Raw genomic sequence first — 233,936 nt, 5'->3', positions numbered from 1 at the left:
ATTTTGGCTTTCAGCAAACACAATCTGTACAGAGAAAAGAAACGTGATGGGAGAGGAGGAAGGGCGGGGGTGGGAGTCACGGTGAGCACCGCCCTTTCTCCACGTGCCAGTTCATCGAGGCAAAGATCGTCTATGTACGAGAAAGGCAGCCACTGCTTAACCAAAGGCTGCACCTGTTTCCGGTTTGAAAATGTGGGCGTCAGCCTTTGCGCGTGCGCTCTGCTCATGCGGAGCAGGAAAGGCACGTGGACAGGGCTTTGACATATTCACCTCACATTGTGGTGCAACGCTTTGTTTTCTTTCTTTCTCCGCCTCATCATTTTTTATGTGAAAGAGAAAATTACAATAGAACAAATAAAAAATGTCACCATTGAGATAGAGAGACAGTGAGAAAACAAAACAAAACTACAGTAACCTTCAGGTCAGTGTGTCAAAGTCTGTCCACATGCCTCCCTTGCTTATTATGCATTATTGATTTTGCTCCTACATTTAATAGAAAACGGCATTGGAAAATGTATTCTATAGCCTATATCTTTCTAACTTTGATTTATTTACTATATTTAGGCCATCTTATTATATTAACAATACTCTCACTAATCCCTGCATTTTATATTCCATCATAAGTAAATGAAAAGCTAAATGTGAAAGCAGCAGACAAATGAGGTGTGATGGGATAGGTAGGAACAATAATAAATCTGCTTTCTTGGTTTTAAAAGAAATCAACAAAAGGCCTAACAAAAAAGAGGGGAAAAATGGGAGACATTTTTCTTCAGCTCACCTGCTACATCTCTTGAAACGTGTCTAAACTCTTAAAGGTATAGGTTACCCCCATTTCCATCTTGAAAAAGAAATGGATTTATTACCTTTGAGGTGCTTGTGCAACCTGGCTCCGGCAGAAAGATAACATCGTTAAACATAATTATTGTTCTTCATTCGCTGGCGTCATTATCAAACATGATTTCTGTCGTGGCATTAAAGCCCATTATCGTCTGTCCTCACCCAACAAACCTGTAAAAGGAGACAGGAGATGAGGCAGGAGTGAGACCTCTCTCCTCCTCGTTTCCTCGTTTTCTTATCGCCGAGCCCAGGCGGCTCATTAGCATAAAATGTGTGTCAGTAGGGCAGCGTGAGCTCACATGCCATGCGCACATGCTGCAGAGCTTACCATCATTCCAAAGTCTAACGAGCCCAATGTGCCGTGTCCACGCGGGGCTCTTGGCCAATGAAACAGTGCGAAAGAGTAAAAAGAGTGGGGGCATGAGGAGAGGAGGTGGGTGAAATGTTTTCAGAGAGCGTGACACAGTGAGGGAGAGAGAGAGAGAGATCCCTGATACACACCAACAAACAGGCGGTTAACGGGGCACACAAAAAGAAGACAGAAAAAAACGGTCACATTTCTCAGGCACCTGAAAACGTGCTGGTTATTTTAGGACGCGTGTTGCGTATTGACGAGTGGGGAGTGTTTAAACCACTTCCACTCTGGTCATGTTTTACTAGTGACTGTACATGGCAAGCATCTGAACGCTCAGGGACCTCTGTAAATTAGAGAAGTCCTGTGCAGTTGGTATCTTACCACAGCCTGGCATTTGCAAGGTGCGCAGACGGAGAGCCGAGCGGCACACATTCACCTCGGAAGTTATTTTGGATCAGCGCAACTGCGCTAATTTCCTCTTAAAAACATTTATTACTTTTTCTTTCTTCGTCGACCGGGTTTCCTCAAACCCCCAATGCACCGCGCACACTCCTGTTGGTCTGAGCTTTTGGATACACACTCTATGCCTTGGCAGTTATTAACTCTCACCTCTATATCAACGAAACTCCTCTGTGGCAAGCAAAGGCAGTCAGTCCAGAATTAAACGTCCACAGTTAAACAGCACGGAACAGCTGAACAACATCGATCGACTAGGAAACATGGAAAATAGTCCTGGTGGTAAGTAAACTTTATACTTTACTGTATGTCTTTTGTTTTTAATCATCTGGAGATGGGAGTAAAGAAAGCATGACAATGGTGCGTAGTGATAGATGCCATAGCAATTCCACACATAAAATAGCCTCATTCTTAGATTGCAAGTGTACCTATTGGTTAATAAAGATTGTTTATCAGCATTGTTCATATAGCTACTTTAATTGCATTAGTCAATATCTACAAAAAACTGATAAGCGCCCCGCGTGCGTAGAAACGCATTGATGTCGTTGTTGTTGTTTTTTTAAATCCACTTCTACTGTATGTCATTTTAAAACACTGTGTAGTAGCTTAATCACCTTTTATCAGTTCTGCAATTTCTCATTTCTGCAGAGCCGAAGCGGCTGCGTTTTAATCACTATATAGGCTACGCTTTTGATAATCTCACTGTTCAGTCACGCGCTGAGGGATGATGCAGCCATAGCTATACTATAGAGTGAGTGTATGGCTGGCTTTTAACTCAGCTGTGTAACATATGGCATGCTGCCAAGTGCTTCTGGGCTGCAGACAGTTGAGAGCTTTGAGTGAGTGAGCTGGGGAGGGAAGTCCTCTCTCGTCAGTCTTTGCGGCGGACTTCCGATTCTCACACGTAAACAAACTTAGGCTACGTGAAGCGCGACCCAAAACGCCCACTGACCCGGCACGTTCTCTGTCCACGTAATCCCTGTATCTTAAGCCCCATCCTCACTCTAGTGCTTTTGATTTTTAGACAAGGCGAGTCACACAGTAGCCTAACTCTGCGGCAGGCTCTGTGCTTTGGCTTCCACTTCCGTAAAATCGCCCCCAACCATGAACTGAGGCATTTACGGGAAGTAGTGTGAGTTGTTACTTTGTTGCAGTGCGTGAGTCATTTGACTGGGCTGGGGTTTTTTTTTTTAAATGCGACTGAAGCCCAGCTTTTTCCAAAACATGTGAGTAGGCTATGTCAAGGAACAGTCACGCCCACTGAGGCTGGTTCCGTGCGTTTAAGAACAGTATTCGGAGTAAACATCCACTTCTGCCAAGACCTGAATGAACTTAATGTAGTGGGAGTTGACGACGAATGACATCCTTCCAAAAAAACAAAAACAAATAACAAGCAAGCCAGTCCATATCAGTTTCCAACTATTTCCCCGTTAACTTCGTGGCTCTGTCAAATATTAATAGGCTACAGTATTGTGGTGGATACGACAGGTAACTCTGTGTTAATTTCTGAAAAGATATAGACCGAACTAGCAATGGAAAGTTCATGAATAGGCTATTGCCGCTTAAACATAGCCTACGTCAACAGCAAATTAAATGAATAGCCTGCCATATCAGAGCAAGCTACTATGTGTCTTAGACCGCGAGACAGAAATATCATAATGCACTATGACGCCACCACTTATAATATCGCATAAATAGGGTCCCAGTAGAAAAATGACATCAAATACAGACGGACATTATACCCGCGTCCTTGAACAGCAGGTGACCATTATGACTGTCATGTCTTCTCATCTGCTCTCCGCCCCAGTGCACCCAGGGTAGAAACAGTCGTGATACGATTGGGAATCATGTGCCTGGATTTTTAATGCGCAGTTACCCCGCCTCGTGCTGACAGCACGTGTATTCAGCCCCAGTGTCCACGTGCCGCACTTGATAACCGAGCACCCCACCCCTCCTGGTCGCTCCTCTCTCCACCGCGCGCACTCTCATCGCACGGGGGATCCCTCTTCCTTCCCTGATAGGTTGGTCAGTGGGTCAGAGAGGTTTACCAGCCCTTTCTCTCGTCCTGATTCCTATAACTGGATTTAAATGTTCATTATTAACAATAATGGGCCATATTAAACGTGAAGTATCACAGTTTTGCTTCCTGAAATAACACATTAACCTACATTTGGATCCAGTCGAACTGGGCTTACCAGTTTCAGATCTTGCAAGTGTAACACATTGAAGGCATTGAGCACTTGCAGCATTCACAAAAGAAGTCTACCTTTTTGGTACAGTTTGTCATTGACAACAAACAGAAGCTGTGGGTCAGTGTGATGAATTTTACATTATTCATGGAGTTGGCCCATATCAAAATTGTGTAGCATAGCTTAAGTAGTCGATGATGGGCTATTCCTTCCACTCTACTGGTTGAAGATCAGACTGTATAATTACCATGAAGAATGTGGGTGTATTATTAGTTGAATAACCTAATTCTGAATAGGTCTGTGTCTGGGATGATGAGCGCAAATCCATGTTAAAATGAATAGTCATTTTTGAAAGTTTGTCAAGGGATGCCCACGACTGTACAATGAACACCACTAATGTAACCTCCAGTGTTCAGAGAGCTAACCATGTGACCTAAAAGCATTTCTTTAGCCAGAGCCTTAAGGTCCTTAATGATGAAAAAGATGCCAGAAATTTCTGACGCCAGTCCTGAAACCAGATACCTCAGTGCTTTCAGCTTGACAGACGATCACACAACTAGCTAATACACATTGAGAGGGTGACAGATTGTATTTCTATCTAAAGACTTGAGTGTAACCTGCTTCTTCTACCCTATATCACACATGTATGGGTGAAAACACAACATGTAAAACTCTTTAAAGTTTTGAAGAACAGAACTCCTTAAAACAAGATCAAACTGGAACAACATACAATGGAATCATTGATATTTCTTGATAAAGCATTAAAAGATCATTGGAGGTCCATGTGATATGATGCAAATTTTGCCCTTTGTTTGCTTTCAGAGAACCATCCTCCTTGAAAACGCTTCTTAAATATACACGAGGCCAGCTGTTTCACGTGCAGTGGGGATTAGTGCCCATGCACAGTTGTAAAAGAAGGGCGGTGGAGTGGTTTGTTTATTCTGTAGTTCTTATGGCTCTGTGTGCATCCGCAGGTCACATGTTGTAACCTGTGCCTGTGTACAGCAAGGGATGACTTTCCCAGAGCTCGTTCTGGCACTCTGTCAAACCAGTTTCCAGGAAATGGTTACAAGGACACAGAATATCAAATGTTTTAATACCACAGGGTGCGGAGATTTTGAATGTAGAAAGTGGATGTGGAGTTCGTTTGGCAGGACGGGTGGGGAGTGACCCTGTCCTCAGCAGGTGACACACATGTCCATAAAGCTTTATATTACCCACACAAACACATAGGAAACTGTGCAGGCACATGTGCACGTTTGTGTGTGACGTTAAGTCCCAGTCTGCTCTGATACCACACACAAGCCACCAGAGTACCTTACATTCAGTGTTGACACGTGTGAGCTGTGGAATTAAGGAGGCACTTAAACAGAAATGCAGCACGTGTTTTCTCAAGGAGAGAAAGCACAAGAGATGAGGGAGGCTTTTTTTCAGATGATTCAAGGTCCTTGAGAGAAAATGTGCACAGAATGACAGTGTAGACAATCCAAGGGTATTGTTAGTAGTACTTGAGATAACAGTGCCACTACAGTTAGATACACTATCTGCTAGGCAGAGTAGGGCAGACATTTGATATGCTGTTACAAAGCTGTGTTGAAAATCTCTATCTGTCTGATGGTGACCCACAAAGTGTAATCATGATCATCATGATATGAGCCCAGTGATGCAGAAGCTGGATGTTGAATGTGAGGCATGCTATTTCTGCACGTGGAAAACGTTTTGCTTGACAGGCTTTTATGCCAAGGTATTTAGACACCTGACGCAGTGGCAAATAAACTCTGAACTGAAGACGAGGATAATTATAAAAGTGAAATGAGCAGAAATATACACAATATTCTTGAAATGATGAATGTCTGCATAAGTAAAGATTCAATTCTCATGACTTTTTTAGTTTTATTACCATGATATTATAAATTAAAATAATTGTGTCAAAGTGGGTAAATTAATTTAGGCATTTTCCCATCTTTATAACACCTGTGATATAGATGCAAAATAAAAAACTCACTTTAATTGACTAAAAACCTCAAGCAAATAATTGATATGTGTCAAAATGGTTGCCAGCAGCGACGTGACTGTTAACCTCTGCACACTTTCTAGTGACTCTATGGAATGCAGCGACTTAGGGCAGATTGCTTGCCTTCCTCTACGTCTGTAGTCACAGCATTAAAGCCCTCTCTATGCCAAACGTGATCTGCCCTGGCGCTTGTTATTGTACTGCTGTTGTTGTCTACACGGGACTGCGCAAAGAGCCTTGTGAGCCAGGCGGGAACTGTGTCAAGAGTCCATGTGAGCTCCCGGTCAGGTGGCTGGCGGATAGATGGGTCTGCCGCCCGCAGCCAAAGTGGGTAGGGAGGGAGGGAAGAGGAGGAGGAGGCAGAAGGGGAGGAGAATTGAGAAGAAGGGCGGGGGCGGGAGAAGCAAGAGGAGGAAAGACTATGCTGAGAGCAAGCACACAGAGAGCTGGCTGGCTTTGCCTGCACGTGAGGGGCAGGCTTTCATATTGCGGGGAAGAACACTTTCTGCAAAACAAGGGCCGAGGATGGGTGTTGTGTTGAGGGGGAATTGAGCATTTCCGACTTGATGTGACTTCCCTAAACAAAGGCCTGTTTATGGCACATAGATTTGCTGTGATGTGCGTATAATTTCCTGAAATACTTTTTGCTACGACATGATACCTTGCAGGCTGTTGAAATGGAAATGAAAGAAATGCAGCCTCTGTAGAAAGTCAGGCTATAAAATCTAAATAACCATGTGTGGGTGTTCCAACCATCAAATAAGAGTATTTATCTTGCCTAGTCATGGTGTATTTAGCATTATTTATTCACATAACACTCTCCAATGAGCTTTCAAGATGCCACCACATCACTACAAGTAAAAGCAACACACACTTTGGAATGACATTTTTTTTATTTGATATCTAACATATTAGAAACCCAAAGACTTGACACAGATATCCAGGTCAGGGTTGTTATTGCCCCAGCTGTGACGTTTTGTATAAATTATTCATCAGATCAAATTTCTGTTATCCCAACATGATCATTTTGTTTGTTTGTGAATGTCTGCAAAGTTCGCTCACTGAGTCCAAGTAGAGCAGTGCACTCACCACTTGCACTCCCACTCACATGTGAACACAGACCTAGATGAAGATCAGTGAACTGAGTTTTTGCCCCCCTCTGTTCCTCCAGGTGGTGTTATCCTCTACGCTGGCTCGTCCGGCAGTGCCAGTCCGAGTCCTGGCAGTCCTTCAAGTGGATACCAGACCCAGTCGCCCTCCTCCCACTCGCAGCCTTCATCACCAGAGGGTGTCTCCTTTCAGGAGATTGGGGCCCTGAGCAAGAGAGGGGAACAAGGGGGAGGAACTCATTCCCCAAGAATGGTCTTCCAGTTTCCTGAAGTAAACAACGCTCCCGTTGCCCAGATAACAACAGTATCATCGGCAACCTACAACCACCCCACAGTGGCCAAAAGACCTTGTGGTTTCACTGGCACGTTCACCAGTAAGTACCCCACTCACTTCCCTCCTTCCTGTTTTCCTTTACGTTTACCTGCCAGCACTTTGTTATTGTTTTTCTCTCTCTGATAATGGATGTATGCCTCTCTCATAGAAACCGGAGGTATGGTGCTTCTCTGCAAGGTGTGTGGGGACATCGCATCTGGGTTCCATTATGGCGTGCACGCCTGCGAAGGATGCAAGGTGAGACTAAATAAATATAGTATTATGTCTTTTGTTATCAATAGGTACAAGCACAGACACATTCCCACAAAAGACACCCTTTAATGTCTCTATCCTTTTGCCTTCCCCAGGGTTTTTTCAGACGCAGCATTCAGCAGAATATCCACTACAAGATGTGTGTAAAGAACGAAAAGTGTCTCATCATGCGCATGAACCGGAACAGGTGCCAGCACTGCCGCTTTAAGAAGTGTCTCTCCGTGGGAATGTCCAGAGATGGTGAGAGATGGTGTTAGTGTCCTTAAAGAAGATATTTACACGGTGTTCATGTTCTTGTCTCTTTTACTCTCTCCATTCCTCTCCGTTTCCCATCTGTCTTTCTCTCTCCTTGCCCTGATGTCTGATTTATGGCAAGAGGAGCTCTAGAGTCCCAGTAGTCATCAGTCACGGAGAAACTGTGACAAATATGGTTTATTTTGGGAAATTGGGGCACAGAGTTGTTGATTACACCAAGTGCTCAACAAGATGTACAGCCGTACCTACTTTTTTTTTTTTTCTCGACACTGGCATTTACAAATAATCACTTGAGACATAATGTCATTCTGTCCTGTTTAATCATGAAAGCCTACAGTGCTCAAACTTAAAATAATATTACTACACAGTAATCTGCTCTACTGCATTATTTCACTGCAGAGTCACCGCAGGACTCTGATCTCTTGGGGTGTGGCTAAACTAGGTGATAATAAATCATGCTTTTTCTAGAGTGAATATTTTTAGCTGACCCAAAAAAGCCAAAATGCAGGAGTGAAAAATCACCCGCTAATTCATCAGATCACGGCAGGGAAAATTTATTAATAATAACGATATTTTACATTTACTTTTCATAGGCACACAGATACGTTAAAAAGAATGATTATTATTAGACTTATTGGTTCTACAAGCCCACAATGATAATGTTATAGAGCAACCATTGATTTTCAAGTCATGTCTGTGACTTGAACATATCTGCTCCCAGATAAATTTTTGATCATCCAATTTCTTTCCATACCTGTCTCATCACCTCTCCTACTTGCCTCCCTTGTCTTTATGACCTTTCCACTTCTCACTCACTCTGGTGCTAATGACATCAAGTTCAGTGCTGTTGACCCACTGACCTACTTCCACAGAAAAAGAGAGAGCGAGTGCTCAACAGGAAGGCAGAGAAAGGCTGGGGGAGGTGGTGTAGCATACAGCGTGATATAAATAGGGCTGTCAGTGGAGAAGAATTGAAAAGGGGGAAGGGAGTATTGTAAAGGCTGGAAAGGAGGATGAGTAATCCACAAAGAGATTACATCTTGAGCATCAGATGTAGAATACATATTGGAGCACGGTGTGGTTGTTTCTCTGTACTGTTTGAATGTGAAAATGAGTGTTTCTGCTGTTCTGTGTATTAATCAAAGTGCTGCCAGTAAGGAGCTGCCAGAGATATCGATTCCTGATGCCAGTAAATACTAACAGAGGATGCTCTCTTCCTGTTGTCCTCAGCTGTGCGTTTTGGGCGTATTCCCAAACGGGAGAAGCAGAGACTACTGGATGAGATGCAGAGCTACATGAACAGTCTCAACGAATCAGCTTCCATGGAAATGGAAGTGTCACCTCCTCCCGATGCCCCCTGCAGTCCGCAGAACCAGACAAATGAAGGAGCATGCTCCATATCGCAGTCTTACCGCAGCAACTTAATGAACAGTGACGAGAAACCACTCAAGATGGCTGCTGGCAACGGCAACATCGGCTCTTTGTCTTTCAAGCACAGTTCGGCACAGGAGCCTTCCCGGTCACACTCGGCAACCCAGACTCAGCACACAGTTCAGGGGGAGCAGGCAAACCTGACATCAAGCTACCATGTCCCCACAACCTGCCCTGTTGCCCACACCAACAATGAAAACTCCAACATTGACAACGCCAGGTACAACTTCTCCCATCAGAATCAGTGCCCCGTCACCGGCCGCCAGTCATCTCAGTCCTACTCAGCCAATCAGAACAGCTACCAAGCAAGGGATTCCCAGAACCAAAGTCCTTGCCCCTGGAAGCTAAATGGAGGAGCCAAAGTGCTGGTGAGACTTCCCCCCCTTATCCAGTATGTGAATATCTTTCAGTTTAATGTAAATAAAAAGTACTTAACACTTCCTCTCTTCTCGGTCTCTCCTGCAGGCATGTCCACTCAATTCATGTCCCGTGGCGCCGGCTAGTCGTTCCAGTCAGGAGGTCTGGGAGTCTTTCTCCCAGTGCTTCACCCCTGCTGTTAAAGAAGTAGTGGAGTTTGCAAAGAGCATCCCGGGCTTCCAGACTCTTAGCCAGCATGATCAGGTCATGCTGCTCAAATCCGGCACTTTCCAGGTACATCCAGTTAAATAGAATTTCTTGATGGGAGTGTGGAAGTTTTTTTATTCACTTGCTTTCTTATCCTTTGGAGTCTTTTCTGATGCTAACCTGGTCTGCTTCTGTCCACAGGTTCTGATGGTGAGGTTCTGCTCACTGTTTGACCCCAAGGAGAGGACAGTGACATTCCTCAATGGGCAGACATACTCACTGGCATCACTGAGAGCTCTTGGCATGGGTTCCTTACTGGACTCCATGTTCGAATTCAGTGAGAAGCTAGGTTTTTTGGGTCTGGAGCCGGACGAGATGGCCCTTTTCATGGCTGTTGTGCTGGTTTCTGCTGGTAAGACACTTGTAAGATACTTATACATACATGCACACAAACACATCCATCCATATGCACACATTTGCTCATGTCTACGACATCTAAACAATTTCTTCTCCCTTTCTGCAGATCGCTCTGGTATAGTGGAGGTGGGAGCAGTGGAGCAGCTGCAGGAGAATCTAATAAAAGCTCTGCGCTCTCTTATAACCAGTCGCCGCCCAGATGACAGCACACTCTTCCCAAAGTTGCTGTTACGTCTGCCGGACCTGCGCACCCTGAATAACCAACACTCTGACAAGCTTTTAGCTTTCCGCATAGATCCTTGAGTTCAGAGAGCTTATGCTCACTGAAGTATCCGCTTTGGGGAGCCTTCCTGCTCCCCATGCAAGCCTGGCCTGCCACACAAAGTACACTGGCCTATGCATGATGGACAGTTGGTGTGGTAGCTGTGCCAAGTCTGACACTGTACGAGACTGAGCTTGGGGAAAAAATATCAGTGAAAGATATAGGCACAGCAAGAGGCGGAGGCTCCTGAACTCAAACTGATTCCTCATCCAGTTGTTTCCAGAGTTGCTAAAAAAACCCTCAAAACATAGACTGTGTTCTTCCTTGGGAGCCTGGAGTCGACAGGCCAGCAGGTCATCATCTCTCCCTCCTGGAGTTTGTCAGTTTTTGTTCTGAAGACCAAAAAGTAGAATGAGCCTGTTGTCCCTCACTAGACTTTGTCCTCCTATACCAGCTCACAAAGCTAACAAGAGGGACACACTCGCCCAGAGGAAAAAAGGAACATGTACAAACATTAACAACATACCAACAATGATTTCTTACAGTACATTCATGCCACAATGTGTAAAGGGCACTTTCCATACATTGAGAAGACCTCTGAAATCAATATACAACATAGCAATAGAAATGTCTGATACACAGTTGGCGAGGAGAGTTTGTGTATGCCCTGTTGAAATGACATAAGCTATTTTCACAACATGTCACCGTGTGGGAAATCTTTATGAAAATCACCCATTAGTGATTGAGAAATGTATAACATTTTTAAGAAATGAGAGTAAGTTGCATTGTATTTGTATGCGGTAATCAGGGAGAAATTATTGGTCATTTTAGACCGTGTCTGATGGATATATGTTATGGTGTTTTGTTGTACATTTTGTATATAACCTTTATTCTCGGTTCGTACCCTTGTTAGATTGAAGGTTCTTGCATATGTAAATTAAGTTAGTATTGAATTATTGTATGATGTCACAATAGATTGCTCTACAGACTGCAAAGAGAATGCAGCGTTTGAACCATGCACTCTGAGTATAAACTTTTTGAAGATATATAATTGAAATAAATGTATTGTCAACTGACTGCATCACCTTGTGAATATTTTGTAAATGTTTTATGGTTCCACCATAGAGTACCATTATTAAATAACATTATATAGCATATTTTTCCTTGTGCTCATCTTTTTTTTCATTTTTATTCCTTAATGTGATGCCACCATCAGTATTGCTGAGGCATACCGTGGTGCTGTAGCCTAGCAACAGAAGCAATCAGCCAATCATGCTCTGGGTCTGAGAAGCCATTAGGGGCTTTATTACACCAAGAAACACCACTTGATTTTAGAGTGCATGATAACAAGTAAATGTAATTTCAAAGAGCGTCACACTTCACTAAATACAAGGTGTTGTACTTTACCACCGACTCACAGCCACTGGGAGGGAGATTATCGACAGAGATGGATCCTGTTCAGTCATATGTGCAAATATGACACAGTAAGTTAATTCAGGATGTGCGTATGCAAATGCTCTGTGGGCACAAGGAGAAGCCCTCACCACTGCTATCGCTACAGTCTACTGGAAGGCCTGTGAGAAACGTATTAGTATAAATGTTTGGGGAAATTATCCATAAACCGCAACTGATGGCCTTCAGGAGTCTCCATATCATCTGTACATGTTTGTGATACTTTAAATTACTGCTAACATTAGACACATAGATACACTTTTTGAATACAGCAACAATGGTAGTAATATTCTGAGGTCATTTTGATTGGCTATGCTCCCCATTCGTATGTTTTCATTTCAAATTTTCAGGACAACCTGTGACACATATTCACCAGTATATTTGCTTTAAATCAGCAACAGTATAAAAGCAATAAAGCCCCTCCACGTCTTATGATTCATTGGCAGTAAAATGGTCTGTAAGCATGTCCCTTATAGTCATAGGTGTCATTTACGCTGGGGACATGTCCCCACCACTTTTTTAAATGGTTTATTTTTGACCCCACCAGTTTTTGAAAGCATTTGCTAAAGGTTTTCTGAAAATTAGCTTGCAACAAGAAATGTTAAATAACAAATAAAACATACTATGAGAAGGGTTTACTTGCACAATAGGAAAACATGAAATGCAATGTAAATATAAAAGAAAATCAAATCTGCCTTGTCCAAAAAAGTGACTTAGGCTAAAAAAAACAAGCTGCTGATTACTGCATTGAATTCAATAATATTTTTATATTCTGAATTGTCATCGGCCACATGAATTTTGTTTCCCTTCATATAAATAAAGACATTTTCACCATAAATTGGCGCAGAAAATGTTACTAGAATGCAGGAAATTAAGTGTTTAATGCTTCTGGGGGAGAAACCCCCAGACCCCCAAATCAAATGGCATATTTCATTGATGAAGATTTCTTCTAAATAGCATTGGAGTATCTTTTTGTCTTGTTCTCATGACACCAATATTGTGCATTCTCACGTCTCGTGGACTAAGTGTTTCGTTACAACCCTAATATGAGCCCGTAAGTATGCCCACCACTTTTCAACATAAATTGACGCCCTTGCTTATAGGACCAAGAAATGAAAAATGAGCATCAGCCAAAAACTGCGCTCTGCCCACCATTTTTCTTTGAACTCAGCCAAACTTTCATTCTCAATGTTGCATCAGGAGGAAAAAACACACTGAAACTCTCTTCTGGAGTTTTGACACAGCCAGTGTTCCAGTGATTTCTATGAATCATGTTGATGTCTTCACATGCCACCTACTGGACAAGATGATAACAACAACCAGAAACGTTTTGAACAGAGACGGGTAACCCTAACTATTACTGAATAAACCAAAAGTCCATTCTGTCAAAGTCAATATTACTACCTATTACTACACAACAACACAGACAAATGTTATGATAGAGGTTTGTGTATTGTTACACAACAAAGAGTCAGTATCTGTGCATCTCAAAGGACCCAGATCCAAAGTTCATTCTTGACCATAAACAACAGTTGAGAAAACAAATTTACTTTTATTTAACAGGAACCTTATGGATCAGTAAAATTTTAAACCTGCTACCATCTCAACTTTAAAATGTAACTCAATGAGTTAACTGTAACATAAAAACCATAAAACTCTGACTCTTCACTAATCAGTGTGTATGCACAAAAAGGCTTTTTGATGTTTCGATTTCTAGTGCCAAATATGCACAACTATAAACACGTTGGCCATAATATTATTATCTTGATAATAATCATATTTGAAGTTTAGTTAGAAATGGCTCATGTTGTTTTCCACGCCAGTAAATATTTACATATTTATATAGTGGTCACAGGTTCAGGACTGAGAAATGAGTGCGGCTTGTGCGTTGTCACAGAAACTCCCAAGCTTGATTTATACTCCTGCGTCAGGGCTATGTGCGTAGACTACGGCATAGCTACGTAGCCTACAATAAAACAATAACAATAACAATTTCTGGAGAAATTGCGGTGTGAATAGTGGCTGTTGGAGGCTAATGCTAAACTGAATTGCTAAACTTCATGCAAGCTCTCATTTCAGCCTCTCTCTTAAAGGAGCAGTAGATGCTTCTGTCTCTTTAAGCTTTTCCAATGAAGAGAACAGTGTGTCTGTTTGTGTCTCTCTCTGTGTGTTAGTTGGAGTACCAGGTAGTAGTGGTAGTAATTAGTGCAGTAGTAGTGGTTGTAGTAGCAGATGCAGTACTCTGGATGCAGTACACTTGACTTCATTCAAGAAATAGCTTAATGTCTGTCCACCAATCGGGAACACAGGACCAAGTGTGTGTGTGTGTGTGTGTGTGTGTGTGTGTGTGTGTGTGTGTGTGCGTGTGTATCTCCCTTTGATCTCTCACTTATTAACATCACCTGGGCAACCAGCTATCCTATATAGACAGATAGGAAACTCTCTCTGAGACTTTGCCTCAAACAAACCTCCCCAGAGACTAAACTAAAGGTCATATCGACAAAATGACTTGACTGGGAGGGCAGAAGGCATTTCTGAACAACAGGATATATTTTTTGAGTAAAGTTGAAAAAAGTGACCACTTTGCCAAGTTGCAAAACTGGTACGTTCTGCTCCGGTCAAGAAAAGTTGAGGAGAATTTACTATTGAAGCCTATGGAGGATTTTCTGTCACTCTTGTCCTTTGGAAAGACACAGAGATAAATCTATAAGCCAGAGGGATTTAATAAGCACATGTGAGGGAGGAACCACAACAAATTTTACTACGTTTCTTGGGTAAAATTATGCAGGAAGAGTTAAAATTGTGGTCAAGCCAGCGAGTTAAAGAGAAAAATCTAAGAAGATTTTCTGAGGCTGCTACACTGTAGTGATGATGTCACCCACTCTAACTCACGCAATACACACCCATTATAAACTCAGAAAAGAGCACAAAAAAGCATAAAACTTTGACAGCGACCGTGAACAAACCATAAAACATATCAAAAAGCTGAATGCATCATTAATAGATTAACTTCTTGTGACCAATTTACAGTTTAAATCAAGTCTGTAGCTGAAAGTATGCTGAACTGGTGAGCTTTCAAAGTGGAGTAGGTATGAGGAGGATTTCGACAGTCTCTCCATTCACTTACAATGGGAGAATTTTCCTGGAAAACATTGAATATTTTGGAAAGTATTCAAGGTATTAATGACAAAAGTAATAGCACCCCATTCCTCATTGAGCCGGACAACTTGGACTTTGAACGGAGTTTCTACGTCAAAAACTGTGGGACTAGTTAGCGCACAAAAACAACGTGACCGAAGAATAACAATAATAAAGGTTAGCAACAACATAGGTTGCGAATGCTTGCAGCATTCACACCCAATTATCGCGACATAATTGTCCTCAATAAGATTACAATAAATGTTCAATAAATATTCAATAAATGTTCGATCTTATTAATTTGAATCATAAACGAATAAGCACATACTTTTCTTATTAAGATATTTATTTTGTTGAGGAAAAAGGGACCGAAAAAAGATTTAACTTCATTTTACTGGTGCATATTTGTTGAAAAAAGATTTTATTTCATAATTGTTTTGAGTGTTCTGCCTCACTGTTTGGCATAAAGTTTTTGTTATGATCAGAAAGAATAGTTTAAACCCACAATTAACCTCCTGGTTTCTCTAACTTTCACTCAGGAGCAAATATCAGCCTTTAAACTCAATAGAAATAATGATTTGACATTTATCCTGCTAATTATAGATATCCGACGACATGAAATGTTTTATCATGATAACATTTTTGGCCATATCGCCCAGCCCTAGTATAAATAGTATGTTAGCTTTGAAAATGTATCAAAGGAAACTAGGGGGGACAGTTTGTATGGGCCTGATGCAGCTGATAACATTAATATCTAGCAAGTATTAATATATAGTATATAGTATTATATAATTTAAAGCGGCTATGCTTAAATTTGTCGGTAATGTAGCAGCTGGATCATAAGCCTGTATGAGCACAGTTGATTCAAATGCAGCACAGACCCAGCCCAGACGTCTTTAGCAGGTCACACAGGCCCAGGTGAAACACAGTCAGCCTCATCCAGTACAAGAACAGCCAGAGATGTACAGCCAGCATCAGTCTTCACAGACTTTACAAGGATTTTTCTAGAAGAGGTTTCCATTCAGGCGTATTACAGAGACAGACTGTTTTAAAGGAGAGGTAGTGAGAGCACTGCAGTGTCAGGTGTGACTGTGCAGCAATGGAAAATTGTTTACATGACTCACAAATCAGGTAGGAGGGCTATGACAGAATTTTTCTTAGGTGGTACCATTGGTATGTGTGCTTATACTCCAGTCAAAGCCCATTCTGACATGACAGAGCCAATATTAATGGGGTAAGCAAGGGAAGCTGGTAAAGCATATACTAACACATTTCATACACTTCCATCAAAAATAAATCAAACATTTACATGGGGGATGAGGGGGACTGTGCCCCGTGATAGACTGTATGGCCCCAGTAGAGCTTTATGTCAATGCCCCTGATTGCTACCTACTATGTGTCAGGCACAGCTCCCTTCTGGCATCGTACACTACAGAAATATATTCTTGCCCGATGATGCCATCTAGTGGCTACAAGAAGAAAGTGTATGCAGAGGTAGTTCAAGGCGAAATCTTAGACGGGATTAGTTTCTACCAATAAAGAGATAGTTAGCCCTATGGGTTTCGTGTGTGTATCTGTCCGTAGCTCCTCTTTTAAATTCCGTTCAATTAATTTTTCTGGCAATTCATAACAGCAGAAGTTAGCTAATTGCATTTTTCACATATGTCTAGACCATACTCACCATACATGAGCAAGCACTTGGCAACAGAGGCAAGAAAAACAGGCCCTTTTAGGTAGAAACCTCGACAGACAGAAGTAGCTCAACGCAATGTCCACAAAGAAATGTAATACAATAGAAATAGTGGTAGTGGTCCAGATATCAATGAATATGAATTATAGCACCAATAATGATAGCAATATAATAATAACAATAAGACGTAACTTACAATTAATTGTAGAAGTGGCTGCTGAGCAGGAACATGGGGTCAGTAGGTGCAACAACAAATCCGCACTCTGCAGCTTCGGAGGCAGAAACACCTGCAGAAAGCGACAGAAGGAGAGAGGAGAGGCACGAGAAAGCACAAACAGGTAAGGGAAGAAGTTGAGTTAGTAAGCATGCATTAATGTGATAAGAATGCATACAGATGGAGAGGGAGAGGATCAGAGAGGAGCTCAGTGCATCATGGGAAGTCTCCTGCCAGTCTAAGCCTATAGCAGCATAACTAAGGGATGGTTCGGGAATAACCCGAGTCAGCCCTTACTATAACTTTTATCAACCAGGGAAGTCTTAAGCCTACTGTTAAACATGGGGATGGTGTCAGCCTCCCAAACCCAAACTGAGACCTGGTTCCACAGGAGAGGAGCTTGATAGCTCTGGCTTTCAACTTACTTTTAGAGACTCTAGGAGCCACAAGTAACCCTGCATTCTGGGAACTGGGTCTGGTGGGGTAGTGGACTAGTTTCCCTGTATCATTTTAAGGCAGGATGTGCCTGATTTTTGAAATGTTAGGTAGGTGACAAAAGGTGGTCCTTGAAATCTGTTTTATGTGGGAGTTAAAGTACATATTCTATTCAAAGATAACACAAAGATTCCTTACGTTGGTGCTGGAGGCCATAACCATATTTTTAGATAAAGTGTTTGACTTCCGTTTTCTCTGAGTTTAACATCAGACAATTGCAAGTCATCCAGAATTTTACGTGCTTGAAGTTTAGCTAACTGATTGGTTTCATATGGCTTGATCGATAAATATAATTAAGTATCATCTGCACAACTATGAAAGTTTATGGAGTGTTTCCTAATAAGTTAATTAAGGTGAATTGGACTGGACCAAGAACAGAAACTTGTGGAACTACATGACTAACTTTGCCGTGCATGGAGAATTCATCATTAACATGTAAAAACTGGTATCGATCTGATATATCGGACTTATACCAGGTTAGAGTGGCTCCTTTAATGCCAATTAAATGTTCCAGTCTCTATAATAGAATGTGAAGGTCAATGGTGTTGAAAGCAGCAATAAGATCTAACAAGACAAGTACAGAGACAAGTGCTTTATCTGATGCAATTAGAAGGTCGGGTAATTTTCACCAGTGTTGTCTCTGTGCTATGATGAACTCTAAATCCTGACTGAAAATCCTCAAATAAACTATTGCTATGTAGAAAGTCACACAACTGTTTGGTAACTTCTCTCTAAGTTCCTTAAGAAAGCTTTCTTAAGGAACTTAAAATAGACTATAAATCTTTAGTTGACTTAAACCCCTGGATCAAAAGTGGGCTTTTTAAGAAGAGGTTTAATTATAGCTACTTTAAAGGACAGTGGTACATAGCCTATTAATAAAGACAGCTTGATCATATCAAGTAAAGATGTGCTAACTAAGGTAAAATTTCTTTAAGCAGCCTTGATGGGATGAGGGCTAAGAGGCAGGTTGATGGCTTAGATGAACAAGTCATTGACGGTAGTTGGTCAATATCTAGAGGAGAAAATTCTAAATATGTACCAGCTTTTATAGCTGTTTCTAAGGTTCCTGAGTTTGAATAGAAATGTATACTGGTTCCAGGAGATGATGAATTTTGTCTCTAATAATTAGAATTTTATCATTAAAAAAGCTAATGAAGTCATTATTACTGAGGGCTATAGGAATACATGGCTCAATGGAGCTGCAACTCTCTGTCTGCCTGGCTGAAAAGAAACCTGGGGTTGTTCTTATTTTCCTGTGTTAATGATGAGTAATAGGCTACTCTGCCATTAAGGAGGGCCTTTATATTCTATATCCATCTTGCCTGATTAATTGAGATTCTTCCAGATTGGCGGAATGCCATTTCCTTTCAACTTTGTTTACTTTAATTTACGAGTTTGGGGGTTATACCATGGAGCTAGCTTCTTTGTTTTATAATCTTTTTTCAGAGAGGCAATAGATTGGAGTGTCATTCACAGTGAGCCGGGAGTACTATCAACAAGATGATCAATTTAGGAGGGACTGAAGTTAGCATAGGAGTCCTATGTTATATTGAGACATGGTTTTTACTTCCCTGGTCTAGGGGTAACATAGGCATAACAAAAGGTGTGTCTCCCCACTCCCCCCCTTCCAAGTAAGGCCAGTTCAACAAAGTGAAATTATACACTCACTGGCCACTTCATTACGTAAACCATGTTAGTACCGGGTTGGACCCCTTTTGCTCTTGCTGGAAGTAGCCATCAGAAGATGGGTACACTGTGTTCATAAAGTGATGGACATGGTCAGCAACAATACTCAGGTAGGCTGTAGCGTTTAAACGAGGCTCAGTTGGTAAATAAGGGGCCCAAAGTGTGTGAAGAAAATATCCCCCACACCATTACACCACCACCACCAGCATGAACCGTTGATACAAAGCATGATGGATCCATGCTTTCATGTAGTTTACGCCAAATTCTGACCCTACCATCTGAATGTCGCAGCTTAAATTAAGACTCATCAGACTAGGCAACGTTTTACTAATCTTCTGTTGTCCAGTTTTGGTGAGCCTGTGCCAATTGTAGCCTCAGTTTCCTGTTCTTAGCTGACAGGAGTGGCACCTGGTGTGGTCTTCTGCTGCTGTAGCCCATCTGCTTCAAGGTTCGACGTGTTATGCGTTGAGAGTTGGTTTTCTGCATACCTTGGTTGTAACGAGTGATTATTTGAGTTAATGTTGCCTTTCTGTTATCTTGAACCAGTCTGCCCATTCTCCTCTGACCTCTGACATCAACAAGGCATTTTTGTCCACACAACTGCCAGTCACTGGATATTTTCTCTTTTTCGGACCATTCTCTATAAACCCTAGAGATGGTTTTGCGTGAAATTCCAGTAGATCAGCAATTTCTGAAATACTTAGACCAGCCCGTCTGGCACCGACAACCGTGTCGCATTCAAAGTCACTTCTGATGCTCGGTTTGAACTTCAGCAAGTTGTCTTGACCACGTCTACATGCCTTAATGCATTGTGTTGCTGCCATGTGATTGGCTATTTGAGTTAAAGAGGTGGTATTATGCTCATTTTCAGGTTCAAAATCGTATTTAGAGGTTGTACCAGAACAGGTTTACATGGTTTAATTTTCAAAAAACACCTTATTTTTTTCATACTGCACTTTGCTGCAGCTCCTTTTTTCACCCTGTGTGTGAAGGCTTCGTTTTAGCTATGGAGTGATACATCTTGTCTCTAAATGATCTTTGTATGGAGTTGCACATGCACAGTTCTTAAGGACTACTAGCCAATCAGAAGCAGAGAAAGGCGGGCCAATGAGAAGCCGGTAAACATGGCTTTGTTTCAGCTGTACATGTTGCCTACCAGCTTGGCAACATAGACTGGAGCAAGAGTTTCAGTGGTGAGTTATTAATCTGTAACAAAAGTATCTTTCATCCATAATATAACTGAGCTCTGGAAGGGAGAGGAGGTGTGTGCTGCAGCTCAGTGTGTGTTTTTGAGGGCGTGTCGGAGTTGCCGCTTGGCAAGCGTTATATTTATCCCTGTGATCCCTGTGTCGTCACAGGGATGAAAGGGAAACGGCTGGACTACAAACGAGCTGTTTTCAGGCAGTTCAGAGCAGAGTTTTCTGTGGGAGATGGGAACTCCCTTTGGGTTGGACTTTGGGCTTTTTCACTTTGCAAACCTATTACATGCACAAAAAAGGTGTAATATTATTATATATTATATTCATTATATTCACTTCAGAAATGAGCCATGCCCAACATAACAGAAGATATCTTAACAACCCTAAACTTCCCTAACAGAAAACATAAAAATGTACAGAAATGACAAAACTCTAACCTGGGCTCCTACCAGAAGGGGGAAAAATAAAATAAAACAGAAAAGGGCTTCTCCCTCTTATTTAGCCTGCTACTGGGTGCTCAATATGTACAGATATCTATTTACAAAGATCAATTAATTTGCATTGAACAATCGCTGAAGTCACTGAAGCAATGAATCCACATCACTGAGTTATACAAATTTTCAAATCACTGAGCTGCAGTTTCTCTACTTACAAAGGATTTCACAACATACAGATCCACAGTGGTTGGCGCATAGAAATGGCAGAGTGAAGAGCAGATTCTTTTTCTTTCTCTTCTTTATAAATTTGATTTGGCACATTACCACCACCAACTGATATGGAGTGTGGATCAAACTGGCTAGTCCTAATGCCCCCCCCCCCCCCCCCCCCCCCCAAACAAACAAGAAAACTCATATCCTCTCAATTATATTGATTACACTGAGATACTGAAAAACTGTTTGTTTGAGTTCTTTCACAGAATATCTATTAAATCAAAGTCTACTTTTATCTTTCTGAGATTTTGAATCAGCTGCCTTCTTCCTTTCTCATACTTCTGACAGTGGAACATAACATACTCCATCTCTTGTTGCCCACAGTAGTCACAACTACCAGAGTTATATTTGCCTTTGAATAAGTCGAGTGTCCGAATCTAAGTTTTGATGTGATTGTCTCATCTCTCCTGTTCCTTCCTGCACATTTCTCCCACTTTCCTCTGAACTCTGTAAAACCACTGTCCTTTCATCTCTTCCTCCCTTTTGTCACCTTTCATTCATTCTCTGTTTAGTAGAAGAGCAGATTGCTGTCATCTGGGAGTTAAAAAGGCTGCTGTCATCCATTCGACCAAACCTGAAGCAGCAATCAACTCGACCACCTGTTTACAGTTACATGCAAGCACACACACACCGAGGGGGGAGAACAGACCTGTCATTGCAAAGCAAAATGACAAATATGACCCAAGGGTCATAACAATGGTATTGAAATAAATGCAGATGGAATAACATCCTTAAAATTAGCTACAGCAATATTAGAGAGACATTTAGTGTAGGAATTTCTGCCTAATGGCATCTGTCATTAGGCAGTTGAATCCAGTTATTCAATAATTACCCAGTCTGTTGTGGGGCCCATTTTGGCCTTTGTCATGGCTCAAAACTGACATCCATAAAAAGTTTGGTCTCATCTTGAACCGGAGAATCTGCAGATTAATTCCATTGATCCACTGAGTGGATTATCCACCAAAGTCCACCATCTTGACTGTAAGGGAGCCGGGAGGGGGAATTTAATGAGCTTCAACCAAACTCTTCTTTGTTTGGGAGGTAGGGAGGAGTTTTATTTTGGTGTGTTATGTTACCACAAAATGTTCTTAAAAAAATAATATTTAAGACGTACCTGGATTTCTGCGCTCTTTTAATTTAACATGTTTAATCTGCTGAGGTTTGGAGAGAATTTACTGAGGTAGAGAAGACCGGAGATGGTTGTAACATTTTAGACATTTTAAGCCTGTGTGTTCAAAATGTGATACATACTAGTTAAATGTGTGTGATATTAAATGGGGTAACTGTTATCCGTTATTTCTGTAATACAGACAGGCATCAGTTTAGTCTCAGACACATACTATGGAGACACCATCTATAGATTTGCTTATCCCACTACCTTAGCTAAACTGGACCCCATACCATGCTGCTTTGAGGTATATAACAGGTCTCACCATTGTACTTTATATACCATGGCTGGATTTACTTCACTCAATATTCGAAGGATGAAGCATTGGTATATTTTCATATACAAAGCCATTTTAGGAAAATTGCCATCATATATCTATTGTAAATTTATTGCCTTCCAGAACACACACAGTCTCAGGGCCAGTAGCTGGCTGTGGTTTAAAGTGCCCTTTGTGCGTACAGAGTCAGGAAAAATGAGTCTGTCCTGTTTTGGCCCATGGTCTTGGAATGATCTGCAGCTCAAGTTGAAGTTGGAGTCTCTTATTCCTGTATCCAGTTTTAAACAAAAACTGTCAGAGGTTTTAAACACATCTTGCACCTGTGACATTTAGTCAAATTACGATATGTTTAAATTTCATTGTGCTTTTATGTCTTTTTATCTGATACTTTGTTGTAAATAATTTAATAATACTGTTACTTTTATGAATAATGTTGCTGTACATGTAATGCCTTGTTTGCACCTTGCACTGTGTTCTGTTTCACATCTTGGCCAGGACATCCTTGTAAAACAGAAAATCTCAATGGATTTCTTTCCTGGTAAAATAAAGGTAAAATAAAATAAAATAAAACACTGAAATTAATTTTGAATTTCATTGTTGTAACAACTTACCCAAACTCTTATAGCAATAAACTAGTCACAGCTTACAGCTAAAACATCAGCACTGACAAACTGCATGAAAGACATCTACATAGACACACAACAACATGATTTAAGTTTGATGAGTTCAACTACAAAGCAGGCAATGTTATAACAAAAATAAATTAACTTTAAAAAAACACTTTCTTACCACAAAATTATTTTTTTACCTTCTAAAATTGGCTGTGCCAGCCACAAGATTATACTTTATCCCATGTGGAATAAGGACTGGGCACTGGAATAAAAGTAACTTGGATGTAAGAGCTATCATTATACTATTTAGTTTCAGGATTTGTTTATTATTGTCTTTCTTGTTGTTTTGTAAGGCCTGAAGTAATGCATTCAGTATGTCTTCAACCTGGACTAATTTTTCTAACTTTCTAACTAAATTAATGTAATGCTTTTACACTTGTTAAAGCACTTTGTAACTTGTTTTTGAAAAGTGCTCTACAAATAAAGATCATTATTATTATTATTATTATTATTATATAAGTCCCAGAGTTGCTCCACAGCGACTGAATTAATAAATTAATGAAAACCCTGGTTTCAAACATGCCAGAATAGAAGGTCATAATTCCATGCAACATTCACATATGTTAACATTATCAATTGTAAACCAGACACTGTATCACCATGTATGTAACAGCCTATGCAATAGTACTAGATCATTATGTACTGTAGCAGACTTTTCACTTTTCACTGGCTCTCAGTGGAAGGTGAAACCATTAAAATGTGATCAGTGGTTTTCTCATGTGTGTACTTACCTAATGATCTATATTGATACACATTTCATTGTAACATTACATTTCTTTAGAGCCCCATGTCACGTTGGTGTCATTTCTAACTTCTTGGCAAAGCAGAGAACAATAAAATCAATATTAGTCAAAGTAGATCAAAGGTGTATGCTTGCTGGTAAATCTCATTATTACTGTTTTTAAAGGTTATGAGAGTGCTCCATTATGTTCTTAACTTCAATCCCATTAGCCTGGTGTGCCTGTTACTAAACACGTCTCTTACGCAATAACAAGATGTCAGAAATTCACTAGATTACTGTTGTGTTTTTAAATTATATGGCACAAACAAATTGAAAACACCCCGCTGTCTACTGTAGCTTTGTTCAAGTGTTCCATTTATATACATAGCCATATACACAGTCTACATAAAGAAAAAGAGTGATAATCATACATCATAAGCTCTCTTGATAATAATAAATAGTAATGATGTCAGTCAACAAATGCACATGTGCAGGGGTTGTTGGTTTTGTTTTAATAGTCTTATACAACATGAAGATAATGCAGTGCATTTGCTGATTATCTTGTATGTCTGTGTTATTTCCCTGAAGTGGAGCAAAATACTTATGTAATGTATATGTAACTCAGATGTGTAAATCCTGTGAGCCTTACGGGTGAGCACCAAGATGATTAACTGTCCTAGAACACTGCTAAGACAGTTGGTGCCAGTAAAGAGAGACATAAACAACACCCCCCTTTAGCAACAGCAGTGGTATAGTCTGGATTCATCTCAGTGTTTTGGCACTACCTGGACTTTGCTGGAACCACCTCATAGGCCGAGGATAGGGGTGGCGTGGGATCAGGGTTTAGAGAGAGATTAACCACATATAAAGCTTCAGTATAATCCGCAAATTCAGAGCAACAACTACTCTAAGAACAACATTTTTGCTCGCAACTCGCAGTGTTTTGGACCTTGCAAAGCCTGTTACACTTGGATTTACTTCAGGGTAGTCATCATCAGTAACACAAAGGTACAAAAAGGGAACAATCATGAAAAAGGGAAAGGTACGTTTTTAACTTTCTTGAATTATAGTTACACTATTGCTTTGTAAGTGATGTTATGGTGCACGGATAAGGATCCATAACATTTTAATGTAATTTTAAGACATACATAATAGAGTCATGGCTTTGAGTTAGGATTGTAGAGATATGGCTCTCCTGTTTCTGATGGCCATCTCTTTGTAATGACAACATCACAGCCAGACATAAAATCCTCAACCACATTATGACATAAAATAAAAAAGATTTTGTGATTTTTGAACGCGTGAGAAAGAGCTCATTTAATTAACACTGGTTTCTCTGTACGTCAACTTTAGTGTCATCTGTGCTGATCTGTGCTGGAGGCCAATCACATCCATCCTAATCCTTTGACCTAATCAAACATGGAGGCTGTTTTGTAGACAAATCTGTAATGGAAAATTGTCTGCAGTAAGCTTTAACAGTCAAATCTCACGCGTCATAGACTGTGCACAGCTAAACAATAGGTGAAAGGAAAATAGTACTGTGCTGGCTCATATGTGTGAGAGTAAACATGATCTGTTTTTTAACAGTTTTGAGAACAGTTTTTTGTGCAAGTGATTAAAAGTTGTAATGACCCTACTAAACTTAATATGATCCCAGCAGGTGAGTGATGACAATGAGCCACCCAGTTATCAGGAGGCGACTGCAGGTAAAAACTAATGTTCAAGATCCACCTAGACTTACTACACATATGACTGTCTGAGTCAAAGTACTTGGTGAAAGAAAATAAGACTGACAACATACACACAGGGTGATATTTATTCTTCCTCATATTTTGATGGCATATTTTGTTTAATTGCAATTTGTAATTTTAATAATAAATGCTTCTAATGTTGCACCTTTTTCAAGTTTAAAAGTTGTGACTTGACATCACATTATGTGCTGAAAAGTACACATGGTAGTACCAGACCAGTTAAACCTCCCTCCTTCACGGTGACTAATTTGTTGGAATAATTCAGCTGTAGTATCATTTTAAGACACTGCCTGGGATTTATCCTCAGTTTGTACAAACATGTCTCCTTCCTTCCTCTCTCTTTCAGGCTATGGGGAGATGGAGGCCCAGTTCGCCTGGGATGACAAGACCATCAGGCGGACCTTCGTCCGGAAGGTATAAATGTGTTACGCGAGACATTTGACACCGGTACAAAAACAATATCACAGTGACACACCTCCATTGCTCTGACACAATGTATGTCTGCCTGCAGGTGTACGCCATTCTCATGGTTCAGCTGCTTGTCACAGTGGGAATTGTTGCTCTCTTCTCATTTTGGTAACTACTCTTGTGTTTCATCTACTATATCTCACAATAAACTATTTTACTTTTTTTTTTTTACCACTTTTTACCACTGATTAAAACATGAATTGAGTCCATTTAATTGTCGTCTCTACAGCGCACCTGTGAGGTTTTATATTCAGACTCATCCTGGCTTGTACACGGCATCTTAGTAAGTGAAAACACACCATCACATCATAGTGTCCCCGTTACTTTATTTACTAAGTGTTGTATCATTATTTGCCTTTTTTTTTGACAGCCTCATGTTCTTTGCCACTTACATTGCGCTGTCCTGCTGTGGAGACCTGCGGTAATATTTCTTCTGCAATATTAGTAACAACAAAAACATTCATTACACTAGTTACTGCTGTGTAACTACACATTTGAGAATTTAAGTTGACAAAATATATTTTCTTTTTTTACCCAAACAGGAGGCAGTTTCCTTGGAATATCATATTGTTAGTTCTCTTTGTGAGTATCCCTCACCATGAAAACAGTACATTCTTGTAGCTCTATACTCATTCAGAAAGCCTAACTGCGGTAATGTTTCTTTACTTCTTCCATCAGACTTTGAGCATGGCCTTCATGATGGGATTTGTGTCAAGGTAAATACATACTGTGACGCTGGCATGTGTCTATGTGGGGGTCTGACATTGATGTCAACTCATCAAGTCTTTCCAGACTAAAAGACTATGCAATGAATGTGACTGCCTTCTCTTCCTCCAGCTTTTATAACACCAAATCAGTGATGCTGTGTCTGGGAATCACGGCTCTGGTGTGTCTTTCTGTCACCATCTTCAGCTTCCAGAGCAAGGTGGGAAGAACTGCTCAACTGCTTTTTTAATCACCCAAACAGGCAGCTTTGATGAAATTGAATAAATCCATCATCCATCTTCTTCTCTATCCTGTTGCAGATTGATGTCACATCCTGTCAGGGCGTCCTGTTTTCTTTGTGTGTGGTCATGCTTCTCTGTGCCATCACCATCTCCATTGTTGTCCCTTTCGGATATGTAAGTTCGCCTCCTCCAGCAGGGCCAGCACGATCCACACCTTTCTAGAAGATGTCTAAAATAGCTGTGATTAATGATGAGTTAAAGTTGCAGGTTAATGCCTCAGGTGCTGATGGTGTATTTGGGTGTGGGAAGGGATTAGCCTCACAGATAATCTAGCAAAGCACTTAGCATCCTGCTATCCTTCTTACCAGTGTTTTGTAATGCACTTTTGTCTTGCGCCACAGGTTCCCTGGTTACATGCCACTTATGCTGTGGTAGGAGCCATTCTCTTCACTATGGTGAGAATCTGATACTTCATCAAATCCTCAATATTGTTCTGCTGAAGTATTTCTTGCTTGTTTTTGTTGCTCATTTCCTCTCCTTGTCATCTCCTTCTGTCTCTCCTTCTGCCACAGTTCCTGGCATTTGACACTCAGTTGCTGTTAGGGAACAAGCGCTACTCCATAAGTCCAGAGGAATATATTTTTGCCACCCTCAGCCTCTACCTGGACATCATCTACCTGTTCAGCTTCCTACTACAAATCATGGGAGGAGGCCGCGAGTAAAGCATCTCCTCCACTTTTCCCTGCATGCTCTATAGCTGTCTCTCAGCTGAACTATTTGAATTCTCAACAAACTCAACAACCCACTTGGATTAATTACCCACATGAACCAGATGACATCAGGGCTATGCGGGTTTTGAATTAATCACTGTTATAGTTTTTTTTTCCATTTTTATTTTTTTATACATGAATCAAAACTTGTTCTCTGCTTTTGGTTATGTAACCTTGTCTATACAATCCCGCCTGATACCTTACCGTAGATGTTCACTGTACTCTGGCCATTCTGGTTGATCTGTTTTTGTATCCCTCTAGTGTCTAAATCGGCTCATAAGTGGATAAAACACCAAAACCACAGTTGAATATATTCAGGTTTTCCTTGCTGCATTAATGTGCACAATGTTCATGCATTTAGAACTTAAAGCAGTTCAGCATATTTGATTAAGCTGATCTACTTGCATGATTCTTGCAGTTCTTGGTTCGTACCCACATGGCTGAATCCACAGATGGTTTTTTGGATCAAATTGTCAGTTAAATAAATGTAATGTAATCCATCAATGATGCAAAAACAGGGAACATTCAGGAAATCTTTTCCAGTTCAGCAGGGTTTAGTATGCTTTAATAACCATGTACAATATATAGTGTTTGTTTTATACTTGTTTTTAATGCATACCATCATAGATGACAAGTTTAATGTTTTACTGTATGAGTGTGAGATACTTTCATAGTAACAGGTCAGTTTGAGCATGGATGTTTTCTGGGGAAATACTCTATGAGGGAAAGATGAATAAGGGGATTTCAGCTAACATCAAGACTTTTGAAGCTAAGATACAACCAACCACAAAGGGAAAATGTGTTTGTAGCAGCATACATACTTTAACAACTTACTTTAGTTATTAGAGATCAGTTGCAATTTATATTCTAACTTTAATGTGGCCTTTGGGATCTGATAGAAAATTATTATTATTAGAAATGTTTAACTGTATAGCAAATAAAACATGTTAATATATATTTTTTCTAAAGACAATGAGCAGTGTCCATTTGACTGTGACATTATTAAAATAAAACTGACATGTGGAAAGAAATGTTTGATCATTATGATGTATGTATGAAGGCATTCAATCATTTCTTGACAGCTGTTCCACTCCAGATGTCCTTACAGAACAATTTCTAAACGTGTACAGATGAGAAGCATGTAACCCTGTCAGCTGTATTGCCTCGCAGGTCCTGGGTGTCACAACTCCACCCAGCTGCTAGTAATGTCTTCTCATTCCTGCTCCGTTTCTCTCATCATGTCACTAACTCTCCTGTTGTTGCAGATCCAGCCTACTCCCTCCTGCTCTCAACAATACAGCCCCTCTACCCTAAAAATTACACAGTTCACGCAATCATTGAAACAAGGCTTTTATTAAAAAAAAGAAAAACTGACATATTCAAAGAGAAAACCAAGAAAGAAGAAAAATCTTATCTCAATCAATAAAAAAAAACACAAGTTACAGACAATTTAGCAACTCTGGCACAGGAAGACAAAAGTAGCCAAGTGGCTTTGCAAAATAACCAAATATCAAAACCTCTTTCCTCTAACAAAACTGTACAAAATGAGTTCTTGTATAAATAAGAAAACTGTTCACAAGCAGGGAGTGAGATGAGCCCAGTGAATTTTCTAAATGTCTGGGATTTACACAAACTGAGTTCATACAGTGTGGAGCAACAAGGTGTGTTTTTACTACTCCACGTTCAAAAATGTCACCGTAAGACATCATTTATGAGTTTTAATGTAAAACACAACTATGTTTATCGGCCATTAGCAAACTAACAGTATATAATCGCAAACTAATTTCTGTTTATCATGAGGTTACTGAAAATTAAACAGATGAGTATGATATCTATATTACCAAATTAAAATAAAAGGGCACATTTTGAAAATCCAGACTGGGCAACATCTAACTACCTGTTTGGAAATCCTGTTTTAGCAGCAAAACATTTTAAAGCTATGAAATAAGCCATCTGATCTACATTAGGATGGACAAAAAAGAGCATTTTCAAATTGGTGTGGATAAAAAATAATAAGTGCAAGGAGATTTCTTTATTTCAAATGTTGTGCGCTGTATAGAGCACACCGTTGATTAGTGTTCGTTCCTACAATTTAAATGTAACTTAAAAGCGACTTCTGTATTTTTCCAGCTGGACCATATTTCCCCATGTTTTTGTATCTATGTGACTTTTGGGGACAAAATTTCTTGGAATTAGTCTAGTTTTGATCGAGTGTGCTTTGACAGGTTACAATTGCCCACAAGGATACTGGATCACTTTCAAAAAGGTTGAAAAATACCGAAGTTTCTTTTTAAGGTTCTATAATTTTCATGATGCTAATAATTTTTGGAGCATCATGATTTCCTGTAATATTATCTCTTTGTAAAAATTTTTTTTAAATAAATAAAAACACTGCATTGTAACAAGTGGTCATTTCATAGTTCCAAAATCCTGTTTTTGTATTAAAAGTGATGGCTAATACATGGAATATCATTTCTTTGAACATATAAACAATATCCATGACATTTTCCTTCATGGTGCACTGAATCTGAAAACTTGCTAGTCACTGTGTTATCTGGACAGGTTATACATCATAAAAAATAAGAAATAAAAACACAAAAGAAGAAACAAACAAGTTGGTGTAAAGAGCAAGTGGAAGGAAAGAAAAAGACTATTTACAAAATTAGCTCTCGTGTCTGAAAACTCTCGCCATCATAAAGACTCTGTACTCCTTGTGGGTGTCTGCAGAGGCCAATAAAGTCCATAATGAGTCTGTTTACACCCACTCAAATATGCCATTACATATGCTGAAGGGAAACTCAGTTTAAGCAACACATGTAGTCAAAAGCAGACCATTTCTTGTTGTTCTTTTAAAAAATCAGCTGAAATATTTCGACACGTGTACTTCACTACATGACGGATAAAGCAGTGCCAAAAACATTCTCACAAAACCTTAAACCATAGTCATATTATATATGGAATATTGTTAGCATGTTACCACGCTTATTGCGATCTTTCTCTTTCTGAATCTATCAGAACAAGACCAAAAGGCAATTTATCCAGCTACACATAACAGATCGTCTACGGGTGAGAGCAGTTTGTCTGTGACCGAGAGCTAAAAGACGAGTGGACACAACATCTTTGGTTGCGGAAATGAACAATAGAAACACAGCAAAAAGTGTGACGTGAGAAAATGTGAAGATGTAACGAGAGTTCAAAACAGAACCATCAAACTGTGAGTCTTGAGAAAGACGTTATCACACTGTGTGTTTTTCACTGGATTCAAACATGGATTTTTGAGGAGCAGGAAGGGAAGCTCCTCATAGAAACCTACAGCTAACTCCACCGACATGACGACTACCTCTGGCCTGCTGCCATTTCTGTAGTATATACAACTTAGAGTCAATCCTGTGAGAGATCAGGCAGTTGATCCAGAGGAAAACATTAAGGCTTAGCTAAAAATAGTTTTTGCAGAATTTTTGGATCACTCACAAATCCATTCAGACTTGCTGTCTCACTAAAGGCTGTAAGAATCATCTTTAATGGCACTTCCATGGTCTAGTGAGCAGTCCTTTGTTAAACCATGATCTCTATTATCTACATATCTACAGTTTTTGATGTCTGTATAAATTAAAGTTCAACATATTTGGATGTGGTGACATGAGCTCCATGCAACATGCTGACTGAGAGACTGAAACACATCTGTGTAGGAAGCCTCCTCTAGTGTATATAAATCTTCTGGATCAGCACTAAATGAAGTCATTGTTTGGTTCAGCTCTCCACTCCACTGAAAGACTTTTCTACAAACATTTTGTGGACAGGCGACACAAGGGTTTGGAACAGAGATTTGTGTGAAAACAAAACGAAAAAGAGAAAAAAAAAAAGAGAAAAGTTGATGTGCACCAAAAAAAACAACAGCAACAACAACAACAACAACAACAACAACAAAACAGCATCAATCCCTATGCAGAGAAAAACATCTACTCTCTATAAAAAGCTAAACTCTACAGCTAAAACCGAATCTACTTAAAAGATGAATTCAACAAAAATAAGGCAAATTAGCTCAAAGGTTTTCAAGTGACAGACAAAAGAAAAAAAAACTGAAAGCATTTAACTTTCTACACACAAAAATTCACTGACAGAGAATCAAACTCAGGTGACAACAGCAGCATTGACTTACAGCTCCCTTTCCTTTCAAACTAATTATTCTCAGGGATGGTGTTAGTCATCTATCTGATTTCCCTCATTGCTTTTAAACTATATATCTTAATTTAGTAACTGCATTGCTCTTTGTACACATAATCTTTCAGTAATCTAACTGCTCAAGATCTAACGCATGTTCACTTCATCCCTAGGTCAGAGGGTGAATTTAATGATACCTGAAGGTTTGTCACAACAAAACCGCTTAAAACCACTTCTCATGGTCACCGATGTATCATGGGGTCACACTAAAACAAAATTGCTGTTAGCATGAACAGGTGTCTGTCTGATGTCTTTTTTGATGGTGGGTATAGGATGTGAGCTGAAGTGAAAGTCATCCAACCATCTGGATAGGATCATTTCCATGAGCTAACTATTAGAGCTCATCATTAATGTGTGGGGTAAAGATCCATTTCATCATCTTTATAGGCTACAGTATTAAATAACTTTTCTACAAATGTTTGTTTCAATGGTCAAAAAACCCTCTACAAAATAGAACTATAATTCAAATATAAATAGAAATAATTGATTGTCTTTTGTTAACTTATGGAAGAATGTTTAAAAAAAAAAAAGACTAAATTATAAAACTATGTTACTATCATCTGTGCGTGAATAGAAATCTCTGCAGCAGTTACAGGAAGAAGTAGCTTTAAACGGTTTGCCTCCCACGGTTACAATGACTCCACACATCAGACGAGCAAAAGTGTTTTTAAATCTGTACAAAGTGTTGCCCCTGCTGCTGCGAATAGAATGTCAAACAACAGACATCAGGAAATAAAAATAAAAGTTTGCATATTTTACAAAATAAAAATAAAAGACACATTGTGTTTCAACTCTTCCTTGAATCACCCTGAAACATCCAGAATGCTTTTTTCTTTTAAAAATAAGATTTTGTTATATTACGCACACAAAAATAATGCTCTGTGTCTTTTCCTCCTCTCTTTAATTTTTTTCTGTTTCTTTTTTTAAAACTTCTTATGTTTCCTTTTTTTCAGTTATCAAAATAGATAAAAGCGTCTGTGAAGAAGATTCCCACCTTTGGTTGATCGACTCTTGAGGAAGTGAGCAGGAAAGTCCAATGATGTGAGTGTTGTCCTTTTTCTTAAAAAAACAAACAAACAAAAAAAACCCAAATACAGATATACGCACGCACGCACGCACGCACGCACATGTTCCTTTTGTTATCCATGTTCAAGTCCAGGTGTTTGGTGATGGTATGGAGCACAGTTCTCTCTTCCAGCTGAATCCTGTTTGGTTGGATTCATCTCGTGCCCTCGCCCCCACCCTGCTGGGAGCTGTGAAACACACATAACTCAGTACCGATACACTGTACCTACTCAACCTTCTTTCTTGAACACAACAGTGCTCAAAACAGGTAAAATTTGTTCAGCAGCACTTCAGCAGTTTGCAGCATAAACACAAAATAGATAAATAAATTCGCTAAAACGATAAAAAACAGGACAGAGTGGCTTAAAATAGCGCGGTTTCAAAAACTGCTGTCCCCATTAGTCACTTAGATGCAAAAGCATGTGAAAGTACGGTCCAGGTTGAAAAATACCAAAATTCCCCATTTTGTATGTTGGTTTATTCGCCATTTTGATTTTCTGAAACAGCAGCATAGGAATGCAATGCTGCTTGTCTAAGTCCCATCTGTCTGAGCTCAGGAGAGGACTGCACATCTCATAAACATTCCCCTCTCCTCAAATGATGCTAGAACCCATTTCCAATCATTCCTCTAAGTTTTAATTGTAACGTCCCAATCAGACCAGTATGTGTCCTAAATTAAAATGTGAAAACGTGTCTGAGTTGTTTGTTTCAAATATTACCAATAACACAATTGGTGTTATTTGCAATGATAATAATTATTGCACCATATTTTCCTGTCAGCCCTGCTGATTGTGACTTTGCAGTTTAGACACTGTGTAATGTGCAGCACAGAGCAGAGACACTTTCACTGTCCTACCTTAGCTTTACTTGGTGTGTTGGTACGAGTAGTTTGTGTGTTCTGCGGGAGTCTCCATGCCAACCTGTTGCTGTTGACCACCATTCTCCTAAAAAAAAAAAAAAAGAGGACAGGTTATTTGGAGATGAATCTACTTGATGATTAATGACAATGTGTGAAAATTAGACTTTAGATTAGATTTTATTACAGATACAAAGAAGACGACGGCCTGTATTTTCCCACTGCTCTCCCCACCAAATCAAAGATATTATCTGCATTTGAGTGAACAAACCAAAAAACAGCAGTCAGATTTTTCAGGTAAAATCTGTTTACTAAAAGCCAGTGCACACCACGAGACATATTTACTGAGAGGCATGCCTGACATTTACCTTGTGCTATAAATTAAGGAGTGGTTGAGGTTCATCGACCCAATTCTACCTTCACACCCTTCACACTACTCCTGCCTCTCCTCTCATACCTCCCACTTGATTTCATCTATCCAATCACAGCCGGAGTTCCTGGCTTACTGCTGTGCCTCTTCCCATTCATAAACCTCCACTTTTTATTCCTTAATCACTGTCTTGCTCTTCCTGCAGGCTCCACTATCACTGAGCTCCACCTTACAACAAATGACTCAAGACTCCCCGCAGGCTCAGACACCCTCCTGCAGAGCGCTCAGCCAGGATCTGCTACAGCACTGGAGCACAAACACTGTGGACTCTGCGCCAAACGTCTCCATAAAAAGATTCTGACTCTCATTCTTGAGTGGAAAAGGCTCTTCCAGTTGAATAATGGATGAGCTAATACAGAGCCAGACTGTGGAGGTAATGTATATTAATACAATCATTATGTAATAAACTGTTATCATAAATTAGTCAAAGAGAAAGACAGAAATGCATTCTTTACACAATGTTTTTCTGAAAGCAGGTGCTAAAGCACAATGTAAATAAGTATATATTTAAATAACCAATATTTGGAATAAAATGTAGACTGCTATCGTAGGCTCATGCTACCTCAATAGCTTATTAGGTCTGAATTGTGCCAGCAAGAATTATTTGCTAAACGTTTGTTGTTGCCTAAAGCTCAGCTTTCATGTGGTTGCCAAAGATATCGAACCTTTGATTGAAAGCTGCCCTTTTTAAAAAAACTGCCCTTTTAGACTCAAACTGTCAATAACAAAAAAAATGGAATTTCAGTGGCGGTCAGGGTCAAAAAGCATTAAAATCAAGAAAATATGATCAAGTGCTGAATCTGAGGTTTACTTACAGACAAAGTGTAAGGCCATCAACTTATCAACAATAACAGAAAAAGAGAAACTATATAATAATTTTAAATCTGTCCAAGTCAGTCACATCACGTTTCTGCAAAGACAAATTCAGTAATGACGTGACTCCTGCTTGTCTTGTGTTTCAGTTTTATCTTTCCAAAATAGGACATAAATCAATAGTATTTTTATACCACGGCACTTTTGGGACCTGAAAAAAGACTAAATCTCTGATCATTTTTTTGTATTTATAGAATACAGAAATCATCAAAGCCACTACGCCTGCTTCCATCTGGCATTTAACAACACACACACCTTCCCATGGACACTGTCCAGCTCAGTCCATTTAAAAAATCAGCTCCCCTTGCTTTTGTGCCTTAGCGCTGGCACTCCTTGAAATACATACAAAGAAGACCTGTCGTGCTGAAAGCAGCAGTTTTTTTTAAGCACACACACCCGTCAAGTTTTAGTAAATACGTCCCTATAAGAGTAGTTATTAGTCACCCACTTATATTGAATGTAAGCAGCTGAGGTTGAGGCTTAGCTTCATACCTCTACTGTGACACTGGAGGGAGGCACTGGGGTGTACTGGGGGATGTAGGTCCCCTGCATAGTTGTGTTGGCCGGAATATACTGTAGGGAAGGCAGAGAGGAAAACACAAGTTGTGTGTAATATTTGACATGAATAATTCATCTCAGGACAGTTAGATATGGTGACAATTTTCTGCCTAATGCGTGTGTGTGTGTGTGTGTGTGTGTGTGTGCGTGCGTGCGTGCATGTGATTGGTACTGACTGTGCCCGTGCTGCCCAGGGACAGGTGGTTTAGCTGCTGGGTGAGAGGTCCCATCATGGACGTGGGCTGGATGGACATGGCGTGATCCATAGTTGGAGTAAGAACTGTACCCTGTGAATGCACAGAAACACACACAAACAATCTCTATCACTAATGGAATCACTAACCACCTCCCACAGTGGTTTGAGCACTTAGATTTCAATCCGTCTCAAATGCTTCTCAGTTGCGTTTAAAGCTCTTAGTTTTTTTTGCTAGCGGATAGCTATCTGATCCACCCAAGGCACATAAAGTGGCTAAGTATAAATGAAGTATATGAGGGGAAGTGAAGGTGGTGAAGGAGGGATACTCACAGCTGGCTGCATGAGGTATGACTGATGGTGCATCCAGGATGGGCTGTGTACCTATAGATCAGGAGACACATCATGAAACTCATTTGTTCATCTGTTGCCTTCACAGTCCCATTAGAGCCGTTATTATGTAAGCTTGCAGAGAAAAGTCATGAGAAAGAGATTGTAAAGCCCCTTGTGGCAAATTGTGATTTGTGATATTGGGCAATATAAATATAATTGACTTGAGAAGAGGCAGAACCTGCAGAATTTCCTCCCTGAGTGTCTGTTAACTTGCATAAAGTGGACATAATGAGGGGATTGGCACAGAAAGTTGACATTAAGACATAAATATAAAAATAAAAAGTCAGTATGGCTATTAAAGAAATTAATTTGGATTATAAATACAATGAAATGTCCCACCTGGTAGGATGAGACAGGAGAATGCATGTAGGGTGAGAGGGAAGTCTGGGCGATCATTCGGTTTGGAGCCAGACCGTAGTGTGAGGAGTAGAAGCTGGTGAACAGACATAGCAAAGTCAGAATAAAACACACAACACCATGTCAACAAGCCTCCAACAAGTCTCCAGTTACACAAACAACATCTTTATTCCTGCAATGCCCAGCAGAGGGCAGCATTTTACTAGGGTTTAAGTACTACACTTATTTTCCTGGAGGGTTGGGACTGTTTTCAGTAACTTCATGCATACCACTCACCCATTTTGTAAGGCTGTGGGGTCATACGCAAGCGTCATTCCTCCCTGGGAAAACAATACACAGGATTCAGAACCCGTGAGGTCATGCAAACACTGCTGCAGCCTGTCCCAAAACAGCCAGCTAGCTCACAGCGAGAATAATCAACTTCAAAGCATTTTAACATGTTCTTGCTTTAATTTTCAGCAGGAAATGCAACACACGAGGACAGGAAGTTCACTTTAAGAACCATGAGTTAAAAGTGGCAGCCTCACCGCGTCACCGTCTCTAGCCCAGGGCCTTCCATTCTGGAGGTACTTCCCCTGGTTCTGCCTCTTCTTCTGACCTCCGTCTGCAAACTTACATAATAAGGGCTCTGTGGGCACTGCGAAAGCAACACATGAAATAAGAGAGTGAATTCAGTGTTCACAGTGGAGAACAAGAACACTAAGCTCTGGCACCAACAACAACAATATCAGGTTCCTATAAAACAAAACAAACATTCTACGTACCAGGCACTCCCGGTGGAGTCTTGATGAATTTGCCATTGAAATGCTGGATTATGGCCTCGCACTTCTCAGTTGACTCCATTCTGAAATACAGTCATGTTCAAATTTACTACATGAGCCAGAATTGCACAGACTGCTTTTTATTTATGGTACAACCTGTGCTCAAGTCACCATCATACACCACAATGGAATAGCGCATTATGTCTTGAGTCTGACCTGGCAAATCCCACGCCCCGGCTGGTCCCGTTAGCGTCTCGGAGGATGCGTGTGGAAATGACCTGGCCAAAGGACTTGAGCATGCTCTCCAGCTCTTGCTCATCCATAGACACTGGCAGGTTGGAGATGTAGAGGTTGGTGGGGTCCTGCTCTTGTTGCTATACAGTTAGAGGACAGGAAAATCAGTTCACATACAGATCCTCTTTTTTTTTTACCTAAATGAAGAGATGATTCTTTTCTTTTCATTTCTTCAGGTATCTCACTGGAGGATATGAGCCCAATGCAATATATATTTTAGCACAACACCATGTATTTGCGTTGGGCAAATGGAATATTTCTTGTCACTTTCAGAATCTTTTTCACACAGCAGATATTCCTGTGTAGGCAGTAGTGTGACCTGTCTTTCCATCAACACCTGCCATCACTCTTTGCAGATTAATGCTTCATCATAACCGTGCATCATGTCAAGCCTCATTTTGTGCTAAGACCCGATAAAATGTTTTTAAGCAAATAGACCAATAAATTGAAACCCTGAATAATTTGTCATCCATGTGGCGCCTGTGTCATTGCCTTTACTAAGGCAAAATCCAAATGCACACAAAAATATACAAACACATGCAAATATGAATTTGCCTGCAAAGATAAAGTCACACAGTTTGGAGGGATGTTGTCTAATTAAGAGATCTTGATAGCTGCACGTTAATGAAAGAGAAGAGATTATTCAGAGGCTTATTTTGTGGCACCAGCTTGAAAGTGAAACCTTGTGTGACCGTGCAGAAGCAGACAGGAAGCCAGGCATGAAGTCAAAGAGTACAGAGAGCAACAGAAGCCTGGCAACCAGGAGAGAAGAGGCTGGGCTAAAAAGAGGGGAAGGGAAACAGAGAGTGGATATGGCGGAGGGATGGTGGGAGAAATGAGTAGCTTAAAATGCTGATATTTTATACAGGAGAGAACTGAAAAGATAGGAAGTAGTGGGAGTCTTGAGTAATTTGGGTAATGAAAGAGGAGGATGACAGAAAAGAGAAGAAGGGAAAGAGGGTGAATGAGTGCCTGCTCATTAACAGGCTCTTCTCTTTTGTCAAAATATTGTTTATCTCCATCATGTTCAATTTTGTGCCCTCTTCTTTACACTTACTGCTATCAGATAGCTCTACTACCCACACATAATACACTTTTTCAATTGAAAACTGAACAATAATTCAGTGGATAATCATCTGAACTAGAGTGACCCAAGCACCAAACAGGAGAGGACAGCCAGGAGTCAGATGCTAGTGCAGGTGGGTGCGCGAGTTCAGCCAGATTTGACAGGGGCGAGCCGGTGAGTTTGATGATCCGACAATAAAGATTGAGGATTTTTATGGTATTAAAGTGTGTCAAAAGCTATCGAAAATGAAGATTTACTGCCTATATGAGTAGCCTGTGTTCTCAGGCGTGAGCCACCTGGCAAAGAGATAACCTATTTTCTGTCATAGTCGTCACACTCTGGGTGTGGCAATATGACCATTATGTAACACAGTGGCACACGGCAGACGAGACTAATGGAGTTCAAGGCTCAATGACAATGTAACAAAGAAAAAAGCATCCTTTTTATCCTTCTATTTACCCTTTACCTCTGCCGGTACACACAATATCCCATTTCATATTCATTGTCAGTTGTAGATATGAAAAGGCTGTTGGATGCAGGCCAGGCACATGCGAATGGGATTTGCTGAGGCATCACAGTGCATTTTTTTGTGCGTGCCAGACCCTAGGTGAGCCATGTCTGTTGAGGTGTGTCTCTGTGTGCTTACCAGATTTGCCTGCTTATGTGTCGAGCAGCACATGCGAGCTGACGTCTGAGTTTGAACAGGGAGGTGCTGGGAAGTAAGAAGAGATCTATTTTTAAGTCTCCCATGGTTCCCTTGTCCCTATGCATGCGGCTTCTCTGGGCACGCAGACGGTGGCTGAGTGGCCCGTTCAGGGACTGAGCACACCCTGAGGACAGCGAGCGCAAGGTGTGGCTCATTCTGTTTGCGAACAACACTCTGCAGCAGCCATGGTGAAGGCGCAAACGGGTGAAGCTGCACTTAAGAGTTTGACATAAAACTGATTTTAGACTACTGCTTGTTTTTCCCGACCTAAGGTAACCCAGTGACTGTACCGGCTGTGTATATTTAGGATTTTATAGTGGTTATCAACACCTCTGACTGAGCACATGTTGTCTGGATGAGTCAAGTCTTGGTGTCCAGTTGCACTTTTCGGGTATTGAGATACACAGGATTGTGTGGCAATGTTAGAGAGGAGGTGCAATGAATTTAGACTCTGGCTTTAGTTGCACTAGACTGGTTCAGGTCAGCTGGCAGCGTGGATCTGTTACAGTTATCCAGGGTTGGGCTGAGGGAGACCCTGGTGTTAAATTGCAGTGGGTCTGTTTGGGTACAGGACAAGGAGGAGGGGGCAGGGACACTGGGGTGGAGTGTATTAAGTGCTGGTGTCAGCCCCAGGCTTGGGCCCAGACGATGGACAATGCCAGCCCATTGTGCCTGTCCCATTGACGGTGGGTGTAGTGGCACCCTCCCCTGGGTTCCCTCAATGGGGAGCCTGAGAGCGAGAGGGATCAGCTTAATGGGCCGACAAGAGTTGCTTTGACTGCAGACACTTGGACAAAGAGGGCAGAACAAGCGCTACAACAGGAGCAGGTTAGCAACATACACAAGCACAGAGACAAGGGCGTGAAGGGAATGAAGAGAGAAGGTGGCGAGGAGGGCCGTGAAGAAAGAGGAGACAAAATGAGGATGAAAGGGAAGGCAGTAAAGGATTAACGCAAGTGGTAAAATAACAACAAAAAAAGATTAAAAAGGGAGCCATTTTGCTTGTAGTAGTTATCCTTCTTACAACTGTGCATTAATGGTTCAGCCAATGAAGTATGATGGAATCCACACCTCCCTATAAATCCTTATCTTCAACCCTTGCCAATCAAAGGGTGAGTGTGTGCTTGTGGAGTAAGGGACTATGGCTTATGGTGGTTAAAGTTTAGCAGGTGGCTCTATAGAGATCAATAAATTTTGGAGAGGGGCCAATCTGGAACATAAGGTGAACTTGGGGGTAAAAGAAGTGGTGGTTCTATAAGCTGAACAAGAGGTGGCTAATTCTTACTTTGGCCATTTGAGCCTGGACCCCACTGGACTTCAGAGCTGTAACAGCTTTCTGTGCGGCTGCTGGACTGTCAAAGTCCACAAAGCCATATCCTGTAAAACAGACAAATACATATTAAAGTCGCTGTGGTGTTATTTAGTTTTGAAGAGCTTTCTTGCTGAGAGTTAAGAAGATCAATACCACTCTCATATCCGTCGGTTGAAAATGAAGCTAAAGCAAGGTGACAATTAGCTTAGCTTCGCATAGAATGAGACATTTTTATGCTAAGCTAAGCGTCTCCTGGTTGTGGCTTCATATTTAGCAGATGGACTTAAGATTGATACCGATCTTCTCATCCAAATCTCAGCAAACAAACAAATAAGTGCTTTTCCCAATATGTTGCAATGCTCCATTAACCAAACAGTCCAAACCAGTGAAATAAGTGAAGGTAACAGTGATTACAAAGTCATAATGCCAACTTTCAATCTTATTTTTTTTTTAAATTCCAACCTTAAAACCACACAACTCACCTTTACATTTGTTGGTGGTTTTATCCAAGATGGCCTTGGTGGACACAATCTTGCCATACCTTCAGTGACAGAAAAGAATACAGAAACAGGATCAATGATAGATGAGGTGACTATGGGGCGATGACAGGAACCTGCTTCTACCATATGCATGCCAATCCTGTCACACTTCCTCAGGCTGCATTACAGGCATAAACATGAATGCAAACTCTGTCATGCAATCAATTGTGTCAATCAAGTGTCACAGAAAACTCTGTCTGCCTCCACCCTTCTGTCTGCCGGTGGAGGCTGTAACAGTAACTCTGTTGGTTTCGACAGACAGGAGACAGCACCGTAGGGCCAAAAACAATTTGTTCCAGGCCTGTCTTTACAAACACACACCTCACTCCAAAATCCAGCTCTGCTATCGGATATTTTTACTTCAAATAAAGCTTTAAAGTGCTGTCAGCAGCAGTGTCTGACTCGCAAATACAAATATTGGCTTTCAAGGAAATTTATTGTATGCTCGATCCATTTCACTACATACAAAAGTCATATGGTTTATGAAACATAATAAATCATTGACACCTGTTATTTCAGTCACCGACTGACATGAAAAAGGTCAATCAGCAAAAGAGGACAAGTAATTAATGCATGGATGCAGCATTATAAAACACCCATGGTAAAAAAAAAAGAACCATTTTTAATGCAGTACATGACATGAGTTATGTAAGATGTGGAGACTAATGGAATGCAGTGTTATAAGACATTAGCACTACAGTATAATAGACCTGTCTTTGTCTAGTGAATTTAGCCAGTCAGGGAGGCTGGTGTTCCTCTGTTTGGGCGACATGGTGTCTGGGCGGAATGTACACTGTAACCTGATGCTTCACCCCTCCGGTTCGCCTTCCTTCCCACCACGTCCCTCTCCCTGTCTCTGTTTTTCCACCCTCACATCACAGCGCGCCACTGGGTCCTACAGTCCCACCTAGTTTCAGTGGACACTTGCCCAGATGACTCAGATCTGACTAGACGGCCACAGCAGAGGCCTGTGTCATGACTGACACCGGAGTCTAAAGTATTTATGCTAAAGGGTTGTGGCCTTACCTCCTACAAGTTTTTAAAATGTACATACACATCCAGGCCATGCATCTTTTTTTGAACTAGAAACAGTAGCAGATTTACATGTGAACAAGCTTTATGTCTCCACTTCAGCTGCCATAAATCGTATTACCTTATAATGCCACAATTCAACTCATTTTAAGCTGTGAAAATACACATGAGCAGGAGTCACTGATCTTGATTTTTGTAAATTATGACATTAAGGATAGAGTCAATTTGCAGGAAACTTCTTCACTGCAGAAATTAATAATTTATCATCTGTCGCCAAATAGGCAGATGACCTTTGCATATGTTATGTTTATAGTTTCCCACTGCCATCTAACAACTGCAAAGTGGTAATTAGGCATGAATATATATACACAAGCTTGATATTAATTTAACCCATTAAAGTCCAGCTGAAAGTTCAGATTCCCTTTAGCCATATGTCTTCTCGGAGCACAAATGTAGAGACATTTCAAAATCAATCAGGCACACATGCTGTTGAAGAAAGATTTGTAGTTAAAACAAATCAACATGGTATTCACATATGTGGGGCTCAAAAGGATGAACCATATAAAAAGAAGTTCTTCTTAACCGATATTGGGCATATATTAAGTGAAATTGACTTGCACAACTGAACTTGTTTCAATAGCTAGCAGTGCATTATCAGGAGCAATGTCACTAATATTAAGCCTCAGAATGCATTATTTTGGAAGACCCTGTACTAAAACCCAGAATAATGCACATGTTCTGCAAATAGTTGTATATTCTACAAATAGTTGTATTATTTCTCTATTCACTTTAATATTCTTATATAAATTGCATCGTCTATTCCATATTTATATATTTCTACATTTATTTACCTCAACTATATGCTTGTCTACGTGTAGCACCTTATCACCAAAACAAATTCCTCGTATGTGTGTAACACTACTTGGCAATAAAGCTCCTTCTGATCAAAACCTGGACTGGATTTAGAATTGAATTTAAATGAAAAAGTTCTGTAACTTCTTCTCAAAAGCTTGGAATACTTAGAAGTAGTATTGTTCTGGATCGGGATTATGTGAATTTGTCTTGTGGCTAATAATAAAAATAAGAACAAATAATAGTCACTCTCATGCTGTTCCCTGCTGGCTCTGATTTTCCTGATTTCAAGCTCATACTGCCAGAACAAAAATCAATGAAGTCCTACGGATCAGTCTGAGTTTTAATTAGAGGTATGGGTAAGAAAAACAAAAGCTGTGCTTCATGTTTTGCATAACAGAGATGCCAGGAGAGTTCAAAGATCTGAAGGCAGTGACTGTGTGACCCTCCGCTTACCTCAGCCCCTCTGCTGCAGAACAGCAGCCCACCACACTGTAGAGGCCACAGGGACTTAAAAGACAGCTCTGACCCATATACATCTGTCTGACATTCTTTCCCAGCAGGCCAGGCTACTCTTTTCCCTCTCATTTAAGTTTCCCCTTCAACGGTAGCCCTCCCACCCACCCCTACAGCCTCCGTCCTCTCTCCACTTCTATACCCACCACCCCACAATGACTTCTCTGTCAAATCCACTGCTTTATTAAGTCCCTGTGTTTCACATACCAACCGCAGATTTCACATTTTCTTTGATTGTTCCAGCTTTGATAATCTGTACAGCACAGTCCACACTCAAATATTAACATGACTATCAGATACGAGCCGTGTAAATTTGTTCTGTGTTTGTGAGGCTTCCACATTGAGGGTCAGAAGGGTTCAAATGGAGAATGTAACACAAATATTACAGAGGGAAGGGCTGTGGTACACAAGTCAGGTTTTAATAGCAGAGGCCAGTGCTTGTTCAGTGAGGCGTATGGTTACTGTGAATGACCCATGGAAATGACAGATGTATGGTTAAAGTTCACAGATCACTTCTGTGACGTACAGCATAGCCCTGACCTGCAGCAGCCAAAACCAGTTTGGGTGCTTTATTACTAGGTTTAATCTATGTGTGCGTGTGTGTGTGTGATATTGTACGGCTGACATACTATAGAGGCTAGGCTGTTTGTCTAGGGGTGTGTACCCTATTCAGCCTCACAAAAAGTAAAAGGTTAGATGAGGACATGAGGAGTCAACATGCTGTACCCTTCTCTGGCCCCTTCTCTCCGTCTTTACCCCCGTCCCGTCCTTTCCCCGACTCTCTGCATTCGTTCCTTCTTTCGCCTATTTCCCTCCAAGGCTCAACCATTTTGCTGACAATATCTTGTGCTCCTGTGATTGTCAAGATTTAATCAGACTGACTTCAGTTGTGGTACTTCAGCATCCTTATTCGTTAACCACTTTCCCCCCATTCCTGCCTAAAAAGCTCCATTTTCTGAACATCAAATTATGGCCTTAAACAATTTAATTTCATGTGTTCAGCAGATGAACAGCGTAGCTCCAGACAGTACAGATACTATCTGCTCATGAGAAGTTTGTTACTATGTGACTCTTTCTCCAAGGTAGCTTCAAAGATAACAATCTTTGTTCAAGTTTAGCTGGACTGGAATGTACTATAAGCTAAAGTCTGATTCAATATTAACATACAGCAAGGCCAATGCCGACCCAATCAATGTTTAACAACCAAACTGTGACAATCCTCACACAAACAAATGACTTGTTTGTTTAGAGACTGTACACTGTAGGCCTACTACAAACAATTGCTAAACCTGCCACATCGCTTTACATCGCTCATCTGAAGCGCAAATATACTTCATGCTGGCTATGGACACGTCTTGCCTAAGTCATATTTTACCATTGGCCAATATACCTGCATAGCTTACATATTATTACAATTATGTTAGACGATCTTTTTGAGTTTGTAATCACTTATTTATCCTAAAAAAATAAATCATCAATAGGAATAGTTGGGAAATGTGTTGTTTTGCTACCACACATTTCCTCTTTGCCAAGAGGCCTTTAGCTTAGCTTAGCAAAAAGACTGGAAGCAGGTAAAAATGTTAACCGGGCTCTCTCTCAAGATCTCCAAAATCTGCCTACTATCACCTCTAAAGTCATTAATCAACATGTCCATACAGAAATATTAAACTGAGAGGGATTTCGATCTTCATATCGAACTCTCAAAGAAAGCGAATAAGCATATTTCCCCAAACCTCACACCATTCCTTTATAAATTCCATGATGTAAAATTTGTGAGGTTCAGTCACCATAATAAAACATGTCTGGTATGATGTAATATTATTTCCTATTTCACCTTTCTGTGCACCAAAAATAAATATTTATTTATATCGTCAGTCAGCCATCCAAATAAAACTAAAAGTAAAAAAAAAAACACTCACGGCTGGCAGAGTTTGACCAGGTCTTGGTCCGTGGTCCCCGGATGGAGGCCGCGGATGTACAGGTTAGTTTTACTTAGCTGTTCACCTCCCCCACCGCTGCTATTGCTACTACTGTTGGTGTTGGGACTGGGGGGCGCCATCTGATGGCCGGAGGACACATAGGCCTGCTGCAATAAGAAAGAAACATCAGCATTAGTTTACGGAGTATGAACACATAAACAGGAGCCACTGCCAAAATAGTTTCAAACACCAGCAAACACTGGATATGTACAGTGATGTTAGTAAGTATTCAAAGTGCGAAAAACTCAAGGGAGTGTGTTGGAGATGTTGAGAGATCAGAAAGTAATCCTGCATGAGACAGATGATTATGTGGGAGTTGCGAAAAATTATATCATACAGGCCTCATGTCAACACTCACCAATACTGCTTTCTGGGGGGAATGTGGGGCCTCTTGGCTGCCTACTCCATATAGGGAAAAGGGGCCTCTTATGCTTTCTCCATGTTGGGTAACTTCTTTTTTACTTTTGGAGCCACAAAAAAAAAAAAAATCTTGCGGTGCATATCAAAATCAAAGCTCTAAAGATCTAAAACTAACATTTAAACAGTCTGATGATGCAGAATTATATAATAGACTAAATCTGAGCAATTTTTATACTGCAGCTGTTTCTCTCATTTTACTTCAACTTAGAACAGCAGAATCGCTGCCATCTGTTCAAGCTTGCATTTCTATCCCTCCTAAACCTGCGGAAACCTCATGTTCAACATTGTCTTTCAAACATTTCCCTCTCATACAGTGTCTAAAGTTAACATTTAACAAGATCCTATGTGGCAAGATGCAAAAAACAGGTTTCAGGTCAGTTGCATACAAAGTCCAGTTATCAAAACAGAGCAGGAACCAGGAGAATTAAAAGAGTTGAGTAACAAGAGCACACCAGGAGTTTATCACTACATGACAATGCAGGGTAGCATGCTCATGTTGTGACCATCTGTTATGACCACTACTGAACCTCCTTCTCATTTCTTACGTTGGGTTGTTTTGTCTATGAGAACTAAGTGCCAGGGAATACTAGTCCTAAACTATGGCAGTCAATTAGTCGATGACTCACCACTAGGCACATGAAAGGCGGTTGCGCAACAACCAACGCATCATCTCATCTCCCTATGGGATTGTGGCTCTCCTTGGAGAAATCAAACAAAAGATTGTGTAACCATGCAGAGGAGTATTTTTTATTGGGATAAATGTAGTTTCATTATCATTTTCCCTGTCAAAAATGACCTCTCTCTCTCTCCACGAATAGATCTACTGGCTGCTTTCCAAATAAGATTCAGGCAATAAAAAGCAGCACTTGAGTGCAGAACAGGCTCGCCAGAACTGGGAAATATTTTGTCTGTTTGCTGTGAGAAAATGACGTGAATCACATTAATCTAATAAAAAAAACAGCCAAGTGTTTTAATTCAATGTTGCATACGATGGGATAAAAACAAATATGCTTTTTGACTGAGCTCAGGGCCATGAGGCGAGGCGACAAGAGGACAATGGGTTAATTTTAGGAGAGAGGAGAGGGTCACTGATCAGACTGGTGGTGTTTAGGAAATGCCCAGCAGGAAACCAGCCACGGTCACACCAGGACCACCAGCAACATTGACCAATCCTGCTAATTAGACACCATCCATAAGGCATGCAGCCCTTCTAAGACAGCTCCTCTGACCTCTGTTTTGCTAGCAGCATTGCAGCCACTTCAACAGCAGACTCATTTCTCTAAAGATAATCCTCTCCTCCTCTACTGCTGAAGAAGCCTGAAAAGTTTACATGTGTTTGTTCATGTTAGGCAAGACGGAAACACGACCTGCTCAAAGTAAAACAAAGAAAAGAGGCGTGTCTGTTTTTTTCTTTTGATCTCTCTCATTCCAGGAATATTTACACAGTCCACAAGTTAAAAACTGTAAACGGCAGGATGTACACACAGACTTGAGCATCAGATTCAAGGCATTTTCAGTTACACTCATGGTGAGATCTAGTGAAATTTAAGTATTCAATGTTGCTTTTGTCATGTCAGGAAATCAAAAGTTACAATTCCTAATTTTTAAACTGAACATTGTTGTCAACCTAAATGGCCAGTATAGGATTTTCCTCAAGATTCGGGGAGTTCTTTTTAAAAAAAACATAAACATACATATTATATTTAGTATTTTATCTTCATTTAAAGAAATAAAACCAGAGATGTAGTTGTTTACTGTAGTTCGTTACTGCTTAAAATGAGAAAGCTCCAGATGGATATTTTACACTAAATTCAAAGCAACAAAATAAACTATAGCATAAAACATCTTTTGACAGTGTCAACAAAAAAATTGTCCCTTCTCAAAGAAAGAGTTTGTTGCAGAGCTATTGAATTTGAACTGCATTCTCTTGTACACGTTTCTTTTATCCCTTGTAAATCTGAATAAGAAATAAAGCACCATCCTTTTAATTTAAAAAAGGGTCAGTTCCTTTCTGCCAAAGACTTTCAGGGCCAGCAGGAAACACACAAATACAGCACGAGCCTGCCTGTAAGAGTGTATCTTTCTTGTCACACTGTCACTCATGGTGAATGCATTTTTGGAGGCAGCTAATTTGTGAATGAAAGAACGGGACAGCAGAGACCTATAATCTCATTCACACACTCCTTACCAGAGTGCCAAGTACCAATCAAGCTCCAGACTGTACCAAATCACGCAACAACATCCCTTAAATCACCACTCTGCAACCATGCATGCATGCTTGATTGTAAAAAAAAAATCGTTCAGAGTTGCTTTATTATTGATAAGGATTAAAATTGGTAGGGATCTCAGCAACAAATGCGGGCTGATAACAGATTACCTGTCAATGAAAAGCAATCAGTCAGTAATTACAGACCCTTGAAAGCTCACCTTAGTAAAGTACAAATTGGTACAGTATATATGCTCAGACTCACATAAAAGTACCTTTATTACACTGAGTGCAAAAGTACCTTCACAGTGATCTATGGTTTAGTGTGATATGGTTCAGTGATTACTTTTCAGGCTATTTCAGCGGTCCTTATGTATTTGATACGCATGTTTTCTGTTGAAGACCTATGCTGAAACACCATCGTCTTTCCTTTACATTAGCTGATCAGTAGTTACTGAAGGAGCAACAAAAGCTTAGAAAGAAAGAAATCAGGTATCCAGTCTAGGACACCAAATTATGATGGGCCAAAGAGATGTCTTCAAATTGTTTGCTTGGTCCGACCCACCGTCCAAAACCAAAACAGAGGACGCTAAGAAGAACAGAAATAAAAATTTTAAGCTTAAAATTTAAATGTGATGAACAAGATAGATCACGGATTATTGTAGATAAAAGATGCCCGCACAGTCTTACACAATTCTGATGACAGTTCAGATAAAAACATTTCTCCTCCTCTGCTGAAGCGCTCCAAATTCATAACAGAAGGCTCAGGAACATAACTGGATATTTTTAGGATCAAACTAAAGATAAAAATCAAGAACATTTCTATAAATAAAACCATTTCCTCTTTCTTGATGTAAACTTACATCAATACTCTGAAGCTGCCAGGAAGTGTCTTTCGCAAATACTGCATGTTGTTGGTGCTGACTGACTTTAATCTCTCAATACATCAGAAACAGCCATTTTTATTTAAGTGTTAACATTGAAATAATCAAATGACCAGTTTAAGTGATCGCTACTGTATCTCTTTGTCCATCCAACCCTTTCTTTAGTCTCACTCCACCTCTGTTGTTATCTCTCTGTCCCTCCCTGTGGAGGCTTCACCAGTCGACCCCAGTTTGACCCATAGAATTCCCTGGATTTCCTGGCTGATGGGGGGTCTGTCCGCCTTCCCATGTCCTACCTGTCTGCTCCCCACTGGAGCGCCTGTCTCCTCAGGCGGGAAAGAGCCATGACTGCCCGACCAGCTGTCCGACTCACATGCTAATGCACAGATTTATGGCCTGCCTGAATGAGGACGCAGCTTCCAGCTTGTATAGAATTACGCTGCTGAGCTTCTGCTTTGCACCAGCTCCACTTTAGGACCAACAAGGAAAACGAGCCATGGGAGAAATAATTTGATATTTACAGTCTTCAATTCTGATGCATCAACAAACATTTTGGATATTTGATTCTAAAACCAAATCATTTCCTGTTCGCCTTGTTGATCAAAATGATACCAACTAGGCCTTATAAAGAAATGAAAGTAATAATGAACATTAGTTAGAGATCCAAGGAAAAATGGAAATGGAATTTTTTTTAACATTAGCCGAGGGTTAGATTAGGACTGTATCTAGTAAAGCAGTTGGCTGCAGTATGGCGGCAGGCAGGAAATCCTGTGTGTCTGCTCCTGATCTTATCACACGGCCATATGAATGAGGAGCTCTGCATTCCAACCAGGTGACAGGGACACCAAACTCACGTCCAAACTCGTTCCTGAATCCTCCTTCCTTTCGGTCTCTAACCCTCCCCTTCCTTTTGGCTTTTAATAGCTAGTCTTCAAACTGTCTGCCTGTTAATATTGTTGATCACACCTTGAGTCATATGCACAGTGCAAATGCACATGCATGCATAGCTTTTAAGCCGGGTCAGGTGGCCAGAGCTGGGAAGCTTAGAAACAGATACCTACAAACACTGGCCCTCAGCTCAGCCAGAGATCCAACAAACGGTGAGGCACACAGTGTGTCTGGCATCACTGCAGTACTTGGCATCGGATTTCTGACAGCTGTGCTTTCTCCAAGGACTCTGTCTCCCTTTCTACCTGTTCACCTTGGCTGGTTCATGTGACTGGCACTGAAGTTGGGGACCAATCCAAAACATCTGACACATTAAACAAAGAGATAGATAAACATATACCTGGCGGACGGCCAGAGGGACAAAGGTACGGGAGAGTTCAGTGAGGATAAACTCCCTGCAGCGGAACAGCTGGATTATTGCACAAATGGAAAGGTAGTCCAGTAGACAGCAATTACTTGTGTATGTAATGTATTTCCTCTTGTGGAGTTGTTACAAACATGCATTTACAAGCATATTTAGCAATTATCTTTGGCATATAAAAAATCTAACTAAAGCGAGATGTCATTATTTCAGCCTGACTGATACTGGATTATTAAGGGAAGATACTTATCAATATTTAGGAGTTCTGATGACAATATACATTTGCGGATAGTAATTTTTTAAACCTAAACAAATAAACACACAATCTTGATACGGATCCCTTAGATGTTTTTTTTTAAAACTTTTGTTCGTGACTAAGATACATACTGAGCGGGACATTATAGTGTTTACAGTAGTGGTCGGCAATAGGTGGCCCGCGGCCCGCCAGCAATAATATCTGGCCCGCGGCCAGATTGCTTAGATAGCAGATAGCAGAAAAATAAAAAATAAAAAAACTGATACCGGCTGGTGCTGAAATAGATTTCAGTCATGACACATACAGTTACTCACACAATCAATTCCTCTTAAGTGATTGTGCCTCCAAAATAAAAGCGTGAGAACTTTTTGTGTAGCAATGCTTTATGACAAGTTTATTGAGAGCTTTTACTTTGAAGAGTTCTGAACGACATTCAAAAGGGACTCTGGCTTGCTTTACATACCTCTGAAAAAGCCATCAGTTAACGTGTGATTGGATTCCCCTGAATTTCCTCAGGGAAATGAAAATAAGCGTCCACAGGTTTATGAATGTGGATCAAACACTGGGACGCACACAAACTGCTGCACATGCTTTATTGTGAGCATGTGCAAAAGTGTCCGTATAGGCCTAATCAATTTAACAAGGAAGAAAAAAAAATATCCTCAGTTAGTTGGAATCAATCTTACAATCTTCCACACGGGAGTACCACACAGTACTGACTGAGCTAAACATGCACTCAAATATACAAAGATTTGAAATAATTTCACTTTGTTCGGGCCCGCCATGTAACAGCTTGAAAAAAAATTGTCCCGATGCCAGACATCTTTGCAGACCGCTGGTTTACAGTGTAAAAATCAACTTTCTATCTGTCTATTGCCGGCAACAAAATTTTAAGTGCCACAGCCTCCCTGTCTTACCTTACATAGAAAATCTATGCAGTGAGGTATGCAGATTAAAATTTTTAGAAAAGAGACTACTGGTATTGGATCAGTGGTTGTTAACAGCTACCCTAATTTGAGAAATGGGTATGGGGAATAAAAATGTAAATAAAATTTACTTTAATCACTCTAGTCAGTATCTTTGTATTTAGCTGCCCTTTGCTGCGGGGCAGGTCATGTACAATTGTTTGATCTGAGCTTGTTTGATGAGAACAGCTGCCCACTGCTGCTGGAAATATGATTAATGAGAACTATGAGACTCAACCACACTATAAACATGTAAGCTGTAAAATCAAAAAACTAGCTAAAAGGCTAAAATGCTATGTGGAGCTGCAGACTTGTCACTGGCGGTGAATTCCACATAATCATTTAATTCCAAGTTCATATATTGATGGATGACGCTTTAAAGATTCAAGGTGTAAATATGTATTTACAGCATGTATCAGTGTGTTGGTATGCACACATCTTCTTCCATTTGTGTCCATTTCTTTGTCCTTCTATCATTATTAAAGGTTGTCCTGTTTGTTTTCACGTCTCCATTGAAATAGCAGTTGCAGAGCTCTCATCAACAGAAACAAATACTCATTACGTTAATCTTTACTAAGTGCATGTTTTAGGTGGAATGTTAATGTGGTGTAATGAATGAGTGAGTTCAAATGTTGAATGTTTTAAATGGATGCTTAGCTTTTTATTTCAGTGACATGCTTTCTATTTTCTATTCAAAGGAAAATGTTTGAAAAGTGTTTTTCCATTGCTTTTGCCCATTTACTACAACTACACGTCACTGTTTAAGTCTAACACATGTTTTAAGATTGATTTGATTCTACCTCCCAGATGGTTGGTTTCAGTTCATGTCAGAATGATGAAAAAATATACTTGTACAGACTTGAATCGTGGTTGACAGACTGTTGATATAGTAATCATTCACACTGAACATTTAGTTTGTTCTACTGTTTCTGGTCAAAGTCATTTCTGCAGGGTAAAACAGTCATCTTTGGTGCAATTCAAGGACACTTGACATCTGACATTTGACATGACTGATGACTTTGAGATTAGATAGTGGCTGACTACATTTCTGACTACAATGATCCTGCGTGCAATCATTGAAAAGATGCTTTGTCGTTTCTTTCATGAACACAGGTTGCTGTTTAGAAACCTGTCTCAGCAAGTCTCATTATTGAGAGTGTCAAATGTTTATATAGGGAAACAAATGCAAGTAATACTATATATAAACGACATGGTGATACAAAAAAAGAAGGAAAAATAGGGGATAAATATTGCTATATTGATTTTGCCACCACTCACTTAAGTTTTATTTACTAATGGTGATCCTATGTTTATTAAGTGAAATTAAATAAAAACTCATTTCTGGATGTTGATATAAAATGAAAATGATAAAGATCAAATAAAGATCACACAGTAACCAAGAAAACACTGGCACATGATGGTGCATGAGAGTGACATCACATTTGTGCTACTTCTGATCCCCAATAACCACTCATAAAGGTGAGCAAAAATGTTTACAATTACTATCAATTATTATTTGCTATTAAATATCTATTTAACTACTACATCAACACCATTCAGTATTGTGGCACATCTAAATTCTTTATACATCATGATAACCAGATCCATCTTCGGATGTAAGATATATTAGCCATTTAAATGCTGGATAGCGCAATGAAATATGCATCAGATATCTAAATTCTTGCATCACAAGTCTTTTCAGGCTTCATATAAATAAAAGTAAAAGATTAATTAATAAAGGACATTTTATTGCAAGTTGTGTGTGTTAAAATGCTCTCACCTCCAGTGTTGAGAGTGAATGATCACGGCCTGCTCAAAATAAACCCTTGTGACTGGACATAATACAATAATAATAGTAGAAATGTATTTTATATATATATATATATATATATATATATATATATATATATATATGATCACAAGGCGGTGATCAATCACATGTTAATGATCCACAAGCACAGGATCTGAAACACACCTGCTTTACCAACCAAACTGTAGTTGAATACAAATGTATATTCCAATGAAGATGCATATATGAGGCCTTTTTTCCTCTATTACCATAGGATTCTAAGTTACAAGGTAAAATCTATCTCTCAAAAATGTTTTATTAGCCTGTATATCAGTGGTGAGCCTTTTAACAAACTTCTTTCGTTTGAAAAGATCCCGCTGCTGCCACATACAGCACTCAAACTCTGAGTGTGACTTATGCCACAAGTGAAATAATACACTCTTTTAAAACAGCATTGGTTCACATGAGGCAAGAATTTGGAAATGCTGGTGACGTCTGAAAACTTCTGGAATTGAAAGTGAAAGGGAGAAATCACAAATTTCAAGAAGCATGGGAGACTTCACTTGTGCTATTCTGCAAAGTCTGGAAGTCTTTTTTTAATGAAACCTTTTACATCCGTGTGACAATTTAATGCTCCAGTTAATGTATTTCTTTCATTTTTTCCCACATCTAGCTGTGTTTTGATCCAATAGAGTATGCATTGAGGTATTCAGATCTTTAAATCACAGCAGTAAGTTGACATTTGTTGAAAAGAACTCCCGCCAAGCTGAGAACAACCATCTGATTGACAAGTACAAAAACAAGCCCTTCAACAAGTCCCTGAGTGAGACGCATGATACCTTGAGAGGTGACAAGCCTCCTGTTATTTTTCCATCCAGGAAGCTTTACACGGAAACCGACCAAATTTGATTTAAGAACATTAATTCTATTTATTTGAGGGAGGAAATGAGGTGCTGAGTCAGGGGAGGAGCAGCTGGCTTTAAGCACAACAGAAACCAAACACCTTTTGGTCGTCGAGCTCAGTAATCACCTCGCGCGCACACAAAGAGCGCTTTTCTCACCCCTTGGCGTATTTATTTTGTGATCAGACTTTTATTTTGTGTACTCGTGCAGCTCAGGTATGGCAGAATGTGAGCAAGAGATAAAAAGAGTGAGAACGGGGTGGAGGTGGGAGGAGGAAATGTTAAGAATCACAACAGGAACTTGACCTCTCTGTGAACCTTTGCTCCACAGGATAGAGGAGCTTGGGACTGCTACAACAACTGTGGGGAGAAAACTTCACTTCCTTTAGCATTGTCTTTCATGTATTTAGGTAGTAGATGTTCATAATGTCTACAGTCAAGTCAAAGGGCTTTAGAATGTTTCCAGCATAAATATACAACACCTTATATGCTCTGTATATATTTAATTCTAGTTTCTTTTCGGTTCTGCTGATGGGACACCTTCCCTGCATATGATCATTTAAGTTTATCTTACTTTATGATATGTTTCTGTTTATCATTTATATTTTTTAAATATATCTGTTCAGAAGGCATGTTATCGTGATCTTAGAACAGAATAAAAGTATTCAGAATTGACTACAATAACCCTATTATAGGCAATCAACACCAAAAAGCCCAAAGGTGAGGGTCACGCTGTCCTTACAATGTTCCTACGATGACAGACTGATCCTTAAATTACAAATAACCCTGGTGCCCTGGTGCTGCACTCATTTCTAATTAATGTTAAAGTTCAAAATTTTGTGGGGAAATGCTTTAGACAGAGCCAGGCTAACTTTTCCCCCTGTTTCCAGTCTTTGTGCTAAGCTAATATAAGCTGCAGCTTCATATTTTGCCTACAGACGTCAGAGTGGTTAACAATTGTCTCATCCAACTCTCAACAAGAAAGCAAATATGCGCAGTTTACTTTTCCAACTTCTGAAAAATCAAACAACAATGAGTGACCCAAGGCTAATTATGGCTGTTACTAACAATTATTTTCATTATTGGTTAATCTGGTTATATTTGTATCGATGATTAATCCTTTAGTATATTAAATTAGTGAAGGATGCCCATCACAACTTCCCAGTGCCCAAAGTGGCTGCTTCAAATTGCTTGTCTAATAAACAATTAAACGATTATCAAAACAGTTGCAGATATTGTTTTTTCAATCGAATAATCGATCAATGAACTAATCTCTGCAGCTCTCTTGCTTATGGAACTAAGTCGACATAGGCCGAGATGTTGCTGTTGCTAATATGCAACACTTAAAAAGTCGAATCTTCTCAAAACATATAGATTCTGTCCACTTTATCCATAATTATACATTTCTTATACATATGGCCAGAAATGACAGGGACCAAAATTAAAACAATGACACTGCAAGTGCTTACACTCCTGATTGCTCACACAGTGGTCCTTTTAAATAGTGACATTTAACATTTGTATTGGCCCCTGGTGAGCTACAAATGTTTTGCTTTGATAGTTTATGGACAGATAGTCTCCTCATAGCCACCAAATGAGATCCTACCTAGTAATAGCCTACCCCAAGTGCAGAAGTGCATGTAAATGTATTCATTAAAAATGCAATGCGAGTTCATTAAAATAAATTGCTAATTGCGCGCATGTGTGTTTGTAGAACAAACTATTAAAATACAAAGCTGTTTTCCTCTGCACTAGTGTTGACATCAGATCTGGGAGGATGAGCAGCCAGGCGGTGCCATAGATCACAGACAGACAATATGTCAATATACATTTTCAGAATGCCAGTTTAGAGTTCTGGGGACTGACAGAGGGACAAGATGAGCTGTGAATCCGGTAGATGCGAAGTCTCAACATAATATTGCCATGTTTAATGAAATAGCTTTAGCCATCACTTTTAAGCCATAATGGCCCATAGAGAAGACACATGATACATGCAACCTCTGCATGACCAAATGGAAACACACTACTCAGGAAAAGGGGTTTTAGGAAGCAAAATAAAAAAAATAAAAAAAATTTAAATAGAAAATTCAGCTCTCCCATCAGTAGCACGAATATTTTAGCTTTTTAGATCGGCTAATGTTGCGCTGCTGCAGATTAAATCTTGTTTCGTGCGTTTGTGTGAGAATATTCTTCCCTCACATTACCTATCGGTTACCAAAGGTGACAATGTCAACAGTGAATGTAGCGCGATTCATAATTCTGGGAATGTAGTCATCATGGTCTGGTGGGATCTTTCGAGGGGTGGGGCGTATTCCGCTTTCAGATGGGAAACGAGGAAAAAAAAACTTTGCAAACTTACGCGGCAGCGGAGACAATGAAAGAACTGATTTAACTCTAGATATGAGTGTCCGGAGCCCACGGAGGAAGAGGCAGAATTCATTTTGTAACATGTTTGCCTTTCACCCTACCCCCACTTCCACAAACAGATCCAGGCGCAGACGCGCTATCCCGACACGGCACAATCACCCATAAAGTTGCTCTCCCCCCATTGACTTTTTTTCAAACGAGTGAGCAGACCCATATCGACATCCTTACAGTAATACGCACGCACAAATACAACTAAATAAAACATCAGCGCTTCCAACATGACAGGACCGAGCGGCGGCACATTTCCAACCCACACGTACCACGGAGCCCGGCCGCTCTATTGCGCTGTATTTTCACTCCGCGAAGTCTTAAGTTAAATTCAGTACGTTTCGCTTTTCAAGGACACTGCAGCTCACTGTCACAAGCCCGTTTTTGTCGCGACAGACACGGGCGTGTTGCCCTGCAGGGCGAACAAACCGAAAATATAAGAAAACCCCGAAAGCGCTCACCTTTTTGCTGTTTCTGCTGTTATAGCCGTTGTATGGGTTGATTCCTGCCCTTGGCGGTACGGAGAGCAGCATTTTTCTCGGCGCTATGTCCGGAGCGGCGAGCACAGCCCAGGCTGCCAGCTGACGTCAGCAGCTGGGGAAGCGAGTGCCTGGAGTCCCGCTGCTTGACTGCGAGTGGTGCTGCTGCTGCTGTGGCAGGACAAGGGCCCCCACTGCTGGCCCCTGGGCTACTTAGGCCAGGGATACTTCACGCGGGGGGTCCACAGAGAAGAGGGGGATTAGCTCAAATGCATTCTTTCTGTGGTACTCTTACGACAAAACGCTTTTAACATCAGGTTAAAGTGTAGCCTACCGTGTTTTTACGAGAGGTGCCTTAATTCACTCATAGACATCACTTCATTAGAGATACTAATATATTCTTGATGTTGTGTCCTTTAACAACAATCTTAAGAAATGATAATTAATTATATTTGCAAATATCACAGCAAAACCCCTTTACTACATTTATTCTATGATATAGCCTAATCTTGGGCTGTCCATTTGCAGTAGCCTATCTTATGTAGGCCTACTATTGATTACCACTAACATATAACTCCTATAGGAATAGCCCATCAAGATATTACATATTTTTGTACTTTTTTCTCAAATCAAATCAAATGGTAAAACTGCCAGCTTGGCGTGCTTTTTCTAGTCACAATTTGTGCCGCCTCTCTTTAATACTGTCAAAATCAGTGCAGGTCTATGGCGCTAACAATGCTGATGGCAGCATTTAGACTCCTTACCTGTGATAAGGTCATTGTATAATAACTACTCCACCTCCATTTAACCCAACCAGAGCGTGTGTGTTGGTTTTGCTGCTGTCCTCTTCTTTGCTTGTGTAACCTTCTCTCTGTGTTTGTTTGTATGGTTTGCTAGGCACTCTTTAAACTTTGGTGTAGAGATTTCCCATGCAAACAATATCATCTATGTACAGCTATAACAAGTTCTGGTCAGAAATTGTGCATGATTAGAATTCCCTTGATAAACATATTTGAATGTAAAAGCTAAGGTAGCTCATGTAAGCAAACCAGTCTTTATCAGAAATAAATTACATCACATACTACGGTTTTGATTCTTGGCTTTCTATTTTGATATGTCATTTTGTTTTTGGGGGGGGGGTTTGTACCATAAAATAAGTCTTATGAACATTCTCCCACATAATACCTGAAATTCCCCTTTAATTTAATCTAATTTTGCCAGTGAGCTATATCTGATAACTCTACACTGCCAATGTTTATATCACAAAACACAGTGTAAATGTATGGAATCTGCATCAGTCTACTGCAGCTATTAAACACTTCATTGCTGTAAAAACTGATAGCACACATACCCAATGTTTCTATAATGAATGTCAGTTAGATAGCACTTCAATAATAGAAAAGAAGAGATTAGTGTCCCAGACCTTACCTCAACCTTTAAAATATGTTCACTTTGGCACAGAGGGGGGAATAAGAACTTAATAGAATTATAATGTTATCATTAAGTTTTTCTTTCACCACGGCCACTTCTGTTTCAGTCATTACCTCTTAAAACAAAATATAGCAGGCAGCAAAACACATCAAGCACAGTGTCTTGTATACAGATCAAGGTTTATACACATTGAGCAATTTTGGGTCATGTGAGGAGAAAGCATTGCAGAGATGCGGTCCACATCTTGTTTGTGTATCCTGACGGCCTGCAATGGATGACAGAGCTCATTTACATCTGTGATGTCTATAATAACGCCCTGTATTTTCAAAACTCATAGTGTTTACAGGTATTCATGTAAACGTACTTGTAAAAATATTGTGATTTTGCCTTGTCTTACAGGAGCAGGCGATGATCCAAAGTTCATCATATGGTTTGGTTTGTGCTACCCTAGATCAAACTTAAACTGCTGGTGATCCTGCTGCTTGCCTCCCATGCAATACATTATTGCTCCCATTAACATGATGTGATTAATTATGCAGCACAACACTGATGCAAAGCAGTCTCACTCAAGACTGACAAAGTGAAAACTCTTGAGGGTGTAGTCAGCAGGCACCATCATCTAAATGCAGCCCATTACAAAGATACTGCCTTGTAAATGGTCTGAAATAAACATCTGCATGATCCAGTGATGTGGACTGGTCATGGTGTAATGCAGCAGATCCAGTGCATCTGGTGCCCGCACTGACGGTGTCCTGAGGTTTCCCTTGAAGGTCACAGACGAAGACTATTAAACAGCAGACACACACACACACACACACACACACACAGGGTACTAAACCTAAACATTTTTCATCAGAGTGTGAAAGAGCAGTGTTCTGAAGTTACCTTTCACATCTTATCCATGGCAGCCTTGTCAGTGACTCTGGCTTCTTATCTGCTTCTGCTATATTTAAATGCTTTTTCACGTTCTCCTGTTCTCCTGTTGCCAGTGATTGGCTGGGAGATGTATCCCAACACAGATGGCAGCTGAAACCTGATGCTTAAAATGCAGAAGCATTCAAAATAATCTGTACTGGCTACACTACAAAGCAATGGGTCTTAATTACACTACAAAGCACTCCTGCTACTCTTCATATCTTGAGGTATCCATTCACCATGGACTGGTCACTATGAATCAAATGTTATTTTATGATATATGGTGCTGTATGTATGGTGCCCCCTGCAAGAATAAGCGTCAGTTGTTTTTTCAGTGTGCAAAATAATATGCTGCAAGCACAGAGGTGATACCAAACAGGAGTTTTGTAAGTGCAAGGAGACAGTTACATTTAACCACAGTCTCAAGCTGCACATTTTTCTACAAATGGTGGGCAGAACTGACTTCCCCTCAGAATGTACATGTGCTTGTTATTCAAATGAGAGAGATGAGCTGGGCAAACTTGCAGATCGTCAAAACTAAAGTTTGTGCAGTGCAGTTTACCTAAAGCTAAAAACAGATGCAAACATGCAGTTTATGATGTAGAAAATTATTTAATCCTGTAAAAAGTCAACAAAGGTAAAGTGACACTATTTCATTTGTTCATTTTCAAATAAACAAACTATAATTAAGGGTAAAATGATTATGATCTTACACATTACCCCTAGTACATTTATCAGCTCAGTTGCAGAATTTGCCCAGTCTTCTGGCGAACTGATCTTTCTTCTTTCTTGACAGACTGCCCACTTTCTTGCTGTAAGCACTGCATGCTCTCTATGTGGACTGTAAAGTGACAAATACTGCTGTGTGAACAGCATTTCTTTTATGAATTAGCGCTGTTAGCACTTTGTGTTGGTCCCTCTTTCATGCAGTCTGTGGGCTGTTCCTCCGTCTGCATTTAGGAACACACCAGTGACATTGTAGCACTAAACAGAACCTCAGTCTGGCACAACCAGCCACTTTGACGACATGAACATTGTTTGGACGTCAACAGGCTCGTTGCTAAGTAACCAAGCCCCCTCTGTCCCAAGGGCTCTGGTCTTATTACTCTAGGGTAGCTAAGCAGTGTGTGTGTGTCTGTGTGTGTGCATGTATATGCATATATGTAAGGGAATATGTGTGCATAAGTCGCTGAACTTCCTAATGGTGTGTACTGGGGAAAGAAGAGATGGTGCATCACCTCTTTTTTTCAGTTTAATTTATTACGACCTCGATGTGGGAGTGAACCCATTCACACATTCAAGTGTTGCAATGCACAGGTCAGAGGTCATTCCATAAACCTGAGGCTTCATCTGACCCAATTTTGTGTTGAAACATGCTTCCTCTTTTTGTTGTTATCTAAAATAATATACAAAACTTAATCCTAGCTGATGCAAAAAGTCAATCTAAATTTGCAACTTCAGCATAAAACACAACAAAACAGCTACAAAATGACCCATACAAAACCTATTTAAGGACAAAAGCACATGTTGAGGAAATACCACCCTTCCACCCATTGCCTGCATTAACAACTAACACACACACACACACACACACACACACACACACACACACAGCATCAATGCTGTGGGGGTGAACCTCTGTCATCAAAGTGGACGGTTGTTTGGGAGTAAGGGAAGTCTGAGTGTGTGGAGGAAAGTGGATGTGAATGGGGTGGAATGGTTCAGGGAGTTCATATGCGAGTGTGGGGCTCGGTCACTGAGACTGTCGGTGTGGGGTTCAAGGTCAGAATGGCTAACAGGGCGGGAAAGACAGTAAACAGTGGTTGGCAAAAGGAGATAAAAGGGAAAGGGTCTTTTTTAAGAATTAACATTTGACGGTTGTGTAGGAAGGGAAACACACGCAAGTTCAGGATGAAAGTAAAAGAAAAAAACTGTACTTTATTTATACTCACACCTGCTCTACTCAGAATCGGTCAACTGTGGACTGCTTCGAGATGGAATCTCTGCAAACACGTGTAGCTCAAGTAAAACAAACATTTTTATCTATGCTTATCCATCATCAGACATAAAGGATTCATCCAGCAACAGCCCAACTGGTCAAAAATAATGACATCAATTTCATAGCATAATGAACATACAGTAAAATGTATTATATCGTATTATTAAAATGTACCAAATGTTGAACTCATAAAAAGCAGCTGAAGATTTACTGAACTAATATGTACGTTTGTAATTATGTTTCTTCTCGACAGGGTAATCAGCCAAGGGCGGGATATTTTGGCGCTGTTTGCATCCCTGTTGTAGTAAACACGAAACAGTAAAAGTATGTGTGTATTCAGCAGCATAGACAAACAGATGGACACACGAGGTTGCTTCACGTGAGAGAAGTTACTTTACTCGCTCACTGAACAGACCACACACACACACACACACACTCAAACACTCAGACAATCAGTGAAGCATTCCTTGTGGTTGGAATGTGCTTTTGAGGGAGAGTGTGAAAGAGGAAGTTTTGGCGAGAAAGGCTTGAAGGGAATGGGGTTGACAAAAAAACAAATAAATGTCAGTAGCCTCTGTGCATATAGATCCCTCTTGTGAGTGAATGTGAATATATGTGTATGTGTGCAGGGGGAGTTCCATCATAATCTGCTGTTCATCACCAAAGAGAATGTTCTTTGTGTTTCAGGGTGAGAATTAATGTATGTTAATGTACACGCAGCAAAAATTATTCTTTACTTCCCTGCATCTCTCACCTCTTTACTGAAGCGCCACTACAAAGTAAACAAAAGCCTCGGGAAAAGGACCCCTGACTGACAAAACTTTCACCCTTTTTTGATCTGTCCTTAGTATATGCTACCTTCAAATTAGGGCTGAACCTACAGAATTTACCTTTATAGAGTTAATGCATTCAGTTTAATATTCAACGTTATCAACAAGCACAAGCATCATGAGTTGATTTCATGTGTGAAAAGATTCCAACAAAGTTTTTTCTCTCCTTTAACAATCTATGTGCAAATGCTTTGTTTAGATAATGAAATCACAAGGCCCATGTAATAAATGACATTTCCTTCAACATACTTCAAGTTCAAATCAAGTTAAAAATAATTTATTGGATGATTCAACATCTGGTGCGGGGAATTAGCAATTTAACTTGCGCTTGGGCATTTACAGTGATGTTGATCAATGTGCACTATCCCTGAACAATACAGCATAATTAAATAAAATCATATTTCCTGTCATAAGGAACTTGAGTACACCTATAAATACCACAGTGCGCATTGCAGTTTTTCTGTTTTCCTATCTCCAGTAAGTTCCAACTGTCACAGCTTAGATGTTAAAACATATGAAAGACTAAAGGTAGAGCCATGAAACCAAGACTTTTGTTAATGAGGTATGCATTCATACGATAAGGCTTCTCTCTCAAAAACAAATGGAAGAGCTTTGGATTGCCTGTCCAGTGGTAGGTTCCTCTATAAATTTAGTATTCTTTAAAAAGTTTGTTTCTGCTAATCAGTCACTTTTGATTGATTGGTAGAGGCTAGTATAATCTAACCTATCAAATCTAACCATCACATGATATGATTAACAGGCCGTCACAGAGAAACAGTGTATCTGCAAATAAAAGGCATAAAAACTCCGGCCCTTTCACCTCTTCTGGCACAACATCATAACAGTTCTGTCCAGTTAGGGGGAAAAGCCCTCAACATTTCTTCTAAAATGTGTGCTAGTCTCTTTCTTTTTTTCTTTTTGTAAATTTGTTTTCAACAATTTCTTGAGTGGGCTATTTACTTCATGTTCCAGCTGGAGCAACAGATTTGAGTGTAAAGAGGCAAAAAGAAAGCTTGGTGATGGAGTGGGAGGGAAGGAAAGAAGGGGACAAGGGCAGGGGGAAGAGGAGAGAGCGTTAAGCGGATGGGGGAAGGGCTGTTTGTGCATGCCTCAAATTCCTTAGGTGTTATCAGCATTGCCCGCTCCATAAGTGTTCCTTTCGGGGAGGAAAAAAAAAATACAGAGACTGTACAATGTTGTAAACCTTCCTTTCTGTTGGAAGACCTAAAGGGAGCTCTTTGAGCTCTGATACCACCATTTTTGACTTTGTTATTCTTACATCATTGATGATTAAAATCAAAGAATATGTCTGTCACACACACTTATAGTTAATAATGTTCTGTTAATAAAACAAATGTTACAGATCCTATTCTCTCTTTTTAAGAGCTGGTCAAGGTTAGTTTTGTTTTGATGACGTGAGCAATATAGTGCCTCTGATTTAAAAAAGTTCCTAAAAGTAAAAATTAATTTACGTTTTTAATATTTTCAACTTTTTGCTGCTGGACATGGACTTGCAACAACTTATTTAAATCCTTAGTAATTGGAAATGTACTTGTGTTTGTCAAATTAAAAGCCCTTGCCGTGCTCTGCTTCCCTACCATGCGACACGTTTAGACAGGTTTGTCCTTCACAACAACCGTGAAGGCTTACTGACATCTGTAAAGTGTCAAACCACCCAAGATCCCCCAGACATTTTCATAAAGCCAATTTTCTCAATCAGCGTTACAGAGGTTTTCGTGCATGGGCAAGATTAGCAGTTTCCTGTGCGGCTCTATCTGAATGAGCAGATGAATAGCGTGGAAAGATAAAGTAATTACTTGAAATATCTTTTTTGCTGTTGTTGTTACAAAATGGCTGCAATGAGCACCTCATACTGCTTTCCTACTCGAATGGAGGCACTGCATTGGTAGGACACACACACACAGGATGTGATTCTGGGAACTTTGATTGATGAGGTAATCCATCTGGCTCTGAAGCAAGGGAGGGGAGGACGAGAGCACAGGCGAAGGGAGGGAGAGAGGGAGTGTAGAAGATGAGTGATGATGTAGGTCCAAATCATGATGCAGTTTTAGAGATGGATGCATGTGTGTAGGCAGATGTGTGTGTGTATACAAAGGTGTGTTTCCTCTGTGGTTAATTAAGAATGCCAAATATTGATATTCATTCTTTACACTGTACACACTTAGATTAGGTGGATTGTTAGAAACATCATGTATCTTAACAGCAACGTAAGAACCAGTTCCTCCTCCCTGGACTTCAGCCTGGCTTCCATCACAGCTGCAGTGAACTGGGCGGAGGTGCATCATGGGTCTTAGCCATGGATGAAAGAATGACGCATGAAATACTAGCTCCAGTCATGACACAAACCAGATGAATGGTGTTTTCACTTACTCCGACAATAAAATCGCCCTGGAAAGAAACTCACCAGTGGAGCAGGAGGACTAATAACCAGCAGTGATCTCTGATCTTTAAGACTGATAGGTTTCCATCCTATGACGTGAAAATCAATCTCACAATGAGTGGAATAGCTCTGGCAATCTTGCCAGAAAGATTTACAAAGCGGGAGTGAGACACACTTTGCTGCTGATAATGTTGACAGTTTCACATACACTGATGCCTTGCTTTAACACTTGACTCTTGCTGAATATTAGGGACAAATTCTGAGTAGTAGCAACATCTCACAACTGGCATCAAGGTTTAACTTGAAATTTTAACAAAACCTTTAGATATTATTATTGATTATTCAGCTTTCACTTTGTCTCAGTGCTGTCCAGTGTTTTTATATATTATGATACTACAATAAGGCTATGCAATCAGGCTACAATGACCTGTTTGGCAATTGAGACAGTAATCCTGAAGAGAATGGATTTTGACCCTCAAAACTACTACCCATGAGTCATTCAACAGATACAGTATGATGTTACATGATGCTGCAGAGGCACAGATCAATAAAAGAGAATGAATCAGGTGAGGCATTAGTGCTGTGCAAAATGTCAGAATAATGAAACATGCGTATATACAGTATCAGGGAGTTGCTTTCTAATGACTGCAGGGTCAAATATCAGCACAAGCCATTAGAGCTGCTCTCTCTGATCTCTCTCCCTCCCTACGTCTCTCTTTCACACACTCACACCTGACTTGTAAGTAAAAAAGTGAGAAGAAAAGAGGACGTAAAAAAGGATGATCATGATCCTGGGAGGTGGCGCCAAGTCTGGTGTGTAGCACATGAGACAGCCACAAATGATGGACGTCAACAGCTTTAATTGTGATGAGGCTTTCAGGCTACTTGAGAAACATTCGATTCCCACTGTGATACATCCACCGATGTGTCCCTGAGCAAGACACTTAACCCCTAGTTGCTCCAGAGGCGTGCAACCTCTTATATATGTATATATTGTAAGTTAGTTTGGTAAAAAGTGTCAACTAAATGAGGAAATGTAATGAAATCAATGGAATGAATGTTGTCAGTGATAGGAAAGGTTGCATATAATAGGTAACATTTACATTCTTACACATTTGTCCTTTAATTGTTTTTCTCCTCAATTGATTTATACATTTTCTGAAGGAAAGAGATGTGTTTGTGAAAATATGTAAAACAGAGTTTAGTACACATATAGATGTGAATATGAACCAGACTAATGTCTGACCTTTGAAATGAAAGTGATGTTTGTAGGGACCCTGGACTGCTCTCCACCAGGATGCCTGTCATCTGTGTTATGCTTCCATCTGCTGGTAGATGGTGTTAAACGCTACTCCTGGCTGACTGGCACAGATCACCACCTTCCCTTAGATGAGCCCAAAAAAACAAAAACAGTGAAAAACTGAAATGTGAGCTGTCCTGTGTACCTTAATAGCTCAATATTCGTTCTATGTCTTCACACATTGTCAGTGGTTCTTGAGTTGTGAGCCTTTCAACAGAAGAGTGATATTCCCTTCTCACATTTGTTCCATTTAAAGATGGAGAAAAGTAACAAAACATTATTTGTAAATTTATGTGGCAGATTTTTGTATTGTATTATTTTACTGTGATAGTCATTCTGTGACCCCTTAGATTCATCTGGCAACTGCTTGTGGGAGTTCCCAAATCCCAGGTTGGGAACCACTGCTTTAAGTAACAGACATGAATGCCAGATAAAGGACAAATCATACAACACTCAACATAAACTTTAAAGTTATGGACATTTATAGAGATACAGTAAGGATGACAGACATTGACAATGGGGTAAGTGAAGGAAATACCCTGAAGCAAGTGACCAACAAACAAACATAAAACTTATAGTTGAAATGTATTTGATCCAGATACATTTTATCTAAATGCAAGTCATCCCTCTCTTTCCCTGTCTGTCTCTCCTCTCCCATCTCTTGATGTCTGCAGCCTGGTTGAATATATATGCCAAATGTGACTAAACATTTCTCAACATGTCAGCCCTGTGACTAGTGAAAGTAGCATTATCGAATTCTTATTGAATGGTGGAAACAAAACAATGCTTTAAGACAAACATTTTTGCTGTTAAAAAATTCCACAGAAATTGGGGAAACAGTGGCACCTTGCGGCAAACTTGCCAAAGAATTATGTAAAACGCTTCTGGGCAAAAGTGTGTGCGTCACACACATGTGCATGCCTATGGCGTGGTTGTGTGTGTGAGTTTGATGGTGTCTAAAAACATTCAGGATGACTGCTGTGTTTCTTCTGTTCATTAATTTTGAATCTAGTCTTTGTAGTTGTGTCTTTCCCTTTTCTCCCACTGGATGTCTGTTTTTAGTTAAGTTATGGCTGCGTGCAAGCCTTTGGTATGACAACATTTTTGGACTGGAGCTCAACATTTGACAGATTAGGAATTACTGTTGTGTGACTGTTGCTATGTGAGCCACACCAAAAGCACTAAAGTAAGTGCCTCCAGTCTTGCCAAACATCTCAGTGCAATTAAAACCATTAAAGGTAACAAATTGTAGAATTATAGAAATATCTGCCAACCCTGGTTGAATTAACACATAACAAAGCATGTTTAAAGTGGCATCTTGTCTGCTTCTTTAAGGGCTACAGCCTCATTTCAGAAAATGAAACAGATTCATCCTAAATGTGAGCTCATTAACAATAATATAAATAGAAAGTATTTTCGAGGCCCTAAAATCAAGACAAGATTTTTGAGATTTTATTTTCTCACAGCATCTCTGCAAAGTGTTTTTGCTGGATAGTCTGTGGTCACAACTCATTATGTGCTGACTCATTTTTCTCTTTTAAATTTTACCACAGTAAAAGAAATCTCTGACACAAAGGACCCATTGTTCTTTGAAATGTAATACTGGCAGTGTAGACCCACTAGGTGTCAGTGCTTTGCAGCATTTCACACAGGTCTGGGTGGCTGCAGTGGTCACTGTTGCCATATGCTTCTTGGAAGAAACACACTAAACTAATGGATAAATAATAGGCATGCAAAACAGCTTAAACAAGTCTGTCAAATTTGCCCATGATATGGATGTCTTTGAATGTTTGTGTTCCTGTCTGTGCAGCATTATCGGATAGAGAAAAACAAAAATGGATTAGTGCTTTTTTGGACATTAAAGATGCAAATATAATTTGACTAAAATCTCCTTTCATTAACACTTACTTATAAAACTCCAGACCCACCACTGCATTCCCTCCAGGTTTGATGGGTTGTGCCGGATGTTTCTTACTCTGAAATGGCAAGAGTGAAATTAAAAATGTCTGTGAAAAATAACTTTGAATCAAACGACTTGGATTCAGGTCAAACTCGAATCACAAGAAGTTAAAAAAATCATTAAAAAAAGTCTACCAGCTCGACACCATTAACTTGCAGCTTCACTTGGACTTGGCCTTGAATGATCTTGTTACTCTCCCAAAGCCCAGAGCAGAATAATCTTGGCCAGCAGAATAAAAATATTCAGAGCAAACATTCAGGCCAGTGTTTAAAGGCTGAAGGTCAGCAGCACTTGATGTACTTTTGAGTGAATGATTTTAACGGCAGGATTGTTTAAAGCATTGTTGAGAGAGAGGGGTAGGAAAGAAAGTGCTGGGTGGATGTGAGCTTGCGTAATTTGTGTTATTTAATGAGGAATGGATATATGATTGTTATTGTTGAGTGGCATGTTTTGAAAACAGCCCAAATCTTATTTCCTGTGTAAATGTTTCAGTGTTTTTAAGGATTGGATTACACATCAGTTTGGAAAAAATGAAAGAACACATTTGTTTAAACATTAACTATTTATGTAATGCTACATTGATTTGATTATATTTCCATTACTTTGTCTGTGTTTATAGTTTGAAAGGACATTTCATGTGGTGAAAACACATTATGAAGTCTTTAGGACTCAAGGCCAGGGATTGGGATGTGACTTGAAATGAAAAATCAAAACAAAACCATCACAACGGGCATGTTATAAATGCACTTCCTCCATCTCCAGGGTGATTTAAAACATTCTTTCAGATAGCTTGTTTGTGATCATCGCACAGTGTTATATAACGTGTCAAAATAATACAGTCAACACATGGTTAATTGTCTGCTGTTAGTGATAAGTTCTCTTATAACTACCAGTGGCCTTGTTCTTTTCTTACCAACAGTCAGCCAAGTTGTTTTGTTATAAAGCTTTAAGGGCCCTTATGTATCTCAGTTTCCATATTCTAGAGAAATATAATTCCCTCATGTTTAAACAAACAACTTGGAAATAAAAGACTACATTTGGTCTCTGTTGATCCAGCACTGTCAGACTCAAGATCCATGATTTCATCCCCATTCATATTTAAATGGTATTTCACTTAAAATTGTAAATTGTAAAAAAAAAAAAAAAAAAAAGTAAACTGCAATTTTATTAATCAAAGAATTCTAAGATTATAGCTTCAAATACTCTGCTGCACATGAAGCTGTGTCTTTCTAAACCATCAGTTCTTGTCAGAGACACTTACATCACAAGATCATAGGACGATTTATAGAACAAGTGGTGGAATAAGTTCTGCTCCCCAACGTGCTCTTTTCAATGAAATAAAATGCCTACATGGACTTTTTGTGTTCATCAAATCATCCAAGAATTGTAACCTGTTCTACTGTGTTCTACTCTTTGTACACTAGTGATTAGTCATCACTTACCGGGCTGGACCCTGCAGCTACAAGCTGTTTGCACAGGACGGATATAAGGTGGTGGTGAATCCAAAATAACATTAGGACCCTGGAGTGTCTGGAGCCTCCTGCCAGGAATCTTAGCAGTGCACTGCAGCAGTGGTTGAAGCCTGTGGAGAAGCTTCTCTGTTTGTGAAAGCATTAAAGTGTTTTTTTGGGAGATTTTAAAGGCTAGAAGAGCCAAACCTCATGCCAAGGATTTGTGACCAATTTGGAGAACTGTTCAGAGAAGGGTCTGTGGGTGATGTTAGGCAATGTTGGACCTACTGTGTTGTACAAACTAGAGAGCCTCAATATTTGAGCTGTTCAGCTGGAAGAATCTGTACTTTCCTTAGAAGGGAGGAGATCTGATATGGCTGAGGCCACATGGAGGCTGCATCCCTGGAAGGAGACAGTCCCTGAAATGGGCGCCTAATAAATCCAGATTGCTGCTTCACATCATAGTGTCCTATGAAGAATTCATAAGTCATGTAAATTAAATGGATCTACAACTACTTATATATATTACCCCCAAATGTAAAAGTACATGGGGATCCTAGTGGTTAGACTAAACAAAATTAAGAATGTGCCTTTTACTTTTGATGTTGTCAAATTAATTTTGAATACATTTATTTTTAAGCTGTATACTCAAATAGATTTTTATGAATTTCTCTTTTGGGGCGTTTTAAGCATCTCACTGTCACTATCAATTAATACACACATAAATAAATCCTTCTTCATGAACTAAATAAATATAAACTAGAGTTTAGAACATATCTAACACAAGTTAATTGGTAATTTGGGGGTTAGGGTAGTTAATTTCAGGGGTGCACATGAGCACAATGACTAAAGCAAATACTCTGAATAAAATCGTTTGGTGCTTGACTTTTTAAATGAAAAAGAAGAGAATCATCATCATTATTATTTCTTATTATTATTATTGTTGTTGTTTTTATTTCAGTGGGCCTACTAATAGTAGAAAGAACTTGATCTTCAATAGCAAACAAAGTTGCAAAATACTTGTTTTGAATTGGAAAGAAAAATAAATAGGCCTATATAAAATAAAGCTACATGGCATATGCAGTAAATAACTAAAAGAGGAACTGAGGCAGATTCTAGAGCATTGTTACAGTAAGTTTACAGACAGAGAGTGTGATTTGATGGAGGTGGATGGTGGGGTGTCGGGAGCCGGAGAGAGGGGAGGGCCAGCCGAGCTGCTGCTGTTGCGACGTCACTCAGACCGCTGACTGACTGAGCTCCAGGCTACAGGCTCAATCTGTGGCCGCCAGCAGCAGCAGAGGTGGTGGGGAGGAGAGGAACATTTTGATCCGCTTCTTTATTTCCTCCCGTGGCTTCTTCACCGGGTCAGGGAGAACAAAAGACGGACAGCTGTATGATCAGAGGCGCCAGCTCTCCTTCATCTCGACTGCAAGCCAGGCTAGCTTGATGCTCCGTTCAGCCTGCTAGCCTTTGTGGCAGGGCTGTCCATGCATCCAAGGAGCCCTTAAGCAACCCGGGCTGGGAGAAGCCTCGGCTTTTTAAACATTTTTTATTGCCCTGACAGTCTGCAGAAAATATTCTCCAAGTGGGCAGACAGCAGCATCCTTGTCAGCTTCATTGCGCACCCAAAAAGCGGATTTCCAGTGAGGAGCATCATTGCCTCGGCACGGTTACACGTCGTTGCCTGTCTGCAACCTCCAGCTTGGCAGGACCAAAGAGGCAATTGATGACTAATATTCTTTCAAGATAAGCTACAATGTTGCGTACCACGGCCAACATGTTGGCAACAGGGTTGCTTTTCTTGGGATTGTTGCACAGTTTGGAAGTAATCGTTCCGGGAAGGGCTATTGATGGTAAGCAGTGCTGAATTAAGGATAACCGGAGCCCTGTATAAAATGCTTAGAAAATCTACATAATAGTGTGTGCATGCTGATTATGACAGGATGTGTGTTGTTTTGTGTCTGCATGCAAGAAGTGTGGTCTGTGCCCCGAAGGAATGACTGATCGATTGAGTGGAGCAACGTGGAGGGGATGAAACCGAGGCGAGACAATTAAAAGCGGTCTTTTGTTTCTGTCTTCCAGTGCCACATGTGAATATTGCAATGTCACAGCAGTGATCACGCATTCCCTCCTGCGCATAGGCGCTCTCACACATTTACACTGACATTCAATAAGGAAATTGTACCAAAGGCCCTACTACCTACTTGAACCACTTGTTTACAGATCGATGCTTTTCTTTTTCTTTTTTTAAATTGGAGCAGCAGTCAGATACATTAGTTTCTGTTGCCTCAGTGACAGAAAGGTGTCATGTCTTAAAAAAGGTCCGCTTTGTAGCCTTCTTCCACTACAGAGTGGTGTGCTGACAGCAGTCATGCTATTCCACAATCATACAACGCTGTAATATTCCCATCACTCCGATGGGAAATTTAAGTTTTTTTTATTTCTTGCTGGAAAGTGCGCACAGTTGCTGAGTGATGTTTCATTTGGAGAATAGCCCCATCACTGTTTATTATAATGTTTACAGTTGTTTTTCCCTCTTCTATAAGCTCAGATATTTAGTGCTGCCATCAACAGGCATGTGTAGCAATGCGACACTGTTGTGTATGTGTGATGGTTCAGTGTATCACCTGGGCTGCACAAGCAGGGTCCCCCCCTGAATGCCAACAGTCATATTGTGATCTGCAGGCAGATTGTGAGCAGTTCACAACAGCTCCCCCTGCAACCTTGTGAACAGCACACCTTCACAGGCTCTAACAACTTCTGGAAACTATTAAGCCTCCCAGTCCCCACTCACACGCTCCTCTGTTTCCTAAGAAAGGAAAAGGGCGTTATCAAAGCGGAGTTGGTGCAGACAGATTTGTTTAATTCTTTGAAGGTGAAAAAGAGAGTGTGAGTTTATTTTTGCAAAGATGTGATGCCTCTCATTCATCTTGGGGAATGTCTGATCTGTGCATGAAGGCTAAGCTCCTAATATTATTTTTAGATGACTTTAACTGGTAGGAAAATGTTTTCCAGTAAGGAGCACTAGCTGCTGTAATACTAACCGGGATTCTAAATTTGACATTTCATTAAATTCAGTGGGACTTTTTACACGCATAACTGATTTGAACCACAAGCTGCGTTCTGTGGGACTCATCGTCAGGCCATAAATGCTTCCCTCTGCCTTTGAAGTCATCTCATTGCACTTGGCAATCCAGTGCTGTGAGGTTCTTAGGGAGCAAAATCCACATAAATTACCACCTTGAAGATAGCCTGCAATCATCTGCAGTGTCTCCCTCCTCCTTGGTCTACAGTAACAGCAGAGAAATCCTGCCTTAAAGCAAACAGTTTCTGCCTCAATGCAATGTCATTGTTTTTAGTAAAATTTTCCTCCCTGTCAGTCTTAATACCTTGATTTGATGAGTCAGCCTTGTGCAGTATACCAGAGGAGATTGCCAAACCTTAGCTTGACTTGAAACTCCACTGGGATGCAGAGGCTGCTGTGCTTCACAGAGCCTCTCAAGGAAATTATTTTACAGTTGACATGGCTATTAGACTGAATGTGAGATTTAACAAGTAACACCGACATTTTGAAACCAGCCTTACTAGACCGTAGCCAACATGCCACTTGTTGTATAGGGAGCTAGAGTGCATGTAACTCAATTGCTTTTTGTACCTCTTTGATTGCCTTTTTGATTTTTAGGGCCCTTTGAAATACATATGTTGCTAGTAAAGCTTTTTCAGACATGCCTAGAACTATTCTTTTTCCATTTTCTAAACCCTTAAACACTTCTCTCACCGACTCAGTACTGTAGCCAGAGCAAAGACCCCAGGCCACCAACAAACCCTGAGTTTAATTGGGTCTAAACTGCTCTTTGTTTCCCAGAGGAAACGAACAGTCTCAAATTGTTCAGAAGGCGCTGCTAATTGGGGCCCCAGTGGAAAGGGTCCTGATGAAAGAATTCACATCATTTCACTCCATGAATGTACTGCAATGTCATTGCCAAAAGAGATCACTGGTCCTCAGAAATGGACAGTGCTGTCCCCTAAGGCTTTAAGTGGTAAAAACCTTTCAATTGGATTATAAAAATGGAGAAATGTGTTTTGAGATTGTAACACCGAGGACAGTTGGAATAATTTCAACTTGAATCTTTTTATGTTTCACGCAGACATCCATTTAAATGTTTTTTGAAGTAAGTCTTCTGTATCTGAAATGCCTGGTTCCTCATTTCATGTTTACTTATTTTGCCTTTTTTTCCTCCCTTAAATGTTAAATTTCTTTATTTAAGCCACATCCTTGATAATAGAAGAAGCATAGGCTCCTTTCCCTTTTAATTAACTCACCATGCAGTGCTTCTCTTCTCCTGGCACTTTTCCCCTGTGGACTTCTCTGCTGTAACATTTGGTGGAGGCCTTAGATCTGGGCCAGCATTTGGCTGTTATTGGTGTGATACTGCCATTACAATGACATCCATATGGCCAAATGGTTACCACATTACTGTTCACTGACCACTGACCACTGAGGGCAATATGGAAAAGAGAGTATGTTTCTTTGGTCCTCGTTGCGGTTGACCATATGTCACACAAGCAGCATCTAAAAGCATGTGTAGACAAGCAGTTAATGTAAATAACAGAGGATGAGTATATTTAACACTGCTATGAGTATGTGGTTTAGATCAGTGCATAACTAAAAGAGCGGTGTTTGGTTGCTGCCTAAATACCTTATATGACACTGAAAGCCAGCCACGGCTGCATAACTGAGTAGATATAAAATCCAGTACTTGGGTCAGCAGCTTTTCTTAGAGAAAAACAACTCAGATGCTAAGTAAAGTTCAGTTTATTACACGGATGGTTTGTGTAGCAGAAAAGTAATAATGACATTCTATACTGCTGAAACTTGATTTCCAACACGACTTAACATTGGACAATGCAATTGACATCATTCCTGATGTACAATCTTATTGTCCTGGACGTATTCATTTGTAATGGTCACAGTAAAATTCTCCATTTCTGAAAACTGTTCCACTTATTTCTTCTTTTTTATTTTGTGAAAGAAAATACTGTATGATGAGCCTTAAAGGGAATAGTTTGATGTTTTGGAAAATGTGCTTATTTGCTTTTTTGCTGAGAGTTAGATGAGAGGGTAGATATAATACCATAACCCTCATGTCTGTCTGTTCAACATGTAGCCTGCCAGCAGCCATTGGCATAGCTTAGCATAAAGACTAGAAAACAGCTAACCTGAAGGTATCAAAATTCCTACCAGCCCCTCTAAGCCGACCAGCAGCGAATCCAGGAAGCAATTGCTCCTGGCCATGAAACAGACACAACGCCTTGTAAAATGGCAATTTTTAGTTTTTCACTTTGGTTTTACAGATTAAACAAATGAGATGTAACATGTTAATTAGTGAGGTGCTGGTAGGTGTTTTTTTTAACCTTCAAACAGAGCCAGGCTAGCTGTTTCCACTATGCTAAGTTAAGCTAACTGGCTTCTGGCTCCAGCTTTATATTGAACGGACTGATAGGAAATTGGTATCTTGTCATCTTACTTTGAGCAATAAAGCGAATAAACGTACTTGATAAAATGAATACGATTCATTGTTTTAACCAGCGACAGCAGGATGTTCCAAACTCATTCTGAGCGTCTAATACCAGCATTTAAAAATGTTCATACAAAAGACAGATTCTTTTGTTTGAAAACGCTGCTGAAATATTAAAAAAGCTGGCATTTCCTATCGCTAAAGTGCTCTGGGTAAACTTGGCCAGGCTTTTCAGAACAGCCTGGTGACCTGCTTTAGAGTTATGACCCACTGATTGAGATACACTATCTAGATGGAGCTATTTAAGGAATGGAGATCGGTCCTAGGAGGAGCTCTGAAAGATATGAGCAGAAACCTGCTAGGCTGCTATCATGAACCCGCACATGTATATTCACAATACATTTGCCAGCCACCTTTGACACCACAGCCATCAATACGTGCAGGTAGGTTCTGAAAAACAAATCCCTGGTGACAGCAGGCTCAGAAAAATGCTAAGAGGTCTACCAGAGGTATTTGATTTGCAGCTTAGACCTGTTGTTGGGGTGGAGGCTGTATTGCCTGGACAATCTTATTCAAATTATTTCTGGGGAAACAGAGAATTCACTGAGAGCAGACAGCTGAACGTAAAATGTGTATGAGTTAGCTGGATGCTTGGTTAACTTATTGTGAGTCCATGTGGAAAGAAAGCCATTGCTTTGATTTCATTACCTTATCTCACTTTAGTTTTAAGTGAGAAGCACTTTCATATTGAATATACTTATCTTGACATACAGCCTATAGATGAAGCAACATACATTTCACTTTATGATGTTACAGCAGCAGCCACTGTTATCAAGGGAGACCATACTCCCTTGACAATTCACAATTGCTGTGTTGTTTTTATACTTGACCTCAAAAGAGCAACTTTATTGTATTTCTGTTCTTTTTAACTGTATATAATATACCAATACTAACTATTCTTTATTTAAGTATCAGGAACCTATATTCAACCTTTACGACCTGATCACGCGGATAGAAAGCATGGGTTTAAATTGCTCCGCTGTGTCAGTCTGAGAGGGCTGTTTGTGTTGATGCATCAAGCTGTGTCCCCGATTTGTCAGGTTGCTCTTGCGCAGTGAAGGCTGTATCGCTTATTGTTGCTGCATAAATGTGAACCAAAACATGAATGTATTCAAATCATTACTGATGTCACTTGATAAAATTCCAAGTGTCATATTACTTGCCTGTTGCGAACATTGTTAAGAACTAATTTCAGATCGATGTAATCACTTTTTGTTTCCAAATCTGGTTTCGCTCTAAGATAAAAACAGTCTATTTTCAGCAATACAACAAATACATTCATTCATATCCATTGAAGCCTCTGCTACAGGGTTTATTCACTGACATCCATTCATTTCAGGGACAAAAGTGTGACAGAGCAGACTAGCACCTATTGTCGATTACTTGTGAATTCATTCCCCGTAGGAAGAAAATTGAACCTCACAAACAGACCTCATTCTTCTCTGCAGTATGCGTCTAACCTCCACAATTCAACATCCCTAATAGTCCCCGCAGATCTATCCTGTTGAACCTTTCCAGACTGCAAAGCTCTAACATTAGAGGTCATATGTTCCACATGCAAACAATACAACATACTTACATGCAACACACACAGGCTCAGTCACATCAGCACCAATGGTCACTATTCATGCCACTGAGATTTAGATTTTTTCCAAAACTAATAATCCTAAACACAAAGTACGCAACCATAACCTTAACATAAGCCTAATTGTAACACTAATCCCTCAAGCAGGCATTCACCCTTCACTCTGTGGCAGAAATCTCCCCACATGGCCTCACAGTATGGGTGAGAAACATTTTTAAGGTTAATCTCTACAGATATAATTCTGAATTTTGTACACCATTTTCAGGCAATTCACATTTTCTGTGGAAGATTTCCCACACTCAACTGCATGTGTGTGGGAAGTGGGGTCTCTCTGATGATGTGCATTGTGTGATTTGGGGAGGAGAATGGGTAGCTTGCTCGACTATTCTTAGCCTCCACACACCATTACTGAATTGAGTATCTACTGTCAAATTTATCCGCCAAATGTAAGGCTACAGCCAGCAGCAGGTTAGCTTAGATGAGCACACAGACTGGAAACGGGGGTAAACAGGTGGCCTAGCTTTGAAGAATCGTAAAAAACAATTGCTATATTTGGCCAGAGCTAGGCTAACAGTTTCCCTGTTTCTAGTCTTTGTGCTAAGCTAAGCTAACTGGCTGCTGTATGGAGCCTTACATTTAACAGAAAAACATAAGAGTGGTATCGATCTTCTTACACTCCCTCAACATAAAGCTCTTTGACCGAAAGTGCTTCTAACTATCATGTCTGCTCGTTTGAAATGGATTGCTTCAAAAGTCTGGAAGGGCGGCATAACATTATTCACAAAAACAGTAATTAGGATTTACTGTGTTACCTATCAAGTCTTGTTCGGCTACTTCAGCACATGGATAGTAAATGTGAGAGAACGTTCTAGAGAATCTAGTCTTGTTCCATGGCGCTCATGCGTCACACTGAGACTTCAAAACTTGTACTGGTCTTATGAACTAAAGAATTTCAGATAATCTTCTTTAATATGTTTCCCTCGGCAGCATGCTAAATAGGCTTAATTGTCATTTCTCTCCCTGTGCAGCTACGTACAGCGTGTGCTCTGGTGGTTGTGTGGCAAAGGGATTTGTCTAAACTGACTAACTTGATAATGGCGAATCACACCTTGTGGTTTTCTGCTTGGTCCCCACTCTGCTGCTGAATTTGATTTAATCCTTATGTGGAAGTGAACGAGGTTGTAGCTTCCTGCCTCTGAGCTCTAAAACTGACTCTAGTACAAATTGCAGTCATAGTTGATTTCCACTCTGGGGCCGAGTGTGGTGAAACCTCAGCCACACATCCAAATAGCTCTTAATTTAGTTCACATTTGATTACTCTGCTTTGATTATTGAGGCTTGTGTACTGTAGATTGACTGAGTTTGTGCTCAGATCTGACCTGTAAACTCCAGACACAGGCAAAACTGTGTCGTCCTGCAAGACGGAGCCCCATTTTACTTGGCAGCTATCACCAGACATGAGCACATTCCTGATGTTAATTCTCCTCAGCTCTAAGTGCATGCATAACACACATTTACATAGACTTAAAAAAACACAGATACTGTCTTAGAAACACACAAAACATCTCATAAAAACATGATTAAATGATTAAATCAAACATTCATCCAGTGGGTGAGCCGTTGAGCGGCTGTACACGCAGACAGACACATTGCCAAATGTACTATACTCTTGTTGCTATCTTTCAAAATATTAATATAATAATGTAGGTGGCTGCTATTTAAACATGAGTATGCTTTGTATCCCTTTCCCTGTGATAATTATGTCTAAATTCTGCAGTCGTGGAGTATTCAGATCCTTAAGTCAAAGTAGTAGTACCACACTGTGAAAATACTCCAGGTCCTGAACGTTCTTAAGTAAAAGTATTATCAGCAACATCAAAAGTAAAACTGTTCATATTGTATATTGTATATACTGTATACCAAATCCACCTACCTCAAGTACATAACTAACTGTTGGAAGCTCCGTCTTAAACCGGACTCTTATCCAGTTTTAATCCACACTTTTACGTTTTTTTTTTTATATGCTTTTGATTTAACTTAAGTTTTTTACGTGGGTTAAGGATTTTAGTCATCTGACATGGATTTTAAGCTAGATGACTGTAAAAACGCTATCAACGCTACTGATCACAACAAAGCTCCGGCAACTAACGTTATGCTAGCCAAGATAACTCTGCTGCATGAGGACTGCATACTCCTTAAGAAAGCGAACAAAAAGATTGCTGACCTTATGGAAGACATCCGACGACTTTCAGAGGAACTCAAAGAGAAAGATACCCTGCTGACTGGTTTTATGGATGTGGCTTCAGTACAAGCCAAACAGATTGTTTCTCTTAGCACAACCGCTAACATCCAGGACACCGTGCTATGGGACCCCTCTAACCTTCCGAGGCTTTCCTCCTGCTCGACTCCGAAGCATCAGTCAACTTGGGCTGAAGTGGTGGTCCGTGGCTGCAAGAGAGGCTCGGACGGGGCTGCCTCTCCTCCTCAGCCCTGTCTGACGACACTCCGGTCCATCCAGTGGATCCACCTGCGGCTTCGAGTCTCCCTGATACGGATCTCTTTCGGCGGATAGTGCCGGCCGACACTGTTGCATCTCCTCCACTGGCTACATCTCCTGCACTGGCGGCAAACAGTGATCGGCTGAGCCACCAGTCTGCCGCTGGGTCTGCCGCTGGGCCTGATCGGCGGCCGTCATCCCGGTCAAAAACCTCTGCATCTCCTCATCCCCTTTTCTCCCCAACCACACTAATAATTGGTGACTCCATAACCAGAAACATTCGTTTCTTTAACGCTACCACGGCGGACATTTTAAAAAAACTCCAGGACCTAATGCCATCGCTCCCGTCCTCCATCACAAGAGTGATAGTCCATGTGGGAACAAATGACACAGCTCTTAAGCAGTCTGAGCTGACAAAATCTGATTTTAACGGTCTTTTTAACTTTTTAAAGCAGTGTGGAAAGTCCGTTTTTATCTCTGGTCCCATTCCCACAGTTGGTCGCGGTGCTGGCCGCTTCAGTAGACTCCTTGGCCTCCACGCCTACAGGGCTCACGGTGTGTGTTATGTCGATAACTTTAATATTTTCTGGCAAGGAATGTTTCTTTTTAAGACAGACGGACTTCACCCAAACAAACGGGGCTCAGAAATGTTAGCTGCTCACATACAGCATGTGGTGCGGTCCACACATGACTTACGTGAATGACTCATGCAGCACACCTGTACACACCACCGGTCACTGAACTGCCTGGAGGATTTTTATCAGAACTTCCTGAATTTTTATCTACTCTGGTTTTAAATTATGACAGAATTAAATTATGACAGAATTGTTCTTTGTGGCGATTTTAATATTCACGTTGATGACCCCACCGATGTTAATGCAACTGACTTTTTAAATATGGCCACTTCTTTTAACTTCAAACAACATGTCAAAGGGCAAACACATAACTGTGGTCATACAGTGGACTTGGTTTTTACCCTGGGTGTCAGCATTTCCTCTGTGGAATTAGTGGACATGACCATATCTGACCACAGATGTATTGTTTTTAGCTGCGATTCGCCTGTTACTCATGCCGCCTTACCAAGCTCCATGTGTTCTCGCATCTTTAATGAACAAAGTGTTGCACATTCTTTCAGAGCCAAAGTCAACACCTGCACCAACAATCTGGTCGATCGCTTCAATCATATCTGCTTGTTGTCACTAAATATTACTGCTCCTCTAAAGGTTAGACCTACGTCTAAAGCTAGTAAGCAACCCTGAATATATGGCAGCATTCGCAGCCTAAAAAGGGAATGCAGGAAAGCAGAGCGCAGATGGAAAAAATCCAGTTTCCAAGTCCATTAGCTCAGTCTGAAGGATTTATTCATTAACTACAATAACATGGTTAAGGATGCGAGAACACACTATTTTTCTGAACTCATTACTACACATAAACACAATCCCAGGTTTCTGTTTAAAACTGTGGATCAGCTGGTAAACCCAACCCCTCCTTGTTCCTCAGCTGGAAGTAATGATGACTGTGAATTGTTTTTATCTTATTTTACCAATAAGGTGGTGTCAATCAGAGCCTCTATTACCCCCACGGCCTCTTACTCAGAGGTCCCTCTCCAGCAACAAGAGAGTTTTAACCAGTTTTATCCCATCGACTTGTCTGAGCTTTTAAAAACAGTATCACAAATGAGAGTGTCCTCCAGCCCACTTGATGTAATACCTACAAAGTTTTTACTGAAAGTAAAGGATTCTGTTGGGCCCCATTTGATCTCTGTTTTTAACAGCTCCCTATCTACTGGTTGTGTCCCTGATTATTTTAAAACGGCTTGCGTGAACCCGCTTTTAAAGAAACCTGGTTTAGATCCCTCCCTCCCACAAAATTTTAGACCAATTTCAAAACTGCCTTTTATTGCAAAGATTCTAGAAAGAATTGTGTCCAAACAGCTGCTCACTGTACTGGAAAATAACAATTTATTTGAAAAGTTTCAATCTGGTTTCAGGAAGTACCACAGCACTGAGACTGCCCTGCTTAAAGTCACCAATGACCTTTTAATGTCTGCTGATGAAGGCATGTGGTCAGTCCTGGTACTCCTGGACCTTAGCGCTGCTTTTGACACCACTGATCACAACATCATGTTAGACAGACTGAGGCACTGGGTGGGGATCTCTGGTCCTGCCTTAGAATGGTTTTCATCCTACCTGTCAAATAGGAAGTTTTGCGTGTCTGTAAACAACTATGTCTCTTCATTCTGTCCAGTTAAATATGGTGTGCCTCAGGGGTCGGTCTTAGGACCCATTTTGTTTTCCTTGTATCTGCTTCCCCTTGGACATATTATCCATAAACATGGTATTTCATTTCATATTTATGCTGATGACACACAAATGTACTTGCCCATCAGATCCACAGATCCTGGAATGCTGAGTTCACTTAACAACTGCCTTTGTGACATTAAAAAATGGATGTCAAATAATTTCCTCCAGCTGAACTCAGACAAAACAGAAATCCTGGTCATCGGGTCCCAGCAGATGGCAGTATTTGTAATAACCCAAAAATACTACTACTGATCGACTCCAGACTGTCCAGAACTCAGCTGTCAGGCTTTTAACCAGAACAAAGAAATATGACCACATCACCCCTATTTTAGCTTCATTACACTGACTCCCAGTGTGTTTTAGAATTGATAGAATTTAAAGCTCTTCATGGCCTCTCGCCTTGTTATATTTCTGACTTTTTAGTCCCATACACACCAGCAAGTACCTTGAGATCCTCGGGGTCTGTTGTCTGTTCCAGAGTCTCGACTGAAAACTAAAGGGGACAGAGCATTAGCAGTCAGGGCCCTGAGACAGCCTGCCCGAGGAAATCAGGTCGGCTGAGTCAGTGAACTCTTTTAAGTCCCTTCTTAAAAGATACTTTTATAGGAGAGCCTTTCCCGATCTTATTTGACTTTATTTTATCCCTTTTATTTTATTCTATTTTGCTTATTTTATATTTATCTTAAACGTGTATTTTGTTCTTTTCAATATTTTCTTGCTTGTATTGTTGTCTTTGCACTTGTTGAAGCACTTTGTAACTTGTTTTTGAAAAGTTCTCTACAAATAAAGATTATTATATTATTATAACACCTGCACATAATACTTATTTATTCCAGTATCCTTTGCACTATGCTCCTCCCAATGTGTACATGTATGCATGTATGTGTATGTGTACCTGTATATCACATCCACCTCCGACATGTACATAATAATAATAATAATAATGTTAATAAAAATTCACTCCTGCATCCTTTGCACTCTGCTCATTGCACTATTGTCTCAATCTGTCTATATTGTTTTTGTTTATAGTTTGTATATATGTGTTCCCTATACTGTAGCCTGTGTTTGATTTTAGTATTGTATTATTGTAAGCACATCGTGAGCAAAGTACAATCCAGAGTCAAATTCCTCGTATGTGTACACATACCTGGCAAATAAAGCTGATACTGATTCTGAAAAGTAGTCATTGTTCAGTACAATCTGCCAGTGTTTTATGCTGCATTAATGTGTATGTTGCATTTTACTGCAGTAGTTGTTTAAGGTTTTCCTAATATTTATGATAAATTTACTACTTTACTATATACTTGCATTTGTACATAAGTACAGTACATTAATATGTACTTTGTTACATTCCACCGCTGAAATTCTATCTGAACTTTTCTCAATCACAATTTCTTCACTACTGACTAGACTTCCACATCTCCTCCACACTCTGCCGGAAAGGTTTATTTAAGAGGCACATCTGGGGCCTCTTTTTCTCTGTTTTCTAACATGACAAATTGGAAAACCTTTTTCCCTCCCTCTTTCTACTTCTCACTGTCTTCCATTACAAAATCCTGAAGCGTTCTTGCCTGAGCTGTGCAGGAGGATGAGGAGGTGGCGGGCCACAGCCAAACAGGCTAATATAGACTCATCCCTCATTTTTGGCCCTTAACAGAACCCCCCCAGGTCAGACCAAAGGTCAGCAGACTAAACCTCTGCCCCTCCCTTTTTCTACTTTACATCAGTCTCTTCCTATCTGTGTTCCCTTTTGGCTTTGTTTACTGGCCAAATGTGGTCTTGTATCATCAAAATCTTATAAGAACTTTTTTCAGGGCATTGTCTGCAGAGGGCTGTAGTGCTGCTGAACACAAAATATTAAAAACATTTATCACTTGATATTTTTTTGGACTGCTCTGACTTGTTTATCATTAATTTCCTGCAGCATTTCTGATGTTTTATTCTGTCGCATTCTGTCAAGATATTTAGCAATGAGTCAATGTTGAACTGGCTGTGTTGCAGTATTATTCCAGCCTCCGGCTCTCTGAAAAGATAAAGTGCGTATCAGGGTTTGGCCAAGTGGGCGTCAATGTCAAGATTGATTACACACAATTCAGGTTGTTTATCTTGCCCTCGTATAAACCTCACTTTCCTAAATATTTGAGAAGATAATGAAGCTTTATCATGTCTAACAGTGAAGCATTGGGTATTGGCATGAACATCTTCTCCTCTTGAGAAACTGCTCTCAGTGGTTTATTAGTGAGTACGCACTATCTTCAGTAGACTAAACTAGATGTTTTTTTTCCCCAGCAGACATTGCAATATTCTCTGTAAGAGAATATATTGAGAATAATATTGACACTTGTTTCAGCCAAACTACCCACCTCCCAGCTTTATTTCTCTGTATAGTTTTGGATGAATTAGGCCAGTTAAGAAAGGATCACCTCCACAGATCTGAGCAGATGTAGCCTGAGGAAGTTTATTCTGTCTGCGTGTAGTAAAGGGAATCAGCTGCTGTCATGTAGGTGTATTAACTATATTTACATGCAAATAAATTGCCACATCTGTCCTTCTTAGTCTCTCTATGTGAAAGTCATACTAACATACTGTATGTAAGGTGTCACTTAAGTTCTCAAAAGTTAAGGGAAAACCCAACTCTGTTATCTTACAGATCCAGGTAGATTCCAGGGTTGTGAAATAAGACTTGTGTGACAGATCTAGATCTAGAAGATAATCAAACCAGAAGATAATAACCTGTAGTATACCATTTTCTGCAAAAGAGTATACAATTAGCTTTTTTAGCCGTGCTATCACTGTGGCTCAATTGATGGAAATGTCAGTTGGTCCACCACTTTAGTCCAGACTGAAACGTCACCATAACATTTGGTACAGATTTTCATGGTCCCTAGAGGATAAAATCTAATGACTTTAATGTCCCTCTGACTTTGACTCTAGTGCCACCAGTAGGTCAAAGTGTTCACTTATCTGGTACAGACATTCCAGAGAATGAATCCGAGTGACTTTGATGATTCTCTGACTCTCTCATGCCCCCATGAGGCTGATTTGTGACTTTGTGGAATGTCTCAACAACTAATGAATGGATTGTCATGAAATTTTGTAGGATGTATATGTAATAATAACTCCTTCAAGATCATCCTGATCCAGTACCATCATCAGGTAAAAATTTAGGTATGATACCTGCAAAACTGATGACATTCCTATCCACTTCAGCTGTACTTTGTGTTTCGTGCTAATTAGCTAATCTTAGCATGTTAACACGTTAAATCTTAGCATGTTAATACGTTAAACAAATATGAACATTGTGATTATTATACCTGCTGAGCATCAGTATGTTAGCATTATCATTTTGAGCATGTTAGCATGCTGTTGTTAGCAGTTAGCTCAAAGCAACATTGTAAGTTCAGCCTCAAAGACCTGCTAGCATTGCTGTAGATATTTACTGTTGTTATACTAGGGCTGATAGATGAGCAGTGTTTGCAAGTTTGTAGATACTTAACTGGTGTCAGAATCTGGTTTGTGGCCTCCATCTACTGTGAGGTATAGAACTGAGTAAGTTACAGAACAGCAGCCCTGGAGCTGTTACAGATTGTCTTGCTCAAGGGCACTTGAATGGTGGCTGTCCAGTTGAAGGAAGGTTTCTGTGCAATACCTTTTACAGCTTTGAAGACCGGATTCCATACTGCTCAAGCTCCCTTTCACCACCACTGTTGACAGTACTTTAAGTCAACCGCTGTTGAGTGGTGTGTGATGGGGCGGTAGTTTCAGTGTCTGCTGGAGCTTTGTAATGCCTTGGTTGATCTCACAGAGCAGGCCTCCAACTTATTTATAGCACTGCTGTGGGTGTCAGAGGAAATGGGGCTGTGGCTGGGGGCGAGGCTTGTGTTTGCCTCCTAAATGTAAATGCTCCGTACTTGTATAGCGCCTTTCTAGTCTTTTCGACCACTCAAAGCGCTTTTTACACCACATCTGCATTCACCAGTCACACACATTCATACACTGAGCCTAAGTGCTCAAACGGAAACTAACATTCACACTCACTCATACACTGGCGGAATACAGGGGCAATTCGGGGTTCAGTATCTTGCCCAAGGACACTTCGTCACGCAACCAGGGGGAGCCAGGGATTGACCGCCGACCTTCCGATTAACGGCCAACCCGCTCTACCTCCTGAGCCACAGCCGCCCCGAGAACCAGGGGGAGCTCATCTTGGAGGACTAGCAGACAGCAGCGGGGGGGCAGTGAATTTGTAATCTGGCCCAAATGGCGATGACCCAAAGCATTTTCACGCAGCCGCCGCTTTGGTAAACACACAGGCAGCTCATTGATAGCATGTGTGACATTCCACCATCCCATCTCAGTATCCCAGCCCAGCTCTCTCTGCTCTCAGACCTTCAGTCCTGTCCCCAGCTGTGAGAGCCCTGCCCCCTGTTTGACTTGCAGTTGACTCCCTCCCCTCTCCGTTTTCTCTCATAGCTGCAGTTCATCTATCTTGTTCTCCGATGTCATCCTGAGTTATATCCATTATTTTACCATATTTTTTGCTTCATCCTCTTCCGCCATGTGTCGTTTCCTTTTCAAACATACATGAGACCTGTTTTGTTTATTGTACACCAGTTCACAAAACCCTGAAACAACTAAACAACTAAAACCAAAAACATGTTCTTTAAATGTTGATATAATATACACTGCTCAAAAAAGTAAAGGGAACACTAAAATAACACATCCTAGATCTGAATGAAATAATCTCATTAAATACTCCTTTCTTTACATAGTTGAATGTGCTGACAACAAAATCACACAAAAATTATCAATGGAAATCGAATTTATCAACCCATGGAGGTCTGGATTTGGAGTCACACAGCATATGGTCGTCTCCAGACTCTGTCAAGTCTGTCACATGTGCTCAGTGTGAACCTGCTTTCACCTGTGAAGAGCACAGGGCGCCAGTGGCAAATTTACAAATCTTGGTGTTCTCTGGCAAATGCCAAACATCCTGCACGGTGTTGGACTGTAAGCACAACCCCCACCTGTGGACGTCGGGCCCTCATACCACCCTCATGGAGTCTGTTTCTGACTGTTTGAGCAGACACAGGTCATTTTGCAGGGCTCTGGCAGTGCTCCTCCTTGCACAAAGGCGGAGGTAGCGGTCCTGCTGCTGGGTTGTTGCCCTCCTACGGCCTCCTCCACGTCTCCTGATGTACTGGCCTGTCTCCTGGTAGCGCCTCCATGCTCTGGACACTACGCTGACAGACACAGCAAGCCTACTTGCCACAGCTCGCATTGATGTGCCATCCTGCATGAGCTGCACTACCTGAGCCACTTGTGTGGGTTGTAGACTCCGTCTCATGCTACCACTCGAGTGAAAGCACCGCCAGCATTCAAAAGTGACCAAAACATCAGCCAGGAAGCATAGGAACTGAGAAGTGGTCTGTGGTCACCACCTGCAGAACCACTCCTTTATTGGGGGTGTCTTGCTAATTGCCTATAATTTCCACCTGTTGTCTATTCCATTTGCACAACAGCATGTGAAATTGATTGTCAATCAGTGTTGCTTCCTAAGTGGACAGTTTCACAGTGATTTCAGTGATTTCACAGGAGTGTGATTGACTTGGAGTTACATTGTGTTGTTTAAGTGTTCCCTTTATTTTTTTGAGCAGTGTATGATATAATATATGATATAATATATGATATATAACCAGATAAATCCTGATTGTGTCAAGCACTGATTGACTTTACAGCTTGCATTAAAACGGGTGTCAACATCCATCTCCAGAGACCACTTGATTTTGTCCCACTTGACATGCAAATACAGTAAATCCTTACACATCTGCAATATTTACATGCCACCAACCCAAAGCAATAAGCTGTCAGCCATTTGGCAAGTTTATCTGCTCAATATGTTTGACTAAAAAGAAGTTTTGCTGCTATACAAGGTTATGCTAGGGAAAAAGGCACCTGGGAAGTGATACCTTTCAGTTACACTGTTGGTCTGAAAATGTATATGTATTCATTACTCCCAGTTTTAGATTTGATTTATTTCTGATTCACCATCGAGTTAAAATGATTAGATCTGTGTTAACTGTAGTTTGATTAACAAAGAAACCATAAATAACTCTTTTCCTCTTTAAACATTTCAGGAATATATTTTAACAATCTATCTGTGTCATTTCCATTTAGACCACAAAATTGTCTCATTCACATCATAAAGGGATTCCCCTTTGTGATAAGACAATTTTCAATCAAATCAGACAGAATGGCAATAAATACAGCAATAAATGTAATACATTCTCATAAAATGTATTTCTTCCAGCAGAAATGGCACATGCAGTGTCTGAGTAGTCCACTTACAAACTATAGTTGAATCGATCTCTACGCAGTGTTAATAACGAATACAGTTTTGTAAAGCAAGTGTGGGCATTTGTCAAACTTTTCATTTTCAAACTAACAGCATATTTGGACAGTACATATTTATGCAAATACAAACTCCAAGGCATCAAAAGACTGCAGAGCTGTTGAAGCTGACTAACAGCTGATCCTGCTGTGGTCCAGCTGTGCTGCCATCATTAGAAACTGATCGTGCTTCAGATGAGAGAGAAAAGGACATCTCAAAAATGTATTTCCCTGATTTCTCTTTTCCTCATGACTTCTCCTTGCATCTCGCCTCACGTCTTCAGTGGGGGGGACTAAATGAAAGTGAGGGAATCGTGGATGCACCCATCGTCTGTGCTTGCATGCCTGACCATCAGTGTGGTTTGTGCTGCCTGTAATCTCAGCGTTTGAGTTTTATTTATTTGTTCAAGTGAAAATCAGGCAAAGAATATAATACTTACTATGGACAACAGTGTGTAGGGAGTGAGAGGTAAAAAGTCCAAAAATGGATTTCATTACCTTTGCGTAAGTGAAATAATACAGTGTTTACAGTTTGAACAATCTATGCAGTCACATTTATAGCTAGTGTAGGCATATATTTTTAGGAGTCTGGCTGTGATTGGATGACATGAGGTCGACTAATAGTAGCTCTGAACGTGGCCTTTGTCTACACTCCCTTTGCTTCTCTCTAACCATTACAGCGAGTTGAGCTGATTGTAAGAAACACTTATCACTGCCTGTCTTCACCTTCAGCTAGCTAACCTCCTGACCTACTTTCTCTGCACCTTTATGTGTTTCTGTCAGCAGCATCTTGTGGTTTAGAAGGAGGTGGGTGTGCACTCCTCCATGGCCATTATTGGAAGCTGAGTTAACATCACATGTAGCTAAGGCATGTCAGCACCTAAATAAACATTAAACAACAGACAGACGCACCGCAGCGATGGTATGACAACAAACAAATAAACACATGAACGCACAAACACAAACACGCACGCACGCACGCAAACACACACACACATGAATGAACAGAGATGAAGAGACCAAACGCTTTAACACAAGCCTTGTTGCATTTCATGAATAATTCAAATCCTGGGGTCTTCTGAGAGAGAAAAAGACGCCCCTCTACACACACCCACGTTCACACATACACACACCGATCACAGCGGTACACAGAGGAGCATAAGTGGGGAGTGTGTGGATGTGTGCAGCAATGTGCCAGGCTGAATTTATGGTATTTAGGTTGAGCTTCATTTCACAATTCCCTTCACCGCTAGAGTTGAAGTGTAGCTTTAAATGTAAATACAGTCATCCTGTTTATCCCATCGTCTACCCCTTGCCCCCCCACCCCCCCAGCGTACTATTCATCATGCTTTATGCTCTAAATAATCTAGAGGTTACACTAACATCACAATTTCCAATGAGTACTTTATATTCTGACCTAGTAGCTGTAGAAGGGAGATATTGACACTGAGGGGGTGGGTTGACTCAGCGAGGCGATGTTGTCAAATATGTTGAAAGAAGAACCCCAGACCACTGATGTTCAACGTGATCGCAGTAATGACAGAAAGAAATGAAAGTACTATTAAAAATGCTATTGCCCAGATGTGGAGGAGAGGCATAGAGAGAAACATGAGCTCAGATGAAACACAAACATCAGTTCAATCACAGCCTGGTGATACATATTCAAACACTGAATTATCTGAGTGAATTCCAATTATAGTTTAGGATTGCCCGTTGCTCGCTTTAAATGTCAACCAGGGAAATGTTTGTTTTGTGTTAATGAATAAATAGTTTTGGAAGATGTAATATTTTATGAAAGCAGCAGGACAAATACCTTATTAGATTTGTTTCATATTAATTTAGCAACATGTCCTTTAGTGTCTCTAGTATGGCTATACACTCACAAGATGACATGGTCCTGTGTGGCTGAATAAAAATCAAAAAGTGTAATGCAATTCTTTCTTTACAATATATTTACCTCTACATTACTGTGACATATTGCTAAATGTCATGTTATAAGGTCCCTGTTTTGCCTGATGTTGCTTTTTCTGTAACCTGCCTGAGAGTATTAGTATTGTAATAATCGATATTGGACAGTAACACATTCCTAAGTGATGTGTAATTTACTTTTTAGTGACTAGTGTTAGGGATTACAATTTAAAATTCAGTAATTACATCAAAGTTACTAATACCAGGATTACTCTGTTACTCTGTTAGCTTTTCGGGTGGTTGGAGGGGAGGATGTAGCTTGTTTGCTGTCTTACCAGAGGTTAATATAAATTTAGGATTATGCCTTCTGGTATCTCCAAAGTTTTCTCGGTAGATTTGTGTCTTAGCTGGTTAGTCAGCTAGCTACCTAATGTCAGCATATATTCATGATTCTGCTGGATTTTGTCCAGAGTTGAAGAGTGTGTGAACCCTGTGAGGATGGGGCTTCTTAGGCCTAACGTTAAGCTAGCTGTTGGCGCTCAACACCCCTTATTCTGACTTGGGAGTGTTCACGCATTATTCCAATGTGGTTAGCCCTAATGTTGACCTTAGTCACACCACATAAACAGCCTAAATTAGCTTTACATGCTTTTGTTGTGTTACATCTTTGTAGCAGTTTGTTACCAAGTGAAACTAGATACAAATAGACAGTGAATAGCTCCTATAAAATTAGCTAAATCTAATGTATTAGTGTTAATATTGGATTTTATTTTGATGTCAGTAGTTTTTTTCATCAAGTGGGAGATATCGTTAGTGTCAGAGATTCCCATTATCTCCGGTTTGGAGTTACAGTTTAAGTGATATGACATGAACCATAAGAAATTGTGACACGTCTTTGCACTTGGCACCTAAAACATTATTTCCTAATACTTTTGTATTATAGTGTATAGTAATACACTTTGTAATTACTTCTGCATTGACCAATTGTCCAGTAATGTTTTACATTTAACTTACAAGGGATTGATAAATGAGTTTGTTAGACATTTAAATTGTTTAGTGCAAAATAACATGGAGGACTTGAAAATATAGGGCTTGTTCATGAAAGCAGCACAAAATACATGGAGTATTATGTCTAAGTAACTAATCCATTAATCATTGCTTTGCTTCACTTTTCAATGACAGCTGGATACCATTTTCCAATAGAGTTTATAAAATCCCAAATACTGAATGTACGGTATAACGGAAATCCTAGACATACCAAGTTAGTTTTTTCTTTTTCTTACTTTTTCACCATGTCTCATGCTTCTTTTAGTTACATACTAAAATAGTTAAGTACACCCCTGTCTTTAAGTTTTCCCTGTATATTTCCCACTCTGCAGTAAGAGCTTCCCCTGAATACCCCAGAGTGACTCAGCTTTGTTGCTAGTGTGTGTGTATTTGTGTGTCGTCAAAGTGTTTATGTGCTGTTCTGAGAGGACTTGAATTAGTGTGGGTTTGAATGTACTCCCCCATTTGGCGGTGGCTGCAGTGGGCCACTTTTCCTCTCTCTCTGGAACGTTGGTTTGAAGGGGAAATGGATGATAGGGGGGCAGTTCACTGAACAAGATGTTCTTTGATATCCTCCAGACATGTTGCATCACTGCTATTGGCAGAGGAACACTGACCTGAATATTTAGGTGCAGCAAGTTTACCAAGTTTGCATGAGTGTGTGTTTTGGTTTGTGTGGATCCATTCTCTATCCCCTCTATCAAGTAGCAACTTCCCAGGGCCTAATTAGGGCCGGCGAGGATCACTACTGACTCTGAAGACAACAGGGTGGTCTGCTGCTAATGAGACCTCAGGAATAAAGATTATTGACACAAAAGGAGCTAAATTCTTTATCTATTTTTTATCCAAAAATTAATTAGTTTTTTCTTTGTCTTCTTTTAGCCCCAAAGACCTGCAGCCCAAAGCAGTTTGTGTGTAGAGACGGGGTGACATGCATCTCTAAAGGCTGGCGCTGCGATCGGGAGAAGGACTGCCCAGATGGCTCTGACGAGGAGCCTGATGTTTGTAAGTCTTCAAAACATACTGAGTCCAAACAGTCCAATATATTGTATCCATTGTGCATTACTTTCTTGTACACCCTGATTGTTATGATTCTGCTGCATCTGACTTTCACAGCAAAGTGAACTTTGGCTGACATTTAACCATTCGGGGTATATAATTGGAGACTACAGTAGAGAGGAAATGCTTTTCAGCTTATGTGTATTATATAATTTAAAGCACTCCTAGTCAACTGGTTTTGCCCATTCAAGTCTCTGAATTCTGTGGAATAAAAGCCCTCTCTGCTTATCTCCTCTGAATAAGGGAGGGTTTAAGACAGGGAGCGTTTTTACAAATCAGTATAAAATTAAATGTTAGCCCAACCTTTGATTTTATTCATTACGAGAAATACAAACTCACAGTTGGTTCATGTAATATCTCAGACCGCCTCAGAAATGGATCTAAAACCTACTATTATGGCTTTTAAAAGACATTTTTTGTAATGTTAAGGGTATGCTAGTATGTTACTGTAGCGTCTGATCCCTCCAAACACATTCTTAAAGCAGCTAACAGACAGAGATTGTTGGCCTATTAGATTTATATGGCTAATCGCAGCCAGGCTGGAGAAAACAATGAGGTGTTTTATCAGCAACTTACAGAGGTCATCCTGCCTTTAAACAGTTCTGTCATGCCCAATTAGGAGAGTTTGTTTTTGTTTGTTCTTGATATGATTTCCTTTTACTTTCAGAGCCACACAGGATCCAGTCAAGAGACAAATCCAAACCAAAAGTAGAGCTAAAAACAGCAGCCATCATTTCAAAGTCTTCATTAGAGTTGAGATGCTTTGAGGCTGAATGCCTGGGGAGGGAATGAAAGCAACAGTGTCTTTTTGGGCAGCCTCTAAGACTGAAACGCATGTAGTTTTTTAAAAAGACAGAGGGCTTGGGTTGGGTGGGCAAGGGACAGTGTTTGTGTGTTTGTGTTTGTGTGTATGTTGCCTTTTTGAGGGTGGGGGGGGTTAGCCTGAGAGAGGTTGAGTGAGGGACTGGGAGGCCATACAGAGTCCTGTAGCTGCAGTCTAGACACAGAAACTGTATGAGAGTAGGTCTGGAAGTCATTAGAGACTCGCCCCGAGCAATGAAGAAACCTGCTGTGGGCCAGCCTTCTTCCGTGTCTATATCTGAGACAGAAACAACAGTGACTCCATTCCCTGTCTCCTGCTACTCCCTCTAGCTTATGCCAAGCTCTCTCAAAAACAACAGTTATAGGACCTATGCGCTGGAGAGACCTGACTTTTCTTGGTGTGAGGGTGGAAAACCCAAGAAGTGAGTCAGGGAGATAAAAGAAACACCAATCCATGTCTTAGCTTTCTTAGAATTTAGGTGTTTTTTTGGTTGATGTTAAAGGGGTATTTCAGCACTGGAAACATGGTCTTTTTTTAAAACTGGGCTGTCTTTGTAGTAGAAAGATGCAAATGTTTTTGAAATTAGTGCTACATGAGAGAAAACAGAGACTATACTCCTCAGCTGGCGGTGCTTGACACTCGGCTGTGGCCTCTTCCATACTTCTAAATTCTTACGCACTGTAGTTGGGCTCATATAGCCCCAAATGTCTGATTCAGGCATTACATCATTAAAGTTGTTTTTATACATATCTACAGGCACACTGTCTTCTGCTATGGTCTTCCAGTGGTTGCTCTAGCCAGTTGATTTTGTTTTGATTTTGAGCAGTCTCTCGATCTGACTGTCCTGTGGAGGCAGGCATACAAAAAATGCAGAAGTATAAGTTCGAACTATAGCCCTAGCCTTGACGCGTCATCTGGCAATCTTTTGCCAGTAAATGAGCAGGGGAGCTCTGGGTGCAGGCATTGTTCATTTGCATATACTGTACTACCCACATTGAAATGATGCAAAGCTGGTTGACAGCTGGCACAGTTTCTCTTTAAGATTGGCAAAATGATTAATTAATTATTATTTAGGGATGTGGCAAGTACATTCTCATTACAAAGGCTGGCATAAATTTTTCTGCTACTTTAGAGTACAAGCATGTACAGAAGTCAGTACAAAATGTTAAATAGTCTGTCAGATTTAATTGCGGATTTCTTCTGGACCAGTTTGGACCATGATGGTTTGCCATCTTTGACCAGCTAAGAGTCACAGACAGTATAGGGAAGTTGGAAATATTGAGTGATGGACTAATTCATTGTTGGTTTGGCCTTTTGGTTTGGGACTTGTTGACAATTAAAAAATAAATTGCCAGTATTATTTTTTTTACGTTTGTTGGGGCATCTTGGTGGCCAACATGAAAGGAGACATACCATTTAACTAACATCCATCATTCAATTCAGACCTTCATTGCATGTCTTCCCCCTCGTTCCCCATGTTTTATGATGCTCTCTACTGTCAAATTATCCCCAAAAATTACATGCTGTTTGGAGAAAAAAAATCTTTGGTGTAGAGCAGATGCTGGGTGGTGAGGCTGTGAGGTACTAAATTAATCTCAACCCAGTTGAATATGGTATCATTTTTGTAGCTCATCATATATGTACAGTATACAGAAAATACTGGCAATCCACTTTTCTGAGCTGAAGTTTGAAAATAAAAATATATTGAAATGCTGTGTTGTCATATGAGAACATTAGTAGTTTTATTGTTGTGATAAAGGTGCTCTTTGTGAAGGTGCTTTTGCAGATGCTTCTGGTTGAAAGATGCATGAGAGAGGTTTATTTATTCACCCATGTGGATGGGGCTTCACAGTGGCCTTTGTTCATGTGTTGGCTATTGCTGGGGAAGTCAGCCACTGTCCAGTGCAGCTGCTTTGCCCTGCTGTGTAACCCCCACAATGCTGTTCTTTGTACCCTGCAGTGCTGGGTCAGACTGGCATAGAGGGATACTAAAAGAGTAAAACAAAAACAAAATGGTTGTCTGGGCATATGACCTTTTATATAGAACTTTGATCTGCATTCCTAATCAATGAACAATTGAAAGCCTGGCAATGAAGATAAATGTGAAGATAACATGTCTGGTCCATAGCCTTCAGGTAGGGTGTAGGCTCATTTAGAGGTGCCTTGTCCTCGGGGTGTAGAATTTATTGGGGTCCTGAAGTCTGAGTGTGCCCTGAAAACACAGGAAGTGGGTAACGCTGAAATGATGTCCCCTGCCCCTGGCCTGTAATAAGGCCTGTTTTACAGACAGTTCCCACCTAGGCTGCAATTAGCTTTTTAGGAGATGAAGCACTTCTGTAACAGCCACTTTCGGAGTGGAAAACATAATCTTACATGATGTAATGTGCGTCTCGCTGACGCCTATCAAAATAAATGAAAGACTGCCATGAAAAGAAATTAAATCTGGTGAGTTGTATCTTTGATCTGCTTGCACAAAAGTTAGAGCCACAACAGTTGTGAAGAAACACAAGGGGGTTTATTGTTTGGTGTATATTTCATCAGTGGTGTCATTTACCAGACAGTTGACCCAAAGCCTGTGGCTGTACTGTTCAGGTATGGAAGAGGAAGAGATTTGTTTGATCTTGCTACTGTCTCCTAAAAGCAGCCACCACCCAGTCCAGATAACCATCAACATGTCAAGAAAAGCAACCTTTGCCCAACATGAATGTGTCTGTCGCCTTGCAGCACCTTGTTCCTACAATAACCTGCTGCAGGTGAGCACACAATCTGCGCTCTCCCTTGTGCCCTCTTTAAAACACATACACACACTGCACTACTCTCATATAAACAATAAAGCACAAATTTCACCTTCTAAAAATAGAAGATGCTTTTCCCTGTGTCCCCCAGTAGTCACTACCAGCACACACACATAAACATATACTCATGCACACCAGCAGAAGAGGTTTGTCACCATGAGAGTGTTCGACTGAAACTTAAATCAGCTCATACTTCAAGAGCTAATGTGCCTGTCATAAGATGGAAATTCCATGTATTTTGAACGGTTTTTGCTCTAAAATGTCAACAAAATTATAAGTTATATGTTTTACTTTAATTGAATCAGAGAGAAGCAACAACTTCAGAACAGAATAACCAAGACTTGTACCAAGTATTTGTACTATAGTACATTACTGCAGCTTAGACAGTTACAGTGGTGTGTCGTAGATTCATTAATATTTACTGTAGTGGAATTAGGAAATTTGACCAGAATACTTCACTTCATCCAAAAATCTTAAACCTGCATACATTTTTTTATTAGATTTTATTATCATTATGTTTTTTTACATTTAGGGGTAGCACAACAAGTAGTAATCACAATACTGACACATTATCACCTTATAAAACACTTTTCTATTTACACATCCAGTACACATAGAGCAACATTAACATTGATTTGGTGGCATGTTTCTGTCCAAACTGGCAAATGTGACACTAATTCACTCTGTTTAGGTTTTGCATGCTAAGCTGCTAAATGCTCCTTTTTCCGCTGAGCAGGGACAGGTGGTTTATCATACAAAAGAATTTCTTTATTTATTTGAAACAGTTGCCTGCGGCGTCTGGAAACAATGCTAATGACAGCAGTTACACTGAAACGAAGTTCAAGTTGTGGGCTATAAAACCCAAACAATGACCTGATAGATGCTAAAACGCTCCATAGAGCTGAGGGGAAGTGCAGAGGTGGGTGTGATTATCTGTTGGGGCATCACTATGAGGAACACCTACATTGCCCATAGTATTTTTCCCCATTGTTTAACTTTAGACTACCTTATTTTTGATGTGACATAATTGTGTGCCCACATATTAAAAGATTAAGAATCCTCTAAGAATGAAAAACCAAATATTCCAAATATTTTTAAGCTCTGTAGTCACCCATGACTTCATCTGACAAGGATAGGAGTAAATTAAAGTTATCTTTCATGTCAGCTTATATTTTCAGCAGCACCAAACCCATCTATTATTACAGACAGAACTTGTGCAACTGTAACAGTAAATATATATATAGAGAAACAACATAAATTATACATACATATGCTCTATTTAAAGGTGTGGTGAGCCGGATGTGGTCCACAGGCCACCAGCTGGCCATTTTTAGATCAGCAGTTGGGCCTGGGGCAATAGAGAGGCCAAAGCTGGCCTCTTGAAGCAGGACAAGAGAGTCTGGCCTGTGTTCAGCCAAGAAAAGCGTGTCAGGGTTTTAAATTTTAAAAAACACCATTATGTAAGCCCAGCAGGGCTCTTTGCAGAAGGGGGTGGGGCAGGCCACAGGCACCCTTGGGGGGGGGGGACTAGGGGCAAGCCTGGGACAAGAAGAGTAGAGTTTATGATAGGAGATTGAGAGACTCAAACAATAATAATATGATAATTTGGGTAATTGAAGCCCCACCCTGCATCTTGAAGGCATAGACACACAGATGCTGAACACCTGGCTATGCCTTGTGGCCAGTCTTTCTCTCTCTACGGTAAACAACCTTGTGTCTGATTAGTAGTAGTAAATGACTACATCCTGTATGCGAGAGTGCATTATTGAACACACAGCTTATCTTCTGCAGTGGTTGTCTAACTTCAGCCTCCTCGGACCTCCTTGGGCCTTTCCTGTCATTTGTGCAGCTGTTAACACTGTTTTCTATGTGATAATTAGTTGTATGTCCTTTTGAATTTGTTTCTATTCTTCATTTGCTTTAGGTATCCAATGAAAAGGTCTGTCTGGAGATGGGCTTGGTGCTTAATTTGTGATGATTAAAGTTAGTCTTCTGGTTTCAGGGTAAGAATATAAGCCAAAACAGACTGAGTGCCTTTCAGATATTTAGCCATTCTGGGGCAGCGGTATGGCCCCCTCTCTGCTCTTTACAAGAAAAACTTACACAATACTAATAGTTTTAAGTTAATCCTCAGCTCATTGTGAGGAAATAAGAGGCGGACGAATCAAATAATCAGTCTGTTCAAACTCAGAAATAAGAGTTGCTATGTAAGAACCTTATCATGTAGGCAATATTTTTATTCTTTCATCTGTGTGTATTTGTTAGAGAAAAAGGGAGAAAGAGAGACACAAAGAGGTTGACTATGTCTGCCTGCATGATTACTTTTATGCAACTGTGTGTGTGAGAGAGAGGTGTGTGTTATTAGAACTTTTTATTATCTGTCCTTCTATACATGAGCTTAAGGAAACAGGTGAATGACATAATGTCTTGATATTTTACCATTGATTTCCTTTGTGTGTATTTGTTTACTTTTCCTCTTTCATAAAGGATACCAATATAGGCTCAATCTATTTATTTGGTAGAGGTATCTGGTGGTGTTGTCCTGTATGAATCTTGCAATTTACTTTCTGATAGAACTGTTTGCTTAGTGGTTTCTCTGCCCTGAGGAATAGCTGTGCTGCTGTGTTTGGAGAAGGCTCAGTTTGTTGTGCTTTCGAGAGCTGGATTTAGTCTTCCTGCTTTGCTTGTCGCCGTGCCAGCCACCCCAGAAGCCCCCCAGGAAGCAATGAAAATGTGGTGTTGATATCTTGGAAGGAAAGGGGAAAGCAGGGAGCCAGAGACCCAACATCCAACCATCAAGTGCAGGGTGCAGAGAGGGCACACAGTCTGCCACCAGGGTTGAAGCCAGAAATGGTTATAATAAACTGCATTTATGCTGTAAATGTGCATAACACACAGTTAGATTGAGATGTGACTGTCTGGACAAAGGAAATTCAGATAGCTAAACCACTCCAGTTTTTGCGAGGCACCCACAGGTGTGGCTGGAGTGGCAGGTTAATGTGTTGTTTTTCATCTGTGGAGAGAAGTGTTTATAGGATGGCTGTCAGGAATAAACAGTGGTGAAGTGCTGCCATTATTACCCTCTCCACCCTGCTGCTAGCTGTTGCCGTGGCTGCTCTTCTGGTGATCTTTTTGACAAGCCGGTGTTGAGTAGCAACATCAAAATACAAACTCCCATGTTAGCTGCTGGGCCCTCTCTTAACCTACATGAAGCTCTGGTTTTGTTGCGTCTTGTTTTCGGTGCTGTGTCCTAGTTTTGTGTGGAGTTTTGCTTCTTTGGCAGGGCAGATGAAATGGGGGGGGGGGGGGGGGGTCAAGGGAGGCCTCGGGGCTGCTTGGTAAGGATTCGGGTGCTATGTCCAAAAATGTGTCATGTGTGCAAAGAGCATCACAGAGAGACGGCAAGCTGGTTTGTGGGGACATGGTCATCAATGGTCAGAGAAACCCAGTATTAGTCATTAAGAGCTCCAGACAGTAAAGTGGTGCAACACTATTTATTCATGAGGTGGATTTATGGATCAACATTAAATTATTAATCTATATTAAGATGGCTGATGTTTGTGAAAAGTAGCATGGTACTTTTTAATTATCTAGTGCTTGTTAGTCAAATGTTCTGTAATAGTTTGGATATGTATGTGTGTTTCTGTCATTGTTTCATATGCTGAAAGGTCTGATGTGTTTAAAATGAACTGAAGGCAGAGGCCTCGCTCCTCTGTAACAGTTGGCCTCATTCTCTCCCACAAAAAAATCTCTTTTATGTTTTGCTCCAGCACTGGCAGCATCTTGTTATTTGTTTGTGTTTGTTATTGGTTGAATAAGCATTGTGTTAACTAGCATTTGGGGGGGGGACATGAACTAGTGAATGGAAAATCCCCAAACTTACAAGCTTTGGGCTCAGGGACAGCGTGATCCAGACCCAGATCTCGACTCTTTCTGAGTGAGCTGGGTCTCTCTATGACTGGAGAGGAAACACAGGTCAAGAGACAGTTTCCAAGATGAGTAATTCTGCAAAAAATGCTACTTGAGAAAAAAACCCTGAAGAGTTATAAAAGTATGACAGGTCCTAGCAAAAACTTAGGAGACTCTGTCTTAAAATATTAATCCTAAAACAGCACATAATTAGAAAGAGCCAGATCCCCTTCCATCACTGGACCCCCTGTGGCCATTTCCCCAGCTCTCCCTCCAGGTGGCCATGCCACAGTTCACTCAGACTTCGCACGTGACGCCGCTTACAACACCGCGGCTCAGAGCCTGCTTTGTAGGGGGCCACAGCCGATTTGTGTGATCCAAACAATGGCCTTAGTCCTCTTGCCCCCTCCCTTTCCCTTGCCACCCCCTTGGCCGGCACTCCCCCGGGCTGGAAAAGTGCATGTGACCTACCTCTATGTGTAGCAGCTTAAAGACTCTACCCGTGCAAGGTGTCTGAAATCCAGCATGCAGCAATCTTGTTTTGATAGATGCTTATAGAAGAAAGTCTTCGTTTGACTTGGCCTGCCACAATATTGCTTCTGTATAGGTATTTACCTCCAAACCCATACTTGCACTGCAATTTTGATGAAGGTTGAAGTTCTTTGTATCTGTTGTACATCCTCAGACCATTAGTTGAGTCAGACAGACCCATGGAAGAAGTGAAATCTGTCCTGGTATCTGCTGACCTCTATCTGATGTCTGTAGCAGAGAAATAAAGCCTTGTAACAATCTCTAGTTCTCCATAGGAAAAGAATAGTCAAATATCCAGCCTCAGTTTTCACCCGCTGGCACTGTCACAAGGATAGCCTTTATGGGTCGATGATGGAGAGACACCAGGATAACTTCCCTTTTCCTTGGATGCCCTAATTGAGCTACAGAACATAATGGCTGAAGCTGTACCAGACAGCCTGTGTGGATCTTTCACTGAACTATTCAACGAGCTGTGTAGAGAAATAGAGCAAACAGAAACTTCTCAAAAAAAAGAAAGGTTTGGGCCTGCTAACCTGGCTCACTCACAGTAGAGGAATGTTGAATAAAAGACCCTGTTTAATTCAAATTAGCAATGCCTTTTTCCACTGTGGCCTGCCGACCGCTGCCAGCTCACACAAGAATGAAGTCTTGTGGGGCTTTGTCCACTTCCTGTGGATGAGGTGTTCCACTTGGTCCTCTCTGTCTGCTCTCTGCCCCCCCCCCCCCCATACACTTACTGTAAATGGGTCAACAGATGTTGGTGGAAAAATGACGAGAGGTGATACAAAGGGAGGGAGAGAGTGAGGAGAAGGAGGAAGGACAGCCAACAGTTTGACTTCCCACATGGGCTGAGAAAGATGAGCCCTGTAGAGGAGTGATTGGTTTCAAATAATGTCCATGCATCAAAAAAAACAAACTTTACTTTACTTTTCAGTTAAAGATAGACAACAAGTAGACAAATGATCTACCGTTATGAATCATATTATCATTGTTCTTATTTTTTTTATGTAGTTCTAGTGATTGCTCTATGAATCAGTGGAATTTAAGTTTGTAATTTAAGTTCAGTGGAATTTTGGGACAGTTAGATGAGAAGATTAACACCACTCATTTCTTTTTGCTAAATGTGAAAATAGAACTAGCAAGTGATTCGCTGAGCTTAGCAGCATGAAGACTTGAAGCAGGGGGAAACTGCTAGCCTGGCTCCCCCCAACAGTTCCAGTGCTTACTAATTAATATGTTGTATCTTGTTTGTTTAATCCATTGACGATTTAGACCATCGGCTGAGTACACAGATTTCTTCAAGTCTTGCTGTCAGTGCCAGGCAACTGGTCACCAAGAAATAGTTAGTAACAGTTAGTTAGTTAGTTAGTTTGGTTTGTGTACGTCAGCAACATGTGACAAGCGAATAAGCGTGTTCCACAAAATGTCTAACTGTTTCGTTAATAAAATCATCTCTCTGGCAGCAATATTTGAAACATAAACAGGCAATAAAAACATGTCCTTCCTACAAATAAGCCTCTGCATTCTACCGTGGAGAGTGTGGTATCTATCATGGATAATAACTTTTATAACTTGTGTTAATAACTTAACACATAAATATTGTTACTATATGGGGCTGGCTGAGTTAATATCCAGAATTGTTTTTTGTTGTATTTAATTTGCTGAAATTCAATTACTGTGTCTAACGGGTATATTGTGTCATCAGTTAGTCTCACAGCCTGTAGACTTGGACAGTGGTGACAGCAGTTTGGAGATAGGGTGCAACACATAGACTAGTTGGGCAGAGGTTATGCTGAGTCATTAGTCTTTCTGTGGATGAAAGTTCAGTAATAAGGTAATTTAGGGAAAAGCCTGTGCTGCTTGCCCAATGATTTTAGCAGTACAGTTACCTCTATATTGAGTAAAAGTTGCACAGATTTAGTGTCTTGGAGGGAGTAGTTTCACCCACACAAGATTACCCAAGATGAATATGTTTTCTTTCCCAGGGATCCAAATGTCCTTTCTTAGCACATTACAATACCGGCGTACGTGCCACTACACTGGCCTGCTTACTGTCTGTGTTTTGCCTCTGGGATGGACGTGTGTACACTGTAGATGTAGTGAAAGTAGTCATTTGGCTAGGCCCTGCTAGGATAATGGTGTGTTTGTAATTCCTGCTAGTTTTCTCTAGTGGCCATTTTTTGCTGCTGCAATGGTTCTTTGAATTTCTGCCTTGTGGTTCTGCCAGCTAAGTTGCCAAGAAGAAAGGTTGCTCAGAAGAGAGGGGAAAAGAGGCAAACATGCACATTTTCTTGGACAAATCATTTTAGGGTCAGAACTTTGACTGATACATGTACACGAATTTTTCTTTGGGATGTTCTTGCAGAGACAGATTATGAAAACATAGCAGTTTGACAACACTGGCAAACTGGGTGCAAGAAGAGGACATTACACTGTGTATAGGATTTCCCAACTTGTAAAAATGTTTTTCCCGACATTACGACATGCCGCTCTGATTAATTGCTGCAAAGCACACAGTGTGATTGATCAACTCTGCTGACGTATATTGTCTTATTGGGAATGTAGTTACTGAGTGAAGGTCTAAACAACTGCCCCAGTCATTATATATAGGCCTTTATGGTGGACCATGTCATTGTAGACACTCAGGAGCGGATTCACATAAAGATTGTGTGGCTTTTGTGGGCAATAATGCTGTACATATAAGACAAAACCAAACTGTATAATTCTCAAAGTATGTGCAAAAGGTGAAATGCACCCATAACTGCACTGCCAAGCAAATACCATCTGTGCACCAATGATATTTGCATGTCTTTAAATTAGGTATAACATGCATACATTTGGCACAAAATTGGCCCCTTTCTATGCAAATGAGCCTTGCAAAAAAACCCTCAGATTCACAAACACCAGCGGTGATAGCCACACGTAGACACACATTAAAACCTACTGCAAATATTACTGGGACAGACAAATTGCACTCAACTGCAAAACTTTATGGGTGTGTTCGCACTGTAATATCATTAGCACAATATCTTTTGTGAATTGGACCTTGAGACAGGGCAGATAGCGGTTGAAGAATTCATGGTGCCGTCAGCGGCCACATTCCCTTCTTTATGAGTTTTATGTATTATGAGTGTCTGGGCCATGAAGAACATGAAGGTGATGCTTATATAACACACAAAGTTCCACAGGCTATTAAGTGTAGAGTGTGAAGTGACAGTGTAAAGCTATAAATAATAATAATTTTAAAAACTAGGGTTGTTATCGGTTACAAATGTGTTTGTTTGGATGATCAAGACTCTCTTGAGAAGAAGCTGTTGGAGTCTATCATACCAGAGATTTCAGTACAGATTGGAGCATCAAGTCTGTGCATATTATTGTTGCCCTTTGCTTGACGCTGATTGTCTGTTGTGTTTTTACCTGATGAGGAGTCAGCTGTTAGGTAAAGACTATACACCTGAGCTTGTGCTTAGAACAGGAAAAAGAGGGAATGTGCTTTGAGATGTCCCGTGTAATTATTTATCCCAGAACTAAGGTGGCCCATTGATTTCCAATAAGGGTAGCATGAATGATCTTTGGAAGTCAATCTTCATCCTGCCCGTTTTTACTGTATTCATAGCCAAGTTGTTTGCTGCACAGTCACTGCAGGTTACTTCTGTCTTGGATCTGGGCGTATAATGATTTGTGATACCCATCACAGACAGCTTGATGTATGCTCATTGGGGGAGACGGTAGAGAAACATTTCTGTGTTGCTCCAGTCTGACAAATATGTTGTCACACATAGTGTCCACTGTCTGTCAGCCAATGGCAGAATAAAAGGGCAGTGTTTTCTAAAGATTGATTCTAAAGCATCTCCACTTCACTGAACAGTTCATAGTCAAGACAAAATGGATGAAAGAGACAAAGGGAGAAGGCATATGACAAAGATCCCCGGGTAAGATTAATCTCAGGAAATCATAGCTTCACGGTTCTGTACTATACATGCATTCATAGCTCCGATCAAACTGGCTTCCAGCAGGGTGTGTGGAGAGGCACAGCTGGAGCTGTGTTCACAGATAAGGTGGTGCACAGCAATTTCTGGTATCTTTTTGGCATGACATTGCACTTGTGTTTCTGCCTGCTGTGAATGGTTGTTATTGCAAACCAAAGCAGAAAGAACTATTTCGCACACTGAAAAGTATGTTGAGTTTTGAATCTTTTACTTTGATATACAACTTTAATCTACTGTTGTACACATTTCCGAATCCGTCAAATAACAATGAATTATGCAACTAAGAAAGACTTTATTTGGGTTTGATTAATTTATTGATTTTAAACAATAATCATAATCCACAACATTATAGGATGTCTAATCTTTCTGTTTCAGTTGATTATATGTGGCCATTTTGCTGGAATTTATTATCTCTAGTCTCTAATTTGATTGATGCGATGCATGCATTCATGCCCAAGTCAACAGCATGTGTAGAAATGATTAAGTTATTAATTAATGGTAAACAATAACATAATCAGAATCAAAGCAGAGTCTTGAAAAGTGTCCACAAGTCTTTACTCTTGATGTAGTTTCTAAAGGTTTTTATGAACCGAGTAGAGGCTGAATTTTCCAAGATAAAAGTAGCAAAACACATTTATTCTTTTATACAAAGCATTATTACATGAAAAGGCTACAGTGTTTGAAAATAGCACCAGTTTATCTGGTATTAATAAATGCAACTTTTCTTCTTATATTGTCCTGACCTTTTCAGTCAACCGTGTTTGTGTTTGTCTTACTCAGGTCCACACAGTACCATATCACGGTGCCCTCCCAACGAGTTCCAGTGTGGTGGAACAGAACTCTGCATCCACATGAGCAAACTGTGCAATGGGGCTCCAGACTGTACTGATGGCTGGGATGAGGGACCACACTGCAGAGGTATCACCATCTCACACACACACACGCACACACACCACCAACATACAAGGACACATGCATATTTTGGGATATGCAAAATTAATGTGAGCAGGTTAATTATCCAGTTCTTGTGCTAGTACACGCTGTCTGTCAGTGTGAAAATAGGTTGTTCTGTGTTCTATGTTAAAACTTGATGTAGGTGTTTTTTCATCCTGAAGAAATTCTGTATGGAGACACAACCAAATGTATTTGACATCCGTTTTATATCCTGTTACTAATTCATTCTGTTAGTTAACAGTTAAATTGGGGAAGTTTGTCATCCTGAAACCAGAAACTAGGAAGAAATTTATGATGAGCCTAAAGAATATTAAAACCCTTTTTAAATTAAATGTGCTGATCAAGTTGACCACACTGAGAGGAAATAGAATGTGATTGCGCAAAAGACCAATATATTTGTACTGAACAGATGAACTATTACAGGAAAGCTCTAAAGGGAACTTAAACAGCAAGGACTGTTTGTCATGTCCGTCAAAAGGTTAGCAGAGGAACACAACTGACAAATACTCTCCATCCAGCTACTTTGTGTCTCAAATTGGTCTAAATCCTAACACAGTTCATATAAATGTTAAACTAGCCAGCAGGCATCATTAGTGCTGCATCACTAATATGTACCCTGAAGTGGACAATACTCTTGTATAACCTTGATTGGCATTAATGATAGATTTCCATTTTGCACCTTAAGACCTTCAGAGTCTTACTGAACCAAAATAAAAGATTGAATTATTGTTTCGTCCTGAGGCTCTGAGATTTTAATTGGTACAGTGTGTGCACCTGTACTTTATAGATCTTTTTTTTATCATCTCCCCACTACACCTTCAGATAGAAAATGAGTTAGGATGAAATATTTATTAAAGAAGCACGAACAGAGGCATGGGAAAAGACGTTAAATTTTCATGCACTTTCAGGCTGGCTGGACTTTGAGGTGAGAGTGGACTTCTGTGTGTGTGTGTGTGTGTGTGTGTGTGTGTATGTGTGTGTGTTTGTGTGTGTTCTGTATTAACCACAGAAATCTGCCCAGATGGGGTCCATGATTGACTGTTTATTTCACGGTGTTGGGGTTAAGGTTAGGATTAGGCTAAAGAGTTGGGGTTTTTCAGTGTGTGTAAGTGTATATATGTGCTTGTAATGTCCATATCTCTACATGCTGTTTTATAAGGGGTTAAGTGTCCCAACCAGGCGTCATCTGATTGATACGACTGGTTTGCATTCTGAACCAAAACAGAACATTTTTATGTAGTTTTGTTTGCTCCAAAATAAATATTTTGCGGTATGTGTCACGGTAGGTTGTTTACATTGTTGCCCATGTTGGATTTCTAAACACATCCCAGTTGTTGGGCGCTCAGACTTGTTTTGGAAAATTCCGGGCATATCTGTAATTTGAACTGTGGTTGTCCCAGCAAGCCTCTGGAGTGCAAGAGGACATACTTGTGTACTTGTCTATAATATTCAATGAATTGTATGGGGCAGCAGGGTTCATCTAGTGTTTATTGTCATGCATATCACTTAAAAATCTAATAGCTGAAAATGCACAAACTAAATAGAAATTTGCTGCTGATGGTTTAACTCTTTACGTTCAGGTTTAACTTTATTGATTTAGGAAATTAATTTGGTCAGCATATCAGAAATACAGTACAGTATAGCATACTGTTTAGCACCAAAACTGTGGGCTTGCATTTCTTTTTTCTTGAAAGACTGGTGAGATTCTTGATCACACTTCTCTCTCCCTGGAGGTGTTGTGTTTGTGTGAATTGTTTCTGGGCAAAGTGAATCACTTGTGACTGATAGATCTCATCTGGGTTTGACATGGCTGTGTCTGTTTGACTATGACTCACTGGCTCTTGATTTATATTGTACAGGATATGAAGTGCACTGTTAAAAACTCAGCTGACTGGAAAGTGTGACTGTAGCGTGTTGCATTTGTGCCCTTCTATATTTGATGTGTGTGCAGCCTTGGACATGGTCAGGGTTAGCAGGGAGGTATTGATTGTGAGTGCAGGACAGAAATATTTGTTGTTTTTTCTGTTGTGTCTCTGGACTTCCATTTACAGATATTGTATCTAATATTTGTTTTACTTAGAGGAACAATGCACCGTACTGTCATTTTTTGGTAATATAAAACATAAACATGAAAATCACATTTTGATGCCATTAACTCAGAATCAAAGAATTAAAAGTATTAAAAGTATATTATAAGTAAAGTAACCAAGTTCACAACCGGTGGACACAGATTCATGGTGCCGCATAGCTTCATTAGTTCTAATTGTAGTAATGGATTATATGAGAACCTTGTAATGCCCTGTGTGCTGCTGTGGCCAAAGCCAGCATTTAAACAGAGAAGTAAACAGACACACAATTAATTTTGGAAAAACATAGTCATGATGGAGAGTAACAATAAAATGGCCGCATGTTATGGACTAAAATCTTCCTTTTTTTTCTAATTCTGTATCTCCATATCTTTTGTGATGTTGATCTCTTCTGATCCACTTGCTGGCTTGAATGAGTTTTCCAATTCTGAACTCATCACTCTCCTCGGTGACGCATTCCGGTTGAATAGATGTGTTTTTTGTTTTCGGGGACAGCTCCAGTAGCTGTTTCTAAGAGCCTGTCAGGTTCTGAACTGCTGACATGTGGCCACACTCCATCCAACAACCGCAGATCACATCTCTTGCCAGTTCTAATGCTGATGATGAGTTAATGGGTAACTGACTGCTGCTTATTTACATGTGCATCATTGTCAATAGGAGGCTGCAGTGAGAGAGTTCATTAATTTAGCCACACAATTTTTATGCAATTCAGCACCCTGCTGAGCTGTAGCTGTTCTCCAGAAAGTGTACAATAGCAGCATCAGCAGCACCTGCTCCTGTCACCTACAGGCATGCCTCCCTCTGTGTCTTCTGCCAGCAGGATGCATGAAATGAGTGATCACAGTATAATCTGGGGTTTTATGGTGGTGTGTTGCATGGATTATTACAAAATAATGCACAAATCCACTTCCTATTAAAAGCACTGATGCAATATTTTCAGTCCAAAAGAAATGTCAGTAACAGGAAAGAAACCTGAATAAACACCTTATGCCTTAATAGGCTGTGGTTCCTTTATACAATGTCTGCTGCTTTCCTGTCTTCCTACGCACATTATACCAAAAACTCATTCCTGTCCTCTGTCTCCCTTCCTTCCTTTGTCTCCCTGTAGTGTTTATATCCAACTGCTCACTCATGGGTTGTCAGGAAAACTGTGCGGTGACTCCAGGAGGGCCTGCTTGTTACTGTAAGAGTGGTTATGAGATCAGCCCAGATGGAAAGACATGCAAAGGTGAGTTCCCCTAAGCAATGATCACCGTCTGGCTCTCTGTGACCTGCTTCTAAGTATGTGCTGGTAGATCTTTGTAGTTTTTTATTCCTATACAAGTGGATATCTGTAATATGTTGTTTGCTATGATGCATCAACAACAAACAATACCTTGCTTACCTCTCCGGTAATTCCACATTAGTGGTGAAGTTATTCTAGCTTCTAAAGCTACACTGGTGTTTACATAAGTACAGAAGGTGCACAGTGGGTAGTTCAGGGGCCATGGGAGAGTAAAGCATTCCTGCTTCCTGCAAAATCCTGTTTAGAAACCTTGAATGCCATTGATAAGTAATACTTGTAAACCTCACTGATATAATAGTTACTTTGTTCAACAAGACACCTTTAATGAATCACAAACTTTAACCTTGGCAAAAATAAACTGAGAATTGTTAGGTTTTTTTTTTAAGATAATCAGATGGGGTATACACATTTGTTATTTGCTAAACCTGAGCAGTAAACCATCTGTTGTTTATGTTCAGATTTTGATGAGTGCAGTGTGTATGGGACATGCAGTCAGTCCTGTACCAACACTGAAGGCTCCTACACCTGCTCCTGTGTGGAGGGCTACTTGTCCCAGCCAGACAACCGCTCATGCAAGGCCAAGAATGGTAAGTACCAGCAGACAGCGGCAGGACTGAATGTACACCATTTTGACCGATCCTGTGTGGATGTTCTGTTCATGTTCCTCCTGTTAACCATTAGTTATGTCCATGTTACATTCCAGTGCCAGTAGACCGTCTGCCTGTCCTGTTGATCGCCAACTCCCAGAACATCCAAGCCACCTCCCTGAGTGGCACCACAGTGCACAGCCTGCTGTCCACCAGCACCAAACAAACTACAGCCATGGACTTCCTTTACGCCCAGGAGACTGTTTGCTGGATCCATGTAGGAGATTCCCCTTCATCCACACACCTCAAATGTGCCAAGATCCCCAATCTGAAGAGCTTCACAGAGGAGAGAGTCATCAACATCTCCCTCAGCCTGCACCGTGAGTACATCACAGCGGCATGCATCTTCACCCAGATACAGAGCAGAATGTCATGACGCAGTTCTCCCTACATAATACAACAGCAAAAAACAGCAGCCTTACACTGCAGGAAGGAAAAGTATGTGTATTTTTGTGTAGCGTATTGTCAATTTTTTAGGCTATTTTATTCCTGGAGGTCACATATAAGATGAAGTTTTCTCTGCAAATTTCAAAAGCTCATGTAGCAAGAGCTGTGGTAGCAGCACAAAGACTGGAAGAAAACACTGCACACCACCACACAGCGATCTGTCAAACATCTTGTGATTTTTTTTAAGCTGAAATTTCTGGGGTTTGCTGTTGTAGGCATTTCACTCAGTGGAAACCACAGACCTGCTCCGCTCCCCAGAAAAGGTGTTAAAGATTTTTAAATCACTCTCAATGCATACAGATCCTCTGTGAGAAGCTGTCTAATTTTTTTCTCTTGCTTCATATACAAAGGAGGAGGAAGAATTCTGTATTTATATAGCATTTCATTCAAAAAAATGCATCCCATGCTTCCATTATTCATGCAGGAAGCATATACAGGATGCATACAGCACAGTACAGTGCAAGATAATACAGAAAAGGCAGCACAGCCGACATCCATTTCGCCCACGGCTCCTGCAGCAGGTGGACCTTGAAACTATTAAATAAGGCTACATAATGTATATGTATACGGCTACAGGTTTGTTTTGGCACATGCACAATTCAATGAACTCGTCCAAACCATATTCACTAGAAACTGGCCTTTGCATAGCCTGAAACAGTATATAATACAGTATACAGTATATGCACATTGAATCAGATGTTTTCAGGTCTGTTTTTGGCTCTGTTGTTATCTGGAAATGAATGTCTGCCTGTGTGACATTCATCTAACAAATCTTAATTTGAAATCATTCAGATTCATCTGTGCTTTTGTCATATCAGATAAGGGTAATAGTGCAGGTGATCTTCACCTCAAATCATTATTTTAGTCTAGTTTGCATCCTCTGCAGATGGAGATTTAGCTGGGCTTGTAGGTCTGAATGTTCATGTACAACCGTGGGTTGTTTCAGATACATTCCAAATGTAAACAGTTTTACATAAAATGTCTTCAATACCTGTGGAATAGTCATGCCCTTAGCTCCTCTGTGCTTATGCACAGCCTGTGAGTCAGAGATATTGTGGCAACTCATTAAATGCAGCTGTGTTTTTCCATGGCTTAAGTTTCATTTCAGAAAACACTCAAGAGTCTTTTCTCCTGTAAAAATGAAACTGACAGACAGACCATGGCGATCTAAAGAGTGTTATTGAAAGCAGACATGTGTACGTGCGTGCTCTCGAGTGTAGACAACCTGCGGGTCAAACGCCTCCACATACACATCCACATCCCGCTTCCCCTCCCTTTCACTTCTTTGCTTCAAGCCCCTGGTTCCTGGCTGTGTTGCGGCCTGGCTTTTGTGCAGCTTGTCTTCATTGTGAATCAGAGGCAAAGCAGCAACAAAAACAACACATTTATCCACACAAAACCATCAGGAATGTGTTATTTTACTATCTTTTAGAAAGTTGGTTGACAGATGGTTTATAACTATTTGCATACTTACATTAATTCAAGGTGTTTGCCTTGAATAAAAGAGGTCACATTATTCTTTCTGGCTTTTTTCTTTATTGTGTTATGTATCTTTTTTGTACATGTAATAGGTTTGCAAAGTGAAAAAGTCCACACCAAAGGGAGTTCCCATCTCCCATAGAAAACACTGCTCCTGAATTGCCTTTAAACTGCTAGATTGTAGTCCAGCCTTTACTTTCATAACCTATCTGCGTCACTTAGGCGTCGCCTAGGCTAGCGGCTAGTGTGGCACGCTCTCAAAAACACTGGTGGAGAAACACAGTGAGCTGCAGCATGCACAGTGACAAGATGTCCGGCTGCTGCCTCCCCTCACCCAAACCCTCCCTACCTAACGTTAGATAGGGAAAATCTCCAGTTTAGGTTGAGAAACTGGCTTGGGAACGTGTATAGTTGAACCAAAGCTGTGGTTACTGGCTTTTCAGGACCCGCCCTATTCTTCTTCTGATTGGCTAGTAGTCTTAACTAGGTACAGCGCATGTGCAACTCCCAACAAAGATCAAACAGAAGTGAGATGCCGCACTCGCTGCTTAAGAGCATTCAACACACAGGGTGAAAAGAGGAGCTGTAGCAGTGTGCAGTCTGACAAAAATACGGTGTTTTTTGAAAAAGATACCATGTAAACCTGTTCTGGTACAACCCCTAAATACAATTATGAAACTGAAAATTAGCATAATATGACCACTTTAAAACAACATTGCATTTATCACTCACTTAATCATAATGTTCAAATTCTCTGCCTTGTCCTCTCCTGGTTCTCCTCACAACTCCCTTAACTTAACCCTTGACTTAGGTTATAATGCAGAAATACTGTATGGACTTTTACAGCTCAGCTTTATTTCTCTCTTTTCTCATTGTCTGTTGTTTTTTTTTTTGCTTGCATGCGAGCATTGTGACCGATCACATCCACTCATTGTGCAGTGATTTGTCTCTGTTCCCATCCTTTTTCCATGTGACTACAGAATGTGTCTATATGGCAGAAATGACTTTCTCAGTGCAGGCCATCAGAGAAAATGAAAAGACTGTCCCTGTCCTCCATATGCATGCGCATTGGGGTGTAGTTGTCATTTGAAAATATGTTAATTTCAAACCAGATGATATCACACAAGCTCCGGACAATGAGAATTATGCATGAGGTATTTTGGTGTCGCTCACGGTAATAAGATGAAGATGAAGCCTGATGCACCTCTCTGTCAGTTTCGAGCCATACACCCTATCTGTGATAAGCACATTACACATCCCTTAATCAATCAGGCCCATGCAGGAAAAATGTTGTTCATTGTTAAAATGACAGAAATAGTTAATATAGAGATTTCATAATAGAAAAAAAAACATGTAATTGTGCTTAATAATTATGACCAGAGTAATTAAAAGGATCGTCACTGTTGCTGTAATTGTGTAGCTTTAACCAGAACCTCGACTCACTGGGCTCATCAATTCAAGGACCAGAAGAATTTGCAGGAAATTCCAGCAGCTGGGTTCTCCACGGCTGTCCCCCACACACATACACACATACACACACACCCACACACGGTGCAGAGGTGGTGTTGTCGTACACACACATACACATCCTGAAAGACACGTGTGCAGACAAAATGGAGAACTGGCACTATTGAGAAAAAAATTGAGAAAAGCATGGACAGGATGTGGATGAGTGAAGTATTAGAGCTGTATTGCTGAAATAAGGAAGCGGCTGAAAGGCACTCCTGTATCCAAGTGATAATATTACTGTTTTAATGTCAGTATGTGCATGAATGAAATGAGAAAACTGGTTAGAGATTGTTGATGAGACAAATCAAATCGACAGAGAAAATAAAGTACTTGTTGTTCCCTGGCGTGACTGTTTTGCAGAATTAAAGCAACCATATCTCAGAATATGACACAAAACATGGGAGAACGTGTAAGCCTTTATATTAATGATGACTTTGACAAATGATTTAAGGAAATATCTGAAGCACTGAATCCTTTGACCGCCTAGAGTTCCCCGAACAGCATGCAAAAAATGTAAAATAAAATAATGGCAGATTTTGTTTGGATCTGTTCCAGTCCATAATCTGGAGCGACTGCTTAGACCGCAGAGTTGTACATTTGGACAGGCTGCTGGCGTGTGAGTGTGACAGAATTGGGGAAGCACATTTATGCTTACAGTGGACATGGAAGGAGCCAGCAGCAACCAATGGCAGGGGTGAACATACAGGAAATTATGCACGTGTGGTTGGAGTGACTCATGACCCCAGTATGCCACAGATGAGTTGTCCAGATGTGTCTCTACCCCCCTCGCACTCTCACTCTCTCTCTCTCTCTCTGTCACTTTCATTACAGTTGCTTTGACTGTTTTTTTCTTAGTCCCACTTTCTTTTCCTAAATGTCATGCAACATACACTTACATATCTAACAGTGTCCATTTCTTGTCATTGCTAATTACACCAGTCACTCAAAATCATTGTCAGACATACAAAATGTGACAATGAAAAATTATTTTATTTTAATATTTTTTATTATGTTTACTTATTTTTTCACTACTTTTAGCTTTTATTTTTTTAAAAAAAGTTTATTTTAATTAAAAAACTGTTTAAAGAGGACACTGCTCAACAAGTAGAGGCTTGTTGGAGGTGCTGGAGCTGATCATTTAATATTTATTTCAGTAATACAACAAGACTACGAGTCTACAGCCATGCTAGCAACTGTGTTAGCCACATTGGTGCTTTGAGCAAAATGCTAATGTCAGCTTACCACATGCTCACAATGCCATCATGCTGATGTTTAGCAGGTATAATGTTTATTATAAACCATCTTAGTTTATGGTGTTAGCATGCTAATACAACTGTTTTGCTGGTATTTAGTTATAAAGCAAAGTATCGGATAAATAAAAATTTTGACCCAATGATGGCGCTATATTAGAGGTTAAGGGATCACCAAAGTGATGAATGGCTGTATCAAATGTTGTGGCAACCCTTCCAATAGCTTTTGAGAGATTTCACAAAAAAACAAAAATACCAACCTCATGGCGGAGCTAGAAAAGTCAGCGGATCATCAAAGTGAGTACCATTTATCTCCTGGGAACCATGAATGCAATGGCAATACATCCAATAGTGGCTAAGATGTTTCAGTCTGGACCGAAGTGTTGGTCCGGCTGACCATCCTTAGAGCCGTGCAGCTAGCTAGGAGTCTGGATTAAAATTGGATTACAAAAATACCACATTAAAATGTTCAATGCACATTCAATGTTTTTATTTTAACATTTGTTGTTGTTTTTAGATTACTTTGAGGGACTCTGGGAGATGAACTACATTAAATTTACATTTCCTCACAAAATTTCCCATCATTTTCTTTCACATAAAGCATATTCTGAATGAGCTGTGCTCGTCGGACATCATTTATTTTAAACTGTTTTGAGGAGTGCCTTACTGCAGTGGGAAACTATCTTGAATACATATTAGTCCTGGTGAAAATCCGTTCAGTTGTTTCAACATATGAGTGCAGAGAGCTCTCCCAATGGGAAACCTGGAAATGAAACTGAGATGGATTTACATTCAGCAGTGGACGCTGATGCTCCACACTATGCACAGGAGGACTGATCCCAGAGCTGTTACTAAGCCTCCCTTCCCTGCTTGTACTGTAAGAGCTACGGTACCTGCCCCCCCCCCCCCCCTGCACAGTGAGCCACAGTGTGCTGCTTAGCACAGACAGTGGCCTGAAATCTCCTTAAGAGGTCATGTGCTGTTAAAAGGCAAGCCAGTCAGCACATTTTAAAATCTTCTCTTCATTCAGCGCTTTATTCAGCTGTAAACCTCTCTCTCTCCCTTTCTCCTGCTCCTCTTTTACTCACACATGCACATGAACTATGAAATACATTTTAGCCTTTCAGTGTATACTTTAGTCAAGTAAATTATCCACATTCTTTCCCTTCTACCTTTTTTGTGTGGCTGCTTGATCATTAGAGAACAAAATTTTGAGAAATACGTTTTTTCTTGTTTTGGGGGTTTTTTTTTGTTGTTTTGTTGTTGTTGTTTTGTTTTTTTTCGTTCTCCCCTCTCTGCTTTTTTGTTTCTGGTGTGACGCCTTGGCCAGATGCTTGAGGGAGTGCTTTGGAGTGCGGGAGCTTGGCGAGGGGAAGTGGGGGTTGGGGTGTGTGAGCGGTTGGTGTTAAAACTTCAGTCACAGTTTTAAAGCAACTGTTCGGAGCTATGGAAACCATATCAGCTCCATTAAAAGTAAAGCTACTAATATAACTACACTATTGATACCCTGTGTTGGCTGCGCAATACAAGCAGTGGGTGCCTGTGAAATGTAGTATAGTATACTACTCCTACATATAGTATTGGAGCATTAGCAGTACATTTTAAATATATTATGTAGACATCCACTTGGCTGTTGTTTTTCTTAGACCAACAGGGAGCCGAGAGATGAACAAGAGAACACGTAGAAAACAAGTTGTTTAGAGAGTGTAGGGAAAAAAATGAAGAAGGCAGCCAGTTCTGTTTTTTCAATTATGCTGTGTTGTTTTTTATAGCATAGTTTCAGACAGACAGAGCTGCAGTTAATGAATCCAGACTGTTTTTCCACCTCTGGGGAACAGACAAAGGGGAGGGTTAGGGGGATGATGCATGCAGGAGGAGGGAGGGAGAGAGAAGGAGAGAGAGAGAAGGAGAATGGGAGGAGTATCTGGCTTTGCTGGAGCCATTTCTGTTTGGCAGAGGTGGAGGAAAATGGAGAGCAGGGGGGGTTAGGGAGCAGGGGATGGACGTTTTTTCAGTAATCTTTTCAAATATTGCACAATCTCTTCTTTTCTTCTCCTCCTTTGTTTATCCATTGCTTAATCAGTGAATCAGTGTGTTGTGGGGCAGCTGGAAGCGTTTGAACGGAAAACTCTGTGTTAAAAATTAAGAGCACCTTTGGGAATATGGCCCCTGATTCCCATAAACCTCAGAAATGCTGCTACACAATGCCCAAGTTTCCCTAGTGGAAAGCACTTTTCTCTTCTCTTCTCTTCTCTTCTCTTCTCTTTTCTGTCTTCTCACTTTTTCCACCTTTTCTCTCCGTCCATCTGCATTTTTCTTTTATCTGTTTTCCACTTTTACTCGAACCCAAAATATCTGACAGTGTTTCCCTCCCTTTGCTAGTCAGGCTCTCCAGAAAAAAGGTGTCCGTTTTTCTAAACACAGAGGGTTCCTCTGGAATTACAGTCAGATTTATTGGTCCAGAGCTGGTAAGCTTTCACTATGCACACTTTTATTGTGCTCTTATGATGAGGAATCTGCCTTGTCATTTCCCCCACCCAAGCTTTTCTTTCCTGATTGGAGAAATTGATCCTCTGGTCTACCCTAAACCACCACAGTGACAGATCACCCCTGGCAAATACCATATTAGACCTCCATTAGCACTGCACGACCAAGGACTTCTGCAGCACAACTTCAGCCCCATATCTGAGGTGTTTGTGTGTGAGTCAGAGTGTGTGGATCGTTCGGTGGAGAGCAGAGCTTGTGGCAGCTGTGAAAATACAAATCGTGTTGTGTGTGAAGCCCTCCTCCCCACATTTTCTATCTCTCTAGCTCACTCATATGCATAGTTGTCATTACCTGTGGAGTATTTAGATCCTTTGCTTAGGTAAAAGTAGCAAAACCACAATGGGAAAATACTCAGTTTCAAACAAAAGTCTTGCAGTCAAAATGTTAATTAAAGCTGCTACAATCAATATTCTTCTATCAACACAGCTACTATGTGAAAGGTTTCCCTTGTAGTGATGAACCAACTGATAATTAGTTCACCTCAACCTTATGCTTTAGCGTATTCCGACTCATGGTTTTGGTTTTCCTGGCCGCAACCACACCGTTTTGTTTTTAAAGATTATTTATGGGAAATCGGCCTTTCTTGATAGTGACAGTAGAGATACAGACAGGAATACAGACAGGAAATTCAGGTAGAGAGAGGTGGGGAAAGACATTCAACAAAAGCTGCGTTTCGACCAAAGGAACTATACCCAAGAACTAGGAACCTTTGGAGGAACTAAATTTAGTTTTAGGGTCTTTAAATCCCTGCCCTGGGGTAGTACTTCCCGAAAGTACCGGTACTTTGGGGGGCGGGGCTTGCCTTGCAGTGAATTTAGGCTGCTGGCTTTAAATCAAGCGTGTCGGCTGTTTTTCTACAACTGCTCCTCTTTTTTCCACTGTTGTTTGCAAACCAATAAATCACAATCAACAGTCAGATAGCACACACAAGTCTTGCAGATTTATTGCTCGGAAAAAGCAGCCAGCCTGCAGCGGTATGTTTATAGCGAACAGCTGAAGGAGTTAAACTAAATACTAGGTCCGAGTTCTTGTTTTAAGTTTTCATCAGTCAGGAAGTTTTTACACAAAGCCGAAGTCGGTCTCCTCTTCTCCAAAACAAGCAGAACAGCTCGTTAAAAATCCAGTTCCTCTGACGCCCCGGCGACACAGTTGTGAGTGCTGCAGCTGATCTGCAGCTCTTGTCGGTTGGAAATGTTTTAATAACCTTCCAAACTGTCGCGATTTTATTTTTGTGTTGCTTTTTCTGTGCTGGAGTTATTTTAAGAACTTGATGGCTTTATCCAGTTTGCTATTAAATTTGTAACGATCTTTATTGTTTGTCTCATTATAAGCTACAAGCATAGCCTATAGTTTTTCATTATATTCCAGTCAAATCTGATGTTCATTTATATATTTTGCTCATGAATAGTGGTTACAAATAATGATGCCTGTGTATCACTTTGTACGGCAAAAGGCCTACAGCCTACATCAGCTGGTTAATTTGCCTAATCTTCACAGGTGTTTACACACACAACAATGGGCTGAAGGAACCTTGTAGTTCCTTGAAAAGAGACCCGGGCTTAAAAGTCCCCGGTACTTTTGGTGGAAACACGGCTAAAGGTTGGGATTGAAGCATGGACAATTGTTATATGGTACTGTAAATGTCTTAACTACTTGACTACTTTTAGAGTTAAAGCTCTAAAAACTCCTCTGTAATTACACTACCTGCCCACCACCAAAAGGCAGATAGACCAAATTAGCGACTAGCCAGCTAGTAAATATAGTGGAACATTTATTATCTAAAACTGAATATTTGCCTCATGAGTGAGTGAAAAGAAAATACATGTATCAGTATATATTGGATTTCAATTAATCAGAAAGGACTGAAACAAGGAATGAAAGCTAATGTTACTCTGTATCTGCTGAATGTGAAACCTCAGCAGCTGTTTGCTAAAAACAACTCATCAACCTAAAATGTGATAATATGTCAGTGTGTGTTCACAGCTGACTGTCATGTTATATATATTATTGGATTATTTGTACTGATGCATATTGTTAGCATATTTTGAAAATAGCTGTCATAGGTGGAGCAAATCTTTTACTATTTTATATACTGTTGGGTAGTTTGATATTTTGTATAGCAATGCATGACAATTTATATGCTTATTCTAGATTCTTACAATCTCAGTTGTAACTCTAAGTAACTATATTCTGCAGCTGTCAAATAAATATAGTGGCATAAAGGTGCAATAATTTCCTCTGTACAATTTCTCAGAAGTATTCTGAAGTCCATTGCATGAATAAATGTTCTTAGTTACTTTCCACCACTCACTACAGTAAACTGATCAATCTGGATCTCTCTTCCTTCAGCTTTAACAATAGCGTTCTGTCTGATCCTTGGCTCAGACTCAGTGCGGCTGAGCTGGTGTTCGAGGAAGGAAGAGGAGGGAATGAGGGAACCAGGGAGAGGGGTATAAAAATGTCTCATGTTATTCTTTTTCACAATTTTTCTCCTCTCTCAGACCTTCCCTATGTGGTCCTGCACCACATTCAGAACAGTTTGGATAGAGCTGGGGTATTCCTGTTTTTTCCCCCCTTTTCCAGCCTAGTCCCCGTTGACATTCTGTAGGCTGTAAATGTTCCACAAAGTGAGTGTGTGGTGCATCTAGGTGTTTGATTTTCATCGTTGGGTGGGGGGCTGGTCTTCCCCGTGAGTTGAGCCTTATGAAAATAAACGCAGCGGCAACCACACACCCGCCGTCACTTAGCTACAGCTACGGCAACATCACACTACTCGAAGCAACAAACAGCCTGTCTCATATTCTGTCTGTCTGAGTGACTTTGAATGACAAAAGCATTACCTAGACTCCTGCTAATTAGAGTCATCTCATTTGTCAGTCATGAAAACTGCCTCAACTCTGAACCTGAAAATCTGGACTGTGTGTAAATGTGTGTGTGAGTGTGGCAGAGAGACTGCGAGCTGTTGAAGTAGCTGCTACACAGTTTTGCAGATTAATTTACTTCATCACATGACTATGAGTCAAACCTCTTCTCCATCTGCTTCGATGTACAACATTGCACGCTCAAGTTCTATACCAGTCAAAATGAAACAATATGGGTACTGAAAACACTGTTTTTGCTTCCCCCCCTTTCCCCGCCCTTTCTCTGTCCAGATGTTGAGCAGATGGCCATCGACTGGCTGACCGGAAACTTTTACTTTGTGGATGACGTAGACGACAGGATCTTCGTGTGTGACAAGGACGGGCAGACATGTGTCACCCTCCTGGACCAGGAGCTGTACAACCCTAAAGGCATCGCCCTGGACCCCACCATGGGGTCAGTTTAATCTCTTACTTTCTGTCTTATGCGTAAACCCACACACAAATGCAGAGACAGGTACCAAATATGTGTTGGTTTTCTAAATGCACCCACGTAGAGATCCGCCTCTAAGTGCGTCATGCAAACTCATAGTCCCATGAGAGCGACTAGAGTCAGACTTCTGTTATCTGTCATTGTTAACCAACTTTTAAAAAAACAGTTAAAATGGGGGAAAAGGATAAATTGAGGTTTGGACACTGAGTACATTGAGTAGTAATTGAGTACAGATTTTCTGTTTGAACTGAGGGCTGTATAGGTTTTGAGTGTAAGAGCCTTGTTTTTGTAACAGCTCTTTTGTTTGTCACCAGACTCCAGCTGAATTCCTGACAGTGTGTGTCTGTGGTGCGTGTGTGCGTGCGTGCGTGCGTGCGTGCGTGTGAGAGCATGAATGTTGGGGAAACAGTGTACAGCGTGAATGTGAGAATGTGTGAGTATATGTGCACACATTTGCCTGTAGCTACATGCATCGTTTTCATCCCACACAGTTTCCTCGGCTCTATTTGGTTCTTCCAGTAACATGGTCAGGTAGATTCACTGTAGCTAGGTTGTTTTTCTTATGTGGTCTGCAGTGTCAGAGGGGGAGAAAAACAACTATAAAGTAACAATAAAATAAATAAAATCGCCCTTTGTGCCTTAAATTAGTTACCACAAATCTTTCCAGATATCCCACAGTTTACTGTATTCAGCCAGAAAAAATAAGGAAATTGGACGAATATCAACATCATTATATTTCTACATGCCTTCATCTTCTGCTTACTGGTTGTGGAATTACTTCATTATGAAAGGATTTTGTGAGGTTTAATTTAGATATGGAATCCCTGGAATTTTGATTGTGTGGACTGTTTTTTCAACCTTGTTAACCTTGTATTTTTCAAATAAGATGTTACTTGCTAACAGGTTTACAGGGACTGGGAGCGTGATTTGTTATTTGAAACTATAAATAAGTTTTTTGTTGTTTTTTTTTGTTTTGGCAGCAGTGAAAGATTTAATTATTATGGTCTGGAGTACTGTGTTTGGTTCTAAATCTGGTTTAGAGGGGGAAAGTATTCCTTAAGGATATTGCTAGCCTAAAAAACTACAAATATTCAGAAAGAAACTCAAAAGTTTAGGTCTTGAAAATGATATAGGAGAGTTACTGAATCCAAGTTGAGGACTTCATGCATCTTGCTGTGTCCAACCAGCAGTCCAAGACCTGAAGATATTCATCTAATCTGCACAATTCCTTGAAAAAATTACTACTGTAAAATACTTTTTACAGTATCTCATCTACAATTTATCTCATCTGCTGTCTGCCATCAGGGAGGTTTCCTACCTTTTCCCTTTTTCCTACAGAAAAACTAGATTATTATTGTCTCCTTGTGATGGACATAAGGGTGATCAAGCAATTATAACAAAGCCGGAAGGGCTGAAAATTAAACAATTATCCAATTCAGTCGATCTATCTTATTCTTTGTTTCCACAGGAAGGTATTCTTCACAGACTACGGTCAAATCCCTAAGGTGGAGCGCTGTGACATGGATGGCCAGAACCGAACCAAGCTCGTGGACAGCAAGATTGTATTCCCACATGGCATCACGCTGGACCTCGTCAGCAGGCTGGTGTACTGGGCTGATGCCTATCTGGACTACATTGAGGTGGTGGACTACGAGGGCAAGAACCGGCACACCATCATCCAAGGCTTGCTGGTGAGAACTGCTGTGTTGTACAAACCACACTACCATTATCTTCCATTAGTAGGAAGATAATCTCTCTCAATAATGAAATTGCTGTCCTAGTGTGCTTCAGAGTTCCCTCTCTACCTATAATGCACCTTGTGTTTCTCTTGTGTACTCCTGTCATGTGTTCTTGCCCAGTGAGTTATGAGAAGAGAGAAGATGGTGGGCATTTGCCTTTTCATTAAAGCAGCTGATTAATAGTGTCTAATATAGAGGCTGTTGATGTTGCAGGGCTGATGAAGCACAGTGGCACTTAAACGTGTTACCGTGGCTTTTACTGTGATATGTGGAGAAGTAATGGCTTTCATTTACTCACTGAGCCTAAGGGCACACACAAACACACAGACACACAAACCACCATACCTTGCTTTGTGTGTTAGAGCATTGGTGCATGCACATCCTTCAGGTAAAGGTTAAAAGGAGGAGGTGTGTTATTGATGTTGCTGAGATTCGGCTGTTTTATCAAAAGTGTATGTCTTTATTAAGGGCTGACATTCTCTCTTAAAAACGTTTTTTTGTGTAAAAATACAGTTTTCAAAGTTGAAATCAAGATGCATGGGGTCTTCATTCGAGAGATGAGGTTTCAGGCCCTTTAGATTCATGATATTTAGACAGTTTCTCTCTCTCTATTCGTCTCTCTATGGCCCAGTGAGCTCCACACAGCCTGCTGTGATAGACCACAGTGACATCTCAGGTTTTATGCTGCTGCTGACACGTCCTCATGGGACACTGAGTCACTGGCCAATGTTTGTTCAGATCGGAAAGTTCTTGCCTTGCTTTTCTTCCTGATTTTGTCAGATAGAAGCTGGTTTGTCCATGAGTTCTGTCTACCTTTCTGCTTCCCCCTCAGTCAGTGCTGCGAGACACCTAATTGCACCGTTGCCACAGAAAATACTAGTTTCTGAACCAAAGGCAGGTGGCTGTTAAAATTGTGGATCAGGACACCTCGGTTTAACCACTGTTCTACATCACAGACTCATGGTTTATTAAACTAACGGTAACCATGGTAATGATACTGCTACTTCATGCTACAATACCAGTTAACACTAACTTGTTAACACTAACTAAATGTATTTAAATAATTCCAACAGAGCATGAGTTATTTATATGGTAAGATGACATGGTATAAGTTTGAGGTTACCGGATATAGAAAATAATGGACTCACGGAAGTAAAATGCCACTTCGCATTTAATTGTGGCATTCTATGTTTCCACAGTGGTCTGTTATTTTCTTAAAGTAGGGCACATGGCCGCTTATTATTACTTGCAATTATAACCTGTGGAAAGGCTCACTTTGCATAAAGACAAGATACTGTATGAAGGGGAAGCAGGAGTGCATCACTTCAGTTTGAACATCCAAAGTGAAAATATATCAATGACAGGCTATTCACTTTTCACTTTGTTAACTCACACTTAAACACAAAACTGAGGTAATTGTGCCTACACAGCCTTCATCAGAGCATTTAAAACTCTTTTAAAAGCTAAGGAACTATGGCACAGGTACAGTTAAGGACAATTTCTGTGATATAACTAATCTGTCTTATGGTCATGAAGGGCCGCAGCTAACACCAGTGACTGTGTGACTGTTTGTAAAAGTTATGTTATGGACAACTTAGTTCTTGGCCAGACAACATATAATACTACTACATGTTTAGTTAATAAGAAATATCTTCTACCACAAGACCACATCAAATCTCTCATACTTACTGACTTAATGACATGAAATTGTTGGGATTGTAGTACGTTGGATTCAATACCATTTCCCTCTCTTTCATTCTCTCCTTCAACCCTTCCATCATCCCTCCCACCTTCAATTTTCTCACTTTAAGATCGAGCACCTGTACGGACTGACCGTGTTTGAAAACTATCTGTATGCTACCAACTCAGACAACGCTAACATGCAGCCTAAAACCAGCGTGATAAGGGTCAACCGCTTTAACAGCACAGACTACCAAGTAGTGACCAGGGTGGACAAGGGAGGAGCGCTTCACGTCTACCACCAGAGACGCCAACCTCCAGGTAGACTACACACACACACACACACACACACACACACACACACACACACACACACACACACACACACACATCATATTATATGGATGCTTCTGGTTTTGGGACTTTCTTTCTTCACCTTCTTTGTGTCTAGTGCGTAGCCATGCATGTGAGGTGGACCAGTTCGGGAAGGCCGGAGGCTGCTCGGACATCTGTCTGCTTGGGAACGGCCACAAGACCCGAACCTGCCGCTGTCGCTCTGGATTCAGCCTGGGTAGTGATGGCAAGTCCTGCAAAAGTGAGTAGGACTTGGGTGTAAACAATGATTAAGTTTTAGCAGCTGCAAATCAACACATCTTTCTCAAAGAAACACCAGTTGGTACAGTAAGATGGCTCTTCCATACGTCCAATAGTGATTCCGCACAGCAGTGGGTATTGTTACTTCTTTCTGCAGTTGACGGGGAGTATGTGGAAATATTGTTAAGTAACTAGCTCAAGTAATTCGGAAAAAAAATACAATTTGATAAAAAAAATATACACGTATTGAATTAGCTGTAACAAGACTGGTGAAAACCAGTTAGCAAGCGAGCAGAAAGGTAAAGCTAAAAGTAATATAAAAAAGTAAAAGCTTGTTAATGGTAGCTAACTAAAAAATTATAAATCTTTCAAATATTTAGCTAAAAGTAATTGGTAAATAGTTGAATTAGACCACTGCCTAATGGATTAATTGTTAAAGTAGTGGTTAGGTAAAAGTAACTGCTGAAATATTTAGCTAAAAATAATGGATGAACAGATATTAGTTGGCTAAAAGCAGTCTAACGTTACTGGAGAAATTGTTAAAAAACAATACTGGTTAGCTAAAATAATGGTTAAACTGTTGAAACAGTTGAAAGTGTTTAAAATGGCAAAATTAGTCATAATGCATAAACGTTTAAAATAGTTAACTGTTATGGATAAACCAGTAAAATATGAGATTTTCTACTCCAAGTGGGAGCAGTACAATTTAAACATGACTAAACACACCTCAGCACTGAACATTCAATTGTATGAAAACATTATTGTAACAATATCTACTGTATAATTTGAATTAAATACAATTTCAGATCAATTTAATGAGCACATTTGGAACATGGCAGGATTGTTTCAACTAGTGGGTACTTGAGCTCCTCTGATAGGGCTATGAGGGTCTGTCTGACTAAAAACGTTGAGAACCACTGCACTGTAGCATTCATTCTGAGCATCCAGAGCTGATGTGTGCAAGCTCCCAGCATAACTGTAAGTATAAACTCAGGGGCCACAGCGATTCAGCTCTATTGACCTAAAGCCAAGGACAGCCGAGGTTGGAATCGGGATGCTGTTCTCCCCTGGGCTGTAGACTGGGAAAGAGCTATGAACAAAGTAGCTAAACAACACCATAACACAGTCTGACTCTCTAGCTCTCCGCTGCAACCCCCCGACCCCCCGACCCCTCCCCCAGGCTGATTCAGCTTCTTCTCAAAAGTGTTTTAATATTCTATCCACCAACAATAGCATTATATTGATCTGCCCCCTGAGAAAAAAACTGTCCTTGAAAATGACACAATTGATTTAACTAAAGGGAACCCCTCCTCCTCTCCCTCTCAATTGAAAATCACTTAATTTTCATTTAGAGCTTTTGCTGATCTTGCACTTTATTTGCTTGTTAAATCAATACACTATATTGGGGACAAAAAGCAGTCATGAGCCAGCATCTAATTTTGTTATTCTTTGTCAACAGAACTCATTAGAGAACAACATATGGGCAGCTGGAAGAAGTTTAGTGCTAACTGCCTCTGTTGAGTTATGTACAATTCAGGTATAAGCTACAGTCTTTTGATTTGTTCTTTTTCTTTGCTGTAGAACCTGAGCACGAGCTCTTCCTGGTCTATGGTAAAGGGCGCCCAGGGGTCATCAGGGGCATGGACATGAATGCCAAGGTGCCAGATGAGTACATGATCCCCATAGAGAACCTGATGAACCCCAGAGCTCTGGACTTTCATTCTGAGAGCGAGTTCATTTACTTTGCCGACGCCACCAGTTACATCATCGGGCGACAGAAGATTGATGGGACAGAGAGAGATACCATAGTGAAGGAAGGTGGTGTAATTCAATTCAATTAATTTCAATTAAGTTTTATTTATATAGCACCAATTTAGCTAATCCTTTAGTAATGACAGCTAATAAAAATTATGATGCAGGGTGATGAAAAAGTTTGTGTATTTGTTGAAATTTGATTTGATTTGTGGTTAAAAAATATCAAAGGGCAAGTTACACTTGCATGCAAACACACATTTAGTGTTTAGTTAGAGGTATTGATTTTGGGTTTTGGGCTGTAAAAGCAGGGCCAGAATTCAGGGTTTATGAGGGGTGATCAACAACCATAGGTTTAAATTATATCAGCTTAGAATCTTGTTAACACAAACATATTATTTATCCAGGTTATCCCATTGGGAACAAGAACTTTGTCCCAGTGGATTCCCTTTCACAAATTTAAGACATTTAAACATTTAAATGATAAAATTAACCTAAAAAACAGGCTTTTTTCAGTGTACTGTATCTGTAGGCAGCATACCAGCATAAAATCAAAGTTTAAATCTGAAAGTATAAAATATTTAAATCTATAATTATCACGCATCTATAAAATAATTTAAAAATATTTAAAAAGACTTTCCAGTCGATAATGTTTTCATGTGTGCTGTAGCAATAGGCTTCTCACCAACAGTATGTGTTTTTCTCAGGAATCCACACAGTTGAGGGCATAGCTGTGGACTGGATGGCCGATAACTTGTATTGGACAGATGACGGGCCTAAGAAAACCATCAGCGTGGCTCGGCTGGAAAAGGCTTCGCAGACACGCAAAACCCTTATTGAGGGAAAAATGACTCACCCCCGTGCCATTGTAGTGGATCCTCTGCATGGGTAAGGGCGGCGACGAGATGGGGGGAGTGATGGAGTTTGATATTTTTGTTCCAGAGAAAAGGGATAAAGATCCTTGAATAAGGTCCAGGTTCAGAGCTGCACCACCCAGGTGGAACTTAACACAGTAGTTAAAATCATGCCTTACTTTTAGAAGTTGTATGACGCATGTATGTCTGTGTTCGTGTTTTTGTGGTCAGACAAGATACGGTGAGAGACTATGATTGGTGGACATTTGTTCTGGTCAGTTGTCTGATGACTCAAGTGAAATAATTCAGCTGCCCTGTCCCTCGCCTCTCAGCAAACTAGTATCTCTGTCCACTCTCTTTCTGTCTCAGTTTCACTTATCTCTCGTGTCTGAGCTATCTGTTGATTTGATTACTCACCACTTGCAAGGAGCGCTGTTTTGTGTTTCACTGTCTCCTGTCTGTGTCTCTTCACAATTTCCAGTAGAGAGCCTTTTATCATTTTTCATCATCATTTTCCATCCTCGTTGTTGACCATTATCACCCTGAAATGTAACGTCCCTTCTGAATACACTTATCACACACTATTTATTAAAACAGATTAACATACAGGTCTTTCTCTCTTGGACTCATTCAAATAGCTCCTAATCTTGCCGTGTATGGATGTGTCTTACTGATATGACCTCCGGGGCTCTCTCCTGAGGAACATACGCTCATAAACACACACACACAGTCTCAGGATTACTAGCGACAGGGTGATGTGTGTCCACACACTTCCCAAGGAAAAGGCACTCGCCTCCACTAATGTCTGTAATCATTCAGGCTCAGAGAGAAGAGGGAGGAGGAGAAGGAGGAGGAGAAATTTGCAGAGAGGAAAGGAGAAGGAAATATGAAAGGTTAATGGTAATGTCAGTCATATTTCACCAAGGGGAACTGTGTCTAGTTTTTGTACAATGTTGTGGACAGCCAGTGCGCACAGGCTGAGCCTAGATCAGTGGAGAAGATTGACAGGTCCTAAACTACCTGTTTTGCCTGTGGGCAGATCAACTCATACACACTGCGGAGCCGCATCACTGGTTGTTCTGATGAGTGTGTTGCGCTTTAGGGCAGCTAAATAAAATATCATTGCCTCTGTTAATGCCAGGAGATTTGTCAAGATGCCCCAACAAATATTCTCCTCTTTCTGTCTTGCTATCACATTTCATTCAGTACTCGTTCCCTTGTTGCTTGCTCAGGTGGATGTACTGGACAGACTGGGAGGAGGACCCTAAGGAGAGCAAGCGAGGCAAAATTGAGAGGGCCTGGATGGACGGCTCCAACAGAAGCGTGTTCTTGACCAGCAAAACGGTGCTGTGGCCCAACGGCCTGAGTCTGGACATCCCACAAGGCATCCTCTACTATGTGGACGCCTACTACGACCGCATTGACATGGTCTACCTTAACAGCTCCGATCGCAAGGTCAGCACTCCTCAGGATTATTTTACTGCAGCCTAGAGAAAGAGTGGTTCACAGGAATCAAGGCAGGGGATTATTTTGAAAGGGTCTGACAAGCTGTGAGTAAGCTAATAAGGAATGAGTTTTAAAGCAAGGAAGAATGTGGGCGGTCCATCACATTTCAGTACATAGTCTGTGGGCTTATTGCGGCTAAATTAATGGTATTTTATTTTAATTTGCCTCTGTGTTAGTTATATTTTTTTCTTTGATGGTGTTGTTTTTGGAATTTAAAATTTATAATCTAGCTATTGGAATGTTATGGTTGAAAAAAAAAAATGAAATTTAAATATTTACTCATGCACCACTGAAAAGGGTATTTTAGAACCACATCGATTTATGATTTGCTTTTTTGTACCACTATTGCTTTAACACACTATAGGTCCAAATGGTGTTGACTGAGTGTAGCACTGGTATATGCTAGCCAGAGATTATTAGATTTGTAGCATAATTAACTGAAATGTTCACTGGTCACATCACAGTTAACTTCATTAGAATTAATGTTTTGAGCTGTAATTCTGGGAACAAAGTGCTAAAGTCTGTTTTTTATAACCCGTGTTGTTGCTTTTCTCACATTACCAGACGGTGTATGAAGGTCAGGAACTGAACCACGCCTTTGGTCTGTGCCACTATAAACACTTCTTGTTCTGGAACGAGTATCGTAGTGGCAGCATTTACAAGTTGGACACCACCACTGGCACTGCCACTCTCTTGCGCAACGAGAGGCCGCCCATCTTTGAAATCCGCATGTACGACGCTCAACAGCAGCAAGGTACTTGAAAACACATCACAAACAGATTGTTCTTCTATCCTGCTGTCCACCCAGCCATCCTAATCCAGAAATTAGGATTGTGGAAGGACAGCATATGAGGCATAATTTGTGTTTGTGCTAACCCTTATATATCTGCTCATTCATCGTCTGCAGGCTCTAATGCGTGTCGTGTGTACAATGGGGGCTGCAGCAGTCTGTGTCTGGCCATACCAGGAGGCAGGCAGTGTGCTTGTGCAGAAGACCAAATACTAGACCCAGTTGACAACACCAGCTGCAAAGGTGAGTTCAAACGAGACTGCTTTGTGTATGCTTGTGAGATTTTGCTCCATTGCACAGACAAGGTTTTATTTTCGGCATGTTGGACAAGATGAGTCAAGCTGTGTGACCATGTGTTTAGTTGGAACTGCTCAACAAACAAAGTTCAGCAAATGAAGACATACAAGGGGTGGCCACAGTAACAGAAGCACCTGCATAATGTAATGCAGTCCAATACAAACTCTCAATAAAGACTGCTTTTGCCTTTTATCCAGGCCAAATTGATCACTATAAGCTGTTTTTTCTTCTTTATTTCTCATGAAGATTACTGAGTGTCTCTTAGTGACATTTTTATACATGAATATAAAGTTATAAAAAAGGACAGCGTCACTATTTATTGAATCTTTTTTTGTTATTTATTTATGTATTTATTTTATTTATTCAAACACGCCCCCCCATGCTCCAAGCCCTGTCTGAATGGTCAGGGTGAAAGCATTGTACTTCACTCACATTAACATACCTGCTGCTATGAGAGATGTGGGGATAATAATTATGCACTGTAAAAGTCCCAAAACGCCAGCAGAATAGGAACAGGAGGGCAAAATAATTCACTGAGCCACGGCGATGTGAGTACAGTAGAGTAAGATATCACATGGTGCGCGAGTGCACACAGCAAGCACACGCGCGCACACACACACACACACACACACACACACAATGAACTTATGTTGCAGGCAGGGACGGTCGTTAGGCACTGCGGCAGTCCCAGAACCTTGTGCAAGTAAGTTAGACGAGAGCCTAATATGACTGCTTGCAGTAGTTAGGCTGCAACAGTTTTTCTTTTGCATTTTTGCCCATATGGTGTCATGTATGAAAAGACCCAAAATGAACACTGTAAGCTAACTACTTGATTACTATAAGCAAATTATTTAAACAGCATTTGTATAGTGGCTGATCACTGTGACCGTGATCACTGGAAGTGGTTTCCACTGTAAAATACAATCCAGTACAACAACACCACAAAATCAACAGCTCACTGTCAATGAAAATATATTATATACAAAGATATAAAGGTATTTATTGCAGCATTGTCTTAAGGAAGTTTTTCCTTGCCTCTGTTTTCTTTTTGAAAAGCGCTGTAAGATAACTGTTGTTGTGATTTGGCGCTATATAAATAAAATTGAATTGAATTGAATTGAATTGTGCTGTCCCCCCATGAATGTGTTAATTTATATGCAGTTGCTAGTCTTTTCTTCCTTTTTTAAAATAACTGTAATTTTTAATTGTAATTAACTGTATTTTGCTTTTTCATGTCCACCATGGCCTGTTTACAACACATTCCTTTTATTCCTCTTATGCTCCGCTTCTCCTTCCACAGCCAATCCGTCTTACGTACCCCCTCCTCAGTGCCAGGCGGGCGAGTTTGCTTGTAAGAACAACCGCTGCATCCAGGAGCGCTGGAAGTGTGACGGAGACAACGACTGTCTGGATAACAGTGACGAGGCTCCAGAGCTGTGCCGTGAGTTGCCGCGCACGCATGCTCATGCGCGCACACGCACAAATGCATGCACATACATCTCGTCCAACCTGGTTTCAAAACAGCTACCCGTCCTGTTGGTACTGAGTCAGATGACCTCTGGCAATCTGAATTTGATAGTCTGGTGAGGGCAGAATAAAATGAGAGAGGAGACTGTGATTCTAGTGAGCAAGTGTTTATACATGCTAATTTTGTGTATACATGAGATTGTGTGTGTGTGTGTGTGTGTGTGTGTGTGTTTGTGCAAGGAAGAATGTAGCAAAGTCTGTGTATCTGGAAAATCTGGATCTCTGTCTGCTTGTCTCTTTTTCTGTGGTTGTGGACTGCAGACATGTTCCCCTCCCAGACAAAATAAAAGCCTGTCTAAAAAAACCCCAACAACTATAATAAAAATATCTCTTGCACTCATTTGCGTCTCACATCTTCACCTCTCCATTCCCCCGTACGCCTCTCCCCACACGGCTTCTTATTTTTCTTTGTGTCCTTCTTGCCTTTCAATGGGTCGTTTCTTCCCTCCAGACCAGCACACTTGCCCCACAGACAGATTTAAGTGCAAGAACAACCGCTGCATCCCCCTGCGTTGGCTGTGTGATGGGGACAATGACTGCGGGAACGATGAGGATGAATCCAACACCACCTGCTCGGGTACACGAACAAACAAACGTACTCCCACACCAAAATCTGATGGGTGTTTTGTTTGTTTTTTTGACACCACCTCCACATTGTGTGTCTTTTAGCTCGTACTTGCCCACCTAATCAGTACTCATGTGCCAGTGGGCGCTGCATCCCTATTTCCTGGACATGTGACCTGGACGATGACTGCGGTGATCGGTCAGATGAACCCGCTTCCTGCGGTTGGTTAACTTACTCTCATAGTTTGTCCGTCTGGTTTGGAATGTCGCTGTAAGGAACAACATGTCTAAACATTACTTTTGTCCACAGCCTACCCCACATGTTTCCCACTCACCCAGTTTACCTGCAACAACGGGCGCTGCATCAACATAAACTGGCGCTGCGATAATGGTTAGTGTCCGTTCTTTTTTCTCTCCTCTTCTTCTCCTGTGTGCCTGTTTACAGTGGCAACTCCTCGCTTTCCTTTGTCACAGTTTGCTGTGCATGTTTTGCCACCAGCCCCATATTGGTTATACACTCTTTCTTTTGTCACCTTGTACGTTGTGTGTGTTTCTCCCCTGTCTTGCCCTGTTTTGTTGGTTTTGTTGCTCCGTGTTGTGCCGTTCGCCCACTCTGCTGTCTTCCATTGGTTCTGTCTTTCAGAAAAGGATTGTGGGGACGGCTCTGATGAGTTGAATTGTCCAAACCTGACCGGTTAGTGCATAGATCAACATGTACCACAACAGCCATGACGCTAGCCTAGTTGTAGGACTGGCCTAAAAGCTGGCTCAGAAACAGTTAGGGCTGCTTTTCTGCTAAATGAACATGGCCACAAGCTGAGGCCAATTTAATACTGCTGCCTAAATTAGATTTGATAAATTGTAAATGCGTTATTCAGTCAGCCAAATACATGGGAAACGCAAAGTGCAGTTGTTCTGTTAGCAATCAAATGAATGAATAATTTGATAAAGATTAAATAGAATGCCAGGTTGGATAATAAAAAATAGTTTAACCACAGAATAGATTTTGTTTCCCTGATGACTATAAAATGAACTGCAAATGAATTAGGTTTCCCTTTTATATTAGTATGTGTATAAAAGTGCTTCAGTGCTCTGCTGCCAAGCTCAATGTATCAGCGCTTGGTACATTCCCTCATGGTGCATGGTCTGATCTATGCAGTTTCTGTCATTATTTACTTTCTCATCTCTATTTCATTTGTATTCCATGGTTTTCACTGTCACTGTGCTAATTGTGAAAAAAAAGAAAATTGCTTTCTGCATATTTATATATATTTTTTCCCTTTGGGGCAGTGGGCGCCTCATAATGTGAGAGAGTGGGTGTTGTTTGACTGTGTTTGTTTTTTCAGATAATGACTGCGGGGATAACAGTGATGAGGCAGGCTGTAGTCATTCCTGCTCCAGTGCTCAGTTCAAGTGTAACAGCGGCCGCTGCATCCCAGATTACTGGACCTGTGATGGAGATAATGACTGTGGGGACTACAGCGACGAGACCCACGCAAATTGCACCAATCAGGGTCAGTCTTCTTAAGCCGATCAGTTGGCGTTTCCTACACCTACTGACAGTTAGGAAACTCTTCACTGCAGCTGATATTTATATGTAAGAAATAAAAATTTATAAGAAATCCTTAAAAATTAGACCACTATGCAACTACGCTTTCCAATTTGCCAAGGAACTTCATATCAAAAGTTAAATCAGTATTCAAGAGACATGTATTATCTACAAAAGCATCTTTCTGCAGCATCTTTCTGCAGTCATGCCTTCAGCCCACACTTGCCCATAAAGTGCTAGATAGGCTGGTTTTGTCTTGGCTTCCCATCCTTGTTCATATAACAGACCTGTAGGAGGATGCTTTACCCTGTAATTAAAACAACTGAAGTAACTTAAATCTATAAACACACTCCCAGGTATGGTTTAACTGTGCATCAGTCCGATAGCTCTTCTCAGTTGCAGTTATTTGTGGCGAGGTTACAGTCGACCTTGATGTGCAGAATCTGAACCTGAATAAAATTAGAAAAAAAAAGCAAGGACATGAAGAACATTGATGCAATGTAAAATAATAATTTAAAAAAAAGTTGCTGCAGCTGATGGCACTGTCTGCAGTTTGTACCATCCTTGAGCACATCTACTAATAATGCATGATAATGTATTCCTCCTCATCCCAGCCTGTTTCCAAATGTGCCATTGGGTTCGCTATGCACACCTGGATGTGAAAATGCCTAAAGCATCTGCAGATGATGCACTAAGTACTCGGTTCAAGAAAACATGGCCCCTAGTCACCAAGAAGAACTTTTAGTAACTAGTCAATATAAAGTATTTATGCAACCCAGCCGTGACAGGTGGTTGTTATTATCATGGGCGGATGGTTGCATCTTCGCAAGTACTGCATTTACAGTTTAGTCAGTAGATGTAATAGGTCGCTGGTCCCTATTAGTCACACTGGCACCAGTCTAATGGGTGCCACCAGAATAGCTCTCACTAGTTGTTTAGTGAGTGATATAAAAGCATGTATTCTTTTAAATAACAGCAGCACGTGATACAAATAAACACAGTTATAATTATCTAATAGTTATTACGCTTTGGTTAAGAGCAACCACAAAAACTGATAAAAATGATTCATTGGCAGCTGGTGTTTATGACTAAAACAATGACCCTCTACAAATGAATTCTTGAATCTGTTCACTCTCTCCTGTTGCTAGGATTTGTTGCCATCCAGATTTCCAACAGACAGCTCATTAGTTGTTGTTTTCACACTCTCTTGATGTTGCATATTGTCTCTGCTCAAGGCTGTGTGTCCTGATTTGATTAATGCCATACAAGGATTGAAGATGGTGTGATTTTAGAGTCTCATGATGTCTTTCTCTCCACAGCCACGCGTCCCCCCGGGGGTTGCCATACAGATGAGTTTCAGTGTCGAATGGACGGCCTGTGCATCCCCTTGCGTTGGCGCTGTGACGGGGACACCGACTGCATGGACCTGAGCGATGAGAAGAATTGTGAGGGCGTCACACACATGTGCGATCCAGCTGTCAAGTTTGGCTGCAGGGACTCTGGTGAGGTGGCCGTACTCTAAATTAAGAAGTATGTTAAGTGCATAATGTAATTCTTTCTAAAGTAGCCCCGCCTTTTGTCCATAGCACGCTGTATCAGCAAAGCCTGGGTGTGCGACGGAGACAGTGACTGTGAGGACAACTCAGATGAGGACAACTGTGAGGCGCTGGTGTGTAAGCTCTCTCACCATGTGTGTGCCAACGACTCCACCATCTGCCTGCCTGCAGAGAAACTTTGTGATGGCACTGATGACTGCCCAGATGGCTCTGATGAGAAACTCTGTGGTAAGAAACAACAGCACCCAGGCTGTGTTTCAGTGCAGGGAACGTCATAACAGCAAGCAAAACTCTTCATCTTAAATCATGGCTTCAATAGTTTAATAAAAGTTTTGTGTAGCTATCCCTTGTGTCAGTCCTCCTCCAATCTTCTCTGTTTTACAGACCTGTGTTCACTGGACAATGGCGACTGCAGCCATAACTGCACAGTGGCCCCTGGCGAGGGTGTGATCTGTTCCTGTCCACTGGGCATGGAGTTAGGGCCCGACAACAAGACCTGTCAAATCCAGAGCTTCTGTGCCAAACACCTTAAGTGCAGTCAGCGCTGCGAACAAGACAAGTTCAGTGTGAAATGTTCCTGTTACGAGGGCTGGGAACTGGAGCCTGACATGGAGAACTGCAAGAGCACGGGTGAGGGGCCATAACAGTAGGGGAAGACTGTGGGGGTGGAGGGTTAGTGAAAGTCAAAAGACAATGGTGACAAATTTAAAGCATTCGATCAATGCTATCTGTACAGTAAGGGAGGAAGCTAGAGAAGTGACTGGGTCCAAGAACTTCAGAAGCAAGTAGTGTGGTGTGGTTTTGGGATCAAGCAAAGGAGAGGCTGTCCATGCAGGAAACTGCGTGGTTGGAGAAGACGCACTGCGCCAAAATGTGATACTCTGTTGGACAATAGACAGAGCACTGGAGACAGAGAGGAGGAAGAGCTTAAATGCCATTCACACAAGTATACGACAGAGGAAAAGGGTTCACTGAGGAAACATAAAGACCTGGGCATTGGTTTCCTGCTGTCATAATTATTTAATGAAAAGAAAGAATCTGAAATATTAAATAATAAAGTGAAGAGCAGATATGCTTTTTGTCAAAGTCAGCTAGAGAGCAAGATGATGCTGCTCCATCACATTGAATCAGTTTTGAATCCACATATACAAATATACTGTAGTTCTCTTCCTGCAGCAACTAGCCAATGAGGAACATGAGTTTATGATTGTGTTCTTCACTGCCAGGTCTTAGAGCACTAGCCGTGCTGGTGGCTAGTCATTCATCCTGCTGCCTGTTAGGTACAGATAACTCCTGTCTTATTTACACTGTGTTTTAATTACCCAGGATTACAGCCACTTTCAACACAGCCCCTCTTTCAGTGGACAAGTCATACACTGCAGTGGAACAGTGGAATGTTTTCCACGCTGTGGAGCAGAGCTGCTCTGCAGTGTTAACAATCAATGGCGACCAAGCAGGGTTTTAAACTTTTTCCACCTGGTTGGTTCTTATTTTAAAGATGGCCAACAATCTTTCCTGTTCATTTCCACAGATCTTTTCAAACCCTTTATCATTTTCTCAAACCGCCATGAGATCCGCCGCATTGATCTGAATAAAGGAGAGTTCAGTGTGTTAGTACCAGGCCTAAGGAACACCATTGCCCTGGACTTCCATCTCAGCCAGAGTGCCCTCTATTGGACTGATGTGGTGGAGGACAAGATCTATCGTGGGAAACTGTCTGAGAATGGAGGTGAGCCTTTTTTTTTACATAATCAATATGCTTAAAAAGCATTTTTTGGATAATTTGCTATGTTTGTCTCATGTATGATTAAACCTACAGTACATACAGGTGATTTACATTTTCACATAAAATAATGGTCCTGGACTTACTGGATTTCTTCTGGAGCTTTCAGCCACACCACATGGTCTTCCTCTGTGGATGGAGATTACATTTACATCCGCGCACATCAGTGGATTTCCATTACATTACCATTTATAAATAAGGCAACCGGATAAAATGTCATGAGCAAGTTGCTGTATTGGGTTTTATTGGCTTAGAGAGACTTTTATGAGTCATAAAATTTTGCACACTGGGGAAATATATTGTAGTTCTGTTGAGGTAAACCGTTAGAACTAGTTGAAATTTCTGTGATGACAATTTAGTTTAAAATGTGTGTGACAGCAGTAAAACATGTGGAATTGCAGCATGTGAAGCTACACTGTTGGTGCTGTTAATGTGTGTTCTTGTGAGCAGAAAATTGATGTGGTTTCATAAAGGCCAGACCAGTCAATCATGACCAGTGTACGTGGCAAACAAGGCCCTATGGTCACTGCAGCAGTAATAACGAGCAATTCATGCACAAGTCGTGCTGCATTTACATGTATGTATTTGTTTGTACATGTGGTTGTTGTGTGCCACGTTTACTAGGCACAGGCAATAGGCTACATACAGTAAGTATGTGTTTTCAATGCTCCAGACAGGATAATGACTCATCTCAAATAATTAGACGTGTCCCCTCTGATTAGGGACCCAATAGGAAAATGAAAGGGATAGAAAGAAGCTGGAAAATGCGTCTCTTTAGCCCTGTGAAACACCACATATTTAGTTTTTTAGGGCCCACTCTGTAATTGCAGTATCACATCCCCTGCTGAGCCACTTCTGTCTCTATTTATGTTTTCAATGATTGTACTGACATCTCCCTAACATGGCATCTAAACATTTAATTAAAGGAATTACTGTTGGTGATACAATTTTAGCTCTGAATCCAAATGGCTTGATCACATTAACATAATTTGTCTGTGAAGATTCTCAGTCATCCAGATCATAGTTATCCAAGGATGGTTAAAAACAAGGACAACTGGGCAGTGGTTGAAGATACTTGAATCTTCAACGAAGGCTCTTCAAACACGTCCATTTGCCCTTGATTTTAACCTTCCTTGGATTAACATAATTTGTAACTACTGAAGCAAAGCGGATCAGTGCTTCGCTACAGTACAGTCTGAAATGTTGCCATCAGCAAGTCCCAGCCTCGAAGCCTTTATCGATACATATTGAAATACTGAGGGATTTTAACTTAAGCTTCCCGGTGGAATGTTTATTTTATTGAGTAAGATGAACTATGATTACATCAAATTCCTCTAGCAGAAATTGAACAAAGATGGGTGATACAAAAACATTTTACCCAACCTCCAGCTTTTCCACTATGTTAGATAGTCAGATAGATTTTAATAAACAAACCAAGGCAATAACATTCAGTTAAATTGGATAAAAACACAATGAATTTGAAATTTTATCCTCATTAGAAAATGGAAAAAGTAAGATGGCATATCTTTAGGTCAGGTAAGAAACACAAAGCAAAACAAGAAGTTGACCATTTTTAATGTTCTTTTTATCTGCCCTTGTAGCTTTAACCAGCTTTGATGTGGTAATCCAGTATGGGCTGGCTACCCCTGAGGGCTTGGCAGTGGATTGGATAGCAGGGAACATTTACTGGGTGGAAAGCAACCTGGATCAGATAGAGGTGGCCAAGTTGGACGGCACCATGAGGACCACGCTGCTGGCTGGGGAGGTGGAGCATCCTCGAGCTATTGCCCTGGATCCCAGGGATGGGTAACGTCAACACTGCTTACTTTACCTCCTGCTAATCAAACAAAACACATTTACAACAATTTACAATGGTATTTAAAAGGTAAATGATTTGGTTTATTAATACTATTGTACCATAATGTTTTAAGAATGCCCATGCTGTTGCATGTTGTTGCAGGATCCTCTTCTGGACAGACTGGGATGCCAGCATGCCCAGGATTGAGGCTGCATCCATGAGTGGAGAAGGCCGGAAGACCATCCATAAGGAAACTGGCAATGGGGGCTGGCCAAATGGACTCACTGTGGATTATCTAGAGCGCCGCATCCTCTGGATTGATGCCAGGTCAAAAAACAGGCTCAGATATGAGCACACTCACACAAACACCTTTACTTGCTGCGCATACAGTATTTTTCAGTCGTACCCAGACATTTATTGAAACATGTGCACCATACACAGGTCTGATGCCATTTATTCAGCCAAGTATGATGGTTCCGGACTGATAGAGGTTCTGAGGGGACACGAGTATCTGTCACATCCCTTCGCCGTCACTATGTATGGCGGAGAGGTTTACTGGACGGACTGGAGGACCAACACGCTGGCCAAGGCAAACAAGTGGACAGGAAGCAATGTCACTGTTGTGCAGAGAACAAACACACAACCCTTTGACCTTCAGGTCTACCATCCATCCAGACAGCCACAGGGTAAGAAACACACACAGGAACATACACATACTTTCAAACTGCAGTTTTTTAATTTGAGTTCAGAAAAGCATGACAATATAGCTACAGAAGCAACCTGTTCCGTTACAAATAGCGTATTCATTTTGAGAGCGACAACTCTTGTGAATGTAGAAATATACATGCTGATGTATGAAATATTTAGTTATTCATTCTGAGTTATTTTTCCCATACTCACTTCCCTGTAGCTCCTAACCCATGTGCAGCTAAAGATGGCAAGGAGCCCTGCTCTCATCTATGTCTTATCAACTACAATCAGACGTTCTCGTGTGCCTGTCCTCACCTCATGAAGCTGGGCCCTGACAAACGCACTTGCTACGGTAAGCACGAACACACGTACATAAATGCAGTTATTGTGGAGAACATACTTTTGATTCCCCTTTGAGCTAGCAGACAATTTTCCCCTCTGCTTGTCTTGGCAAAATTGTTGTTGAATGCCACTGTGTAATCCCTGTCCTTGCAGCATCGTTTATTTCCATCTGTGTATTTGTGTGTGCGTGAGAGAGCCGAGAGAGGGAACAAGAGAGAGGATTAAACAATCTGGACTTTTTTCACTTTGAGGTGCTATTTCTGCGACAGCTTTGGAGTGTCTGTCCGTGAAAAGTGAGAGCGGACCTGTTTATTCAATGTGTGTGTTTAGTATTCAGGGAAGCACTTTCTATTATCTTCGGGGGTAATGGAATGGAGAGCCCCATTCTGTCTGATGCAGGCATCAGCCACAACCCTCCGCGTCCACCACCTAGTCTGGCCTGGCCGATACCGCCTGACACTGTCATTACTCTCCCGCTCCCTCTGTTTTTTCCCCTCTCCTCCTGTCTGTCATTTAGGCTGCACACAGTTAAATGATGATAGCACTGTTGAGACCGGTGCTGTTGTAATGTATCTGCGCTGATTGAATTCACTCTTGCTGTCACAGTGAGCTGTTGAGTTAGCCAAGCCAGACACAATCATTAAGAGTCAAAGATGCAATTGGATTAACTGTTTGTTCAAGTGGCAGCAATAATGCCCAGATGCACCCATCCATGCTGCAACAGCCTATCCTGACAACTCTGGCATTAGTGTGCACTTGACTTTTGACTTGAAGCTGCATTTAACTCCTGATTACTTCCATTAAACGCTGACGCTTTGGGGAACTACTGAAGGATGCATGTTGACATGTTCCCTACCCTGCAGAGTCTCGCCAGTTCCTGCTGTATGCTCGCCAGATCGAGATCAGAGGAGTGGACATCGATAACCCCTACTACAACTACATCATCTCCTTCACTGTGCCCGACATTGACAATGTGACTGTGGTGGACTATGACGCTCTGGAGCACCGTATCTACTGGTCAGACGTCCGCACACAGACCATCAAGAGAGCTTTCATCAATGGCACGGGAGTTGAGACTGTGGTCTCTGCTGGTACGGAGAAGGCAACAAAATAGAATACACACCATACTTAAGGCCCATTGTTTTCAGTGGTTACAGATTTATTTGAAGCAGCTTTCACTTTAATATGATGTCCATATGCTTTTAAAAGTTAGGTTTGCTGCTCAAAGGAAACACTGTTGATTGCTGTTTGCAGTAAACAATATCACTACAGAATATGCTCTCGATATAGGTGAAGGAAAAATCAAGAAAAAAAGCAACTGATTTCAGCTCATTTTCATATTAGATTTTCACTCATGCTTTCACCCCCATTACTTTTTTTAAGATGTTTATTACATTTTTCAGTTTTTTGAAATTCAAACGAAGCCATGATAAATGATCTGATTTGCTTGGAAAAGACTGAAAAAAGGAATCCTAAATATACTGCATCGTGGTACAAACTTTTCCATATTTTTGTTGTGTTCTTGTAGCTTAGGCACTTGCCAAAGTGGTCCTCATGAAGCCCTAGTAAGAGGGCAGTATTTTTTTGCCTGGGATATATAGCTTTAGCCTCCATCTTTTAGCATGATATCATGCTGTGTGCAACCATCAAGTGCATTTTTAAGACCCTTTCTGGAAACGTTAAAAAAGTCCTCTGAACACATCAACCAACTCACAGTTAGTTGCCAGTTAGCTAGCTACTGGTGATAAAATCTGCTAAGCTGACAAAATCAATGGCTGTGGGCTAGAAACAAGAAACCCACCTTGACTACTGCTGTGTGGAATCAAAGACCCACGGTTTCAAAAAGTAATTGTGAATTTTGAGTGGTAAATCTTCCACAGTTATCGGAGCAGACACTTATCTTGACAGGCGTAGCTAGATAATAGAGGAGGGGCTTAACGGCAGTTCTTCCCCTTTTGTCTCTGATTTCTAAATTAGACAATGATGTAAAAGGCACGTCTGATTTTTTTGTTTTTCTACGATGCAACTGTACAATGTTGATTGATGGCTCTGTGTGTTTATCTTTCCTCAGATCTGCCCAACGCTCATGGCCTGGCAGTGGACTGGGTGTCCAGAAACCTGTTCTGGACAAGTTATGATGCCAATAAGAAACAGATTAATGTTGCCAGACTGGACGGCTCTTTCAAAAATGCTGTCATCCAGGGGCTCGACAAACCACACTGTCTGGTGCTGCATCCAATACTGGGGTTAGTCACCCACACACACACACACACACACTAAAGCTGTCACACTCACCAAAATTAAGCTTTCAGAAATTGCTCTCAAACACCCTCCTGATTTCACCTTTAACCTACACCACATACAACAGAAGTGCACACACACACAATCAAACACACTCAGGCAATGTCTGGCTCTCAGGCCCCCCTCTGTTTGCAGTCAGCGATGACAGGCGGAGTAGTTTGGTATAGATGGTCACTGACCTCTGACTGTTTCTTTGCTCAGGAAGTGGTTCCAATTTTTCTCCCCTCATGTCGTCTCTTCTTCTGGCGCTCCCTTTCTCCATCTTGCTCCATTTTTATTTTTATTTTGAATCATGGCTTCTGCGCTCTGATAGACTATCTATGAATTATTAAAAGCCAGTTTCTCTGTCGCTTTTTGTCACTATTTCAGTTCCAGTGTTTATCTTACATCAGGTCCCCTCCAATTTTAAACCTCATCCTCCATCAGTCCCCCAAACAGAACCTGGCCTCAGCCTCTCCTCTTACCAGCAAAGCAGAGACCATCTGTATTTATATATTTAGTTTTGTGCTGCAGGAATATGTGTCCTTTTGAATATATGAGGTGGATGAAGAAAGGATATTTTCTTAAGAAATGTCTGCCTCCTTGTGTTATTTTTTTCGTGTACTCCTTCCACTCTTTCAAAGACTTAGCCTATTTAAGCGGAGGAATGTTTCCGATCCGAGCATTGTTGGCATGGGGGGAAATGAGAAGCAGATGCTGGATGCATATGCTGGGTCTGTCTCCTCTTTCTGGCACACAAACACTGCCCAGAATATGTCCAGGAGTGGGTGGGAGCAAAGGGAGTCGGGGAGGGACAAAGTCAAACTCAAGTGTGTGTGTGTGTGCGAAAACACAAAAACCCAAGAATGTGGGCGTTTAAATGCTTCAGAAACTTTATTTAAAGGTATGTTAACAAACACATTAAGGGCGTGGTGGATGTGGTAGGATTTAACAGGAAGTGGGCTGTGGGGGCAGAGGATAGATACCCTTTAAAAATACACTATATAGACTATACACAGTCTAAACACAATGAGCGAGGGTGTCAGTGATGTCATAACGAATGAGGGGTAATTTTTTGGCTGCTCTGAAAAAGATTTTCAGTGGGTCTCTACTGTCCAATTTGCTGGTGAGAGTTTGTCTCCTTCACCCAGTTTCTTAAGGGGCTTAAAATGTAAAACAACACACTGCACTTTTTCCCATTAAAGTCACATACGGTTTGGTATGATTTACAGGCCAGATGCTCCACCAATTCTACAGCATTACTATTTTCGCTCATTTATTTAACCAGGCAGTCTCTATGAGATCACTTTTTCAAGAGAGAAAACATTTAGTATCATCTAACATACAACCACAAAACCAGCATGCCAACCATGGCCACCGGAAATCCAATCTAAAGGCAGACATCCAACAATAAACCAACTAAAGCAATTATAAGTTTCAAGTAGTAATTAAAAAATCACATGATAAAGCTTTCAAATCTCCAAGGGGAATGAAGGAATGTAGCTCAAGAGATGTCTGCACTCCATTTGAAAGGTGCATAGTACCCAAATCCAGTCCTGCCAAGATAAGTGTGTACATACAGGATGCCTGAGATGTTATTGGAATATGTGCTGTTGTAGTAAGATATATTTGAGAGGAGAGTGTGAGGTGAGGTGGATTGGCTTCAGTGTGACTGGAAGTTCAGCACTGCTAATTGATTCCCTCAAATCACAAGTTTATTACACTGTATTGTCAATAAGAAAGCCCCTCCAATTTTGCCATACACTGAGCAATGAGGTTTGTGTTGTGAGTGTTTATTAGACATATTGACTAAGTTTGAAAAAAAAAAATTCAAAGTTCTCCCTCCTCCTTCAGGAAACTCTACTGGACAGATGGAGACACCATCAACATGGCAAACACAGACGGCGGCAACCGCAGTGTCCTGTTCACCAACCAAAAAGGCCCCGTCGGTGAGTGACATACAGTATACCTTTTTGCGTGAGAGACAGCGCACCCAAGTGACAGGGCAGGCCATTGCACATCATCTCTCACATGTTTTCCAGGTCTCTCCATTGACTTCGACACTGAGCAGCTGTACTGGATCAGCTCAGGAAACAGCACCATCAACCGCTGTAAATTGGACGGCTCTGGACTGGAAGTGCTTGAGGGCGTAAAGGGCAAGCTGACTAAGGCCACTGCTCTGGCCATCATGGGTAGGTCTCCAGAAAATGGTATTTTTAGCCAGTGATGTATGTAGCGAGAGTTCAATCCAGTGCCAGGTTTGGTTTTAATGGAGTGTGTTGAGCAGCCTGCTGTGTGTTGTATCCTTTTAGGCGAAAAGTTGTGGTGGGCGGACCAAGGAACTGACCAGATAGGAACCTGTGACAAGAAGGACGGTGGCAGCTGGAGAGTCCTGAGGAACAGCACGTCCCCGATGATGCACATGAAAATCTACAATGAAACTGTGCAGAAAGGTGCAGGGCTGGCTGCCACTCGCCAACTTTTTCTGAGCAACATGTTTAGGTTAAATGACTTAGCAAGAAAATACATAAATATAAGTAGAGAAAGAAAATATGTCCATGTCTCATTGAAGGTCTGTTTTTGCTTGCTCCATGTAGCCTGTTTATCTATGCCAAAGCACATCTGTTTATGTCTCTGTAACTCCTCTTTGATTTGTTTTGTGTATTTGTGCTCGTGCTTTCGTGTTCCCAGGCACCAATCTCTGCAGCAATAACAATGGAGACTGTTCCCAGCTGTGTCTCCCCACCTCCCCAACCACCAGAGCCTGCATGTGCACTGCAGGATACAGCCTGCGCACAGGGCAGCAGTCTTGTGAGGGTAAGACACATTTATACACATAATACATTCTTTATTCAGCCAAATTTAAATTCAGGAACTGATGAAAATGATAAATGTGTGACGCAACATACACTTTTTTTGCTGCAGGTGTTGGCTCTTTCCTGCTGTACTCTGTGCATGAAGGCATACGTGGTATTCCTTTGGATCCAGCAGACAAGTCTGATGCCCTGGTACCAGTGTCAGGCACATCCCTGGCTGTGGGCATAGATTTCCATGCTGGTGAGAAGTTTTATAACATGTTTTTTTTAATTAAAATGGCAGATAAGGAAGAGTTAGCCCAGCATGAAGGTATTTTGTCTCTTTGATGTAGCTGAAATAACAGCTTTTCTCCTGCTTTTAGTATGTGTTACTGTAAGGCAAGGCAAGTTTATTTGTATAGCACATTTCAGCAACAAGGCAATTCAAAGTGCTTTACATAAAACATAAAAGCAACATAGGGAAATATTAAAAAACACATAATACAATTTTCTAAAAAAGTCAAATAGAAAATAAAAACAATTTAATTTACCCAATAAACCTATTTGTTCACCCATAATTCTAATGGGTTACGAATAGTCAGCCTTTTCACCTTATATTTTTTGCAGTAAAAACTCGTACGATATTTCCCCTTATTCATGATTGTCACTGTGAGTAAGATTGCACTACTTTCTTGGTAAAAGCAGTCCAAACAGCTGAGAAAACTTAATTCTTCTTGGCTCTGTTAAACAGTCAAAACCGCAAAGAAAAAAAACGTTCAGCTCTACTCGGCCCTGCCCGGACGCCCTTTGTCACACTCTATACTAGAGATTCTACACGGCCCTGTTAATACTAGATCTGACTACTTATGAGAGGAGAAACCAATTGAGTTTAAACTGTATAAGGCGGATGGGAAATTTCTATTCAGTCTAACTATGTTTCATTCATTTTCACAGACAATGACACTATCTACTGGGTGGACATGGGCCTGAGCACCATTAGCAGGGCCAAGAGAGACCAGACCTGGAGAGAGGACGTGGTCACTAATGGCATCGGCAGGGTGGAGGGCATTGCTGTCGACTGGATAGCAGGTAAGACACACTTCAGACATAAAAAAAGTGTAGTTTATAAACTGTGTTTTACTTTTGCAGAATATCTATAATCCTTGCACAGACTGTCACTGTCTATAACCACACAGGAAGGAAGTCTCTCCACAGTAGGGGAACGGATTGTATTAACTGAGAAAACAGGAAGGAGATACACCTAGAAAAGAAGAGAAACAACAACAAAGAGACCTGAATAATTAATTTCTTAGGTCAATTAATGTAACTTTAAGTACCAAAAAAGGCAGGGCACATATCTGCATCACTATACATGCAGCACATGCACATGCTCAGATCTGCCAGAACCTCACAGTTTCCCACTCCGTCCTACACAGGAAACATCTACTGGACGGACCAAGGCTTTGATGTGATTGAGGTGGCTAGACTGAATGGCTCCTTCCGCTATGTGGTGATCTCCCAGGGCCTGGACAAGCCTCGTGCTATCACTGTCCACCCTGCGAAAGGGTGAGAGGAAACAACAATACTGGGCCTATCTCCAATTAATACTGCAGCTGTCTTTAGTTTCTGTAATTTATCTCTTTATAGATTACTGAGGAGGTTATGTCTGTGCTTTGCTGTGTTTGTGTGTGTGTGTGTAGCTACCTGTTCTGGACAGAGTGGGGCCAGTACCCCCGTATTGAACGGTCTCGCCTGGATGGCTCTCAGAGGGCTATCCTGGTCAATGCCAGTATCAGCTGGCCCAACGGCATCTCTGTTGACTATGAGGTGCAGTATAACCAACCATTCTGGCATTTATATCATAATGCTACAGGGTAGACAGTGGACATCACAGCATTATCTCAACCATTACTGTCTGGGCATGTGTAGGAGAGTCTGCTGTACTGGTGTGATGCCAGGACGGACAAGATTGAGCGCATCAACCTGGAGACTGGAGAGAACAGGGAAGTGGTGCTGGCCAGCAACAACATGGACATGTTCTCTGTGTCTGTGTTTGAGAGCTACATCTACTGGAGTGACAGGTCAGATATACCCCCATCAGTTTTACTTGTTCTCACTTTGGGATGATTTGTGAGGGATATTTGCCCACAGTTGTAATATTTTTCTCATCTGCAAGCTTCAAACACTATTTAATTTTTTTGTCTGCTTTGAACCAGGACGCATGCTAATGGCTCCATAAAGAGAGGCAGCAAGGACAATGCCACAGACTCTGTGTCGCTGAGGACGGGTATTGGGGTGCAGCTCAAAGACATCAAGGTTTTCAACAGGGCCAGGCAGCAAGGTTAGCATCGGTGTGTTTATTTTAAAACTGTAAAATGTCTGCTTTACATGCGAAAGCTGAGCATTGTTCAAGGTATTTGTATTTCTATTAAATAAATACTTAATTAACTACTTCATAAATGTCACATAACACATACATCTATCATGTTACAGTGCATTTATTTTGTGCAATTCCATTTTTAAATTAAAAAAATTGAATTGTAGATGATAATTATTTCATGGATTTCATGTCTGTGTACAGGAACAAACGTGTGCAAAGACAACAATGGCGGTTGTCAGCAGCTTTGCCTTTACCGTGGCAACGGACAGCGTACATGTGCCTGTGCCCACGGCATGCTGGCTGAAGACGGCAGCAGCTGCCGTGACTATGATGGCTACCTGCTCTACTCAGAGCGCACCATATTGAAGAGTGTCCACCTGTCAGACGAAAACAACCTGAATGCACCAATTAAACCATTCGAGGACCCCGAGCACATGAAGAATGTCATTGCACTCACTTTTGATTACAGAGGAGGTGGAGGAAAGGGCGCTAACCGTATCTTCTTCAGTGATATCCACTTCGGCAACATCCAGCAGATCAGTGATGATGGATCCGACCGCAAGACCGTGGTAGAGAGTAAGTATTCCTACATCTTTAGTTTGTCAGCCTTTTGGCCTCCAGACAGTTTATTTCCTGGTTTATCTACAGTGTACTGTCATAAGTCAAGAGTCACATCAGACTTCCTAGTGAGAAATCTTGGAGAGGAAAACAGCTGGAGTTCCCAAAAAAACACTCCTTCTGGTCTTACACAACCAGTAAGCTTTTATTCTGAATGTGTAGCGAAACTAGAAACAAAAATAGAAAGATTTTAATTATGTTTTCAGGTTGTCCATCCGTCAGTCTGTCCCATTATCATAAACGCAGTATCTCAGGAACACCTGGAATTTTGCACAATCATCCACTTGGACAGACGGATGAGCTGATTTGAGCTGAGGCTCATTGTGACCTCATGTCCATCCCCTTCTCAAGAATGTGAAATCTCAGGAACGCCTGAAAAGAATTTCTTCAAATTTGGCATAAAATCAAGGATGTGCTGATTAGAATTTGGTTGTCAAAGGTCAAGGTCCATGGTTCAAGAATTGATAACTATATTTTACAGTTGGATGGATAATGAATTGGTGACACTTTTAACTCAAAGGTGAAGATCACTGTGACCTCAAAATGACCTTACCAAACACGTTTTTTGTTTTTTGTAATTCTGACATTTCATACAGATGTTTAACAGGATACAACATAGAAGTGAGGACATGTTTTACCCAAAAGGTCCATGGTCAACTTTTTTAATCCATTATTTAACACCATAACTCAGGAGCAGAAGGGGAGATTGTGACCATACAGATAGACCTTCATTCACTTTATCTCAGCACAACAAAACACAGGTGCGCTGTTAATGTTTTACCAAAGTGCCTTTACTTCAAACTGTTTTACAAGGAATGCATGATTCAGGATTGTCCACTCTTCTTGTACAATATCCAGACAACCAGTTAATGTTAAGAAACAAATATGTTGAATTGTCTGTTGTTTTAAGTGCTGTCTGTTGCTTTGTTAAGTAGGTGATAGTTGTTGATAGTAATACTGTCAGGCAGCAGCCATAGCCACACTCCCACTGGCTCTTTGCCCTCCCCCCTTGAACAACCTCAGTAGGTCTTCTCTGAACTTTTGGGACATCAGCACATAGAGGATTGGGTTCATCACGGTAGAGGAGGCCGCCATTAGGCGTGCAAACACGCTGAAAGGGCCATAACGTGGCGAGGCGCCTATGGCCCCTGAGCTTTCATCTGCCAATAAGGCCAGCGTCAGGCCATAGGACGGCAGCCAACATAGGGTAAAAGCCAGCACTAACATGGCCGACGTCTGGGTCACTTTGCTCTGGTAGCGCTCTACTTGGGGGGCCCTGCCGTCATGCTGACTTGCCCACAGGAAAATGTAGATTCTGCTATACGCCACTGCAATGGTGACCAGTGGAAGCAAGAAAGCCACCAGGAAGTGGAACAATCCATAGATCAGCTGGTCGTGGTGGAACAGGAAAGCAAAGCAACCGAGGCCATCATCGGCTCGGCGCTGGGTTCCCACAAAGCGAAAAACCAGCTGAGGAGTAGCCAGGCAGCAGGCCGGGACCCAGAGGAGCACAGCAGCTATGGACACCCGGCGAGTGGAGAGGAGACAGTAGGCTCTGGCAGGCTGCACCACTGTCAAATAGCGAGAGACAGCCAGCGTGGCAAGTGTAAAGACGCTGGCCGAGGAGCAGGCCGATCCCATGAAGCCCACCAGACGACACATGACGTCCCCAAATGGCCATTGCTGCATGGCTATGGACACAGTGTGGAAGGGAAGCATGGAGAGCAAAAGCAGGTCTGCAGCGCTCAGACCCAGTAGCAGGACGTCTGTTCCTGTGCCTGTCATGGAGCTTTGATGAGACTGTCCAATACGTCCCAACCCCCTTCTCCGCCTTCTACATAGGATCACCATCACCATTGTGTGCCCGCCAACTCCCAGCATCAGAATCAGTGCATCTAAAATCGGGACTAGGACCTGCTCCACATTGCCCAACCCAGTGTGACTGCTGTTCCCCAGCAGATCCACTGAACGTGTAGAGTTCCACAGCAACATCCTGTCTTCAGTTATGGAGATGTCATCCGGTCATACTGCTACTGTTAAAACGCAGTTTGCTTTTGGTTAGGTCAAATATGCTCAAGCCGCCATAAAACTACTGATAATACATGTGGGAATGATTACTCATGCTGTGGGTGAATAGCAGTTTACTTAGAAATAACATCACACAGAGTTCTAATCATTTCCTATGGTTGATGGTACAATTTACCAACAAAAAAAGGCTAATAATGGATGTTAAATACATGAATAAATACATCTACACACATTACACATGACACCGCCTCCTAAAATTGTTTTTTAAAACACATTTAGAGACCTGTATGTGAATCAAGCCATTCCAGTCCTCGTAATCAGCCCCTCCTCTGATTGGATAGGTGTGGTAAAAGTGAGTGAAATAACATCAGACCCCTCCAGTGAAGTCAAGACACTCTGGGGTTTTCATCCCCTCCCCCTGGATTTTGTTAAGAGCACCCAAGTGCTAAATGCTGTAGATTGTGTGATTTCCTGTCACCTCAGAGCAGGTGGCTATTCCATGTGACATCTCAATCAGGCCCCTGTGCTCAGCAATCCACAATCAGCCGTACTCCTGCCTTCAAGGAATGGATCTCCTGAGAAACACAGTTCTAGCAGAGGAGGAAAAACGAGGCGAATAGCTCAAGAGTAAGAGAGGATGAAACCAAGTAAACGGCAGGTGAACTCTGGACTGATTATCATAGAGCAGGCGAGAGATGGGCTGGCCTGCTCGCTGTGGGAGGGCCCATTGAAGCCAAACAAAGTTTTTCCCAGGGTCCAGTGTTTCAGTAAATATTCTGAAAGGATTTGTAATTTTTTAGAATTGTTGTCCCTGCACACACATATACAGAACAAACAGATATGGTATATACACAGAGAGACCAAGTGAAATAGTGTTTGCCTTCAGAAATCAGGGTAATTATTGACTGCCTGCGTGATAGCAAGCGCTGAACTGCTATCACACCTACTGCAGATAACTGCAATAAAAATCTATCAGTGTCAGCATTACCAGCTGAGCTCAAGAGCTATAAATTCAGCTCATCTGTATTATTGTAAAAAACAAGCGAAAACTAACAGAAACCCAGATAGGCTTAGGTCAACAATGTGAAGATAAACAGAACTGAAAAGCAAGAATTTGGGTAGGGGTGCTGCAGGCTAGAGATTTACAATTCATTAACAGCACTAAAGAAAGAGGAAATAGGGGTGAATGGATTTCATGTTGGTCCTCATCGATTTTTAGGGCATTGATTTATGAGCACGAGAAGCAGAGGGGAGTTGTTTTTTTTGCCTTGGCATTCCTTTGCTCAGCTCTCCAGTTGCTTTGCTTCATTCACAGTCTCCTAGCATGAGCCAGACAAATGTTGATTCGTGCCCGCGCTGTAACACTGGAGATGTTGAGGTGTAGTGTTAAGTGTCCCACCTGGTGGTGAACCTCACTGATCCTCCGGCCCCAAGTTGTGACAGAGTGAGATCTTATCCAGCCCAGGAAAAGGCCGCTGTAATCATTAGGCCTGCAATGTTTCACTGCAATAATAGTAACAAGAAGGCAACTATTACCAGTTATTTGGCATTGGAGTGATCTGATGCGTGGCTGTTTTCAGATGTACTCTTCCTAAAGTAGCAGCTGTTCTCTATCTGCAGCTACAGAACTTTGTGTTCCTCCATCCTTGGCTGACTCTTGTCTGTCCTCTGGCCCCTGTGCAGGCAAGGAGCTCACAACCTCTTACTCATTTCAAGGCTGTGCGGCCGAAAAAATTACTTTTTACTCCTCATGTGTTGATGAGGTAGTGCGATGGAAAGTAATAGCTTGCCGGCAACTGTTATGGTGACCTTTTTAGTGAGCTATTTGTTGGATAAAAGCCTCAAATCACACTGTGTTCTTGGTCATTAATACCAAGCTGTCATGTCCGTAGCCCTGACTCTGTGCTGCCACATAGCAGTCTGCCAGTACTGAGCTGCTGCCAGACAGTCCACACTTGGCCTTTTAACATAGCACTGGGATTGACGTACTTGTTTTCCTTTCCCTCGTTTCTTTTCTGTGTTCTCCCCCTTTGTGGTTTAATGTCTGTCTGTTCTTTTTCTTTTCCCCTTTTTCTGCTCTTTTATGTATCCATCTTCCCTTCCCCCTCTTCTCTTGATTCCTTCATTCTTTTTTAGATGTCGGCTCGGTGGAGGGCTTGGCATACCACAGGGGGTGGGATATGTTGTACTGGACCAGCTACACCACCTCAACCATCACCCGCCACACTGTGGATCAGAACCGCTGGGGCGCTGTTGACAGGCACACTGTGGTCTCCATGTCAGGAGATGATCACCCCAGAGCCTTTGTCCTTGACGAGTGTCAGAGGTTAGAACTAATGCATTCGTTCATTCATTTCATGCGTTTTTGCATGTATTCCTAATTATGTTGGAAATTTCTGCACACTCACATTACTGATTCCTACTCTCTCCTGCAGCCTCATGTTTTGGACTAACTGGAATGAGCAGTCTCCCAGTATCATGCGTGCCACACTGACTGGCGCCAACGTCATTGTGATCATTGGCAATGACATCCGAACCCCTAACGGCCTGGCCATAGACCACCGCGCTGAAAAACTTTATTTCTCTGACGCCACACTTGACAAGATAGAGCGCTGCGAGTATGACGGAAGTCGTCGCTATGTGAGTGACATACACACTGGCATGCAGCCACTCACAGCACACGTCATGCCGCATAATGAAAATATTTGTCCTGCAGAATGATTGTATCATAGAGTTACCTAAAAACAGCCGTCAGTTTGTTTATCCTTCCAAGTTTGATGCAAGGCTGGAAGTGTATGACTGTGGTGGTGCTTCCCCCTACAGGTGGTGTTGAAGAATGAGCCAGTCCATCCATTTGGCCTGGCTGTGTACGGGGACTACATCTTCTGGACTGACTGGGTGAGGAGGGCTGTGCTTCGGGCTGACAAATACACAGGCGGAGACATGAAGCTGCTGCGTGCTGACATACCTCAGCAGCCAATGGGTATCGTCGCAGTGGCCAACGACACCAATAGCTGTGAGTTTTTGAGTGAGGGATCTACAGTAGGCTGTTTGTGTTTGTGTGTGTGTGTGTGTGTGTGTTGTGACATTACTGGTCTCTATAGTGCGACTTTGAGGGGAAGTATTTTTGAAGTACATAACATGTAGGACTGAGTGATAAAATCCTTAAACACGGTGCAACTTTTTATCCTGTATGAATGGATATTGCGATTTTTTATACATTACCTGGGAAATAAAGGATAAAATACAGGATAAAATACGTATACAAGAATGCCCATTTTTGGCTAATCCAGCAAATTAAATACATGTCGATGTAATTAAGGTATAACAAAATCTCTGGCATTTGGCAAATGTATGTCATCTTATAGTGCACTACAGTACAGCACATAGTTTCAAATTGTAAAATATATAAACACTTTTTTACATTTATGATAAGTTATGTACAACATGAGGTAATATCTTCAAATTTCATCGTTTCTTCCGATTATCGTTTCTTAGTGATTACATCAGGGTAGGGTTAATTTTGTCAGCCTTTTTAAAATTTAGCCTTAGTCTTAGTCTCAGTCCTGTGTCAAATGTCCTTGTTAGGCCGACTCTGATTCTTACTGCTGAATCATTAATAGCTGCAAGCATGTAGGTCTGGGGCTGACGTTGAAAGTATCAGGCATGTTTGTTTTATTATCATAATAATTATTATTATTATCAGATGTAGCCATTTTGCTACAATAACTCTTCTCAGCTGTGACTGTGTTCGCTACCTGACCTTTCTTTTCTCCGTGAGAGGGAAGAATTTAGAAAGTTGCGTGGCGCTGCGTGGAGCCCCCATGGCTCATGCGTAATATTCATCCAGCTAGAGGGAACGATCACGAACAGTTCACAACGTGTCGGTCGTGCTAGCGTCGCAACCCGTTCCGGAGAGGGAGTGGGGCGGACCAGAAACAGGAGATCGTGAAGCGACTGGCCCGATGAGTACTGTCAGGTGATAGTTCCCTCTGGCTGGATGAAGTCTGACGCTCCGCATGATCCATGATGATAGAGAAATATAGAGATTAATGGCAATAAAGCATGCTGTCAATATTTTAGAGACCCCCCAAAATATCACAAATCATGCTTTTATAGGAGAGCTCCCCCTGGCTCTCCTGTTCGCACCCTGAGCCACATTGCTTGCCGTCCCATATAATTAGGCGCTCTGTTTTTTTTGTCCACCTCACTGTATTTGAAATGGGACCAAATATCTAAGTGCCTCTTTCCCTTAGCATCTCTATAGCATCCTCCACCGTACAGTAGTGTTTTCCTCGCGCACCAGGCATCGCCCCGGTCGCCCAGCATTCAAAGTACAGGAAGAAAAAAATACTGCTGAATGAACACTGTTGAAGTGAAAATTTAGAGAGAGAAAATATGGCCTGTGATATTTGGTCTCCTCACTATACTGACAAATAGAAAGAGAGATTTTATTAATGTTTTTATTATATGAATTACATTTTAGTCTTGTCATTTTTCGCCAACAATATTGCACATTAATATAGTCACAGTTAGCGTTTAAGGACATTTTCACCGTCTCGTCTTCGTCTCATTTTAGTCAGGGAAAAAAAGGTTGTTGACAAATATATTTCGTTTAGTTTCGTCTGACGAAAGTAACACTACATCAGGGCAGTAAGGTCATTACACATCAAACTAATTAACAGAAAAGTTTTAATTTATTCTTTTGTGTTACACTCACAAACACAAAACACATGATCAAAGATGTTTTTCTGCTCCAACAGAGCCGTTAATAAGGTGACAGAAGTAATCTAAGAGTGACACTGGAGCTGATGCGCTACAGACACTACCACAATGAGCCCACCTGTCATTCACAACCCCAACATCAGCTCTATATTACCACAGACACACACACACACACACACACACACACACACACACAAGTGCCGGCTGAATTGCTGTTCTTCACCTTTATCCTTCTTCTCCACCACTTTCTCCAGCTCATCTTGTTCTCCGTCTCCTATTGTCTGTATCTTTTTAAATCAGTGCAGCCCTGCGTTTTTTTCTCTCTCTCTCCCATATTGTCGACCATCTTCTCCCTCGAGCTGCCTCATTTAGTAAACTCTCTTGCGCTCCAATACCCACAGCGACCATACAAGCCGAGAGCCTGTGGTAATAGCTGCAAATCCCATTTAGATTGAGTCACATTGAATTATGCATTCAGCGGAGGCAGAGCCATTGCCACGTTCATGCAGGCGTATCTGTCTGCTGATGTGGATGTGTGTGTTTAGTATTTGCTTGTGTGTCAGGAATGTGGATTAGAAATTCTTAGCGTGTGTGTGTGTGTGTCAATATGTGCAGGTTTGTGTGGTCAGCCTTCCCTAACTCTCCTCATCTCTGCATAGGTGAGTTCTCTCTGTGCCGCGTTAACAACGGAGGATGTCAGGACCTGTGTTTGCTGACCTCTGAGGGAAGGGTCAACTGCAGCTGCCGTGGCGACAGGAAGCTTTTGGAGGACAACACCTGCATAGGTAATACAAGGCAGGGAATCATACAAACTATCGCAGAGAGGTGAAAGTTATCTTCTGTACACAGTTTTATTAAAATATGTTAATAAATATTTAATATATATTTTTGAATGAGCAGTGAAAATGTTCCTGCATGCCTCGGGGTAAGCAACTCTTCCTAAGTGCATTTTTCTGTCTCGGTTTCACAGCCCTCAACACTACATGTAACAACATTGATGAGTTTGAGTGTGGCAATGGAGACTGTGTTAACTACACCCTGACTTGTGATGGCATGGCCCACTGCAAGGACAAGTCTGATGAGAAACAGTCATACTGCGGTGAGTGGAATCAGTTTTGCCCCTATTCTTGTTGTTGACGTTTGTAATTTGAGTCCGAATCATTTTCTGTCTGGTTCTCAGCCAACCGTGTGTGCAAGAAGGGCTACAGACGGTGCATGAATGGCCGCTGTGTGGGGCATAGCTCCTGGTGCAATGGGCAGGACGACTGCAGAGACAATTCTGATGAAGTCTTCTGCAACAGTGAGTCTTGTCTCCTGATGAAACAAGTATTTTTCCCCCCGCATGCTGTCATATGACATTTTCAAATTATGTTCTGCCTAAACACCGTGTCTTTGTTTTGGTGTTTGTCAGCCACACTGTGCTCAGCCGATCAGTTCCAGTGCAGAGACGGAGGCTGCATCTCCAACTCCAGCAAGTGTAACCAGAAAGTGGACTGTGAGGATGCCAGTGATGAGATGAACTGCAGTAAGTTAAAATGATCAGATTCAGTCAGAATTACTAAATGTAATGGGACAAAAGGCAACACTTTCTCCCAGGCTACAGTATAAAGGAGCCCTTCTCTCTTTGTTAAGCTGCCACGGACTGTTCCAGTTACTTCCGTCTGGGAGTGAAAGGAGTGAAGGGAGTGACATTTCAGAAGTGCGAGTTCACCACACTTTGCTATGCCCCGTCGTGGCAGTGTGATGGAGCTAATGACTGTGGGGACTTCTCAGATGAAAGAAATTGCCCAGGTATTTTATCACCCTCAGACATACACATATTTTGTCACTGCTAGCTAGATTTACAAGTACTATTCAAGGAACATGTGAAATAATTATTTTTTTCACAGATGGATTAGAGTCCAATTTGGATTAATTCAAATGGAACAAAACCAAAACAACCAATGTTTTCATCCATTAAACTGTGGTTATGCTGGCTTAAATCCTTAATGTTTTCTTCTTTAACTTGCCACTTTTCTGTCCCTCTACCAGGGAGCGGGAAAACAAAGTGTCCTACGCCCTTCTTTGCCTGTCCTAGTGGACGCTGCATCCCCATGAGCTGGACTTGTGACAAGGAGAACGACTGTGAGAATGGCGCAGATGAGGTTCACTGTGGTAAGTTTAGAAACTGGGACCTAAACAAGCTGAAGTGCAACAGACCATTACTTTGTTTTGGTGCTTGTATTTTGAACTTCATGCATGATTTCTGGGCCTTCTAGATAAATTCTGCTCAGCCTCTCAGTTTGAGTGCGCGAACCACCGCTGCATTCCCAACCGCTGGGTCTGTGATGGAGCGGATGACTGTGGTGACAACAGCGATGAGGACAGCAAGTGCAGTGAGTGTTGGCCACAAACCTTTAGTGAACACAAACACACGAACCATTAGTGCTCACACATACAGCACCTTTGGACAGGAGATTTCTGTGGGGAAATGTGAACATGCATGACATTCTCAAACTTGGAGGAATCCTCTCATTTGTGGAAATTTAGCTCTTTTAGCTAGAGCTTTAGTCTGCATGCACGTCATCTATTTTGCGTGGTAACTCTGCACAATATTGGCAAAAACATTGCCATGGATGCAAAGAATTTTAACTTCACAGTTTCACAGTATTCCAAAAATATAATTATGTGATTGTGTTCGGGAGTTCACAGCATATTCACAAATGTTTGTGGCAACAAAAGGCATCCAAATCATCTGCAGTAACCTTTCTATGCAACACAGAGACCAAAACCTGCAGTCCCGAGGCATTCCAATGTCCTGGATCACAGAAGTGTATACCTCAGCGTTGGAAGTGTGACGGAGACCAAGACTGTAGTGATGGGGCTGACGAGAGCGTCAAAGCTGGCTGTGGTGAGTGCAGGCTGATGGTAAAAAAAAACATTTTAATAACCCAGAAAGAAAAGCCATAAAACATTGTTTTTTTATGTCTCAGTGTTCAACAACACGTGCAGCAGCAATGAGTTCATGTGCCAGAACCGGCAGTGCATCCCCAAGCACTTTGTGTGTGACCATGACAGCGACTGCAGCGACGGCTCAGATGAGTCCCAGGAGTGTGGTGAGTGGAAACATGACCTCTTATTCCCGATGGGGCAATTTAATAAAATAAAAAAAACTATCTCCTCCCCGCTCTTGCTCTTGGTTTAAACATAGAGTTAAACTCTCCTCCTGTTGTTTCTTGCTGCAGAATATCCGACATGTGGACCCAATGAGTTCCGCTGTGCCAACGGACGCTGCCTCATCCAGAGTTCGTGGGAGTGTGATGGAGACTTTGACTGCCATGACCACTCAGACGAAGCCCCCAAGAACCCACACTGCAATGGTCCAGGTTAGACCCCCACATTCACTCCAGAGACACATTAACTCAGTACTTTAATTGACATCAGTGTGATGTGGCGGTGTGATTTAAAATTTAAAAATGCAGCCAAGACAAAGGACAAACATTATAGCACAAACAGCATATGAGCAGTACAGAAAGTAAACGTGGAGAAGGCATATCCTGTATGAGTACGTATGTTAATGCACATAAAGTGAATATGACACCAATATGTGTTATTATCTTTGTGGCAATTTGAAAGCACTCTTAACAGTCGTTAGTGACATTAATTCCTGAGGCTCTGATTTATCAGAGCACTAATTGAAATTAAATTTTCTCCCTATTTGTTTCTCATTCCATTTCTTTCTCTCATGGAATAGAGAAGAAATGCAACGACACCACGTACGCCTGCAATAATGGCAACTGTGTCAACGAGACATTGCTCTGTGACCATAAGGACGACTGTGGCGATGGCTCAGACGAGCTGAACTGCTTTATTAACGAGTGCCTGAACAGCAAGCTGAGCGGCTGCTCCCAGCTCTGCGAAGACCTTAAAATCGGCTTCAAAGTAAGTGAACGCCATGAAATTCTGACCTGAGTCTGCAGCATGCAGTGTAGCTTTACCTGCTCTGTGTTTTTCCTCCTCACAGTGCAGATGCCACCCTGGCTTCCATCTGAAAGATGACGGGAAGACTTGTGTCGACATAGATGAGTGCACAACCACCTATCCCTGCACGCAGCGTTGCATCAACACACACGGCAGCTTCCACTGCCTGTGTGTGGAGGGTTTCCAGCTTAGCCCCGAAAACCCCACCATATGCAAATCCACCTCTGGTAGGAGACATGACGAGATTAATAACATTCAGGAAGTGTTTACAGTAAATCCACTCACATGTCTTCCTCCCTGCAGATGAGGAACCCTTCCTGATCTTTGCCAACCGCTACTATCTGAGGAAGCTCAATTTAGATGGTTCCAACTACACACTCCTCAAACAGGTGAGACTTGCAGATACAGTACATCCCTTTGAAGCGCTTAAATCCTGCAAACTATTCTGCAGAGGTTTATCTCCGTCCCAGACTAATGCAGCTCCTGTGCTTTGACAGGGCTTGAACAATGCTGTGGCTCTGGACTTCGACTATCGCCAGCAGATGATTTACTGGACAGACGTAACCACCCAGGGCAGCATGATCCGACGCATGCACATCAATGGCAGCAATGTTCAGGTCAGTGTGGCAGCGTCTTGATGAAGGGAAGATAGCGGACACTGAAATGTGCTTCTTGGTTTCAACATAAAACCAGCATTTAAAATGATTAACTAATCTTCATTTGTATGCGTGTGCAGTGAATGCCCAGAAAAAAAAAATTAACTTCATCGCTGTGAGGCACAGATTCCGAAAGTATTCACTGCCTGCTCATTTGTTAGGTCCTTCATCGCACATCACTCAGCAACCCAGACGGTCTGGCAGTCGACTGGGTGGGAGGAAACCTGTACTGGTGCGATAAGGGACGGGACACTATCGAGGTGTCAAAGCTGAATGGAGCGTACCGGACAGTTCTGGTCAACAGCGGCCTGAGAGAGCCACGTGCTGTGGCTGTGGACGTACGCTATGGGTAAGAGTGACATGACAAAACTTAGTTTTAAAAAAAGTTTTCGGATGTGTTCGGATGCCAGATGGGTGGCATTTATTTACTGCAAAGTTAAACTACCTACTGACTTTTAAGTTCTGTAATTTTACGTGATTTTGCAATGTGTTGAAATCATTGTTTTAGTTAACAACCACAAGACATCCAAAAGCTAGTTGGGGTTAAATTCTGATTTGTTATGGCCAATAAACCTAACTAATCCAGCACATCCTTGCCAGGTACTTATACTGGTCAGACTGGGGTGACAGCCCCCACATAGGGAGGATTGGGATGGATGGCACCAACAGGAGTGTCATTGTGGAGGATAAGATCACCTGGCCTAATGGCCTGACGCTGGACTTTGTCAACGACCGCATCTACTGGGCCGACGCTCGAGAGGACTACATCGCCTTTGCCAGCCTGGATGGAACCAACAGACACACAAGTAACACACGCAGAAGCTCAGTTGGTGTGTCGTGGACTTTTCCAGCCGTTGTTACTAACTTATTTTTCTTTGTACCCCTGTAGTTCTGGTTCAGGATATCCCCCACATCTTTGCAATGACTCTGTTTGAGGAGTACATCTACTGGACAGACTGGGAGACAAAGTCCATCAACAGAGCTCATAAAACCCTGGGAACGAACAAGACCGTCCTGATCAGCACCTTGCACAGGCCAATGGATGTCCATATTTACCACCCATACCGCCAGCCTGAAGGTAAAACCAGGTCACCCGTCAATCACATCCACATGTAAATCTTCACCTGTGTCCTGGTCCCTGTCTGATCTGCCCTTAATTCTACTTTTATGTATATTTTCCTTGTTCTTCAGTGGCCAGCCACCCATGCCAAGACAACAATGGAGGCTGCAGTAACCTGTGTCTGCTCTCACCTGGAGGGGGCTACAAGTGTGCCTGTCCCACTAACTTTTATCTGGCAGCCGATGGCAGACAGTGCTTGTCCAACTGCACTGCAAGTCAGGTGAGCTAGCCTGGTGCTGTTGTTTTAGACATTTACCATAGTAACACATTATTAATACGAGAACATAAATCTATTTCTCGTCCGTCCTTTCAGTTTGTTTGCAAAAATGACAAGTGCATTCCATTCTGGTGGAAGTGTGACACTGAAGATGACTGTGGGGACCACTCAGATGAGCCTGCAGACTGCCGTGAGTGATGATTGCGGCCTGACTTTAATACGTTACAATAATATTTCATTGTTGCAGCGTATAACCTTCTTTGTTCTGGTTAATAATGTGCTGTGTTTTGCCACTATAGCTGACTTTAAGTGCAGACCAGGCCAGTTTCAGTGTGGTACAGGCATCTGCACCAACCCAGCCTACATCTGTGATGGAGACAATGACTGCCAAGACAACTCTGATGAGGCCAATTGCGGTACAGTTCAATTCAGTTCAATTTGACTTATGTAGCGCCTATACATAGAAGTTTTCTCATTGCACTTATATATAGAGCAGTTTTAGACCAGCATTTAAATCTTTTTGCTTAGTTGTACCTCTAATAACCTATATCCGCTGTTAACCACTTATTGTTGTCTTTCTGTTTCCAGACATCCATGTTTGCCTGCCAAGTCAGTTTAAATGTAGCCACCCAAGTCGCTGCATCCCTGGCATCTTCCGTTGCAATGGACAGGACAACTGTGGAGAGGGAGAGGATGAGAAAGACTGTCGTGAGTCTAATTGCCCTTCTAGTTCCCTTAAGCCTTCTGTTATTTTTACATTTTTGCCCTCCTAGTGGCAGTGCCTAAGGGAGTCGATCTGCAATAAGTAACAGAAGGACAAGAAATCTCCTTGAACCCTACTGTTTGCAGTGACCCCCTGACTTTTCCTCTATCGCCTTAAGCCACAGTTTCCACTTACATATACTCTATCTCAAAAATCAAAACAGCAGATAGGAAATTGCTGAACACTTTCATGCTCCCCAGAGGATCTCTGTCCAATTTGACCTTTCTTTTAGCAATGCCCTTAGGCCAAATGATGTTTCATAATGTAATTGCCATGACATTTGCTGAGCACATTCATCCTCCACAGAGGGAGATTACATGAACTGTATGTCATGCCATCCTAAGGTCAAAATTTACATTTTAGCTCCTTTACCCGCAAGGCTGTAAGAATAGCAAAATCACCATCTTATGATGTAATGAATGTTGCAGTCTCTAGGGTCCAATGGCAGGGCTTTAGCATGCCATTTGAGGATTTTGTGATTAGGTAGCGATTCTTCTGTATTCAGTGGAGTATCCGTCTGTCTCTTGTGCAGCGGAAGTGACATGTGCCCCCAACCAGTTCCAGTGTGCGATCACCAAGCGCTGTATCCCACGGGTGTGGGTGTGTGACAGGGACAATGACTGTGTGGACGGATCTGATGAGCCTGCCAACTGCAGTAAGATACAGCTCATTATTACTGTAAAAAACAACACCTCTGCTTAAGAAAGAAGTCTCCTCTACAGCATGGACATGGTTCTTGAATTTTTCAACATTAATAAGAACACTATTATCTCTTTGTGATCAGTTAATTCTGTTACAGAAACAGAGTGAGCACGCCTTTATTCCCATACCTAGTGTCAACATGTCTAATCCATTAAATCCTCTCTATTGCAGCTCAAATGACATGTGGTGTGGATGAGTTCCGCTGTAAGGACTCGGGGCGCTGCATCCCGGCACGTTGGAAGTGTGACGGAGAAGATGACTGCGGAGACGCTTCAGATGAACCCAAGGAAGAGTGTGGTAAGGACAGAGTGGTAGATGGAGAAAGAAAGGAAAGAAAGTTGGTAATAGGGCCATGCTTTTGCTTATGATGTCTGTTTGGTGCTCAGATGAGCGGACATGTGAACCTTACCAGTTCCGCTGTAAGAACAACCGCTGCGTGCCGGGCCGCTGGCAATGTGACTACGACAACGACTGTGGGGACAACTCCGACGAAGACAAGTGTGGTAGGTTCCCTTCTGTTTTTCTGCAGCCAAAACCACAGCTCACTGTCTGTGTGAAAACAATGACTTATTATGTGATATGAGCTCTACTGTAAGCAGACTGCTCAGATGCAGTGGGTTATTGTGGTAAGCAATGCACCACCTTTCACTGTGTGTTTGTCTGTTATATTTACTCAACTACACCCATGGTTGAGAGACTTTGATTTCTTTTTGCATTAATTAGTTCTGTGGCCATTTGCACATCTCACATCATCTCATGTCTATTTTGCATTTCACACTGGCCTGTTGATGTGAGCCAGAGGTAGGTGTTTTCACAGTTTCAGCTCAACCATCCACGACCTCAGCTTACCCAATCCTCTATGTTCCCCCCAGCTTGTTTTTCTTGTTTTTTTTGTCTTGTCCTGTGAGCCTTTTCCATCCTACTACCTCCTCCAGCTCCTCCACTATGTATAGCGCAAAATGTTGTACCATTCCCACCTCTGTGCCCCATGAGTCAATCTTGTGCTATGAATTATGAGCTTTATTTTATCCGTGTACGTCTGGCTCTCAACAGAGCACCCTGTATTATTTTTTGCTGTCTGCTCTATTCCCACCTTTCTCTTCTCTTTTCCTTTCCCTTAACGCCTCTCCTTGCTCCTTGCCTCAGCTCACTTTTCCGGCTTTATTATCAGCTCTCATCCTTCTAAGCTTTCTTCTCTCTGACCTCAGTGCCTCGTCAGTGCTCGGAGAGCGAATTTTCCTGCACAAACGGCCGTTGCATCGCCGGACGCTGGAAGTGCGATGGGGACCACGATTGCGCTGATGGGTCAGATGAGGTATCGCCCAACGCATTTCCTCCCTCATTAACAATCTGCTTTGACCAAACAGGGGCACTAACGAACATAATTCTTTGTTTTGGTTCAGAATGGCTGTGATGTGAAGTGTGACAGTGATCAGTTCCAATGCAAAAATGGCCATTGCATCCCCATCCGCTGGCGCTGTGATGCTGACGCAGACTGCAAGGACGGCAGTGATGAGGAGAAATGTGACAGTGGTGGTAAGAAACACATGCTTATTCTCACCTGGATGCTTATCCAAACGTGTGGTGCTGAAGACGTGGATGCATTTAGCAGCTGATCTTATGTATCGTTCATTCCTCTTCCTCTTCTGTCAACATCGTCTTTCAGTGGGTAGACTCTGCCCCCAGGATGAGTTCCAGTGCAACAACACTCTTTGTAAACCCCTGGGCTGGAGGTGTGACGGCGAGGACGACTGTGGAGACAACTCAGACGAGAATCCAGAAGATTGTGGTGAGAATCACTGCGTTTCAAATGTTGACGGTATTCCTGAAGACCATTTGCTTTAATACGGTCTCCTTTCTTTCCTAATGTTTCCCTGCTTCTGGCCCTTAGTTAAATTCCAGTGCCCTCCCACAAGGCAGTTTCGCTGTCATAATGATCGTGTGTGTCTGCCATTATCAAAACGCTGTGATGGTGTTAACAACTGCGGGGACAGCAGCGATGAAGTCAATTGCCGTAAGTTTGTTTATCCTTTGTTTCAAAGTCTTACTAGCTTACTGTAGAGTCACATTAACAACTCAATTTATTTAAATTGCAATAGGATGTGACTCTAAATTGTGGATTGGGATGGCTTTTGCATGTGTTAACCAGGGTAATGACCTCTCTGTGACCCCTATACTCCTCCAGAATTGCCTCCTCCCATCCCAGTATGTCAAAAGGATGAGTTCCGGTGCTCCAATGGCCGTTGCATCAGCTCTGTCCTACGCTGCAACTACTTCAACGACTGTGAAGACAATGGCTCTGATGAAATCAACTGCAATAAGAAAGGTGTGTTGTGTCACTGTATTGTTATCTTAATGACTGTAGATCCTGCGGGGATTATCAGTGTGAATGCATGCTACCTGCTTCTGTGCTTGCAGACACAGTGCTGAATGATTGCCGCAGTAACAGGACAGTGTGTGGAGATGGAGATGAAGCTCATTGCGTGGTGAATGGCACCGACTCTTTCTGCACCTGCAAACCCGGCTTCCAGTCCAACGGACGTAACAGATGTGAAGGTAGAGTTTCCTCTTTCCCTTGCTCCAGTTTGCAGTCTGCGCTTGATGTCTTAAAACCTGTGTGCGATGTGTATCGTGTTGCCTTTGGGTGTTTTCACAGATAAGAACGAGTGTAAGCAGTTTGGAATGTGTTCCCACATCTGCAACAACACTAAGGGTTCCCACAAGTGCAGCTGCCACAAGTACTTCACCAGAATCAATGACACCTGCAAGGCTGATGGTCAGTACTTCTACCCTAAGTGACACTTGTTAGCTTTCCAAGCTCATGTTTATCTATGTATGCACTCTAATTACACTGAATTTTGCTTACCTGCCTTAAATAGTTTTCACACCTCTGCTCTACTACATTCAACTGTTGCATCCCCAGCTCCAAGACAAGTGCTCTACATTGCTGACGATAGTGAGATCCGCAGTCTGGACCCTTCCATGCCAAACTGGCGCTATGAGCAGATCTTCCAGGGTGATGCCAACGTGCGCATTGACGCCATGGACCTGCATGTCAAGACGAACCGCATTTACTGGACAAACTGGCACACAGGGCGCATTTCTTCCTATGATTTGCCTTCTTCCGCCTCCTCCCCCAATAGCAACCGTAACCAAGGTCAAAGTGACTCGAGGGTCACAAACGTGGAGGTAGGTGTTTATATATGTGCTTGTGCTTGCATGCATGCATAAAAATAAACAAGACAAGGTAAATGCATGTGTGTCCAATTTTGGAGGGTCTTAGTGCTGTTCCTCTGTGTTCAGATCCCTGATCTGAAGATGCCCCGTGGCATTGCTGTGGACTGGGTGGCAGGGAACTTGTACTGGACTGACTCCGGCAGAGACGTCATTGAGGTGGCTCAACTAAGTGGAGGACGCCACCGCAAAACTCTCATCTCCGGCATGATTGATGAGCCTTACGCCATCGTAGTCGACCCCCAGAGAGGGTGAGCGGGAGACTTGGGGACTTTAGCTACTTGTAGAAAATTACAAGAACGCAAATTGAGATTTAATGATGATAACAACAGCAGTGATAAATGCTTTTACATTTCCTTCGTTAGGAAAATGTACTGGGCAGACTGGGGGAACCACCCCAAGATTGAAACAGCTGCTATGGATGGAACCATGAGAGAGATGCTGGTGGAGGAAAACATCCAGTGGCCAACTGGTAAAACATGCACACAAATATACAGAAATACTCCTCCTTAATCATCTGTTCTCACTCAAACCTTTTGTAATACTGCTCTGTATCTCCCCATGTAGGTCTAGCAGTGGACTACTTCAACGAGCGCCTGTACTGGGCCGATGCTAAACTCTCCTTGATCTGCAGTGTGAGACTGAATGGCAGCGATGCAGTTGTGGCTGTAAACAGCATTAAGAACAGTTGAGTGGCACAGCTTGTATTGTAATCCATACTAATGATCAGTCTTTACTAGTCAGGACTCGGTTGCAATTTGATGCGGGTGGATGACGCAAAAATGTGTGTATTTTAGCATGTACACGGTCTGTGAAACTTCCATAACATGTCCTCTCTGTTTCTGCACAGAGCTCCATCACCCCTTCAGCATCGATGTCTTTGAGGACTACATCTACGGCGTCACCTACATCAACAACTACGTCTTCCGAGTGAATAAGTTTGGCAAAGGCCCGATTGAGAACTTGACAACTGGAATGAACCACGCCACAGATATAGTTTTGTACCACCGCTACAAGCAACCTGAGAGTGAGTAGAAAACAAACAGGAGCCATGCTCACTAAAACAAAGAACGTGAACAAGAGAGGATTAAAGCACGTAGTTAGTTTTCCCTATTTTTATGCTGGTTTTCTCTCTCTTTGTCTTTCTCAGTGACTAATCCCTGCGACAGGAAGAAATGTGAATGGTTGTGTCTGCTGAGCCCCAGTGGACCAGTCTGCATCTGTCCCAATGGACGCACGCTGGACAATGGCACATGTGTGGAGCTGCCCCCTCCCACACTGTCTCCTATCTGTGAGTAAAACACACCCATACACAGAAACCACACGGACACTTGCTTCAAGATCATTCTGTGTGACTGAAAAACGTCATCATCTACAGCTCCTCCCAGCGGTCCCTGCTTGGTCCAGTGTATGAACGGAGGCAGTTGTTTCCTGAACGCCCACAAGCAGCCAAAGTGTCGCTGCCAGCCTAATTATGGAGGAGATCGATGTGAGATTGACCAGTGCAGGGACTACTGCAAGAATGGAGGCACATGCACGCCTTCCCCCACAGGTAAGATATGGATATTGCAAGCTGTTTTTGGTATTTTGTAATTAAATGCAAAGCTTAAATAACACTGTGTTTCTGTTGGCCCTGTAGTATCAGTATACCTATACCTATAGGAATTTGACTCCGGTCTTACATTGCTCTCAATATACATATGCAGAACAAGCATAAACAAACAGGACCAAAATATCAACAAAAAAACAGATTCAAACTACCACGTACAGATACACACAAACATCAAAACAACAACATTTGTAGACAGCAAGACAATTGTGCAAATGAACAGAGTGCAAAGGGTTACAACAATGAAAAATAGTCAGGTGAAGCGGATGTTGAGAGATATGTCTGCCCTTCCACAGGCTCTCCTACCTGTCGATGCCTGACAGGCTTTACAGGGCCAAACTGTAACCTGCACACCTGTAAGGATTACTGCAAAAATGGAGGCAACTGTTCAGTCAGCGCTGGAAACCAGCCAACCTGCCGCTGCCCCTCTGACTTCCTAGGCGACCAGTGCCAGTACAGTGAGTGCTCCCACTGTCTAGCCGGCACACACGTTTACAAATGTTTAAATACTTCTTCTGACCAATGAGGAACATAACAGTAAAGACAGAACTGCAATCGGAGTACCTGTAGTAAATTATGATGTGGCTGTTAAGCAGTACACTTACATGTTTATGTTTATATACGTGTGTGTGTTTGTGTGAGCAGGAAGCTGTGAAGGCCACTGCCTGAACAAAGGTACGTGTCTACAGAGTGAAAATGGATCCAAACTGTGCCGCTGTCTGCCTCAGTACACTGGCAGCACGTGTGAGATTGACAAGTGCCACTATTGTCGTGACGGCGAGTGTATCCCCAGCACTTATAGGTCTACAGGGGACTTCACCTGCCGGTAAGAGCGCTCACACACACACACATTTCTTTTACCGCCAACATACGTGCACATGCAAAGTTGTCTAGTCTTTCTCATTGCTACTCACAGTTTGTTCTATTTTCAACAGCTGCACAAATGGAAGAGTCCTGCCCAGCTGTTACACATGTGATACAAATGAGTACTGTGCAAACGGCCAGTGCTCTATAAACCCCATAACCCGCCTTCCAGAGTGCAGGTGAGGAGCAGTGTTTACAACCATAATTGTTAACATTTGAGTCTAAATATCTCCCAAGAATTATTGCATACATGAATATCTCCATTTCGCCTCTCTCTTCTTGTGTGTGTGTGTGTGTGTGTGTGTGTGTGTGTGTGTGTGTGTGTGTGTGTGTGTGTGTGTGTGTGTGTGTGTGTGTGTGTGTGTAGATGTTCACCTGGCTGGTCAGGGCATCGCTGTGAGTCCGTGGCCAGTAGTAATGGTGGCTCAAGTTCAGGCGGACGTAAGTCAACACTTTCGCCACATCAAAAATAGAAGTTTCTTGAGTAGATTGGATGATTAAGGGTGACTTTGCTAAATTTCTCTATGTTTGTGTGCATAGGCACAGCCTCCATAGTGATCCCCGTGCTGCTACTGCTGCTGCTGGTTCTGCTTACTGCAGGAGCGTTGTTCTGGTATAGAAGGCGGATGAGAGGGTGAGTAACAGCAACAACATCTAAACAAGTGACAGTCAAGACCTCTTTTTGCCTTTATATTCTTTCTTTCTTTCTTTCCCTCCCTCTTTCTCTTCTTTCCTTTCGTCCGTCTATACTTTTCCTCTCCTCTGTAATGGCATCTCTTCTGTTCCTCAGGTCTAGCCGGCCCGGCAAAACCGGCTCCAGACGCTTGCGGTAACGGTTGCCAGGGTTACACTTTCCTTCCATACCCTCATTCAGTTGTGCATCCTGATGCTCTCTCTCTCTCTCACTCACTCTGTCTTTTCCTTACCCATAAGTTGCAAGTCATAAGTCTTGCTGTGCAGTGTTTTGTCCTGTGATGAATGTCGCACCATTCCCTCAGATGTTCGTGGGAGCTGTAGCTCCTGCAGAATCTCTCCTGTCTGATCGCCCAGAGCGGCTCAAGGCAGATCTATTGAAAAGATGCATTGAATAGATCTGTCTACACACTAGCCAGTGCTGTAGATCTGTCATGCTGTTGTCCATCATATAGTGCCATTTTGTACTTACTGTACTGTGCTGTGGTTTGTTTTGTGGTAGCGTCTCTCAAAGTGAGAGGTGGACAGTGTGACAGCATTCTTCCAAGCTCAGATTGGAAAATGCAGTGTGAAAAATCCAGCATTTCTTTGAGGCAGGTACCATAGTCGATGCAGATATTCATAGTATATTTTAGAGGGTCTCTTGTGGATTAATTGTCGTCATAAAGGATAGTCCTGTATCCAGGTCCACTGTGCCTGGATCTGTAATGGGCTACATGAATGCTGGGTTTGTGTTGGTGCCTGTACTGTGGCTTAGTTCCTTCAGCCTGGATGGTGTTGAGAGTCATGTGATGCCTTTTACCTCCCTTCATATTGTGGCTGTGTCCCCGCTTGCAGTGTTTAGGCTCTTATAACCTTGAATAAGACACAGGTCTGACTGTGCCCTTGTATCTTGTGTAGGGCAAAGGGCTTCCAGCACCAAAGGATGACCAACGGGGCCATGAATGTAGAGATTGGAAACCCTGCCTACAAGATCTACGAGGGCGAGCCAGATGACGACGCCGGAGAGCTGCTGGACGCAGACTTCACGCTGGACCCAGAGAAGGTGCAGAAATAATACCAGACACACATATATATATATACACACATTACATAAATGCACATATATATTTTATCTAATGGATGATTTTTGACCCTTTCTAGCCCACCAACTTTACAAACCCAGTATACGCCACTCTGTACATGGGAGCTCACAACAGTCGCAACTCTCTGGCCAGCACAGATGAGAAGAAGGAGTTGCTGTCACGTGGAGACGAGGAGCCCCTTGTGGACCCCCTGGCATAGACTGTCCATTGGCGCAGATCACGCAATTCAAAACACACCCCACTTCTTGCCTTTAAAAGAAAAATAAAACGGAGAAAAAAAAATTGACAAAGTGTGAGAGAAAATTCATAAAAAGTGTGAACACTGTATAAAATGTACAAAAATGAAGGACTACTTTTGTATGTGATTGCAGTATTATATTTTGTTCTTTTGAGATTCCTCTGGTCAAAAATGAATAACATTTTCTATGAGAGATTTTTAATTTACACTTTGTCCCTTACCCTTTACCTAAATAGCCACTACCTCTGTGCAAAATGAAATGGAAACAAGAAAATCAGAAGAAAAGACGCTATCATTGGAGCAATTTTAATTTTTTATTTTTGTATGAATTGTATAGAAAAGAAAAAAACATTGTTCCATTTCACCAGTGCCAACTGTTTGTTGTTCGTGTTGACTTTGAGCGGGAAAGGCAAAACTCAAAGTTTTCTAAATCGGTACATAATGTTGTCTTGCTGGGTTTCTCAGCAAGACTGTGTGAGACAGATTTGTGTATAGCACATGTAAACTCTCAATACCAGATGGCAACTACAGTATTTCCACATAATTTCTTCTCAGAGAACAATGTCCATAAAATGATTGTGTTGTCTTCCTTGCACAGAATTCACATTTTACGGTATAGTGTGTACTGTAGGCTTTATACCGTAAGATGTAAAACAGGTATGTTTGTTTTTAATCACATGGGATGACAGTGGAAGCTCATGTGTTGCTGAAGTGAGAGGATGAGAGGCGTTTTGGTGTGCGATTACGGAGTTGGAGAGTGAGGAAGGTGGTCTTGGGTTAAACATTCCAGGCAGAGTGGTGGGTGGAGGGAACCGATGTAAAGAGATGTAAATGGTGAATGCCTCCATGGGTGAGCAGTGGGCTGTGCGTGCATGCCCACACCACAGCTCGCTAGTAATGGGAGGGCCACGGCAGATCCAAGACTTAGATAGACAATGTCATGTCTGTGTCATTTAGTTGTCTGTTACAAGGGTCTTCCTCCAGAAGGAAAGGGAGGCTGCAATTATGGTAAAATGGAAGGAAAAAAATTATCGAGATGGGTCTTTGGCTTGTCTTTTATTCCTCCAGTCTTTTTTTTTTTTTGTAAAGACCAGACAACATCCATCTGGTCTTGTGAGTAGATTTATCTTTCTACTATTAGAGGATTGAAGTCTGTACGTTCACAGTTTTGTAATGACTCAATCTTAAGTGCATTATGTTGATTTGGTCCTTAGCATTTCTCTGCTCTTCTTGAGCTCTTTCTAATCTCTCACTCTCCTCTGTGCCCTGCTGCTGCTAATGCAACCATTCTGGTCGCTCTGACACGTCCTTACGCTCAGCCTGTCCCAAAATGCTGCTTCTGTCAGAAATGTGTCAGCCATATCTTAATGCATGTGAAAAGTAACACCAATCTTTAATGTAACAACAATAACAAGTTTTGTTTTTATTTTGCTTATCTGTCAGCAAGTGTTATTGTATGCTGTTGTATATGTTTTGTCTTTAATTGAGAGAGAAGTACAATCATTTTACCTAAAGAACATTTTTGCAAAATCATACATGCATTTTCAGAATTGTTTTTTGATTAGTCCTTGTGTTTTTTTTAAATGAACAATGACATATAGCTTTTATAGTACACGATGCATGGAGGCGCAGGCTTTCTTCTGGAAAGAGAATAATGTTTAATTTTTGCTGGAGTACTTTACAAACTAAATAACAGATATTGTTATAAATAAAATTTTAAAAATTGTACAGAAGACAAACCAACGTATTGTGTGTTTTTTTCCACACCATTTGCTGATAAATGAAATAATACTGTGACCAGTCAGTGTAGGTTGATTAATAATTTATTAGGTAGTAAATCAGACCATGTGTGCTGTATACATAAAAGCTTAGGTCAGTGGTGGATGAAGTACAAAAATCCTGTATTTGAGTAAAAGAACAAAAGAACCTGCTTTTAAAAATACTTCAGCATTAAAAGAAAAACAGAAAACAGTAAATCAGACCATGTGTACTGTAGACATTAAATACAGTTACACTGATATATGCAGATTTAAGTCTTATACTGAAAACTTTATTGGTGAGGATAATACATGTTACTAAACCATAAAGTCTAAAGCTGTTAATGCTGTCGGGTGCACCTCAATACCCCTACTGATATGAAAAATAACAAGAACAGAGAGCATACAGCCATATGTGCATTCCTGTAAATACATGTTGTAAATACTATCAGGATATGAAAATTCTTAAGTGAATTTCAGTGGCACCACAGTGTTGAGTGAAGCTCAGAGGTGATGTGGCAGTCTTCTGGTACAGATGAAGGAGAGCTCTGACAGCGTGGCTCTCCATTGACACAGATCTTTTGTAGCAAGCTTTGACTTTGCCTTGACTGATTCCTTCAAGTCCACACCAAACTTAGCTTTGATGGCTACGTGCTCATCGTAGGAAGTAGTCATCAACCTCAAGTAGCCCTCCTCCATGGTTAGTCCAGCAACAACGAGAGGGTCTTTGATGCTCCCGCCTATGTTCAGTGAAGTGTTGAAGTTTTCTGTTATGCATTTAAGTACTTACTGATAGCATCTTGTTTTTGTCTTGGCCCACATACGGTCATTTCTTCAGAGGACAGGGTAAGCATGAGCTTGTTCTCAGGTCACATCCACTTCTGCCTCCATTTGAACTCCATTCTCTTTCTCGATATGTTGAATTTCCTCCTTGTAGATGTGGTTCACATACCAGTAATGGCGCACTGGGACAGAACAAGGAAATGTCTCCTCTACTGCTGTAGAAACTGCTCCTGCACTGCTGAAACTACTTTGTTCCACCTACTTCACTCGCAGCTGGACAAAGATACAAAGCAGTAATTTAGTAAAAAGCATTCATTATTTATGTAATTCATTCCTACTGATTTACTACTCAGCACATACATCTTCCACCTAGATAAAAAAAACAATGAATGAATAAAAACGAACTTAATGTGATTCATTTGCACTTCTTTGCTGCACGGTACATACATCTTGTGGCTCTGAAACGCATGAAGCAGGAAGGTCCATTGAAGCTTCCTCTGGTATTTGTGTCTTCAGCTCTGGTGGTGTCACACTAACAGACATTATTGTGATGGTTCTCCCATCTCACCTGGTCAGTGTTTGTCCACTCAATTTCTGAAGCTTACTCAGGGCTTACAAGAAGAAAAGATGACAAAATAAATTTGCCTCCAAAACAAAAAAAGAAAAGAACAACAAACTGAATTGCAAAACCAATATTAATACAGGATGCAGCTTAAAATTTATTGTATTAGACTCAACATCAAATGTTTGTAATAAATGTGCAATTACATTTTTGCTTTGAAACAGTCATACTTTACCTGCAGCAGGTTTAAGCGTTATCACAGCTCTCCCATCTTCTGATACATTTGAAATGTAGCATTCTCCTTTAAATTGTTGGACCAAGTCTGAAGAACCTTCTCTAATTCTACTTTACATTTCTGTGGTTGAGCACCTTCTGACCACCTGACTGAGAGAGCGACTTAAACTTCATCTTCGTCTTGTGATAAAGTCATCAGAGCCAGAAAACATGCTACAGTAAATGCCAGTGTATTACTAACAAGATAGCAGAAACTCCTCCATGCCATTCAGCTTAGTAAAATGTCTGGTTTAAAAATAACTTGTTCTAGAATTGTAAGAATAGAAATACAAAGTGAATGACTCCACTGGCACAGTCTCAAAACAGAGAAAAAGCAAATGATTACTTATTTATACTTAAATTGCAGTGATGTTGAAGTTAGCTCCTTAGTTATAATATTGCTTTCATGTTCTCTATACTATATTGGGGGTAATATACTATATATGTGTTGTATAAATATGTAAATGTTGTGTTTTAACTAAACTAACATTGCTTTAATGGAATTAATTATACATACTGTTAACAACATTCTGTGCTGTATAATAATAAGTGGTCATCCTCAATACAGCAGAGAGCAACAGGCTGTGGTTATTTGGAACTGGCATAGTCTGTCCTTCATTTTCATTCTTTTACTTTCCCCTACACAGAAAATCATACAGGCCTGCTGGAACTCAACCTGCATTTTCTAAGCACTGATTTTTAGTTTCTAAAAAGTGCTTATGTCTTGGAAATGGAAAAAATTACTCTGCAAATGGTTACACACTCTACAACAGTTTGAAGTGATATGTGTTATTGAACATGTGAGCACACACACTGCTGGTTTTCATTCCCTTCAGTACACTATAACCATGAAGACAGGATATTTAAATTAAAAAACACAATTGTGGTACTTAATACTTAAAAACACAAAGAATTTTCAATGTTCAGCTTCAGTTTGCAGACTTGTCTAATGCAGCTCCTCTGCGTCACTGCCTGAATATGAATTCATGACCCATTTGTCTCACCTTCTCCTGGCTTTACTTTAAACGCTGCTTCTTCCTGATAAATGAAAACGAAAGTGTTGTAGCTCCACGAAACGAGTGACGTCACACTGAAAGACCCACACCATTACAAACAAACGCAGCTGCGGACTTTTCACGATGCTGAAGTTAGCTTCCGATAACTTACGTTGCTGAGCGACCGAATCTCCGTTTTTTGCACCTCTTACTGTTATTTTAGGCAAAGCCTTAACGCTATCTGAAACACTTTTTTAGATTTGAAAAAACTTTATTTTATTTGTGAAAATGACAACATGCAGACCACATTAGACCAGGTCCAGATCCAAAACCACTATACCTAGAGCTCTCAAATCTGGACTAGATTGTCCGACAGAGGCTAAAGTTTCAATCAAACATAGTTTCAGATTTGTGAAACCTTTATTCAATTTGTGAAAATGCTTTAAAGGACGATTTCACTGCTTTTTTCATGTGTAGACCACATTAGACCAGGTCCAGATCCAAAACCACTTTACCTAGAGCTCTCAAATCTGGGCTAGATTGTCCAAGAGAGGCTAAAGTTTCAATCAAACATAGTTTCAGATTTGTGAAACCTTTATTCTTCTTGTGAAAATGCTTTAAATGGCGATTTCACTGCTTTTTTCATGTGTAGACAACATTACACCAGGGCTTGATCCAAAACCATTACACCTAGAGATCTCAAATCTGGACTAGATAAAACGTGGTTTTAGATTTGGGAAGAATGTATTCTGTTTGTGAAAATGAAAAAAGGGTGATAGTTCAATGCTTTTTTCACACCAAGTGACCTGGCCTTACAGCCTTTTGACAACTCTGCCTCTGATTGGTTAGTACTCCACTGATTAGGCTGGTTAAGGTTGGGGTTATGATGGGATTAGGGTTAGCCAGTCAGAGTCAGAGTAGGGGGCAGGATATGAGGCAAAATGTGTTTTCTTCAAATGATATTTGTTGGATAAATGGTTGGGAAAACATGTAGTATATGTTGTGATTTTTTATTTAAGTATTCCAGTTTTTAGCTTTTTCCTGTCTGCCATAAGCCTGTATCTGTTTAAACTGGTGTCTTGTGTTATCACTGTAGACACAGTAAACTCTGTAATTATCTTGCATTTTGAGTCTCTGAGTCTGTCAAAGTCCAGAGCCTTCATAATGCAAATAAATAAGAACATATTAAACACATAGTAAAACACTTAAATGCATTGATTAATGTAATGGAATGTACAGTAACTAAGTACATTTTGTACTTTTATTTTGGAGTATATTCACAGTGTGGTAGTACTTTTACTTAAGTATAAGATCTGAACAATTCTTTTACCTCTGATTATGTTTATGATGTGTTTATATATTGTATAGATTATGTATTTACTATGTACTAACGATAGACATCATCTACAGGCATCAACAGAGAAATTGCAAAACCTCCACTCTCAGTTACATCCAAATAAAACCCAATATTAACACATTAATGCATTGATTCGGCCCATTTTTGTAGCTCTAGGTACACAGTTTGGTTTAATATGGTATCACTGTGTAACAAACTGCAACAAAAACAAAAAAATATGTAGCACTACAAATACAGTTTATTTACTTTTATAAGGTTAGCAATATTGCTAACAACCTTATGCCAATAATGCCTCGACCATGGAGAGTTTTTCCGGTTGTGTCCATTCTGCTGACATTACCTGAACGCATCACAAGTAACAGGACATGAGATTGGCTGGTTTGCGCGGGCAACCAGGTCTACTTCATGGTATATTACAAAGTTTTTGCAGTAGCCCAACTTAGTGAAATCGTCCTTTAAAGTATTTTCAGAAATTGAATAAAGGTTTCACAAATCTGAAATTATGTTTGATTGAAACTTTAGCCTCTCTTGGACAATCTAGTCCAGATTTGAGAGCTCTAGGTATAGTGGTTTTGGATCTGGACCTGGTATAATGTGGTCTACAAGTGGAGAAAAAAGTGTTTCAGACAGCGTTAAGGCTTTGCCTAAAATGCATAAGAGCTTTCACAGCAGTAAGAGGTGCAAAAAACGGAGATTTGGTCGCTCAGCAACGTAAGTTAACTTGCACTTAATTCCCCCTTAACTGCCGAATCGGAAGCTAACTTCAGCGTCGTGAACTTTTCTCTATTAATAACTGAAGTCAGCTTTAAAAGATTTTTTACTCACGACATTAGGCTACAATTTGGAGGTACCGCTGCTTAACTTTATTTTACTCCATTTCAGGGGAAATGCTGTTTAATATATTTATTATGCCACTTTATTTGGAAGTTACTTTACAGACCCAGCAGCAACTTTAGCCTATTATAAAGCGGATAAACTTAGACCCACCTTCACTTGGACCATTAAAATGATACTTAAGCATTAATGCATCAATAATGTTTATCTAATATTTAGATTATATGATGCACAATACATATTGTCGTGTTCTGACCTTGAAATGAGCTAACGTTAGGCTAACTCAGCCTAGCGTTACTTCTTCTGGATGTGCGTGGGTGGAAATCACTTCACACGAAAAGGAATATCCGTTTATGAACTTTACTGAACTTCAGCAGGTGAGTACAAAGATACAGCTGTTTACTCCAGAGAAGGCAGTTATGCTGGGGGTTTGGACTTAGCTAAACTCGGGCACAGAACATCAGGCTAGCGATGTCCGTGCTATATAGTCACAAGTCCCGTTTTACAACAACATGCTACACTTAGCAACAAGCAACCAGGGCCGTTAAATAAGGGCCCTGCAAGCAACATCTTAGGTAAGGTGAGGGAAAGGAGGTAAAACTTAGCTATTACCCAGCAAGCGATAGCCGTCATTTTACCATCTAGGTTTACTATAGACCTGATTTAGTACGGCTATGAGTAACCCACTTCTAGCTGCAATAACTTTACATGTGGTTACATGCCGTTTTTGCCAAAATAACTTAAAATGTGTATGATATTCCATCATTTAAGCAAGGTCTACAGTGATTACAAGGTTTTTTTGTTTCATTTCATACATTTACGTGCTGCCTGTGCGTAGACACGATTTAGCTCGTAGGCAGACCGGCTATTTGTAGCCCACTTTTAGTCAAAAAAGTAAAAAATGATTAAAAGTGGGTCTTTGCCCTGGTAGCATGTGTTTCAGACCAAATAGGTTACATGTAGTTTTCACCCATGCAGCTGTTGAGGTGCGTGATAGCATTTCATCAAATGCAAGTAAACGTTTGAAACATTTAAATTATCTTTATTTTCGCTGTAACGTTCCTTGCATTAACTTTCATTTTCATTTTAAACTAAATGCAATTACTATTTTCTTTATTTAGATGGCAGCTGTAGCCCTACTGACACATGACTACTAGCAACGCGAGACTTGAAAGATAGACATCAGGGACGGCCATATCTCGCGATAAAGACATCCGCCTTTTTTAAACGAGGGATACGTTACGATTTCGGCCCTTCAGCGAGCAACGGGCGAGAGTTTACTGCAAACACTGGAAGCGAAAAGACATTTACTTTGGTCTTGTAAGTATCTGTGTCTTTGTTTGACATGTCTTCATTATTTATCTACATTATATGTTAACGTGTAGGAACCGGGACATTTCAGCGGGTAACAGTGTAGAGTACGGCACGTTGTGGTTAGCTTAACATGCTGCATGCAAGTGTAACGTAACGTTACTCCATGATACCCACGGGTTTCCTCATGTCCTCACAAACTCTTTATTATCTGAATTCAGAAGGGATGAACATAAAACATGTACAACCTTACCTATTACAATTTGTAATGAAAGCCACACATATTTTACTCACTAGATCATTATGATATGAAAATATGAGCTTTTGACACTTAATATTTATTTCAAATTCTCCAGCATACAGTCAGCAAAGACAATAATAAAGATTCGGAGCAGAACACTTCACAGCACATAACGTTAGCTCTCTCAAAAGAATAAAAGCAGCTTTCTCAATTTGGTTGTTCTAATGCAACATGGCTAAAACATGTGTCCTGTTCAAGTATCTTTATATTTTCCATAGAGATAAATGGGTCAGTAATAAATACTTTTAAATTAAAAAGAAAAAAACGTTATAAATATAATGATAATTAGAAATATACTGTATGTTTTCATTTAAAATCATTTGATGATAGTAGTCATGTCTTATGGGAAAACAGTCAATATAGTCAAATTATAATGTTTACTTATATTTATGTTCTTACATATTCAACAGTTATGCATCCCATTTACCTGGGAGACTGGCGCCAACCGAGAGACCCATCTGATGCTCTTCCTGCATCAAGTAGCAGCGTAGATGAAGATCTAGATTTGGATGTAGCCAACCAATTTATTTTATCATTATTTGTGTTTTTATTACCGTATGTTGTTAAAATTGTTTGTATTTTCATATATATGAACTGTTTTGTATTTATAATATTTTAGCAATAATTCCTTTATATTTTCATCATGCTGTATTATCTTAAGTTATCTATATTGTAATCCATTTTCTTAATAAAATCTTTATATTTAATTTGTTTGGACAGATTACCATTTGTGAGAACCTGTTTTGTTTGAGTAAAAACAATCCTTTAGCCACTATTCTGTCTATTAGAGGTAGATATGTAGTCATTTAAAAGCTGTGTATTTGGTCTATTCTTGGGCTGTGGTTAGACGTCTTTTAACTTTTTACTGACAGCCCAGATTCAACCTTGTTTTAGCCGAGACCCATTTTCACCATCTAATACACGTCTATATGTAGCCGTTCAATGGTGGTCTAATTGATGACTAGCCTAGTTTTGAGCTATGGTTAGACGTCTACCAAACTTTCACTGACAGCCCAAATTCAGCCCTGTTTTAGCCTAGATGTCTGGGCACTGTTTAGACGTCTTTTAACCGTGAAATTGCTTGCTGGGATTGGAGCTGTGTGGTCACCCATGTATTTCAATATCTTTATGCACAAAAGCAGAGCCACAATTACAAGCTGTGTTTTACCATATTTCATGATCTAAAAATCCAAAAGTGACAACAGGGCTCTTTTATGGTGCTGGATGAAGGAGTGGTGTGTTGCTTTGTCCTGACAGTCCAACATTTATTTAAAGAGAGAGTGACGGTAGGTGACTGGGACCAGCCTTGATACTATCATCAGTCCTTAAACCCTGCACAGGCTCAAATCACCAGTCTTGGGACTCAATTTGACTTTTATTTTACTTTACACAGGTTTGAACAGTGCATGGCTTTCCCTGATGTCTCATAAAATAGAATTAAACCCAAGAAAGGCAGTAAGACTTGAAAGCCCCAGAGCCAGAGGAGATGCTTTTTTACTCAGTAATGCTCACCAGGTTTCACATATAAGTAGGCCTACATAACTAATGAGAACTACAGGCTGCATTAAAACATTTAATCTACTTAACATAATAAGTATATAACACTGGAGAATATTCCAAAGGAAAATAAAAAGTATACAACTCCACAGATTTGTTGTGGAAAAGTTTTTTTTGTTGTTGACACAGAAGGGGCAGCAGTAGATTGTTGAAGCGAGTTTTTAGCAGTTATAGCACCATACAAAGAGCAGCTGGAAGGCAGGTGAAGTTCTGCAAACCCTTCAAACTCAATGATTAGCTTCCTCTGGTAGCAGTGCCAGCCTTCTCTTTGATATAAACACAAGTCCAAAGGTCAAAACCTTATTGCCTTTTCGCGCCACAGAAGGGGGTAGAGTGACCTCTGCTGGTTGAGCTCCCACATAGCAAGAAGGCCTATAAATATGTTACGAAACTAAAATATAAATAAAATAATAGAAACTTCCATAAATAGGCTAACTGCTGTCCTAAACTACATATAACATTAGTTCACTTGTCTTAATCTGAAGTTGCAAGTCACCAGTGGTCTTACAAATGTTTAGTTCTCCCTAACAGCCAGAGTTATTATTTTATTAGTTTTAATGTTTATTTAAGTTAACTAAAGTGTTTGTTTCACACCCAGTGTTAGTTTAGTTTTACTAAAAAACGTTACTTTAGTTTTAGTCTAAAATCATCTTTAACTATATGTTACATGGGCTACTTTTATTTTGAGGGTTTTACCGGTTACTATCTGTTCCAAAAAAAGCAATAGACCACGTGACTTCCGTTTATGATCTATAACGAAAAACGAATTGACTGAAGTTCACACGACCATGGTACGTTTTAACCGTTTGGCTTTTTTTGTATAATTAACAAAGGCAGAAACCAGAAACGGGTCGTTTTTCCGTTTTTTCAATTTTGGGCCCGAAACGAAAAAAACAACATTCAGTTTGAGTGTTCGTTCTTTTTTTTCTTTTTTTTTATCAAAACAAAAACACGAATTTATTACTCAATATTTCCTTTCATTGGTGGGTGGGACTTCATCAACCACTTGATTCTGATTGGATAGTGTGCTCCATCACTTGTCTTTGTCCTTAAGGTTACTTTTCAAAATTAAGGTTCTCCCAAAGAATTTCCAATCCTGCTGTGGCTCTCCCTCTTTGCCTTAAGACAATGCAATGTCTCCACAAAAATATACACTTAGATGACAGTTTATTAGTGAAAACTAATTAAATAATGCAATTAATCCGCCTTCATGATTAAGAGATTAACAGTTTATGAGAGGTAGCGATTCAACTGTATGATCAGTTTGGAGCATGTTTGTGATGAATTAAACAAAGGCTTTTCTGTTATTTAGCATTACAGATTAAGGCTTATTTTAGTAAATGCTGTGAACAGTAAAGTGTTGTCAATATTACAAAGATCGATGGCATCGAACAACAGCAAGCACACGAAAAGGATTTACAGAAAATGACCAGCAGGTGTCGCCCTGCAGCTCCCTCAGCTGTGATCACCTGGAGCCACTTAAGAAAACAGCTCCACTGAGTTCATCCTAAAGTGTTTCAAGACTCATCACACCTGATATGGTCTAGTTAGTTTTATGTCTACTCAAGACTGCCGACATTTGAACAAATTTCTGAGTAAAAAAAGGGGTTTTGCACCTTTGTAGCCACAGAATATTATATTATTATAATAGTGTCTGAAGCTTCTATCCATCCATACCGTATGTGTTGTGATTTTCAAAACTAGCCTTGATGGCAGATGCAAGCCAATAAGACTAAAGAGCCATATCATATTTTATTATTAATTTCTATTGTCCAGGTTTAATCAAATTTGCAAATAAAACAGCTGCTTTATGGAAACATGACGCCAATGTGTCCCTGAGCGTGCGACCTCTGACATGAATAGCAGCTGTAAGTCGCTTTGGATAAAAGCGGCAGCTAAATGAATAAATGTAAACGCAATGAACATAAAGCCAAAAAAAGAGAACGTGATAAAATATGATCTACTCCACTGTGTCAAAACAGCAACCAGCTTTTGTTAGTTTTAATAAAACACCAGGTAGTTATAGTCGCATTAGACTGAATCCCCTCTGTGAGCGTGCGTATTATCATGATGGAGAACCCAAATGCCTGTGCGTCAGAGATGAAAAATGGCGAAGGGGCAAATCTTTATAATATATATTTACCTTCACGGCGTGAAGTGCAGTTGCGTTTGGGGAGTGTCTTATTCTGTGAATAAGTCATGGGTGTGTAGGGCATAACATGCAATACACCAATCAGTGTCATCTCCCTTTCAAAGCCAGGTGCGCTTGCTATTATAATAGCGTATGAATGGCGCATTATGAAAAAAAAAAACAATTGACTGATTGAATTGCAGACTCACGGCAGAGAGAAGATATGGAAACAGCCTAAGTGTGGACGTGATATATAAACCACCTCTGATGATGAAGCCTCTGCTGCTCTGCAGTTTATCAGTGAAGTGTCGGAACTCCAGTCTGTTAACAGACAGACGCTGTCTCCTCTATGAACCGTCTGGATTCTCACTGTGCTGCGTTTATATAAACTATGAACCGGTTGTGGGTCACATCTCCCACACTGGTTTCTTTATGTTGTGTTTTATTGACGTATGAGTGTTTTCTTTAACGATTTACTTTCATGATCAGAGAGGCTGCTGTCGGTCATTTTAAACGTCATGTGCGCAAGTCACAACAAATATAGTGGAATATTTGAGCAGCAAAAAATAAAAAGGCTGAAGTCATTAACTTGACACAACAGGGCAGAGGAAACTGCAGAGGAACTAGAATTCAACTTTTAGCTCCTGAAATAATTTAGCTGCTCTGATGGCGCTCAGGACTGATCAGGAGGACGGCTGCTTTATTCCAAACTGTTTCTCTGGATGAACCTGGACTGTGTTTCAGAGATTGTTGTTTAAATAGCAGATTGTGGCCCATGGGAGTGTTAAAATAAGATGTGGTCACTCAGGAACATTGTTGGCGCATTCCTATTTTGAAGCAAGAGAAAGCGACTGTACCATTGACCAAACGGCAAAAGGCACAGTATTATTTGTTTGTTTTTGGGGGCGCATTACTCCACTTTACGCACGAGGCACGATTTACCCACGAGGCACAGCAACAACATAATATTAAAATCTCCCGAGAACTGACAGGATCGGTCAGGATCTAATGTTAACTGATGTTCTGTGTTCTTCTCGCACACAGTCCAGTGAAACTGGAGTAAAGCAGCGTCCTCCTGATCGATCCTGAGCCCCCTCAGAGCGTCTAAATTATTTCAGAAGCTAAAAGTTAAATGCTCTGCCTTCTGGAGAGTTTCCTCTGTCCTGTTATGTCAAGTTTATAACTTTTTTGCTTTTTTGCTTCTTGAATGCCCGACGATATTTGTTGCGACATTTAAAACAACGTTTTAAATGACTGACAGCAGCCTCTCTGATCATGAAAGTAAATCATTAAAGAAAACACTCATTCCGCAATAAAACACAAAATAATTAAACCACTGCAGGGAAGAGATATGACCCCCCGACCGGTTCATCATAGTTTCTAACAACGCAGCGCAGTGAGGATCCAGACGTTTCATAGAGGAGACTGTCTGTCTGTCTGTTAACAGACTCCTTGTTTGCGTTGCTGTGGGTGGGTCTGTCTCTCTCTTGCAGGTGTGTACCTGTACCCGCTGAGTGTGACGTGGGGTGGAGCTCACAGCTGGGGCCGATTAGTGGCGATTAGTGGGTCACATAAGCAGAGCCAGTGGCGTGCTCTCAAACGTGACGTCTTACTTCTCACTCATCCACTCACCCTCCCTTGGGTCGCATTAGTCTATGTGACTTACTGTGTGATCTACTTCGTGACTTGTAGGACGTGACCGGTGGGGTGCCGCTAGCAACCTCTCCTCGCGCCGTGAGGTCGGTGACTCCGTGGAGGCGGCATTCCCGATCAGTGGAAGCCTGTGGTGAGCGACGTGCAGCCTCCGTGTGTGCTTCCCCAGCGCGGTGGGAGCCGTGGAGTCTGTGTGGCCTATTGTGTCGCATCCTATGTTGTTTAGTTACTTTATATAATTTGCATCGTCTCTTGTGTGGGCAGACACAACCAAGGTACAAGTTTAATAAACACAATTGACAACGTAGGCTAATAGGCTACAAATACTATAATGATTACATCATTTCCAATTAAGAGGGGGTGTGCCTGGACGTTCTCGTTTGATCAGTGATGTGGGAAACCTCAGCCGCAGACAGCTTTGAACTGCAAATTTAGTGAAAGCAGAACTGAACTTAATAATAAAATATGATATAATTATTTAGTCTTATTGGGTTGCATCTGCCATCAAGGCTTTTTAAAATCACATCAGGTACCGGTATTGATGGGTAGAGGCTACTTGTGCTAAATGATGATCTATGGATACAAAGGTGCAAAGCCCCCCTTCTCTTTTTTTTTTTTTTTTTTTTTTTTTTTTTTTTTTTTACTCAGAAATTTGTTCAAATGTCGGCCGTCTTGAGTATAAAACTAACTAGACCATCTCAGGTGTGAGGAGTCTTTAAACACGGCAAGATGAACTCAGTGGAGCTCCAGGTGATCACAGCTGAGGGAGCTGCAGGGCGGCACCTGCTGGTCATTTTCTGTAAATCCTCTTTGTGTGCTTGCTGTTGGTTCGATGCCATCGATCTTTATAATATTGACAACACTTTACTGTTCACAGCATTTACTAAAATAAGCCTTAATATGCCAGGCTAAAATAAATAACACCGTTGTTTAATTCATTCCAGCACCACAAACTAGGCTACATGCTCCAAACTGATCATACAGCTGAATCGCCACCTCTCATAAACTGTTAATCTCTTAATCATGAAGGAGATTTATTGCATTATGTAATTAGTTTTCACTAATAAACTGTTTTGTTTTTTTGTGGAGACATTGCATCGTCTTAAGGCAAAGAGGGAGAACCACAGCAGGTATGGAAATTCTCTGGGAGAACCTTAATTTTGAAGAGTAGCCTGAAGTACATACAGAACTGATGGAGCACACTGTCCAATCAGAAGCAGGGGGTTGATGAAGTCCCACCCACCAATGAAAGGAAATATTGAGTAATAAATTTGTTTTGTCAGTAAGAAAGGAAAACGAGACACTGTGCTGAATTTGGTTTTGATTAAAAAACGAAAAATTAAACTGAATTGTTTTGTTTTTTTTTTGTTTGTTTTTTTCGTTTCGGATCAAAATTGAAAAAACGGAAGAACGACCGGTTTCTGGTTTCTGCCTTTGTTAATTATACCAAAATAACAAACGGTCAAAACGTACCTTGGTCTCACACTCTCTGGTCTGGGTATCTCTGGATAATCCGTAAATCCTTTGTAATACAAAAACGAAAATACCGTTTATCTGTTTTTTGTTTCAAAACGAAAAAACAAATAACCGTTTTTGGTGTCAGAATCAAAAAACGAAAAACCAATTAAAATCGGCCCGTTTTTCGGTTTTGGCGATTAATTTTATTCCTTTTTGAACAAAGAATGAAGAGAGTCTGTGAACTTCGTTATAAACCAAAAACGGAAGTTACGTGGTCTATTCCTTTTATGGAAGCAAAAGCAACCGGTAAAATCTTCAAAATAAAAGTAGCCCATGTGACATGTAATTAGAAAGGCGATTTTAGACTAAAACTAAAATAACGTTGTTGTTTTTTTTGTAAAAAATTAAAGTAGCACTGGGTGTGAAAAAAACACTTTAGCTAACTGAAATAAAAACAATAACTAATAAAATAATAACTGTTAGGGAGAATTAAACATTTGTAAGGCCATTGGTGACCTGTAACTTCAGATTAAGTGAACTAATGTTATATGTAGTTTAGGACAGCAGTTAGCCTGTTTATTTAAGTTTATATTATTTAATTAATGTTTTAGTTTTTTAACATCTTTATAGGCCTTCTTGCTATGTGGAAGCTCAATCAGCAGAGGTCACTTCTGTGGCGCCATCAGGCAATAAGGGTTTGACCTTTTGACTTGTGTTTATATCAAAGAGAAGGCTGGCACTGCTACCAAAGGAAGCTAATCACTGATTTTGAAGGGTGTGCAGAACTTCACCTGCCTTCCAGCTTCTCTTTGTATGGTGCTATAACTGCTAAAAACTCGCTTCAACAATCTACTGCTGCCCCTTCTGTGTCAACAACAAACAAAACGATTAATTAACAAAACTCTCAGCTTCCACCATCTACTGTTATGTGTCAAAACTCTTCCAAAACAAATCTGTAGAGTTGTAAACTTTTTATTTTCCTTTGCTATTTTCCCCAGTGTAATATACCTATTATGTTAGTAGATTAAATATTTTTAATGCAGCCTGTAGTTATGTAGGCCTACTTGTGTGTAAAACCTGCTAGCATTAATGCGTCAAAAAGCATCTTCTCTGGCTCTGGGATCTTTTACTGCCTTTTTGGGGTTTAGTTCTGTTTGATGAACCACCAGGGAAAGGCTGTGCTCTGTACTGTTCATAACCATGTAAAGTAAAATAAAATGTTAAGTTGAGTGATTTAGTTTTTCTCCTGGTACTCATTTCAGGACCTCCCAGAGTTTCCCCAATGCCTGGAGGATGTGAGCCTGTGCTGGGTTTAAGGACTGATGATAGTAGCAAGGCTGGCCCCAGTCACCTACTGTCACCATTCATCCATCCATCCATCCATCGCCAACCGCTTATCCTGCGTACAGGGTCGCGGGGACCTACTATCACTTTCTCTTCAAATAAATGCTGGACTGGCAGGACAAAGCAGAACACCACTCCTTCCTCCAGCACCATAAAAAGGGCCCTGTTGTCACTTTCAGATATTTACATCATGATTTATGGTAACCACACCTTGTAATTGTGGCACCGTGAGCAACACATCCTCCTTGTTCTGTTTTACATCTGCTTTACAGATGTTATTGATATACTTTAAATAATGTTCACAAATCTAGTTTACATAAAGTGTGGCGTGGGTGGTGTGTGCGTGTGGCTAAATCAGTATGTTAAAAAGCTTTAACATTTGGAGGCCCATGTCGAGCGTTCAGATCCAATAGTCTTCACATCATAAAATTGTCATTGCACACAAAGAGAAGGAGCTCAGGCATATTATAAATATGTATATAATATAAATTAATTCTGTGCTACTTGAACATTTTTGGACTACTGTCCTCCTTAGGAGAAAGGTTAGCATAGCGCTACAAGCAAATAAGCAAGCTTGGGAACAGATCCATGATATAATGTCTCATTTTAACCCATTGGATTTAATTTTTTTACAGAGCATCTCTTTACCAGAGAGACATGCTTTTCGACTGGAAAGGTGATTTATGAAACATCAAAATTTAAAGATCAGGTTTCGGGCAATTTTATTAACTACACAAGCTCAAACAATAAACAAACAAGATGGTAAGGCCAATGCTGCAGAGATGCTAAAGGATAAAAGCAAACTGTTACCAAAGCAAAATTGCCTCCAGGACGCTGTGACACCACCCACAGGTGTGCGCCACCAGCTAAAGACAGCAAGTCACACACATTTAACACCACACAGCTCTGTTAAAGGTCTGCATATAGCTATCATATACACACACACCACAACATGCAGTGAAGGGAAGAGGGGCTCCCACAGTCCACCACCCTGTCAGTCTGGCAGAACACTCGAAGAAGTGGGAAAAGGGCTCAGGGAATTCACGCAGCCCAAAACCAAGTAAACTGCCCCATCCTTAGCAGAACCTAGCAGTTGGCAAAAACCATTCACAGGGCCCATCCACCTGTAACAGAGTCTCATAAAAACAATCCCCATTTAAAATCAGGACACAAAAAGCCACACTTGATCAGGCAGGCAAAACAGCAGTGGCTATACAACCCTCAACTAATGCAGTAAATCATCCACCCAGCTCTGACTCCGCCTCATTCAAGGAGCAGACGTTTTAGCCAACTCAGCCTCCACGGCAATCTATGGTGAACTCGGGCAAAACAGGCCATGCAGTCTACAGGGTCTTGGCGACAGGTGGCTTAAAATGCCTGTAATAAAAACAATAAAAAAATTGTTTACAAAAGCTGCTCCCTGACCACGCTGCATCGAGAGATCCTGAGTGCTCCCTGAATATGAACTCTTAATGAGGTGATTGTCTTCAGGTGTGTGCTACTGGAGAGGCAGGGTGGAGCTTACCTGAGATTAATAAAATAACGCTCTGAAGTGGTTACCTTATACATTTTTCTTAGAGTCAGTTACACACTTTAGTTAACTGAAATACAAATTAAAACTAATAAAATGATTACTCTGGTTGTTAGGGAGAACTAAACATTTGTAAGACCACTGGTGACCTGTGACTTCAGATTAAGACAAGTGTGATGTTATATGTAGCATAATATAGCAGTTAGCCTATTTATTTAAGTTTCTATTATTTAATTCATATTTTAGTTTCGTAACTTATTTATAGGCCTTCTTGCAACATGGGAGCTCAACCAGCAGAGGTCACTCTACAGAAAACAAACAAATGTGTTTTTTTAACCTACTGTGCTGTTAAAGTAAAGAACACAGTTATGAGTCAGTATGGGTTGGTGCAGTCATTTATTACGCAGTAAATCAAACCATGCATACTGTAGACATAAAATACAGTTACATTTATATATGCAGATTTCATTCTTATACTGTTATAAAATTAACAATGAAAACCTTCATCAAAGAAATAAAGTCCAAGTCTAATGCTGTCCAGTGCACGTCAAATCAACCCCTATATGAAAAATGACAAGAGAAGAGGGAGACAGCATACAGTACAATCGTATGTGCATTCCAGTAATGCTTGTTTTAAATAATGATAATTTTTTTGGTGTGAAAACAACTCTGCTCAGACACTTTGTATCAAAGTCATCAGTTGACGCCTTTAGCCTTCAGCTCCTCTCTGACTCTGCTCAGGTAGCTGGGGTCAGGATACCCAAAACTGTTGAAACAGAGTATGTATAAGGGTTAATATATAACATTTCTAACATTTCAGTGGACTTCACATAAAAAGAGAATATTTATTTTGGCTACTGTACCTCTCTGGTCCTCCTTTAGTCGAGGTCTTGTGATGAATGTCGTTCCAGGTCACCTGGTCCTCAATCCCAGTCGTTCTGGACGTCCCAACAGTGAAAATGAGTTTCTGGTCAAACGCTCTTTTCAACAGACACAGCACTTCTTTGCCCTCCATGTTGTCTGGCAGATATGCTGTTCTCATAATACCAGTGTAGTGCTTTCCAGGTTTTGGATGCTTTTCCTGCAAAAGGAGAGTGAAACACAGATTTAACTGACAACCATGTTAGAAATGAACTTCCAAGTTACAAAATTGACACAATGTCTCCAGATATTTAAATGAAAACATTTACCGTCTGTCTACCACTTGGAATATCATAGGTGATGATTATAGTGCCGCAGTCTGGGAATCCAGGGAGGGGTGAGGAATATGAATGCCATGTCATGTTCCCATCTGGCTGGTCTCCCTCCATCACACCAAAGACATCTTTGCATACAGGACAGATGGGTCCCATGGTTTCCTCTGATCGTGCCAGGCATTCCTCACAAAATTCATGTTTACACTTGAGCTGCTTCTTATTTGTAAACATATCCATGCATATAGGACAGTTTTCATCTTTACTGTCTCCTGCTGTTGCTCCCTCTCCTGTGGGTGCTTGAGTGTTGTGCTTGCTGTATTCTGATTGGCCATTCAACAGAGGTCCACTGGAGGACCCCTTTGGCTGATTAACACTGCTCATGTTCTCCTGTGATCTGCTGAACCCAGTGGCACCACGGTCTTGGCTGAAGCTCAGAGGTGAAGTGGCAATCTTCTGGTACAGATGAAGGAGAGCTCTGACAGCGTGGCTCTCCATTGACACATTTCCTCCAGATCTTCTGTAGCAAGCTTTGACTTTGACTTTGCCTTGACTGATTTCTGATGCAGAAAAGTCCACACCAAACTTACATTTGATCTTAGCTACTTGTTCATCATAGGAAGTAGTCATCAGCCTCCAGCAGCCCTCCTCCATGGTTAGTCCAGCATCCGCGAGAGGGTCTGTGATGCTCATGCCAATATTTAGTGATGTGTCTTCAGCAGTCTTCGTGTTGGTATTTGTTAAGGTTTTCTGTGTTACATTTAAGGACTTACTGATAGCATCTTGACTTTGTCTTGGCCCACATACGGCCATTTCTTCAGAGGACAGGGTAAGCAGAAGCTTGTTCTCAGGTCTCGTGATGATTTTCAGTGAGTCCTTCCACTCTTCTGGATCTACGTACTTGAGAGGAATTACTGAGCCACTGGATTCACTCAAGCTCTTTTGGACCAGGCTAATGAACTCAGACGAAGCTTTTTTTGGGCATCCATCTTTGTCTGCTACAAATTTCACAATTACTTCTGTCTCCATTTTAATTCCATTCTCTTTCTTGATATGTTGAATTTCCTCCTTGTAGATGTGGTTCACATACCAGAAATGGCTCACTGGGACAGAACAAGTAAATGTCTCCTCTCCTGCTGTGGAAACTGCTCCTGCACTGCTGAAACTACTTTGTTCCACCTGCTTCACTTGCGGCCGCTTAAAGATACAATGCATTTATTTAGTAAAAAGCATACATTTTTTATGTAATTTATTCTGATTTACTACATCTATATGTACTATATCTCTTACAGAAAAACATACAAGCCGGCTGGAACTCGACCTGCATTTTCCAAGCACTGATTTGTACTTCCAAAAAACTGCCTATGTCTTGAAAATAGAAAAAATGTACTCGCTGTTGTGTTACTGTTTCCGCAACCCACGCCAGTTTTAAAATCGAAAACTAGACTTGCACCAGACTGGTTAAAGTAATGAGTGTTCTTAAAAATTTTAGTGCACACATGCAAATACCTACCTCCGCAGACTTAAAATCAGATGTTGGAGGCTGCTGGTTTTCATTCCCCTCAGTACTCTATACCAACCATGGTGGAAGAGAGGATATTAAAAAGCAATCATTTTTAATGTAATTAATTCCAATTGATTTACTACACAGCACATACATTTTGTGGCTCTGAATCGGATGAAGCAGGAGGGTACATTGAAGCATCCTCTGGTATTTGTGTCTTCATCTCTGGTTGTTTCAGACCAACAGACAATATTGTGAAGGATCTTTTCTCATCTTTGCTGGTCAGTGTTTGTCCACTCAGTTTCTGAAGCTCACTCACGGCTTAAAAAGAAGACGAACGCAAAATAAATTTGAAGAAAAGAACAACAAACTGAATTGCAAAAACAATTTTAATACAGGATGCAGCTTAAAATGTATTGTATTAGAGTCAACATCAAATGTTTGTAAAAAATGTGTTGTTAATTTTTGCTTAAAAAGATACTTACAGATAGATACTGCTCCTGCAGCGGGTTTAATGCTGATCACAGTGTGCCCATCGTTTGAGACATGTAAAACTTTGTAGTCTCTTTTAATTGTGCTTTGGTTGGACCAAGTCTGAAGAACTTTCTCTAGATCTAATTTATATTTCTGTGGTTGAGCACCATCTGACAACTTGACTGAGAGAAAGACTTGAACTTCATCTTCGTTCTGTGATAAAGTCATCAGAGCCAGAAAACATGTTACAGTAAATGCCACTGTATTACTAACAAGATAGCAGAAAATCCTCTATGCCATTCAGCTTAAAAGGTCTGTTTTAAAAATAACTTGAATTGTAAGAATAGAAAACACAAAGTGAAAGACTCCACTGGCACAGTCTCAAAACAGAGAAAAAGCAATTGATTACATTTTTGTCATACTTTTTAATTATATGCAGTGACTTTTAAGCATGTTCTGTATATGACATTGGAGGTAATACACTATACTGTATTTGTATAGATGTGTAAAAATAGCTAAACTAAACTAGCATTGCTTTAATGACATTAGTTATACAAAGAGTTGATAACACAGTTGCTATGCAATATGATAAGTAGATAGCAAAAGACTGATTATTTGGGACTAGCATCTATCCTGAGTCTTGTGCCTTCATTTTCATTCTTTCACTTTCACCTACACATTACAGAGAAACATACCACCCCACTGGAACTCCACCTGCATTTTGTAAGCACTGATTTTTAGTTTTGAGAAAGTGCTCATGTCTTGGAAAAAGAAAAAGATCAGTCTGCCACTGTTTCCAAACTCCAAACCAGTTTTAAAATCAGAAACTGGACTTGCAACATACTGGCTGAATAGTGTTATTGAACATGTTAGTGCACACCTATACTCACACAAATCCCTGCCTCAGCAGACTTATTGTCAGATGTGGGAGGCTGCTGGATTTCACTTTCCTCAGTACTCTATATGATCCATGATGGAAGACAGGATATTAAAATTAATTTAATTATGGCAATTTTGCAAATAATACTTATAAACACAACAAATCTTAAACAGTAGGCTACTCTTCATATTGCAGGCAGCGACTGGGACTATTCAGATATCAATATTTATACAACAACAAATTTAACAGTTTTCTTTCATGTTCAACTAAAGTTTGCAGACTTGTCAGATGCTGCTACTCACAACATCCATGGGCTCCTCTGCGTCACTGCCTGACATTTTGACAGTCTTCTTCCTTTAAGACAGAGCAAATACTTGTGACATAAATAACAGCAGTGTTTTTCGTAGTTATGCTTTCAGAACATACAACCAACACTTTTGTGTAAATACAAAACACGCACAACACGAGAGATTCTTTGTGAAACGTCGATATTATATTAAAAACGAACAGCATCGCTCGACTCCACTTTCGGTTACGACAGGCTAATGCAAACTTTTACTGGCTATGCTATAACTTTACCTTCCATTGTTTTAATTTGCTATATTTCTAACACAACGTTATGCAACAAACAAAAGTCTATCGTTTCAAAATTCATACGGCACGTAAAACATGCATTTACGACCCATTTGCCTCACCTTCTCCTGGCTTTACTTTACACGCTGCGTCTTCCTGATAAATGAAAACGAAAGCGTTGTAGCTCCGCGAGACGACTGACGTCACACTGAAAGCCCCACACCATTACAAACAAACGCAGCTGCTGCGGACTTTTCTCTATTGATAACAGAAGTCATCAGCTCGGAGGATAATTTTTTTTTATCGGGATGTTACATTTTTCTGAATCCTGTATCATTTTTCAACTTAAATGATCAGTTGAAAGATATTTCATATATAATAAACCTACAGTAGACCTGATATTTAAATATTAAAATGATCACTGTATATCACAAAAAGAATAGTTGTGTTATATTTACTACCTTAAGAAGTGATAAAATATACACAGTAGAACTAGTAATAAACATGAATCTGTTTATTTTTGTAACCATCTTTCAACAAACAGTATTTGATCCGACCCATAATCTTTGCAAATATACACTAAATAAAACATAGCATGATTAAAGTGTGACGTCGGTGTAACATATACATGTCTTGTAGAAAAAGGAATCTTATAAAAATCTTCAAAAGCAATTTCAAACACAAAGTGCTGTGAAATATAAAATAACTCAATGTAAGACTAAAATATTAAATCAATGAAAACAGCATTGGCATTTTGAGCAGTACATAAAAAACACAAGTCTAAACATTTTACTACACTTCAAACAAAATACTCTCAGATTTAAAACATTCTTGCAGCAAAAAAGCAACATGAATTGGCCTCTTCATCTCTTCTTATAATAAAGTAACCGTCACTCAGTACAAAATTGCACTTTATCCTCATCAACTCAGCTACTTCAGCCTATTTATCTTTGGTGAGAGTATGGATGTATGTGAATACACAGTGCAGTTCAATTCTATACTACATGTTAATACACAGAGAGCTGGGTGGATGCAGGTAAGGCTGCCACAGTGGTACTGTGTGCAAAGGTGGGAAGGAGAAGGCATCAGTGTGAGCTGCAGCAGTGGCACAACGCCAAGATGAGTGACGACGACATCACCATCAGCGTACTACTTCATCAGCAAGCAGAACGACTATTCAGCTTCATCTTTCAGAGTGAACCTGGAATAAACAGAGGGATGAAAATCAAATGAAAACTGACCGAATTAAATTATCACCAATGATATAATAAATGGCAATCATTAAACAAACTAAAGAAGAAGCGAGACTCCTCCCAAAATGTCCACAACTACTCTTGCAGGATAATCAACTTCTCTGCGGTCCATACTGTATGCTCATTATGTTACAAAATACAAAACTTAAGCCTCCTCGATGCTCCACTGGAGGCAGTGAACTTGGAACACTGTGAACTGAGCATATAGGTGGATAGCAGACAAGGGGTTTATGGTTTGAGAAGTTTCTATGCATGTTTTGTTTCTATCATGAAATGTCATTAATCCGAGCTGACCACAGCCTCGGTTCTCCGTCAGCAATGAAGCTATGAACTTTTGCAGCCACCTTTCAAGTCAGCACATAGTGAAAATATATTCATACAAAATATTGTACATAGAGTATCATTTCAACAAAGTTCAATCTGCTCACCATTCTGTGACACCAGAAATCAGGTCAAGCTGAGCCAACTCGATCTGCACCTAAAGGACAGGAGTGAGATGTTATCTGTATAAGCTGTATTTATGCATGTATTCAGTGCATATCAGAGTGAAAGACTATGGACATACTTCAAAACATTCAAGCAATGATTTAAGTTACAAGCCAGGCTAGCACAAGTGTACAGCCTTTAGATATCCTGATCGTTGCTTGTTAGCTTTTCGCTGATATACTGCATGTGTGTGATATGGTACATTTTAATCCGTATCAATGTTTGTAGGCGGAGGTAGAAGAAGAGTCCCAGACTGACCTGTCCAATGACGTCGCGGCTCCTGAATGAGGCAGAGTTATTCTTCACTGATACACTGAGGCATCTGAATCTCGTCTCAGCCACAGGCAGATCATACTCAAACCTTAAAGACGTGGACAAAGATGATTAAACATGAGCACTAACACTAACAAACCTGCACAGGAATGTAAGGAACAATACAATCAGCCAATTAGTTAATTACCTCTCATTGTATTCTGGGTTGAGGTCTCTTTTCTTTACTGCTGTCTTCTTCTTAGTGGCCTTGCTTTTGTCTGGCAGCAGCATGAGGGAGACATAGCTGTCTACACCATCCTTGCTATGAGACAATAGACCTCTGTAAGCAGAAAAAGAAAGAATATCTTAAATAATTTGATATGTACAAGACACATCATTTTTCATTTGAGCTGTCACCAAAAATGTCCAAATAAAGGCTATTTATACCAACAGTAGATTATAGGTGAGAAAACAACCTGACTGAAAGCATTTTGGTACGCTATTTCAGGAAGCAGACCTGCAGGCATGGACGATGACGATGAGCTGTCTCTTCTGCGAGGCATAGGAAAGAGACAACTTCACCTGTCCATTTCCAGAGGCCGCACAGGGCAGAGTGCCTGTACTGATCATATCTACCATTTTGGAATCTAGAATCTATTGAAAACAAATTCAGAAAAGGATAAAGTATCAATATTTATAACAAAATACTTGTGTGTGTGATGAGGCAGATGTGTTTGCTTTCTCACCTTGAGTTCAGCCCTCAGCAGGATCTGACTCTCAGATGAGGCTCCATCCAGATAGAACCACTGGTCCAGGACCAGCTGTGGCTGAGCGAGCAGCTCCTTGACAGGAACCACCAGAGATCCCATCGGCTGGTCCCAACCACTGGACAACTGCAGTACGAGAGAGAGAGAAAGAGAGAGAGAGAGAGATAGAAAGAGATGAAAATTCACTACAACATGACTGCTGTTAAAAGTGAGATGCAGATCTTTCAAACAAATGAATGTCTTGCCTTTACTACAAGCATCTGTTGCTTAGGGTCATGGACCAGAAAGTAGAAAGACTCCTTCCACTGAGGACTGGTACTCCGCTCACACAGCTTCAGAGAGATAATATATGCATTATTACAATAATAATATATTTATCAAAATGGCAATAGAGCACCGTGCATCAAGTGTCTCACTTTGGTTTTGTAGGTTGTTTCACCCAGAACTAGCTCAGCTCCTGCTTTGGGCTCCTTTCCACTCTTCTTAAACTATCAAGGAATAGAAAAGTATTCAAGGTATATTACAGTAGGAATTACCTTTGTTAACTACAGCACAGAATGTAAATAAACTGCAGGTGACTCACAGGTAACGAGTGTGCTCTCTCTATATGGACCAAGAGCAGAGCAGCAGTGGGGACAGCTTTATTCTGATAAGACTGGAGAGATTGAAGCTGCAGCACCTGCAACACGGAGCACAGACAGTTAAGCCTGATAAACATGTTGCAATGTGAATAATGTGCCCTGCATGTTGGAATGTGACCTATCAGCTTTATCTAGAAGGCTGAAGACACTTCATTAGTCCATGTTTAAAGAATGTTTGAATAAACAGAGTGAGGCTAAAGCTAGTGGGAGATGAACTGTAAACAAAAGTAACAGCCGACCTGGTCAAGTCTGACTGAATTTGACACTGTAGGAACCCATTCCAGGATCAAGTGAACACGCCCAGACTTCACATCGTTCAGAGTGTACCACTGTAACAGAGACACAGTCAATTAAAGAAGCAGGGCAACACCCTTTATATAAGGAAATAGAACTCACATGACTTTAGAATCTGAATTATTGACTAACCTGATCCGTGTACTTGGATCTAATGACCTCATTTAGCTGAATACTGAATCTGTGAACATGAAAACAGATTTTAATGTCTTACTTTCAAAAGAAAAGATTTGCTATGCTGACATTAAATGGTACATTAACGCTATGTAATGAAAAGAGCAGAAAAACAATCGTGTAAATATTTAATAAATTCACCCACATCTAATATTCAGTTTTTATTGATGTTGGCGTAATGGGACTATTTTCTTTTTAAAAAGTACAAGTCCCATCTTGCTAATCTAGCTATTCTTGTTCTAAAATTTGATTTATTTTACTTTCCCTGTGATAATTCCCACCAATCAAAGTCAAATATTGTATTTAAGGTATTAATAAAGTATAATGTATATCTTCTCAAGAACATTTATGAAACTAACTAACTAAATAAAAAACTAAGCATTTATTATTTATTTTCATATATTTCAGTGCAAAAATATGTACAGTTCAGGCATATCTCTGTTTTTCACCATGCAGATCAATGTACAAAGGACTCTACATGTTTTATCTTGAGAGCCAATATAAGTTACAGATTAACCAACTTTAAGATACACACCTGCCAAGGAAGTCATCAGAATCTAAATCCTTATCAAATGCTTCAAACTTGATCTCCTGGACACTGTGCCCAGCCAAAACCACCTGTTAAAAACAAACACAAATCCATGTATGTCCAAAATACTGTACATGCAGTGAAATCCAGAAAATGTACTTAAAGTGAGACTACCTCATACCTCATACATTTCATTCCATGTTGGATTGAGATTCTCCTTAATAACATGGCTCTTGAATGCAACTTTCCCCACATTGATCTTAACATAGGGGTCACTCTTGCCCTTCACCATGCCCCCCATCAGGCTGTCCTTTGCAACCAGATTCTGGGCCTCCAGCAGGTGAATCCTCAGCAGCCCCTACAGGATGAAGACAGTAAGTGTTAAAGTACATACAGGAAGGAGACATACAGTATGGAGCTTGGTAATGTGAAGCTACTATTCACATGAGAGAGAGAGAGAGGGGTTTCAGAGCGACACAGCTAGAAACAGCATGAATACCACTGGACTACAAAACAATGGAATTCTTGGACCCCAACAAGGATTTATTTAAACCTATTCATCAGCCCTGCATAAATGACACTTTGAACAGACTGATCATATTACTTTTAAGAACACATAATGCCCCGGTAGTAAGTGGATGTAATGGATACATTTTGTCTAGTCAAAATTAGGTTTATGAGAACTTGTTTTTACATGAATAAATGCCTCTCCTTCAGACTTCTGTACATTGTAAAAATTATGAAGTGGTTGGCACATTATTTTTATTTTCCTGTCTAGACATCCCTCTTTTTGATTCTAGCTGGCATGACACAGGTTCGTATGCAGACGTTCACACCAGATCAACCAAATCAGCAGAGGAAGCTAAAATCTCCCTAGCAGCTTTTTAAAAACAAGAGGAAGTGGCACATTCACAGTGTTTGGAAAATGGCTGGGATTACTCATAAAACCCACATGATAGGCTGAGACCCAGCAATATCAGTTCACCAAACTATTCATCGTCTAATGATTGAAGACAAAATGAATGACTGGCAAGATATTATTGTCAATGTGGTCAATAATCAGACATGTCTAGACAAGAAATGTTTAGATATTATGGTTTCTTCAAAAAACGTTTTTCATGATTGATGCTCCCCATGAATGAATGAAGAAAACCATAACATAATTTCAGTGTTTAGCAGAGGTGTGAAGGGTCCTGCACCTTGCCATTTACTGATGGAAGTGTTATCTTATTGTGTCAAATAATGCAAATATACAAAAACGGACAGTGAAGCAGAACAAATACCACTGTACAGTTGGTTGCAGCTGATTATTTAACGTCCAATCTGTTGCCAATCTGCAAGGCATAAACTAAACCCACCTCTTTACCAAAGTCCTGGCTGGGGGTGGTGTGTGGTGGAAGAGCTTCACCAGCTTTGGGGATTTCTGCTGGCTTCAGGGTGTCAGCTGGAAGACCAGTCACTGTGGCGTGAGCAAGGTTGTCTAAACCAGTACTACACACACACAAAAAAAACACACACACACACACACACACTGCAGACATTTAAACATATTTCTTGCTAGGTCTCTTTCTATTTATAGATATTTGAAGCAAATAAAAAAAAAAATGAAACAAGGTGTTATTTGCTGTGGAGCTCACCCCTCTGTTTGTATTTGCTGTGGTTCAAAGTTTCCTTTAACTGCTGTGTCTGAGTGTGTGGCATGCTCTTCTGGATCAGTTGGCTTCTCCACCACCTGAGCAAAATTACATTAAGGTTTTGAAGGGTGAAACTAGACAGGTTAAACATGATAACAACTGACAATATGTTATGACTCACGGCAGCAGAAGGGAGCGTGTCAGGTGCAGTGTGAACGGCAGCTGGCTCAGCAGGTGTAGCATCTTTTGTGGAGGCCGGAGCTTTTGCTTCTGCTGCTGCTTCTGAGTGTTTAAGCTGGCTGGATACGCCAACTAATCTGAAAATACAGGCTGCTGTTACAAAACAGCCAGACTCTTGACTGGGGCTAACAGCGGTGAGCATCAGCTGTTTTAGCTTCACTTAGCTACAAAATACTTTAAAAGCATGTTTTATAGAAGCATATTTGCTTTGTATATCCCAGTCGAATCAGCAGGCACTACACTTTTTATTCAATGTTCAGTGGTGCTTGTTTATTTTTTTAAACGTGTATTTATTCCTTACTTTTCTTCATATTTGTATGGCTCTATGTGGTGGCCTTTGAATGAGACCAAGGTCTCAAAAGTCTGCAGAGTTTTGATGTGTGTATTATTACATCAGACACACAACACTCACTCATTTGTAGGCAGCTTGGAGCTTTTTTTGTCCTCACTGGCTGCTTTGAACGTCTGTTCAGTGGAAATGACCATCTCCTTCTTCTTTGAGTCCGTCACAGAAGGCTGCGGAGCTTCAGTCATCCGTGAGCTCAGGATCTGTTAACAGTACATTTCCACTTGTTTAATCTGACACAGGTAATAAACCTCTGTGAGTGTACTCTTACCTTGAGTTCAGCCCTCAGTAGGATCTCACTTTCAGGTAAGGCTCCATCCAGAGGCATCCACTTGTCCAGGACCAGCTGAGGTTCAGAGAGCAGCTCTCGCACAGGGAATACGAGCGATCCCATTGGCTGGTCCCATGCACTCGACAACTATAGACATAAGGGCACGTCTTTAAAGTCAGCTAGAGGTGGTGATGTTCCCGACACTGGCAGCAGGCTTCTCATACCCATTTTGAGTATTGTGAGACACACCGTACCACTCACCTTCATTATGAGCATCTCCTCTCTCGGGTCACGAACCAAGAAGTAGAACGCCTCATTCCACTCAGGTGATCTGGAGCGATCACATACCTTCAGATAGCAAAAGAGGAGGGGTAAGTTGGGTGAGCATGGAATAACAGCGATATATGGTCATTACACCTTGATTAAGTTGTTTCTTCTGTGATAAAGTTTCAGCTGGTATTTTAAACAGCATATTGAATGTATTCACATTACTGTCAAGGATTGTGCCATTTTCAACACCACCAGACGGGGGAGCCAAAGTTCACATTTTTTAAATTCTAAACATAGTTGCTTTTTAGTCATCTGACTCATAACATTTTTAACCATTTACCAACACAATGGTTTGGTTTCTGGGTAACTGTGATGGGGACTTTATCGTTTCATTTCACTGACTACAATTTCACTGATTAATCAAAAATAGTAGGTAAAAACAATATGATATGACAAATGTATCAATTAGTCACAGTGTGCCTAGTGTGTGTGTATTTAATGTCTTTATTGTCAAGTCTCATACCTTGGTTTTGTAGGTTGTGTTACCAAAAACAAGCTCGGCCCCAGCCTTAGGCTCCTTTCCACTTTTTTTAAACTGGACACAAAAAGACACATAACATGTGAATAGTTTGTATTCATTCTCTGTAATTAAGGCAACAATGAGGAAAACATCCCTGACTAACATCCCTGCATCATAAAATCAACAATAATAGTAATTGTTGCTCAGCAGGCAGCATCTTTGAGAACTGTATTTTTATCCAGTGATAATTTACAAAATTAATCTTAATCAAAAAATCTTAAGGGGTAGAAGAAGAAGTTATCCACTTTATGCAAAGAGAGGATCTGCTTATTAACATGTTCTTTCCGAACTATTGTCTATCTATAACTCTGAGACAGCATACTAATTATACTTTCAATGTACCAAATTAAAAGGGACTCACAGGCAACGAGTGTGCTCTGGCCACATACAGAAAGAGCAGGGCTGCAGAGGGAACGGTCTTGTTCTTGTAAGATTGGAGAGACTGTGCCTGCATCACCTGCAGCACAGAATCAAATGAAAAATACATTACAGTGACTCTTCACTGATGTACACAGTGAACTGAGCAGATGATAATATTTGGAATAGTACAGATGTGAGAGGAACAGGGAACACAAATGATAAAGATTATATAGGCATGACTTGGAGAGGAAACTAACTTGGTCCAGGGTTGCATTATGGGACAATGCTGGGACCCACTCCAGTATCAGGCGAACACGTCCAGACTTCACATCATTTAGGGTGTACCACTGAAACAGAGACATACAACTATGCTTACAACGAGCCTTTAATTACATCACAGTAATAACTAAGATACAATATCGCATGTAATACTAACCTGGTCAGTGTACTGGGAATGGATGATGTCTGCCACACTGATTTTGAATCTGCTCACAATAAAAAAAGATTTGCACATTTTTCTTTTTTCTCTCCAATAATTTAAACTTTTTAAATACAGCATACGGTAATATTACATATAATTTATCTTTATGATCAAATAGCAACAGTTTGGGTCTGTAAACACATCGAACCACTGACTACCATGCTAAGGCAATAAGGCCTCCCATTCATAGCTGGAAAATTACATTACCCCTTACCTGCCCAGGAAGTCATCTTTGTCCATGTCTTTGTCATGCAGCTCTACTTGCACCTCCTGTCCAGTCTGAGCCCTCAGCACCACCTGTGGGAACACGGAATGGTTAAAACTGTTCAATCAATAAAAATGAGGTGGTTAGCATGCTTACAGCAAAACAAATTTGTACAGTGATACATACACACCTCATACATCTCATTCCAGACTGGGTTGAGATTCTCCTTAATGACATTGCTCTTAAATGCAAACTTTCCGACATTGATCTTAGCATAGGGGTCACTCTTGCCCTTCACCATACCGCCCATCGTGTTATCTTTGGCAACCAGATCCTGGGCCTCCAGCAGGTGAATCCTCAGCAGCCCCTACAGGAAGGAACAGGGAGGATCATTTATCTTTATATTGATCTTATTTTTTAATTAAACGTGATTGTGCCATGCCCAGTTCCATGTATGTTACTGTAGATCCCTATTTTGTGACGTTACCTCACTGGCAAAGCTGAGGTCTGGGGACGTATGAGGAGGTTGTGCTATGGCAGGGCTTGGTGATTCTTCCACCTTCTCCTTAATCACATCAGATGCTGTTTCCTTTACGTCAGTTTCTTCATGTAAGTGCACTGAAGAGATAACAGTCTCCACAGGAGGAGTGTCCACTGAACTTGACCTAAAAACACAAAGACTAGCAATAAAAAATATTCAAGAGCCAAAGGACAAATGAAAAGTGAGGGCAGACATTTTGAATGAATTTTCTCACCTCACAACAGTGTCTATCTCCGGTTTTCGCTGAGCAGGAGGAGGGTCTGATGATGAAGTGATCTTAGCCTTATCAGCGGCACCTGGGCATTTCTTAGGAATCAGCATCTGCATACATTATTATTATTATAATTATTATTATTATTTCACTTTCTTCAACAGTTCTTATTGTAAATATCAATATCATAAGAACAAGTAGAACATTAAAAGTGTCATCAGGGCTCCAAATTAACTTTTTACATTGGTAGCACTGGTACGCCTACCTTTTCCACCCAGTTTGGCCTAAAACTTACATCACAGTATAATTTGAAGCACGGATGGAGAAGTGCACCACCGCATTTTTCTTGATGAAAAAATAATCAATAGTACTCTTTATTTTTTATTATGTTGCTCACAATTTCTCTCATTTTTGCGCAAGGAATGTGGAAAGAGTACAGGGCGCACTGTCACACACACAGAGACACGATGGCGCATGCAGATCCGCTAAATTTCAAACGCACCGGTGCAAAGAATGAAAATGTTAGTCGCACTTGACAAATTTTTGGTCACATGTGCAAAAAACGGTCACACACTAGAGCCCTGGTCATGTCAATGACATAAAAGTAAAGACAGGAGGCAAAATGAGTGCAAGACACTGGGACTGAGTCATACAGATAAGAAAGGAACAGAAATAGATATTAAACATAGTCACACAGTAAAACAAATACAGGCTCAAAGAGATACACAAACAGAGAAAACAACACGGCGAGATTAGAGACAGAGAAAGGAACACAGTTAAAGTGATAGAGGAAACAACAGGATAGAGAAAACAACACTTCAAAGGACATACACTAAATATTTCAAGTAAGACATAGAGAAAATGAAAGCGAGTTGCCCCACCTTGAGTTCAACCCTCAGAAGAACCTGACTCCCAGGTGAGGCTCCATCCAGATGGAACCACTGATCCAGGACCAGTTCGGGTTCAGAGAGCAGCTCTCTGATGGGAACCACCAGGGAACCAATGGGCAAGGTCCAACTGTGAGAGAGCTAGAGAAACACAATGCAGGGTATTCGCATAGCAGTATTTATATATCAGAGATCAAACTGTGTTGCATCCATATGGCTGATACACTTTATGTTCCACTTTGATTATGCACTGAAGCCGGCATACCTTAATAACAAGAATATCTTCTCTGGGGTCATGAACCTGGAAGCAGAATGCCTCATTCCACTGAGGTGATGTGGTACGATCACTCACCTTCAGAGATGCAAGAGTTGGTCAATATTACATAACAGATATTGTGTCACTCATACAATAAAACATAATACTAACTCAACTGAATTAAGTCTTACTGTAGTTTTGCGGGACACTTCTCGTAGAGTAACCTCTGCTCCCACTTTTGGCTCCTTGCCACTCTTCTTAACCTGCAGACAGACAAAAGGGAATAATAATTAGAATGTACGATTATAAATATTAGCTGCTTACTCAGACATCATCCTTAACATAAGTAATAAAAGACTCACTGGTAAGCCATCTGCTTGCTCAATAAAGACAAACAGCAGGCCTGCTGATGGAACTGCCTTGTTTTGGTAGGACTGCCTGGAGTAGAACTGAAGAACCTGACGACACAGGGAAGAAGTGCTGAATATGGATCAAGCTTACCATTACGGGTCCATTACTTATCTGGGAATACTGACCTCGTCCAATCTGTGTGACTCTGAGGCTGTCGCAACCCATTCCAGTACCAGGTGAACTCGACCAGATTTCACATCACTGAGAGTGTACCACTGAAGAAAGAAGTGGAATCATTTTAATACAGAAACTACTGGGTATGGTCGAAACAAGGGAAATGCCAACATGCAGGGTTCTTTTGGTAACAAGAGTTTTTGCTGCTGATTCTCTCCTCGTGTTTTTCTAACATACCAAATGCTACTCTTAACATTAGTAATACAGTAAATACATAGTAAATACAGTCCCACGGGCCCAACAGAAAAAAAAACAATGAAAAAAACACCCAAAGTCTTCTCACATAGAATGATGTTCACTCTGTGCAGTTTTTCACTCATTCATATTCAACCCAAGATTTGCTGAGGCAGCAGACAAGACATCAAAACTATACAAAAGAGTAACACTTAATAATCTTAACAAGTAAGTCATCATTATATATTAAAAATATATTATGGATGTATTTGGAGAGGGTCAAGTGCGACACGTGAGCTAAGCATTTGGCAGGCTTTCATGTTGGCTTTTCGCTTATTTTGACCACAATCTTTGAAGCTAAACGTGAAGCAGTATGTTTGACAAGGAAGATCCCACCTGGTCAGTGTACTGAGAATCGATGATGTCCTTCAGAGTGATCTTCAGCCTGTATGTCAGGATATGTGGGATTAGAATGTATCTTTAATGAATCCATTCATCTTATTTAATAATTTAATAATTTCCAGGTGTTGTACCTGCCCATGAAATCATCCTTCATGTCCATGTCTTTATCAAACACCTCCACTTGCAGCTCCTGGCCAGGCAGCTGGGTAAGGATCACCTGAGGGGTGAACAAAGTTGGAATTTGGACTATCTTAAACCAATCATATAATAGACATTTATAAATATGTGCAATCTTTAGCCACTTCTATTCTGTAAAACATTTCAATAAAGAACCTTTGTTATTTACCTCATACATCTCATTCCACGTGGGGTTAAGATTACTCTTGATAACCTGACTTGTGAATGTTTCACCCCCGATGTTGATCTTGACATAGGGGTCGCTCTTGCCTTTTACCATGCCCCCTATCAGGTTATCTTTCGGAACAAGATTTTGCCCTGCCAATAGGTGAATTCTAAGCAGTCCCTGAAAGAACATTATAAAACAAATTAGAATAAGTATTCACAATTCACTTTTACAAAGAAAACACAGTGCAAAGTCAGAGTCATAATTGCCATTTCCTCCATTACCTCTGTGGCAAAGCTAGGATGAGGGGAGGTCTGCTGGGGGAGCTGTTTGGACAGTCCAGCCTCCAGATTAGATGACACATCAGATGATACATGTTCCTCATCTAACCACAGGACCTATGTTGCAAGAAAACAAGAAAAGTGAACAGACAGAAAGAAGGTAAATAAAATATGACCAAAATCCCAGAATCTAGTCTCATTTCAGCTGAGACACCATTATACATTAAAAAAAATTTTTGATCAAAATCTAATTTCTGATTCTACAATTTGATGTATTTATCATCGTCATCAAATGATCAAATTCAGTGCCGGATTAGTGAATGGGTCTTGCTGTCATTTACCCTGAGAACTGTGTTGATATAGATGCGACTGGCAGATCCAGAGTTGTCCAGCTGGAACCACTGGTCCAGAGAAAGATTAGCATTGGACAGCAGACGGGACAAAGGGATGGTCAGACTGCCCAGCGTCTGCACACGGTCCCCATCCTTCACCTGGTTAATTTAACATAAATGAAAGCCAAAATTAGACCACAAGTTTGGCTCTTAGAATACCACAATAAATATAAAGTTTTGTGCAGAGCCTATGTTACCTGAATGTCTATGTCCTGCTTGCGAGGATCCTGGATGAAGAAGGTAAAAGCTTCCCCCCACACTGGATTAATGGTTGTGTAACAAGTCTAAAGGCGAGAGTAAATAGTACACTTACAGGAATAAACACAATACAATCTACAGTATTATAATGGACTTTCCCAGCAGATATACCTTGCTCTCTCTAGTGATGTCCTGCACAGACAACTGCACCATGGGATTGGGATCTTTATTTCCCTTCTTCATCTAGAAGATAAGACATTACAGAGAAATATGAATACACAGTGAGGCATGTAAACAATAACATTCTGTAACCAAGAGCAGAGGAATAAATAGACTTATCTACCATTCTGACAATGTGTGGTTGATGTGAATAATAGTGTGCATAAGGCTACCATAGCAACAGCAAAAACAACTGAAAGGAAGCACCACACCACATGGCATAATCAGGAAGTATGAATCTGCATCGAAAGAAACCACTAAGACTGAGTTTGAGTTATTTGTCACTGCTGTTCCCTTTTGTGTATGAAATTAGCACAGTAGGAAATGTTTAACGGCCGTGGATAAAGTTATCCATGCTCGTCCACGCTGCTGTGCACAGGGTTAAGCTGATGATACACGGGGCAACTTTTTGAGCAATGTTGCTGGACAATGTTGCTAGTGGCAAGTCCAACTATGTTTTAAACAGACAGCGGCGGTGCGGGGCGGGGCGGTTGGCAGAGTGGTGGGGGAAGGGGATTACGGTAGTAATCTTTACTCATTACCTTTGACGGCCACGTTGCCCTGCACGATTGCTCTAAAAGTTGCTCTGTGTATCATCAGCTTTAGAGGCCAAGGCAAAAACTTTGTGGAATATCAGACAGGTGGCAGTTACAGCTCTGCCCCAGTTTAACCACACACAGGAAGCAGCTCTGAGCTAAGCACGAACATGGGCAGAGAGGTTAGAGATATTTGACTCACGGGAAGTGCCTCAGCCTTGTCCAGATATACAACCAAGATGGCTGAAGAAGGCGGGTCGCCAGCTTTACTAGTAACGGTTTCATTCTTCTTCAGGGTCTGAGGGAGAATGGCAAACAGTATGTAAATGTTTGACACAAATACAAAGTGCACAGAATGGCAGGCAGACTAATGTATCAGTGGAAATGAGGGACTCGAACCTGCTCAAGTCGATCAGTGCTGGGCAGTAAGGCCAGCCACTCCAGTCTGAAATGAACCCGTCCTGATGGAGTGTCTTTCAAAGTGAACCACTGGGAAGACAGCCACATGCATGTATTTATAATATATAAAATATATATATTTTTAAAATGCTTATACAAACTCTGCCTGAGAGGATGACAGCTTTTTACTTACATCATCGACAACTATGGATTTCTTCACAATGCCCAAATCCAGTTTGGTCCTATATGGAGGAGGAGTGTAAGACAGAATTAAAATAAAAGAAGAAAGTGTCATAGTTTTATTATTGATTGTGCTGATTATGATTTAGATTTTGAGTGTATTTTATATATATATATATTTATTTGTCTGTATTGTTCCTTGCTCCTTCATGCTTTGTGGTGTTTGCCTCCAGTATTTTCCAGTGCTTTATAGATTGTTGTACATTGGACAATCGACTTCACCTGCAAGTTTTCACCTAGTGTAAATAACACCTCACTCAACTGAACATAACGTTGTAGTGACTGCATTTGATCCTGTCCCCTGTTTCTAGTGTCACCTTTAAGACTGAACATAACAGAAAGAGCAAATGTATTGTTGAAAATAAAGGATCACAAAATAGAAAGCAGATGCTGTAACTTTAAAAGTAGAATTATAATCTTCAAATAAAGGTAGTGTATTTTTTCCAGCTGGCCATGCAAGGTGACACTGTGAGATTCAGCATATGAACACCAGAGACATGAACTATGCATATGTACCTGCCAAGGAAATCATCCTTGTCTGGGTCTTTGTCATATACCTCCACCTCCAATTCTTGACCAGGCACTTCATGGACTATGACCTGATGTACCAGACACACACACAAGGTAATGAAGATTGACAGAGGGACTTGAATAGAAGTTGGCTGTGCCCTCATGTGACCATGAATGAAAATGAAACATTCCCTGCGCTGTGACAGTCTAATCCCTCAAATACAGAACAAAGTGAAATGATATATGATTGAGTCTTCCAACACCTGTACATGCCGAGTAATGATAACACATATTTCTTTCCATAAAACTTTCCACTGTTCTTACCTCATATACCTCTTCCCACTTAGGAGAGTCTGTGTTGTCAATGTGTTTGGAGGTGAAGTTCTGAGGGCCAACCCTCAATATGGCATAGGGGTCGGACAAGCCAGCCATAACCCCTTTCACGTAGTTGTCTTTGGCTGCTAGAGTCTGTGCCTCCAGTAGGTGGATGCGAACCACACCCTAACACAGAAAATGAGGGACGAAGATGTAATATACTAGTCCGGGAGATACATCTGTGAGCTCGTGTTTCAATTGATTAGATCCCCCTCCTGTTCAGAAACATTTCCAGCCATCCTGGCCCGGGTCTGGTCACTCAAAACCATATATCTAATGTGGGTTTAATATGATGACTATAGAGGAGCGTCAGTGAAGCATTTTCATACACAACTATGATTGCTCCCGCTGATGTGGAACGCTTAGTATTAAACAGAAAAATGGCCAATTCAAATTTCTGGATTGGTCTGGCAATGCCAGGCTTGTAATATACTGGTGATTACTCAAGTGTAAAATTATATAATAGTTTCCCTCTATCTGTAGGTGCATATTCAGACTTTACCCTGGGCAAAGGAGAGCGTAGTTGGGCCAATTGCAGGCCTGGAACCAGGGGGACAACAAGGCGGTTGGGCAACACCAAGAAGGAGGCAATGGCATCCATAATCATGCTGTCAGACATGACACTGGGACAAAAGAGAAACAGAATTATAATGAAAATGTACTGTATTGACTATATCATTAACTATTCACTAAAATATTGTGAGGTTATGTTCATTACAGGGTTGAGGACTATTACTATTGTGTAAACCAATAATAGGTGATTTTAGAATGACTTACTTTAGTCCAGGGATGTCCAACAAATTAGTCATTCCAGTCCAATTGATGTCAAGTTTCTAGGAAGAGATAAGACAGAGGAACTGCATGTAGCAAATCCATTGGGATTAATGAGAAATCAATAGCACGAAATGCATACGAGGCTATACAGAGATACATGATAGTCACAGGAATAGGGATTGAGGGGCAACAAGAAAAGGACAAATAGAGGTGAATGTGGATGGACGTACAGGCCGACGAATGAAAAACATGGTGACCGCACCCACTATGGGCACATCTCCAATCAGAGGCTCCAGAATCACCCGCATCACCCCATGCAGCTAAAGACAAACAGAAATGAAGTTTGTGAAAAACATGGATAAATGTTTACAGAATGGCTGCATATTTTAGTTAGCCCTTTAGCTAGGCAACGTCTATTGATTACATGTTACTCTGCATTTCAGTCAAATAACACTTTTAAGCTTGAAAAGAAGACCCACCTGTATTCCTTTGACTCCAGCTTTGCAGAAGTATCTCTTCACTTCAACATTGATCTCTACATTGCCAACATAGCTGAGGATACAAAGAACAAAAATTTCATCTACAATTATGCCTTTTAAAAGCTGTAATAGACAGATGACAGTGACTCGCTAATCCAAGGAGCAACAGATAAACATAAATTCACCTAATATACAGATCTAGCAGGACTTGTCCTTTGTCATTCTCTGTGTGTGCCTTGATCCCTACAACCTTCATGGCCTGGAGCAAACAGAAAGCACATTTGATTGCACAATATAAACAACAGGGACTATTTACTGCAGTGTCTTATTGTAGTTACAATATCCACGACATCACCTTGTCTCCCATGTCCACTTTTGTGAAGGTGAGGGTTTGGAGGTGGGGGCTTGAGCCTCGGATAGATGGAGCAATGGTTTCCACCAGCAGCTTCTCAAGATACTGGCCGACAAAGGGCCACACCTGCTGCAGGACCTAGCCAGCAACAACAACAACATGGTTATAAGCTGCTTTTATTACACACAGCGCAATATTCAATGTGCACCCCTGCAACCAGAGACCGCTTCTTTAAGTAAACAGTCATTTAGCCACATAGCAACGAAACCAATTGTCAAATGCCTTGGCTTCCATAAGCAATAACTGGAGAATGGCAAAGACAGCTGTGGCCAGTTGAGTCTCTTCAGCTGTTAGTCATCTACTTTGGGTCCTTACATGTACCACAATGAATCTGGTTCTCTACATGTGCTCACTTTTTATATATGAGTGTTGCTACATAAACATGTTATGTCTTCTTTTTCCTACAGGGGAATATAACCAAAAGCAGAGGCAATGTTTGCTTGTGTGACTGTGGAAAAAAAAAACAGAGTTGGTTACAGTCTGGCATTATTGGAGAGTGAGTCATCAGCTGCCTTCTCCTGTGGAGGATGAAGCCTGAAATACACGGAAAACTGCTGACCTCCCCTCCAGTAACCAGTCTCAAACCTCTGCTTTGTCTGGCTCTCTAATGCTTAGATCTCGTGGTCTTGTTAGCATGAATAATTTTATTTCTGTATGTCTATATTAGTGGCTCTGGTTCTCGGCCTAGAAGAGCAAAGGGGGTGGGGGCTGGAGGGGACAATGGGTGCAGTTTTATTTAGTTTGGGGGGCTGGGCAGCTTCTCCCTCTTCCTGTGAGCTAGCGTGCAATGAAATGGAAATGTTGAGAAGGTTACCTGGCAGTGGGCCTGCTCTCTGCAGTACAGACAAAGTGGCTACACTAATGGAGGTGTGGCCTTTTCTGGAACATGGCATCAACAGCAGCAGTCTATCAGCTAGCACCAGCTATTAACATAGCATACTCTACAGAGTGTCAATCAGCACAACAGCTGGGCAATTGAACAGAGAGATGTATGTGTGTGTGCTGTGGGCATAATAACAGAGGAATAACTAGTGTGTTTGTGTAAAGTCATATGGAGAAAAGGTGAAGCACAATAGGAAATCACTGATATATTACCTTATTCAGCCACTCAACCTTCTCAACATCTGGAAAGTTGACCTGAAGGAAAGACAAACAATGAGAGTACATACTTAAATTATGCATAGAGCCGGATAAACACACAACAGGAAATGATTTAGACACAGCTGATGCTGTTCTGGAAATGTCATCAGTAGTACTGTTGATATCATCTTAGTGCTTTTTGCCTCAGGTTTTAGACTGACCAAATATGTCCAAAAGTAAAAAGGGCAGCATAGAAAACTGCAGCAACTGTCCATTCAAAGATATCTTTGGACAAAACAGCAGGCTATAAATTGGTTTACCTTTGATCATACTTTTACAATATAAGTGACTGAAATGTCCTCTCGATTTATATATATTAGAAAATTCTAACGTGTAATTTTTTACGCATACTGGACAACAGCACTGGAGAGCAACATGGAGATGCCCCTTTTCGAATAATTTGAGGAGAAGCATGCATGCTGTGTGGTTCGGCAAGCAATCTCTGTAATCACTCACTGAAAAACGTAACCACAGGAATTTGGGTGTGGCTAGATATTCTGAGGCAAAATATGCCCATGTGGGTTTCAGCATTATGGGAACATACTCTCAGGATGTATGCCATGCAGATCATGAGTAGTACTTCTCACGCATTTTCCAGCCACATTTACTTGAAAATCCACAACGGAAAAGAGGGTTTAAGTGTTGTTGTTTTTGTTGCAATGCACTCAGAGTTCAGTCTTGAAATACAAACACACGCATGCAGTAAATGTGGCTCCTGTCGTCGCAGAAGTGTGGGAACAAAGTTCTGCAAGTTACTAAAAAGGGACTGGTTGCATACATGTTCCAGTTAGGAGCTTTGCATCATGGGTAACAAAAAAATGGGGACAAGGCATTTATGTGAAGAAGAAAAAAAAGACACTGACCCCAATAGCAGTGCCTGTATCTCCATACATATCTTCCATATGAGGAAGTGATTCATGGGAACATTCCCCTAACCCCTTTTTAATAGACACCTGGATTTTTTTCGTACCAGGACAGCTTATAGAAATGTCCTAAAATGCCTACAATGTTATAAAACGCCAGGAGTGATACCATATCAGCTAAAAATCGCGTAAAAACTGGTTAGGCCGTTTACTGAAAACAAACTCTTTGTCACATCCTGCAAGTCCCTGCATGCTGGTGATATAACTTAGGCCTAAGTTAAGTGATGCTTGGGTTCATTCGCTTTACACGACGTTGCTGTAGTTCAAAGTGGGATAATAAAGAGCTGCTGTATAATGATTTTTGATGACACCCGCTGACAGCTGTTAAGTCTAGCGTCTTGTCTTACCCATGCAGGAAGGTCTCGCTTGATTTTGGACACCTTCATGGTTGTGAACTCCTCCTCGTTGTCGAGAAACTGTATGGCTGACTTCAGGCGTGCCTCCTTGGCTTCTCGGACATGTTTCCATCCCGTGTAGACCATCATCCCGAACATCAACAGACTGGTGCTGACCCGGTAATAACCGGCCAGGTAAACGGGCAGCAAGGCTCCCAGACATTTCCCAAACGTCCACAGCACCGCGACGGCACTTATCCCCTTGGGTTTGGGAGCTTCCGTCTCCACGGTTCTCAGAGCTTTCTTCTCGGGTCCACTTGTGCTCGGACAGTCGGTGCCTTTGGGTTCAATCGGGTCAGATTTGTCGCTTTGCATAGTGGTAACTTCCGAAGCAAAGAAATACTCACTAATACGTTACCGTTGGATAAACAAATATTAAGCTACTAGCGTCGGCTGACTACGGTAACTTAAGTTGCAATGTGGTCCTTACGCTGCCTAGTTTACTGTTAGTATGTGTCGCATTTTCTGTATCGCTGCTGAAACGTATTTCTTGCGGCAGTTCCACTGAAGAGAAACGGGTCTAGAAGAGTCCGACAGTAAGTTCTGCTCCTCGCCAAATCCCGTTATCTCGACAACTGCATGAAAACACGCCCACTGACTGAAGCGAAACACGCTGAGACTCTTTCGCTGCTGCGGCAAGACAGTCATCAAATTTGTAGCAATTAGCCTACCGCAACGTGACGTTGTCGAAAACCGCTGTGTTGCACGGCATTGCGGGTATCATTTCACTGTCTACTAAAACGTTACGTGTCTGGCAAAGCACAGAGCTGCTGAAGTTCAGGGAGAAAATACAGGTGTTACAGTCATATAGCCACTGATTCGTATCAAATCGTTAACCCATCAATACTGCAAGACAATACTTTCTGCTGCTCCGGTTTGTTTTAAAACAGCAGACCTTGCATTCTCCTCAATCCCTAAATCCGGCATGAGCACACAAGCCCGGGCTATGACTCCCAGCGCTTATGGTACACCCACACCAAAATATTCCACTTGTTTCAAAAGGCACAGGGATTTGAGGCTGCTGAAGTAGCATAAGGGATTACATTCAAGTTTACACAATGTGACTCCACCCAAACGTCTGCAAGGGGATGTGAGACATGACACAACACTTGATACTAGAAACTGTCTCTCTCTTTGTGCATGACTTATTTACCTGTGTGAGCTGTGAATGTAAAAGTAGTTGTGACTAGAAGAAGGCAGCTGTAAACAAAGTGACAGACAACACAAGATTCATTGTTGAGTGTTTGTTCTTTTTTTTAAATGCGCAAAGTACCAAAGTTAATTTACACCAGAGCGATTCACAAAAATAGAAACACAAATGGCTTCACATGTCCACAACGATGGCACAGCGGCCTTGCAGAAATGGTTGAAACACTATAGAAGAGCTCACACATTTGCAGTGTGTTTAGTCCATTTTTTGTGCCCATGCTTGAAAAGGTCTGTTTGGGTCAGTCTGTAGGAAGAAATGTATTTGTGATGTTGCTGAAGGAGGCTGAACAGAGCAGCCTTCATCCTGCCCTCTGGTGGAGAAGTACCATCACTCTTCTGTTATCAGTTAAGTCTCATACACATAAAAGAAGACAATATGTTAAAAATCCCTGTTAAGGATGCTACAGTCTGACATGAGGGTACTACAGTGCTGTAATGAATCAGTTAGTGAGGCAGAGTGGTGATCCTCATGCTTTGACTCGCAATGGGGTAGGACACCATCGGGGTGGTGGCGTGACTCATGGTGATGCCAGGTAGAGGCTGCGTCATGGACACTGCCACTGGGGCCACGGATACAGCCACCGGTGCCATAGAAACAGGTGGTGCCATCCCTTGGGCAATGGTCTGCGCAAGGGCGGCCGAGAGGGGCGTGATCTCAGGGTTTAGGTGGGGCGGAGGGGCTGTAGGTGGGGCAGCATTAGTCGGGGGCGCTGCGGGGGCGCCAGTGGGAGCGACCAGGTCTTGCTGGGTGACAGGCCGAGGCTGCAGTCCAGCGCTGCTCAGGGTTGTGTGAGTCTGTGCGATGCCATGATTGTAGGAACTTACTGCACCCACAGGGGGGGGCCATACTCTGCTCAGTGGGAGCAGGAGTGGAGGACAGCGTCATCACCTTGGCCTGGTTTCGGAACTGGGCATTCTGCTCCAAAAGAACCTCATTTGTGGCAATGAGATTTGAAACCTGAGAAACACACGAGACATGGATTAAAGAAAATATGTCTGTGGACTGGATTCCAAAATTTCAACTGCCAGGAAGTCTTATCATTTATCATAAACAAGGTTATAATTATATAATTTTTCAAACTACATTATTCATACTTTAAGTTAAAAAGGAAATTGTTTGACAGCTATAATTGCTTAACATTTAGAATATCTACCAAATACTGTAACCACAGTTTATGCAGTTATTTATTCTACAAGTTTGTGATCAAGCAGCCTTTACTCTTGCCAGAGTGTCTCTGTCTTATGATGTTCCTAAGAAGGGAAAACCCTTCAAAACACAGGTTTAGAGGCGGCTATCACTCTGAAATTGAGTGACGGTTCTTTTAAATACAGGGGCTAACATCAGGCAACAAATAAATCTAAAATACTTCCAAATTTCCTAATGCTTTTAAAGATTTGTTTACATTTATTATCTAATGACAAACTTAAGTTAAAGTTAATTTTCCATCAAATCAATTATGTATTGTTATATGGTGAAAAAGGATTGGGACCTAAATACCTCAGATTGCCAACACACTTAACTGTACAGATTAGTTTCAGTATCGATTATGCTGCTTCTTTTCTTTTACCCAAGGTCATATCTTCAAATAGCTTATTTTGTCTGATTAACCAAAAGCCCAAAATATTTTGTGTACTATCACATAAGACTATGAAAAGCAGCAAAACCTCACATATGAGAAGCTGGAAGCATCAATTTTTGGGGGGTTTTACTTTGAAAAATTACTAACGATTATTTGTTGATTAAAATAGTTTCTGTGGATGGACTAATTGATTGATCGACTCATTGTTTCAAGCTCTACTTCAAACATCTGGTCCTAAATATATTAAACTTCATCTGAATTCCTTGTGACTCAAGTTGAATTTAAGGTTATGTAATATAAAAAAGGCACATGACACCATCATGTGGAAGGACCATATTAATTCATTTAGTACAGGAAGCATACGAAGTATCTTTGATAATATAATGCAATGTGATACCACAAACTATAATAACTGCTACCTTTGTTGAGCCTATTAAATGAAATTTAAGACTAACACATTGCATTACAGTGCATTATACCATCATCTGTGGCTGTTACTTTGCATATTAGCTGTTAAAAAGCTAAATCACAGCATACATTTAGGTTTGACTTAAAGGATTACAGGTACAAAGATTTCTCAGAGATCCAAATAATGTTTTTCCCCTCTCTCTCATTCTAACCTGCTTTTTCAACTCTTCCACTCTCTTCCTCAGCAGGGAGTTTTCTTCCTCCAGGAACCTGTACTCCAAAGGACGCGGTGGCAAGGTGGCTTGAAGTCCCAGCTCATAGTGCCCACCTCCACTCCCATCTGCCAGGCGCAACCCCTCCAGCCGCCGTCTCTTAATCTGCAGAGCGGTGTGGTCCATAGAGGCTTCTAGGGAGCTAGGATCAAACAGCCCACTTTCAAGCAGAGGGTCATACACTGAGCACGAGCTCCTGTCATAACGCCGCTGCCCTGAAGAACTTATGGACAAACAGCCAGTCATCCCACCTGCACCTACTCCCCCAACTCCAGAGATAACTGGATCTCTGCAGCCGCCCAGGCTGGGGCAACCCATCCCCATTATATTACTTCCACCTCCACCTCCCACAAGTCCTTGCATTCCTCCACAAGTACCTCCTCCTCCAACACCTATCCCTCCCCCAGCATTTACCATTCCACTGGCACCTGGCCCCACAACACCACCTACTCCAACCCTGGAAGGCTCATATTCATAGTCTTTTTTGACATGGCGAAATTTACATTTATTGCCCCTCTGGCACTCTCCTTTCAAGAAGTCTCTGCAGATAGGGACCTCCCCACGGCTATGGGGGAGATCCATGGGGGACAGGCCCAGTCGTGCAGCAACTTTCCCTCTTAGTCTGAGGGGTAGCTCTCCTGTTTTTTTGTAATAGTCCTCATCCTCTTTAGATCCATGGACAAAGCGGCAGTTGGAGCGCATACACTCCTTATTCTGGTGGTCATGACAGAAGATGAATTCGTTCTTTTGCACTCCCAAATCTGGCACCTCATTAAAGTCTGGGTGTCTAAAGCGGCAGCGCTTCCCCCTCTTGCAGACATTGCGTATGAAGTCCCTGCAGACACCGTCCAACGCCAGTCCTGCACCGTGCCCCCCACCTCCACCGTTCCCACAGCTGTTGCCATTTCCAAGCGCCCCTCCTCCCCCCATGCTCCCGGAGCCAGAGACGTTTCCACCAACACTTCCTCCTGAACCTCCTCGACCCTCTGTCGAGCCCCCTACCAAACCAGACCCAGGTCCTCCGTCCTCGCCCAGACCACCAGCACTCCCACCACCACCTGACAGGTAGGAACTGTCCCGGTCAGGCATGGCGCTCGGCCCAGCGCGAGGAGAAAACAGCACTCATGTGTATGAAGGGGGCTGACGTGACCTAGCAAACATTTACATGAGACAAGCAAAAAGGTCAGGAGTAGCTTTTTCATTGTAGCAGCGCAATCTCCTATTCAAAGATATGTAGGACAAAAACATAAACCTAAGTTGAGATATTAGATTTAGAACTGCAGGAGAATATGGATATGAAATAAGGAAGGGAATATATATTATATCTGGATAAGGCCAGGGCTGAAATAGTAGCACGTGACACCTGGTAATAATAAGTAACGTTAGCACCCCGGTGGTGTTGTTGTCACTGGATGAGCAGAGACAGTGTTTTGGTAAAATAGCAAAACACAACATTTGGATTCATATCAAACGAACCTAAATTCAATGCAAAGGTTATTTTTCGGTTTCATATACCTGAATAAAAGGTGCCGTCGTGCTCGTAGCACCATTTTAGACTTACATTAGCTAGCGAGAGTTATCTGGCCAACTGGCTACATGCTAATGTTGCCTTACCAAATAGAAACTACAAGCAGGATCCAGAGAGCAGACGGGTGACTCCCATGCAGAAAAGCGTTTCTCTAATTATCCGAAATTTCCACAGCTATAGTTGCGAACAACAACAACAAATACCACCAGGCGTGCGTTTTCTCTGTCACTTCCTCGAGGCCCTGTGCCGTTTACTACATTTCTTGTTGCATCTTTTACTACCAACGAAGAAGACGACCCTCTTCCTCGCCGTTTCCTCTGGGTGCGTTTGTGTCCTCTAGTGTGATAATAGTGAATTGCCCTCACTGACGTGTGTTTAGGGTGACCAGACGTCCCGAAAAATCCAGGACAGTCCCGAATTACGAGCGGTTGTCCCGACCCCTTTCCGGTTTGTCCCGAAAATTAGACCTAACATGAGTTTTGATTATAGCCTAATTTAACATATAGGCCTACTGATCGTTGTATAGTTCTCTTACTCCAGCAGGGTATGCAGGTTATCTGTGCATTGTGTCAACAGCGTTGTTATAGCCACAAAGTAACACTCGTGCTCTTTTCCCTTTTTTGTTTTCTTGTGGTTAGTGGAATTTACAGAGTAGCTTCAGGCAGCCACGGCACTGCCATAAGATCTGACACGCGCGCTGCGCAGACAGATGTGACACTGCACTGATGACATGAATAAAATAAATATATTATATAAGATCATGATTTACCTACATATCCACAGTTGTATTTTTCCTAATAACAGACAGGTGACTTCATGAACAAAAATAGTGAATTTAAGCACTGTGTTTTGATTTTCACGTGTGTTAATGTTCATTGACACTCAATGTACCTGTAGCCACGCCCAATGTTCTTTCACCGGGAAATAATTAATGCACGGGTTTAAATGTTTCATATTATACCATGGCAGTTATGTCGCCAAACCACGGTGAGATACGTTAAATAACATCTGGGGAAGTTGCATTTAATCTGATGCACTTTCACTGCCACTTCTTGTGCGTAACGTTAGTTCGACTGAAATGGGCGTAACATTTAGTATCAAAGCTGATAGTTAAGTAAATTATGCAGTGCCAGGAGCCAATTGACCAGCTAAGTGCTACTACAACTGACGTGTAGACTAGATAGCTTAATGTATATAATGATGAGCTGTCAAACCGCACGGTAGCTACTTCCAGATAAACTTCATTGTGTAACAGTTGTGTCTGTGTTCCTCATCTGTGCTCAGGCGTCCGGGCATGGCTGTGCAAGGTGTTTTCCACTGGATGCAAGCCTGCGTGGTGCTGCAGCTCTGCTTATCTGAAGCTCTGCCTGCTGCCCCAGAGACAGGCAGAAATTACTACGATACTCTCGATGTTGAGCCAACAGCAACTGACATCCAGATAAAGAAGGCTTTCCGCAAACTGGCCATAAAATACCACCCCGATAAGAACAAGAGCGCCGATGCAGAGACGACTTTCAGAGAGATTGCTGAAGGTAAAACGTGTCATTTTAATTTATAGTTTGTGTGTAATTTACACAGGTGAAATTAATTAATTCATAAATAGCCTACTTCCGCCGCATTGAATTTAACAAATAAATCAGACAATGCAAAAGCAATTTATTGATATTCCCAAAGTTATGGTCTTGACTGGTCTTGAAATAAAATCTTGAGTTCTCAATGTCAGAGAAGGAGACAAGACCGAGTACAAATGTGTGTACAGTGTGGTACTAAAGGATCTGAATACTTTTTCTACCACTGGCTACTGATGCAGTCTAATACAGCAGCCCTGGAATAAATCATATCTTTGTGAGGGTTATAAGGTTCAGTTTTGGCTAAAACTGTTTACAAGATTCAACTGTATTGTTACTTAGGATGTCTGTGGAAAGTATTTCAAACACCGTATACTGTACTATTGCACCACCAGCATACAGCCTCCTTCATGAACCTGAGTGTACTTTCATTGTCATATCTCAACCAAAGTTAAAGTAATAACCTCTTCCTCTCTTCTAGCCTACAAGGTGCTCTCCAACAAGGGGAAGAGGAGGCTGTATGACAGTGCGGGCCATGAGGCTTTCCTAAAAGATGAGGCCTCTGTTGATCCTGAGGACGAATATGAGACAAGCTTCCACTTCAGTTTTAAAGACCTCTTCCATGACCTCGATGATAGTCTCTTTGCGGAGGAGCCATACTTCCACTGGAGCTTTCACCAAGATGTGGAGGATGAGGACAGTCCACATGGACATTACAGTTTTGAAGATCCTGTCTTCAGCCTTTATTTTGGGGACGGAGAAGAAAATGAAGAAGAGTACCACTACTAGATATCCGGTGTCTTAGTCCTGTATCCTGCATGACTTATGTTTTAATTTGTTGTATTTTCTTGATAATAAAGTATCTATGTTAGAGTGTCTGTGTCTTATATTCAAACACAGTTAATAGAGTCACAATAGACCCTAAGTTAGCTGTGTGTTTCCTGCCTCTTTTATGGGATAACTTGCAAGTTGAGTGGTTGGTTTACAGGCTTGTGAGGTTGTAAGGCTGACATCTGCAGATACTGATTGGACCGTTATGCCACTTTTCCTGTGTGGGTGTGTCGAAGGTCCTGAGTTACTGACTAACGCACCACTTAGTCATCTTTTTCCCTGCGGCAGCAGTTTAGATTGGACAGGACCCATTTGCACTTTGACCCAGAGGATATCCTGTGCCTGCTCAGCAGTTGGAGTGTGAGCGCTCCAAAGCCAACATAAGACTAAAGATCTTAACAGCTTTATGCAGTTTTATTGAGATGAAAGGAGATTTGAGCATTCTACAAAGCAGATAAAAGAAAGACTGGATAAATTCACTTGCAACCTTGACAATGATGGTAAGTGTGCAAGAAAATATTCTTTTTGCCAACCTCCTGAGTATCATGTGACAACTTTTTACTGCATGCAGTCATCCACATATACAGTGTTGGCTAAGTGAAGTTTGTTATTCAGTTTAAATTTAGTGTGTAACTGTGAATTTCTTCCAAGGTATTGTAGTGGTTATATTGTTATCCACATTTTCTATTACAGGAAGAGGTAAAAGAAGTGACACCTTGTCTAAGTGTCCATGGTCATAACATCAAGGTTACAGAAGTGTTGAAAGACAGGGACACGCTTACCTTCCTAATAGTATCTCAAAAGGTCAGAAAGTGATTTATTGTTCATTTGCTGCACACGTTGCTAACATTGGATCTAGATGAATGCTGCAAACCATATGTCAGTTGATTTGTTTGAATTATGATACTGCAAAAACAGACAGCTCAAATGACATGTTGTCTCTCTTGTCTGTGTTAGCTGTCTGGGACGGGGGAGTACCATGTGGACCGGACCTATGATGATTTTGAATGGCTGCAGCAGCAGCTGTTCTTCCAGGAGGACATGCCTGGGATAGAGGGAGTCATAGTCAGTACTTTATTATTATATAATAAATTTAATATTTTATCTGCACACAATCTCTTATTTGTCTTCTAAATGTACGAACACTTTTCTTACAATAACAGACCAAGAAGATTAGTACTGGAACATGATGTGAAAGGACAAACCAAACTGTGCATTCTGTGGAACCTTTGATAACTTCCTTTTGGATGTGTGCATGCGTTTATGTTCTCGTTTTTTTTCCTAATGGCCTTACTGTAGTTGTAATGTTGAATTGGGTGTGTTAAAAGCCAAACTGCAGACATTTACTTTCAAGTGAAAAAATCACGTGTTCTTGTAGCACAATGCTTTTGGAACTGAGACAATCACAAACCAACATGTCTACGTCATACACTGACTCAACCGCTGGTTAGAAAATGTGTTACAACCATCCAAGTTATGGGGATCTTATAAAATGCTTTTTTCTCTTTACATCATTGTTTCCTTTGTAATCAGGAAGTTGATTTTAGTGCTGCCATTGTGCCCGATACCCAGTCCTGTAGAAAATGATCTAGAGGCTTTGTGGTCTGATTGGATGTTTCTTTCAAGAAAATGCAACTGGTGTCTTTCAGGAAGTAATGTTGCTATACTACTTCCTGTTGTGCTGGTGACATTGGTGTGGTGTTTGTGATGTATTACACAAGTGGATGTTTTGTAATATCTGATCCAGGGAAATCCAAGCACAGCACATTTCTAAAGCATTGACCTTATTTAGGTGCCTGTCCCAAGCATAGCATTCAATGGAAGAAATAAAGTTTGGATTTTGGGGGAAAAAACAATAGCAGAAATTAGCTTTACTTTAAAAAACAATGACCGAAGTATTGATTTTTTTACTGTTATTTTTCTTCCAGTTCCCTCCTCTTCCTGCAAAGCCTCAGGTGAATGCATCTGCCAAGGTTATAAAACAGCTTGGTGAGTAAATCTGAAGAAATAAAATAAAGATTTAAAAGTAAAATTAACCAAATATATTTTAATTTCAGTGTCTATTCTGTTCTACAGTGCTGAATGAATGAAGTGTTAGGATCGAAGTGTTGATGGTTCTTCCTGCAGGTTTCCTTGGTTTAGGAGAGTGGCAGCCATACTGTAAAGCACTGGAAGCCTTCCTCCGGCAGGTTACTGCACACAGCATACTCAGCAAAAATAAAGCTGTGGAGATCTTCCTGACTAGCTCAGACGTAAGTGGACATTAATGAACAGCCACTTTTTAAATCTCATTTTTTACAATTTGCCCCATTAAAAAGAAAGAATTTTATGTTACAAAAGGGTGCAATGTGATAACTTTTTACAAGAGAGATGGATAATAAAGGGTTAAATTTCCATTCTAAATGTTTAGAAGAGAAAATGGAGGGAATCATGTGAGAAATATTGTAACCTCCAAATGTATGGAGGACTGAAGGCAAATGGGCTGCACTTACCATAGCATTATAACAACTTTCTGCTCGTAACCTCATAACACAACTAATGGTTCATTCATATAACAAGTGTCCAATATGATCCACTAGTTGTGTCCTCAAAACTCAGGCAAATGTATGGCCACATTTGGAGGAGCCTGTGGACTGTGGACTTTAAAGAAGGCAGTCTCTGAATTGGGACGCAGCTAAAGTGAAGCCTTTGTCTGTAGATATAGGAATGGAAGGACAAAATGAGTGCACTGTGTGAAATTTCAAAGGCACCAAATGATGAAGTGTACAGACTCTCAGCCCTGCTGGGTGTGCCTGCAAATAACATCAACAGGTGAAAGAAGACATCACCTGATGCTCAAGTCAAAGATGCACATGCAAACTGTTTCCCTAAAACATTTGCGAGAGGGATATTAAAGTCTGTTGTGTTGTTAGACTGTAGTCTTTAACAAGGAAGTGTTATTCAGTTGCTGCATGTGGCACATACAAGATATCCGTTTTACACAGTTTTGAAAAGAAACAGGATGATATAACAATATACAATACAATACATATAGTTTATATAGTATATCATACAGATAACGGTCACCTTACGAAGCAATACATTATTACACACACACACACACACACACACACACACACACACACACACACACACACACACACTGAGTAATACACTTTATTGTAGCACAATAAACTATTGTTATTGTCTATCTGTCTTATAGACTTCCTCTCATATTTCTTAAACTGTGCTTAAACAGTGTTAACTTTAAAAATGTTGAAGCTTGTTTGTGCCCTTGTGTGTAGCCTCCAGGCAGACAGAGAGCAAGGAAAAACATTTTCAACCGGCTGAGTCAAGCTGTGGAAGAGATGAGGAAAGAAGGCCATAAGGTACATAACTGGGACTCATACAAAGCGAATTTACAGCCTCTACACCTGTAAGCCAGGTTTTAATGCCATAATGTCTGTATCCTCAGGATGTGGATGAGTTCTTTCAAACTGAACGTGATCACAACCTTGTTCTAACTGGCTGTACCAAAACTGCAGCTGAGGTGAGCCACTCCCGTATTTGTCTAAATGTTTGTCTTCCTTCTCCCCTTTTCTATCTCTCGCACACCCAGACACACCGTCCTGTTTGGTTTTTGACCTCTTGTTTTTCTTGCAGAGATTCCTGGATGTGGTGCTAACTGAGCAAAGTAAGAAAACTGCTGCTTTTTATTTTTAAAGTTGGCATTACTTGGGATTTACATGTGTTCAGATTCAACTGTTGATATTTACAGGAGGACATGTAGTGTATTAGTGTTCATCCACATTACCACGCTCATTGTATTCGTCCCAAGTCTGATGTAAGTGTGAGCTCCCTGTTCTTTTTGTTTGTAGAAATAGCAGTGGCCTCTGGGTACTTCTCGGCTGCTCTGCATCTCTGTGTGGAACCAGGGGAGAATCCTGACACACAGGCTTTCTCTAAGTGAGACAATAATAGCATTGGTCCCCGGCCAATATCACATGTACTTGTACTGTAATGTTACTGCATCTGAGCCTTGCATACAAGTTACAATAAAATAAAATAAAAACATTGACACTTTCTTCTTACAGAGCTTGTGTGAAATTATCAGAAGTATTTGACTCTATGAAGGTAAGGTGTTTATCCTTTTTAATAGAAATTGGTTTACATCGCATTGCACGAATGCTTTGCTAAATATTGTGCATGTGATATTCTTGTGTGTGGGCAGAAAAATATGGCAAGAGTTGCTGAGAACAATGTGAGCACTCTTGGGCTAGGTCTGGACCTGGAGTCGCGCTACCAGGAGGCAGAAAAGGTGTGTCTCCTCATTTTGTGTTCATCTTATGTACACTATATTAGCAAATGTTTTAGGACACCCCTCCGATTCATTGAATTCAGGTGTTCAAATCACTTCCATGGCTACAGGTGTATACAGTGGGTACGGAAAGTTTTCAGACCCCTTTAAATTTTTCACTCTTTGTTTCATTGCAGCCATTTTCCAAAAATCAAAAAAGTTCATTTTATTTCTCAGTAATGTACACTCAGCACCCCATCTTGACAGAAAAAAAAAAACAGAAATGTAGAAATTTAAAAAAGAAAAACTGAAATATCACATGATCATAAGTATTCAGACCCTTTGCTCAGTATTTAGTAGAAGCACCCTTTTGATCTAATACAGCCAGGAGTCGTTTTGGGAAAGATGCAACAGTTCTGTCAGGTTGGATGGTAAACGTTGGTGGACAGCCATTTTCAGGTCTCTCCAGAGATGCTCAATTGGGTTTAAGTCAGGGCTCTGGCTGGGCCATTCAAGAACAGCCACGGAGTTGTTGTGAAGCCACTCCTTCGTTATTTTAGCGGTGTGCTTAGGGTCATGGTCTTGTTGGAAGGTAAACCTTCGGCCCAGTCTGAGGTCCAGAGCACTCTGGAAAAGCTTTTCGTCCAGGATATCCCTGTACTTGGCCGCATTCATCTTTCCCTCAATTGCAACCAGTCGTCCTGTCCCTGCAGCTGAAAAACACCCCCACAGCATGATGCTGCCACCACCATGCTTCACTGTTGAGACTGTATTGGACAGGTGATGAGCAGTGTCTGGTTTTCTCCACACATACCGCTTAGAATTAAGGCGAAAAAAAAGTTCTATCTTGGTCTCATCAGACCAGAGGATCTTATTTATCACCATCTCGGAGTCCTTCAGGTGTTTTTTAGCAAACTCCATGCGGGCTTTCATGTGTCTTGCACTGAGGAGAGGCTTCCGTCGGGCCACTCTGCCATAAAGCCCCGACTGGTGGATTGCTGCAGTGATGGTTGACTTACTACAACTTTCTCCCATCTCCCGACTGCATCTCTGGAGCTCAGCCACAGTGACCTTTGGGTTCTTCTTTACCTCTCTCACCAAGGCTCTTCTCCCCCGATAGCTCAGTTTGGCCGGACGGCCAGCTCTAGGAAGGGTTCTGGTCGTCCCAAACGTCTTCCATTTGAGGATTATGGAGGCCACTGTGCTCTTAGGAACCTTAAGTGCAGCAGAAATTTTTTTGTAACCTTGGCCAGATCTGTGCCTTGCCACAATTCTGTCTCTGAGCTCTTCAGGCAGTTCCTTTGACCTCATGATTCTCATTTGCTCTGACATGCACTGTGAGCTGTAAGGTCTTATATAGACAGGTGTGTGGCTTTCCTAATCAAGTCCAATCAGTATAATCAAACACAGCTGGACTCAAATGAAGGTGTAGAACCATCTCAAGGATGATCAGAAGAAATAGACAGCACCTGAGTTAAATATGAGTGTCACGGCAAAGGGTCTGAATACTTATGACCATGTGATATTTCAGTTTTTCTTTTTTAATAAATTTGCAAAAATTTCTACATTTCTGTTTTTTTCTGTCAAGATGGGGTGCTGAGTGTACATTACTGAGAAATAAAATGAACTTTTTTGATTTTTGAAAAATGGCTGCAATGAAACAAAGAGTGAAAAATTTAACGGGGTCTGAATACTTTCCGTACCCACTGTAAAATCAAGCAGCTAGGCATGCAGACTGCTTCTACAAACATGTGTGAAAGAATGGGTCTCTCTCAGGAGCTCAGTGAATTCAAGCTTGGTACTGTTGCCACCTGTGCATTAAGTCCATTCATAAATTTCCTTACCACTAAATATTCCACGGTCAACTGTTAGTGGTATTATAACAAAATTGAAGCGATTGGGAACAACAGAAACTCAGCCAGGAAGTGGTAGGCCACATAAAATCACAGAGCGGGGTCAGGGCAGGCGACCCAAAACCTTTGGCAATACAGTGTATTTTGCCTCTACATCTACCATGAATCCTGGCCTTGTATAGCAAATATGACACAGAAACCTGTGATTAATATTCCTGCATGCAACCTGATTATTTTGTTCATTGCAGGAAATGCTGTTCAGGAGAACCTGTAAACTAGTGGAGTTAGAGACTGCCAAGAGGAATGCAGAGAAGGCCAAACCTGTAAAGAAGGCTGCTGTGAGTATTTCAAGAATAAATCAGGTGGACATACATTCTTGTGACCAGCAGGTGTCAGTAACGTTCTGCTGATATGAGTCAGTAGAGGATAGACAAGAAGACAGCTTAAATTATAATCTGTATATTCACCCTGGTGAAGACCAATATTTAATGATGATGACATGCTCTCCGTATGTGTCAGATGGAGGAGGTGAGGAAAGCAGCAGAAACAGAGTTTGATCTCATTTGTGGAGTGGCTAAACAGGAGGTAAAACATCAAACTTAAAATTGAGTTTGTATGTAACATACTATTTTTTGACGTCCATGTGCTGTATGTATTAACATGTGTATGCTTCTCCCAGATTGCGCTGTTCCACAGTGTGCGTGTGGAGATGTTGCAGCTGGCTCTGGTTCAGTGGTGTGAAAAGCAGCTTTGCACAGCCAAAGAAAGTGCTGACCAGTTCGGCCAGCACCTGCAGGCCTTTAGAGGGATGGCCTGGTGACCCCACTCTTAATGAAGCATCCTTAGTATGTCTAAACATAGCATGGGGTAACCCAAACATGTCCTTCATCTTGTTGTGCTGCAGTGTGATGCTTTATTGGGTTCAATTACACCAAGTGTAAATAGATAAATGTAGTAAAAGATGTCAAACAGAATCCTTATTATTTGTGTACACACACACTAACTTTCCCTCAGTCTCCCCTCTATCACACCCAATAAAGCCCCTGTTGAAATGATGGTTCTGATTTTATAGCAGTGATAGTGTAGAACACACACACACACACACGAAATGGCCTTACCAGAGGATTTGTGCTGAGAGTGTGCTGTGCTGCTACCTAGCCACTACATCAGCTGGGGTCACACAAAATAAAGTGTGATGAATTGATTCCCAAAGTACATGCTTGCCATTGTGTGTGATTCTTACTCCTGGATCATTAATCAGTTGGTTTGACTGCTCCTGCAAGGACATGGCAGCAAGGACACTCACTCTGCTAGCTCTTTGTTTGGCTTCTGAAACTATTCTGGCTTTGTGAATATTTAATGGGCTATATGTAGTTTTTTAAATTAAATTAATAAATATATTTTTAGCCTATTTGTGAATGCGTTGTAACTTCAGATAAAAGTGTACCATTCAGATAAACACTTCAGATAAAAGTGTACCATTCGCCTCCCGAGCCTCTTGCCTACTGATACATTGTTAGCTGCAGCTAACAATGGAATCTTCTAACACCAAAAAACAAGAATAAGATCAACGTCAGGTGAAAATGTGTCAACATAGGAAAGGCGTTTGAGTTATGAAAAGACCTCTGCTTTGGATATAAAAATCGACCCTGAGTTGACTTTCATCCTATTGGACAGGTAAACTAACATTAGTGCAAATTAGATAAGACAGAGACTGATTTTGATATTTGAGGATTGTAAAATATATCGGCCAGTACTCTTTTTATCCCCCCTTCTTTTCAAAAACGCATAACATAAACAACATTTGTTGTTATGAGACATCAACAAGATAACATGACAGAATGCTGAACAATAGTACAACAAAATATAAAGTTTTCATAAATAAGAGTCAAAACTACAAAAAAGATTTAAAGATCCATTTTAGACTATAGAGAATGAAAATTAAAGGAAATAGTGTATGTAGCCTCTTGTGTCGGACTGCCAAACAGAAACTATAAATAAAAATTTTTAAAACGTACTACTAGTGCCAAAAATTATAATAATACCATATATTACTCATGTCATTACAATTATTACATTACATAATGATAAACACGGCTCTCCTGCATAGGCAATACATTTTTTGATCTGCCACAATAGTTTATCCCTTTACCAGCACTCTTTAATTCTGTCAAAAGCTACGAGAATTTTTCACCCACCATCTATGATACAGTGACCCAGAGGAAACGCTGCTCTTGCCTCGTTCTTACTACAATGCAATGACTTGCAACTTTGAGATTTCACAGTAACGTTACACATTTGAATGAAGAGCTAGATAACTTTGTTTGGCAGGAAGCTGTGTTAGATATTTGTTCAGTTCGCATCTATTTACATGTCCACTTTGGTTAATAGTTTCTGACGCACTGACTGTAACTACAGACAAGTGGCTCACATATATATTTGGAAGAATGCGTTAAACACTAGTTTAACGGCTCATTAATGTTCTCTCCACCATTTATAAACATGGTATTAGCTAGCTTTGTGGCTAATCTAATTTAGCTATGGGCAGCATTAGCTGCTGTAAGTGATGTCAGAAAATATTTATAACTGCCACACTGTTTCAGAAATTAATCAACAATCAAGTCTGTCAACAGCATAGCATCATTTCATCATGTGAAATATATTGTGATTTTGTGCTTTAGTTGGCTTAAATTAGATAATGTTAGCTTGCCAACTAATGCCCACCAGTTTCTAACGTTATCTGTTATCTGCAAAACGGTATAGTGCTAACATTATGGCTTGCCACATTACGTCAGCAGCTAATGCGATCCATATTACTATTCTGTGTACCAGTATTATGTCAAAATGTTGATTTTAGCCCACAAGAAATAATGTACTTACTAAGGTCTAACTTTTGTGCTAAAGTGTGGCAACAATCTCATTGATAATATTCAGTCTAGCTCACTAACCATTTTTGTTATCATCTAATAAATTTAGCAATGCTCACATTGCTGTGCCTCCCCAGCGAAAGATACACAAATACTTATTGAAAGGCCGACATATTATGTCAGCTAAATGTAACGTTATCTCGCAACAAGCATGGATTAATTCAACGTCACGCTGATAAAAATATTACTGTAACATTGCATTGGGAGCATTTTGTGTGCCATCTCTGATGTGTTGTTCTTGTTTTGGCTCGCTCATTTGCAGGGTTGCCAACTCCTCAGTAAGGAAAGAACCTATTGGCTGTCCTAAAAGTCGTTATAAGTTGCTAAATGACATCATCGCCTAGTTTGCATAATTGGCCATGTGCATGTAATTGTGATGGACGCTGTAAGAGAGAGGAATAACGTCATGGAAGAGACAAAAAGTAAGTAAAAAGCGACAAAGTTGCTCTGTTGGCAACACTGCCAATTTGTTTGAGCACGAGCACATGCTTGTAAGATAGTGGTTGCAATCTGAAACCTCACCGCTAGAGGCCACTGAAAACTACACATGGCCCCTTTAATGGTCTCTCTTACAGTCACTCTGTTTTCCATATTGTAAGAAACCTGTAGTTGGGTCTGGCACACAACTATGACACACTTAGCTAAAATTTCTGCACATAAGCACAATGTCATCCTCACCTTCTCTGTCTACTGTGGACTGTACGGCCATATCTCAGCACTGCTGTGAGCTTCATCTCATCTGTTCCGGCCTGTAATCTCTCCGCTGGGTGAATAAGGAGGAGTGGTTCCCATTTGAGGGAATGAGTCAGAGAGATAGATGACTGGTCTCATAAGAAGAGAGGGTGGAGAGAGGTTTGAGTAGATAAAGGGCAATCATGCCATGGAGTGCCAAGAGTATGTATTCAATCCACCCAAACAAAACTTATTAATGAATGGAGTCATTTGTTATACTCTAGTTTTAAATGAAAGGCTGCCTACTCTTGTCATTGGATGACACATATTGTCTTCCCATTTGCTATAGGCCTACATATTTTTCCAGTGGTCTTGTAACCTGCCATCATTTCTGAATATGTATCCTCCTCCCTCATAACTACTGCTCCTCATCAGCCATAAACATATTTTATAATTTATTTTACATATTAAATTAGAGTATAGAGTTTAAACTACGCTAAACTAAGCTACACTAGCAGCTCTGTTACCCGGTTTAGAGCCAGTTCGTGGCGTTTCAAAAGCCAAAGAACCTGCTCTAGGCCAGGAAAACTGGTTCCTAGAGCGGCACCAACACTTTGCTGGTCTAGAATAAAGAACTGCTTATGCCAGGGGCTGGGATCTGGCCAACAAGACCAACTAAAGCTGAATTTTAAACTTGTTGCTAACCAGCAATGTAGGTTTAGTGGCTAGCTAGCTGTTGGTCAACTAACATTACCCAAGTAAGCATAGCTACTAATTTCTTATCAATGTTACGTTAGTTACATGAGACTGTATTTAGGTACAATGTTGCTTTGAGCTAAATGCTAATGTCAGCATGTCAACATGTTTAGTAAAAACAAAGTACAATTGAGACTGATGGAAATTATTTGTGAAATGATTTAGTCATAAACCTAACTATTGAAAATTTGACCTGATGGTGGCACCAACGGAAAAGTTAAGGGATCATCAAAATGATTACAATTCATCCTATGTGGGACATGAAATGTCTGGACCATAGACTGTAAAATGTTTGTACCAAATTTCATGGCCGTCCATCCAATAGTCAGATGTCAAAGTCATGGTGGCGCTAGAGGAAAAGTCAGGGGATCGCCAGAGTTATTAGGATTCATCTTCAGGGAACCATGGTGAATGAGATATTTCAGTAAGGACCAAACTGGTGCACAGAGACCAACTGACAGACTGACATTGCCATCTGTAGAAAGTATGTTAAGCTGTGAACATATTAAAAATGTATTCCAAAAAGCAATAGTCCCCAAGCATGCATGCTGATACTGTACTGTGGCTTGACCTGTTTGTTTGTTTGTTTTAGTCCCATGAGAAAATACTAATACCTCAGCAACTTGAGCTTTTTTCACCATCTGCATTTTTTTCCTGTGTATATCTCCTAATGTATTAGAAAAGTAAAATTAATGTTTATGTCATGATCACCTGCTAGTCACTGAAATGCCAGTCTAGCTTTTTATACTCCATTTTTTATTGAGGTAGTAACAAAATGACATTCACTCTCCTTATAGTACACACATTTATTGATCATTAATTTAGCAGTTTCACCATTTAGAGTTTGCACTTCATTTTTGTGGTTTATTGGTTTTAACGAGGTGCAGTAAAAATTAATTGTAAGAAGTTTATGGACCATCTTTATGATTCTGTGATTTTTCTTCTTTATCGGAACGCTTTTATCTGACAGAAACACAGCCTGTGAGATGTGTGGGATGATGAACAAAATGCATTATGCTGTAGCCAACTTACAGTAATCAATATAAATGGAAAACTGTATGTATGTTTCACAGGATGCTATGTACTGATACATTCTTATTGCTGTTATAACTCAAAACTGTGATGCTTCTACCCCTGCTATTTGTCACTGCGTTGTACCAGATGAATTTCACAACAGGGGAGCCTCATTTCTGGTGCTTTCATTCTGGGGCTGCAATAGCTAACTAGCGCATAGGGTGAGTGCACACGGGCACACACACACACACACACACACATATAAGAGCCCTTCTCAACTGCTGAGAGCATGTCCCAGATCAAGGACGGAGAGATCATGGCAACACTCCATGTGTGTAAATGTGTGTGTGCTTCCCATTGAAAACATGCACGTTGATCTTATTTGCTAAAGTAGCTCATTACTGGTGGAAAGGAAGCACTCAGCACACCGCCCTATGGCCTGACAGAGGCCGGTTTGTCAAGTGTGAAGTGAAGGCAATAGCTTGCTTGAATACACAGTGTGACAACGTCTTATGACTCAGCCATCCCAATGAAGCTACACTACACCAATTTGATGATACAAGTAGCGTATGAGTAATACAAGTAGAGAGTATGATAATAAATATGTAGTGTTTACACATCACATGGAGGTGTTTTATTGTTGCTTGCTCATTCTTTGGTGTCTTCAGTCATAAATCTGCATTGGGTGATTTATATGTTACTGTAATAAATGAAAGAATGAATCTCTGGTAACATAAGTCACAAGAATTGAAGTGGGCATTTTTAATCTTTGCCAAAAATTAAAGAATCAAATAATTAATTATAAGATATTTTATTGGAGCAGATCATTAATCTGCCTGCTCCTATGTCTTCATACTGTCCTTTCACACCTCTTTCATTTTATTAATTTACTTGTACTGCCACATCTGGCCAGAAAATGTAAAAACTAAAAAGTGGATAAGAAGATATATATTTTGACTACTAACTTGTGAAAAGGTTAAAAACTAAAAATTGAATCTAAAATAAATTCAACATACATGGGATATTGATAACAAATGTGTTAATTTGCTTAATAGAGCTACTGTATGTGATGGCTGTAATAGATCAGAAATTCTGTTTTGTCCTCCCCTGTCTAGTTCTCCCTTCAAGGAGTCCACATTGCTCTTATCCGTCTTCACAGCCATCTTTGATATCTTTGAGAGTTTCCGACTCCTGGGAAGCTACAAAATCTGACTACAGAATGCTAATATGAAAGTTTCTACTTTTCCAACTTTTTCCGATCGAGACTTGACATCCCTGCCAATTACTACGGGCCCTGAAATTCAAAAAAGAAAAACGAACTTTTAGAGGCTTAATCCTGTATTCACTTGCATGGTGCTTCTGTCATAAGGTCTGATGCTCGGTTGTACTCTATCACAAATTAGTGAGTGTGTTGCAGCTGAGTAGAGTCAACCCAAGGTTGTTGGCACCTCATTAAATCTAATCACTGCCATACACAGATTATGACTCATTAAAAGTTTGTAGGATGGAGAATGAGACAGGAGGAGAGGGAGAGAACGAGACAAATACAATAATGCAGATGCCTTAACCATCTGTAGTTTATACAGCTTCATAAGGCACATCCCATTCTAAATGTGCAGCACAGCACGAGGTAAATACTACAAAATAAAGCCTCTCAGCCCTAAAATCAACCTCGATGGCAGCACTCCACCGATGATTTAGATAGTGGATACTGTATCAATTTTCTCCCCTTGCAGTGGATTACAGCATTGCAAAGCATTAGACTTGCTAATTTAGTCCATTTCTCTGTTCACTTCTGAATGGAGCCATAAATATTAATACTTTCACACTCCTCTCCTGGCTGCTTGTCATGCGTTCAAGGGATTGTGGTTGATGGTATGATATTGTTAATTAGGTTTGCAGGAATAATGTCAGTAGCAAAACTATGGACAGGCTGACATGCTGAGGTGATGACTCTCCTGCTATTCGTAGTGCACAACAGTGTTCTCCGAATGTACTGGCACATGCAAAACACTAACAGGAGACAAGTGGCTGGGAGGAACAACTGTCCATCACTTGTCTTCACAATATAATTATTCATTTTTGTTTTCACATAAAAGGCTCCGATTAAATATTAAAGAAGTAAACTCAAAAGACATCATTTAAGAAATAGTGATATTGTTTTGCCACCCAAAGGTACAGTACAGTGAAGGTACACAATTTAGAGTGCACACTCACACAAATGCACCCATTAGAGTAAAATCAATTATTCATCAATTTTTCCAACCAGGGCACCCACACACAATCGGGCTCTCCACTCCAGAGGTCATTTTGTCACATGTCTTCAACATGTGGCCTTTTTTCAGGCTCCATCACCAAGAGCGTGTCCAATACAGCATACTGTGTGCTGCATGGAATGGCACGTGGTTACTATAAAATACTACTCTACAGCAAAACAAGGTGTTTTGCATGACCACTGGTGGTGGCCAAAGAAACTGACACGTGGTGCATTTTCAGTTTTCCACAACTGTAAGGAAAGGTCTGTTTTTTTGGCAATCATTGAGACCTAAGATGTTTTCTGTCATTGTACTTGAACTAAAAAGGATGGTCTAATGATGTGAGTAGGAGAGGTTTGTGTCTGCTTTGCTGCTCTGCTCGCTTAATTTGTTGTTTTGTTTTCTTTGATGAAAAAGTTTTCTATGAATTCTTTCTTTCTATTCTTGATCACCCGCTGCAGAGTCTATTTTTACCTGTCTACTTTACTGTGCCCCTGGAGCAGCACAGGCTTCACAATTTTGCTCAAGGACACCTCAGCGGGGTGATGCTTGCTGCCAATGGGGCTCAAACCAGGGCCTTCCACAGTAATTGAAGTACAGGATCTCTGCTCACTGCGCCACCTTGATGTTCCAAACAAACTTACAAGGGCAAAGCAACCAGATGGAAAGTCATCCCAGGCCCGACAGCAAACAGAGGCAGAGCATCTGTTGCAGGGATGTATCCAAGCCCACTCTCCAGCTCGAGACAAGTCTCGTCTCACCTTTCCTGCTGCTGTTTCCTCTGACTCAGACTTGGCAACGAGATACAGATGGGATTGCAAATACCCCTTGGATACTGCTATTAAATTTCACTTTGAGATAACGCATGCTAAAGTCTCATTAAATCCCAGTCAGAGATAATGCATGGTAAACTCCCATTATCGTTTGATTAGAAGGCAAGGGGCCTGCGGTCGTGCTGATTGTGTTTTTAATCAGATGCTTCCTGCTGCAGAACAAACAAGAGCTAAGAGGAGAAAAAAAGAAAACCAGCTAAACAAGCTGAGCAAGCAGTAACAGTCTTTTTTCTCTCTAAGGACAAAAGTGAAATAGTTGAGCATTGTTTTTGACATACATACGTATATTAGAGTGGCTTTTGAACAGAATTATTTTTCAGTGTTACTACTGTGCAACTGCAGATAATAGATTAATAATTTGGTGGAACAGAAACCAGCGTACAAGCAAAAGGAGGATCAGTTTAGTGTCTCTCCGGTTTTCAAATGTTATGAGCAATATTTGTGTTTTTTACACTCTTAAAAGAAGCAGTTTTAGTTCTCATGTGTATTATTGATCAGCATCAACTGCCTGTAATAAAGACAGCTAAGCCTTAGATACACTAACCATAATCAAACTTATCATTTACTGACAGTGTCATCACATACACTTAAGCTACGAAGTGCCTTGGAAACAAATTAAGTCGCACAACTTGGTGTGTAAGCATGTGTGGACGGAAGGAAGGGGGTACAGCACCAATAAAAACTGTGATTTATCATTTAGTTTCAGAGTAGAAGAGAAGAGAGATTACTGCAGTGACAAAAGTGTAGATTTGATTTGTATTATGGATTTATATTGTTGCTCAAAGGTGCTTCAGCACAGTGAACCATACTGTAAGTAAGTTTATAGATGAATGTGTCAGTGTGTTTGTTGCCAGCACTCACAGATAAATGTGGGCAGTTTATGTACAGTTTTGCCTGATATCCATATTTAAATAACTCGTGATTTTCCACCCAGATGGTACAAGGCTTTTTAAAGCATCATGGAGAGCACCAGAGAGGAGTCAGCAGCTGTCTCAGTGCTTTGTGCTTGTTCAGACTCTGATTTATCAGCTATCAGCCTCCACCAGTATTTTTGGAGGACACCCTGCTCAGCAAAGTCAAATCAACTTTATATGTATTGCCCAATATCCCACACACTGTCTAATTGGGCTTTAAAAGGCGCGTTAACATTGCTACCATCTTAGCCCAAGCACTCTGAGAAGACAAAGAAAGACTTACAAAGAAAGAAAAACTTGGAAGAAACCTCTGGGGAGGAAATTCAAGGAGAAAGTTTCCCTCCTCAGACAGCTGGGGATGTGGCAGGAACTAAGAGGAGTTGTTAAAGTCCAAATGATGTCGAAAAA

General features: G+C 40.9%; 10 protein-coding genes and 3 long non-coding RNA genes across 19 annotated transcripts; 7 read left to right on the top strand and 6 right to left on the bottom strand.

Moving 5' to 3' along the window:
• Positions 1-1,911: 1,911 nt before the first annotated feature.
• Positions 1,912-11,556, top strand: LOC119886241 (nuclear receptor subfamily 1 group D member 1-like). Its single transcript, XM_038696834.1, has 8 exons — positions 1,912-1,930; positions 7,023-7,334; positions 7,443-7,531; positions 7,642-7,786; positions 9,032-9,600; positions 9,698-9,883; positions 9,998-10,208; positions 10,320-11,556. Exons 1-8 carry the CDS (start codon positions 1,912-1,914, stop codon positions 10,514-10,516), a joined length of 1,728 nt encoding a protein of 575 aa, XP_038552762.1. The 3' UTR covers positions 10,517-11,556.
• Positions 11,557-24,733: 13,177 nt separating this feature from the next.
• Positions 24,734-28,854, top strand: faim2b (Fas apoptotic inhibitory molecule 2b). Its single transcript, XM_038695769.1, has 12 exons — positions 24,734-24,938; positions 25,557-25,602; positions 25,994-26,061; positions 26,159-26,223; positions 26,345-26,398; positions 26,486-26,536; positions 26,658-26,697; positions 26,794-26,831; positions 26,953-27,040; positions 27,141-27,236; positions 27,464-27,517; positions 27,635-28,854. The coding sequence occupies exons 1-12, from the start codon at positions 24,924-24,926 to the stop codon at positions 27,782-27,784; spliced, it is 765 nt and encodes a 254-aa protein (XP_038551697.1). The 5' UTR covers positions 24,734-24,923; the 3' UTR covers positions 27,785-28,854.
• A 315-nt stretch (positions 28,855-29,169) lies between these two features.
• LOC119885641 (RNA-binding motif, single-stranded-interacting protein 2-like) lies at positions 29,170-57,631 on the bottom strand. Its single transcript, XM_038695768.1, has 14 exons — positions 57,443-57,631; positions 45,776-45,942; positions 41,400-41,458; positions 40,891-40,982; positions 37,756-37,913; positions 37,543-37,622; positions 37,306-37,415; positions 37,055-37,098; positions 36,761-36,854; positions 36,362-36,412; positions 36,012-36,122; positions 35,770-35,850; positions 33,975-34,062; positions 29,170-33,306 (listed from the first exon to the last, which is right to left on the bottom strand). The coding sequence occupies exons 1-13, from the start codon at positions 57,512-57,514 to the stop codon at positions 33,982-33,984; spliced, it is 1,200 nt and encodes a 399-aa protein (XP_038551696.1). The 5' UTR covers positions 57,515-57,631; the 3' UTR covers positions 29,170-33,306; positions 33,975-33,981.
• Positions 57,632-70,968: 13,337 nt separating this feature from the next.
• LOC119886310 (low-density lipoprotein receptor-related protein 1-like) lies at positions 70,969-170,223 on the top strand. Of its 2 annotated transcripts, none has more exons than XM_038696957.1 (89): positions 70,969-71,600; positions 91,939-92,061; positions 104,943-105,080; positions 108,312-108,431; positions 108,947-109,075; positions 109,192-109,455; positions 119,520-119,682; positions 121,187-121,409; positions 123,269-123,458; positions 123,589-123,732; positions 125,313-125,549; positions 126,191-126,371; positions 127,570-127,792; positions 128,408-128,597; positions 128,751-128,876; positions 130,231-130,371; positions 130,909-131,034; positions 131,127-131,243; positions 131,332-131,412; positions 132,368-132,535; positions 133,890-134,072; positions 134,157-134,354; positions 134,511-134,756; positions 135,658-135,855; positions 137,511-137,715; positions 137,870-138,034; positions 138,149-138,393; positions 138,618-138,749; positions 139,603-139,830; positions 140,811-140,985; positions 142,874-142,968; positions 143,062-143,211; positions 143,332-143,472; positions 143,711-143,836; positions 143,945-144,076; positions 144,769-144,903; positions 145,251-145,380; positions 145,515-145,641; positions 145,744-145,895; positions 146,031-146,155; positions 146,396-146,770; positions 150,977-151,166; positions 151,276-151,480; positions 151,664-151,856; positions 154,225-154,350; positions 154,536-154,664; positions 154,746-154,865; positions 154,977-155,090; positions 155,198-155,356; positions 155,597-155,719; positions 155,824-155,940; positions 156,327-156,455; positions 156,538-156,660; positions 156,790-156,930; positions 157,299-157,486; positions 157,569-157,752; positions 157,829-157,914; positions 158,023-158,142; positions 158,343-158,530; positions 158,782-158,987; positions 159,071-159,259; positions 159,373-159,521; positions 159,615-159,708; positions 159,818-159,934; positions 160,107-160,226; positions 160,814-160,936; positions 161,155-161,277; positions 161,370-161,486; positions 162,192-162,298; positions 162,387-162,519; positions 162,650-162,772; positions 162,875-162,997; positions 163,169-163,309; positions 163,402-163,539; positions 163,640-163,759; positions 163,907-164,172; positions 164,287-164,468; positions 164,583-164,689; positions 164,785-164,904; positions 165,068-165,244; positions 165,368-165,508; positions 165,596-165,769; positions 166,123-166,284; positions 166,472-166,652; positions 166,762-166,869; positions 167,058-167,131; positions 167,231-167,324; positions 168,284-168,428; positions 168,527-170,223. In XM_038696957.1, exons 1-89 carry the CDS (start codon positions 71,504-71,506, stop codon positions 168,665-168,667), a joined length of 13,674 nt encoding a protein of 4,557 aa, XP_038552885.1. In that variant the 5' UTR covers positions 70,969-71,503; the 3' UTR covers positions 168,668-170,223. The 2 variants fall into 2 exon arrangements, with proteins under 2 accessions (XP_038552885.1, XP_038552884.1); XM_038696956.1 differs by having other exon boundaries at positions 161,155-161,280.
• Positions 146,937-149,528, bottom strand: LOC119886312 (delta-type opioid receptor-like). 4 transcript variants are annotated; one of them, XM_038696958.1, is made up of 2 exons: positions 149,124-149,528; positions 146,937-148,845 (listed from the first exon to the last, which is right to left on the bottom strand). In XM_038696958.1, the coding sequence occupies exon 2, from the start codon at positions 148,802-148,804 to the stop codon at positions 147,773-147,775; it is 1,032 nt and encodes a 343-aa protein (XP_038552886.1). In that variant the 5' UTR covers positions 148,805-148,845; positions 149,124-149,528; the 3' UTR covers positions 146,937-147,772. The 4 variants fall into 4 exon arrangements, with proteins under 4 accessions (XP_038552886.1, XP_038552887.1, XP_038552888.1 ...); XM_038696959.1 differs by having other exon boundaries at positions 146,937-148,842; XM_038696960.1 differs by having other exon boundaries at positions 149,319-149,528.
• Positions 170,224-170,511: 288 nt separating the features above from the next.
• Positions 170,512-173,295, bottom strand: LOC119886313. The gene is made up of 3 exons (XR_005441469.1): positions 172,044-173,295; positions 171,694-171,857; positions 170,512-171,519 (listed from the first exon to the last, which is right to left on the bottom strand). It is a non-coding gene; the product is annotated as an uncharacterized LOC119886313 (long non-coding RNA).
• Positions 173,296-175,631: 2,336 nt separating this feature from the next.
• LOC119886309 lies at positions 175,632-177,586 on the top strand. Its single transcript, XR_005441468.1, has 2 exons — positions 175,632-176,587; positions 177,290-177,586. It is a non-coding gene; the product is annotated as an uncharacterized LOC119886309 (long non-coding RNA).
• A 4,365-nt stretch (positions 177,587-181,951) lies between these two features.
• LOC119886308 lies at positions 181,952-185,182 on the top strand. The gene is made up of 2 exons (XR_005441467.1): positions 181,952-182,353; positions 184,941-185,182. It is a non-coding gene; the product is annotated as an uncharacterized LOC119886308 (long non-coding RNA).
• Positions 185,183-186,932: 1,750 nt separating this feature from the next.
• On the bottom strand, positions 186,933-191,387 carry LOC119886307 (E3 ubiquitin-protein ligase DTX3L-like). Its single transcript, XM_038696955.1, has 9 exons — positions 191,300-191,387; positions 190,907-190,958; positions 190,615-190,683; positions 189,736-189,937; positions 189,405-189,571; positions 189,260-189,316; positions 187,744-188,943; positions 187,417-187,634; positions 186,933-187,319 (listed from the first exon to the last, which is right to left on the bottom strand). The coding sequence occupies exons 2-9, from the start codon at positions 190,940-190,942 to the stop codon at positions 187,250-187,252; spliced, it is 2,019 nt and encodes a 672-aa protein (XP_038552883.1). The 5' UTR covers positions 190,943-190,958; positions 191,300-191,387; the 3' UTR covers positions 186,933-187,249.
• A 283-nt stretch (positions 191,388-191,670) lies between these two features.
• On the bottom strand, positions 191,671-211,225 carry esyt1b (extended synaptotagmin-like protein 1b). Its single transcript, XM_038695632.1, has 52 exons — positions 210,585-211,225; positions 209,270-209,311; positions 208,118-208,252; positions 207,948-208,021; positions 207,763-207,835; positions 207,514-207,603; positions 207,287-207,342; positions 207,012-207,132; positions 206,459-206,635; positions 206,141-206,223; positions 205,578-205,626; positions 205,385-205,474; positions 205,188-205,283; positions 204,402-204,473; positions 204,230-204,316; positions 203,982-204,131; positions 203,644-203,757; positions 203,363-203,539; positions 203,148-203,233; positions 203,011-203,059; positions 202,392-202,481; positions 202,218-202,313; positions 202,047-202,118; positions 201,865-201,951; positions 201,594-201,740; positions 200,716-200,822; positions 200,448-200,625; positions 200,151-200,327; positions 199,970-200,052; positions 199,711-199,759; positions 199,532-199,621; positions 199,276-199,371; positions 198,858-198,929; positions 198,326-198,412; positions 198,065-198,211; positions 197,860-197,996; positions 197,389-197,524; positions 197,211-197,305; positions 196,932-197,064; positions 195,755-195,931; positions 195,580-195,662; positions 195,003-195,051; positions 194,816-194,905; positions 194,519-194,614; positions 194,352-194,423; positions 194,181-194,267; positions 193,915-194,061; positions 193,686-193,822; positions 193,377-193,508; positions 193,175-193,277; positions 192,859-192,908; positions 191,671-192,378 (listed from the first exon to the last, which is right to left on the bottom strand). The coding sequence occupies exons 1-52, from the start codon at positions 210,945-210,947 to the stop codon at positions 192,351-192,353; spliced, it is 5,514 nt and encodes a 1,837-aa protein (XP_038551560.1). The 5' UTR covers positions 210,948-211,225; the 3' UTR covers positions 191,671-192,350.
• Positions 211,226-211,861: 636 nt separating this feature from the next.
• On the bottom strand, positions 211,862-215,897 carry zc3h10 (zinc finger CCCH-type containing 10). The gene is given in 4 exon segments (XM_038695633.1): positions 211,862-212,681; positions 212,683-212,799; positions 214,042-215,251; positions 215,716-215,897. Coding segments are annotated over 3 exon segments (1,662 nt in total). The 5' UTR covers positions 215,191-215,251; positions 215,716-215,897; the 3' UTR covers positions 211,862-212,285.
• Positions 215,252-218,070, top strand: LOC119885558 (dnaJ homolog subfamily B member 9-like). 3 transcript variants are annotated; one of them, XM_038695636.1, is made up of 3 exons: positions 215,252-215,283; positions 216,914-217,161; positions 217,679-218,070. In XM_038695636.1, exons 1-3 carry the CDS (start codon positions 215,267-215,269, stop codon positions 217,984-217,986), a joined length of 573 nt encoding a protein of 190 aa, XP_038551564.1. In that variant the 5' UTR covers positions 215,252-215,266; the 3' UTR covers positions 217,987-218,070. The 3 variants fall into 3 exon arrangements, with proteins under 3 accessions (XP_038551564.1, XP_038551565.1, XP_038551563.1); XM_038695637.1 differs by lacking the exon at positions 215,252-215,283 and adding an exon at positions 215,881-215,950; XM_038695635.1 differs by lacking the exon at positions 215,252-215,283 and adding an exon at positions 216,546-216,616.
• Positions 218,071-218,320: 250 nt separating this feature from the next.
• si:dkey-28n18.9 (sorting nexin-6) lies at positions 218,321-225,568 on the top strand. Its single transcript, XM_038695634.1, has 14 exons — positions 218,321-218,528; positions 218,722-218,832; positions 218,986-219,093; positions 219,957-220,017; positions 220,156-220,280; positions 221,313-221,396; positions 221,483-221,557; positions 221,671-221,701; positions 221,886-221,973; positions 222,102-222,141; positions 222,239-222,325; positions 224,406-224,495; positions 224,677-224,742; positions 224,837-225,568. Exons 1-14 carry the CDS (start codon positions 218,523-218,525, stop codon positions 224,975-224,977), a joined length of 1,113 nt encoding a protein of 370 aa, XP_038551562.1. The 5' UTR covers positions 218,321-218,522; the 3' UTR covers positions 224,978-225,568.
• The last annotated feature ends 8,368 nt before the right edge of the window (positions 225,569-233,936 follow it).

Source organism: Micropterus salmoides, unplaced genomic scaffold (genome assembly GCF_014851395.1).
Source record: "Micropterus salmoides isolate LMB-PRFRI ecotype aquatic unplaced genomic scaffold, ASM1485139v1 Ms_hic_scaffold_4, whole genome shotgun sequence".
NCBI lineage: Eukaryota > Metazoa > Chordata > Actinopteri > Centrarchiformes > Centrarchidae > Micropterus > Micropterus salmoides.
The sequence above is the reverse complement of the archived record's forward strand: the minus strand, read 5'-3'. Positions and strand labels throughout refer to the sequence as shown.

What these genes read in the sequence shown, in the direction of transcription:
- LOC119885558 (XM_038695635.1), top strand. Translation starts at nt 216,561, where the DNA reads ATGCACGGGTTTAAATGTTTCATATTATACCATGGCAGTTATGTCGCC. An exon ending in AGTTATGTCGCCAAACCACG is followed by an intron (nt 216,617 to 216,913) that starts GTGAGATACGTT and finishes ATCTGTGCTCAG; the next exon opens with GCGTCCGGGCATGGCTGTGC. An exon ending in TTTCAGAGAGATTGCTGAAG is followed by an intron (nt 217,162 to 217,678) that starts GTAAAACGTGTC and finishes CCTCTCTTCTAG; the next exon opens with CCTACAAGGTGCTCTCCAAC.
- LOC119886310 (XM_038696956.1), top strand. Translation starts at nt 71,504, where the DNA reads ATGTTGCGTACCACGGCCAACATGTTGGCAACAGGGTTGCTTTTCTTG. An exon ending in CAATGAAACTGTGCAGAAAG is followed by an intron (nt 143,473 to 143,710) that starts GTGCAGGGCTGG and finishes TCGTGTTCCCAG; the next exon opens with GCACCAATCTCTGCAGCAAT. An exon ending in GTAGTCGACCCCCAGAGAGG is followed by an intron (nt 164,469 to 164,582) that starts GTGAGCGGGAGA and finishes TTCCTTCGTTAG; the next exon opens with GAAAATGTACTGGGCAGACT.
- LOC119886312 (XM_038696958.1), bottom strand. Translation starts at nt 148,804, where the DNA reads ATGTTGCTGTGGAACTCTACACGTTCAGTGGATCTGCTGGGGAACAGC.
- LOC119886307 (XM_038696955.1), bottom strand. Translation starts at nt 190,942, where the DNA reads ATGTCAGGCAGTGACGCAGAGGAGCCCATGGATGTT. An exon ending in TGCAGGAGCAGTATCTATCT is followed by an intron (nt 189,572 to 189,735) that starts GTAAGTATCTTT and finishes CTTCTTTTTAAG; the next exon opens with CCGTGAGTGAGCTTCAGAAA. An exon ending in TTCCAAGTGGTAGACAGACG is followed by an intron (nt 187,635 to 187,743) that starts GTAAATGTTTTC and finishes CTCCTTTTGCAG; the next exon opens with GAAAAGCATCCAAAACCTGG.
- faim2b (XM_038695769.1), top strand. An exon ending in TCCTGCTGTGGAGACCTGCG is followed by an intron (nt 26,537 to 26,657) that starts GTAATATTTCTT and finishes TTACCCAAACAG; the next exon opens with GAGGCAGTTTCCTTGGAATA. An exon ending in GAGCCATTCTCTTCACTATG is followed by an intron (nt 27,518 to 27,634) that starts GTGAGAATCTGA and finishes CTTCTGCCACAG; the next exon opens with TTCCTGGCATTTGACACTCA.
- esyt1b (XM_038695632.1), bottom strand. Translation starts at nt 210,947, where the DNA reads ATGCAAAGCGACAAATCTGACCCGATTGAACCCAAAGGCACCGACTGT. An exon ending in CTGGAGTCAAAGGAATACAG is followed by an intron (nt 207,604 to 207,762) that starts GTGGGTCTTCTT and finishes GTTTGTCTTTAG; the next exon opens with CTGCATGGGGTGATGCGGGT. An exon ending in AAGATATTCTTGTTATTAAG is followed by an intron (nt 201,741 to 201,864) that starts GTATGCCGGCTT and finishes GTGTTTCTCTAG; the next exon opens with CTCTCTCACAGTTGGACCTT.
- LOC119885641 (XM_038695768.1), bottom strand. Translation starts at nt 57,514, where the DNA reads ATGCTGCTCTCCGTACCGCCAAGGGCAGGAATCAACCCATACAACGGC. An exon ending in CTCCTGTCTCATCCTACCAG is followed by an intron (nt 36,413 to 36,760) that starts GTGGGACATTTC and finishes CCTGATCTATAG; the next exon opens with GTACACAGCCCATCCTGGAT. An exon ending in CCCTGGGCAGCACGGGCACA is followed by an intron (nt 35,851 to 36,011) that starts GTCAGTACCAAT and finishes CCTTCCCTACAG; the next exon opens with TATATTCCGGCCAACACAAC.
- si:dkey-28n18.9 (XM_038695634.1), top strand. An exon ending in GCTACCAGGAGGCAGAAAAG is followed by an intron (nt 222,326 to 224,405) that starts GTGTGTCTCCTC and finishes TGTTCATTGCAG; the next exon opens with GAAATGCTGTTCAGGAGAAC. An exon ending in AACCTGTAAAGAAGGCTGCT is followed by an intron (nt 224,496 to 224,676) that starts GTGAGTATTTCA and finishes CGTATGTGTCAG; the next exon opens with ATGGAGGAGGTGAGGAAAGC.
- LOC119886241 (XM_038696834.1), top strand. An exon ending in ATGGAGGAGCCAAAGTGCTG is followed by an intron (nt 9,601 to 9,697) that starts GTGAGACTTCCC and finishes TCTCTCCTGCAG; the next exon opens with GCATGTCCACTCAATTCATG. An exon ending in TCAAATCCGGCACTTTCCAG is followed by an intron (nt 9,884 to 9,997) that starts GTACATCCAGTT and finishes TTCTGTCCACAG; the next exon opens with GTTCTGATGGTGAGGTTCTG.